This window comes from Lichenostomus cassidix, chromosome Z (genome assembly GCF_008360975.1).
Source record: "Lichenostomus cassidix isolate B80296 chromosome Z, HeHo_3.0, whole genome shotgun sequence".
In the NCBI taxonomy this organism is placed as follows: domain Eukaryota; kingdom Metazoa; phylum Chordata; class Aves; order Passeriformes; family Meliphagidae; genus Lichenostomus; species Lichenostomus cassidix.
Window position 1 is genome coordinate 28,196,218 of NC_139511.1, and position 288,358 is coordinate 28,484,575.

The following is a 288,358-nucleotide window of genomic DNA, read 5'->3' on the forward strand; positions in this document are numbered from 1 at the left end:
CCATATCACAGTGCCCGTCTCTCCCATGGCTCTGCCAGCAGCATATCTGGCCTTGACCTCGGTACCACCATCCTACCCACCCCTCCACACTCACAGCGCTCCCTCTCCTCCTCCCACATCCAGGGAAAGGGGCTGGCCGAGGAAAGCAGCGGCTCTCTACGGGGCCAGGGCTGTGGACAGGAAGGGGAAGCCCGACCGCCCCGCGCCCCCGCTGCCCGGCTGGCCACCGCTCGCTCGTCCTCCCTCCTTCGCTTCTCGCCTGTCGCTTCTCGCCCGTCGCTTCCCGCCTCCCTCTCGGGCGGCTGGCGGCCATCCCGCCGCCGCTCCGGCCTTGGGGCGCGGGGAGGAGCCCGCCCGCCACCGCCCCTTCCCTCTCCCTGCGCCCGGCGGCCCCTGACGGCGAGCGGCGGCGGCGGTGTGTGCTCCTCGGTCCGCGGTGAGTGTGGCCCCCGCCGCCCCACTTCCCTCCCGCCCGGCGCCGGTGGCTCGGGCGCCTGGCGAGCCGCTTCCCCGGCCGCGGCGTGCCCATTGCCGGCGGCCGCGGGGAAGGGTGGAGGGGTGGAGGGGCGCCCCTCGGGGCACAGCCGGGACGGGAGCGGGCCCGGGCGGAGGGCGGGGACCGGCGGCTGGCAGGGCCCGGCGGCGGGACGGGGGATCCTGCCGTCTGTCGGCCTCGGCCCCCACGGTGGGGGCTGGAAAGGGTATTTGGATGCTGATGAGGGAAGGCGGCTCTGGCGGAGCAGCCCCTGCGAGGCACCATCTCGCAGCAGCGGCGGCAGAAGCAGCGGCGGGCTGTGCGGCCCCCGCCGCGGCTGCGGGCCCGGCTAGCGAAATCGGGTCTGTCCAGCAGCCGGCTCGGGGCCGGTTCACCGCGGGGACAGGGGGCGGCCTTTGCGGAGCGGAGAAAGGGCAATCGATTTAGCTCGAGGAGAAAAGCGGGCGTGTAAGCGTTGTGCTGCGCTGTCCTCATCTAGGTGAAGCTTTCACGTTAAATTTTCTTACTGGAACGGCTCGGGCTTTGTCTGTTGCTGTTTCGGTAGTATCTAAATAGTAGAGGAAGCTGTAAAGTGTACGTATCAAGCACACATCGACTCCTCTGTGTTGCAAAAAACCTCAGTAGGTCTGCAACACAAGTGGGATAGGGAAAGGATGAAGAAAATAATTGGAAGGTGATGCCTATAGAGTGTCAGGTTTTAATAATTTTGGGTGACAAGATCTGTTTCACGTTCATGGCACCGACGGCAGGTGCAGGTGCTGTGTAACAGTCGTGGAGGTCGTAATGCAGGTGTTTGCCTTCTAACCTAATTTTACTTAGGACTGGCTGTGGAGATGTTCAGTTTCAGTATCTGAAACAGGTATATGTTTGGATCTGTCCCTGTTCATGTTCAGCACGTTTCTATGTTTCATAACACCACCACAGTTCCCATTTATTTTTTAACTGAAGGTTGTACTTTGATATTTGATTTCCAGCTCTAAAGCTGGTGAAGGTGGGGGGAGGGGGATGAAGGGGAAGACAGAGAAGTCTGGACTTTAGTGTTTTTTAGTATCAGCAGGAAACTTGGTCTAAAACAGAGGATTCTCTCTCCAAACAATTGAAATTGAATTAATATCTCTGAGCACTCAGTGCTGTTGCTATTGTTCAGACTGGCTTTATCAATCCACAAAACCGAAGTAAAGGAAGACCACCCTAGAGAAATATTAACACTGGAATGTTTATTTAGTAATGCTTTGCTTAAAAGCAATTGTACTTCATCAGAATGTCCTAATAAACTTCTGGGGATTGTTACTGCTTCAAAGAAAGTATGAGGAGTGTAATGGGCACAGAGTAGGAAGTGCAGCTGAGTCTTGTGCCTTCCAGGATCTGTGGTGTGTGTAGGAGTTATTAGGAAAATTCTCAGCGCTTTACTAATCTCAGACTTTATAAAACAGAGGAGATTCCTGAAGAAGCTTTCCATGTATGAAGAAGTCTCATCACTTAACGGTGCTTTACAGAGTATGTCATGCAGACTGTTGCTGAATTGAAAACACCGTAGGGCTTTCAGACTACCTGTTTTTGTCATATCAAATTTGTAATTTAGCACTTTTCTTTCTCTCTGGTAGTCTTTGGCCAGTGGATGATACACTCAAACTTTGATACTATTTGGTGAAGTTTTTATAGTAATGGTGCAAGAGCCAAAACAAAAATGCAGAAAATTAGAGGAATAATTTTTGAGTTGTAAGAAATGGGCCAAATCTCTTTTGCTAGTGTTTTCCAGCATACAGTCTCACTGCAGGATTTTACCATGTTAAGAGCTGGAGGAGCAATCCACTTAAGCTAAGCAGAAAGATATGAATTGAAGAGTAGTCCCTTTTTATTCTTGAAATATAAGGAAGGTAGAGAGGAGTCTTAATTTCCAGTCTGCTCTGTTTGTGTGAAAAGGAGATAAATTTTTTCAGGGTTTTTGGCTTCAGTACTGCCTTAGGGATTGATGAATTCAGAAGATTTCCTCTGGGTATTTGGCACTTCCTTGGAAGAATTGGGACATCACACAGTTCTAGGGTCAGGGCTCCAGATGCTTGTGAAAGAGTGTCTTAATTTTGGTTGTTTGGGCTTTTTTTCCCCCTTCCTTTTTTGTGTGAAAACTGTTATGAAAAAGTTGATGTAAAAATCTTTAGTGAAACTTAATTTGCCTTCCCATGGAGTTTGGCCACTAAACTCTGCTAACAGCTCGTTTGAGTTAATGGAATTATATCAGACACACACTTGTTCTGCTTAGAGACTGATGCCGTGGGTGTTTGAAAGCTGGATTCATCTACATGAATAGTTGAATAGCTGCTGCGATTGTAGGCAGCAGTTTTTTTGGTGAGAGAAAATTATTTTTATTTCCAGACCACAAGTTCAGGATTTGTCTTGAAATGGTGTGAAAAGTTAGGACTTTCCCCTGACAGTGCCAGATTATTTACAGCAGTGGTAATCCTCTCATCAGTTCTTCACCCTGAAAGGAATCCTTGCACCTACATATCTCTGGTAGCTCTGACGCAGTTCATATTTCAAGTTGCAGAAAAGGAGTTTTAGAGCTGCAGAGAGAGCAGTTTTATAGAGCTGGTATAATGGTAATGGCATGAGTACAGAGCTGATTCACAATACTCTCATTTTGTTTGCTGTTCCCATGCACCTCTGCTGCATTTCTTCACCCTTCACAGGAGTCTTTGGAAACTAACAGACCAATACTGAGATGTCTTTTAATTCTGCCTTCTGAAATTGAAGACAAATTTCAGACCAAATATTTGTGCACTCTTAGAGCACTCTCTGTATTCCACACTTCTTGCAGCACTTACATGTTGGTTTTAGTTTTTTTCTAACAAACACTGAAAGCTAGTTCTTTGTTAAAACTGGTCCAAGCTACATATTTGTTAATGAACAGTCTAAGAGTACTAACATAGGGTAAAAGAGCAGCAAGTTTGTACAGAGGTAGGAAGTAGGTTAAAGTTCAGAGTTGCTCTTTAAGGAGGTGGGAAAAAAATTGCAAGGCTTCATTTTTCAGTGCTTGGTAGTCTCCAGATAAGCTTCCCTTTATTCTCAGGCATAACACTGCTCGTTTTCCTGTAGCAAAAAGGAAAATCTATCTCTGTTTTTAACTGGTACACTCAGTGGTGAGTGTGCTGACAAAGCATTTCCTTAAAACACTTACACCTGCTTAATTATTATCTGGATTTTGTTAGGACTAGGTCGCATTTCAGAGGCTGTCTGAGAGCACATGAGAGCACATTACATATGTGTGCTTGCCTGGGCTACCAAAAGCAGGTGAGATCTATGCAGGAGAAGTGTTTTGACTGTCCCTCTAAGCTGTAAGTGCACAGTAACTGTGTTGGAGTGAGGGAGGAGGTAGCATTTAGCTTTCTGGAAGGATGACTTGAGGGAGTTTAGTCTCTGCATCTTGGAACTGGGCATGCATCTAAACTGCCAGTTCACCTGGAGGTGGAGTTACTTTAAGACCTAAATGTTTGATTTCACATACTTGATCTCTGAACTAAACTCTTATTTCCAATATGTCCAATACAGCACTGCTAACAAAGTGAAATAGAATATTTATGACAGCCTGTCAAATACACAGATTCTAGGAATATGCAATTGGCAACCTGTTCAGTGCTTTGGAAGTGTAGCACATTATGGATCTGAATAAACAAGTATTTTTGTGTTGCAGTCAAAAGTTTCAGCCATCCAGAGAAAGCAGGAAAATCTGCAATCCAACACTCTGTTTGTTCCAGTACAGTGTTCCTCTTGAGCTTTAAATTTGAAATGGGTTCCCTAAAACTTTGCCTAGAGATAGTTTAAAAAAGCCTCCCTTTTATATTACTGCATTTTCTTCCAGTGTAGAATAATGGTGTAGTTTATACCATCAGAATAGTTGCTCAGTCATCAAATTGTTAGTGGACTTCTCTTTAAGGATCTATGTGTAATGATGGACTTTTCTGTGTGATGAAGAAACATAAAAATTCTTTTTCCAGTCTCTTTAACCACTGAGATCTCCTCTCTGTGACGAGTGCAACAGTGTATATTTTTTTATATAATGGCCTTATCTGCCACAGGTAGACTAAGTGTTAAATAACAAGAGCTTCTCTTAATCAAAACAAGAAACCTATGTTCGTTGCAACAGTAATTGCACTCATCTGGTCTTTGTACATCCAGAAGTAATTATAGCATTTTATGTTTTTATGAAACAAGACTCTGCTTGTTCTAGTTCTGGTGTTGAAGTCAATCCAAATGCTGGGGGCCTGTGTGGGCTTGAGGGTTTTTTTGGCTTTTTGTTTGATTGCTTGGATTTTTGCCATTTTTTGGTGGGTGGGTGGGGTTTTTTGTTGTTGTGTTGTTGTGTGTCTGGTCATCACTATCTATCCATCCATTTATCCAAGGTAACAAAACATTTTTCTTAGGCAACTTGGATATTTAAACTAAAAAAAAATTCTGCCAGAGAAATGTATTTATTAGGATTTTCTTTCCAAACTGACTTGAATTATACATGGATTTACTTACTGAACTTCTACTACTTTAAACAGCTGACTAATACCGGAGAGGTTGCCTTTCCATATTAAAAATGCAGGCTTCTGTCAACATGATTAACATGGATATTCTTCTTCCTTGGTTTTCAGGCAGGGTAGGTGTGCACAGAGCATGCTGCAATTTCAATATGATGGAAGTTCCTACATGCTGGACCTGCTTAGAGATCTTTGTTCATGGCTATGCCATCTATAACTTAGATAAACTGGAAGTAGTCGTCAGCGTTTCCAGTGGAGGCCCACTGCTGACTAGAATGTGAAACCATGAGAATAGCTATGTATATTTTACAGGCTGAGGGAAATAGAGCAATAGCCCTTAATTAAAGAAGTGCTGTCCAGCTATATGTAACTGCTAGTAACGTCCCAAAGTGCATGCTCAATATTGTGATAAAGAATTTATAACTCAGTAGCCTGCTACTCTCTGCTCCAGTTCCCTTTAGATCTTTTAAGTTGCTTGCTTTTGCTATTTGGAAGTGCTTGTTGCAAGTTTGGCAGCTAGGTACAGATACATACAAATGTAGTCATGTGAGTGGACAAAGCCAAGGGAAGTAAGTTGTGGGAGCAGGAGTGATAAATGCAATGGAAAGTGGTAAGATCAGATTCAGCATGGATGGAAACTGTGTTTTTCAAGCGAGGCCATGAATGTTGCCTATGTCCTGCCTTATCACCAGGCAAGGACTTTTATTGTGATGGTCCTGCCAGATCACCTCTTCTTTTCCCAGTTTTTGATTAGAAGTTTCGTGGCAGAAACATGATACTTTGTCATTTCTTTACAGATTTCCTGCAAGTATCAGCCAGTCTGAGCCATCCCCCCTTTTTTTTTTTTTTGATGACTGATAAAATAGCATCTTTGCTTTGCCTGAGTGTAATCTTATTTAGCATGTCTAGAGTCTGGTAAAATGTTCAAATTAAACTGTTTCTTTGCTGAGTATGTGCTTTCCAGTGCTGGCCAAGAATTTACCCACATTTCAGGAAAAAGAGCATTTACTACTTGAAATCTGTATTAGTTAAGATACTAGGTGTTTAGTTTTTTTAGTTTAGAAGAGATGTCTAAAATTAACCTCTTACCATTAATAATGTAGGCACTCTTTCATAATTGGAAAGATAGGAACTAGGAAACAGAGACAAAATAGAAAAAGCAATTGTGGAAGCATGTTCCCTTTCTCTAAGTGAGATTAAATATATGTCTGTACTAAAGAGCTTAATAACTATGGCTGTTCTGTTCTGACATTATGGCCTGAAGCTTAGAGAGAAGTTATCTCATCCAGAGCCTTTTTCTGTCCTTTTTTCCATTCTGCAGGTCAAACAAAATAGTCTGTGTCCTTGGTTTGTCCTCAGGCACTTCTATAATAAATGTGATTATAACTAATCATGAGTCTTTTGTAAATATTTCTGTCATGCACTACAGAAAGAGCATGATTTACTGTCAGCATGTATTTTAGCAGGAGAGGACTGTATGCTACAGTTTTCTCTTTTTCTGGATGGTGAGAGATGGGTGGGATACTCTGACATGCCTAAAAAAACCCAAACCAATAAATATTGTTGATAGTATGAATTTAGTTACAATGAATGAGTGTAAGTGCAGCTGTGTTTTTTTAAAAAATAATCTTTTTTTTTTGTGACATGAAAGAAATTGCTGCTTTTAGTCTGACTAGCTGTATTCAGTTTCACCTTCAACTCTAAAGACAGTAGAATAGTATGTTATAATGTGATGTCTAAAACAGTTTTCAGACTTTTCCTCAGATATGATGAGAGGCTAAACACATTTTTCCCTCTCTATGACCTTCATGAGATAATTTCTGCAAGTGCAAAATTACAGGATATATTATGATGTTTTCTCAATTCCATTAATTTTAGTAAAATTTATTTGTTGTCATTGTTCCAGATTACACAACTGCTTTTAAAGGGATCTGAATTAGAGTCAAGGAGTCACTGTCAATCAAGAATGTGCTTTAAAACAAAGTCATTTTCCAATCAATGTTGTTGTGATGTGACTAGTACTGTGTTTATGATAGATACTCAGAAAAATTAAAAGAGCTGAAGATTTGAAAGCACACACACAACATATATTGGAAGTCTCCTGTGAATGTTCTTTTCTTCAAAAAAGAAAAGATTTTAAGTTACTTACTTAAATCCTTTTTGTGGAGATCCACATGAGACTTTAATATTCTTTGAACGTATCTGATGAAGTTGATTAACTAATAATAGAAGACAAGGAAAGAGGATGGACAGATACCTTTTTCCTTCTGTCCCCTTGGACTCGTGCATGTTTCTTATGTCATGATCATCAAATGGTGTGGCCTTCAGGACACCACAGAGATCCCCACAGACAGTGCAGCCCGTAGGCATCTTTGCGGTGATCTTCTGGTGCTAGTAAACATCTGAGGTCTCATGGTTAAAGCTGAGTTAGCTGGCACATTCAATATAGATGAAGTGAGGAGTATTGTTGTACTAAGATTTTGTTTGTTCAAAAGCTTTTTTAGAGTGTCACAATGTAAAACTTGTGTTTCCAGAGAAATTTGAACTGTCCTGCATTCTGTGTAGAGATACAAACAGCAAGAGTCAGCTGTTGTGGCCAAGGGTTCATTCTCTGCTCTAGAGGGCAAGATGTTGCATTGGCAAAAAACAGCTTCCTTTTTTTTTTTATTTTGGAAGTTATGGCCTTATCCAAATAAATTTGGCCCTCTGGTATTCATGGTTACAATCTTTCTGCACTTCTGCTTCTCTCGGAGAGAGACAAAAACCAGCAATCAGACTTTCTTGTGGTGAGCTGATGTGCAGTCTGGGTGAATTGAGGTGCATTCTAACAAGAGATTGAGTGTGGTGGCTACTGCATTGGTGTAATGAGGTGAGTGGAAAACAATATTGATAGTTAGGGAGCTCAGATTTAAAGATGATCAGCACTAGTGTGGGTCATATTGTGGGTGTTCTCAAAATTTTAATAGTAGGCACAGGAAGGGCTAAAATAAAGCTGTTTGGTTCACATCATGCTAGTCATGCAACCCTTTGAGAAGGTTCCAGTACTCTGAGATTAGCTCAGTTGGTCAGAGCATAGTGCTAATAATGCCAAGGCTGTGGATTAGAGCCTCATATGGGCCATTCACTTGGACTTGGACTCGGTGACCTTGTGGGTCTCTTCCAACTCATAGTATTCTGTGACTCTGTGTCAGTAATGTGATGCCTTTTTTTTGTTTTTTAATTGTTTTATTATTATTACCCAGTTGAACTGTTTTTATAGATTTTAATCAGCTGAAACCACTGGAGTCCTAGGGCTGTGTGCAGTGTTTGCAGAATTGCACAAACACTAAAGAACATGTGTCTGCATAACTGGAAAGGGGAAATAGCTTGGGCTAGAATTGCTACTCTTTTCCAAGGTCAGGATGAGCACTGTTTGTGTAGGTGGCTTTTATCATTAGGAACCTCTTAAATGAGGTTCTGTCTTCCTGCGGGCCGCAATGTGAAAATCCTATTCTGCATCTTCAGGTTTGAATAATCCCCAATTTCTTATGCAACCTCCACACAACCAGTTTTAAGGTTGTTGGGCAGAAGATCAAGTGCTTGTTTTTGTATGTCTGAGCAGTATTGATGTGGTCATGCACTGGCCATGGTCAATGTGTGTGACCCTGCGCGCTGCACCAGTCCCAGGCAGACAGATGTCTGCTCACCCATGTGCTAGCCTATGCGTATTTACATATCTGTGCCTGCAAAACATGAATAAATACTCTGTGCTGCAATCACAAGTTAATCTGTATCAAGTTAATAAAAAAGTTAACCTGTATCTCTTGCAATGATTACTTAAAAAATTTTGGTATACTCCGTGTGCAGAGTATTACCCCCAGGTATCTTTTTGGCGAATCATTAGTTTGAGTTCTGTGCTGTGGCCACTCAGTTTATAATTTACTGTGTGGAATTAGTAGTTGGTATGGCTGAGACTTCCCCGACTCTGTAAAATTTGCTACAGCAATGCTGCTAGCTGGTATTATTTCTAGATATTTTACTTCTTTTTAGGTATTTCTGCATGACTTCCAGACTTGAAACAGAGTTGTTCATATCAGTGTGATTGGGCAGATGAAAAGAACTTGTGATTAGGCCTTGGTCAGCCCACAGTTTGTCTTCTTTGTGTAATTCACTGATGAGAGATTAGTACTGAAGTATCTCATACTGTGAACTAAAAAAGCTTTGTACAGGGTAGAGGGTGATGTCTGGTAAAGTAATGTTAACATTACTTTACATGTAGATAATGTGTCATAACATCTTGAATTTGTGCTATGATTTGTCAAGACATGGACTTGGATGGAAAATGTTAGAGCTGCAATTTATACTTGGATGAGAATATGTGAACTGAGTACAGTGGACTCATGGTCATATCAAATTAATGATCTGCTTTATCTGTCAGGGGATATCCAAATATTTTCTATCTACAGCTACTCTTGGACTTTCCCATGAGAAATAAATATTCATAAAACAAAGTTCTCATATTGGAATGCAAAAAAAGTAAATCTCAACAGGAGGGTAGCTGGCAAGAAGAGAAAGGAAGAAATTAATTTTGATCACACTCGGTCTTAGAAGCTCAGAGTTTGGTTGGAGGAATAGCTAGTAGTTCATGCTGTTTAAAGATGATGACGCCTAAAACTTTAGGGGCTTGTATGCAGGATGAGTATCTGCAAAGCTGGGAAGAGGAGTTTCAGAAAATAACTTGTAGATGGGAATGTGAGAGGTGATACATTTGAGCTTGTGTATGTGTTTGCAGTCTGTTCATTTGCCAGCCTTCCAGCTTCCCTGGGCATTCAGCTTTTTATCTAGAAACATCTATTGTTCACTGTGAAAGAATTCTGGAAATTTTTCTTTCTTTTACGTTATCTTGCTGCTTTACGTCCTGGACCTTCTTTTGTCACTATTTCTGCTATCTCTCGTTGGTTGTTTTCAAAATACAAGAGTTTCGAATTTCAAAAATACTGGAATACCTGAAAAATCACCCATAAATGTATTCCACATGGTAATAGTTTCTGAACATTCAATGAAACTGGCAGATGAGATAAATTAATTAATTCTTTGGCCTTCCTTTGTCTGTTTTTAACAACTACTGGATTTTGTGCATCCCTTTGCATCAGTCTCCAAGGCCTATTGTGCATATCTCATGCCTTGTTGTGAGTTTTCTTGTTTGAAAAATTGGGGCAATAGAAGATAATGTTACTTGAATGAAGACAGGAACAGTAGTCTGGGAAAACATCAACAGATCTGGAAATCAGGCCTGTGATTATCTCTCTTCTAAAAAAATTTCAGTCATGACTGGGCATGTTGCCAGGCACTGCAAGAGAATTATTCTTACTATTAAATTGTTAGCTTGATCCTTGGCACGTGTTGGCCTAAGCCAATGCTTCAAGAAGAGACCTGGGCAGAGTTCAGGTCTTCAACATGTTCTGGGAGGTGTTCCATTAGGTAGTTTGCATGCAGTAAACCTTTTCTGGAGATTAAGAGATACTTCTATAGTGAATTTAGGCCCCTCTCTGCTAGTTGGCCTTGATATGGGGAATATCTTGGGGTATTTTAACTTGTAAAAGTGAACCCCTTAAAGTCCTATGCCCCAGAGGAATGCTTCATCCAGTAAACCATTAAGCCACAAAATCCAGTAATAATAATCAGTAAGCAACAATAAAAAAAGAACTATAATTTTCCAACTAAAATTATGTTTACAATAGAGTCTACATAAATTTTCTTTTTGGTGGTTGACCCTAACAAATCTTTCTGAAATCAGGAGGGTTCCTTTTGTCTCCGATAGTGTTTGTAATCTTAGTCTGTAATACTTTCTGTCTTAAAACGATCGTGTTTCCTGGTTTGATTTAATTGTTTTTAGTTTTGAATGCAAATGTCTGTCTCTTTAGCTTTAGGTCAATGCCACTCTGGTTTTGGCTGGGATACAGTTAATTTTCTCCCTAATAGCTAGTTAGGAGCTATGTTTTTGGTTTTTGCTGGAAACAGGGTTGATAACACAGGGATGTTTTTGTTACTGCTGAGCAGGGCTTACACAGTGCCAAGGCTTTTGCTGCTCCTCACCCACCCCACCAGCGAGGAGGCTGGGGGTGCACAAGGGGCTGGGAGGGGACACAGCTGGGACAGCTGACCGCAGCTGACCCAAGGGATATCCCAGAGCATATGGCATCATGCTCAGCATATGGAGCTGTGAGAAGAAGGAAGAGGGAGATGTTTAGAGTTACGGTGTTTGTCTTGCCAAGTCACCGTGAGGCGTGATGGGGCCCTGCTGTCCTGGAGATGCTTGAACACCTGCCTGCCCATGGAAGAGGTTGATAAATTTCTCATTTTGCTTTGCTTGCAGGTCCAGTTTTGTTCTACCTATCAAATCGTCCCTGTCTCAACCCATGATTTTTTGCAATTTTGTTCATCTGATTCTCTTTGTGATCCCACCAGAAAGGAGTGAGGGAGTGGCTGTGGGGTGCTTAGGTTATGTCTGGGGCTAAACCACAACACTTGAGAAATGGGACTATGTTGTCTTGGTGGTTTGTGAATCACAGAGGCACAAATGGCTGTCTAGAAACAGCGTAAAAAAGAGGATAATGAGGACATTATACTTTCTTCCAAAAATGGTGTCCAGAGAAGGGCTACAAAGATGGTGAAGGGGATGGAGCACAGGGTCTGTGAGGAGTGGGGTTGTTTAGACTGGAGAAAAGGAGGCTCAGGGGAGACCTTGTTGCTCTCTGCAACTCCCTGAAGGGAGGGTATTGCGACGTGGGGTCAGGGTCAGTCTCTTCTCCCAGGCAGCTAGAGACAGGATGAGAGGACATGTTTCTCAAGTTGCACCAGGGGAAGTTTGTATTTGATATGAGGAAAAATTTATTCCAGTCATTGTGGTAGGCTGCCCAGGGAAGTGATGGATTTATCATTAAAAGGTGTGTGTGTGGATGTAGCACTTGGGGACATGGTTTAGTGGTGGATACAGTTGGACTCAACGATCTTAGAGCTTGTTTCCAACTTTTGGATTGTATGATTCTAAACCATGTGGTGTATCCAGATTTTTCACAATACTCTTACCTTCCTTCAGACCTTTTATCTCAGAGGATGTGTTACAAGTAGATTTGTAGTGGAAAGGGAATGACTGACAGTACCTTTTCCTCTGGTACAGGCCTTTGTGTGTGGGACAGATACATTGTATACGGTGGGACATGTATTTTGTATGCAGGACAGACGTCATGAAAATGTCTTTGATTTTTCTTTTGTTTTAGGGACACTTAAGGGTCTTCAACAACCATGAGCAACCCTTTTGTACGGATTGTGGAGCCACTGGACCCGAAACAGCCTCTGAAGAAGTTTTTTAATCTGACCAAATTGGAAGATGTGAGATATGGTATGTGGACAACATAAGGGAAGCATTTTGTTAACACTAGTGAACCGAAGAACCTGAACAGAATTTGCCGCATTAGATGATACTTGGTTTCTGGAGAGAACTGTGAATTCAAAAGGGGAATCTCGAGAACCAAATTTTTGCAAAATTTAATTCTTGAAATTTAGAACTACAGAAATATTGGCAAGATCACAGTAGTATTTTCTCAATGTACTGTGCACATAGCAGTCTTGTTTTCCCTGAGGGAATGAGGACAGCTAGGCAAAACTAAGAGCACAAGTTTTCTTATATACTGTTAAGCTGTCTTGAAAGGCTGGAAAGGATCTAACACTGATATGTATGACTGAACCAATCAGGAAGATTTTTCAGCTTTAAAAGTAGTAGTGGCTAGAGAATCCTTTCTGAGGAGGCTTTTTCTTTAGTTCCTCTGACTAAGGTTTCCCAAATCTTTCAGTGGTACCAGTAAAAATCTTTGTGTCTGTGCCATTGACTTAGAAAGTGAGTATCTATAGCTTTGAGTTGTCTGTGGTGGGTGGTTTTGGTGTTCCAAAATGGAAATCGGTGGTTGAGGAGAATTCAGGGAACAAGAGGAAGAACATTTTCTCTGAATGTCGGCAACACATATCCATTACAGACTCGCATAAGTGAGAAGTCAAATAATGTCAGATTTGGTGTGTGAAAAGCAGAGATGAGTCTGAAGGAATAGACAAATATACATACAGTGTTACCAGTTGATCCATTCCAGTATTCCGAGAGTGATAACCTCCAGATTCTTTGAAGAAAAAAAGGATGCAATTCTCACTATCCAGCAGAAAAAGGGAATTGCTTAGCAGTGAAGGACAGGAGAAAATTTTAAAAAAACCCAAAACAACAACAGTAACAATAACCGCCAAAATTTTCAAACAAACAAAAACCCCCAAAACAAAACACCTACCAATAACCAACCCAAATGATTTTGAATTACTGTGTCCTGAATAATAGATGGGGTTTTTTTACAATAACAGTAATGAGGTCTCTCTGTGGTTGGGACTTTTGTATCTTGGGAGCCAGCTTTGTGTAGAACAAACTTCTCAAAAGATTTTGAAATATAAATACTCTGAGAGGCAGTCAAACAATTATTACAGTGGACCAGAGGAGGAAGGACTGAAACATGTTTGGGTTTTCTCTTCACGCACATGGCTTGTAGTAGAGCCGTCAGGACTGCTCCAATAGTATTTTGTGTCGTCTTCCAGAAATAGTTCTAATTTGAAGTAAAAGAAGATTTATAGATGCACAGTCTAACTTTCATGCAGTTTCATTTTCCATCTCTTGAGATGAAGAGACTGCATAAACCACTAAAGCTGTGCTTTCCAACATGTCAGGTAGAAAACTGTGTTTTTGTAGAGCATTGATATGTCTGTGTTCAGTGACGAGGGAGAGCAAACTGCAGGAAAATAAGGTGAGCACAGCATGTCTTCAGGGTAGCCTTGCTGTGGAGGATGGAAAAGCTGTGGAAAAGTCCCTCAGCAAAGATGTCTACTGTCTCACAGAAGCTAAGATAATAAATATGCTCAAAGCATCAATGAGTGGAGCAGGTCAGTTAGTCCTGATGTCCTTGCAAAGCTGAAGGCTGGAAAAGGGGCTTTGATAATTTGGGCTAAAGCTTTGTGAGAATATGGGGGCAGAACTTGAGGACCTGTCTGCCCCAGGCATGGAACTGTGCATTTGCTGACATATGTCCTAAGGTAAAAACTGAGTTTGTTCCTTGCCTCTTACCCGTGCAGCTCGCCTGCCATTTTCCATTCGAGTCCTTCTGGAAGCAGCGATCCGTAACTGTGATGAGTTCCTAGTGAAGAAAGGAGATGTTGAGAATATTCTCAACTGGAAAGTGATGCAACACAAGAATGTTGAAGTGCCATTTAAGCCTGCAAGAGTTATTCTGCAAGACTTCACGTGAGTCTGATGCTCTCCAAAGCAAGGAAGTGGGGCTTTTGAGAGTGCAGCAATGCTCAGCTTGGGGTAGAGGGGTGAGCTGAGGGGAAGAATAGCAGTGAGATATTTGGAAAAGCCTTTTTCAACTTTCCTGGATGTCATGCTACAGACTACACTTGAAGAGGCAGACACTCAGGATAAGAGCATTGAAAGAAACTCTTCTGGGATGGTGAAGTAAATATCTTTACAAAACTTCAAAGCAGGAAGAAAATGAGATTGATAAATTGCATCCAGATGAGCAAGTGTGGAGTTTAGAAGGTTTATTCTTTGAAGGGGGTATTGTCTATTGTCTATTCTCTCTTTTTTTTCTGTTTTTTTCTCCTTTTTGTTCCCCAGGGGCCCTTGCTTTCAATTTGCTATCTATTTCAGTTCTCATTTATAACCCACATCATTACATCCTCTTCTGAATGAATATTATTAAAAAAATATATTTTTGGGGACTTCTCTGCTATTGAAAAAATAAATGTATTATTTTTCCCAGAAATGCAAATTGAGATTCCTGCCTAATGGACTCTGAAAACTGGGCCTTGTTATTGCAGTGAGTTCTCAGGTGTCAGTAATAATCATGTAATAGTCTCTGTTCAATGTGAAAAGTGAATTTTTAGGTGGAGCAATAGCATCTAACTGTTTTAATACAGCATTTGACTTGCAAGTCCACTCACTGTTCTTTGTATCTCTGTCCTCTGTCTTTATGAAATATTTTATTTCATTGATGGAAAGCCCAGTGCTGCTATGCTGCCAGTTGATTTTCTTCCTCAAGAGTAAAGTGTCTTAGCTGTCATAACTTCTGTTTTGCATTTTCACAAAGGTTGTCCAAATGCTAGAGACCCAGTACACTCCAACTTCTAAAGACATTAGAAAAAATTGGCAAAACCTCAAATGAAAGAAGTGCTGATTTCCTAGCTATTTTTCGTTCATTCACTGTTGTTAATGTTTTGAAAAACTGGAGGAGAGAGGAAGCTGAACTTTGAAGCAAAGATTCCTTCTCTTACTGCTCTTCTTTCTTGTCCCCTACTCCTGCTGAGTTTTAAAAATTTGCCTATAAGTCTGCAGAGCAACTGCATTCCTGAGAAATGAGCTCTTGGACAGGCCTCTGAGGAACCTTTTGAAAAAGGCAGCTTTGGCAACTTTCCAAAAGCCATACAACAATTACATTCAGGTTGTCCTGGTTTAGAATTCTCTAATTTCCTAGTTAGGATTATTCTGTAGTTACCCTGAGTTGGTCTAAGATGGTAGAAGGATATTGTGTCCATTCCATAGTGTGGCCAGCAGGAGCAGGGAAGTCATCCTTCCCCTATACTCGACACTGGTGAGGCCGCACCTCGAGTACTGTGTCCAGTTCTGGGCCCCTCAGTTCAGGAAGGACGTGGAGACACTTGAGCGTGTCCAGAGGAGGGCAACAAGGCTGGTGAAGGGCTTGGAACACAAGCCGTATGAGGAATGGCTGAGGGAGCTGGGGTTGTTTAGCCTGGAGAAAAGGAGACTCAGAGGTGACCTTATCACTCTCTACAACTTCCTGAAAGGTGGTTGTAGTGAGGTGGGGGTTGGTCTCTTTTTCTGGGCAACAACTGACAGAACAAGAGGACACAGTCTTAAGTTGTGCCAAGGAAAATATAGGTTAGATATTAGGAGAAACTTTTTTACAGAAAGAGTGATAAAACATTGGAATGGTCTGCCTGGGGAGGTGGTGGAGTCACCATCCCTGGACGTGTTTAAAAAGAGATTGGATGTGGCACTCAGTGCCATGGTTTAGTTTAGTTGAGGTGTTAGGACAGAGGTTGGACTCGATGATCTTGAAGGTCTCTTCCAACCTGGTAATTCTGTGATTCTGTGATTCTGTGATTTGTAAGCTGGCAAAATAATTCTTCTGCTACTTTCTTTCTATCCTTCTCCCTCAAATTCCCCTAGATAACATAACATAGAATTTCCTGTTTTTCTTGTAATAAGCATATCCTGGGATGTCAAACTGCTGAACAACATCAATTAAATGTGTCCAGGTTAGGTAATGTGTATCCTTTCTCATGTTTATTTTTTGTAAACATTCAGGATTTTCAAGGTAAAATTCAATGGCAACTACAAAGCCTTTACTGCTCTTGTTGCATGGTTTCTGATATTTTTAAAAATTATAATAGCTTCCTTATGGTCAGAGTTGAAAACATAAACTCTTACTGCTTTTAGCTGCTCTTAGAGCAATGTAGCTTTTTTGGTGGGTTGCTCACTGATGCCAGATTCTTAAGAGCACATCAGAGAACTCTTTTTGTCTCAGCAGTCAGCAAAATCAGATAGAAAAGTATGTGAGAGGGTTTTCTATGCTGGTTGAACATATCATGGTAGAACATACCTCAGTAGTAGCTGAGAATACATGTCCAGAGCTTCTTAGAAGCTTTGTTAAAAAAATACGAAAATGTGTATGATCTCTTACATAGGTCAAGTGTTGAAATGCCAGAAGTTCTGGTTACTACTCATTATTTGCTTGCATTGAAAGTAGAGGAGTGGCGTTTGCTTTGCATGTGGCAGTAGGTGTCCTATATCTCAGGGTGGTTTTTGGTTTTTTTTCTCTTTTCGAAATTGTCTCACCATGCCTATTTTGTTTCTGTTGTAGTGGGGTGCCTGCTGTGGTTGACTTTGCTGCGATGCGTGATGCTGTGAAGAAACTTGGTGGAGACCCTGAGAAAATCAATCCTATCTGTCCTGCTGATCTTGTGATAGATCACTCCATCCAGGTTGATTTTAACAGGCAGTAAGAATACAAAAATCACTCTTTACTTCTTAACGGTAGTAAGTACACTGAATCCAGTTACTGGTCATCAAGGTATTTCTGCTGGTGACACTCTTAGCATTTGTATTACAACATCCCAGATATTAAGAATTTTTAAAGTTCGACTGTTGTATCAGTTGCAGTGAGTTAGGGGACAGTTTTGTTCTGTCTGTGGTGCATCTCTGAGCAGCACAAGCCTGGACTAAATGTTGATAGAAGTGGACTCAGTCCGGGCTTGTGGTTATTGTACTTTTCTTTAATAACACTGCATTATTATTAATGGCTCAGAAATAGTTTTTTTCCACATTCCCTTTTTTGACCCCATAGGGGTTTTTGGAAAGGACAGATGAGAATATTTCCTTTCTTCCTCACTTCTCTAAGAAAAGAGCTGATCTACCCTAGGCTCAGCTCTGAGGAACTGCTTTCTGCTTCAGTGCCTCCAAACAAAAGAGTGTAAGGTACTGCTTAATAAAGCCCCTGTGAGTCCAGGGAAGAAACGTAGGGCTATTCAGTCCTCAGCGTGATACAAAGATACAAAGACTCACTAACATTCACTAGACCCACAGTGAAATGTTAGACCTCTGTGTAGAGGTTCTTCTACCCTCCAAGGTACATAAATATGGACCTACTGAACTAATCTTCCAAACAGATCCTGCTGTTACATGTTTTATGATGGTTTCCTTCCATCTTGAAGTTTTTTGGTCTGTGGTTACTAACTGTTATTTTTTGTCATAGCCTTATCTTATTTCTATTAGGCTTATGAACATATGTAACAAAATAGAGGTTTTCTTTTATATAGAGAACATTGGCTAGATTTATGCTTCAGTTCTTCCAAACTCTGCAGACCTAAGTTAGGCAGCTGATTGAAGTGAAAGATGTGTTAACACTGTCTACTTTGAAACACAGAGCCTTCAGGCAGTACTGTATTGCAGCGACAACCTTTTTAACTGAAGTTGCAGGACAGTTGTGTTCCAGTTTCCTTTACTGCCTTGCTGATTGCTTCTGACTGAGGTGTTGGAAAAGTCACATTTCTCTAACATGGAGTGTTGCCTTTCTCAGGCTACGACTTTTAGGCCTGCCAAATGTAGATTAGTATTCACATTTAAAGCAGAGTTCAGGTATTACTTCTTAAGATTTCTTAAATCCTTTTCATTGGTTGCCTGTAGTGATATTAAAAAGATGCAATGGATCAGCATTCACATTAGCTTATAAATATTTTCTTTCAACCTTTGGGTATATCTGACTAGATATAAATTCCATGTAGATAGTTTCCGTTCTGACAGCTGATTATTTTCACTTGCAGGTCAGACAGCTTGCAAAAAAATCAGGATCTGGAATTTGAAAGGAACAAAGAAAGATTTGAATTCTTAAAGGTACTGACAAAAATAATCTTATTTGCATGAAGCGAAGGTCAGTGAATGAAAGTTCTTCCAGTGCTCATGTTGAAAATTTTTTATTCGAATTCCTTTGGTTTCAGTGGGGATCTCGAGCTTTTAAAAACTTGAGGATTATTCCGCCAGGCTCTGGCATCATCCATCAAGTGAACCTGGAGTACTTGGCAAGAGTGGTGATGGATCAGGACGGCTACTATTATCCAGACAGTGTGGTGGGCACTGACTCACACACCACCATGATTGATGGCTTGGGAGTGCTTGGCTGGGGTATGTACAGCAATGTATCAGGAGAGGTGTCTTGGCTCAGTGAGCTGTGTTTTGGGCTCTGGTGAATTGACCCTGGCTGGCAGGTTAGCCCCCACCCAATTACTTTCTCACTCCTCCTACTAGCAGGATGGGGAAAGAATAGTGGAAAGAGTAGTGGAAGTGCAAATGCAAGATTAAACTAATGGATAGAGACAAAGCCAGTTTAAGTGAAGGGGCGTGAGTGTAGGGAAAGGAGATTGAATAAGTGGTGCAAAGGCAGTCACCACCTCCCACCAGCACAACAAAGCCCAGTCAGTCCCTAGACAGTGGCTACTTTGGAATGCCCACCTCCCAGGTTTGCATTGACACTGTGTAAGCACTGCTTAGGAACAGCTAAAACACTAGCGTGTTATCAACACTGGTTTAGTCACAAATCTAAAACATGGTACTTTTATGGGCTGCTCTGAAGAAAAGTTATCTCTGTGCCAGCTAAACAGTTACATAGCCTAACCCCAAACGCAAGTAACCTGATAAGGTCTCTTACAGTTACATAAGACTTTGTAACTAAGCTCCCTGTTCTGATAACTGCATCATATGATTTCTGCTACACGTGTTGGCTTTATTTGGGATTTTTATATATTCTTTTCTATTCTGCATTTAAATCATGAGGAAGTAGATAAGGAAGATATTAAATAAATGAAGGGGATTGTATCACTGACCATCCAGTTGTTCTTGTGTCACTTGGCTACTTTAAAAGTGTTGGATTATCCAAAAAGTACTGCAAGTACTAATCTACTAGGTGAAAGGTGTTGAAAATTAAATATGGCTGGAGAGACATTATGAAAAACAGGACTGTGAAGTATGTTCTACTACCAGTACACTGCAGAGTACTTGTTACAGGAATTATTATGAATAATTATTGAGTGGTGAACTGCAGTGCTTGAATTATCGAATAAATAAGTAGTGATGGAGTGGGAGTATTTCCAGTCATCCCATACAGCAGCAAAGACTTCAGTTGAGCCTTTATTTTCCTGTGATACTGTGATAGGATGACTACTGAAACTGCTGTTGTACAAATATGGAACACATTTTGTTTTTGAAGAGTATTTTCTAGTGATTCATGAATGGAGCCCCACATGTCATAGGACTTACTGGTTTTAATACCCCACCTACACTACTGCAGCAATATTGGTTGATTGAGTCTTTCCATCAAGGGTAAAAGAATTCCTGGTTTACAATACAAAGATAAACAAGTTCAATGTGTTTAAAGCATGACATCTTTGGGATTAGACACATCTCTTATTCTATATTTTGTTGCAGCGTATGCATGGAGCCATCATTTAGATGATGTTGTAGCACTAAAAGTTACTTGGAAGAGTGTGACCCTTAGCTTCATTTTTTCTCCAGAATTTGAAAAGTATGGCTGGACACAGTCTATAGTGTTATGTATATTCAAAATGCATACTCTTGGATCCAACATTTTTTTCCAGAGGCTGGTGATGCTGAACTTGCTTAATGACTGTCAGTAGCAGTCAGTCAGTTATATCGATTTACTTGATTGTTTAAAAATGATTCAGTGAAAGAAGCCAGTGAATGATTTGATCTGTCACAGCATTATCTTTTGAATTAACATAAGTATATAATTTTGAATTTAAAAAATAAGGAATTATTTTTCAGAACCATTCTTAGATTAAGTGGGGAAAAAGGATTGGAGTGGTGATTTGGCATTTGTAAGCAACTATTACAGGCATTTTGTTGTAGCTCAGTATTAATTAAGCTAAACAGAAAGTGGAAGGAGATTTCGAAGGAGAAGATAAATATATGAGGGAATTTCTACAGGCAAAAAGTTATAAAACTGCTGCTAAATGCCAAATTGCTAGATAATAAACATCATGGGTTTATTAGATTGTGTATGACTATGACATCTTGATACTTTACCTTAATGAATTAGCGATATTAAGTAGTAGCTGGAATTCTGGTAGTGAATATGTGCTTATGGAAAGGTTCCCACCTATACATTCCCAAACCCTGTTGAAACATAGAGGACATAAGGGAAGATATTTCTGCCTTAGCAAGTAGGTTTTCCGTTAATATTCTTTAGTAACATTTCTTTCTTTAAAAATAACTTCTGAGTTTTTGTTTGATGACCAACAGTCATAGTCTGCATATATTTCACTCACAGCACATGATGTTCAATGCCATGTCAGTGGTTCCTGGTCTGTTGCATTGCATGTTTAAGATATTAAATAAAACTTTTACATTTGTTATTGTAAAAGCCAAGCACCCTTAAAATAAGTTACTTAAATTCATCTAATACCCTATCTAATGGCTTAGAAACAAGGTTGAAAATATGAAACAAAATAAAATTTAAAAGCCCAACCTTACAGAAACTGTAGCAAAATGAGGAATGCCTCTTAGCTGAAGAGTTGGGTTGTCTACTTTCTCTCCGTGTTCACACCTTAAATAGAGCAGGCAACTGACTTCAGGTGTTCATCTCTGACACATTAGTATCTTTGTGAATAGTCGCATTGTATCCTTCCTGTTGCATGCAGGTGTGGGTGGCATTGAAGCAGAAGCCGTGATGTTGGGCCAGCCGATCAGCATGGTGCTTCCTGAGGTAGTTGGCTATAAGCTGGTAGGCAACCCCCAGCCACTGGTAACATCCACTGACATTGTGCTCACCATTACCAAGGTAAATTACCCAGGTTTGATGTTTTTCCATTACTGCTGAGAGCTAAACACATTCTGTAGGATAGAGCCGTTTTATGGAATGCTTAAGAACCCTGCATGTGTTTCCATGTGGACATTTTGGACTTTTTTAAAGCTTTATCACCATCTGTGGATTGGAATCAGATGATTAAGGACAATTTTCTAGGCAAATCTGTTTCCCAGAAGCCAAACAAAATGTATATTGGGATATTTTGGAGCAACGGTGCTTTTTCCTCTGCCTCAAAAAAACCCCTGATGACTTGTTTTTTGAAGTCCCCACTTAAAATAAGGCAGTGTAAAGCCTGAAAACCAGACAGTATGCATTGCAGTGTGATTTCTTTGATGTGCAGGTGTTTGACTCCTGTCATATGTTCATAATATGTTTACTTGCTCTGTGCATTGTCACTGCATAAGAGTATTACTGGGTCAGCATTATTGTTGTTGGAAGTCAGAAATCTGGTACTCAAGTTCATAATGGGGTGCTGTCTACAGAGAGACCTTCAAATGGGGAACGTCAACATTTTTGTCATTATTTTATTCAGATGCTGTGTGTGTTCAGTTTGACTCATGTACTCATGCTGTTGGTCCTCCCTGTTTTCCCATCTACCTGGGTTTGCTGGCTGAAGACTCCCCACACAGTTCTCTTCTTAGAACATCATGTTGAGATAAACACAGTTGTTGTAAGATAGAATCTAGTTTAAGTGAGAAGAAGAGCAAGTTTTAGAAGGAGTACGTCCTTATGTTGTACCTTATTATTGAAACTTTACATCTCTGTGTCCTCATCTTCATGATTTAGTTTACCAAAAGCTTCCTGGTTTCAAATGACTGTAGAAACCTTCACAAGATATTTCTCTGAGTCAAAATCTTGATTTCATAACAGACACGCTCATGTTATTTGACACATAACAGTGACACAGGCACTGTATTTTTGTGACAGCACCTTCGCCAAGTTGGAGTCGTGGGTAAATTTGTGGAGTTTTTTGGTCCTGGTGTTGCCCAGCTGTCAATTGCTGACCGAGCCACTATTGCCAATATGTGTCCAGAGTACGGAGCAACAGCTGCCTATTTCCCAGTGGATGATATTAGCATTGGGTACCTGATACAAACTGGTGAGTGTAGGAAACCACAAGTTAAGGGGTGATTGAAAGCAGGACTTCAGGTCTCTATGGTGTTAGCTGTGGGATTGAGTTAGGTGAAGCTTTGTGAGCTTCAGTTCATTTTTTTTATCGATACTTGCTTATTGAAGCTGCTTTTTACATTTAGAATCCATGTTTAGGAAGAGCTGAGTGTTTGACTTTTGGCAGCTAAATGTCTGCTTAGCCTGCCTGAACACAGATTGTCCAGATGACAGAAATAAGAACCTAAGATTTTGTTCTGCAAAAGTCACTGAGTCTGCTCAATTGCTTTGTTTTTAGTGAATCTCTACTATTTGTCTTGTGAAAGGGTCTTGTAGTGCTATCGACAGTGTGAACAGTGATATATCCTGTTATGCACTTTTTCTTGTTCTGTCACATGGTGGTTCCTCCATTTCACTTGCATTTTGTTTTTGCTGTATCTGGCTGTCATTTTAGGCCGTGACAAAGAGAAGGTTATGTACACGAAAAGCTATCTTGAGGCTGTGGGAATGCTAAGAGATTTCAAGAACTCCTCTCAGGATCCAGATTTCACACAGGTTAGAAACTACTCTGTGTTGTGGCTTCTTGCTTTATGCCCTGTCCTATGTTATTGTGACCATTGTTTGTTTTTCACAGAAATTAAGAGATAGTCATGGGATTCCTTATCCTTTGGTTTGGTCTGCACAGCTGTCTTATTTTAAGGCCCAGTGGAATGAGTCAGCTGGCTCTTCAGGTGTGAAAACTTGGGTGTAGGTATAGATTGGCTCTCAATTTACCTCTAGCTGGTGCAGGTTCTGCAGTTTGTTGCATGGAGCTTTGAGAAGTCCTGTCCAGACTGAAGGACACTGAAGCGTAGCTGTGGAGGTAGTGTGGATGTTGTCTGTGTAAGCCTTGTTTGCAGTTTTACATTTTTTCTGTTTAGCAAGTTATTTTACTGTGTGAATCAGGAGCCTTAGAAGCCATGTGTGGTAACCACAGACCACACAAGTAGTTTTCTATGCAAGAAAATTAAGGTCTTATTTTGTGTCCCATAAACTCAAGAATATTCCTGGTTTTCTCTACTGTGAAACTTTACCTTGTAACTTGTGTCTGGGTTTGCATGATTATTCAAAAATTTTAGTAGATTTGGAAAGAGGTAGCACACTGTGAAAATGAAGTTAGAATATGGGTGAGGAATAGATGAATAATCTGGTTTGGTTTGTGTCAGTACCAGTATTTCTTCACATAATTTTTTTTCCTGCTGCTAGCATGCAAAAAGACGAATGAAAAAATAATTTATAATGTTTTGATGCTTTAGTCATATTGGGTTTTTCAGTAACTGTAGTACTTTTGATAGCCATACCTGTGAGCTGGCAACATCTGAAAGTAGAGCTGTTCCTTTTCTTCTGACCTTTCCTTTCTCATGTGTCTTCAATAATTTCTGCAAATAAAGGTGTGCAGACTTAGCAGAGGTAACCATAGCTGTAGCTTACCTGGGTTCTACTTACCAGGCAGTGCCCAACCACTCTCTGTTTATGTTACACGAACAGGTTGTTGAGTTGGATCTCCATACTGTTGTGCCTTGCTGCAGTGGACCAAAAAGACCTCAGGACAAAGTTGCTGTGTCAGATATGAAGGAGGACTTCGAGACTTGTCTGGGAGCCAAGGTAGGGACTGGGAACATGTGGGCAAACAACTTAATACATGCTTCTAAAAGCTGTCGTTCAGGAACTGCATTCCAGGGTTGTGTGTTGTTTCTTTGCCTGTTGAAAAATAAATGAAGATATTGGACTTCAGTTTTGAAGGTGACAGAAGCAACAGGTAGTTTAAAATTGGGGTGTTGCTTCTCTTGCATGGCAGTGTTCATATCCTATTGGAATAGTGTTTCTTTCTGAACTTAGGCCTAACATGGTTTTGACATAAGCTAGAAATTTCTGAACTGTCCACGATGAGGGGTTTTTAACAGAGGGGACAAAATACCTACTGCACTGAGTTCTGAGCTAGCTACCCAGCTCTTCAACTCTCCAAGCAGGTTATGCCCTGACGTACACAATGTAGTTTTGCACTAAGTATTGAATCTATTCAACAGAGCAGGACTGTATCTGTCTCTGTGACTCTTTGATGTTGCTGGTAAAGACAGAAAACAATGACTACATTCTGCATCATCCAGTCAGAACTGGACATTGAAAGAAGAGGAAGATTTGTATTTGAATGAATATTCCTGGATACCTAAGTTTTCTAAATCAGTTTGAATCCTTACTCAATACGGTAACCACCCTTGTTGAAGGCAATACAGAACTCTGGTGATGTAGTTTAGGTTTCTTAGTTTACAGCAATTCCCAATAATTCTCATCTTGTTACATTTTCCAAACTCCATTAAGTGATCTTATGCTTTCAGATCTCTAAGTGTAATTTTTCATGGCATAAACAGTGCTCTTTGGTTTTTTTCCAACAGCAGCTCCTGAACTGCTCCAGCTGTTCAGGAGCTGATTTGAGAGGCAACTTCTGCCTCTCAAATCAGCTCTTGGTATATGTTTAAGCTGTTTGATAATCATGACTTAAAAATCTTACATGTTATGGCTAAAATCTCAGGACTAGACTGTGTACTAAGACTATGTGTGATCAGGAATCTGGAACATATGGGAGTAAGAAGCATCTGAGCAATCTGGAGAAGAATATATTCAAGCAGGAAGAAAGTACAAATACATTTTGCTGCAAAGGCTGTCTCTTTTACCAGTAAACAGAGAAGAATGATAAACTCCAGAAAAAAGTAATTTTTGTCCATCACTTTGGTTGACCAGAGATGCAAGCCTTCACAATCAGATGCAAGCACAAACATGGATGTGACTAAAAGATGCTTCTCATTGGTGAAAAAACAGTCCATACTAATGTTCAGTCAAAATACTTACGTTAAGCACTCCTTTTGATTCTTATTTTCTCCTCCCACAGCAAGGATTCAAGGGTTTCCAAATTGCCCCAGACCGACACAGCAGCATAGTCAAATTTAATTTTGAGGGCTGTGACTTCGAGCTTGCTCATGGTTCAGTAGTGATTGCTGCCATTACAAGCTGTACAAACACCAGTAATCCCTCAGTTATGTTGGGTGCAGGTAAGTTGATTTGCCTAATGTGCAAATTCTGAGATACTCTATGGCTCTGCATGAATGTCCTAAAGACAACACTACTACTGGTGTAATTCTGCATGTACAGTGCTGATTTTGTCATTTGTCATGCTAAAACTGAGCTTAGTTTCTAAGGGTAGCAGGAGGATTTCTGGAAATGGTAGCTAGAAATGTTGGTTGATGAAAATGTATTCTTCCTGCACAGTCTTCTCTACAGGACAAGCTGAAACTTAATTAACCAACACTTTTGACACTTTTTCAAATGCACAGAAGTTATGTAGAGCTGAGAAAAGGCTGTTGAAAGTCAAAGCCAGAAGAGGGACAGTGAAGAATGGTCTATTTGACATTTGGCTAGAGGTGGCCCTCTATAGTTGTTACAATCAAGGGTTTGAGGGCATGTTAGGGATGAGTAAAGGAAGCAAATTGTGTTCTCAGAGATTGACAGCTTTCAGAGCCCTTTGATTTACACCTTAACCACATCCAAAAAGAGGCCAGAGGTGGGCTTAGTAGTACTACTTAATGCAGAACAGCTTAGTGCAGAACAGTTAGTCTGACTTGATTGTGTTAAATTTCAGGTCACGAGATTATTCTTTTTTAACCTGGCTAGTCTGGGCAGAAAGTTCATCATTCCTAATGTGTGCTTCTGGCAACAACACAGGGGTGAAGAGTATGAGCTCAAAGGGTTCAGTCTATACCAGACAAGTTTCACCCACTTTCCCAGGTGTTTGGCTACATGTTCACAAATTTCTTTCTCTCCTCTGCAAACACATACATGGATGGTATCTGTCATTGCAGGATCACAGGTGCATTAGGGCCTACTAGTCTGTCAGACCATTCATGGGATGCAGACTTTATTCCTACAAGGGTCAGAAGGGATGTGTCGTGGGCAATACAAAGGCCCTTCACCAGAGAGGGTTACTTCCTGGTTGAGGTAATATTTGTTCCTGTGTGGTGCTGGGAAGCTTTTGGGTTGTCAGGAGTCTCTGTCAACAGTCACTTTGTGTTTGGCTTTTCAGTGTGATATATATCGCCTATTTTTAGATTAGCATCTGGCTTTGGGTACTTTACAGTACCAGCAGTTCACCTCCCTCCCAGGTACAAAAGCCTTAAATTCTAGCAACAGGTTTGAAGTCCATCATACACTAAGATGTGTAGCAAAAAAGAAGCAGAGGAGAGACCTGCTCATTTTCTTACCACTTTGAGAGGAACCAAATTGAACAAGGTGTCCCTATCCACTTGCCCTTAACAGACAACCAAAGCAGTATACCTATTTCCTCAGGTCTGTACTGCATTATCACAGCAATACAGCAGTATTTCTTTCTTCCAAGGATCAAGAAGTAGATTTTCTCCAGGCAGACTCTCTTTGCCTTGTCTATTCCCTTAGTCCTAGGTGGATGTATTCCTCAGTTGTGCCACCTGTTTAGGATAGTTTCCTGAAATGTTTGGTTCCCAGGTTAATGACATACAGTTTTAAGCCTCTCTGAGGCAATAGGGATACTGATCTGTCAACCATCTTGGCTTAATAGCTCTATGAGTTTAAAGTGTAGAATGCTCTGCAGATGCAAATAGAGGTGGTACTTTGAGTGTATTGACTACTGTGTAATGCACGCACCCTGAAGAATGTAGGCCTGAGGATCTTGGTGTATGTGCTCAGATTTAGTGGCTACTCTCACCTTTCCTGCCATTCTGTACTGCAGCACCTATGTTTTGACCTTGACAAGGAAACAAAAAGTAGTTCTGTCAGTCTCTGATAACTGTTTGTAAACAGAGAAGCTCTGAGATACCCACAAGAAACGTGATAATTAGGTTTCAAATGAAAGTAAGCAAACATACAGTGTTCCCTTAATAAGTAACCAACCCAAAAAAAGTCCAGGACATGACCAGTTGTTTCAAACTACTGCTATATATCCTTGCACTAAGCAGGGGCTGTGTGTCTGTGGGGATAGTGGGTGTATGCTGTAGGAACCTTGACAGCCTAATCTGACTTTACAAAGGTGTTGGATTAAGGTTGCTCAGAGCAATTCAAGTTCTGGCATCTCCTTGCCAATTTTGAGAGTTTGACTTAGCCATCTTTTCAGAACTGGTATGAGCAAGAAGACGGAAGCCAACACTTTCAAACAGGCTGTCAAACTCTCAATTCCTAGCGTGATTGTTTGTTCATGGTCTCATTTGCAAAAGTATCCAAGAGCCCCAGTTTCTGCAGTTTCCTCTGGTAGCTAAAGAACCTCAGCAATTTCAGGAATAGGACTCCTTCTTTATATTCTTTATATTCACACAACACTTGAAAGTGTCATGGTCCAGGTCTTGTCTAACAGAGCTGCTAGACAGCTGGCAAAGACAAAACAGTTTGATGACATCTTCCTGTTGGAGATCTTGTTGGATCAAGCACAGCTTATGTCTGCTTTCTTATCTAAATGGATGTCATGTGTGAGAGGGAAAATGCAGCATGGGAATGTAATGTTTTGCATAGTTGGCCTATCTGCTGCTTCTTTTGTGTTCGTCCTGGGAAAGAACTGGAGCTGACCTGTTTTCTGAACATTCATCTGTGTATGGACAATTTATTTCAAAGGAAGGAATTCAGGGTGATCGTGTGTCTATAGCACATTCCACTGAAACATCTCTATGTGTGGTAAAAATCCAGGAGTGGTAAAACAGCATTTGTGCAACAATCTGTGGATTGTGAGATAGCTTGTTTGTGTCGAGGGCCAGTGTTGGTGCTTTCATGGCTTTCTGCTTCTGAGGGCAGCAAATGCTGTGCTGGCAGTTATTTCTACTATGGGTTCCCAGACCACAGTAAGTGCGAACTTAATAGTTCTTCATTGCAGTTTTTGTGAGACATTTGTCTTATAAGTAGGGTTCTGAATTTTGAATTTCCACATGCTGCCGCAGTGAGTGTATTTTATTGGATGCAACTTCCATCAGCTTTCTAGTGGAACAGAAATTGCAGTCTGGATCTACAATTCAACAGAGCACTTGAGCTATAGCTGGTTATTACAGAATTAGTGCTGTTGGCTTGCTGTACCATTTCATTGCTGGTGCCTTTTCTGTTCCCAGTTATTTAATGGTACTTCTCTTAACATGCTTATCCACCAAGCTGTCTCACTTCCCGGAAAATCTGCAACTATATTCTGTATTTTTCAGGATTGCTTGCTAAGAAAGCTGTTGAAGCTGGTTTGACAGTGAAGCCGTACATTAAAACTAGCCTGTCCCCAGGAAGCGGGGTTGTCACTTACTATCTAAGGGAGAGTGGAGTTATGCCTTACCTTTCCCAACTAGGGTAGGAGTGCTTTTCTTACTGTTGTCCTATGGCTGCTTAACTAAAAGCATTGTCAACAAGTGATGCAATAGAATTACTATTTCTCTGTACAGCTTAAAAGATATTGCAGGTACTTTATTGTATGATCCTGCATGAGTGAACACATTGCTGTTGTGCTGCCTGGCTTTGTGCCAGCGATGAGGGCCTGCTGTAATTTCTTGAAGACTTGCGTTCTTAAGCAGGAGAATGGGTTATTTTCAAGACTAATTGTTTTGAAACAGTATAAATTACACAATATTATTGTTCCCCTTGCTTGGTAACACATTTCCCATTCTGTGTGCATGGACAGTCACTGCAATGGTAAAAATGGAGCATTCTCAAAATTGCTCTTTTCACCAGCATTTCGTTTGTTAAATCAGTACTTGTCCTGAAACTAACCATTGTGAACTGCTGAGTGGTTGAATGTCTTGTTCCATGATAGCTCTTTGTTCACTATTATTTTTGTGCTCTGTATAGGTTTGATGTGGTGGGTTATGGCTGTATGACATGTATTGGCAATAGTGGACCCCTACCAGAGTCTGTTGTTGAGGCCATTACACAGGTATGCAGTTTTTCCTGTGCAGCTTGCTTGTGTAAGCTGTTCTCTGCTGTATGCTGTTCTGAGCTGTATTATACAGAGTGGTGACTCTTCTAAGATCAGTACAAAGTAAATTCAATCTATATTCTCTTTTCTGTGGGAAATATTTTGGGATTGTTTGGAAGGAGACAGTTCCATGACTGTCCAGTCGTTGTTGCAGTGCATGGAGACTCTGCAGACTTGCTGGGTGTGTGGATTCTGCAAGCACCTCACCTATCTTTGTCTCAAACTGTCTTACAGGGAGACCTCGTGGCAGTGGGTGTGTTGTCTGGCAATAGGAATTTTGAAGGGCGTGTCCATCCCAACACCCGTGCTAACTACCTGGCCTCCCCACCACTGGTGATAGCCTATGCAATTGCAGGGACCATCCGGATCGACTTTGAGAAAGAGCCTTTAGGTAAGACAGTGTCGGGATGCTTCCTTTCACAGCTTATAAACTAAACTCTGGAATCAAGCTCTTCAGAAACATTTGTGCTAGGGAAGTGCTTCAAAGTATTAAGTACCTCTGGGAGACAAAGCATGTGATTGTTAAAGAGTCAGAGCAATAAGGAGTCAGTATAATGGAGAAAGAACGCTCAGGCTTGCTTCCCCCTAATTCCACTGGGCCATATTTTTGGTTATATTTTGGTTATACTATCTGGGTGGTTGTCTTTCAAGAGCTAACCAGAGTTAGTAGATTTTCTTTGTGCTGACAACCTTCCAAGGTCCTTTCCAGCATAAATGATTCTATAAATTATTCTGGAAGGTGATCGGAAACTACAAAAGAAGCGTTATGTACAGGCATTATTAAGCTTATGACACGTTTTTCTGTCAGACCTTTTAGGTGAATTAAAGTGTGTCTTGTGAGTGTTACAAGGAACACATAGCTAGAGAACAAAGTGGTAAACTTTCCTTTCTTCTTAATGAAAAATTTATGCAACAAGTATGCCAATATCTTTTTATACAGGAATAAATGCTTCGGGGAAGAAGATTTTCCTGAAAGATATCTGGCCAACAAGAAATGAGATACAGGCTGTTGAGCGTCAGTTTGTTATTCCTGGGATGTTCAAGGAGGTCTACCAAAAAATAGAGGTGAATTAATCCTCTTGGCAGTAGTTCGATTGATGTAGTATGCTATTCTGGAGATACTAAATAAGATGGTCATGATAATGAAATGAACCTTTTTCATTTATAGCTGTTGCTCTTGTTCTAACAAATATTCAAAGAAGTTGGTTTTTAAAAAATATCATCTGGATAATTAATTGATTCCTACAGTAAATCATGTTTTGAAAATTGTTCCGTATGGTATTTTTAATGTAATGTGTAGATTATGTGTTTTCAACAGCCATCCCCCATTGATACTAGAAAGTGGGCTTTTCCTTTTTCACATATGATTTTTTTTCAGCTGACGTTAAATTCATTTGCATTAACTAATAGGATTGACATCAGGAAAAAACTTTTCATACTTGGTGATGTCTTCCTGCAAATCTTTCTCAAGTGTTGAAACAAAATATTCTTGGGTTTTGTATGCCAGGGAAGCTTCTTAAGATTATTGATAAATACACTAGAGAATTACAAAGTGTTACCTGTGTACATAAGACAGGTAATTGTCAGAAAACAGGATGAATGTCTCTTCTTTTGTAGTGAAGTGAGGATTTTCCTAAATATTTTAATAAGTATAATCATTAAAAAAAACCCCAAATCATAATGTGTATTGTTATATACATTTTCCAGAGTGTTCTAAGAAATACACAAGGCTTTTGCTGAAGTCAAATTTGTAATTTTACCTGGATTCTGAAGTAATTGTATTGCTTCTGAAAACTTAGAAATCAATGAATGGATTTTGTGTGTTTTTCAGACAGTAAACAAAGCTTGGAATGCCTTATATGCTCCTTCAGATAAACTGTATACTTGGAATCCCAAGTCTACTTATATCAAGTCTCCTCCTTTCTTTGATGGTCTGGTACGTACATGCTTTTCCTTTAAATCAAGCCAAAGTGTGCAGTGATCTTGACTAATATTGAAGATGATGCAAAACCACTTCAAGGGGCCTGAGAGGATCCATAAAAGGCTATTGAGGCCTTGGTTCTTAAATGTTAGAATTGCACTATTGTGTTTGTTTTAATACAAAGGCATGAGTGAATCTGAAAATTGTAAGGATTCACTTCAGGGCTCTTGAAAATTCTCCTTTTCCTTTTATGTTGAAATACTTCTAAACAGTCACAAAGCAAGTGAATAAAAAGAGCAGGAAATTAAATGCACAGTTCCACCTGCTTGTGCTTTGCACCAAATAGTTCAGTGTTTGGATTGCTAATCGAGTGCTGTTTAAAAGCAAGTAGAGATTTTAATGCACACACATGTCTAGGAATCCTGGATTTTCATGCGTGTATCACAGGAGGCCTTGGCTAGTTTCCGTGTCTCCTCTGTTTTCTTCATGCATGAACCTGCTGACTGACAGCCCAGGCATCATATTTTGTTCAAGAACATAAACATTTTTAATAGTTTTTTTTTCCTTTCTCCTAACTTGTATAAAAAGGGAGACTTTATTTTGCAATTTGCAGTTTTTTGAGAAAGAGGAATTATTTTTCATATATTAATTATTTTGTTTGTATTTATGATGGCTTAGACTTTGGCTCTTCAGACCCCGAAAACAATAGAAGATGCTTATGTCCTGTTGAGTTTTGGGGATTCTGTGACAACTGACCACATATCTCCAGCTGGGAACATAGCGAGAAATAGTCCTGCCGCCCGTTATTTGACCAGCAGAGGGTAAGCATTGCTTCTTGTTCTTGAAAGACATTGGGAAGAGGAAACAAGCCACAGCTATTATACCATGTTACAGGCACATATACCTTCTGTATGTTCACATACACTTGTATACCTTGACAGCTGCCTGGAGAGCATATAAATTAAGAAAGAGAAATGCTTTTCTGCTGCTTCAGCAGCTCTTACTAAGTGTAAGAATTAGAATAGAGTGTGTACATCTGTTACCACAGTAGAGCTGAAGACTTTTTTATGGAGATGGAGTAGAAGATGACTTACTGCAAAAATTAGCCTGTAAGTTTATTTGTAAATAAGGGAATCAAGCTTTGTCTCTCTATCACAGCAAAATGACCATTTTCTTCAGGGCAAACAATTGGTTTTATAGTAATTTCTTCTAGCATGTGCAGCTGTTTCACAGACCTAGGCTCTTAGGTACTACAGAACATCCAGAAGTTTAGGTTTCAGTGCAGCTGCAATAATTGGCAAATCTATTGTGATTGGAGTCCAAATTCCTGTAAAATGTTCATCATTTTATGGCCAGTCTGTCACTTTAGTACTTGGGGTTTAACTTAAGGCAAGACTAGGACTTACCTAGAAGACCTATTCAGTCTTCACAGGTAATATAATGCTTTTATTCTCTGATTTAGCACTTTTAAACTTCAATGATGATTTTAGGAACAGCACTGACAAAAAAAGTCCTAACTCACTAGACCTAATAATTTTGGAAAGAAAATGGATTAAAACAGCATGATATGCTGACAACCAACTGCTCTGGACTCTTTGACCCGCTGCTATCAGTTACTTGGAAATCTGAATACTTCTACAGGCATTATAAAACAGATGTTGTATGTCATAGTTGTATATCATTGGATGTAGCCCAATGCAAACAGTCTAATTTTCTGTCACATTACAGTGCATTTTTTTGTTTACTGGTTAGGCTGGAGTGTCCCCTCATTCCCCTATTTCTGTTTGCAAGTAAACTTTTTCTCCTGCAGTTCTAACTTGCAGCAGGGATTCTTGCTGCCTTTTAGATCTTTAGCACAGTGTTCTGCCTTTGTTCTAGATGCTATAATAATACAAATAACAAGGAGGATTTTCAGTCACTAGCTATTAAGAAAAAAATCGTGTTGCATCTTCTGACTTAATGTGAATTGTATCCTTGCATCTCTGTCAGATACTGTTTCTGTGGCAAGAGTTGAGAATACTATGGAAGCTGCTTTTTATGACAAAAATTCAGCTATTTTTAAATTATTTTTCTTTCAAAACATCTCAGAAGTAGAAGTATTAGCTAACTGGATGCTACTGCCAAGGTGGGAACATACCTGTCTCAGAAACACCAGTTTTTTACTTTCTTTTTTTCAGAGCACAGAGTTCTTTTAGGCTAAAACCAACAGTTTCCTTTCTTCTTTTCCTTTAATAGCCTGACTCCTCGAGAGTTCAATTCTTATGGCTCCCGCAGAGGGAATGATGCTGTCATGGCCAGAGGGACATTTGCAAACATTCGCTTGGTCAACAAGTTTATTGATAAACAAGGACCTCAGACTATCCATTTCCCTTCTGGGGAAATTGTAAGTACACATGCTGTTCTTAACTGTGGCTCACTGACAAAAGAGTGGAGTAGTGCTGGCTTTCCTTCTTAGGTCATCATCTTAGGTCATTTACTTCAGTGCCTTTTAAGTAAAGCTAATTGAGAGGACAGGAGCTGACTGAGGGAAGCAGTCAAGTGTAGCTATGCAATGTGGTGCTTTCAGGCATATCAGTGGGGAGTGTAACCACTTCCTTGGTGGAAGTTGTGGGCTTCAGTTGTTTATGTGGGCATGCTTTTCTTCCTCCTTTCCCTGGAACTGTCCTTCCACCTGAAAAAAGTTTACAAAGCCTTTGGCATTTTTATTCCAGCTGGATGTGTTTGATGCTGCAGAAAGATACAAGCAGGCTGGTCATCCACTGATTGTGCTGGCTGGGAAGGAATATGGTGCAGGAAGTTCCAGAGACTGGGCTGCTAAAGGACCATTCCTCTTGGTGAGTAGCTATAGGAGGACAGAATTAAAAGTGCAATAATTTGTCAGGAAGAGTAGCTTATGACCAACATCCTGGGTAGCTCATTCTTATTTTTGGTAGCAAGAGCTATTTTGAAATCTCAGCTGCCTCAAAGAGCCACAGTAGAGTTGCAAAAGCCATTTAAATACTAAAAGATCTTGTTCAGACTGGAGGACTTGACTGATCTTCAGCTAGAAATCCACAAGTCTACACTAGAAAGGCCAGTTTCTTTACTTCCACTTTCCATAACACTGTAAACCATAGGTCTGCTTTCAACAGCATCCTTATGCTTACTTAGCAAGGAAGCTGGAAAGTGTAACAGAAGAGTATCAATGAAAATGAAATTTATCATGCCTTCGCCATGGGAGCTTAACAGAAATCCACATACAGTGAAATACCTGTTTGTTTCTTTCTTTGTCTGTCCAGTCTTATATTGTTTACAGCACAAACTTTGATTCGAGCTTTCTTGCATTATTAGAAAAAGTTTAATGAGCGGGGGTGTTCAAGTTCATCTAGGTTTTTGGAGTTTTTTTCTGGCAATGAGTTTTTGTGTTAAGTGTATTAACAAGTAAAACATTCAAAATTAATTAAACTGCACCCTAGTGCTTACAGGAGGGTAAGACTGAATGAAGAAGAGTTATGGAAATGACAAGTGGTGCTCTGCATAAGACAGGTTAAAGTAGTATGTAGGATTCCTGAGAAAACATGTAACTTTTTCAAGTCAGGCTTCTTTTAAAGAGGTGTGAGTGTTTAAGTACAGTCAAGTCATCCTGGACAGTTTGCTGTCAGACAGACGTGCTGACTCTGCCCGTAGCTAGTAGATGAAATGGAAGGGACCACAAATGAACCAATTTTCTGCTTATGAGTAGAGAGATACTGTTCTGAACTATGACGTAACTCAAACTGTTGTGTATTTCTAAGGGTGTCAAGGCTGTGCTTGCTGAAAGCTACGAGAGAATTCATCGAAGCAATCTAGTAGGAATGGGAGTGATTCCTCTGCAGTATTTACCTGGAGAAGATGCAGGAACTTTAGGACTCACTGGACGGGAGCGCTATACCATTATCATTCCCGAAAAACTAAAACCACAGATGAATGTCCAGATTAAGGTATGAGACACCTAAGAGATGAATTTTCTGAATCGCTGTAATTTCACTCAAAATTAGTTGTCTCTTCAAAACATATGCTGTCATATGGCAGCCAGATTCTCTCACTTAAAATAGGAGAATTAAGATGGTGAAGGAGATTAAAACAGTTAACAGGGACTAAAATTAAAACATTCTAACAGGGACTAAATTGAAGCAGGGTAGAATTAGATTGAATGTAAGGAATAATTTGAGATGAGGCACTGAAACTACTGCCCGGAGAAGTTGTGGATTCCTTCTCCCTGTAAGGGTTCAAGGTTGGGTTGGATAAGGCTTTGTGCAACCTTGTCTAGTGGAATGTTCCCTTCCCATGGCAGCAGGGGCTGGAACTAGGTTATCCTTAAGGTCCCTTCCAGCCCAAACCAGTCTATGATTTACTGTGATGGCATATAAAAGCAGGTTGCTCAAACTGTTTTATTTAACACAAAGCCATCCTGTATGTTGGACCAGTCACTCAAAGTCCACTATAAATTTCTCATTTATAAATGAAGCAGCAAATGGAGTGAGACACCATACTGTGTTTGTTATGGTTTGTTTTAAGCCCCTTTCCTCTTAAGCACCTTCCTGGAATCTAGTGTGGATAGAAATAGTGGTGCCTGCTCACTTTAGCTTTTTATCACAATTTTTTAAGATGACAAAACTATCCTAGTAGTCCTTATTTTACTATGATGTCAAGTAAAATATTCAAGGTTCTGCTGCTTGAGTGACTTTTTTTGACCCCAACAGCTGGACACTGGGAAAACCTTTCATGCCATCATGAGATTTGACACTGATGTGGAGCTCGCTTACTTCCACAACGGCGGCATTCTGAACTACATGATCCGTAAAATGGCATCCTAATAAAAAAAGAAAAAAAAAAGAAAAAAGGGCCCAGGTACAAGCCTGCTTCTCTTGAGCACAATAAAACTATAGTAATCGTGCATTTCAAAGTGTGAACCATAAAGTGAACAATTTTTTTCTATGGATTGTATTAGAAGGCTTGTTTACAATGCTGAATTTTTCTGTGTATCAGGAAACTGGACACACCCACATAAAGTAAACAGCATTTATTATCTGTTTTGTACAGCAGTTGGCTTGACTTACCTTAGAATGCAGTGCAAAAGTCATTAAAATACTGCTGGCATCTGTAGAACTGTTGAAGATCATGTGCTGATTTCATGTATTTGGTCCACTTAGTTTGACTCTGAAGTTAAGTTCTATGCTCATATCAGTGATCTAGAAATTAACTAACAGTATAAAAAAAATTTATTCCTTCCTGATTACCTGATACTGACTTGCTTTCTTATTCAGTTAAACAGAATCTGAATCTAATACAGAAATTATTTAGCTGCTTATTAATTTAAAAAAAAATGTGAACTCTGTTTAAAATCTAAGCCTTTGTGGAAAGGTGGACTTATTGGGGATATTTCTAATGGATAAAATTAAATTTATTTTTAAGAAGCTTGTTGGTTTCTCTCATTTTATCCTTAGTACTGGGATGCAGAACAAAACTTTGACTTACACTCTTCTCATTGTCCCTCAAGGAACAGAATCATACAAGTCTTGACTGTTCATGTTTTAATTCTAGTTTCTTTGATGAGTCTGCATGAGATAGAATGAATACAAACACTGTCAGATACTGGTGGTCTCCTGTAACCAAACAGAATACTGGCATGATGTAATTCCCTCTGTTTTGTGCCCGCAAGTGGACAACCTCCACAATTTCAAGATCCTTGTCAGGCATTTCTGTGGCAGTTAGCAACCAGTGAATACACTAATGCACTCAATGAAGTCAGTGTCTGCCCAATCAACAATACATATGAATCTATTTACAGGGATAATTAATCTACTCTTACTTGGAGATAAATAAGGTTATAGTACTAATTCTTACTCTTGAAAGTATTTAGAGTAGCTGCCATAACAATTAACACAGTGGAGAAATTCTTTCAAATGAATCTCCTAATGTGTTTTTAGTGCAGTCAGGTGTGGCTGTTTCTGGATAAAAAAAACAAGTATTCAAATAATTATGAAAGAAGAGACTTAAGGAGGGCACAGAGATTGCAGTGTACCTGAAACAGGTTAGTCTTGCTTGATTAGAATGGAGCTCCTCTAGTAAATCCATCAGAGTCCCAGCACACTGTTGCAGGGTTTGAAGGGTCTCTCATGAGGACAAGCTGAGAGAGCCAGTTTAGTCCAGTGAATGGAAGGCTCAGGAACATCTCTGCTGTTTGTGCACAAATCTCTGAAGGGCAGGCACAGGCTCTTTTCAGTGCTTAATGACAAGAGCAAGAAGTAGTGGACACAAACAGCATGAAATACAGGATGTTCCCTGTGAACATCAGGAAACACTTTTTCACTGAGTGACCAAGCACTGACTGGAAGAGATTGCCAAGAGAAGTTGTGGTGTCTCCACCCTTGGAGATGTTCAGATGCTCTCTGGACATTTGGACATTGTCCTGGGCAATCCCTTGGCTCACAAGAAGACCTCTAGAGGTCCCTCCCAACCATAGCTGTTCTGTGATTCTGTAAATGGAGAGCTGCTATTATGGTATAATCATAGTAATAGATATGCAATTTCAGGTTCAATTTAAAAAAATCAGATATTCTCAAAGGCCAAATAGAGCGCTGGTATTCTTCCCCACCCTTCCATCTCGACTCTGTACTGAAGGAAAGGCTTTTTGTATCAAGCTGAATTCTTATTAATGTGTTACCCCATCAACCTTTAGGCTGATTTGTGGCATTGTTTTAGTCTCAAATCCTTGTGTTCAGAGAATAGGCAAATTCCAAAACTTCTCAACTTCAGCTTCCCAGTGGTTACTACTACAGGCTGTGAAATTTAGGACTGATTATTTTTTATGCCAAGAGTCCCAAAGCAGATGGTCTTTTCACAGAGCAATTTGATATATAAGGACTGTGGTTTTTCCATGTACTTTTAATCTGAAAGTGCTAAACCAGCCTTTTTCAAAAATATTTTGTTCCTAGTATGTTTGGAGGGGAGGCATTATCTAAACATAAATCATGTTTATTCATTGTTCTGTGTTTCCTTTTAGGTAAAAACTAAGTACAGAGGAAGTTACTGTAGGACTGAGATTCAGCCTTCCTGTACAGTGCATACAGCTTTCACAGTAAAAGGCATGGACTTGGGTGGAACATGAAGCAGTGCTTACAAAGTTCTTTTGCTTTTTATGCTACCATCATGATTTGACCCTGGCTAAATGCCAGGCACCTATGATTTCTGCTCTCTCTGCTCTCTCCTGCCGCAGCTGTGCAGAGGAGAGGGGAAAAAAAAAAGAACTGTTAAACATAGGATTCATGAGTTAAAATAAGGCACTGGTGAGGGGATGCACTGAGAAAAAGGGCAAACAGGCTGAAAACTTGAAGTTGGAAAGTGATTTATTAACCTAACAGAGTTGGAGGATAAATGAGAAGTAAAAATAAGGTCTTAAGACACCATTTCTCTGCTCACCCCCATCCGTCCTTCCAGCCAACAGCTCGGGGGGTGCAAGGTAACAGGGTTTTAATTTGGTCAGTCCATCAGGGAGAGGAGTCCTCTTCTTAGCCACGGGGTCCCTCCCATGAGACAGTCCTCTGGGAACTTCTTTGGTGTGGGTCCAATCTCACGAGCAGCATCCCGCCTGAACCTGCTGCAACTTGAGTTCTTTTGTCCATAAGGTGCTGTGCAGACTCTCCCGAGCCAAGGCCAGGCTGCTTCCATCCCAGGAGCAAGGAAAAGGCCTTTCTCTCCCTTGCAATGCCTTTGCAGTTTTAACTCTTCAGATGAGACTCCCACTGGATCACAGCTTCCTCCAGGCATCCACGTGCTCCTCTGGTGTGGGCTGTGGATGGATTTCTGCATCCCTGTGGACTCCATGGGCTGCAGGGGGACCTCCTGCTCCCGCCATGGCCTTCACCACAGCTAGCAGAGGGTTTTCAGCTCCAAAGCCTGGAGCATTAGAGCACCTCCTCCCCACCTTCTTCACTGACCTTGGTGTCTCCATGCTGTTCTCCCTTCACATATTTTTACCTCCACCTCCTCCTCCTCTAACTAAAAAGAAGTGTGTGCTTACATTGTTTTGATTTTTTTCTTAAATATGTTTTCACAGAGGCGTAACTAGCATCTCTAATTGGCCCAAACTTGTCCGGCAGCATGTCCATCACTCTCAGAGCCATCAGGGATTAGCTTTGCTGGACATGGTGAAAAACTTTCAGAACCTTCACACAGAATACACAGGATCCATCTTTGTGCCACTCCCAACCCTTCAGACACTTCTTCAGGCCTACCACAACAACTTTTGAAGGGTTTAAATTTCTCTCAAATGCTGAAGATAGCTTGCTGATGTTCTGGGCTATGTAAAACCACCGCAGCCACACAACATGTTACAAGAACACTGCAAGCCTCACTGACAAGGATTTAGGTGATTTAAAATAATTTTTTGACTATTAAATTAGGTACATTTTCCAGCCTTTTTGTTGTTGGTTTTTTTTTTAGTGAGTTCAGGTGTTTCAGTAACATAATTCTTCCCCATACATACCTTACCACACTGTCAAATACACAAAGTAAGCTTAAAATGCATTTGTTCTTGGTTCCAGAAACTCTTAATACTAAGCTCATTGAACATGGGTAGAATCAGCATGTGCTTTAAAGTGTTCAATTATAACAATGTCTTACATAACTCTGTAGCAGTCTCTGTTTCTCCCAGAGAAGTTTAGGTAAAGAGGGATTTGAACAGACTAATGCCTACAGTTTGTAAGAATGCTAGATCAGCTCTGACAGAAAGCTTACAGTATTCCTAGTGTCTTAAGAGATTTTAGGTGACAATCCATGAGACAGGGCATCCAGGTAAGTGCTAATCCCCATCAAAACTGAACCTCCACCCATGTTCCAGGGCACTGTCTTGTCCCCACTAGGGCTCGTTCAGCTAAGCAACACAGGAGGATGCCCCTTCTGCAACTTGAGCAACAGCAACTTGATTAAGGTGCAGTGATATAAAGTGCTACTATTTTAATCACAAGAATGAATCCCCAAGAGGGCTCTGCCCTACTGCATTTCTTAGATGATTGCAAAAGTATTTCCTATTAAAGACGGATTTAGGTGATGTAATCTTTCTTACAGAAAAGTTAATGGATGTTTTTCTCCTAATTTCATAATATCTATGTCTAGAATATTAAAAGTAACATTTTAAAATGTTTTAAAAGTAGCTAGGATAGTTCCTGAGGTGCTAGTAAGCCATGTTGTCTGCATGGATGCACAATCCAACAAGTTAGCAGTACAAAAGAAGTTGCTGATTCACACCTCAGTTCCTGAAGGTGTAGCCTGTCACTTGAAGTTAGATGTTTATGAAGTAAGATGAATGAAGGTAGTCATTCAACTTGATCTTATTTTTTTTCAGACCACCTTCTTCATAGCCGTAATGATTCAGATCTGGACACCTAGGCACATATTTGTCCTTCTAGTGAAACTTCTAGTGAAATACTGCATTACATAGCAAATACTGGTTTTAGTGGCTTTACCAGCCTTTTATAATCTAGCCAGATGTGGATGAAGGGCCTAGCATAAAGAACAAAAGTTTTATACATGAAAACTGATTATCTGCTATTTCAGCATGGTGCAGTAGGACTAGATATCCATTAAGATGTTGAGTTCAGCTGGATGTTTCTTCATCAAAATTTTTCAAAGACAAATTAATGTCTTTCCATTTTTGAAAATCCATTTGTGCCCCAGTTTCAATGTTCTCTAGCACAAAGCTTTTGATTTTGATCACTGGTATATTATCAAATGTTTTGTACTTCACTGTGATCCCCCAGTCATGCTGGCAGGTGGTATTTCGGCAATGCATCTTGCTTTTTTTCTCAAAACCATCAAACTGAATTGGTTTCCCGTGGGGCTTTGTTATGTAACGTTCCTTGAATGCATCACCTAGGACAGTGTGATGAGATTCCTGAAACAACACATGCCAGAAGCACTTAATATTAAAAACAACATTCCTCTTTTTTTTTTGATACTCCCCTTCTCAAATACATGTTCTCCCTGTTAAGGCACCTGCTGTCATCCAGCAGGCTCACCTTTCAGCCCCTTTGGCTCATTGCTCTTTTTTTCCCTCATTCATTGAATACCAGGTACTAGCAGGACCCAGGCCTGGGCAAATCGAAAACAAAAAAAAATTTACTGTGTTTCTGCAGTCATCAGTTTACACATACTTGACCTTACTAACCTTTTTAAATACTGTGTTTACAGTATTTGAGCCTTGTCCATGAAACTAAGAGTAATTCAGACATGAACAACTTTGAGAAACTCCTGCTTCCCATGAGAGATGATGCAATTACTTTGGAGTGCTAGAAAAAATAACCCTAACAAGGTAAAGGAGCTACAGTTGTTGTTTATAACATATATAATCTAAGATTAAAGAAATTAACAGCCTTATTTAAAAGCATATTTACAATTTAAGCTTGAGTCTGAGAATGCTAGATCCTCCTGGAAATGCAGTTTGTAGGGATTATTTGAAAAACTGAGGGGTTATTTGCAGAGTGCTATGCAAAAACTCTTACTGAAGAGTTTTCTGAACTCTTGGATCTATTTGCACAGGTATAGATGATAAACCAGGAGCACAAAATAGAGTAAAAGTCAGAGGTGCTTTAGATATCCCTTGTTTTTTAGATATCCCTTGTCAAAGAAATGTAACCAAGTTTTCACAAAGCTGAGCTATTACCAGCTCCTTGCAGAGGAATAGTGAACTCCATCTACATTCCAAAAACAGCTGGTAAAAACAAACAAAACTTTGGCAAGGGTCTGAAGGCAGACATTGCAATGCTCAGCTGTGGCCTGAAGCCCCTTATTGCATTGCAACTGTACTTTCCAGAGCAGCATAAATAGGAACAGCTTCAAAACAACAAAATGCAGAACTATATAGGCTCGAAGTGCTCAGTAAAGCCTCTTGCATGATCACCACTTTCCATGCGTAAAGAGTATTGCCTTCTTTTGTCTGCAGAGAAACTATTCATGTTCAGAAAGTACAATCAAAATGTCCTTATGACATACATAGGAGCAATGTGAACTACACCGGTAGAATAGAAAACAAAAGAATAATGAAGAATTGTATGGCTCTTCTAGTGAAACCTTGGTTTACCTTGCTTTTCAAGACTCCAACTGACCCATAAGACAAGGAGTTAGTAAGCTGATCCCAGCACTTTGTGTAGATAATTGTCAGTCAATAGAAATCATGGGAGAAATCTCTCAAGAGCAGGGAGACTTCCAATCTGATGCTAATCAGGAAAGTAAATATTCAGCAGTAACACCAGTAGGTTATTTAGTGGAATATCACACCGTCTTCTACAACATTCATCAGTTTCTAACAGAAGGGCTTTAGGAAAACTGAAGTGATTCCTACCGTATCATGCATTTGCACACCTTGGACAAGATCAACTAGTATCATATCATACTACAGAAGCAGTCACAACAGTTCCTGTGTTTTACTGATTTACTCAGAATTTCTATTCTCCTCCAATTTGCACAAAATAGCCGACTTCCACACTGATAAACAATGCAGTTAGTTTAATAATGCTGACTTCCCTAGTGTTGTTCATGGATGTAAGTTGCCACACAGAAACATACCTTTATAATTCTGATGTCATCTGTACTGCAGACATATGCTTTGCATTTTCCACACAAAAGATTTTTTTTCCCTTCCACTACTTTTTGTTTTGTTTCTTTCTTCCTGGAATCTCGTAGTACCTTTTCCTTCATTTGCAGGCCATGTATCTTTAATAAATAAATAAAAATCAAGATCATTATCAAATGAAGTCCCAATGTCAGCCTAAACATGTCTTCAGGTATGTAACACCTAGGAGCCCATTACTTAAAGCACACAAAATAAAACAGCTTGTTCTGGCAACTCATACCAAGGATTAACAGGGTACATTTGTCAATTTAGAATACAGGGCTAGAATGAGATTTTCTGATGGACAGTGTTTATGCTGTTTGTTCCTTCCTCCCCTCTAGCCCCGTACAGCCCCTCTGGTCTTAAGGCTGGTAAGTCTGTGTGAAGACCTAAAGTCATATGAGATCCTACAGCACAAGTAATGCTGCTGGTCTGGGAATCTTATGGCTTGGAAAGAAAGCTACAGAGACCACCGAAACTGCAGGTAGAGAAGCCACAGCCTGGAGCTGAGAACTAAATGCAGAAACAGAACTCTCTGAGAAGAAGCAGGAGCAACCACACCAAGCCTTGGAGGTGGGAGAAATGTCACAAAGACCAGGGGACTTTGGGCATCCTTTGTTGCACAAGTCAGTCTCTGAAAGCTTGTCTGGAAACACAGGATGATTTGTGAGTCGAAGTGGATATGGAAGAACTGTGCATAAAGCTTTTTTGTTAGTAGTGGCTGCTGCTGGCTTATTCCAGTCTGCCCTGTGCCCTGGGGAACACCACTGATACTAGCCACCAGCTGTATTTAACTCCAGTCACACCCACTCTGGACCCAGCCATCCAGCCATTTTTTTATTACCCAGCAAAGAGTGCACCCATCCAAGCCATGAGCAGCCAGTTTCTCCAAGAGAATGCTACGGGAAATGGTGTCATGACCTTTACGGAAGTTCAGACAGGCACCAACTGCAGCCTTCCCACATCCACTAAGTGGGTCACATTGTCACAGAAGAAAAATTAAGCTGCCCAGGCAGGACCTCCCTTTCATAAACCTGTCCCAGGTGGGCTTGATCCCTGGTTGTCCTGTATGTGATGGCACCCAAGATGATTTACTCCATAATCTTCCCTAGCACAGAGGTCAGGCTGACAGACCTGTAGTTTCCTGGATCCTCCTCACCCTTCTTTTGGATGTGAGGTCACACTGACCAACCTTCAGTCACCTGGGATCTCCTTGATTATCCAGGACTGCTGATAAGTGTTGGAATGTGAATTGATGAGCTCCTCTACCAGCTCCTTCACCTCTACCCTTGGGTGTATCCCATCTGTGCCTATAAACTCGTGTGTGTCTCAGTTGTGTAGCAGGTCACTAACCAGTTGCCCTGGATTTTGGGGGCTTCATCCTGCTCTGTATCTCTGTCTTCCAGCTCAGGGGGCTGGGTTTTCTGAGAACAACTGGTCTTACTGAGGCAAACAAGGCATTAAGTACCTCAGTCTCTTCTTCATCCTTTGTCACTCTGTTCCCCACAATATCGAAAATGGGGATTTTTCCTTAGCCCTTGGCAGGGCTTCATATGAAGTTCCAGCTGCCCTTGGCCCTCCTGATTTTCAGCTGCAAAACATCACTGTATCTTTGTACACTATGCCCAAGACAGCCTCCAACTGTCATATCACCCAGAAGTCCTCTGTTCATAAGCAACAGCTCATAAATTCTACCACACACTGATGCAGTTACAGTACAGTTGACCTTCCCAAGCTGGCAGTACACACTATCTCTTCTCTGCTGATGTAGCCTTTGTCAGATATCACGTACAATGAACACTTCCCTCAGGTTATTACTTGGCCCTACATAAAGCCCTAGTAGGTGAAGGCTAATACAGATTATGCCTTTAAAATCTGAGTATGAAAATTGCACAAATCACAAACCTCTCTGGCAAATGTTGTTTCATCCCAGTCTTGTAGATTTTCAATAGCTGCATTCATCATTTCTTCCTTGTAATTGTTCTGTTTTTCATTCTCAACCACTTCTGTTTTGCTTGTCACAATAATGCACTTGCTGTCTCTTGCCCTTCCACGACCTATATAGCAACACATTTATGCTCATTAGTTACTCCTAACAACATGTGCAAAAGTGATGGGTCTACCATAAGACTATTAAGGGCCTTCTGTGTGGCTGCTTTTGTTTACAGTGTTCAGATTCAGATAACGCTGCTTCTGAAGAGCATTCTTTAATAACAAACCAAAACAAGATGCCCCCTTCCACGTATCCTCATGGACATACCCTAGCCAGTACTGTATTGCCTGCTTCTGTGGCCTCCCCCTGTTGAGTTCAGGGATGCTTTAGAATCCTTATTGTATAGCATCTTGCTGTCTTCTTGTGGTGTTTAAAAAAAAAAAAAGTAAAGGAGATAAGTTCATCTCAGTCTTTCTTATTAGTTTTCATCCCTTCTAATTGGTGTCTAAAGAACCCCAAAACCATATATATCCCAAAACCGCATGGAACTGGAAATACAGGGCTGATGAGAACACAGACAACAGCAAGCACCTTCTCTTCTACCTGACTATGCCTACTGCCTGCCTGCCTATTGATGCTGTGACACAGGCAAATCAAGAACTACAGGGATCTCACACCAGTTCAGAAGTATTTTGGTTACCAAAAGTCTTCACTTTTTCTTCTGAGCTTTTTCTCTACAAAAATCATGATTGTATGTGGTTTAAAACCGATATAACCTCTTTTCTTTGCACCTATAATGGCTTTTTAAGAATAAACACCATCCTTTCATCCTTTCATTCACATAAGTAAATTCTGGGCCAATTATTTCATTACAAGATACAGATAAGAAAGTTACAAGACACAAACCCTGAAAGTCGAGTACAGTGTAACTATACTGGAGATCACTTCCCATCAAATTATGATGTTAACTGCTTGGGGGACAGGATAAAATACTGCAGATGCACCCTTAGAAGAGGAGGCAATTTTATGCCGTTTAGGAATGTGAAGCAGAAACCAGTATTTAGTGTCGCTCTTCATTCCCTTCTACTGGCCATACTGTAAAATCACCAAATTTAAGTCCAAAGTCTTGACAGACTTCTCTGGACAAGCCAAGAAGATAGGGTGTCCCTTCTTTTGGTCTTAAATATTAGAGATCTGCACGTGCAAAGGCCTCATGTACCTGGGAGTAGCTGGGCTGGTAATAAACCACTGACAGGGGAAGGCCTTCCAAAGCCAAGGCAATGTATGAAATTCCATTGCAGCAGTCCTTTGTAAATTGTCACAGAATGATTTGTACTATCTCTGATACAGTTCTTCTAGCCATAGTTCTGCTTTTATGTATAGTTTTCTACTTGAAGTAGTACTACCAGTAGTCCTCAAGAGCTCAATAACCTTGTGCAGCATGGCTACTTTGCCTGGCAAAAGAACAGTCAGACAACATCAAGGGCTCAGCTCTGTGAACAAATTTATCATGTCCCATAGTTCATTTGTCTTTGCTCTGAGGCACAGCAGAACAATAGCAAGGCATACACATATTACTACAGTATTTTCAATGTGCCATTTAGCAGCATTTCGTGTCCATTTTTAGGCCAAAACAGGTTTCTGAAGTAAGAGCTCTGAAATTCCATACCTCTGACTTGGATCATTTTGGTGACGTTACCAAAGTATTCATAGAGCACCACAAGGTTGCACTCAGTAATATCAATGCCTTCATCAGCAACAGATGTAGCAATTAGCAGTCTGATGTCTTTGTCATTTCTGAATGCTTCCAGTACCCCCTTCTGCATTGGCAGGGTCATACCTACAATACCAAGAAACTGTGTCAGGTAAAAAAACACTGAAGAGCTCCTTAAGCAAGACACCTGCATTTGCTTTGGCGTAACTGATAAGAAATTAGTACATCCTCTTGATCTGGAAAACTACTTTAAGTTTGATACGCAGCTGAGTGTATATTATACCCACTGACCAGGGGCTCCTGTTGATGTTTCACAGGAATATCAACCTGGGAAACACCATTTCTGACACAACACCCAGATGATCTTTATTGAAGACACACATGCAGCTTAGTTAAAACCTAAGCTATCTCTTAACTTAAGCCACAGGTAACTCATTTTGGCTGTACCTTTCATTCTACCTTAAAATGTCTGTGTGCCATCAAACACAAAATAAGACAGGGACAATATGAGAATTAATTAGAAGCCATGGCAGTGAAGTTTCTAAACTGCTTTTGAACTAGCAAAAGAATCCTGAAGAAAAGTGTCACTGACAGTGTTTCTACTGCTATAACCAAAGGTTCTGGACAGAAAAGACAAGCATCTCTTTAGGATCCATTTAAGGTCTTCCAGATATGGAAGGACGCAATTGCAAACTTGCATGACCTTCCTCTGTTTAAGAGCACAGAAGATAAACACTGGAAAAGCAGAACAGTTTTAGCAGCATAGCCACCACAGGTTTAGTATGTGTTATATCTGTATATGTTATATCTCAGTGCAAATCTGCATACCTGTTTTATGATCTTTTCTTCCCTTCCCCATCAACATATCTGGCTTTATGTGGCTAAGTAGAGGGTTTGCTTCTATCCACTTCTTCAAAGCCTAAAAAGCAAATCAGGGAGTTAGATTCCCCATGCAGATGAAATGCTAATTAGGGATAGATAGGTAGATCTTTCCTACACTTGCCTAGTCAATTAATAATTCCAAAAGCAGAACCAAAAGCAGAAAAGAAGGTGGAACTTGTGTGTCAGGATGGAATATTTATTAATAATTGAGAAAGCAAGAGTCACAGCCATGATGCCAGATTAAACCATACCAGACTGATTTCCACTTGTCCTATTCCTGCAACTTAATGGCTGGCTAGAGAGCAAGCAGTCTTTCCCTGCTAAAAAGTTTGCCTTTTTCTCTTACAAACAAACAGGTCACTGAATGCTACACCTCTGGGATCAAAGGAAAGTAGTTGCTATTTACAAACTACACTTTCACTACACAATGACAGCAGTACCTTCAAACTGCTCTTACAGAAGAACAAAATTCAGCCAACATGCTGTAAGCTTTTAAATCTAAAATGGAAAGCTGCCAACAGATGCTTGGTGTTAGTTTGGACTTTAGCCTGCTTTTAATTTTTTCTGGTTCGCAATTCATCCAGCATGTCTATACCCAAGGATAAAAGGAGGGGCTGGGTCATTTGTCTGATAAATCTGTATACAGTAGCCAGAGACAGCTAATATCTTGCAGTAAATCTTTTAAACCTACCCATGCTAATGATTAGCAGCACATTTACTTCAAGCATGAATCTCTTCTGGGAGCAAAGTATTGTAAGGGAAAAAACCATCACCCAGCCTGGATCCTTGATCCTAGGCATGTATGAAACAGACCAGTGATAAGAAGAGTCCAGAGAACATCTGATGCACAAAGTCTTTCTTTTTTCTTGATCAAAAACAGGTGCTAGGGCACAGACCTCCTTTAGGTCTATAGGAATCCTCTGAGAAATGTATAAATACCTCCTGATGTGCAGTCAGTAACGGAGTAGAGCTGCTGATTTACAACACTGCTACCTTAAAGCCAAAACCCATATTAAAGTTAAGTTAAAACTTTAGGCTCAAAGTAAAAATCTGATGGTTTAATGATCAGCTATGACATGTAGTTAGACATGAGGAAGGACACCATGCCTGTATGGTAGTTTTCAGAAAAAGAAAAAAACCCCACACTCATCCTGCCTCAGAGCATCAGGGCTTAGGTAGACACAGTAAAATACATTAGAAAGATCAAATACATGCATATTTTTCTATTTGAGATGAAAATAGCAAGGGTAATAGATGAGGCATCTTATTTTCCCACTTCCCCTTTTAGGAGTTTTAAAAACAAATGTCTCACAGCTACTAAGGCTCTTGTCTTGGCAAAGAGAATCGTGCGAGTCTCTGGGTTATAGCGATATGCTTCGTCCAGGATGCAAGCAAGCTCTTCCAGCTTTGGATTCTCATTTGACTCATCTTTTGAAAGGGCAGTCAGCTCTGTTTCTTTCTCTGAAAGAAAAGAGGCTCCTTGAAAAATTTACCTTTTTATAATGCAGGAAGCAGAATTCCCACACAAACCTACTTTCCAATGCTACAGACATTTTCTTTAGCTTCATTTTTATTTTCTCTCCCATTCTCTTAGATGAAAGCAGAGAAAACTGTTGGTTAAATGCAACAAAATCCCCAGAAAAAACAAAATTATGACTGTCTCACATTTTGCAGCAAACTGACGTGAGAACTTCTGTGATACACTGTGCATCAACAGAAAGCAACAAAACAAACTTATTTATTGCACAGAGTGCTGCCATTTCTTCTTAGAAAATAACTGACACTCAAGAGCAGACAGCCCAGTGATTTAAAATTGCAGTCAGCACTGCAACACACCAGACCACAGACTGGAATATAGCCCACTGCTAATTAAATCAGAAGTCAGAGAACAGTGCAACCTCTAACTTTCAATCAGAAAGGTCCAAGGGCCACCTGCTTCTCCCCAGAAGACTAGGATTCATCTGGGAGCACTGGCCAGGAGGCTAGGCAGTGCACTGAGCAGTGCATGTTGGCTTATCTAATGCTATGATCAGCATCCATGATCATAGAACATCCCCCAGCTTGTGGGACACAGCCATAATGATGCTGTTGCCTTATCTGCAAGCCAGGCATGTAAGAACTTACTACAGCATCTAGCTTCAATTATTACTATTTTCTCAGCTCCTGCACTAGATGCTTGCAGACCCAGAAATTAGGTTGTCCCATCCCCCACCCCTCACCTGCCCTAACACTACACTTGCACCCATACAGGCACACATCTTCTGAAAAGTGCAGTTTCTGGAAAAATAACTGCACTTACTCTGCAGAAAACACCTGGACCATCCTACCATCAGCTTCTTCTCCCCTGAAAGTGTCACAGGTACCGTGGAAAATACCTTGAAATTTGTCCGTCAGCTGCTTCTCTAACTCAGTATATGGTCCATTTTTTACATTTGTGAAAAATTCATTTAGGTAGGCTAAAGCATCTTCGATACGGGCATCTTCACTGATAATGAGAGCGTCATTGAATTTCTGCTCACAAAGAGATGTACACATTTAGGCCTCATTTTCCATGTGGTGGGATGAACACAAATTTTATTTAACTAGATTAAGTGTTACAAACTTGATTTCTTCCATTTCCAAGACAACACAAGCTTTACAAAGTCTCCTCTGCACTAATCTTTCCCTAGTGAATATCATAAGACACAACTCTTACATGCCTTATGCTTTAGCCTGTGTCAATTTGTCGCAGTCTTCAACATCCTCACTTAGAGGATCTCTTCTCTCTAGTGACCAAGTGACAAGACTCATGGAAGCAGGTGAAGTTGTGTCAGAGGAGGTTTAGGCTGGATATCAGGGAAAGGTTTTTCACACAGAGAATGGTGAGCACTGGAACAGGGAAGTGGTCACAGCACCAAGCCTGACAGAGCTCAAGACGCGCTTGGACAATACTCTCAGGCACATGGTGGGGATGTCCTGTGCAGGGACAGGAGCTGGACTCAATGATCCTTGGGAGTCCCTTCCAACTCTGCATATTCTACAATTCTAAATGGAACAATTAGGTTCAAAATCTGCTTCTAGGTGAACATACCTGTATCAGAAGGAACAGAATTACACTCCTCTGTATGAAAGGAAAGAGGATACACACTTACCCGCAAGTGTTCAGTACAAATGAAAAGGTTTCTACAAATGTTGCTCTCCTTCTCCTTATCTTCCAGTTGCAACAGTCTGCATTTCCTCTGAGTGGAGACTATCCATTGTTCATATTTCTGTGTTCCAAAGTCAACCTTGTTGATTTGGGAGATGGTATCTAGTAAAGAAGGAGGGAAGAAACATTTGTTCATCTTGAAAAACAAATAAAAACCATTAGCTAGAGGATAACACATTTCCTGCTAACATTGGCTCTAAAAAGCCTTTCCAAAGGAACAGCTTTATGATATAATCACAAAGCCACTAAGGCTGGAAGGTACCTGTGGAGGTCTTTAGTTCAACCCTCTGCTCAAAGCAGATCACCTAGAGCTGGTCACTCAGTCCAAATGGACTTTGAGTACTTTGAAGGACAGAGATTCTACAACTTCTTTGGGCAACCTGTTCCAGTGTTTGACCACCTTACTGCAAAAAAAGTTCTCCTGGATGTTTAAGTATTTCTGTTTGTGCCCACTGCTTCTTGTGCAGCCTCTGGGAGCTGCCTGTGAGGAGTCTGGCTCTGTCTTCTTCACTTCCAGTGTTTCAATGTATACCCAGATGTTAGCCTAAAATTAACCCAGTACAATTCAAGTGAGAATCTGTGTACATACAAACATCTGCAGGGAATTTAATAATAAAATTACAGCTCACTTATCCTATGAGAAGCCTGTGGTATTCCCAAAATTGCACGTGCATTTCTCCTTGAATTACCAGCCACTCAACAGTTCACACTCATTCATTAAATAGTCCAGAAACATATTGTCCAAGGGCCTCCCATTGAGGCAGAACTAGGCAATACCTCATTGCTGCATACATTCTCAGCCTGAGTGCTTCACAGACTTCAGAACTCAGAGGCACCACAGAAGGGAAGCCAATGTCATTCATGCAAGAGGAACTGAGATGCAAAAATAAGCTTCAGAAGTGTTTGCTTAACATAATACGCATTTTGAAAATCTCTCTCTGCTTGTTCTTTGATTGGGCTTCTTGGGTTTTGGGTTGTTTTGTTGGTTTTTTTTAAGTTGGGTAGGGGTTTTAATTCTCCATTCCTGCCCCAAAATATAGCTCACTCTCAAATATCTGGAAAGTGGAGAGTAGGGGGGAAATCTAGAGCTGAGGTAAAAAGGTTTAAGGCACTGCAGTCAGTGTGCAAAAGCTGACTGACTTAGCCAGCAAAAGCTGGCTGACTGACTGACTTAGACTGACAGTCTAAGCACAGACAACATCCTTTAATCCAGAGCTAGAGAGACCAAGGCTGATCCTCAGCACAGCCACGGGTGGGTTTCTCCTTTGCACCCTCTTCAGCTCTCAAATTTTTTACAATAGCCACTTACTGGACACCACTTAGGAACACTGCAAAAGCAGAAAAGATGAACTTATTTCTGAAGGACTGCAGAATTAATCTCATGATCATGAGACCTGTTTTCTTTTCACAGTAATGCATCTCCCTCTCTTCAAACCTTCCCATCCCTGTAGCTTCTGAAGCTGGAACCCTACTGACATGTGCTTCCTTTCTTGTGCAGTCACATCCTCTCTCCAGTGGTGTTCATGTTCTACAGATTCTACTCTGAAACATTACCTCAAAGGATTGTCAAAGGAAAATAATGGAGACCTGGTAAAAAGTGGAAATAGGAGGACCCAGAAGCATAAAGAAGATGGAATGCTGACCAGAAAAGGTGGCCAGGGCACCCCTAGAAATAACACCAAGTGCAACTCAGAGGCCAGAGAAAATACAAGTGTCAGAGCAGAAAGTGTGAAAATTAAATTTTGCTGTAAGGAAAAAATTACAACATTCAGAGTAATACCATAACTGTGATGCTTCTTATTTTCCTAACAGAGACAGACTTGGGTGTGAAGCATTTGGAGAAATATTTAAATAAGAACATACAGGCATCTCTCATCAATGAAATCCAGCCCATTGATTTTGAATGCAAGCCCTTCTGTTTCAGATTCTTTAAATTCAGAAGGATTTGGCCGTGTCAAAAGCACACCATTTTTAGTTGCATGAATCAGGTTGAAATTCAAGCAATATTATATATGATTGGCAAACTAATCAGGTATAACAGGAAAATAGTTGAATCCCTTATCTGTAATCTCTTATTTAGGGAATATTTGTTAAAGGCAAGTAAAAATTAAGAAGGAAAAACGAAATTTTAAAAGTGTCTGTTCTAGCAGCTATAAGGATTCACAGTGATATAATCAAATACTGAACTGAAATACAGGCACATTATAGAATCTTACCCACTGAGTAAATCTTCCTCATCAACGCCTCTGTCTCAGACATCAGACCAGAGATAATGTCTGCAAAGGGATTCTGAGCTCGCATTTTAACCCATCTGACATCTGGAGAAGAGAAATGTAAGTCAATGGCATGAATAAATGAAACATTTCCTTGGGCAGCACAGAACAAATTCTTGTCTAGAAGAGTGGTGCACATGGCGCTCCATGCAATCACAATCAAGTTTACTGTTAATGAGCATTGCAGATGCACAGAAAAAGCAGCCCCCAATCCTCACTGGCAGAACTAAATAAAAACCAGGGATGGCAGATCACAGCAAAGAGAAAATGTGCCCAAATGGGCACTGCCTTACTGCAGGGCAGCGATAGATTGCAAGCCTAAACTTCTTTCAAGCTAGAAGGAAGGGAGGAAGGCTTCAGCTTAGTTTTAAGAGTTTAAATTAATCTGGAAAAAGGGGGAATTGGACAGCTGCCATAATCACTATGCTGTGCATCTCACAGGAAAATAAAAAGGAAGTGTGCTTACGTGTTTCTGGCTTGTTTCTGAATCTCTGCAGATCTTGTTTGTTCTCTCTGACAGTGGATATGGCTTGTATGTCAAGGTAGGAGCAGAGGGTACAGATGTGCTCTACGGTTTCATCGACAGTCTTGGCATTACCAACTCCTACAGACGCAGTTAAACCTACAATCTAAGCACACACATTAATAGCGGTGGTTGCTCCTTGTCACAAATGTAATAAAAACAGGAGACATTGTTATCAGTCACCAAATTGCCACTGTCTTCAAAAACACAGAAACAAAACAGGCAGCAGAAGTAAACAAGCAGGCACAAAATCTTAAGAACCAAAACCTGTATGCACTCATGCATTCTCCAAGGCACTCAAACTTAAGAGTATTTAAACTTAAAATAAATTATCCAGCCAGTTAAATCCAAAACAAGCTGTGTTTGTCAGTGCTTATCATCCAGAGGAAGAACAAACCCACACCCAGACCCACACTTTGCCTTCATTCAGAGATGTCTTCTCAGCTGGATGAAAGCCTCACATTAGCAGAGGCAATGGCCCCATTTTGTTGTCACAGAAAACAACAGAGAGGTAATAAGTAGATACTAAATTACATGCTTTCTTCCCAGTTCAGCTCTTCCGTTTGCTCTCAAGTACTCCAGTATCTGCCATGCTTGGCCGGTCTTTTGTGGCAGCTGAAGGGAACAAGTAACATGGGAAAAAAGCCTGGAGGTGTCCAAGAATGAAGAAGTGTTCCAGATGCTACTGTTTCCACTTGCAGCCCTTCTTAAATAGAAGTGTGAACTGGATCAGCACAGAAGGCAAGAGTTTAGCTTTTGTGGACTGCATTGCAAAACACTTTCCTCTAATGTTTCCACCCCGAACAGGCTGGGCCTTACCTGAGGCAGCGGGTTTGTAGAGGAGTCAAATTTTTGATCCAGGTATCTGGTCATCAACACATTGTAAGGGTGGTTGCCTGTAGTGTTGTGGCACTCATCAAATATCAACAGAGTGAAGATGGACAGGGAGCTAAGAATCCCTTTTCCCATGCTATTCACAAGAATCTGGGGTGTTAACACAATGATGTCACTGTCCTGAATAACACTTTCTACACAGATATTTGCAGCTGTTTCACCACAAATTCCTTGAACAGAATATCTGGAAAGAAGATGAAGAAGCCAGGGTATGAAAAAGGATATCCTGCCAGGCAAAGAAAGCTAGAAAACTGGGCTTTTCAGCAAGCTTGAAAGGAGTTACTGTTTCAACTGTCAGATGACTGGAGCTGGCAGTTTGATCACAGAAGCTTAGAAAAAAAATGCTGACAGCAAATAACCGGATTTTCAACTACCATTAACAAAAATATAACATATTTAAAGAGTAATGAACTTGTACATTTAAGCTGCATTTGTCAGTTCACACTAAACATCCCTTTTGTGTATATGTCTAGCATCATGGGACTGTTTGTCCAACAGCCTCCTTTTCCCACAGCTATAAGGATATCTGCAGATGTTGAGTAATCAGTTCCTTCAAAATCACAAGCTATAGGTTGTTGATGCCCCTCTATGCAATTTGCAGTCCCATCTGAGAGGTGGACTATCATTTTCTGACTAAAGGTTGAAAAAAAAGTAAGAAGTTCAAGTCCTTCCATTTAGAAAAGAGAGCCTCTGAGAAAGGTAAGAGGAATCCCACTGCTGCTGCCTGGAACTGCCTCATCTTTGGAAGCAGGGGTGAAAGGAATCTCAAGAGAGAACACACATCACTGTTTTCCATAGACAAGTACAGAAATACTTCCACCATTTCCATAGATGTGCAACAACCAGTGCTTAAACTCTCCAAAACCAGACTTCAGACTCTCCAAACAACGTCTGCCATGGCAATGCCACTCTTGCAGCTGTACATCATCCTCATGTTAATGTCATACACTCCTGTTCACCAGTCAACCCATTACATCTTGCCCTGGCCAAAGCTGACCTATAGGGCAGTTTATTTTTTGTGGAGGAAGCCACCAGGTAGAATTACACTTACCCCCTTCTTTCAAAATGCTGCCTGAATACGTCCTTCTGCTGCTCATATACAGGCACTTTTGTTGCAAGGAAGACAACTTTTGCCTTTCGTCCTAAGGGAACGTTTTGCAAATGATGTTCACAAATAAGAAGTGCCACAAAAGTTTTTCCAGATCCTTTAAACAAAGAACATGAAAGGTAAAGCACTAGTATGAAAGGGTGCATTTGTAAGCAGTAGCTTGTGTGATCTGAATGCTTTACAACAAAAGGGAGCTGACAATAGGGCTGTTACACTTCCAGACTTGAATACATTTGGAACAGATTTGAACACATGCTCATTGCTTACTCAGGTGGGGAATCATGCCTTTCTCTCTCACAGCCTCAGTCTGTAGAGGCCATTAAGCAGTCACTGGGAATTAAAACCCATTTGCAGTTGTATTTGAATTCTTTGAAATCACTGAGTCTGTTTTTTGCACTTAGCATGTGCACTCACATCAAATCATGACTATGTATGGAAACCAGGCCCTTTCTGCTTCCATCCTTCCCCATGCAGCCTTGCTCCTCTCACACTTGCTTTCCTTTGCTCCTCAGGCTCACTGCACATGTTCCCCAGAGCTCTTCTCTGTCCCTGGCCCAGTTATCCCAGCCGCCTCTCCAGGGCTCAGGGGAAAATTTGGCTGTCTTGATGTTGTAGGCATTGCAGCAGAGAAGACAGGGGAGCCTCAGGCTAACTCATCCTCTTTTTCCTTCAACTTGCTAGCCAAATTTCTTAAGTATCTGCAAAGATTAACGACTGATTTTAACAGAAAAATCCAAACCGTGGAGTGAGAAAGCAGAAGTCAGAACATGAAATGAACGCTGAATGTGCTGAATACAAGCACTGAAGTGCCAAGAGACACATCTGTCTTGCCCAGTCTCTGTCCTGCCCATGGTTATTAATTGCAGGCTAGATCTGTATCTACTGCAAGGAAGACCACTTTTAAATAAACAGCTGAAAAAGTCTGATTCAACCTTTACCATTCCCTATCCTTCCTAACCATGTGCACCAAAAGAATTTTTCTAAGAAATGTCTGCTTCCTTACCTGTGGGGGCACAAATCAATGTGTTTTTCCCATTGATAGCAGGCTGTGCAAGCTCAATCTGGTAGCTCCGAGCCTTCTTTGGTTCATAAACAGATGAAGACTCACAGACCTTTTCTAGGATAGAACAATGTTTTTGTGCTGAGTGTTGCAATAAAAATGCATAAAATATCTTGTGGCCCATATAGTTGCTATCTAAAATGATAGAGATCGAAGAATTCTTCTAGTCTACACAGAACATTCTCTGACAAACAAGCCTTTTAACAAGACAGATGCACCAAACAAGAATTTTGTGTCGGTTTGATGGCATACTTTTGTTACGTCTCAACTGTGATTCATAAAATGAGCTCATTTCAAGGTCTTGGCTGACAACTCTCACTTTAACTGGTCGTTTTTCAGCCCAGAAGGAAAAAACCACAAGGGATTATTTTCCCCCAAATATATGCATAATATGCCTTCTAGCCTCCTGCTCTACAGACTTTTGAAGTTACTACTGCCTTAAATTGTGGTCTTGTCAGAGTGTTTGGACTTATTGAACAGGAACTAGAAACTACTAATGGAGAAAAATTCGTTATAACAGTCACTGCACAGATCCTTTGCAGCCACATTCAGCTCTCTAAACTGGTTAATACCAGGTCATGTCTGAATTGATTATAGCAGACAAGAGGTCCATCAACAACCAGGCTAGTGTTTGGGGACCTTTTTTTGGTAATGTGCTTAAACAGAACAACTTTTCACTGGAAATGTGAAAAATGAGGGGCAATTCCCTAACATTTGCAATGCCCCAGCATGAGATCCTTTAAACTTTAAAACAGAAGATGGCTAAATCAAGTCAGAGATTTGTACTAATTCCTCAGTACCTTCCTTTGTGGCACACTACATCTGTGTCCTACGGGAAAATACCAGCCACAAACTGTTTTCAGTTCTTAAGCATTACCTGGAACTGAAGAGAGATTTTCACTGAGATTATCACATTCTGCTTCTTCAGAAAATGTCACCATGGTTTCATAGTTTTCAGAAGCATCGGTCATTTCACCATCAATATCTTTGCCATTATCTGTATAATTGGAAATAAGGCATATTATCAATCCTTTTGATTTGAAAACATGTTTGCTGTGATGACTAGGTGAAGGAGTTGTTGCTGGCAGAAATAGACTACGTAAAATGATGCTGCACCCAGGCTTCTTTTCAAGGAAGATGGATAGCACTGAGAATCTTGGGTTTAGAAGAACACACTCAGTGCACGTGTACCTATCCCCTAAAAATCAAAGGTGACAATAGATTGGGAGGAAAGTTTATCCTCTGTGTTTAGTGACAAGAAGTCCCTGTGTAACACAGATATTAACCACAAGCATGAAAAATACTTAGGAATTCAAAGAAGCTTTGTAAATTCAAGATTCTGCTCTCCCTTTCTCCCCACCTTCTGATGGGACCTAGATATCCATCCCTTATCTTACCCAGTGATCAAAAGAGAAATTTTCTTTGGCCTCATAATTAGTACTTTCTCAAAGAACGGTGCCTGGGCCTTGCATGAAGAGTCTCTTTGCAAACAGAACATGTGATCACAAAGTGCTGCTTTTGGAGTGGGAGAAGGACCACACTTGCACCCCAAACCAGCTCCAGAAAGCACACAATATCTGCAATTAATTACTACCAGCAACTCTTCTTAACTGCTAGCAGTAAAATGGTTCCAATATGGACAATGTTTCTTCAGGGGGCTGACTCTGGCTTTGCTAAGCTGGATGTTAGAGGAAGCTGCCCCAAAAGACAGTGATATCTTTAACTTATACAATATAACTGACAACCAAATAATATGTATAGCCACCAGCTACATAAAAAAATACCTAAATATCTATATGTAGGTATTATTCTTACATATTATTTTACATGTATTTTAATAAATTTATTAACTATGTACACAACTTTATGCATATGTCATAAATAATTCTACAGATAAGAAATTACACCCTTTGATTGCAGCAATTAAAATATTTCAAAATAAGAAATATTGCTTAAGAAGCCAATTTAAATATTGTTTAAATATAGCTTATGCCTGCTGCTAACTAAAAAACCAATTGAAACAAGCACCAAGGGAGACAGTAAACATATATGGAATGACAAAAGCAAAATCTCGTGAGAGGCAACTCTGCACTTTTACAAACTGTGAACATAATCACTTGGTAAGGGCTGCTTATCAATTTCTCAAAGAAAAAAGTATATGATCTGCTCTGTAGATCATAGAAGTGTATCACTTTCTAGATTATCACATTACTAGGCATATTTTATCAGAAAATATTGCATCTTTCACAGCTCAAGCAACCAAAAAGATGGCAAAAGGTGAATTACAGAAGAAGGGAAGGAAGAAGATAACTATTTGGCTAGATATATGCCTTCAGAGGCTGTGCTGTCTGATTCTCTTTACCAAAAAAATGTATCATTCCTAACCATTTGGAAGAAGAGTACTCAAAAACTAATTTCTGCCTGCTTGTTAGATAGTACTTGTATTTAATTTTATATAAAAGACATTTAAAATAAATTTTAGAAAGGTTTTTTATTTTTAGACAATGGTATCCCTCTAAATTAGTCTTATTCTCCTGAAAAAAAATTACTGTTTGATACAAGAACACAAAAAGAGCATCACAAAAACAGTTCACAATTTACCTTCTCTTATATTCCACAGTTCACTTGCATTGTAATATCCTGCATTATCCAATGCCAGCTGAAGACTTTTTGGCCAGTTTTCCTTATCCGAGCGACAGAGGCATTCAATGAGTTTAGTTATCCCAGCTGCTTTGCTTCTGTATTCACTGATCTGCACACACCACAAACAGAAACTGCTGCAGGTTCTGAGTGATCAAACCCACTGCTCTTTGCTTAGCACATGAATTTGTCATGTTTGATGTTCAGTTGGAAACTGACTTTCTTCTCACTGAATAAAAGCTTTACAATAAAATTCAGCCATTTACCCACTACAGCTTCAATTCTGCCAATGCAGTCATACACTAAACTTAGCTGGACTACAGCAATAGGTAGGCTATTTGTTTGAATATTTGACTGTGGTCTGAAACATCACAGAGCTGTTCTGTGAATCTCCATCTGGCAAAGTCCTTGTAATAACTTGTATCTGCCACAAACCTCTGAGGCTCTCCATTTCAGAACAGGAAAAGAAAAAAATAGAAAAATTATAGCAGACCTGGCATTTGGTCAGGTGCAATAGCTTACCAAACATTAGGTGTCTCCATACAGTCATAAACAATCCTTCTCAGGAGTTGCAAGGAGCGAGAACACCTACCAGACTCCTCCACAGAGCATCAATACTTATTCTTAACCCTCCTCCAAGAGCATCAATACTTTTTCCTAACTTGTCACAAATGATGAGTGCTTGGTAACATCACTTATTATCAGTCATCTGAGTCAGAATTGGGTAGAACAGCATCTTCATATCCAAAGGCAGTGAAAATGCTGTCAACTTCTGTGACACAGCATTTAGCTGATGACTTTAGACCTCAAGTCCCATTTCACACTATGGTTGACCCCTGCCTTTCGGTGCTGACTGAACTCAAAATGCTACACAAAGTTTCTACAGTTAAGGTAACAGAATATGTCAAATTCCACAACAAGCAACAATCAATTTAGGCAACATCTAAACACCAATCTCCCTACTTCCATCTGTATTTTTAGGAGCATTAATGCAGTGAATGCACCAGAAAGTGGTCTATTTCAAAGGCATGGCAAGGCATGCTTTCACTGCAATGTGGCACCTTCCAGAGCCCCTGAGGTCTCCTCACGTGAAACTGGACTCCCCAAAGACATACAGCTGACCACTGTCAACACCAAAGCCACCCCATCCTGCCTCCCTGCCTGCAACCCTTCTGCATGCCCCCTTAACCACTGGGCCACAGGAATGAAGAATGAGAAGTGCAGGTGTCACAGACAGCACCGCCGTGGGATGCTACAGCCACACGGGAAAGCCTCTTCTAAGAAGAAATCAAAGCCCTTTCCTGGGGAACTGTGGCCAGCCATCCTCTTCACCCAGAGACCTGCCACACAAGCTCTGATTCATCCCACAAGTGAGGCAGCCAGCACTTCTCTGCAGCAGAACTAGGAAACACCAGGATTTTACCATACCTGCAGGATCTCATCACACTCCCTCTCTAGCAGGCATGTGTTTATGTATGGCATGAGTGCTACTGGATCAACTTCTAGCATTGTTGCTTCTATCCGCTTCAACAGCTGCCTGTGCAGCTCCAGTTTTTCCAGTTTGCTGAAGTCCCAGTTTTCGATTGCTTCTGCCAGTCCAGTGTAACCTTTCAGAAAAAGAGACAAATAGTCACTATGAATTCAATCTCTAAATAGAATAGGTAGGATCTAATAAATCACTGACAAAAATCTATGATACAACAAATGTGTATAGAGGAAAGCTGGCAGATGCTGCTAATTTTATACCTTTCCAATCTCTCCTGTTTCATCTCGTGAAGGAAATTGGATTAGGAATTCACACATCAAGAAGTTATAGCTGCTGTGGAACAATCATCATTATAAACTACTAATGGCTACTTACTTCTTGAAACAAGACTTTCAAGGTCACTAACGAATTTTTTCAAATTTCTGAAAAGTAATTTAAGACTGTCATTGAGTGAAGTTATCCCATGCTACCAGTTAATCCCCATGCATATCCTGAAACCCATTTAGCTTTCTCTTTCAGAGGATTTAGCTTCCTTTCCTTGTACTTGGTGAGAACAATGGCTGTCTTGTTTCTTCCCTGAAGGCTCTGAGACACACAAGCCTCCTGCCAATGAGGCTTTCTCCCTGCTCAAGAATTGTTCCAGCCGCCTCACCTTCCAACAGGCTCCTTCCAGACCATGTCAGGTGTGACAGGAGCCGGCTGCTGAAGCCCACGGCAGCGCAGCGACCCTGCCCGTCCCGGGAGCGGCAGCGGCGGCTCCGCCGGACAGGGAGCAGCGGACAAACCCGCTCGGCAGTGTCACCCACCTGCTGCGACCAGCGCGTCCAGGAAGCCCCGCAGCCAGCCCTCCGCCTCCAGCAGCAGCATGGCATCCAGGAACAGCGCGGCGGCCGCCGTCACCCCCTTCTCCTCCTCCTTTCGGACCCGCTCCTTCAGCTCTAGCAAGAAGGCAGCAGAGGCAGAAGGTGAGCGGAGCGGGAAGGGGCAGGGGCGGCGGGCGCGGGGCAGCGGCGCTAAGGGCTCTCACCGTCCGACAGCCAGTCCGTCATGTTGCTCAGGATGTACACGGGGTTCAGGCTCCTCTCGATGTACCGCCGGTAGCACCGCAGGTTCTGCTTCTCCTCCGCCGTCATGGCGAGGCCAGCTGCGCACCGCCGCCGGTCCCGATCCCGATCCCGATCCCGGTCCCGATCCCGATCCCGATCCCGATCCCGGTCCCGATCCCGATCCCGGTCCCGATCCCGATCCCGATCCCGATCCCGATCCCGATCCCGATCCCGGTCCCGATCCGAATCCCGGTCCCGATCCCGGCTGCGTGCGCGGAGCCCTGCCCAGCTTTAGTGCGGGGAGAGCTGGTAGGGAGTGAGTGCGAGCCGCCCCCGAGCAGGGAGCGACGGGAAAAAGAAACTTCAGTGCAGCTGGAGAATGGAAACCGAAAGCGATCTGAAAGGAGAGCGCTGCTTTCCGCTTGTGTCTGTCCTTAGCAAAACGAAAAAGGCAGCCAACCCCCCCGGCCCAACTAGTCATATGCACACGGTTGAAAAGGCTGCAAGCAGCCCCATTTGCGCCTGCCACGGTGAGAAAAAGCACAACAAAGAAATAAAAGCATCTCACTACTTTCTTTCTTGTTCCCAGAAAAGCCTGAACAAGTTCTTACAGGCTGTATCCTGTATCCTTAAAAGATAGAAGCACTTTTCAGGGAAGTGAAGGGAGAAGGCTTACCAAAGGGGCAGTCCTGTTGCAGAGCAGAAAGCACCCACAGTCAGAAGTACAGCTAAACACGACAGCACATGTAAACCTCCCTCTCACCATGTGTTAGTGGATGCACCATATCCAAACAGACTGACAGGGGCTGACCCAACACAAGACTCCTGCTTTCTAAAGCCTTGCCAACACAAGGCCACTTAGCCGTGGGCTTGTACTAGAAGGACAGGGGGTAGCGGGGCCAGAAGGAGGGGCACTGAGGAGGGCAATTCTCAAGGACTCTTTTCTGGTCCACTTTTACTCTCAAGTATCTAATATCCTTCCTTTTCATTCTCTTAAGTCTTCTGTCTATTGGAAGAGTGATTGGGCATTGGAGTGGGCTGCCTAAGGAGGTGGTGGAGTCACTGTCCCTGGAGGTGTTCAAGAAAAGACTGGATGTGGCACTCAGTGCCATTGTCTGGTGGATAAGATGGTGTTAGATCAGAGGTTAGACTCAATCATCTCAAAGGTCTTTTCCAGTCTAATTGGTTCTGTGTTTTCACAGTCAATGAGGAAACTACTATTCTTCTAAAAAGGCTATAAAGGTCATTAGGGATCTTTGCAAAAGCTTTTGGTCTGGTTTGTTGTGTAAACCTGATGGAGCAGCATGTGAAGTGCTGAGACAGAGTAGGCAAGGGGCAGCAGGACTTCCATGGGTAACTGCATTTTCATTTTGCAAGTAAGAGGATATTAATATATCCCAGTAAGAATCCCTGTTTGTGTATTGACGCCTCTGTTTAAGGGCTAGATTGCCTCCAAACACAGGGGTGGGGCTGCTGAGGGCAAGGGGATCTGGCAGCAGATAAGGTCCCTCATGAAGCCACAGTGCCCTTTTCCCAGAATGGCTGTTTCTGTTCATCTTACATCACTTCCCAGGATCCTCCATTCCTCACACTGTCCTTGACTGCAACGTGCACGGTCTCCTGCTTCAACTTTCCATGCCTAATGCTGAATAAAGTAAAATACCCAAGAGAAAGGCTTGCTGTGGCACTGAGACCTAAAACAGCTCTTTGATGGTCCTGAGAGTGTAGTATTCTATGTATGGTGAGCAGCCAAGACACAGTAGCTATGAACGTCAATACAAAATGAATTGGATTTCCTAAGTCACTGTGTGGAGGACTTGAACTTGACTGTATACTTGCCCAAGGAATGTTTTGATAAATTATGCTGTATCTCCCTCTGTTGATCACAACTTGAATCACACCTCACTAAAAGTCGCAGGAATGGCAGCTTTCTGAGTGTGGCTGTGTTTCTACAGAAGGAATCTAAGGTGATCTTTAAAACTGCCCATTTCTGTAAGTTCATCAATAATCATCCACAATGTGGAGAATAACAAATTAGAAAAAAAAAAGAATTAAATGTAATTATTAAACTGTAATTAGTGTGGTGTGAGATTAGATAGTAGGTTCTGTTGTGGCAGGAGAAATGCATGAAGTTTTTGATAGAGAACAACAGACAAAGAGGGCTGCAATTCCTAATCTTTTCATTACTGCAGAATGCATGGGTATGCTTCAAAATAACATACAGCACCTGGCTAGTCGCCTCGTTGCAGTATCTACTGCCTCTCTTGCAAAATCCTCACAGGTCTCTGGCTCTACGCCAAGGGTCTGAAAGACCTTTTGAACAAACACTGCTATTTCCCTTCCTTAAGATGGTGACTCCTCCATCTTATCCCATTTAACCTTCCCTTGGGTTAACCTGTAAGAGCAGCAAATGTCCTTTGAAACTGACATTTTGCATGAAATTTTATGTTTCTGGGGGGAAAAAGCATGTTCTCTGTTTAAAATAATTTTCTCTGTCTTAAAATGTTATTTCTCTTTTCTGAAGATTTTTATATCCTGTTCATGAAGGAAGGGGAAGACACCCTGCAGAGATCTTAGAAGACACTAAAATTATGCTTGAGCTTACTTTCACTCTTTGCAAGGCAAAAGAGAAGAAAGAAGAAAAGATTATTTCAATTACCTTCGCCTGTTCTATGTGAGGAACTCAGCACAGCTCGTAAGTAGCTTTGTAACAGAGAAACGATCATTGTGGCACTCGTCTTTGGCCTCAGGAAAATCTTCAAGATGCTGTCTACTTCAAATCTTCAAGATACCACTACATTTGAAGTAGGCTTGAATCTCCTCTAGTGCTTTCAGCTTACCCTTGTGAAACTAAAATAAATTATTATTCTAGTGTGTTTTTTCTCAAGCCCTTTGGGTACTGATACAGTGAGACAGAATTTACACCTGAACTCAAGAGCTGAACATACAAAGAAACAGAGGAAAGAGCAGAGATGCTGACAAGGATTGTTACTCTTTTGTGTCTTATGAAGCAGGCCTGGTAAGTGCTGCCAGCAGGGCAGTTCAGTGCTGCTCACTGATAAACCTTGCACATCTGGGAACTAAATTTATTTTACACAAGACTTCTTAAAGTGTCTTTGTCGACCAACATATATGATATTTCAGACTTGTTTTCAACAGACATTTGGTACTGCACAATCCTCTCCTCCAAAAGATTGCAGTAGCTGGTGGTCCAAGGAAATTTTTTGAATCCTGGAAAGCAGTGGAATAGAATTATAAGAGGCATTTAAGAATGACAGCAGCTGAAGACCCCAAAATCTTCATTATCTCAATTATTTTAGTCTCTAATTTTTCAATAGAAGGCTCATAGTGGAAAGCAAATCTCTGAAAAGATCTTGTGCATTTCCCATAATATTCAGCATACTCATGTCCCATAGATAGCAAGAAGGAATTATCTTCCACTGATTAACGTACATTGAAGTCTTTACAGGTTTGACTGGACAGAAGGACTTTTTCCCATGTGAGGTAATAAATAGGAAATAGTAAGAATTATCAGCCAAGTCAAACGCCATGGAATTTACCTGGGGCCTGAGTGAAAATGTAAAAATAGGTGTATAATGCCTGATTTGCAAGGGAGCAATGAAATACAGCTCCATACAACACACTGGGTGGGATTTGTTGCTGACCTCATCATTATCTGTAGTAGACTTTAGACAGAGAATGCTCTGTTCATTAATTCCTCAAAGACACCTATATGCACACAGTGGGACCGACATCCCAGTCAGTGTCTTTGAGAGGGTGGTCTACTGAAAAAAAATAATTACCACTTCTACTACCACTTTCTGCCTAGAAAAAGCACATTTATAGGAACCACCTGTAACATTCCCATGTTATGAATTTTTTTTAATGAGACTTGAATTATTGTAAACGCTGTGAAACATTTTTAGTCTGAGGACATGAACACATTTAGAAAGTTATATATGTCCTCTTGCAGTGCAGGCCAATAGACTGATGTGAAGAGGAACAGCCTGAACCCTGTGTCATGATGGGTGCTCAGTTTGTTAAGTAAATCCTGCTATGTAGGGTGTCATATTTTCACCTCTTAGGCTGTCCCTTTGGCACAGTCTTGCTGACCACACAGGTACCTTTAGGCTAAGTTTCTTGCACATCAAGTGTTTCCATGATACTGAAGCCCACATGCACCCATGCAAATACTTGTTTCCTACACATCACAGGTAGAGCAGTTGCTCAGCTGATAAACACAGACTTTAGCAGCACTGCAGTGCCACAGCCATTGGAGTCATGTACAATACAGTTTTGTTTGCACCAGACTATTGTCCATAATTGTATTGTGATAGGGGTAAAAGCTGCTGCTGTGGAAGTCAGTGAGAGTTTTACCACCTTTCTCAAGCACAGCAACACTCACACAATGAGACTGCTCATGTCAGTAAGTTTCTCTGTGTTTATCAGCTGTGCCTGGCTGACCCTCCTGTGGCTTCGTCTTTGGGTGAATTAATGAAAAATGCTCCCACTGAGCAAGTATACTACATGTTTACTCAAACACCAAAGATTCCAGAAATGTGTCCCAGTTTGAACTTCCCCAGTGCAGCTTCATTCTCTTTCCTTGGGTCCCATCCCTGGTCACCAGAGCGGGATCAACACGTCCCCCTCTGCTGTCCCTTGTGAAAAATGTGTAGTCTGTGATAGTGTCACCCCTCAGCCTTCTTCTCTCCAAGGTGAGCAAAACAAGTGACCTCAGCCTCTCCTCCTAAGTCTTTTTAATTCCTTAGCCAGTGGTCTAAGCACAGGATGACTCACATGAGTCTCATAAATCCTTTAACCCCAGGTTGTCCTCTCAGGTTATAGTTCCACTAATGCAACACCACTGACCTCAGTGGATGTATCTCTGACCTGCAAACAAGCAGCAAACAGAGAAGCAGTCCCAAAATCCCTCAGCAGTAACCAGCCAGACTGTAGTCCCAGCCTTAAAGTTTACCTATTCAACAGGAAAAGAGAGCAACAAGGAAACAGATACTTGGTAGGAAATATAAGTGAAGCCTGCTCTTCCTTTCATGCCTTCTCCTTCCCTATGTCAGCTGCCAGTCTTTACCAATATATTGGTAACCAGCACAGTCACCTCCTCTAAGACATCAGCACTGCCTATTCCCAAGGGCACTGTGAACAAATTGCCTTGCTCTCAACCTTAATCTGACTCCACCTTCTAAAACTAAAATAAATTACCCAGATTCACATTTTCTGTCTTCCAAAAAGTCTAACCCTAAATCTCATCATTTCCTTAGCCTGAGAGATAAAAAATGGTTGTATTTGCTAACATTAGCACTGAATGCTGCCAGGGGAAGCAGCTGCACAGCTTGGTAGCATCTTTTCCTTGCAGCAGTTAGTTCACCTCCCCTCGAGGCCCAGAAAAATCATCTCATTCACATGGCCCTCATGGATAAAGTTTAACCCCAGAGTACCAAGTGTAAGGTGGTATGGACAGCAGGAGGGTGGAAATCAGATGTTGTTATGATCCAATTATTAAGGTTCTTTAGAAATACCTCTGCCCGAATTAAGGTACAAACGAGACCATATGCCAGTCAATAGTATGAGTTTTATTTGATAGAAAATATGAGAGAGAGAGAGAAGAAAAGAGAGAAAAAGAGAAGTAAGAAAAGAGGTGGGGGGGGACAGAAAGAGGGAAAGAGAAAATATCACCATCCGTGGATCCCAACGATGTTGCGTTGATCCTCTCTAGCCGGTCTTCTCGGTGGTGGTGGTCCCCCCAAAAGCACAGAATGCCATGGGTTAATATACACTCAGGCCAGGGGCAATGTCCAGGCATGTCCCCCCGGGGGAGGGGGCAGCCTCTAGCAGCAGACTCTGCTTGCATCATCTGCACTCCTGTGGTGCCAGGCCTAGCACTTTGGGGGGTCTGTGATGGATTGTGACTCCCCCTCAGCTGCCTCTCACGTGAAAGTCCCATGGATGTAGCCAGTGAGGCTGGGGGTTCCACAGCTGGGCCAGTTTGTGTCAACCTGGCTTCTGTGAGCTGTGCTCTGCCCCCACCCCAAACTCAGCCAGGGATGATTCTCAGCACAGCTGGTGGCTTTGGCCTTTGTGTATGCATACCTTTCCCTCAGCTTGAGATGATTGAACAATAGGTTTCCCTTTATTTAATCTCAGCAGTTTGACTCAGTCCAAAGTCCCAGTCAGGTATCTTCAGGGAGGTTTCTTTGATTGTAGCTTCTTTATACACTTTTTGTTATAATGAGCAAAACTTTATATCAATGTTTGAGGCATGCACTATTTCAGTCTCTGACAGATGTCACCAACTCTGGCCTCAGCAAGGCCCACCATTTGACCGTGAGCAGGTGGGGAATTAACCACACCCTGAAGTTCCTGGCACAAGCATATGAAGGACTTGTGCAGCCCAGCTGTGTGACAAGAGGGGAAGGAGCCTTCAGCAGGCCTGCAGTGCCAGCCACACACAGGGGCAGAAAATGGACCAAAACACACCTGACCCAGCCACTGGCTGCTGCTTTTCCTGAGCACTGGAAGCACTATCCTGACTTTGTCTCCAAGGCTGTCACCCAGCCCCACCACTGCTCTGTCAGGGGAGGACACTCTGCAGTTTCCAGCACAACTGCAGAGAAGCCTGAGAAGGTGCTAAAGAAAGTGCAGTGTGTCATCTGCTGTGTTGGTCATAGCAGGCCACTGCTCAGGATCTATCTGTGCTTTAGTCTCTGTCACTCTCTTCCCGTCACTTCCTTCAGGGATGTGCAAGCAGCAGAAGGTTCCCAGACAAATGAGCCAGATTAGCAACAAGGTCCCGAGCTGATCCAGCCTTGGGATGAGAGCTTGCAGGATGCTACAGGAGGAATTCAGTGTGTCTATTCCTCATTTAAACATGCTGCAATTTACTTGTCTTCCTGCAATTTCCATGCCCCTTGTTGAAATCCAAAAAAACCCCAAAAACACCCAAAGTACTATAAAACAAGGGTGAAAAGCCCTTCAGAGCCAAGTTTTCAGACTGGATTTTTCCATCAAAAATGAAGTTCTGTATGGTTCTCTCAGGCAAGAATCAAGTCATTAGTGCTTTGGATTCAGCACAGTGTGCATAAAACATTTTATTAGAGAGACCTTTGTGGACGTGCAGGTCTCAGTCTGGCAGAGGCTCATGCACACAAACACTGCATTGGATTTGAAAATAACTTGCATTCGGAGAGGTGCCCCTGACACAGAGAGCATTCACTTGGATTGGTACCAGAACCACCAACATCTGTCCTGTCTTCTGGAATTATCATTAACATCCTCAAATTAACTGTCCTCTGTTTCCGCGTGGGTGTTCGGGAAAACAGGAAAGGAAAAGCATGTGCTTAAAATAGTAATTACCAGGGACTAACAGAGAAGATAGCTTCACGTGTCATTAACCAATCCATAAATAGTGTGTGAGGATTAAAACAGAGACACATGCACACGTAGTACATCACATCATATCGCACCACTCCACTGTTTTCACTGTTTCTGAGATTGCCAAACCGAGACTAGGCTGTGTGGTTTTTCAGGTAGTCTAGGGACACCATCTAGCGTTGTCATTTGGAAAAAGCACATTGTGTCCCAGCCCTTTAACTTTTGTCGCACCACTGTGGGACAGATAGAAAGGTGACTGGAACAGTTGCCGAATCTGTAGCTACATGCTTTTTCAGGATAAAGTGTAAAGCGAACAACCTGCATGACAATAAATGAAGCATAACAGAGCCCATCTTTCGCGGAAACGAAGTACAATGATGTAGCAATTTTAATGCTCTCACCTTTCAACAAATCAGGCAGCTGCCACGCTTGGGCAGCTTTGCTTCCTTAAGCTTTGCACTTACTGTCCTGTCTCGTCACAGTGAAGCATTTGGCTTAAGGATAAGAGTTTTCTCACCACTTTACTTCTGTTATTCAAAAGAAGTGCAGTTTGTTTGCATAATTTCTGAAATCTGTGGGTTAGAATACTATCTGAATGCATGTATATTTCATGGCTCAGACTATCAGGAGCAGTGTATTTCACATGTGCATTTTTGGGCAGAGCAACCACCAGTGGAGCAAGAGGGAGGTCTTTTTCCCAGCTTCAGTCCCTGTTACAGCAGGTAAGTCTGACAATATCACTGCTGTCCATTACAGTGACCTGAGAGGATGCCACCAGGGAGGGGCAGCTCTGCAGCCCCATTAATTCATCAGCACAGAGGGCTGAGGGTCTAAGTGACTCTGTTAGGAAGGGAAATGAGAGCCTTCTGTTCCTGCAGCATTTTTGGGTGGAGGTAGCTTATTCCAGCATCTGTCCATAGCCTGGAAATGTGCTGTGTAGTTAGATTTCTTGGGCATCTTTGTCCCAAGCTGTCCAAGCCCTCACATTTCCTAGATATATATGATTAGCTCCTGTATGATTCTACTAATACTTTTAGTACAGAACTGTAATCACTTGTTATTTCTACATATAGAACTCAGCAGAATCAAACTTAAGAGGAAAACGCTCATCAAGCCTACGAATAACTCCATTAAATTCTGACTCACAAAGGTTTACTTGGCCAATTATTCTCAAAATGTACAAAAATAGTTATTTAATATTTGCTAATTTTATTCATAAATATAAGCATTGCTTTTCTAAGTTTTAACTCAACATGATTCAAGCAGATTACAGCGAATTTCAGCCCTTAAGATGACAGATTTTCATCTAGAGTAAAGCTGCTATCTTTCTTTCATTTTCAAATCCTTCATGTTTTAAAAAGTTAGGTGTGAATTCAGACACATATGTGTGACTCAGGGGCAAACAAGGGAGGTTTTCCATGTTCTCAGATGGACTGCAACCATCCCTTTACTGCTGAAAAACTGAGCAATAATGATTATGATCAGTAGTGTATGCACACAGGTTTCTTGTATTTTAACTTGGTACAAAAATTCAATGAGATTCATTGAAAAAACCCAAGTTTCAAATTAGCAGGGAGTAAAACCACTATAATGGTAGACACAGATGTGGTCAGTCCTACTCATATCAAGCTTTGGTGGGAAATTAATTTCTTTCATCGTGATTTCACATTTTTTTTAAAAACACAAGCAAACAAGTTTTACACCTACAAGAAGTTCTTACCCCTAATGAACTGTAAAAACACCAATACATTTATTAATGTAAATACTTAAATATTTGTTTACCCTGACTATAACTAATACTTATCTCAAATACAAGGTTCAATAGATGAACCTTTGAATTCAGAGCTGTCAAGGACTGATTAATGGTATGCAAACTATGTTTTGACAAAATTTGTGTCTGTTTCTTTTTTTACCTAGCAGATATACTGCCTTTAAGCAATGACTGAGAATCAGCATTTTCAACAGAATTGCTGTTGCAAAACAAGATATTAATCATCCCTACCTGTGACAATACCTTTTCTGAGTACCACGTTCTTTTCTGCTACATTTAGGGCAAGTGTGTGTGTGCATTAAACCTGGCACTTATTTAACCAGCTTGGTGAGCTGCAGGAGGCAGGGCCAGCACTCTGGATGCATAATTGGGAGACCTGAGACTCCTGAAACTCAGAGCAAACCTGGGCTGTGTTCCTGCTGGATTCAGCAACCAAGGCAGGCACAAATCCACACACCAAAGCCCTGTTTGGTTGAACAATCTCTGTCACTGGATGTTTTGTCATTAAGCAGGCTGATCACGCAGACAGGTCTCAAACACACTGGCCTGTCTCTAAGTAATTTTGCTTTTACGACATCTTCCTAGCTTTATTGTATCTCTTCTACTTATTTTGCTAATAAAAAAAAGGTGTAGTTATAAAACTGCAGATTAACTTTCTTTTTCTCCCAGTATTCCCTGTATTATGAAAAAGAAAAAGCTTTAAACTATTTATTAATATTTTAATAAAAAGGTTTGTAAAATATGTTTGTGTTGCTCCCACTTCTACTGTTTCAATAATTCCATTTATAGCCACTCACTTCCTTAGGCATTTAAGTGAGATGAAGAATCTGGAGACATGTGACAGCATGTAGAACACTTTGATCCTTGTTTTTCTGCAGAGGACTGGGAAATCCCCATGAATAATGAGGAAGGAAATCTAGGGGTTTCCCTGAAGATCAACAAATCGCCTGAGCATCTTCTGAAATCCTGTGCAGCAGGAACACTAACAATCAAGCTGGCAATATTATAAGTAAGAGTGGTTTGCTGGATATGCTCAAGCTACATTTTTGCAGGAAATTAGTAGTAACTAACACATAGCTCTTCAAGTAAGATGGTTTCTCTTTTCTTGCTTTGCACCACATCCAAGGAACCAAGAACCACAGATAATTCTTAAATTGTCTTTCAGTTTTGTATGTGATGAGCAAGCGGCTGGAACAGAGCTGGACTAAAGAGTTAAATAAATTATTACTTCACTGGAAAAAGAAGTAGCACAGGAAGAAAAGCTATTCACAAATCGTGCACTAATTTACCAAAACTTGTCTTAGAAAAGAGGCCAGGAAGACTTTTAAAACTTCACAATGGTTTGCTTTCCAGCATGAATTCAATTTAGAAATGTTCTACACTAATTACCACTTTTCAAAACAAAGCACTTTTAGTTTTGAAAATGTTTTTGGGGTGTTTTTGTAATTTGAACATGGAACTTAATTTAAGAAGGGTAAAAAAAAAAAACCAACCTCGTTAAGTAATCTAGAAATAAGGAATAGGTGTTAGTAGGTGTTAGTAGGAATATGCAAAATATTTGGTTTGAGAAAGAACCCAAATAAATCTGGGGTAGTTCTTGGCTTGTTTTGCAGAAAATAGTTCTGTTTTAGTCAGATTTTATTTGACTTCTCTTCCTTGTTCAGTCAGCAGTTCTTCCCATTCAATCAGCATGACAAAAGCGAATTAATCACCCAGCTCTAACCTGGAGTTACTTTTCCAATTATGACTGACAGTTTTTTGTCACATTGAAATGCAGGGATCCACATCCATTTTGCTGTGTATTCCTGACTTCAAGTGCCACAAGCATGCCACAAGTTCTGAATGTAGTTCAGGTTTCCACTGAAGTGCCACACAGCCTCCACCACAGACATGTGTATCTGAATTTCAAACAAGTGTTGTCTTTTCCCTTACTGGTCTGGTTAAATGTTGCTACATATAGGGAGGGAGCTTTGTTGCCTCATACTGCTATTACCAAGACAGGTCAGGTTAGGTCAGTAAAAAATCTGTAAGTTACAGGCAAGCTGGCAGTGAAAACAAGAACAGATGAGAAAGTAGAGTGTGGTATCATACAAAAGACTATTTATTATAGGCTGTTTGACGATTTGTGCAAGTAAATACTGCCAGCAGCAAAAGCAATGCAATGGGTGAGAAAGAGTTCAGTGTGTTTTGGCCAGCTTCAGCAACACTGAACAGAGGTCAAAGATAGAGGACAAAACATGTCATGAGCAGAGTAATATTACAATACCTCCTTTTTCCAGTGCCTCCACCACTTAAATGAAAATGCTGCCTCCGAACAGTTCTAGTGGAAAACAAAGAGTGCCTGGCTGGCCCATAACAACATGGACATGTGCAACAGCATGTGTTCCAGTGTGGTTTGCATGCAGCTTCTGAATCAGGAGAGCCCAGCAAGGCAGACAGATTCCATTTCTGGGCTTAGGTGAAGGCTAAAATGAGTGTAAAACAGCCCATTATCCATTAAGGTTGGTCTTGGGCAGCTCAGAGCTGCAATCTCTGGTTTCTAATAATTTTCAGGTAAAAATGTACAAGAAACTTACAGCCTGGGTTCTAGATAACAGGACACAATATGTAAGTGACCTCTAGTTCCCCCTTTAGCTACCAAAATAATTATTTTGAACCTACCACCGACTTTTGAACCTACCTCCAACTGCAAAGGTTTCCTTCTTTTTCTGGGGAAGATGGTCACTGAAAATGAGGGGACTGTAAGGCAGAATCAACAGCAAAATTTGAGGCTAAAGAGATTCAATAATATTGAAAGTTTAATGTTTATTGAACATTTGAGTCAGGCTTTCTTGTTAACACTGCAAAACTTAGAGCTTCAGGGCAACAAAAAAAAGGATAAAATTTTACAGATTTTAGATTAACACTAGAGAAAACAGTCAATGTTTATTAATCTAACACACTGCAGGTAGCTTTCCAGTATTTCATTATCTTATTTGTTGTACTACCCTCCTAAAATATTTTCAATGTGCTATTTCTTTTCTGTTTTTTTTCCTTGAGTGTTTGCGTGTCTGAAGTTATCCTGAGGGAAGTCATCTATGTTTTATAAATCTCTAGGCATCGTGGTAACTAAGTTAGTGACAAGATTTTAAACCTACTAAAATGTACTCAGTCATCTGTCACACCAATTAACACAGCATTAATAGAAATACTATGTTATTGTGAGTCTTAGAATTTCATATATTATGGAGACATATGCCTTATATTTTTAAGCCAAGTCTGATTTAACTGATCTAACTGATCTAACCACTGTCATTTTTATACACTTCAAATCCTTCTCATAGATGCCTTTCATGGTTGTTATTCACACGAACAGTCTTCCACAAAAATCTACTGTCATTTACCAAGTAACCCACAATAAGGCATTTTCATAGTCACCGGACTGTATGTTAATTTCTCTGTGACCCATTTGTTCTCTCACATATATTTCAGATCCTGCTTTACAGGAAATTTGATCCACAATTTCAAGGTGCGTACATCCATATGTGCAGAAATAAACTTGCTTTGATGTTTTTGTTGGGCTTCCTCAACTTGGAGGAATTCAGGGTTTGCAGTGTTGTTATCTTACCCTATACGCTGGGAATTTACAAACTAACCGCAACAGACTCTGATTCATCTTTCTATTGCTGAATTTCACATTCCTCTCACAGACACCTGAAAACAACATTCTTAATCATAAAGCAAACTGATTTCCACTCAGACACCCAGGGTGAAACTGGGAACTTAACTCTTTACTTTCCTTCCCATTAACTGTGTTGACTTGGTTTTTCTCCTCACAGTTTGGTTGCACTTTGCTGAATATCCTTGCTTCCTTTCTGTACTTTTAGAGAGTGCACATGGTGAGCACTCTGCTCACCTTTCTGGACATGGCATGTCCCATGCTGTACTTAACTGCAAGCTCTGCTCTTGCTCTGTCCAATGCAGATGAGCAAGGTGGAGATGGCCTTTTACAGAGGAAGACTTCTGCTTTGGGAAAGTTGATGAAAAGCCTGGAGAAGCAGTTCATTTGGTGGAAGTGAGGGATATGTTCTGCTGTGGAAACTGGTCAGACACATAGGAAGAAGTATGGGAAAAGACAGGGAAAGGATTTAATGAACTCTTGAATTTGGTATGTCTAGTGAAAAGAAAGGAGATTTGAAGGTTATGAGGAGGAGAGGTGATCCAAATCCAAGTCAGAGATATTCATGGCCCTGGCAGTAGAAAGGCTTTCACTATTTAACATAAATGCAAGGGCCTTGGAGGGGGGAGCCTTCAGAGAGAATCTCAGAGAACCATGACCAAAGATAAATTAAAGATAACTCTATGAATGAAGTTGAATGGCTGTAAGAAGGAGTTCAGCAAAGGCTGAAAAAACATTTCAACGAAGTTTTGCTTTGGTTATTGACAGGAGCATCAAACACTCTGCTTGTAGCAGGAAACTATATATATAAATATATATGCCCTTTAGAAAATCCACTCTGGTTGGGATTCTTTCAAAATTAGTACAATTTTTATCTTCCCACCTGCAGTTAATTTTAAAAAACATAAGGAATTTTGATTTCAGCAAAACTTTGTGTTTGCAGGGCATGTTCAGAAAAGCACCTTTATTGATAGGAGGAATCTCACTGTAAAGGAAATCCTCCAAAAGAAATGGGACATAATATGGTGTATATAAAAGTGAGTATATTGTAACTACCATAAAATGTAGTGTATTGTCCTTCTAAAACTCCTTCTAAACACAAGATATCTCCAGAAGCTCTGCATCAGCTGCCAGTTGGTAGGAGTTTTAAATTGCTACCAGTAAAACCCTGAATGGTGGGTTGCACCATCTTATCAACAACAGAAGGCCTGTGTAATCATGCCATTCACTACAAACACCTTCTGTGTTTAATGGTATCTTGCTTGTAAGGAATGACAGAGCTTGGATCAAATCCCATTTCCCTAATTTCAGCAATACACTTGATGTCTGTCACTTGTATTCTAAGATTTTCCACTAGGAGAAAATCTACAGAAAGGAAGTATATCCTCCATGAATATTACTTCTGAGTGGAACAAGGGGTTGTAAAAATATCAGTCTGGTAGAGGTGTGGAAAAAATGACCCCACCAATATATGACAGCTGTTTGGGAGTGACCAAAGGTTGGGTAATTCTCACTAATCTTTGACACCGTCAACACCAAGGTCCGTTTTGATAAAACACCATGATTTATTGCAATATTTATTGAACCTAAATTAAACACATTTGTACACTCAAATCAGCACTAAAACAGGTTCTCTAATTCCTCTGAGGCATTCTGTTATTCAATTTCCTACATTAAAACAAGCTCCATGCAGTGATAAAAATATCAGTTATGCTTCTCTACTGACTTCTCTCAATACTGGGAAGAGACTATAGGAAAATACTTTAATGCAAAATAGGAAGGTACTCAGCTCTCTGTGATTCTAAATTATTTGCATAGCAATAAAATATTACAAGATCATATACAACTGTTTATACCTATATCCAAGGCCTTTATTTTCTAGGGCTGCCATTTATCTTACAACTTCAAATTTCTCTAAAATCTACAATAGCTTGCAAACCACTTCATGCCAAATTCCTTACCAGTGTATGTGATGTAGGTGGCACAATAACATTGGCACAATATTTCCAAATAGTTTATAAGGTTGGATGAGTGAGTCTTATTGTTTGGAAGAACAATGAACAACTAGGCCACTACAAATATTGATGTACATTTTCAGTACATCAGTCTCTGTGTGGGAAATCAGGTGTTGATTTACAGTTTCTAATGTTACTGAAGAAGACTAGTAGAACATGTGACTGGTTTTCTGTGTATGTCTTGGGAGTTTTATGGAGAGTCCCTATCAAATTTGAGAATGAATCAATATCCTGTAAATAACTGTTCAGTCCTCAGTAACGGAATCCCAGTTACACAAGGTCCTGGGTTAAACATAGTTCATTTGCATTCCCCTGGGTAATGCTTCACACACATTTTTGCCTTTTTCTAGATCAACCATCTTTTAAGTTTCGCTTCCCTAAATTGCTGGGTTCAGAATCAAACACTACCCAAAAGGAAATTAAAGTGTAGTCTGTCATTTTTACCTCATCTGAGAAGAATTTCACCAGCTGTATCTAACTTGGTTATTACCAGTACTTTATTGGCTGCAACTGTCTTCCTCATGTAATTCTATTTAACCAAAGAGTTTGGATGTCACCCAGATGTTCACATAAATTATATTTTACTTTACTTGAGACTGACCTCACTGATGTCCTGTAGCCATAAAAAGACTTGACAGCCTTTTCTAACCCTGAATCTCAACTCATACTTTCTAGAAGCAATGTGCATTCTTGTTCCTATTGATAAAGTGGCTGTCAAGACAAAGGTCACGTGGAGAATAAGCTTCTTCTATGGCAGAGAACACAAAGAAAAGCAGTTACTACTTCAAACTACAACACACTTTACTACAGTGGGTAGACTATTGATCTTATTAATGCACTGAGAGATTCCTACTTAAATAATATAGTGTAGTGGGCACTTAAATGCCATGGGCTTGGTTACTTTTGTCCAAACACCTGTATAGGTGCAACAGTGCATACTAATGCATAACACTGCAACACTGCTGTGGTCATCAGCTCCTTCACAGAGTCATTGCTGGTGCTTGTGAGCTGTGTGCTGGGGTAGAGGACCAGAGGGTGTGTGCACACATTCTCCAGTGAAACAGCAACTCGGCTGCTATTCATAAATTATCCTTTTAAATACAGGAAAAGAATCCTAAGGATATCCGTTCAAGTTCAGCCTACACACTCTGAAAATCATTCCTCAAATGTGGTCCATGTATACCAGACACTTCCTAGAATCTTGATTTTCTCTAAATTATTAGAAGGCCTCCTGTGGGATTAAAGATCTTTGGAAAGGTTATGAGACCTTTATTTTTCTAAATAAACTCACCACAGTTCTCCTACATGTTGTTCAGCATCACAAGCTTGCTGAATTTGTCAGCAATGATTAGTTCCATGAAATCCTTTTATGTCTATTTTTTTCCTCTTCCAGGAAGAGAAAAGTTTTCTGGAAGGGTACTTCTGTTGTTTCAATGAGGCCCTCAGGCAAATACAGCCCAACATGTCAGTGAGAGCATTCTCTGAATGCTCTTTTGTGAAATAGATTTGTAAAATGTTGGGGATTCCACACAGTGAAAACTTCAATCTACACATAACAGGAGATTGAAAAAAGCTTATATTTTTAATTCTTCATCCTATTTGAACATTTTTTCAGTGTTTTCTGTCACAGCAATACAACACAATTACAGGACCCAGATTTTAGCAGAGTATAAAGACAAAAAAAAAATCAGTGGGAATTGCTAAGAGCCACCTTGAGAAAGCATAACAAGAAATCCACATCACTTTGGGGGAGTGTCGCTGTTGAGCCGCTAGCAGAGAAAAAGACCTGGGTTCTCAGTGTGGTAAGAAAAGAGAGCTTCATTATTTTGATTCCAACCTATATAGACTTTTCAGAGGTCACCCAGATTGGTCAGTCAGAAACCTCCCCCTAGGCCTGATTGGCCAGGCCTGAACTGTCCAAATCTCGAGACACTGTTTTAATAACATCCAAACCTTATCTTTGTTTATAAAACACAGGTAAAAGTTCTCATGGGAAAGACCTGTGCTAGCCACAGGGGAGCATATTTGGTTTAGTCTGTTATGTGTCCTTGGGCCACTAGCAGAAGGTCAGTAACAATGGACACCTTTTCCGTCACACATTGTGAGATAAGATGCACATTGACAGTGGCTGAAGGGTATCACACAGTGGCACAATCTGCACATCAGTTCAAGGATTGGACCACCATTCAGGATGACTCTCTTGTTTCAAGGAATCTAATTTTCTAAATATTAATTTATTCAGCTCATAAGCAGAAGCCCCTTCTATCAATCTGTAGCACTTCTGAAAAGTGATACGTGTCTCTGAAGCCAAACCAGAGAGGACTATGTCCACTCACAAGACCTCCACACAAAACAGTAAGCCTAGAGGAGAAATTAATTTTAAAAAGCCATTAACAGACATTTCCTATGAAATAACCATCTTCCTTATCATTTTATTTCCAAATTGCTACTTTTTCATGGTGTCTGATAATCTCAGAGAGCTCTTCTCCTCTCAGGATACACAAACCACAGGATTCCGATGACTCACACTGAAAGAGCTTTCAAACACACAGAGGACGGAAGGGCACGCTGTTTCTGCATTAAAGCTTCCTGCCAAAGCCCCAGACTAAGCATACATGAATATATTTGGACAAAGTTTTAGCAACAATGGTAAGTTCACCTCACTGTAACTGTTCCGGTGAGACAATCTTGCCCATTTTATGAACTGTCTGATTGCATCCTGTTTGACACTTCCTTTTGGACAATCACAGCTAAAGCAAAAATACTTGTGAAACTGCTGTTTGCACAGAAAGGTGCTACATTGACTTTTTGATGCAAGGATATAATATCTCTCTTCATTTCTGGCCAGCGGAAAACGTAATTAAGCTGAAATGTTGAGTGTTCTTTGGACAGAACCTGTGATGCATTATGCCTTTGTTTTACTTCTACCTCAATAAGCTCCTTATTGGTTAAGCTCCTGCTCTAACATGCACAGTATATTGAAAATTAAAGTGAAGTTCTCTTTTCTTTGATATTTAAAGATAAATCTTTCAGCTGGGGCAGCACCTCTCCTTCCAAAGGAGAAATATTAAGCTCAATCCTCTATAGTGTAAAGGAGTCTTTATGGGAAAACTTCAAAGAAAAGGGGTCTGAAAGAGGAGACCAAATATATGCAGGTTGAAATACAGTCTGATGATGCTGCTGTCAGTAAAGCTATTTGGCCTTTCCACAGTACTTCTCTGGAGACATGCCATGGCATTCATCTGCTGTTTAACACCTAGATAACACGGCAGGGGAAATAATGAACCCTGTTCAGCCATATCTTTCACAAAGCAAAGGCTGCATATGCCTAAATATCCTGTTTAGCTGAACTTAGGTAGTTTCTCAGACCATGGCTTGGACTTTGATGTAAAAGAAAATACAGCAGGTAAGTGTGAATGGTTTGCAAAGCAATAAATGTCAGGTTCTTACAAAGACCTGCATTCTGAAATTCATACACTAGATTTAGTTGTGCAAGAGTGAATGTCTGCCTTGAGGGAAAGGTGTGAATAAGCTGTGCAAAACTTCGACCTGCTGAGCTGATCTCAGAAGTGCAAAGCAAGACCAATGGATCTATAGAGCACCCCAAGTTTCGTCACCTGAATTTCACCCTCTTCAGCTGCAAGTGCAGAGCTTTCAGTAATTTGAAGTTAATTTGTGTATGTTATAGCCCCCAGATCCCAGGTACCAGCTCCTTACTGGCTGCAGCTCCATTACTGAGGACAGATGTAGGTGCAGTAGCAACCAGACTGCACCCCCTAATATAGTTAGAATTACATAATAATAGGAATAAAGCATTTGGGATCCCAAGCAAGGGGACTGGTGATTTGTGCAGCGGGATGACATGTATTTGTTGGAAACCTCTGTGTGACTGACAGGAAAAGTGTGGGAATAGAATACAAGCATTGCAAGGGTACAGTGAGGACAAGAAGCAGGAGGTCTTACACTTTAGGAGGATTATAACCATCTTTATCCACCCAATTCACAGCCCTGTTATTATTGACGTGTGGAAAGCAGATAGCTACAGTTTCTCTAGGGCAATGAGTACATCCCACAGTTCATGCTTTTGCCACACCCACAGGGAATTACTGTGCTCATTCTCCTCCTTCTCAGTTGCGTTTGCAGCTAATGGCACTGCGACTGATACAGATTATTATTTTTCTTAGTCTCCTAAGATATCAATGTACAGTTCAGGGCATATGGAATACCATTCATGAAGGATTTGAAGGGGTTTTCCTATTGCAGTTCTTGCCTTTGCATCTTTCCATCCCGTTCAAAGTCATGATGGATCATTCTTTATCCTTCATCCATTCAGGCATATTTAGACACAATTACTATAGAAGACCTATAAAGGGCCTTGAAGAAAGTAATTTTATAAATGCATGGTGTTATTACTAGAACCCTGTGTTTCTTTATCCTGTTTGTGTTAACCTCCCATCCAAACTATTCCCTATATGAAAGTTTTCATGAGAAACCAAAATCATAACCTGCTTTTCACGTAGATAATGAAAAGCAGTGGTTGCAGAGATAGCTGATTCTTTCTTCTTTTCTATATCCCATTTGGTAATTAAAAATCTACATCATTCTAGATACTTGAAAGTAGCTTAATCTTAGTATCAAAGCAAAAGTGGACACATGCATGAAATAAGAGGACATTAGGTTCTGGAAATAAAGGAAAAGCATGGTAGGTGTACCCTGGTATGCATTTCAATTTTTTAGATGTCTGGATTTAAATAAGACTTTTGGAGCACAGTCCTGTATGACTTGTTTTTAAAGTGAATATGGTTTGGATTATACTGTTCTAGGATGGCTGCTGAGCATTTTGGGAAAGCACACTTCAAACAGTGGAGACAAAAATATCAAACAGGATGTATATATCAAGTAAGTTTTCCTTGGGTCTACCCCAGTCAGAAATTCAGTGTTCTTGTTAACCACTTGGATGATGAAAGAGTGAATGTGTTTATTGCACCATCAGTGTTGTATGAACTGGAAGGTTAGATGTGCTAGAAAGCAAGGTTAAAGTAGTTTTTGAACATTAAAGAAAAGGTCTGGAAACACTCAGAAATCAGTTTTCAGTGACAAAAAAAGCAAAATCCTTGACAAAAAATTGCAATCAAATACTACAAACTCAGTGTAGGAAGTGATGGGAAATTGTAGCTCTGCAGAAGGGCATCTGGAAGGAGGTGGTTTTGTACCCTAAGAACTCCCACTGGGATATGGGATCAGGTGGCTGTCTTGAGAGCCAGGGAGAAATCGCTTGTTCTCCATTGATATATCTTCAAATTATTTTTGTGCTCAATTTTAGGCATCCTATCTTAAGGAGGGTGAAATACATGCACAATTACATACATACATACTGGAGATCATAAGAGAACACAGTGAGGATGATCAGAAGGCTAGAAAATAAAGCTGATAAAGAAAATCTGAGACATGTAGTGTCATCTGCTTCAGAGATGATTAAAGGCAGGCTAGGAAAACAGTAGGAGTAACAAGTTTAGGGAACCTGCACTAAGGGATGTGAAGATCAGAGAGGTCTGGATGTGTGATCTGAGAGGTGAAGATCTCAGATGTTCTCAGAAGATCTGGATGTGATGACCTGAGAGGTCACGCAGGAAGTCTGTACAGGCTGCTCACCAAACATCGATGTAAACATGACCAACAACTAATCCACACTAACAATTGTCAGTAGGAAGAAGACAGCCACAATTTTTGTCTGAACCTTCTAGACCTTCCAAAATGTCACATGGGCACCACGCAGTAGAGAAGCAGTATCAAAGTTTTCAGTACTTCTGGAAAGATTGAGGGGATTAAATAAACAAAGATGAGATGCAAGGGTGTCTTAATTTGGTCAGTCTCGAAGGCTGTATGTCTTGGACCCCTGTCCAAAAATGGGATCCTCAAATACACTAAAAATCAATTTTAGTGAAAAAAGCTTACTTTTGTGGAAATAAAATTAGGACAGTTCACTCTATTAATTGGGTAAACACTAAGTAACTAATTCAGACAGTCTGAAAATAGAAAGGTTGATATGCATTTCTTCCCCAGCTCACTGTGTCTCTGCAGGCAGATCCTCATGTCCACGGCTGATTGCAGGCAACTCACTGACTTTTTGAGTAGCAGTAGATTTTTACCAGTAGTCTCTAGGAAATTGGCCTTCTTTTCCAAGCCTCTGATGCTTGGATGTGTGATTTCTCCTTAGGCAACAGCAACCTAAACTCCTTTTCTTTCTAGAGGATTGGAGCCAACTTCTTCACTTTTTAATGGAACACAAACAGCATCTATCACATCTTCCTGGTAGAAAGCATGCCAGGTTAAGATGATGGTAATCAAGGACCAAGAATTTCTAGAGTGTAAGGCCAAAAGGAATCACTCCTGATGTCTGGATAGCCTCTTAAAAAACACAGATCACCAAATTTCTCTGAAATATTTTTTTATCTGACAAAACCATTTTTTTTCCTCTTCAAGCACCAAAATTCCAAATCAAAAATTTCAGCTGAAAAACCTGTCCCATTTTTTGGAACATTGATTAGTTACCCTTGCTGCTGAAAATCTGCAATTTATTTCCAATCTTCACTTGTCATTCTCTGGTTCCTGTGATCTTCCAGGCTGAAGAGACAAAGTTAAAGACCTACTGGGAGATGTGGGACCAGATCATCTCCTAGCTTCCTCTTTGGTAAGCCTACTATTTTGAGTTTCCTAGTGTGGGATATGTTTTTCAAGTCATTACTCATCCCTGTGGCTCTGCCATGAACTCTTTGTACTTTACCAACATCTTTAATAGTACTGCAGAAATAGTTGCATTGGTGGCACATATTAAATACGTTTAAAAAAAAGCAAGCTTCATTTCAACTTAATACTTCCCAATACATTTCTTAGGCTATTTTGGTACTGGCATTACAGGGGGAACTTGCTTATTGCTTACACACCATCCAAAAATATCTTGTCACTGGTTCCCATTTAGACTCTGCTGCCGACTTTCTCACCCTGAGCTAACATACACTGTTGCACTTAACCGAATATTTAGGTCTGATTGCAAAATCCACAATGCAATCTCTTCACAGTCCAGCAGCTCTTCAATACTTGCCTTATGAAGAATTTAGATTCTAGCCTTTTTTTTTTTTCTTAAGTAACTAATGTTAAAGTTTTTCTTAAGTGTCTAATGTGCTAGATTTAAGCTTAACGGAATGGAAATGAGAAAAGCATTTCAATACTTGTTTCAAAATGTATAAAACTATGATAACTTTCAATTCCCATGATTATGTTTCTGAATTTTCAGTTTTTGTTTGTGGCAAGTTTTTGTTGGTTTTTTTTTGCAGATCTCTGCATGTAAGCAGCTGTATACAAAGATATAGCCAAAAAATATGTTGATTGATCCTTTTGGCAGAAATAATGTGGGTTGTTTTGTCAAAATCACAATTCAAACAGGGACCATATTGGTAGGATTTTTTAAGTGTTGTGTTTTGATACTGACAGGAGTTGCTAGCAACATTTTAATAGAAGAAACTGATTTTTCAGTTCAAGCAATTTTCAATGTTTATTTAGGAAAAGTTTAGAAACATCAAAACAGCCAAAAGCAGAAGGGAAATATTTTAATATCAATAAAGCCTCAAGAGTTATTAAAAAAACACAGTCAACCAAAGGAGCTTTCAAAATGTTTATTCCTGCAGGGTATTCAAAAGTTTTTAAAATTTAATTCTCCTTTGAAACAGACTGCAATTGTCAGATTTCCTAGGACACAGAAAAGGCTGCACCAGCCAACTGTTACATTCGAGCCCCAGACAATTTTCAAAGTGCTGTGGGCAGGTCACAAGGACAACAACCCCCCAGATGCTGCAAAACAGGAAGGAATTGTAGAGCATGGCAGCGAAACAATGACTCATGCGGATGCCAAGGGTTTGGGGCGGTGTGATTCACACGCCTTATCGTGCCTGCCCGCCGAGCAGCACCGTCCCACCAGGGCAGAGCAGCGCGGCCAGCTGAGCACTGACACCCGCATCAGGACACATCCGCCGGTCACAATCGCTGCTCCCACGGGAGAAAAGCTCACTGAACGCGCAGTGCTTAGCCCTGTCAAACCTGCCCCTCTCTCCCGCCCTGCCTCCCTGCGGAGCCTTCCTGGCACCTTGCAGAGAGCCTACACCGCAGACCAGTGCTGCTCTCTCAGCACCAGGGGCTGTGGAGACCCCACCGGATCCTTTTTCTCATTCTTGTCTGAAGACAGACTCTGTAACTCTTAACTGACTCACATAACCCGAAGTAAACTTGACAGCTATTTTTTTCATCCTCCAGGACCATCAGCCTTTCCCTTTAACACCTTTTTCATCCTCCAGGACCGTCAGCCTTTCCCTTTCACATCTTGCAGACAGCATTTTGCATGGGTCAACAAGAAAGCCAAGGGGCACGGTCTAGATGGGAAAATCTGAATTTCTCCCATCATCGTGTGTACTTTCTGTTATCTCCAGAATAACTGAAGGGGCTTTTTTGTTATTATTTTCACCTTTCTTGTTTCAGGCTCCCTTTTCCACCCCGCAGATACAGCACAGTCATCCCCACATATCTGCCTGTTCAGCAAAACAGAAGATCTGGGCTCCTTCCTCTTCCTCCTTGAGTTTTTCAGGGCAGACAACAGGCCTCCACAGCAAAGACAATCATTGCCAAGGAGCAGTGAGGCAAAGGGGGCTTGGTAAGACAATTGCAGGAGCAGAGCACATCTTCACAGGGTTTGCAGAGCTCAGTGCTGGGTGTGGAGTGCATGCTGTTATCAGCAAGGGCAGGGAAAACAGTGGTCTTTTACAGACCGTGTTATCAAGTTCAGTACTGATGAGGAAGTGTGTGGGTGTCAAGGGACAGCAAAAGTTCCTCTTTTCACAGTTGGCCAATCCCACCAGCCTCATGAGACATAACCGGCCCATTGATTTCTTATTTACCACAGAAGACCTACTTGGTGCAATACTGCTCAGTGCCAACACTTCTCCTTGTAAGTTCCTCTCATCAGACCCCAAATGCTTCATCTGAAAATTTTAAGTCCACAACACACCTAGGTAGCCAAACCTGCTTTTCTTTTTTCTTTTTTTTATTTTTTTGGGAGTGGCAATATGATTTCTTGTGTTTTCCATTGTCTTCAGATGGCGTTCCCTTATACTTTCAGTGTTCCTGTGTCCACAGAAATCTGTGAGAATGTGTCTCATTAGTATTGTCACCTGATGGAAGTAATTTCAAAAAATTACACAGCTAGCAGAACTATCCATGAACTATTACACTAGATACAAGCAACGAGACTAGAGATCCACTTCCAAGACTCTCCCCTGTCTTTCACTGCAAATGCTTTGTCTTCTGATGGATGCCTTTTCAGCTCAAAAGAAAAAGTAATCCTGAAATAAATAACTAAATCTCATTGTTCAGAGCATACACATCTCTACATATGCAAATAATTGTTAAAAATTAACAACAGTTGCAAAGTCACAAAAGCACCATCTTTCACATAATTACCTTTTATGCATCTTTAGAGACTCTGTAATCTTCTTTTTCCCCTATAAATGCTTTACATTAATCCAAATATTTTGATGTTGGCAATGAATGAAACTTCCTCAAATGTGAATTTTTTCTTTAGGCAGACAAAATTATTGATTCAGATAAATTTTGGAACAATAGATTAGCTCAAGACTCAGACAAAACTTGCACAACTGACTTTCCAAATCTTCTTCTGGTGGAACCAGAAAATAATGCAATAAAAGGCATTAAAATAAAATTAAGCCAATTTCTATAAAACCAATGAGTTTCTGTGACTTTACATCTGGCTCATCATCTGACGGTATGCATATGTCTGAAGAGGTTCCTAATTATAAGTGTTTTCAAAATAAGTGTTGTCATGCAGTGTCCTTTTCCATGAATATATGGTCCCACAGCCAATATTAAGTGATCAATTCTAAGGAAATAGCCCATGCATTTCAGAAAACAGTTAGTTTCAGAAGCATTATGATTAATTTGAGGTCTACTCCTTGTCTCTCACTGTAAGACTCAAAGAATGATCTCAATAATTTGGACACAAAGGAAACCAAGGACAATGCAACAAATCATCCAGTAAATTCACATAGCTCATATTTAGAGATGGGTCTAGCGTCTTTTGGGCTTTTTTTATTTTACAAATACACCTCAGAGCAATAGATCTAGGGATATATTGCATGTTTCGACAGCAAAACAAAAGCAAAAGTCAGCAAAATGTTTTGAAAAGCATTATCCCTGAGACTGCCAGATGAAAACAAACATCTGCCTTTCTTGGCAATTTGTGCTGAGACTCATTCTCATTGTGTAAGTCTATTCAATTTTTAACTATTTGTAACCACTGTGTACCCTCTAGAAAAGGCAGCTATAAAAAACCCTTGGGGCTTAATAGGTGCTTGGACTGGGACAAAACCAGTACAATAGCATCAGGAGCTCTGCTGATCTGGATTCAGTTCTGGACTGCAGTGTATATTACACTATCTCACTCACTCTTGTGATCAGACAAGGTCTGATCTTCAAGGAATGTTTTTAAACATCACCATGACCAGGATGTAACATGGTAACCTCTGATTCAGACTGCCTTTTCCTCACAAAATCACAATTTACAGGTTGTTGAGGATGAATGGGCTCAGTGGGAAAGGACTTCATTTTTTGTAAAAACCAAACATAAAAACATCCCACAGTCTGGTAATTGCCTCATTGTACTCTGCACCAGGTTTTGCACAGCCCCTAGCCTTTTGACTAGACCTTATTTCTCCCTCAGTATTTGCCCCCTGTATTAAAAGCTGTCTCACCTTCTTCTAACCCAATCCCTTTGAAACTGTGGTGTCTCCTCCCAGCACTCAGAGGGGCAGGAGGTGCAGGTGTGCTGGGAGCTGCTCACCCAGGCATAGTTTCCAATGTCTGTGTGCCTGCTGCTGGTGCAATGATGGTTGTACTGCCTTGTGGCCAGAGTCACAGACACTCCCTTCTCCTTAACATCCACTTCACACTGCACCCCAGACTTCTTAAATTGAGCTTTTTTGAATTGCAAGGTTATTATGCCTGAAGTAAACTCCCAGAAATCAGTCTTCTGTCTAAGAGTCTAGAGCAAATGGCAGTCATTATAATTAGTAAACACAATAACCACTTCCCATCCACAGAAAAGTGTATTCATCAAACACCTGTCTGTTTCTAGTTGCTGAAATATATGCAGTGCTCTTCCCACCACTGTGGATTCTCAGAAGAGTTGTTCATTGGTACTACTACACAAAGGGTGTGTCATCTCAAACATCTGTGTTTGGGGAAAAAAAGGCATATGTTGAGCTGAGTTCAGCTGTCTGTTGCTAACTGACTTTCCTTGGGTGAAACTCAGAGTTTAAAAGAGACCTGGACAGACAAAAAGATACTCAAGAGCAAGTCAAAACATGACAGCAACACACAGAATTTTTGTGACTGGAGCACTTGTGTGACCAGAGAGCAAGTACAGCACGGAGGAAAGTCAACAAAACACTATCTGGCTACCTCTCACACTGAACAGAAAGTATCACATGCCCTATTCAAACTTAATTCATTCAGACTTATGCATTGTTGCACTCAATGCATCTCATGGGTGTAGCTTTTACTGCTTTAGGAAACAATATTGTACATGCTTTCTTCCTCTTCCTATGTTTTGGATTTACAACCTATTTTGGATTTAAAGAGAGTCCTGGGATTTTTCTTCCTGTTACTCACTATAATTAAATACTGTTTATATACTTTCGAGTGGAAAGCTTTCCACACAATTTTCCCCTTTCATTATCAATCACTGTTTTTTTGGGTTTTTTTCTTTCATGACTCAGTCCTTTCTTTGTATACATCTTATTGCTCCTTCCTAACTTCCATGACCTTTGGCACTTATCCTTTATAGCTTGTTTGTTTTGTTTTCCCTGTGCAAATGCCTTTTCCTTGGCCAATAAAGTCAGTTCTGTCAGACTGTAAGATTCTACCCATAAGAACCTCTGACCTCCGGCAGCCTCTGTTCCAGACAGATTAAGGGTTTTTTTCCCTTTTTATCTTCTGAAATGTCTGACATACTTCTCAACTGTTGTATCACTACTCCCTTCCACGTCATATATTATATCTCTGGTTTATTCTGTTCTGGATGTATAAGCCATTGCTTCTTTTTTTCTCTTTTCATTTAGTCCATTGTCCTCAATCCTCTCTCAGCTGTTGGGGCCTAAAGTCTTAATATGAGTACTCTTAATAAAGATTAAATACAAATGGCTCAGGTTACTTAACTCTCAAACTCAAGCCTGCCTGCATTTTGCTTAGGTGTCATTACACATTATTAACTTTGGGAAAAGACTCATGATGAAAATTGTGGGCAACCTCTGCAATAAAGAGTTTTTGCTTTGGTCATTTAGTCATTAAATATTTTGATTTCCAGATTTGTATGGTCTTCTTCATTCTCATGTGTTAAAAATAATGTAAGACAGGGGATCATGATTCATGGATTCCTCTTGCATACATTCAATAAACAACAGGAACACATTGTTTAATTACTAGGTAGGGAAAAACATTTTTAACTGAACAACACAAACTATTTGGCTGTTTATGCCCTTTCACAGAACTCTAACTTCATCACATGGGGAAGGGGGCTTCCTTGAGATTTCAGACAGCAGGACCCCAGTGAAAAGTATGGGGTCAGAACAGAATCTTCAGTCCTTCCTAAACGATCATGTGCCCAGAGACAGAATCAAGAAAACCCAGATCTGGCAATAAAAGCTTTCTGAAGTCAGAGGTAGACAAAAACTCTTTATATATCATAAAGAAAAATATATAGCAAAATTATTTAAAAATAAATGTTTTACAGTTATATCACAGGATACCACTAATAATCCCAAACTATTCACATTTCCTCTCTTATTGCCTGTTTGTAGGATCATTCCTTTATAATTTTTGAGGGCTTAGCAGATCTTTTGGATGTATTGAATTTCCTCTCTCATCCTGACTCTTTTTTTCCACTGAAACCTCTGGGTATTTGCCTCTCAATAATGATACAAACGGATGTAGCCACCCACAGCCTTGCGGTCAGGCCTCTCAGTCATTCTTCTCTTTTATGAATGCCTACATGTTATGACCCTTTTCCAATTCCATTTCCTAGTTGACTGCAATGCCTGGTTTGAGGGGCACTGCTGGTATTAGCCAAGGAGAAATTATGAAACATGCAAACAGGAGAAAAACTGCAGCTGATACTAAAAATCAGAAGTTGCAGTGTTGTTAGCTGAAGTGTTAATGGGAGAAAACGAAGTTGTCCCTACAAATTTTCTCTACGCAAATATTTATCTTTTTGGCCTTACATATCTCAGCTTCACATTGCTCAGAAGTTTCTTTAGGCTGTGTCACCTACCAGTGGAAATCTTCATTAGTTCATCCAGTGGTAATGAAAATCCAATCTATTAATTAATAATTAAACATACTCAGTACCACCAGCACACATGGGAGCAGCAAGTTAAGGTCTTAGTGCCTTTGAAAGTGGGGCCCATCCACTTGATTGATTAAACTAATAAATTCATAAAGCTTGATAAATTGATCATTGTCACTAATTACATGCTGATTAATTTTGTACTTGCTTCATTAACTGAAGACCATAAAGAGCCGGAAATGTCTGGGGGAAATGCAGAGGGACTGTCTTCCCAAACCAAACAGTCTTTGGTCAAGGCCAAGTATGGGCAGGCTCTGGTAGCACATGCTGATGTGATACTGGTGTGCTGCCTAAATGCTGCTGCTGACACCAGGGTGAGATCCCAAAAAGCAGAGGAGAGAGTGCCATGTACTGTTTGCTGCTCACTGAGCCACCAGCCACTCTTGACCTCAACATGATCTTGACCTAAGCTTGTGCTACCACAGCAGCAGACTGCACGTGTGCTCCCCGCCAGAGGTTTCCCTTGAAAATTCCCAGATCTCCACAAAAGAGAGGTCTCAATTGCAGAGATTAAGTCTGAAAGCCTTGTGCTTATAGAGAAAACAAGCATATTGAGTCAGTAAGTTTCTTACTATGCAATGTTCACCTCAAATGCTTGAAGATGCAAAGTTCCCCAGACCACATCCTAGATCCTTCTTTTGAACAAACAGGCTCTGCTTCAGCCCCTTGAGCTTCTGCCAGGTGAAACACAGCAGAAGGAGACTCAGATGTCCTGAGCTTCCCAGTTCACCAAGTTCTGAACAAAGTGAGTGCTTTGTGAGGCATTCATACCTTTCGTGACTGAGAACTTGCATAAAGACAACTATTTTGGAAATTCCCCTGTTTCTTGCCAGGAATTGCTGTGATCACACGACAGGCATTGCTAATCTAGAGGATGAAATGTGTGTGAAGGTAATTTGGAAAATCCTTGCCGTTCTACCCAAAGGCAGTATGACATCTAGCTGCCAGAGGCAAGGGTCAGGGCTGTGGGTGAGGGGTGTCTTCTGCAGAAGCAGCAACATCTTTGAAAGATTGTTTGTTCTAGAGAAACAGACTTTGCTGGAGTGAGGATAGTGTTCTTAATGTTGAGAAAGCTGAGGAAGAGCTTATGTGTCATTCATGGGAGAGGATTTGAACAGGCACTTGCTTATAAAGGTACAGGTGAAACAGGGCTGGCAGGAATTCAGGTTGTGCACGGTTGGAGGCATAACCCTTGACTACATGGCAATCTTATTATTTGTTTTACAAAACCATGAAGCAGTCATGGTTGGCATTAATTTATCATTGCTCTGGGTGTTACTACATAATGTCCAGATACTAAGAAAGGAGATGATAGTACTGTTAATATATTCTTGTTGGATGAGAAGTAGTTGATCAAACACTTGCAAAAACCAAAGTGAACACAAGAAGTGTTTATTTAAATAAACTGCATAGTTTCACGTGTGTGCCATTCCTAACATCAATAAGGTTCTATTTGACCCACTCAGAGAAGAAATTTCCTTTTTCTGTGTGAGAGTACCACAGACAAAATAAAGGCCTGTGGATGCAGTATGAATCCGGATTTTGATGGCTCACAATCTACATTTTATGTGTAATTTATACCATCAGAATGTGTCAAGGTGCCTAAGGCATTTCAAAGTATTGTAAATATTTTAATTGTAAGGTTAAGTACTCTTGCATGTAAATAATTAATAAAGACTTAATTTGACAAAGTCAGTTTTCTGTTTATTTTATTACATGCTATGCAGTGTACTCGCACTGAAATCAAAGATAGCAGAAGTGACATAGATGCATAGCATTCTGTTTATAAATTTTTTCCCACATGCCATGTGGCAAAATTAATTATATGTTTTGGTTATGTCTTCTGAAGTATCCTACCTCTTCATCTCCCTCCTCAGTGTTGATGTGCCAGTGGCATTCTGTGTGAATTGCTGTGTCCTTAATTTCCATTATTTTACTTTGATTTTATAGAAAGAAAGGGAATAGCTACTTTAAAAACTGTGGTTGTACAGGTCCACAAAACATCAATACTTACAAGTCATTAATTTTGTACCATTCCTCAGAATGAAACACCATAGGTGATAAAGACTCAGCGTTCTTTAAAAAGCTAAGGGAGATGTTCTGTTATGCAAGAACTAGTGCTACTTTTATTTTGAACCCAATTTGTTCCTCGTACCTTTAAAAATTATCTTCTCACTTTGGCACTCTGAAATCCAATTATCTGTTTCTAGTCAAACAATTTGAAATTCCAGGTTATTCCCACGTGTTGCAGCTTAGCTTCTTGATAATTTTAAATCATTTGAACAATTAATTCCTCCAAGTGCTCCAGGTGAACTCCAACTTTCTGAAAAATAACTCTTACTTCTGAAAGGGGTTTCTGGATTAATTTTTTTTTTAAGTTAAAATATACATTTATAAGATAAGGGATACTCAGTTTGCAATGTGTTATCTTCTGCATTCCCACTGGCAGACAGGGTTTAACCAGTTACTCATACTGTTACCTCCCGTGAGTCTCCCCACCCTGGCTTGGAAACAATTGCTGCCAACATGCTCTGAAATGCATTTCAACAGACCAAATTACTGACCTGAGGGAACATCACACCTCTGCCAGGAGCAGCCTCCCCTTCCCATGCACTCTGCACACAATCCAAGTTCTACCCTAGTGCAGCAAATGTCTTAGCCCTGGAGAGACCACTGCATTCCAAAATCCCATTGCGCTTCAAGAGGTGACTGATGGGATTTCTCCCAGTCAGAGGGTGCTGCCACTGCTCTTGGAGAGGCCGTAATGAGACCAAAGGTGCAGCTTGCTTCAGTGGGCTCTTATAGGTGGCTTAAAATTTTATCATTGTTTGGAAACAGTCAACTTTTCCAAGAATTAATTGTCTTGGTTCTTCTGACCAGCTGTTAGTTTATGTAAAACAGGGCAAGTCTCCAGAAGAAAAGGACTGAGGTCTTGGAAGAAACTCAGGATCTGCAAGATGTTTTGAGTCACTTTTCCGGTTGCTTGCTGCTGCTCCGTGTGTGTGCCTTTTTGTGCGCTTACCAAGTAAATACCTCCTATTTAAACTTGAAATCTCAAGAGGAAAATAGTTCCTGCCTCCAAATCAAGTTTTCAACATAGGATACATAGTCCCAAACCTAGTTAGGACAAAAGCTCTTAAAAGTAAGAAAACATTTAAAAGCAAAAATTTTGAAATTCCACGTCATAATGAGTTTTATTTTAATTTTGACCACGGACTTACTCTCAATAATCTTAAATATCTAAATTATTGACCATAGACTTAATTATAAATTATCTTTGAATTTGAATTCTTTCAGAAATTAAGGTTAGGGGTTTTTTTAATTGTCAACTAAAAGGTAAACAAAATAATATCGACAGGAAAAAAATTCCTATAAATATTTTTTTCTTTTGGAAATCCTTGATTAGAATATCACTTTTTACAAAGGATTATTCTCCTCCAAAAACATCAACCAGATCAATTTACCAATAAAATTAGACTTGAGAAAAGGCACAGTGTATTCTTTCACACTTCATAAATATTTTGAGACACATTCTGACACAAATCTTTACTCTTGATGAAGAACTCATACTTTTTCTTTATATGACTCAAAATAACATCCTCTGCTGTGGTCAAATAGGGAGAAGAGTATCAACCATTTTGTTCTCAATATTGGTGTCATTTACATGAGAGTATTATAAAAATACCTTAATGAGGAAGGGTTGAGGAGAGAGAGAGATAGAAATGGTAACTGTGGAAGTTCTCGGGAAGAAAGTTTGAAGAATTTCTGTGGGGTTTTGTTGTGTGAAAACACATCTGAGCAGCACATTGTCAGTGGAATATACATTCAGGCCTGTATTTGAGGGTGTGCCTGTCTTTAGTGTTCTTTTATACAAAACTAGAAATACACGCTTTAATACTCTTATTTTCTTATTTCTTGGTTATAGTTATACATTGCTCTGTCACTGAGGACATGTCACACAATTCACAATGAATCGGATGGAGAAAGATTAGGTAAACATTTCTGTTTATTACAATAACCTTGAATTGCATTGAACTTCATGACAGATGAAATAATAAAAGGTACCCACTTTTGTCCTTTAACTCATCACATTAAAGACTACTTTTAAACCTACAACCAATGTTTCCTGGAGGAATTTCTTTTACACCTTTGCGCACCAGCACGCCTGCCAAGCACTGGCTATTGGACCTTCCTGCAGTGCTGCCAGCAGTGCTGGTGCCTTGCATGAATGCAGACTCTGGATAGGTACTGAGGAGGTGTCTGGGGCTGGTTTTTCCTACCCCACTGCTGAGGACAAGCCAGAGCACTTGGGGATAAATCCGCAGGACCGTGGCACACAAGGGAGTTTCAGTGAGAGAAGGGAAATTCCCAGTGTCAGGTCATCTGGCACTAAGTGCCATTATCCATCTCTGGCCTCCTTCCAGGGCTTTGCTGCCCCGTGGGCTGTTTGCTCACACCACAAGCAGGCTGCTGGAAGCAAGCTGCTCACAGTGTGCTCAGGGAGGGTGGAGAGAGCTGCTGCAACACAGCACACGGGATCAGAGGAGTTATGGAGTCAGCTGGCCACCTAACACAGGAAGATGACATGGTTCGGTTTTTTACAGAAGCCAGAGAACTTCTTTCCTTTTGTCATGTGCTACAGAGTGGTAGAGAGCAAGGACACTGGGGAACTTTGCTGTTTATTTTGAAGGTGTGTGTGTTAGATTTCAACCCACAGCTGAGAGAAATGCAGCTTAGCTTCTGTGGCAACTTCCCTTAGTTCTTGGGCTTCTGTGTTCAACTAAGTAGGAGAAGAGAGAGGAGATCTAGGAATCATTTTGCCCTTCAGCTGTTTGATTTATAAAACTTCAATTTCTGGTCATTAAAGACAGAATTAGTCAGGTCAAACGGAGGCACACTGCCATCCACCCACACAGACTTCTTTTGGTAGTTCTGGGTTTGGTTGGGTTTTGGTTTTTCGATGCACAGCAGTAATTGTGCTTATAGCCAGAGGAAAGGAAAGAACAAAGCAAACAGGCCAAGTAAAAGTTCATAAGAAAGTGTCAAAATACTTTTAAATATTCAAATCATCAAAATTCCACTCCCTTATCTTTGAGATTAAACTATTCCTGTAAGTTAGAGTAGCTCTTCTTTTACCATTAAAATGAAGCAATAAAATCAACTCTCTGTAATACATACTGAGAGTCCTCTGCTTGATAATTGCAGAAGCACTGAAACTCCTGATAAGCAAGTAGCTGTTTTCAATGAGTCTCGAGTTCAGGCTCACTAGGAAGTAAAATTTCCCCTTACACAGGATGAAATAAGGAAATCATCAGTTACCTTAGCAACCCTTCAAAAAAAGACTTCTGCACCTATCCAAAGGGCAGCTAATCTAATTAGAAATTATTGTAAAGGTTATGTGAACGACAGTAGCAAGAGGAAGCCATGATTCATTATTTTAGTCTATGGGAAACAGTATTGTCATTGTGCTCCTGCATGGGCTGCTCCACCACTGTGCTCTGCAGACCCTCTGCCAAGAGCTCCTACTTAACTCCCAGGACTGACCAAAATGCATCTACTGAAAAATCTGGCCTGGGCTCACTGGGAGCCCAGCTCTTAGCCTCTCCTGGCTTGCAAATTTCTCACTCAAGGGAGGCTGGAGCCCAAAGCAGGCATTTTCTTGTTCAGTCCTGTATGTTGCTCCAGGCATGAAATTTTCAAAAACCCTCAAGCATTGCTCAGAGCTGCCTACCCTTAAAATTGCCATCTGCTTTTTAAATATCCTCATGGGCAATGGGTGGTGATATGTATTAATACCACAGCTACCATTTAATAGCACTTATCTTACAGTGTGGTCCTAACTAGCACTTTGTGAGAGGTTGGATTTATCTGACCAAGGAAAATGTCCTGCCCACCAGCACTTTCTGAAAACACCATATGCTCCTCCTAAATAATTTTACCCTCAATTTTCCCCAAAGTCAGACTGTACACTTTGGAGGCTGTGTCTCCAGGAGCAGAAGAGGTTTCACCACAAACTCCAGTTTTCGTCTTTGCAACATGTTTTAGCAGAAAGATGAACTTCACAAATGCCACTGTCCGAGTTGCGGAGAGCAGACATGGTTAAACACTGGGATTGATGGCAAAGGAAGAGAATGCCAGGTTTTACAGATAAATTCTCTGTCACAAGAAGTGATCTGTACCCTTTGGCAGGAACACAGTTTAAAAAAGGTGAATCAGAACTTCAGTCATTGTTTATAAGCATGATCCTTACTTAAGAGGAAGAAACACAGGAACCTACAGGTTGTATCTTCCTTAAACTGCTTCCTGTACTCACAAATAAATGCAAAAAATCCTACCCTTGCCAGGTTGTTTAAACCAGCTAGAAGTCACTGTTAAATGAGCTGCACGTCTTCACCCAGTTTTTCAATCTGACATTCTTGCAAAGTCGTGAACACAAACCGTGAGCTTAATAGAGGGGTGGTAGGCTTGAATGATGGCTTAGGTTTTATTTATAGTGCCATGACCTTCTGTTTTTCTGGGATGGCATGGGTTGTGTAAACCACTCTTGATTTCAAAGGGAGCCAAGAAAGCCTGCCATTCTCTAAAGCAAACAGCAGCTGTGCCCATCCCTGAGCCTGGGGACCTCCGCAGGGCATTCCATGCTGCTGAACAGGGAGAGCATTCCAGCCACGTCCCAGTGGGATGCTGAATGTACTCGCCAACCTCCACACACCCTGCTGTCCTCTAGAAGGAAATCCCAGAAGCTGTGAGAGACAATGCCTTTCCCATGTTTAGATGCCTCCAGCTGTGTGCTGGCTGTGGGTTTTCTCTTTTGAGTGTCACTTGAAATCTGTCCTTGTATGGTCTTTGTCACAGATTGCCAGGCCTGCTTCAGGAGATTATGTTTGGACTGAGGCTGGGAAAAAAATTTCTGGAAAATCCCTGGAATCCCACCAGCTTTGCTGTATTGCATAAGCACAGTCATGTGCAGCCTTTGGTTAGAAGCTGTAGGAACCTCTGTTAAGATGGAAAAGTTGAGAGGATACCTTTCCATTTCCTTTACCTGGAAGTGAACTGTTTTCACCTGAGCAAAATGAAGACTTGAGTGAGGAGGTAGAATTTTGTGCTGATGTAGTAGAATTTTTCATTGGTTTTCACAAGTGCTCATGGACAACAAGACATCATCTCTTAAAATGCACTTCAGAGGAATGAAACTAAACAAGGCATGAAATCAGTATGTTCATCTGTCTTCAGGAAAAGGCAGAAGGGTGTGTTGGTAATAGGCTAAAAAAGAAACCTGGGCTGTGAAGGATACGGTAATTTTCAGTCTCAGTTGCTTGAGAATGACTTCTTTCACTCACCTCCCACTCCTGGAAGGCAATTTTGTCACCTCCTCCCAGCTTTGGGTTTCTGTAGCACCCCAAAGAGCCACAAAGGCTATGCTCTTCCAAATGCAGCCTCCCAAATGCCAGTGAAAAAGAGAGTGACACACTCCTTGCACAATACTGGCAAGGATCCCCCTGCCATTACTTTTCTGGCACTGTCTGAATAAAGAGCTGCAAATATTTCCTGTGAGCAGAGTTCAGCCTTGCTTCACCAAGATATTTATTATGCAACATTAAAAATGGGAAACGGAGGTAGGGGGGAGTTGCAAGGTCACACAGGAAACGTGCAGCCCAGCTGGAAATAAAAACATGAATCTCCTGACACTGTGACCAATAAGTCCTTTCCTTTCTGCAACAACAGAGTCTACTCTGAAAAATGTCTTTCATTTCTCTGACAGCACAAGAAGATTTTTATATGCGCAAACTTAAATGATTTATCATTGTTATTATCATCATAACCATTGTTCTGTTCTTTCAAGAAAGTGGTTCAGAAAGTGACCAAAATTGGAAAATTTTAGTTCTAGGTAATTTTCTTTCTGCCTTAACCTTCTATGCAAATAAATTGGTGGAGGTATTTCTCAGAATTTCTCAGTTGTATTTCAAACAGCCCGATGTCTATTCCTTTCAACTTGTTTTAATCCTGTGCTGTGATCTCTCAATGTTAGCAGTAATTTAACTCATGTCCAGCAGGAGGAGAAACAGACCAAGGTGTGATCCTCCACATACAAAATACAGATAAAATGGCTAATGCAAAAAGATGGTATTAATGGGAGCTTGAGGTGGAATCACTCTTGCCAGCAGTTTTGCGTCAGAGTGCTATTTGAGCTTCAGGGGACTGCTGGTATGTCCACTACTCCCTCAAAGCACAGCATGTTCTGTCTGCCCTCCGTGGCTGTCAGACCTGTTAGGCTGCACACGTCCTCCACTTGACCCCTCTGGGTTTGCAAGGTGCATGTTAAGGAGCAAACATATAAATGTGTCACCACACCTGGAGGCACAAGTTTTATTTTGCCCTTCTTACACTCACTTGGCAGTGCTGTGATGACTCAGGTAGCATGCCATAACTCCTGATCCCCCCATGCCAAAGTAGTGTGAGATAAAACTACCTGTGGGGAGGAAAGCAGCAGGAAACCCTGCATGTTTTCAAGCACCCGAAAGTCCCTTAGGAGCTGAATGACTTGGGACTTTCACTGAGATTGGCAGCCTTAGTTTTGTGTAGGTTGCTGTGATTCAACCATCAGTGCCACTGGCTGTACAATCTGATGCACTATGGGAGCATATACAGCAAATTTTTTCAAAAGGGTGCGGCCAGGCAACACCGATGGAGGTTGCTTGTTTGTCTTGTCAGGCCTGCAGCAGCTAGGGCCAGGTAAAACCCTGCAGAGGCACAGAGAGCCCTCACCTTTTCCAGCATTTGCCAAACATGGCTGGGATGGGAAAACCTGACAGCCTGTGAGCTGGGGGTGAGAGACCCTATCTAGAGGGAAATAACAGTGAGCCAACAGCACCACTGCTCTCGCTCAAGATCCTTCCAAAACCTCAAATGTGCATAATGCAGTGCATTCCTTTGTAGAAATAGGACCTTTTTCTTCTGTGACAGCAATGTCCAATCAGCATGAATTGGTCTAAAAACAGGTGTTTCTTTCAGGATTACCAGTTTCCTTCAATGTAGGGTTAGGGTTTTTTTCAGTTGTTTCATATTGGGTTAGCTTTCTGTGGCAAGAAAAAATGTAATAGGATGAGGAGATGTATCATTGTAAAATCAGTCTGTAGGGTCCAGTCTGAAGAGCCCAGGCAATAGAAATATACCCTGAAACTGCTGTAAAAAAATCAAAGCGAGAACACGCACTGGTATGAAAAGTCAGATTGTTGTGGTTTAATGGATGTTATTGCAGACCTCACTGAGAGCTTCTCTGCTCAGCCTGGTTCAGCGCCTCAGTGCACCAAACTCTCCTGGACTCTGCGCTCCCACTGGCCAGGAAGCCATAAGGCTAGCTCTGGTTTCATCTTCTGTGCAGAGTGTCCATGGAAGGTTTTATTCACATGGCTGCACCAGAGGCCAAAGACCTCCCAGAGGCAGAGATGCCTCATGGGGGAAGGCCTCATGTGCACAGACACATGTGGTGCACAGACAGCCACATGCCTGGACACACATGCTGCATAGACATGTGTGCATAGACAGCATGTGTGTGTAGACAACAACATGGCAGAGGGTGAGGGGTTTTATAGGGAAACAGAGAGGGTGGGGACAGCACATTGTCCCAGTGATCTCTGGGCACAGGGGCAGTACATGGGCAGAGTTAGGGTACAGAACCAATAGCGAAACCCGAGGGAGTGGCCAGTGCCATGTGGGGTGGGGAAGGCAGGACAATAGGCCATGGGAATCACATTAAGAAATGAATGGGTGGGGAATCTGCACCTATCATCACCAGATCTTCACTTGTGAACCTAGCAGATGTAACATTTATTTTAAATTGTAATATAGAGGATGGGATGCCAAGATGTGAGAGTAAATACAGACTGGTGTTCCCAATGCCTTGTCTGACTCACCAACCTCCTCTTCAAACAAGAGTATTTGCTGCAGAAGTGTATTTATACTAAAATAATATTGAGAGTGATGTGCCTTTCACACTATGCAGTAATATGCAGCATTATGCCAATAAATGACTTTTAAAGACAAGAATAATGGAGCAATGTCATGTGAAAGGAAATGAGAAAAAGCATACGCCCTGATCCACATCTAAAGGCTTTTGTGCAAGACAGAGTTACATGTTTACCAGTATACTTTCATGTCTCTGGTTCTGCTTCTGCACACAGCAATGCTGCTGAGCCACTGCTGAACACCTCAGTGACCATATCCCAGAGTGCCAGTCCTTAAACTACCATCTCTCTGATATATGCACCCTGAAAGTCTCAAGTCTTTTGCTGTATCACACATACTCATAAAAGAAAATATGGCCTGCAGCCATTATGACTCAAAAACTAGGAGGAAATTATAAACTAGTGTGATTTTTAATATACACCAATGGTCACAGCTGTCACACAGGCGGATCCACTTTTAGGTTTATCTCCAGGATAGAGTCAACAATCCTTTCCCTTTGCCACGAGAAGGGATAAAGCCCAGTTGATCCCTGCTTCATTGCCAGTGACATCTGTCTTGACAGAGCCACAGAAAAGAGGTCCCCTCTCTGTGAATTGTTGCAATGACACCTCTTGATTAATTTCTCCTTCATGCTACTCTCAGCATCATAACCACTTGAAAATTTTTCTGTCCTATTCCAAGGAAAGCAGGGATAATGTCAACCCTTCTTAGCTGTGGGCATTTCCCTGAAGCCTATTCTGTTATCCAGTCCTCTCTGCTCCCCCTTGAGTCTAAGCAAAGCAGAATGAAGCTTCATGAAGCTTTATCAGCCTCAGTTATATTACTTTGCTACCAGAGAGACTTCACCTTAGGTGTCTATAAGGGAGTGGTACAGTATTCCTATGAAGATGAATCTCAGATGAGCTCTAAACATTGATCAGGAAATTGTTAATTGTTCCTTCTTATGTAGCTGGATTATATTCAGTGTGTGGTTTGAAACACTTATTGGAGAAAATTATTCTTTTTCTTTTATGAAGTCCATTTGGAATTTTCCATTCAGCTAGGCAGGTGAGTCTGCTTTTCCCAACAGGTAAAATTTATGTTAAAAGCAAAAGTCCAGCACCATTATAAGCAGATAAAATGCTTGCCTTCTTCTGTCTACCTGGCTGCATTCTCAAAGGGTGCTTTGATTCTCTAGATGTCTGTGAGGCACAGATCCCAGGGCAGCACTGCTGTTAGCTGACAAGAAAACCATTCTTCTAGCAAAAGGCATCATTCCAACAGCAACGGTAATTTCTGTACCTGTAGATATAATCATATTAATTTGATCTGATATATTTAAAACATTTAAAATTAAGTTCTGCCAAAACATTTGTCAAATGTATTCTTATCAGTTAGAACTTGCAGAAAAGAATTCATTTTCCTCTAGATTTGTTCTCCAAAGAAGTTGAGTTGCTTTAGCTGAAGTAATTCGCCATTAAAAGTTAATCACAGGATAATTTAGGCTGGAAGACTTTATAGGCAGTCTGCTCCAACTCCCACTTGGAAACAGCTCCAGTTGGATCAGGTTGTGCCAGGACTTCGTTCATGTAAGGTTTGAATATCTCCAAGGACTACCCTGGATTTTGTTCCAAAGCTGTTAACGCCATCACGTTACAGAAGTTTTTCCTCATACCTAATGGGGTTTTCCCATGCCTGTTTCTTCTTAACCTATGGCTGTGCATCCCTGAGCAGAATCTGTCCCTTCCCACCAGGCAGAAACCACAGCCTGGTCTCCCCTTTCCCTCCTCTTCAAAAGGCTGAACAAGCTCACTGAACTCCCCTCATAAGCCCTGTGTTCCAGCCATCACAGGGCAACTTCCATGGGACTCCTTCCATGTCAGTATTTGTTCTCTGCTGTGAGCCCAGGACAGCACACCAGGAGTGGTCTCACCACAGCTGAGAACCTGTAAAGGATCCCTTGCTGGTGCAGTATTTTCTGCATGGTGCACTTCTGCCTCCTGGCCAAATTGCATCCCACCAGGATGCCAGGGGTTTTTCTGCAGAGCTGTTAACAGCTGGTTGGTAACAGCCCGTCCTCTTGCAGGGCTTTGTCAATTTCGGAGGACCACATTTACGTTGGTGTTTGTTCAGCAAATCCTGTGATGTTCCCATCAGCCAATTTCTCCAGCCTGTGCTGTTAGAACAGCAGCCCTACCTTTCAGCACATTTTGGCACAACTCCACATCTGGTGTCATCTGCAAATACACCAAGAGCACTGCAGTCCAACCCATCATCCCGATCATTAATGAAGGCAATAAACTGTACTGGTCCCACTGCTAATCCTTGAAACACACCGCTTCTAACTGGTGCCATAACCACCCTTTGAACCTGACAGTCCAGTTTTCTTGCATTTCATGGTCTACATACCCTGTATCTCACTGATTTGGCTACCAGGAATCTCTGGCAGACCGTGACAAAAGCCTTCCTTAAATGTAGACCTTCCTTCCCCTCTTATGTCACTGTAAAAAGTGATCAAGTTGGTTGAACACCATTTGTTCTTGGTACATCTGTCTGACTGGGCTATTCCCAATCACCTTCTTGTCCATCCCATGGCTGGAAGTGACTTTCAGGAGGATTTTCTCTATCACCTTTCCAGCAACTGGGCTGTGGCTCACCAGCCTGTGGATCCCTGCATCCTTTGTCTTGCCCATCTTGAAGATCCATCTAACATTTCCCTTTCTGTCGTCATCAGGACAGGAATCTGAATAATCTAAGATGGCAGAGATGGAGTTGGTAGAGATGAAGATGGTAGAGAGCACACTTGTAACGACCCTGGCCAGCTCCTTCCTTCCTTCCTTCCTTCCTTCCTTGGGGGCATCCCAGCTGGTCACATGAACCTGTGTGATTTTAATTGCTTCATGATTTTCCCACATGGGTTGTGCTGATATGCTCAGGGGACTGCCTAGCCTGACAACAAACCTTTCAGCTGACAAGTGAGCCTAATCCTCCTGGGGGGAATTACCCAGGATGGATGATTTATTCCGAAATTGTTTGAAAGAATGGCAGTGGCAAAATCTTAATGTACTGGCACATGTTTTTCCCTAATACTTGTGGTGGGAGCAGATGAGTCCTACAAGCACACATGCCTACATGCAATGTACAACAGATCAATAAAACAGTCATATGAGTCACACCTAAGTTATTGTCTGTCCTTTAAGTCAGCTAAAGGCCATCTCAAGTTGAACACTAAAAATTCATGTGGTTTTCTGCCTTCTTTAATGTTATCAAGATGAGACTTTAAACACTTTGCTTTATTTTTAGCATATGATGTGCTACAGAGAGGATTGATGTCTTGCTGTGCCAGGCAACAAAGCAGAAAAAATTATCTTTCTTCTTAAAAATGCTTCATACATTCCTGAATTTTTTTCCATTCTTACCACAGTGCTTTATTTGGCAATTCAGAAGTATGAAAAGAATGCTTATAAATCCATTGTTTATCAATCAGGAAGCCAATGGATCTTATTAAACTTCTTTAGAAGGTATTCTAAACTCTAAATGTGGAAGACCAATAAACAGACATCGTCACAAGTTTACAAGGTTAACAAAACTGATCAAATACTGACAGTAATTTTAGATAGTAAAGGAGAATAAATTCAATGAATCAATGTTAAAAAAAGAAAAAAAAAAGAAGAAGGAGAAAAGAAAATTGATAATACAGCTTTCATTTGGAAAAGAGGACAATTTTTTCTCATAAAACTAGCTTGCTGCAAGATGCAGCTGAAGTCTATAGAGATATGGGTACATTTCTGTTCTCATATCAAAGAACACCAATGTCATCTGGTTTGTTTATCTTCAGACTGTCCATCAAAACAAGGATATGACATGATCTCCACCTTGATAGCATGTCTTAGATGTGAGAAATAAGGAGAAGTGATGAAGCTTACAAGACTATCTGAAGCAAAGTGTAAAACTGAGTCTAATTGTTGTAATTCCTGAAACACTGCTTTAAATGATCTTTCCCAGCAGAAGCCAGAGGAGACACACTCTAGGAAGGAGTGTGAATGAATGTGAACACTAAATGTCCATGACAAAGTGAGACTTAATCTTGTGCTTTAGAAAACCTTCCTGTGCATAAACTTACCTGATTTTAATCTTTTTCTCACAGATTGGAGACACAAATCCCTGGTAAATTCAGTGCAGAGTCAATATGCAAGAGCTCATGGAATATTCACCTACTCTGCCCTACCTCTCTCCTTGGTTTTTATCAAACAATCTTCTCATTTCAATCATCAAGATTAAATCACATTGAATTATTGGCCCATACACTTAGGTATAAAGCTTGTGGTAGAAGTTGGATCACCCCTGTGAGCCTCTTCCAACTCAAAATACTTTATGATGTCTAGACCACACAGCTGTGTTCACTAAGGTTCACTCAGATCAACCCTATGTCTGGCTGCCTCTGTCCCGTGTGAGAGCAGGCAACATCCAGCTCTGCACAAGGGTGGGTGTTTAACAGCCACCTTCACTATGTCACCTGTGAAATCCATCATCCCTTTGGTAAGAGTGGGCTAGAATGGTACCAGAGGGACAAATTTCCTAAAGTTTCAGGACAGAAATGTATTTTCTTGTACTCAGCTGTTAACTGTCTTCAAAGGTGTATATTTATTGCAAAACAAACTTTTAGACAGCTTGATTCATAACTGCAGTCCTGGAGTTTAATGTGTTTCTGAATATAGATAAAAGAATCTATCTTGATTCACCTGTCTCCGAGTTCAGTTTTCCAGTAATTAACCTTAAAAATACTTTGCTTCTCATAAGTCAAGTTAGTCTGTAAATAATTACTAAAACAGTAAATATTGGGCTCCATAATAGATCCTTTTCTGAACAGTAAGCTTAGATATGAAGAAGAACTTCAGGCTCTGAGTAAAATGTTAAGGAATTACTGCCTATCTCATTTTAATACATGCTGCACTTAATGTGGAATTATTTGACCGTATTTTCTCCTCTGTGATAACAAAGTGTAATGAGATATTTACATGATCTCAATAATGCAGCTTTTGCAAAAATGTGTAAGAATTCAGAAGACCTGAGTTATTAATGATTTTTCAAAGGAGGCATACAAAAAATTGTGGGTTACATCGAAAAATAGGATGAAAACAAAATTTTATTTCAATTTTTTGTAGTTGGTCTTAAGACATAAGACATTTTCATGAGCCAAAACTAGGGGAGTGGGAACAGGATGGAGGTTAGGGGGAGATGAGCTGAGATCCTTCAAAACAAAGATACTGAACACTGTATAACAAAGATAAATGTGTTATTTCATGCTACATACTTTATTTTAGCATATCAGTCGTACAGAAAACTTCAATCTTGATTAGATTCTAAAGCTGTGGGATGCACACATCAGTACAGCCATGATGCTGCATTAAGAATATCAATGCTACTTGCAACAATTTTTTTGCTAGACTTGGGGTTGCTGTGGTGGGAAACAATTACTTACTCTTTTAAAACTTAAACTACTGAATCTGCAGCCTTTATAGTAATGCATTCAGGAAATAAAAGAGAAGAAACTTATTTAAAATTAAGTATGTAAAATGCACTGCCAAAAATGGTTAATTACCTCGACAAAATTCTCTCATAGCTTTGCTACAATACTCAGGTTTTTTATGAGATTCTAATCCTTTATTCTGAGTCACCACACAATCTTTTTGGAGTACAGGATAATTATGTTATTATATATTAATCTGAATGCTTAAAAAAGATGTCACCTTCTCAAGAGTTTTCGTACCATGCTTGGCTATTGAAAACTTCTTATACTCAGGTGTTCCTATTCTGCTACAACACATAGGGCACATTTTAACTAGAATATCAGGTGTTATGAGAATAACTTTAACACATTTAAGTCTAACGCTGTCTTTCTGAAGGTAGTCATCACATAGCAAGACAGAGTGTAAAAATGAGGAGAAATAAGCTTTTGCCCATGCAACAGTCGCTGAGTTTTCGACACGGAGCGTGCGGGGAAGCATTGCCTTCTCTCTCATACAGCACTAGGCGACTGTCTTGCAGTCAGAATCCCAGCACCCTGCATCCTCCTGTCCACACATATACCCATTCTGAGCACATCTAGTTCAGCTTTCAACTGCCTCCCCCTTTTGTTGTTTCCCCCAACCACTAGCATCTTAATGTATATCCACAGTTCCTCCTTGACTGTGAGAAAGGCTTCTCCTTCTATCTGTCCCCCATGAAGAAAATCTGTTTTGTATTTTATTCCATCTGATACCTGGGGAAATGTGGTGAAAAAGAATTTATTTGCTTAGGTGACAATATGTCTGGCAAACACCCTGACTTCTCTATTGAGTGTTAAACCACAGAATATTTACAGAAGTAAACCCACCCATCTTCAGAGGATCAGCAAAAGAAATTCAGCCTTCATTACTGACAAATATATAGTAATCTCCTATAGACTGAGACTGGGGAGAACACATAACTGAGGAATAAGTGCAGTTCCCAGCTATGCATTCCTGCCCCATGTTCTTATCTTCAGCCAGCTTCAGATATTGAAGTTAAGCAGCACTTGTGCTGGTAAGAGCTAGACTGTGTTACTGCTCTTCATTGACTCAGCTGTCAAATACCTCAGCTTTGGACAGGTAATCATTGGACACAATGATTCTCAGAGCATCTGTGCTTATTAGGAGGGAAAACGACCTCATACAATGAGCATACTGCTATATGGACTTCTGTCCTGAAAGGCTTCAGAAGATTCACAGTCCTGCCTCTGCTCTTCTTGCTTCCATCCTTTTATCAGACACCCAAGGAACCCCTGGGTCTGATCTGGGGAGGCTGTGGGACAGACTTTTCTGTGCCTCAAGCAGACAGGGAAGAGGCTCTGTACAGCTGAGCTGCGCTGCTGTTCCTGACAGATATATTCTCTGCTATTTCATCCATTACAGTACAGCAAATAATTAAATACATACTGCCATTTATTACCATAGTCTACCAGACTGTTCATGACAGTAATTTGACACCTCAGTGTTTGTGGGCTGGATACAAGTTACCTGTTTGTACCAGGCTCTCATTCGATCAGCCTGGCTGATCTCTGGTTTCTGGCCTAATGGCCAACTTTTTGATTGTCTATTAAATATCATTTACTAAACTATTGTCTTCCTCCCTCCTTGTAACCAGGTGTCACACTCATTCAGTAACCTCAGCTGTTCATAAGTCACAAATCAGAGCAACTCTAAGCTGGTTACCTTTAAAAGCTTAACTACTGCTTTCAGGCACCGTCTTTCTTTAGCTGATGATCACTGCTCCTTAAAATCAGCTGCTTCATGTCAAGTTATTTCACATTTAAACTCTCTGTATAGACATTGATATGCAACTCCTGTCCTACAGTCTTTCTCTCCTCCAAGACACTGGTGACACCCTTGAGAATTCTGTGTTAACAGCTTCTGTGACCTACGTGAAGACAAGCTCATTATGTTATTTCAACAAAGCACAACCATAATGCTCTGCCTCCAAAGAGAATCAGCTAATGATATTTGCTCGGATTGTAGGGTTCAACCTTTTCCCTCATCCCTGTGGAAAATTGGTCTGAGGACCTTTCAAACTGCATACCAGCCTGGTGCATACTCCCAAGAGCTCACTCAAGATGTCTTTACCAGCCCAGACAGAAAAAAAAAATGATAATGGTAGGCAGATGTTGGAAGTGTTCCAAAAATGAAGAACAGGAAATAAGAGGTCTTGTAGTCTATATCAAAATGAAGTAGAAAATAGGCCTGTGCCTATTGAAGTCTAGTACATATAAACTATTTTTCTTAAATAAGTATAGATTTCAAATCTTTACATCTTGAAACTGATTGTTGCAGTGTTGTACAAATTAGTCTGTCTTACAGTTTTACTGCAGACAGTGAGGCAGCTGTCTGCCTGGTTGAGACACAAAAGGGCAGAATCCCCAACAGTGTTTCTGGTAGAACATGCCCAGAAGTATTTCAGGAAATTCTGAAAGGAGGTGTGCAGTCCATGTGTGGGTGAGAGACTGACATTTCTCATTAGGTCATGGGATATACCCAAGAACATGTGATGCCTGAATAAATTTGGAGTGACTAGAAGACTTGTAAAAAAGAAGAAAATATGACAGGTTGCAACAAGTCATCTGCTAATCATCTCTCTTTTTTTTTTTTCATTTTTGAAACATACAGACTTGTAATCCCATTACATATGTTGTAAATAAAATTCTGAGCCATAATGTGCCAAAAATATGATTTAGAGTCAAACCACTTCACTTTCCTGATATTCTTCTCTTTTTAAATTTTGTGAGGATGGAAGAAGACAGCATCTTTTTCTTAACTACTGTCCAAGAAGTTACCTTTCAGACTTGTATGCATGTGTGTAGAAATACTGGGTGGTTTTGTTTTTTTTTAATTTTACTGTATCATTAAATCCAGGAACACAAGTTTAAGAATAATTCTGCAAGCTAGGATCAGTTAACATTTACTTCAACTTTCCTTTTGCATTATATAAATTTAGAAAAAAGATATGTAGGCATTTTCTTCCTCATTTGAGACTGGAACCCTGTGCAGGGAGAAAGCACCTGTTAAGTGTGGTGCAAGAAAACAAAGTGTTGGGTAGAATGTGTATATAGCTGTATTTTTCACTTATTCTAATAGTGGTAATGGTAAATGCATTTGTGTGCTGGTTTTGGCTGGGGTAGTTAACTTTCTTCACAGTGTGGGGCTCTGTTTTGGGTTTGTGCTGCACACAGAGTTGATAATATAATGATACTTTAGTTATTGCAGAGCAGGGATAGCAGACCCAAGATCTCTTCTGTTTTTTGTATCACCAGGCTAATGAGAAAGTTGGGGTGTATGGGAGGTTGGGAGGAGAGGCAGCCAGGACAGGTGACACAAACTGGCCAAAGCAATATTCCCTGGTGGAATGTACCTCAAGTGCTGGGAGAACTGGTGCCCCATTCTGTAGGACATCTCTATCCACATGGATGACAAGATGGCAAGAGGACAATCAGGAGTAGTCAGCATGGATTCAATAAAGGTAATCATGCTTTACTAACCTGATGGTCTTCTGCAATGAAACAACTACCTGGATGGATGAGTGGAGAAAAGTGGATATTGCCTACCTCGACTTCAGCAATGCTTTTGTCACAGTGTCTCACAGCACCCTCACAGGCAAACTCAGGAAGTGTGGACTGGGTGAGTGGACAAGGAGAACCAGCTGAATGAGGGTCACAATCAGTGGCACAGGGTCAAGTTCAAGGCCTGTCACTGGTGATGTCCTGTAAGGCTCCATACTGGGCCCAACATTGCTTACCATATCCATCAATGACTTAGATGAAGAGCCAGATGCCTCCTCAGCAATTTCACTGATGACATAAAGCTGAGAGGAGTGGCCAGAGTGCTCTCCAGGCCTTCTGAAGGACCTCGATGGGATGGAGAGATGGGCAGAGAGAAACTGTCTGAAATTCAGCAAAGGTACCAGCACAACCCCAGGCAGCAGCACAAGCTGGGGATGACCTGCTGGAAAGCAGCTCTGTGGAGAAGGACCTGGGGGTCCTGGTGAATCACAAGCTGTCCATGAGCCAGCAGTGTGTCCTGGGGGCCAAGAGGCCAGTCGGATCCTGGGATGCATTAGGAAGAGCATTGCCAGCAAGTCAAGGGAGGTGATCCTGTCCCTCCACTCAGCTCTGGTGAGGCTGAATTTGGAGTTCCATGACCAGTTTTGGGGTCTGCAGCTCAACATAGAGAAGGATGTCCTGGAGTGGGTCCAGTGAAGGGCAACAAAGCCAATTAAGGGGCTGAAGCATCTCTCTTATGTGGAAAAGCTGAGGGAGCTGGGTCTGTTCAACCTCAAGAACAGATGGAACCTCATCAATGTCTAGATGTATCTGAAGAGAGAGTACCAAGAAGATGGAGCCAGGCAGCAAGCAAGGACAAGAGGCATTGGGCAGAAACTGATGCATGGGATCATGCAAAACTTGAACATGAGGAACAACTTCTTTACCGTGCAGGTGACCACACTCTGAAACAGATTGTCCAGAGAGGGTGTGGAGTCTCCCTCACTGGAGATATTCAAGAACCATCTGGAATGCAATCCTGTGCCAAGTGCTCTGGGATGACCCTGCTTGAGCAGGGAGGTTGGACTGGATGACACACTGTGATATCTTCCACTTTTACTCTTTCTGTGATTCTGCAAAGATAAGCCACTCCTTCAGGTCTAAGCTGGGTTTCTGCTTCTGCACAAAAAGCCCTGTAGTGTTTGGAGGAAGGGAAATCAAATTGTAAAATTTTGATGCAGGATAGAAAACTCTTTCCTCAAGAGGCCTAATCAGAGTAACTTAACTTTTGTCAATATTGAAGTTAGCTAGGCTTCCCTGACCTGACAGACTTAAAAGAAATTACATGTCTAAACAGACAACAAATGCTGTTTTGGCTGAAGAAAACAAAGAAAAATCTCATTTGCAGCACCTTGTATTAAATACATAACTCATCAGAATCAACTTATTTGATGAATTTGTACCTGTTGATGCCTTCAGTTCAGAGGAGTCCTAACATGTAGCTTTTCATACAGCTTTACCCTCAGACAGCATTAATGACAAGAGTCTGACACCACCCTGAGTCACTCTAGTGCTCATTAACACCATCAAGTCACATCTTTAATACGTGTTCTCTGTTGATTCTTGCCCACAGGATGGGCATGCAAGACACCTGTACATCTCTGGAAGTAACCAGACTACAGCTTCATGAACAAAACCCAGCTGATCAGTCTCTGAAGCTATTCCCTTGAAAGATCTCCACTGGTCAAGAAGTGCTACTGCTGCTGTTTGTTCCCAGTAATCAGTGAGTCCTTTGTCTGTCTCTTAGATCAGAATGAGTTCTTTTCAGAAGAATCCAGTCAGTGCTACAACTTACATAGACCTTATAAAGTCTGTTTTCAGTGGGAGAAAGACTGTATGAGCAGCCCTATCCAGAACACAGCATCCCTCACAGCAAGCAGAAGAAGGTCCCACCCCTCCCTGCACTTTTTAAGATCCTGGCCAGAAATCATGTCCTCCTGCCTGTCATCCATGTTTAATTAATTCCTTTTTGTGGGATGGGAATCCTCTGAGAGTAACACCTCTTGAAAACCACCTTATATAATAAACCAGAACCAAGCCAGATTCTAGACACTTCCTACCAGTTTCAAGTTCATGAAATTTAGTAGATGATGGGTTCTGTTAAAGACCATTCTCAACTTAGAGAACTGTAACTGGCTATTGAATTGGGTAGAACAGGTACGTAAAACAACTGAAAGGCTCTTTCTGATTGCATGCAATAGGAATTTTCCATCAGGTACTGAGCCACTGTATAGGGAAAGGAAGTGTTATAGACAGCAGTAGCAGTTACAGCAGCTGTCTGTCTGGTTAATCCCTTTTTTTCATGCCCCTTTCAGGAATGAGCAGGAAGTAAACATGCACTGTGTTCAGACTCATTTATTAGACATTAAAGAGAAAATAATCCAATCTTCCATTAATACCAAACATGCCAAAAATGATACTTTTGAACACCCCAGGGCCAGAAGAGCAGGTCACACTTTTACCATATAAGGGTCATTCATTCAGGAATAGGCTTCGTAATTTAAGGAAAAAGATGAAATGATGCCTCACTCAGCGCATCCTATTATTTTCCGTGGAATGTTTTCCCTCCCAGCAAATCTGCACTGAAAGGTAGTGAGCTGACTCATGCTGTCTGGCCAGACAGGGACACAATGTTATCAAGCAGTGGGTGGAGAGCAGAGGATTAAAAACTATGTGTTTTAATGGATGTTTCCCAGTGTTGGCATTGTATCTGACTCAAGGAAAAGTATCTAGTAACAAACTTAACTAACAGCTTGTTAGTTAATAATTCTCAAATGCGATTCTCAAATGTAATTCTCAAAATTGCCCTCAGATGCCAAGGGATAGAACTGTAAATCTAGACTCCACTCAAATACATAAAATATGTCCTTCCTAGGCTGAGCAAACAACCCTTTATGTTTATACACCCACTAACACAGACAGCTGTAAGGTTTGCTGCAGGAAAAAAAGAGCTGGCCTACAGTACATAAAATCCACAGCTGAATTTTGTAACCAAGACCCTTCCTATTCTGTAATGGAAAAAAAGGCAGATTTTAGCTCCATTAGAGGTCTTGCACTTTGTGCTGAAAGCAGCTCTTTAGTTCAGCTAGCTTATCACTGAAAAGCTAGTCATAAAACTGTACCCAGCACAGCTACAAGGGAATTTACCAGAAATCACTTGTGTACACTCAAGGGTATAAGCAAACACAAAATAAATGTTTGTCCTTTGCATCATATTTGTCCAAGTTGTTCTTTCTCCTTCAGCAGGTTGCAGAATTTTTACCTATTTTGTCTGGAGCAGTTTCATTGCTAAGAACATCTTCTAAGATAAATAGTAATAAATAGCTTTGGCTATAAAGCTAATGAGAAATTTAAATTTTTTTTTTTTCCATTTGCCTGAAATTAAAAAAAAAAAATTAAAAAAGCTAGAGGTAAACAACAGAACAAGTTTTCAAGGAACAAATACAGATGGACACCATTGCACACCAATCCCACATGCCTCAGATATCCTCTAACCATGTGTTCAGCTATGTCCTAAGTGCAGCTATGACATCTAAGATATGATATGGCATCTAAGACAAAAGAAATGTCTGCAAAGTCTAAATCCATCAACAAATATGAGCGCTCCATCCGCACATGGTAACTGTACTTATGGACAAATACAGAAGTGAATGGGATGGCAGCTCTCTGTTTCATTAATTGCTACTACTCTATGATCTGTATCCACCCCCACAATGGACAAGGAAGGTGAGAACTTTTTTCTTGGTGCATTCCTCCTATCTGGTAAATACAGTTCCATTAAGTTGCCTTAGATCCTATAAACAATGTCCAACTTTGCAATAATTGTGGGAATTATCTGGCACGGCCACAAGGCCAAATACACTCTAGCCTTTCAGTTATTACTTCCTTTTTCTGTAATTGTAACTCCTAAGGCAATCAGGTTAACATGATTAAAGTTGTTTAGTCACCACGGGAAAATATTCTCTTGTCCACATACAGAAATTTAAACAATTCTAGATATGCAATACTTCAACAGGAGACACAAGGCTCACAAAAGAAACAAACCACCATCTTTCAGAATACAGGTCTTGATTTTTAAAGAAATGGCTGGGGGTGAGGGGCAGCGGAGGGAGAAAGAGAAATTGAAATATTCTTACTTAGCTTCAAAATGACCCAGTTAGGAGCACAAGAGCTATAGGGTGTTTTCTGCTCACTCATCTCCTTCCCCAAGCCTTTGAGATCTATCACTTAACCAATCAGAGCAGCCCTTATGAAGCAGTAACGTGCAGAAGTCCCTTGTGAAAGACACTGCAATTTACAATCAGGCATGCTGTTGCTGGGGAATGAAGGAAAGATTTCAAGGGAAGATCAGCTTGGTTTCTTAAGTATCTTGGCATGTTTTCTGCATCTGTTTTTCATTAGAGCCTTGCCACTGAGCTGTAAGAATAAGTGATCATTCATCCACTGCCCCGGTGCTCTAGTTACAGAAAGAAGGAGAACCAGTTTTTGGAAAGCTTAATCACTTCACCTGTGAGGGTGGGGGTAAGGCTAAGGCACAAAGCAATCACAGGCTGCACACAAAATGGCAAAAAATAAATCTTGTAAGTCACTGTAGGTGTCTTCTAGGTGAATGGAAATTAAAAGGCAGGGGGGAAAGATGCTTTAAAGTGAGTGGCAGGCAGCAGTTGTCAGGCTTAGGTAGGGGGATTTACTTGAAAGCTGCCATAGCTTCCCTCTTTTTAGGGAACATATGAAAGAAAGTACATTGAGAAAAAGCTTGACATCTGTTGAAGACAGTCAGTGAAACAGTCAAAGGCTCACCTAGATAGATGAAGCCTGGGTGTGGTTATTTTTGAATTATGGTGGTAGTACTTCCCCCACTACTTTGTACTCAATTATTGTGTTTTATGACATAATAAGCCTATATAGTCTGAAACTTTTCATAATAATTACTCTGACCTCCCTTCAGAGAGGATTCTTTTCAACACTTCCCATCAGTTCTCCCTTTTGCTTGTTTGTCCTAAACTTCAGTGCAAAAATAAAAAAAAACCCAAAAAAACCAAACCACATGAAAACCTTCTTAAAATGTATGTAAATTCTTTCTCTTGAACTCAAAAGCTCCTTGTGGTATAGACTGTCTTTTTGGACCTGAATTGTGCATCACCTTGCATTGTCACATTCTAATATATGGCTAATGGTCCTAAATATGATAATTAAAATGTGACTAGTGCATGATAACTTAAATGGAGAATTTTAACTGCATTTAACAATATATAATTATAATAATGTCCAATAGTACAACAGTAAGAATGTTCCACCAATTTCTTTTATATATGTGCATAATTAAGAAAACTTGTAAAAGTGGGATAGTAACATTTGCACTTTTAAAAGCACATAAAAACCCATTCAAAATTGTGTACAGAAACCTAGGGAAGTGAATTATTTATTTTTCAAATGTAGCTATTTTTAATTCCAAATGATTTTCATGAAATCATAGAATAGTGAAGGTTGGAAGGGCCCTTTGGAATTAATTTAGGTCAATGCTTGAAGCAGGTCCAGTTATATCAGGCTGCTTAGAGACTTGTCAAGTCAAATTTTAGTTTCTCCACGGTCAGTGACTTCACACACTCTCTTGGCCCTCTTTCAGTGCCTGATCTCTCACATGATTTTTCTTAATATCTAACGGGATTTGCCATGTTCCAGGACATGTTCAGTGCATGTCGTCCTGTTGGTGTTCACCACTGGGAAGTGTTTGGGTCCATTTTCTCTGTTCCGTCACACCAGGCAGCTGTAGACAAGGAACAGTTCTCTCCGTCCCCTCCTCTTTCCCAGCTCGAACCAGCTGAGTGACCCCCACCTGCCCTTAAATTCCCTGTGTTCCAAACCTGACCTCCACAGTGACCCTTCTCTGGACTTATCCAGGAAGAAATTCTTCACTGTGAGGGAGATGAGGCACTGGTACAGGTTGCCCAGAGAAGCTGTGGATGCCCCATGTCTGGAAGTGTTCAAGACCAGGCTGAACAGAGCTCTGAGGAACCTGCTCTAGAGGGAGATGTCCCTGCCCATGTCAGGGGTTTGGAACTAGATGATCTTTGAAATCCCTTCCAACCCAAACCATGCTATGATTCATACCCATCTGCTCAGCGGTACTTGCACATTGATCACCCCACTCAGTTTTGTGTCATTGCTATCTTTCCAAGACTGCCATACATTTCACTGGCTGCATTATGAATAGACACATCGCTCAAAGCTGTGACACTTCCTCCTTGCCTTATCCCAGACTTTTGTTCAGTTGTTGCAGGCCTGTGGATGAAGAGAGAGTCTATTTGCTGCTGAAACAGAAAACAGGGCTTCAGCCTCTCCCATCCCAAGGATCTCCAAAATGCTCTTTGTCTACCCATGGCCTCACTTCTCCCTGTACTGTGTGGCTTGGGCTTTTGCCTCTGCAGGATGCCTAAAAAAAACCCATGGATAGGCTGTCCCTCCTTCTTAATGCTGTGCAGTCTGCTCATCTCCTCTGACACTCTTGAAATTATTTCTTCAACTATGGAATCTGTGACTGAGATTCAGAAGAGACACATCTTCCTCATCACCTTCACCAACACGAACCTGACTCAGTGGACTCAAGAAAATATTAGTATCCTTTGGCAGTTTGACCTTGTCCAGGTATAAGCATTCTAATACCTCTATGTGGCCTCAGAATCCCATCTATGACAATTCAGTGAGTGCCTTCTAGTGACAACCTTCTCTGAATTCACAGCAAGTGCCATGTGTCACAGTAGGCATTTCAAATAAAGATTAATGTTGACAGCACAAGCATTTCTAAAGCACTTCTGCTCTGAAGTTCATATGAAGACAACAATTCTATCATCTCTACAAGATGCTTGAGGTTTTTGCTCAAGTACTCTCAAGAGATGCTTCAATACTACTAATCTTCTCATCTTAGACAAAAAGCATTGAATGACATGTGAAATAAACCATTGTAGGTGTAAACCAGATGACTCTTTCAATGCCCTTCTGAAATGAAAACATCTCCTTGTTGAAGGGGTGGCTGTAACATACTGTTTGGATATTAATAATCAGGCTGTGTTTGCCTGGCTTGCAGGAACTCAAACAAAATGGCTGTTCCTACACACCCTGGGAGAGTTACTGGCAGAATTACCCACCATGGCTCTGTGGATGAGCACCAGCTGTTCAGACACTTGAGAGTAAAGGCTACTCCTAAATAGCATGCTTGCACACAGAAATGATCCCCATCCAGTCTGTAGCTCAGGGAGAGGGAAAAGGTTCAAACAGTCTACAAGAGATTACTCAATGCAATAAAACCAAAGCTCACAGTTCAAGCTCCTTCCTGTGCCCATTGTCTTCTCAGCCTGCAATCAGCTGATACAGGGAAAGAAACTGTAAGTCAGTTTATGTAACCAAGAAATTTTTTATCAGATAATAACCCAGATAGGTATTTTAATTCCAGCGCTTATCTTTATGACAGATATACTGACTGACTGCAATAAATTTTAAATATTTTGCCGAAGGAAGGTCTAAAGGGTGGTTACTATACAGAAGACCATGCTCTTCAGAACCTGAAAACCTGAAGGTCCAGTTATATCTCCTGAAAATTCAAACAAGGTATTTTTAAAGAATAATCCCTCTCCCTTCAGCTTCATCCAGAGTGAAGCAGAAAAAGAAAATTTGTTCATCTGCTGTCACTGAGCACCTGTTTCCAGAACCTTTGTTAACTGAGAGTTTACAAGTCTGGACCCAGTCTCTGCCCATCCATCTCTGACCTGAAGACAAACTAAACTTCATCATGCCTTAAGAAAAAGTTGTAAACAGTGGCTGATCATCTGCAGTATCTCCTGCCAAAGTACACAGAAAAACAAAGGGTCCTATAGTTAGACTTAATATTTTCTCTGCTACCCCATAAAAAGTAACCAAAACAAATACCTGATCTGAACATTCCCCACTCGTTTCTAGTCATCCAATGATCTGCTTTGCACAGTCATTTTCATTCTGCCTCTCTGTGCCTGTAAAGATCTAAGTCTCTCCTCCCTGAAGAAAGATTGGCTGACTGAGATGGCAACGGTGATCAGGTCTGTAATGAATGAGACAAGGATGCTGCAGGCCTGGGCTGGGAGAAGATCTTGGGGCAGGGTGACCTGAAATGATCACTCATTTGTGCAGAGAACAACATGCTTGGCTTTGTAGAACATGTCACTTCACACGCTGACTATTGACAGGACACTGAGCGAAGGTGTTCAAAGGGCAGCTCAGGATACGGTGGTTTCCACAGCCATTGGATCAGGGATTATCACCTTCTCTATTCAGAAGGGTTGTATTGCACGCTTTTTTTTTCCTTTTGCGATAATATTAGGAGTCAGGGGTGATAAATTGTGTGCTTTAGTTAACATTAGTGGGTTTGAGGAAAAGATTTGAAAATACCATGTGAACAATCTGTTAGCTTTTCTTTTGCACTCCCCACCCATAATCACCCTCTTTTACAAACCAGCTGCCAGTGGCAATAGGCTACTTCAAATTGTGCAAAGGTATGTCATTAAAAACAACAAGAAAATCCTTCCTTGATCAGTTAACTGCAATTCCCATGGTTTAGTCTATTCCCTGCCAGAAAAGTATAATGACTCATCTCCTGTGTCAAGAGTCAACAACCTACTACAGTATTGAGTTTCTTCCAGCACTGAAACAGGGAGAATTTAGCACAAATTAAGTTAATCTCCTTCAGAAAGATGGTTAAAAATACATTTTTAAGATTTTTACTCTTATCCTTGATGCAAAAGGTGATATTGTCTCTTTCCCAAACTTGCAGGGGCAATGAAAAATAGAACCTCTCTGAAGGGGAGGGCAGGAGGAGAGATAAAAATCTCTTCTAATAACTTCAAGTGTAGTAAATCAGCTTCAGGTTGTCCTGCGTAGACTTCTTAGTGAGATAATCTTCTGCTCAAAACAAACAAACAGAAAAAAAAAGCAAAACCTGTACATACATTTCTGAGAAACCATTCCTGTGTTCATTTTCCCACTACTAGGTCCTCTGTAAAAAATTTGTCCAGTGAATGAAGCTGAGATTTCAATATTAAGCCAAAACCATCCCCCATTTTCATTACATTTTACAATTTCCAACCTCTGACTTCAGGGTGTGAGAGAATGGAAGAAATATAGTTAAAACGCTACCTTACCTATCTTAACAAATCCCTTCAGAGATTTGTATCCTCATCGAAAAGGTAAATAAATACTTATATTTTTATGTGCTCAGCCAAGCACTTCAGTGTTATATGATTACAAAACAGAAGACGTTATTTTTTCTTTATGAAAGTTTGAAAAATAAAAAAACAAGTTTAAGACAACAGGAAAATGGCACTAAGAAATAAATCATTATCTCGAGAGAACCCTCAATATAACTGAAGCCAATTCCTGCCTTACTGTAAAGAATTCCTTCTTTCACCCAAGAAGTTGAACTGTGCCTGTGTCTCTAATCTTTGGGAGTCCGAACTATGCTGCATATTTACTTGATGTTGTCTTCTGCCATCTTCCTCTATATATCCTTCATGATGGAAAAAGGCAAGGGGCAGGCAGAGGCCTGTCAGGTTTTTTTCATGCACCTGCTGATGAGTCAGCTGAAATTCTCTTTTCACCTCTTATTTGTTATTGGTAGAAAAGTAAGTGAAAAGTCTGTGGAGGGAAAAGAGCTTGCTCTTATGCCACCCAGGCTTCCAAACATGGGAGCTTTTGGTTCAGTAACTTCAGACATGCTACTCAAGGCTAGATAGTTTGAACCTAACTTCAAGTCAGATGCTGAGTTACCTAACACTCCAGTGTCTAGTCCTCAGAGTGAAATCCAAAAGGCCAGAAACAGCAAGAAAAGTCCCTGTGTGTTGAACCAAAGGAGTGAAGACCCAAGGAAGGAGGTACAATAAAACCAGCTGCTGGGCAGGAAATCATCTGTAGCTTGGCAAACACTGTAAAGAAAGTTATGGCTGCAATCTCACCCCTTTCTCAAAAGTGGCCTTCAGGTTCCCAGCTGCAGCTGGGCATTTTTGCAGAAAAAGAGACTGGAATCTTCCTCTGCAGATGAGCACTGGTCTTCAAAAAGAACTGACACAAGCAGAAGTGGTCCCTGCAGCAAGCCTTCGGGCAATGTGCTCTGGGGCTGATCCAGCTTGCCTGATGCCACACAAATAATAATTTCTGGCAAAGGTTTGTGGTTAAGCTCAGGCTTTACCTGAGGTATTCAGTCCTCCTCTCCCTTTCAAGAGGACATTGTCACAGCTGCCTGAAGAGATTAACTGAAATATCCTAAAGCTATGAGTTAAACAGCACCAATGTATGGGAGTTTTTGCCTCTGATCTCCTGCCTTGACGACTCAAAACTACTGGTTTTGTGGTAGAAATTAGAAATTAATTTAACTGGTGTTCCAGAGGCTCCTACTAACATTGCAGTAGTATTGCCCTGAGCTTCTTGCACTTGGAGGAAGTTCTTCCCATCCTCAACAGAGATTCAGTATTTAACGAGGGGACTCTGTAGTTTAGGAGCATATTTAGGAGCAGCAGGACTTCCCCATACACCATTTCCAAGCCACAGAAAGAAGCATGTGATTTATGTGGAGGCAGAATGGTTAGACTGGATGGCAACTACTTATGATACTCCATTAAGAAAATTGCGGGTTATGGACCTTTTTCTGTGGGCTTTTTTTCAGTAGATTTCTAGTTTTTGTTCCCACCAGCTCCTGGAAACACCAGCTTACTGTTCTTAGCCATGCTTAAAATTTTTAGACCTGATAAAGCTATAAAATTCTCAGATTGGCAATTGTTCAGGCTGTTTTGTTTTTCTAAACACTTGTCTACTTAACACACCCACACACTGTATTTATTACCAGCTACTTTCATGTGTTACCCACACTTAATAGGATGAAGTAGGATTTTGCCAGTAACAGCAAACTGTACATGTTTTCCCAAGCATTTTTGCCAAATGTGCATAAAAACCTGTATGATAGATGTCAAAAAAACCCCTGGTGGCCTATAACCATCATTTCTCAAACAAATGGAAAGAAACCTGCTCTGGAATACCTTTGATGTCTTATCAAACAAAGTATTTATTCACTGGGATGAAACAATAGGCATTCTTCAAATCACAAACACAGGCTTTCTGAAAAGTAAACAAAGATATCTGCCACTCTGTGCAGTGGGATCACATGCAAATCCCAAAATCTGATAATAGCTTCTAAGTCTACTTTGTGATGGCACCTCTGTTTTTGTCTCTGCGGTGAAATTAATATGTTATATGCAGGAGAAGGGTTCCTATGGCTAATGCAGTTGTCACTGTATGCATCCCCAACTTCCTGATGCCACAAGCAGCACAGCCAGCAGTGCTCCTGCCTTTGCAGGTAAGTTTTCAGGTGTATCACACCCCAGTGGTAGGGAGTGGGTTGTGTCTCTGTTCCATACATCCTGACTACTCAAGAGGTGACCTTCCTGGCTATTCCCTGATTGCACAAAGTTCACCAGGAAGTTGCCAATGGCAGAACTGGTAGGGTTTGCTTTCACTAAACTCATAGCTCTTTTTGAAAACAGCCTGTCTGAGGTTAGTTTTTTTGGGGGTTTTTTGCCTTTTCTGCATCCCCGGTAAAAACAGGCTCTAATACCATTGTTAAATGTGAAAAGCAAACACAGGCATTTGTCACACATGATTTACTCATAACTGCTTCTTTCACATTGAAGTTCAACAGCCTTGTAGAGAAAAGTCCCAAATGAATAAAATCTTTACTGGATGCTTCCAAACAGCTGTGTCTCCACCTTTCAAATTCTGGTGGGTTTTTAGTGCAGAACAGCTTTACAAACTTCAGTGGGTGTAAACTCCACCTAGATGTCATTACAACACACCTTAAGCTCCATCAGGGAAAGAAACTTCTCAAGCAGCCTGTACCCAGCACACTGAAAAAAGCAAGGTATGGGGCACATTTCCAAAGATTTCAACATCCCTGCTCCACTCCTGGTACCCATGTAGCTGCCTGTGACACACCTGTAACACACCTGCCCTGGAGCATTAACCGTCCTGGGGAGCTGCAGGGATGCACCTCTGCCAAGAGCTTGTTCAGACTTATCTGCAGAACAACTGGGCAGAGCACTCAGACCTTGTGTAAGGTCAAATCTGTGGGAAACTTTGAGAGAGCTGCGTGAGCTAAGAGGTTATGTGCAGACTGGAAGAGGAGATGGTTGTTATAAAACAGCCATCAAGCAGTTAATAGCATGGGCCAGCAATGTTTTTTGGGATAATGCCATGCTCTAACCTCCTTTCCTTCCTGTTCATTCAGCAGAAGTTGTCCTGCCTGCACACTATAAGGATGCAACTGAAATAAAAATAGCCTGTTCCCTGAAATTCTCTGGACAGGCTTCAGCTGAGCAGAGTTGGTTTTTTGATTGGGTTTTGTGGTTTGGTTTTTTTTTCAGAAAAGCAGTTGGGGCAGTGTGGGGGAAAGACTTTTCTGAGAAATCCCTTGCAAGTCTTGCCACCTCAGGCAAAGGCAGCTGCGTGGCTATCTGGACTAAAGTCAGGGTGCTTCATGCTCACAGCCTGAATGCTTTGCCAGCCGGTGCAAGAGTCTCAGTTTCTCTTGCTGGCACACCAGTCCCTGACAGCAGTCCTAAACAGTGGGATGCTTTGTGCTAATCCTGTTTTCACTGGTGACAGAGAAACACCATCATCACATGTAAAGCTATGATCCTTAATCAAAGCACACAACAGAGCCCAGTAATATTATTTGGGATGTTTCTCACCTTTAGCCAAGTAAAAATCAGGAAACAAAGCTGCGACAGCTGTTTTGAATTCCTCTACATTCAGTGACAGTCACTTTCAGGAAGTTACTGTTCCCATTTGTCTTGGACACTCGTTTTAGGGTGTTTTATTCTTTTGCTAAGAGTAGATTAATGAGCTTCCCAGTAACTGTCAATTCCCATGTGTAAGTCCCACCCGACTGAAAATAGCTATTGGAGGGTTTGCTATGAACTAGACACATAACACTCATAAAGCTATAATCACAATAAAATGGTAGTGTCAATTCTTAATACTAATAAAAATATATCTGAAATGTATTTTTATTTCACAATATGAATATGTGGGCTGTAAGGCCTAAATCTCACCAGAAGTTCCTGAGACCTGTTTGCAAGGGTTAGAGCTCTATGTTACTTTTGCAAATATTACAGCAGTTGCAATTTAACTCTGGAAGTCTCTGTCCAGTCCTGATGTTTTACGCTTCAGAGCACATTCTGGCACCAAAAAAAGAAAAAAAGAAAAAAAAAACCAACAAACAAACAAACAACTACAAAGACAGCCTTAATCTTGAAGATTTTTCCTTCAGTAAGAGATGCTTGAGAAATCTCAGCGACTACCACAACAAAAGCTTAAGAGTGATTTCGTCACAGCCTGTGAGTAGCTACATTTGGGGCACATTTCCAATACTATCAGTTTCTTTCAACCAAACAAGTAAAGAGACATGATGTCATTTGATAGCTGGATGTCAAAACTGAAGACAACCAAGACTAGAATAGTGATGTATAGTTTTTAAAATGAAGGTGATTGGGTATTAAGATGATGATTGGTTTTCTGCCAGTGAAAGTTTTCTGATAAATAAAACTGATTTTTCCACAGACATACTGAAGCACAACTGTGGGGTTAATACAGAAATTACTAAGCAGATTTAATAAGCCATGCTGTTTGGAGATGGTAGTAGTAACCCATTTTTCTCCCCAGATGTACAGTAGTCTCTTTGCCCTAATCTTCAAAGCTTTCTGCAGGAGTTCTTCATGCATCTCAAAAGTTGGAAGGGAAGAGAAAGGAACATGGAGGAGGTATTACAGAATATTTCAGACACCAATAAGTAACCAATGAATGAGTAATTCTCAAGTTTGTTTGCAGCAGAAAACAACAGTGTTCTTGATGCAAACCACAACAAAGGGTTGCCCTACCTGTTTGATGTGACCCTGTCTGATATTTGCAATCATTATGACACTGCTGTATCTAATTCTTTTCCTACTAGCAAAATCTGTAGTGAATAAAATAAGAGATCCTCAAAAACAAACAAAAAAATCCTAGTTGGCATCTCAAGAGCTATGGCAGTCAATAAAAGATAATCAAGAAACCTTTCTAGACTTTGAACTGCATAGGAGATACAAAAGTTGACTTTTTACCCATTTTCTCTGAACTTCTGGGTTTTCTCAGCAGTGAAAGAGCTGAGAACTAGTTCCAGACTGTCCACAAGGGGAGCATGCCATGTGAATTATTCCCACCATGACACTTCATATTGAAACAGGTCAGTGCTTCAGGCATGAACATGACCACATGGGTCACCAGTCCAAAAAACAACAGTCCTACCCCAATCTGGTGACAGCACAGCTGGTAAAGGCTCATCAAGCAACACACACTTATTTAGATTAGAAAACCTGCAAGTGGCAACTGAAGTTACACTCTAAGAAAAACAGGTGGAAGTTTATCAGTGGACTCTTTGCAGTATTCTTAAAATTCCCCTATGAAGGGAGAGGCTTAGTTATAATGAGTCTGCTGGCAGGAACAGCACATATTTCCTCCATCCAAGTGATTGGAGGATCAGACTCGCATGATCTCTTGTGTGCTGACTCACCAGAGGGCAGCAGCTTTCCAGATGTGATGTTAGCCCATAAAAACGCAAGACGATCCTCTTGCTATACAGTCTGACCATCCCTCTTTGCACTGTACCCTGATGTCAGCAATCGCAATTTTGCATGCTTCACTGGAAAGCTAAACATCACAATGTCTGGGGGTAATGGCAAGTCAGGACATGTACCTGATGCACAGCTAATCCACAGTTCAATCTCTCAGTTTTGAAAACATTTTGAAAACAATCTCATGCAATTAATTTGTAGTGAGTAATGCATCTAGGATTGATCTGCTGCATTATACAGACAGACTTTTTGGTTACTCCATGTCAAATTGAAAAGACATGTAGACACATGCTCTACTTTAGCAGTTAGATATACTGCCAGTAGGACACCACTTCTTTCCCCCAGTTTGCTGCTTTTAACTGAAGGATGGAGACATTTACATTTATTCTCTATTAAGACAGACAAAACCTGTCTTTCAGGAGCATCCCCTGGCAGAGAGAAAGTCTGACCTCTGTGTATATCCAGTGTGTCTGCAGATAGCCTTCCTTGCTAGTCTCACTCTGTTTCCTATACTCTCTTTCCCTGCCAAAATCCTGTCTCACTCCTGGTGGGAGGTTGGGAGAGTTTCTGGGAGGCACAGGGTCACATGTGCCACAATAATCAAGAAAGCCTCATAGCATTTGCTGTTCTGTTGTTGCTGCCTGAGTTCTGGGTGGGCTGCTGTAATAACAATGGCTCAGAGCTTCCAGCACAGGCTTGGTGGTGCAACTTATTAAGCTGGAGATAAATTAACTGCAGACATTGAGGAGTCCGTTTTCATTTCAGCTGTATGGGAACGGCACCACACCAGGGTCTGCAATTTTCCACCAGTGATGCAGAGAAAATGCTTTTCATATCCATCACAAGGGGAGTTCACTGAGGGAGTGAACAGGACATACATCCCCTGACTGTCCATCAGGATGATTTTTCACAAGTATGAGATGCAACACAGTTAGAGAAAAATGAAACACCGTGGTAGTTGTTTTAAATACCTCTGTCTAGTCTAGTGCTGCTGGGAAGGTGAGAGAAATTGACTAAACACTATGGGAATGCAAACTGTTATCAAAAAATCCCTGTCAAGAGACTTTGAGAATTTGTTGAGTACCAGGGAAGTGTGCCATACATGCACAGGAGCAAAATTGGTTCATATTAACATGTTCAAAGCATTAACTCCTCTCCATGCACTCTTTGCACTTGAGACTAAACTTCTCAAAGATCCCTAAGTGTTTGATGTGGAAACATTAACTCAGAACAGAAATTGTGATTTCTGTATAACAGAGGGGACTTCCACATTTTGCCCAAAGATACCACTTAGAATTCAGTTACTTGGCTTTTAAACATGTATTTTGGGTGCTACTTGAGTTGGAGCAGCAGTCTCAGATAAGAATATAAGTAGACACTGTACACATACACACTGTCAAGGGAAGACAAGTTCTGGCATAAGTGATTCATTTTCTAAACAGACAGGAGGAAGGATAGGAAAGGAGGGGCAGGTAGAGGTGAAAATGCTTAATCAAGGTTCTATTGCAGCAGATGCAAAGCAGGTCACAGCATCCCCTGGTCCATCTTGCATGTCTGCCATCATTTTTGTGGTTGGCTCTCACCAGCTTTTCCTTCCCCACAGACTCAACACTTAGAGCTGTGGACATTATTTCTGGAGCAACACGAAAGATAATGGTACAGAGTGAGAAACACTGTTGGGCAAGGGATGCACGTCCTGCAGCATATCTGGTACCATGCCAGCGGGGAAAGCACTCCTTACTGTTGAGCCCCCTCCATCTGGTTCATAGGTGGAAATTCAGCCTTCAAGAGCAAAGGCTAGAATCCTATATATCTTATAGAAACACTGGTAGCCAGTAAGCCATGCCTGTGCCTTGTACAATTCATCAGGGCAGATATAAGTTTCTTTAGCTGCTATACCAAATCACCTGTCAGGTTTTGGGCTTTTTCCTCTTCAAGTGAAATCTCATTTGGTTCAAGTCTTCCTAATATATCTTAATTAAACTAGTAAAATAATTTTCTCTCTTCTTGTTTTTTTAAGTTTGTGTACAAGCAGGGGTTTTTAAATATTGTTAGGCAGGGGTAAATCGGGATAGCAAGGATCATTGCTTTAGATTTATGACAAGATTACGCATCTAAAATATATCAGATTGCATGGAGACATGTTTTTGCCTAAAGGGTTGATTTCTTTTCCCAAGATCCTTGACAAGGAATTAATAATTATGTAGTCAAACAATCATTTAACCCCCTAAACTGTATAATTTTTTGACAGCTTTGACAAAGTTCATCCTCCCAACAGTCCCTGTCAACCACTACAATATTGCTTACCCTCAGAAAAGGCAGCACAGAAGATATAACAAAATTTATACATGACAAGGCTGAGGGGGAGCAGACAGGGAGGAGGTACATGAGTTATTCATACAAGGTGCAGCCCTACAAATTAAGTTTTAGTGCAGGAGAAAGATGCTCCTGCAGGGCTACAACAACTAAAGAGCACCCTGCAGCACCAGCAGGGTCATAGGCAGAGGAGGGGGCAGGTGAAAGGTAGAAAATGGGAGGGAATAGGAGCTGCTGCAAAGTGCTGCTACCCATTTGGAGGGCAGCACTTTACTTTCCCCGACTTTTATTTTGCAATGTGATTCCTCTCTGTGGCAGGGTAACAGCACTGCAGGCTTTCACTTTGTGCAGGATCAAGCAGCCCCACTCCACAAGCTCGCCTCAATGATGATTTCATTGGTTTCTGCTGTGGCTGGTGGGTGACTTCGAGGAAGGCATTGCCTTGCTGAGCATGTCTAGCCTTCTAAGAAATAGGGAGCATTTTTAAACTCCCACCACCCCACAACCACAGTTCCTTTAAGAGATTATAATTTTATCATCATTTACTAAAACTGAGCACTTGCAAGCTTGAAGCTGTATTTTTTTTACTGGGCTTAAAATTGCAGTCGCTGAAGCCACCAGGAGTTCAGGACACCAGTGGTGTCCCCTCCAGATTTCCTCAGAGACCATCTTCCTTCTCCCAGGATGCCTCCAGGACCCCCACTCTTGCTCACCCTCCCCTTCTCACTGCAGCAGCACCCCAAATCTCTGCAAGCTGGGGACAGCACCCTGCTTGTGTAAGATTAGACATAGCACTGCCCCCTCTTCTTTCCAGTTTCCTGACACAGGACTGATAAATAATGTAAGCAGCCATGAAGACCATCAAAGGAAACTTACTTCACCTTTTTTTTTTTTTGCTATCATTTGCATGGCAGCTCTTCTTTAAAGCTTGGAAATAAATGTCCTTTGCAGCTTAGCAAAAAAATCTGTGTGGCCACGTTAATAAAAAAATAATTATATAACAACAAAAAATCGAAGCTTCAAGAAACTCTTTTGCAGAAGTATCTTTCAGTATGTAGAGTTAGGTTTCTATGAATAATACTGATTGCTAGAGACTTGATAGCTTCCTAAGGGAAAAAATATAATTCAGACCATGTAGCATAAGAGTAGCTAGCAGCTACTGGTAATGAAAAAAACATAGCTGCAAATGTTTACTTTTTAACAGATAAGCAAGAGTCTTGTGTCTTCTGGGAGCCTGACTGGAATTCAGATATTGTTTGACTTTTTCTCTCCTACAGCACACATTTGAACCTATAATACTTTCAAAACCTTGAGCAAATAAAATACCGCAAGTTAAACATTACACCAGTCAAATGTACCCATTACCATGACTCCAAAGCAACTGCTCAGGCAAACTTACATTTGTAATAAAATATTTTAATGAGGAATTAAGAGTAACTGGTGTTTACCACAGCTCATTTTTCTAATAATACACCTGCCATCTCTATTAAGATTTCTGAAGATAACACCACTCTATCCATTCCTGCAGCTTCTTTTTCTTGGTGGGTGATTGGGTTTTTTCCCCACAGAAGAAGCCCAGAGCATTTGACATCTGTTCATTATTTACCCAATGCAATGCACTTGGCAAGCACAGCCAGTTCTGCTCATTTAATCACAAGAGTAAACCAAGGAACAGCAAGCCAGAGCCTCACTGCCAGTGCTAATGGCTTACATGGCACCATGACAATTTACACCAGGTAATGACTTATCCAAGGGTGTTAGCCTGGGCTGTGAAGTAAGTCAGGGCAGAGTCGATAGCAGTGGGAGACAGTGCAGCTATGGTCACCTCTGCTGACAGAACAGCAGTTGCAGATTGGACCACTGGCAACCCTGGGAAAAAAACTATATAGGGAGTTTCTTGTCAGGAGTCTCAAGACTTTTTCTTATTTGAAAATTTAAAAAATAACCCACTGGTCCACATAAATACATGTTTCTGAGACATATTTTAAAAATTATATAAAAAATTCAAATAAAAACTGGCAATATTTATTCTCAAAATTATAATCACTCAAACCCTCTAAATTCAGTTTCCTGTGAGCAATCTTTAAACAATGACACTTAAATTCAAGGATTTTAAATTTCAAAATTTTTAATACCTAAATGTAGCTGACTGATCACAGACCTCATTGAAAAAAATTCCAAAACTACCAGTTACCTCATTGGAGTAAGGATTTCACCCAAATTTATATGAGAACCCCTGCAAGTAAGAGCTGAGGACAAGCATCCTGAAAACGGCACTTTTCTCTGCTTTTATAGTTTGTGGATGAGAGGCAGCTACTTTTCTTTTAAGATTAACTAGCCTACAACATGCTTTGATCTCTATAGCTTTCTCAGTGTCACATTGGGACAGTCCAACAAATGTCCTTGCTAAAAGAATATCTCCAGCTTATGTTAAAATTTGGTCTAAGGATGCCTTTTGAAACAGCAGTATTCATGACCCAAATAGCCTGAAATAATACCTATACTCTTTATTAAAAAGAACCTTTGGTTATTTTATTCCACACTGATAAGCTACCATATCTTCTCTACTCTTCTATGTTTGGGAGTGTATTTTTCTATTGTCAACATTATTCTTCCTCCTCTGTCCTCAGAGCTATTTTTTAAGATAGTGTGACATTAATTCCACTGTGGCGATCCTTTTCCTGGACCAAAATTTTATTTTCATTTCCATATCAAATCCAGTGCAATTATCTCAAATAATTTTCTCAGAGTTTTAGCAAGGCAAAAGTTTTCTTGAGTATTCATAATTGTATTAGGTAAGTGCCAGAATAAAAAGGAAGTGACAAATAGTAATTTTCAGGATTTTATTTCCTAGTTACAAAGCTCTGCACTAGTTCTAATAACAACTGGTGTAGTTCTACGAATACTAGTGTGTTAAGAGAACAGTACATGTACCTGTGAAAGCAATGGGAAGATGTTTTAGTGTTCTCTAGTATGGCTAGCTCTAGAAATTGTGAGGTTTATTTGCCTTTATTCTTGAACATACGAGTATTTTCAATGGCACTGATTCAGACCCCACAAACTTTGAGACTCTGTGGTCCATCTAAACCATTACTTTGTTTATTTTAACAGGAAAACAAAGGCAAGCTCCACCCTGGTCATGGAGCCAAGAGACAGAGTAAGTCATTGAATCTTCATTCCTTCTGAAAAAGAGATTTCCCAGTTGTGTAAACTTCATATTTATCTCAGAATACTCACACCACTTACCCTGGTGCAGTGAGACATAAATTGTGTAATGTGTAAAATTCTAGAGTTTTATCATGTTTTGTTTTTCTCCCCGTCATTTAAAAAGCTGGGTCCCCAGCGCAGGCAGGTTCTGTGGCTGATGAGAGAGCAGATGCTGCCACTTCTGCAAATTCTTTCCTGGGGAGGTTTGTCTCAAATACACATAAGTAGAGGGAAATCTAACTGGCTTTAACTCAGCCACCTAACCTAATATTACAACAAAATAGCACTAGCCTTTTAGCAACCTATAGTAGAATAGCTATGGGTTTATGGTTATTTCTTTTTTAAAAATTAAGAACTCCAGTAACTGTAAAAATAATTTCTTTCCTGGCATTAACAGAAGCTAGACTCTACATCTCTTTCAGGTTTTACAGAATCCTTCTTTGGGAGACTCGGTGTGTACAGAGCTATTCCTCCTAAAGACTTTTCAAATTTAAATTAAGTCATTAAAACACAACATTTGTAATGTCTCCACTCTAACGGAACCAGATGCAGTAAGAATGAAAGAAGAGCCTGAGTCCCCAAGAGCAAACTTTGGCCCAAAAAGTTCAGTTTCAGCTGAAAGTATTTTTCTTCATCCGTGCCCTTCTGTCTGGATTTTTCCTTAGATAGACACAGGTCTCCATGGCCACCAAAATTTCCATGGCATATTATACTGTTGCATGTACACATGATGGGCACAGCCTCTCTGTCCCAAGATCAGATGTTGGTGGGACTAGAGCAACTGAAAAGAAGGTGCTATGGGTCCACCAAGACAAGCTGTTTCCTTCCTGCGTGTGAAGACTGTGTTCTGGGGAACATGCACTTGAACCCCTGCAGGTTTTGGGTTTATTTCTCATAAGAGCATGGCAGCTCCTCAGCTTTTATTTTATGCAGCAGTAGGCTCTGAATGGATTGCCATCCACCTCTCTCAAGATATGCAGTGACAACAAAAATAAGCCACAGCAGACCTATTTTTACCACAGCCTTAGCTATTACTTTGTGGTTACAGCCCAAGGCACAAGGGGAATCTCAACATGGGATCAGATGTAGCAGCCCTGGTCTCAGGAGCCAGACACGAACTACAGACCAAAATATTTCCTCCTGAAATGGAGAGTTCCATGAAACTAATGTGCTTTGTCAAAAAGAAAATGGTGGTGGTATTTTGATGAGAAACGTATTCTGAAAACTTTAAATTTTCATTCACCATTTAAAGGTGGATTTTTTTAAACTATTTCTCTTACAGAACTTTGAAACCAAAGCCCTCTGATCTCTCTGTCTTTGAAAAATGTTGCTATTTTGGTTTTCTACCTTGTTTTTTTAACAAAGCCTGAGAGCTGAACTGCAGAAGGGTGGAAACTGCTTTTGCAAGGACATTGTGGAAGGCTAGCCATGGGTCAACCTTCATCTGATCAATCTCTTCAACACATGTCAGCTCCATGCAATAACAGCCCTAGATTTCTTTCAGGTCATCCACCAGCACCTTCCCCTCAATCCTGTCTTTCACACGTCATTCTACCAGTCCCAGAAAGTTCTGGTAGCAGCTCATACTTCTCATTCCTCTTCTCCTCCTTTCTAGGTGTATTTTTTCAATTGTTTTCCATTCCTGAGTACACTTTGTTCTTCAGCGGAGAAGCAAAGAAGCCAAAAGAGAGCTTCCTTAAGGGTTTTCCTTCATCAGAAATCTTTTGAATGCTCGTTTGCCATTTAAATAAAACCAAAAGCCAAGGGTCCCCAGGTTCAGTGCAGAAACACCCCTGTTTTGTTTCTGCTTTTGTTGCAGCAAGTAGGCTTAGAAATCTTGCAACATACACGGTCCCAGATTATAACTGACAAATTGGCCAAGTGTACTCTTGGCTGCTTGGCATAATGTATTGTGTTAGAGGCCACGTTCAAATGACACAAATATTACATGTCTGATATGTACACCTCTCTCCAAAGCAAACTTGGAGCACATCAGAATAAAAATTATTTTATCAATGCTGCCAGGTGTGGAATACTTTTGGTTTTTAGCATCTTGCTCTCAACTCTTACAGTAAAAGGTATTACAAGTTGTCTTGGAATACAGCCAGCATTTCTCACTCCTCCTCTGAGAAATGCAAACCATTTGAACCTGTGTTCGGTTTTAAAAATGCCAAATAATTGGAAGTTTCCTTGCCAAGATTAACACCTGAAGCCAAGTACAGAGACAATCTTGGAATGAAGGATGGAGAACTTCCTCCTTGTGTGAGTGAAGGAGGGAAAAAGTGTGAAAAAAAAAGAAAAAATGCCAGGTCACTAGAGAAACTACAGAAATATCAAAAATCAAAGCATTTTAAATGAGTGAAGTACTCGAACCATAATTATGAGAGAGGGAGAAAATTACATTATTTCCTCATGGAAATATCTTTTCAGTATTGCTTCTAAAATCATCTCAAAACAATCTTTTTTTTTTGTCTGGAAAAAAAATTAGAAAAAATTAAAATGCCATTATTCCTTTACAAGCCTTGTTTTCATGGCTCCCTGCACTGACAGGTCTAAACACAGTCTGTTTCAATGTCATGACATTTTTTAAAATCTTAAGACTTTTTAAAGATTCCAATGCAAAATCTTTCAAACACAGAATATTAGATTTTTCACAGGAAGATCAGCTTAAGCCAAACAGCCAATATAAAACTAAGCAGATAGTTTTGTAAGCCCTCTCCACAGAAGCTGGCAAGGCTGTCATCTGGCAGTACCACTCTGAGAGTCAGCATCTAAGTGCCATTCCCAACAGTGTCCCAGTACTCCTTTATGCTATTGAAGAAGTCCTTTCCCTCCATGTGTCTCAATATTGCAAATGCAAAAAGTATTAAATAACTTTGTGCTATCCCATGGTACTCATTCATACATGTCTGCATGGCCATTTATGCTCCAGATGGAAGTGTGTTTCCCATACTCTCCTGCAAAAACTCTAGAAATTCATTGAAGTCTCTTTTGTAGACTTTAGTATTGAATACACATTCTTCAGTACTAGATTTTAAATAAATAAATTTACAATGCAATTCACCTTGAAAATCACCAGCTCAGTACAAATAATAATGAGAAGAAAGCACCTCTCCATCAGAAAAGGGCAATTCCTTGAAGCTTGAAGCAGTTAATTTTAAATCCTGCAAATTAGATCTCTTCCTTGCCAGGGATCCTATGATTCCCCTAGGCTGCCCCTGTGCTCCCCCATGGCAGCCTGTCTCTTTCACAAAATATAGGTTTGACTCAAAAAAGTCAGGACTCCCCCAAAGCTGAAACTGCTTTTTACCTGGAGTGACAAATGAGACCAATGCTCATATGTGTGCATGTATTTTTTTCAAAATGTCCACATAATGAATGGGTAAAATGAACCACAGGGGTTAAACAATTCACCTACAAAGCCTTGGAAACAAATAGAAATTTGTGGTGGTTTGCATTTCCAACCACGATATCTAAGAAAAAAGTCAGTGCCTCACACCAAGAAGAGAGAGGTATCAGAAAAATCCACTTCAGAAGGAGGAGAAATTTCTCCAGCAAATGTGACATGAATGCATTCCTTTTAACTGAAAGGAAGCTCTGCCTTTAGGCCATACCCTTACTGGTTCATAGAAACTTCTCCAAGAATCAATGTTACACAGTTGATGTTTTTGTCTTTTATATTAACACACTATTTTCCTTCCCATTCCTTGACATTTAATCTCACAGCAAGCTGCGAGTGATGTAGTCCCTAGTTAGCAACTGGAAAAGAGCCAGGAGTTATCATAATCCTGGATATGTTACATGCATCTAGCTGTGGCCACAGGCAAACATCTTCCAGTTTTTTGTGCTGACAACTAGAAATAATATCTGCAACCTGTAAGTGATCCAAGGCTCATCTCAGCCACTGAGGTCCACATCTTGTGTTGAAGATTGCAGGCACTTCAGATGATGCTTCTGTTACACCACAACATCAAAAAAGAGCAGTGCAGACTTGCAGCTGATCTTTCCATTTCAGACCTCTATCTTCCTGTTCTGAAACAGCATCATTAGTCTATCAATACCCCATTCTGTGATTATGTTGAAAACTGTTTTGTTTAGGCTGGACCATACCAAAGGCTTCCTGAGAAAACCCAACAAATATTTAAATTTAAATGTTCTTTAAATGTTCTGCTTCTTGGTGTTCAGGCTCCTTCTATTCTGTTTCCTTGGTTTGTGTTCAAATTTTCTTCTAGTAAATACTTTGTTTTTCAAATGGACCCAGTACGAAGAATTTGACAGGCAGATGGAAATACCTCACAAAATTACCAAGAAATGTAGTAATACCGTGAATGAGTTCCAGGAATTACTGGAAGTCATTTGGTATTAATTGCTTAGTAATACAGTGCTTGAGGTTTCCTGTCACTAGTTCAGTTTGCCAAAACTTGAGAAACTAAATTTCAGTTTCACATGCTTTGCAAAATCCTCTTTCTACCTGATCATTTTGCAAAAAAGAGTTGACCTGGTATTCAAGAAGATTGGAGGTCTTTTCTTAATTCACTTTGTGACCAAACTTCTTTAAAAATCAACCATAAGAGCAAGAACAAAATGGGTAACACAGAGTTAAAATACAATAGGCATCATTCTCCCATGATATCAGGCAAATAATACTATTGCTATTGGCAGGTAACTCAAGGATGGTATTTCATGTTGCATAGACAGCACCTCAACCCCACGAGAAGTGTTTCTCCACATCCCCCTTTAATTCTGAGCCCATCTGCTGAAACCATAGCATGGTGTTCAGGAGAACAGGGAAACAACTTCCTCAGCAGGAGCACCCAAACTCTCTTGTTCCTGATGGAAGCACAGCCGAGTGTCTGAAGATACCCTGCCTGCATGGCTGAGGACCACAGACTCATGCAGTCCACTAGGGACTTGGGAAAACTCCAGTCTAACCCCTGCCTCAGGGCAGACTCAGCCACAGGGTCAGACTATTGGGGTACACAGTGCTCCCAGGGTAGAGATGGCACAACCTCTCTTGGCCTCTCCTGCATTGTTGGGCTCTCTTACTTCTCACCAGGCTGAGCAGCTTCTGTTGCAATCTCTGGCCATTGCCCTTCATCTCCTGCTATTTGTGTCTCAGAGGGAGCAGCTTCTCAGTAACCTCTTCACTGATATTGGCAGAAAGGCACAGCAAGAAATGGGCCACTGCATTGTGGGCACAAACACTGTGCCCCGACAGAGGCAATACCCACGGCAGTGTCAGGCTGGTGACAGTGACCAGTCCCACCTGCAGCTGCAAACAAGATGAGGTTAACAAGTCAGTTCTGGGGTCCACCAAGGAAGCCTGCTTGCAAATTGCAGGAGATGGAGCTGAGTGCATATGGTTCATATGGTGTAGCTCAAGTCAGAACAGTGCTTGGGACCATTTGGTTAGACTAGAGGCCTCCAAGGTTCCTTCCAACCTCCACGGCTTGTGACAGATTATTTCAGACCTCATAGCAGAGAAGCACTGATGTACTGGAAAGTAAAAGTAAATCATTCATGCACTGGATGATTGCAGTCTGGTGGGCAGAGAATTGAAGCTTGTTTTATAAGAGTAGGTACATGAGGACAGAATCAAAAGAGCAGACTGTGTGTGATTATTTCCCTTGTGAAGTTTCTAAAGAAGTCTACTTGCAAAACCGAATTCTATGACACTGTGCCTTTTAGTGGGTTCTTCAAACATTTTCAGAAACAGCTTTCAATATGTTCAGTGTAACAGGAAAATCATTGTTACTGTTATGCACAGTGTTCATCTCTGCTTATGTCTCCTCCAATACGCTTCACATACATGACTAGTCCAAGCTAGGGAGAAATAGTAATATTTCCCAAAGGAAGGCGATCTTGTCAAGGAAGCACATGCCACTGTTATCCTTATCCAGGGAACTATCTGCAAATTCCCAGTTTAGTCCAAACTGAGAGTTTAAAGTGACTGTGAAGTGCCAGATGAAAAGATTTCTTTGAGAACCAAATCCAAGTGTACTCATCAAAAGGAGAAATCAGGGTACAGCCTTTACACATTTACACCAAAACAGTGAGCAGAATATATATTGCTCTGGATCAATTTTTTCTGTCCCAGAGGGATGCACCTTACACAACCAAGTCCACCTCCCTGTTTCATGTGCTGCCACTCTCAGGCTTGTCTGGTTAGAGAAATGGCCCAACGTCTCAAAACCAGACAGATCTGGTACTTCAGGGAAATTACATCTGATAGTCTTTGCACATTGCCTTAGAGGAAGACCAGTTAAGTCATGCACTCTTCCTTGAAGGCACACCTATTTTAAAGGACCAATTTTTTTACGCCACTAAAACTCATGTCTGTATACCAGCCTAGCACTGTGATGTGATTTTCCACCTATCTAGATAGGTAATATCAACACTGATCCAAAGCAGTGTGGCCACCAGCCCTGAGTCAGAACACCACAGCCTTTCAAGGACATGTTACCACTCAGGTCTGCTGGGAAGAAGGCAAGCACCGCAGTACCCTCTCAATAAGGGCAGAAGAAACAAGATAAAACATTGAGAAGTAGTGCAAAGGAGGGACCAGAACCAGGAATGCTCTAATTCTACTACTCTGGGGTAAAATTGTGCATACCAGGCAATTCCAAGAAGATGGATTGCAGCCTATAGCTCAGAGAATATGGCTTCTGGGGACAGGAGGTAGGTACAGCTTTACATTTTACAGTCCTAAGGAACAGGCAGCAGGTGGGAGTTTTGAGAGCATTTTCAAACTGGCAGAGATGTGGGTGTGATTGGCATGGTTGCATAAATGGAGGATGTGTAAAACAGAAAGAATAGCCTCCCTGCCCTCATTGTGTATGCTCCCACCACAGATTCCACCCCCTACTTCTCACATCCTACCTTCCTACCCATAACTCTCCTCTTCTGCCCAAACAGTTACTCCAAACACTGTCTGTGTTTGCATAGCTCCTCAAATAAGGTCGTGCAAAACCACAACTTCTCCAGGACTGACCTCCTGCCTGGGAGGCTGGGCACACCAACCACAGTATGGCAAACATGGCACCAGGAATAACAGCCTGATGGATAGTAAAGTGGTTCAGCTGATAAGCAATGATTTTATTTTAGAGTTCTCTACCAAAAGCAGAGTGCACATTGTACTGTCCTGTGCCTGGAAAGAGCATCTACATAAAGAACTTCACGAGGAAGGGGTAATGGCACTGCAGGTGTGTCCCACATTGATGGTGCTGAGTCAGATCAGCACAGGTCAGAGGGAGAAAGGAATAACTGTATTGCAAAAGACAATGTTATCTGGTTGCTGTCTTTGCAGTGAGTGGGCATGACTTCACTGAAACACGGATGACACTAAAATAGGCCATCAATTCTCCCATTTGGTATTTTAAAGAGCAAATCCCTTTAAATCTATGCAGTTCTGCAATTTCCTGTTTCACACTTTGCTGTGAAAATATACACAGAAAGATATATATTAAAAATATGCATACATTTTCTATGCATTTTAAAAGTATCTTTATCTGGAAAAAAAAATTAATTTTGCAAAGATCACTAGACATTTCTTAACTCTTGAAAGTGAAACAAAAATGTAAACTGATCCAGTGGTGGACATACCCAAAAAAGCAAACAAATGAATAATGTTTCATCTGGTTTTCTCCCAGAGTAAAGACAAATTAAAAGACTTCCTCATTGTTTATTCTCAGCGGAGCCTTCTCATCAGGTAACACAAGCCAACACTGAAGGTTTGCAATATCCATGAGTCCTTGCTTCTGTTGCTATTAAACTCTGCAGCTTTACTCAAGTCATTTAGGGGAGAACGTTCTGGGGAAAACACAAGCAGGTGTATTTCCTCCTTTCTGATACCTTATAGCCAGCAGAGCTTTTGGACCTGATGTTTCTAAAACAGGGCAAACAAAAATCAGTTCAGCTAAAATGAACCCAGGCTTCAGAAAGTCCCCAGAAGTAGCATATGACCTGAGAGGGAGAAAGTTAACTCTTTTGTGGTAGACACATTGCATTGCACATACTCAAGAACATTACAAGAATTTCCTCACACAGTCTTAAAAGAGATATTACCGTGGCACTGGAGAAGGGATGAAGCTATACCTGTATAGAAGGCATGCAAACTGTGGGGTCGACACCAGGAAACAAAACCACAGCTTAAATAAAAATGTCAGTCAGTGTTTATTACTGACATGCTTATTTCACAACAGCAAGGAGAGAAGAAAAATAGAGACGCCAATCAATGTTCTCCAGTTTTTCACCCTTTACCTGGAGAAGACAATATGGCACAGTATCAGAAGCAGGAATATGAGCACAGGTGGGGACAACCTCAGGATTCTCCACATCCTGGACAAAGCAAAGAACATTCAGAAGGGGATACTTCAGGAAGACAAATACTTATTCCAAGATTCTGTAAAAATTGGGTGAAGGAAGGAAAATAGTTGAACTGTGTTTTTTCACTCTTCTGGTCAGAATCTGGACAGAGAAGGAAGATAGAACCTAAAAAGTATCACCTAACCCTGCTTCTTTGTCTAGCTCCAGGAAAAATCTGTGGCTGTGAGCTATGAACAGATGCACTCTCCTAGGTGGTTGGCAGCTTTGAGGGTCTTCTAACTTCCGAAACCTCTCAGTCTCCAGATATTTGCTAGAGGTGCCTCACCAGCTTGCTGGCTTTTGTGAGTTTCCTATCTGGCACCTGGCCATGTGAAACTTTCATCAGGGGTTTAGGTGGCTCTGAGATCCAGTAATGTCTGAGCACTACTCCAACATCACTGGCCTAGCAAGGACTGGTGAAGACTAGGCTTCCTTCTGTGAAACCATTGATCTCTCTTTTGTAAACATGGGAAGAAGGAGACCTGAAAGAATGCAGTCTTACCAGTCTCAACTGCCCTTTCTCTGATGGTATTTCACCAGAGCTTTCAGATGAACTTACTGAGACATTTTTCTTCCAATTAGCTCAGTGTAAGACCACCCTTTAGAACACGTTAGATATATCCTGCCCCCTTCAGCATCTCTGCTGCAATGTTCCCTGCTTATTCCTCTGGGTCTAAAGAGGGATCAGGGCATCTCTCGATGTCTGGGACCATACTTCCTTGAGCGCATTCAGTTGCTTTTGAAGGGAGGAATTCTCTTCTCTCCTTTCCAGAGGTGTTCACCCAACATAGTCCTTTTAAAGAGGTTAGTATGGCAGCTGAAAGTGAAAAGGAATAAATTGACACTGCTCTTCAGCCCATCAGATTCGCAACAGGAAGTGATTTACAGAAATTTCCCCTACACAGACCTAAAAGCTGTAATGCTGGGTTTGGCAATTCAGATATATTTTCATTTATGTGGTTGACCTGCTTATATATCTGTTTCTTTAATTTTAGTATCAGTCTTGTATCAGCTTCTATTTTTTTCAGGTGCACATCTTAGTAATTTTTGCCCTGAGGCAAATTATGACTGCATTAGCATGTGTGAAACCCAAAAGTCAAGTTAGATAATATTACAAATAAAACCCTGTCAGAGGAAAGACCTTCTATCTTGAATACATGCAAAATGCAACTGTCGCCATTTTGTTTCTATAATATAAGAGAATTTTTTTGCAGTTGGGCCTATTCCTTTGTAATTTGTTGCACTGTTTCAAGTTCTGCATCTGTTACTCCAACTCAACATTTCATCAAAATTTTAAATGAGTCTAAGTAAGGGAATCAAACATGAGAGCAAGACAGAGCTTACATTTCTAGGACCCTTTGCTTCATCCTTGACTTGATGAAGCAAGTCCAGAGGATGCCACCAAATTGAGGGATGGAGCACCTCTCCAACGAGAAAAAGCTGAAAAAATTGGGATTGTTCAGCCTGGAGAGGAGAAGGTTCCAGGGAGATGTTATAACACCTTCCAGTAACTAAAGGGAGTTATAGCAAAGCTGGAGACGGGCTATTTTGCAAGGGCATGTAGTGACAGGACAAGGGAGAATGGCTTTAAACTGAATGAGAGTAGGTTTAGACTAGATGTTTGGAAGATAATCTTTGCTGTGAGGGTGGTGAGGTACTGGCACAGGTTTTCCCAAGAAGTTGTAGATCTCTTCTCCCTGAAAGTGTTCAATGCCAGTTTAAATGATGTTTTGAGCAATCCAGTCAAGTGGAAATTGTCCCTTCCTGTGACTGGGGGAAGAAGCTACAAAGTATTAGAAGTCCCTTCCAATGCAAACCATTCTATGATTCTGTGAACCCCTAATTTGTCTTAGGTTGATCTGGCTACGATTAAACATATTCCTCAAAATTTTTGCATCTCAGCTCTGTTTGTTAGCCAATATGAGCAGGGAAAGCTCAGCATGTGACATGGTAATTGTTTCAGGTATGATGACAGATGGCAATGAAGCTGGGATATCAGGTAAGAAGGAGAAGAAATTCATGGTGGCGTCAAGTTCTCTGGAGATAAAACAGGGTGACAGGTATATCTACATGGGAGCTGAAGAGGAAAAGCAAGATTTATTCTTCACACTGATACACACTACTCCATGGTAACCTGCTGAGATGTATTTCGTTGCTGAACCTCTCCAGTAGCATCACCTGACAGGTACTTCCCTCCCTTTCTTTCATATTTGCTGCAGGGCATATGTGAGGCACTGACATCATATTCTGACTTTCCAGATTTACCTGTGAATCAACACTGCAGCATGGTTCATCTGCACAACCTCTTCTTTAACAGAAGAGCCAAATAAAACCTCTCCCTATGCTGAACCCACGGGTAGCAAGAGCTTGCCATACCCAAACTTTTAAGTCGTTTTATGACTATCACTTTCAAAAAACTGCAGCGGAAAGGAATGAGAATACACACCCTTAATCCTATGTTTGTCATGACTGTAACAATGGGGTCAGTCCCTCTGAATGCCATTTCGCATGCCTCCACTGCCAAGTGAAACTAGTGTGCCTATGAGCACCACAGTAAAACTGCCAAGGTGAAAACGCTGATGCTGCTTTTTACAGGAAATGTGGTGATTGATGGCTGAGAACCCACCATATGAACATCTGATCTCAGCAGGTGACTTTGTCATAAATATGCCCAAACGTTCTGAGAGAAACACCTGGAGTTCTGTAACCTAACAGACTGTTTCCTATTTTGTAGCAAGAATTTTGTAATCCTTTAATAAGGAATTGCATGAAGAATGATGACCCAGAGTAGTGACCCAGTCATGGTATCAAACAAGCCAGGGTCCAAATAAATCAGTGATGTGCAGGAATAAATCTGGTCAGAAACTGCTAAAGTGATGGTTACTTCCCCAGTGGTGTTTGAAGACTTTTCAATAGACCAGAAAATTAGGGAAGGTTGTGATTTCCTCATGGAAATTTATGGAAAAAAATATCTTGAGCTAAGACTCCATCTCTTCTCAGAATCATGTCTTTCAACACAGAGAAAGAGAGAGCAAAGATACTTACAAATTCCTTGTTAATCCTTCCAAAAACTCCTCTGAAATGAGAAAAGGTATATGCAACTAACAAAATTAATTCAAGTTCAGCAGTTTGTTCAATGCTACAGAAAAAAGAATACAGTCAAGTTTTAACTCAATCCAAACCCCTATCTATCCTTTTTGTATTTTTACCTGACATGTACAGTTAAACCTGGAGTGTTTATTCATTGTACAGGAATTGTTGTTCATGATATCTCTATTGCTTGAAGATAGTCAGCATGGAGTATCTGCCTACAACCTTACTCAGGGAAAAAACATTGCAAAATGGAATGAAGAATGTACAATATCATTTTTCTATCTTTTTATAAGCTAAAAAAAGTCTCTAAATTGCTTTCAATCTCTCTATTTCTGCTGTACCAGAAAAACTTATTATCTGCTCTTGTAATTTTAAGCATTTATACTTCAGAATTACTACTAAACTCCATTTCAGTTTTACCTTTGTTGATTTTATGCTCCTTTCTATATTCCTCACTTGGATTAAATTTTCTTTTCTGGAAGAGAATTCTCTAGGCTTTAGGGATATCTGAGAAGCTATTTCAAGTTGCCCACTGCTGCTCCTCATGCTGTTCATAACCCTCCTAATAGAGCATCAGTGTTTTCTTGCTGTCAAACGCCTTGTTGATTCAACTTTCAAATCATAGCCACATAAAGATCCTTAAACATGTAAAAAAAATCCATTTTTTTCCCACAAATAAGAGCCTGAAAAAGCTGAAACGTTTCTCTCCCACTGAAGCTGCTCCACTTTGTGAAAACAGGAACTTTAGCCCTGTCTCCTTTCCTGATGGAGCCTTTCCTTTCAGTACCAGAGGCACTGTCTCTGAACCTAGGGGCTGGCAGAGATGAACATGAGAGGATGCCATTGCCCAGTGGTCAGTGAAGGCACTTGGAAAAGGAGAGCTGTGGTCAAACATCTTGAAGAAAGGAACAAAGGATTCAAGTTCAGGTTAATGGACAGAAGGTCTTCAACCCACAACACATCATGCAGCTGCTTTTCCATGAAATTCCTACTCAAGTAACAATGTGGTATTTCCTGCTGGATCCAAATAGCTCATAACATAGGCAGGCCTGGTGTATTCAAGCAGGAGTCAGGCATGGCTGACATATTTTGCTTTATGGTGTATTCTAAGGCACAAATTGTTCTGGTAATGTACGTAAGGAGCTTTAGAAAGATGAATTTGTGCATTAAGGTCCTCAGCTAAGGACCTCTAAGATCCTTAACCTTAACCTCCAAGTCTAACAAATAAGTAAGCAAGAATCAGAAGAACATAAATTTGGCATTTAAATAACCATGATGTCTTAGCGTGTTCATTTCCAAATGATACCCAGCTGGTGGGAAAGACAGAAACAGGAAGACAGTGGGCTGTGTCAAGATGACGTACATCTCCCTCCAGCCTGCGTGCTGTTGCTTAAGGAAGTCTGACAGCATTTCCAAATTCACAGAACTGCAGTTTTCAACAGGTTGCAGAAGACTAAGAAGTAGCATGCATGACTTGGATTTCATCCAGAAGCTGGTGGACTTTGTTTCATTATTATCCAATTGCTATCTCTTTTCATGACAAAATCAAGCAGAGTGACCCACAAGTAATAATGATCTAAGCATCCACAGTATGTGTTGGTTTTGAAGGCTTCTTCTTGTTCCATTTCAGCTGCCTTTTCAGACACATAGAAATATGTCTATGACACTTTAAAAACATTAGAAAACAAACAGAGAAATGGAATTGTAGGCTCTCTGTCTTCCCAAACTTATGCTCTAGAGGTGATTGATAAAATCTCTAAGTGGCAAACAGTAAGCTGGATCCCCAGCTAGAGCCCATTAGCTTAGGCCTGTGTTAGCTTCTACCACAGTTTACAGCAACTGGTGGTCTGCATGGCATTCTGTGGTGACACAACCACTCCTACTTTACCCATGGGCAAAGCCTTGAAACATTTTACTCACCACGGTAAGTGATTTTTCTTGGCACATACGTACCTCAATACTAACCACCCACAACAAGATTGTCACAGTGTTTACTCAGCTGTGATTGCAATCCCTGGTGCCAACAGAAACAAGCAAAGGTACAAATTCTCATCTCTCTGATTGGGGTACATGAGACACTAAGCAACAAAAAGGTGCAAAAAAGTACCACTCATCACCACTGAAGCCACCCAAAGGGAGAAGAAGGTGGGTTTAGCCTAAGTCATGTTGGATTCTGCCCACTGAGTGATGTAGTTCCTAATGATCCTGACTGGGCTACTGGTGTAGTTAAAATGGGTGGGAAAATGGGGTTTAAGTTGTGTTGGGATATTTTTAAAGCAGTTAGTAAGGTTGTTTCTCTGGAGAGAAGAGCCAAAACTTGCTATTCCAAACCATATTTAAGGTCATTTTGATCCATAATCTAGTTTCTAGTTTTTGAGGTGTCTCTCCTTTCAGCTGAACCACCATGTGTTCTACAAAAAGAAAATATAATAGCAAAAAGAAGAAAGATAACAAATTATCGGAGAGATAAAAGCACACCATTTCAGAAGGAGACGGTGTGAAAAGAAAGTTAAGGAAAAAGGCTTTAATACATGGCTCAGAAACACATTTTCTTATAAGTGAACCGATCCCTTCCAAATCAAATAGGTAAAAAGCATCTCCTTTCTTGTTTGCCACTCGTGACAAATTTTAATTCTTTGTTTTGGGGTGTTATGTAGAGTGTGAATGAGCAAAAGTGAGAGAGACTCTCATGCCAGGGAATCAGGAGTAAAATTGGTATGTGCAGTTTTCCAAAAGCTTCTGGTAAGGGTATTTGTTCATTCTTCTGAGTGCTCACAGGGCTGATATTGCAGGAGCCCTGAGCATGTACAAAACAGCAAAGAATGAGGAAACACAGTAGGATATAATTGCTGACAGAAAGAGAGAAGACAACACCCCGTGCTGGGTGATCACTTGACAAAAGGGAATACTCAAATCTAGAGGTGGAACCTGCCATGCAATTTTGTGGTGCAGCATCTGTCCTCAACATCTTACACACTAAAGACATTTTTATGAGAATATTAACACATGTGGAGGTAACTCCAGGCACTCAGAAAAAAAATAATCCAATTTAGCTCTCCCATTCCAAATCACATCACTGTTATGGACCTATATTAAAAAGGTGTTTGTTACGGATTCCAGCTCCCCTGCTGTAAAATCCTTCCCTCTTCCTGCATCTCAACCCCATCAAGGGCTAAATCCAAGAATTACTGCTGAGTAAAGCTGTTTTGTGCACACACAATGAGTATTTTGTTCAAGCCATTTAAGACATGTTTTGCAATAAATCTATTCATTATCAGAGGTATTTTAAAAATGTTTCACCTTTAGTCACAGTTTACAGATACACTGTGTATAACATAAAGTTTGGTATTTGATGCACAACAATTTTTTTTTCTTAAATACTTAATCATTTTTAAACCACCCCATGTTATTAAACATAACCAGCCGGGGGTAAGCAAACATTTTTGTCCATAGCAGAAGTTTTCATATTTAATCTTTTTTACTGTAGTATGCAATAAATTCTTTCTCAGAAGAGAAAGTGAGGTAACAATGCCTATATGGATATAACTGCTTTAAAACATTGGTTTCTTTATGGTGTTTCTCTGTGAGTTTCTTTTCTTTTTTTTAAGATCAAGTGCTGTATATTCTAAAGGAGAGCTGTGGCATGCCCTTGAAAACATTTTTATTTAATATATATTCAGCTAAGAATCTACCTTTGAGATGCACACAGACTTATAAGTAATTATGTCACTGATCTTGCAAAAAATACTTCCTGCACAAATCTTTATTTTTTTACAGTCATACAATGTTCCACATATCTTGCTTGCAGAAGCAAGACTGGCTTGTTGAAACTGAACAAGTACATATAGAAAGCATTTCTTAGACTTCAAAATTAAGGTAATTTTAATTTACTCCATTGCTGAGCTTTGTTTCTCTTGTTACTGCAAATCACAATTAAACCAAACTCCAGCCTCAGTTCCTAGTGAGCACCCTCCCTAGGCTGCAAAATTCTATAATGCTCCCAGGAGTCTGCTTGGAAATAATGAAGAGAACTGACCAGTGTCAAAACTGTCTCCTCTCCAGCAGGATCTAGCATGAAAGTGACTCAACTGAAAACTCTGCCTGCTGATGCAGGACCCATGATGGGTTCCCTGTGTGGAAAGCCTTCTGTCTGTTAAAAAGAGAAAGGGACTCTCCCCATCCCCCCATCTTATATTTAATACTAAACCTGACCCAGTGATGACTCCCTCTACATTGCCATCTGATAAAAAGGTTCTGGGAAGTAATACAAAGTTGTAGCCACCTCCTCATCTTCTTATGACTCCTTCTTGTCTTGTGACTTCACCACTCATTTTCTGAGAAGTTAATTTATCCTACATTCTCTTCTAAGAAGTGAATCTGTCACCTGTCATGTTGGGGAGGCTGTATTTTTCTTCTCTGCAGTGGGAAGCTGAACTTTACCTCTCCCCTACACACAACAGAAAACAGACTCTGTGCTGCATACAGGAAGGCACCACTGGTGTGTACATGCCCTCAGACTTGCTTCACATGATTTTACCTTAAATGGGTATGAAGAACAATGAATTTGCAGCAGCATAATGCAACACTTCAGCAATTACTTTCACACTGACTTCAATAAGCAAGCCAGGTACCTCCAAGGCAGTGCAAGTATGTCTGTGTGCTGCCTGATGTTGTGCAGAGATGTCCTGAAATGTCGGGGCACTGTCATGAGCTTTTGAAAGAAAAACTGCCCAAGGTTACTTCTTGCTGCTGTGCAACATCCCAGGTGCAGATCCTTTTGCTACTGCACACAGTGGTACTGACCAGCCACAGATCTGGCCAACCTCAGTGGACAGTGACCTCATCAAACAGTGCAGAATAAGTTGGTGGGGGTGGGGGGAGGCTGCTTTTTTTCTCTTACACAGATGGAGAAGCTTCATCACATTTGTACCAGTTACCCAGTGTCATGCAGTAGAAGGGCAAGTCACGAGTTGTCACCTGAGCTTGCCCTTCTATTTTTGCACTTTCCTCAGCTTCTGACAGTAAGCAAGGGAAGTACCTACAGGACAAAGTACTTCACATTCCTTGTTGTTCATTGGTTTGCTATTTGCAGTAAACACTTGGAGACCACAGGTTTTCAAACAGCTACTAAATGTCATAAAGTGTCCTTTTGAGTGGACCCTTTGTGTGAGGCTGATGTCATCAAATAAGTCAGTGAAAAAAGCCAAGTCAAATATACACTGACCCTGGTTAGTCACCCCCCAACATTAATTACTTATCAGAGAAGTCATGATAGGTTTCAAAATGTGAATAGATTGTACTGCATATTAACTATTATTCCAGATTTTTCTGTAAGCAATATAACAATGAGCTTTAGAGAAATTTTTCATTTCTTGAAAGCCATTGAGCCAATAGTTTCTATCCAATGGGACAACAAATACAGGAGAAAATTATCAAACACAGTACGCTGGCCTTAACACCGCTGTTTGTTTGTACATTTTGCAGCAGAAATCACAGGGTATTTCACAGTGCCTCAGTTTGTCCATGTCTCTAAGGAGCCAGTGCTCAGTAGACCTAAAATTAACAAGACCTGACTTCCTCTCTGCTCCTTCAGCTTTAACCTATGGCCCAGGGATGGAACAGTTTCCTTCAAAAAGTTCTGTTCACTAAAATACATGATTTGAAAACAGAGACCTGACCTTGTCAAGCAATAACTGCCACACTGAAACCCTGCTCTGTGGTTCCAGCAGTGCCTGAAGATACATGCATACAGTTTTTAAGGGTTTCTTACCCACAAGAAACTTTGTGCACCTAACTTCACACAGAACCATCTTTCTGGTAAAAGTCTTAGTTGAAAAAGTAGTATTTTTTACTACCTTGCAAGATCTGGGATAGAGGGAATGAGGTTATGATGCTGTCTCTTGCTCTTAAAAAGCTAACACTCTCACAACCAACCATTACTGAACTTTGTCTGCTGATCTAAAACTGATACATGCCAGAAGTATTAGATTGTGCAAGATTCAAAAAACAAAGAAGACACAGCAAGAAGCGAGAAAGAAATCTGGTTTTGCCAGGTCAGAGCTGTTTCTCTCTGCATCTTAGGAACTAGACAGCATTAACAAATGCCAGGGTTACTAAAATATGCAAATAGGCATCCCCACTTTTATTGGAGTAGAAAAGAATACGCCATTCTTAGCATTTTTTCCAGGGATATGCAACAGCATTGCAAACACAGAGGTACAGCACGCCATTTACTGAGGTTTCCCAAAGGGATTCAATCGTTGCTGGGTGCTGGGGGTTTTGTTGCAGGTGCCCTGTGCTCATTTCAGATTGCTTCAAACCCGCAGCGCAGCGTGTCCCGTCCCGTCCTTCCTCCCTCAGGCGGCCGCCCTTCCTCTAGATGGCACACGTACCTCTCCTAAAACTCACACCCGCCTCTGACACGGCATTTGGCAGCTTTTCTAGCTACTATTGCAAATTCAAAACAAAAAAACAGCTACCAAAAAAGGCAAGTTTGCTGCCCCTGCACGGATTGAGGCTGCAGGCACTCCGGGGCGAGGCAGGGTGGCAGGTAGTGTATGAGGTGCCGTGTTTGTTATCCCTGATAAAAGCAATGATTGCAAAGAGTAAAGGTGTTCCTCAAGCAGAGTATGCTTGAAAAAGTGCCATTGGCTTTGAAATCTGAGGGTAGGGGATGGAAATTATGGGACTGATTAAGTAAAGTCAGTCTTACAAAACATGGATATGCAAATATAACCGTGTGAAGAGTACAGAAAAGTCTAATTCTGGCCCAGAGCTGCCTCAGAGCAACCTTCCATCTTCCACAGACATGAAGAGGTCTACTTAGCATCAACCCCAAAAGCAGGAGCCACATCTGTTGGGGCTGGAAACTGCTTTACCTGTGCTGCCCCTGCCTGGTCTGCTTTTGCAGCCCACATGGCCCAGGGTTGCATCTATCACTGGTACGACCTCCGTCCACCCATTAAAAGCAGCATCCCATTGCTTGCAGGCATTACCCACTGATGAAAGGCACATTCACCACACACCCCATTTCTCCACTACTGTGAGTCCCTCTCTTGCAGCAGTCTTGTTAATCATTTCCTCACTGTACTCTCTCCTCTGTGTTTGGGAGTCCCGGTACTTACTCCTGATGCTTGAATGTAAGTTGTTAAAAACATTGGGGGTTTGGGGGATAAGGGACAAACAAATTAGCTAACAACCATACTATATTTATTTTAAAGACCTTATTCATACAACACTCACAGTAGTGGTGCTCTGCTTTGCTGTCACCTCTAAGCAACACTGCAGATATAATTGCACATAAACCTAGGATTGCCACTGGTCATGACCCAACATGTGCCATATCAGAAAATGCAAAAGGATGAACTTAAGATTATAAGGAACAATTCTCAAAGTCTTCCAAGATTCTTCAGTGCCTGAGTGCCGACTGCTAAGCAACCACTCTTCTATCCTTTAAAATTGCTTTCAAAATCCACATAAAACTTTGCTAGTCAGAGCCCTCACATTCAACTGAACAGAGAGAAAAGCTACATTCAGCACACAAGGAGGCAATCACACGCGTGATACACACTGCAGAGACCAACCAAAGCCAACCTGCCCTTGGGAGGCCAGCACTGCACTAGCTGCAGCAGGTGCTACACTTCTGCACCCAAGGTTTCTGTCTCCCAGCTTGGTACAGTCACTGCTTTGGAACCCAACCAGAAGGGCTGATGCAAACCTGATGAACAAAGACTTGGCAAGCAGGCCCTAGGCTGTGATGTTAATGGCTTTCACAGCAAAAGAGGCTGTGCTGCCAGCTGCAGAAACCCAGCTGCAGAAACCCTGTTATTAGACGGAGGAATCAGACAGGAAACTGCATGCCACATAACAAAGTTTTGCTGTGGGAGTAGCAGAAGAAGGGATCCTGAGCTGTAAAATGTTAGACTTTGAAGGCGGCAGCTAGCACAATCAAGGAGGTGTGCTGCATTAGTACAGTATGGGACACCACAAGATTACACAGCCTGTGGAACATGCATTAAACACATCAGAAATCAGTAACTGAAAGGTAAAAAAAAAACAAAACAAACCCCTCAGCATTCCCGTATTGCAAATAAAACCTTCTTTTCAGTAGAAGCAAGTACTTGCAACCACATTTCACACATATAAAACTGGGACTTTATAAATACAGCTTTATAGAGGACTGCACAGTGGTTAAAGGTGTCTGAGACTACAGGAATTGTAACTAATGTGCAAGCATCCTATGACAGGAGGGCAGAGTGCCATTCCAGAGGCAAGAGAAAGCAAAACACCTGTGTTTCTGAGGCAGTGGCCTTTTGTGAATATGTAACTTTAAAACAAACACGTGTTCAAACATATTTGATAGCAGCCATCATAGCCTGTCCCCAAAAACCCCAACAGAGCAGCATGTGATAATTCATTATAGCACACAGAGCAGCTTGCACTGCAGCATCCACAGATGCAGCAAAAGCAGATTAGGTGGATCCTCCTGCCATGCCCAGCAGTTGCTGCATGGCTGATTACTCAGACTCTGCAGGAAAGCAGAAAGAATCAGCAGCTACTCCTGCCCCTGAAATAGGATGCCACTGGTTCGAATCACACATCACCCTGGGCTCCTTTCATTCATGGAAAAACAACAAGCACACCCATCCTGAGAGGGATTTTTTTATTATCTAACCTATTGCCCTTTATCTAATTTTTTATTATCTAACCCATTGCCCATTCTCCACTTTGAGCACCTTCTGTGGCTTACAGACAAATAGTTATGCCTTAACTGGATTAATTTCACCAAAGGTTGTGGTACTATAGTGACTATATCTAACCAAGGTAAATAGGAATATGAAGAGAAATAATGAAATGTAGCATCATGAGAAACAAGGCCAGTCAGGAAACTCTACTTTTAAGAGAGCATCTTAAGGTTGCAAGCAGTGAGGAGTATGCTATCACTCTGCAGATATGATCTCTAGAATCACAGTGCCTCCTTGGCCATGAGAAAACTGCACTTGTTGAGAAACAAAAATGTCTCAGCCTACATTTCTAAACAGGATTGTTCTTTGACAGGTGGTCTCACCAAAGTTTTTCTAGAAAATGCTACATACCTAAGAAATTTAAAATGCAACGGGATACAAGCCTCTCACGGGCTTTACCACTAAAACAGCTCTTTTTTTAATAGACAAAAAGGAGTTTTAATAACAGAAATCTTATTGCTTAACCAATCTAATAAGAAAAAGATAATACACAGATATCAGAGATCTCCTCAGGTAGAAACAGTTTAGTTTGAAACCATATCATAACATTCTCTCTTTATCATTTAAAACCTCATAATATATGTATGCATTATAAAATATGCCATTCTGTTTGATGAGATCATATATGCACAAGAATTCCAGCATTGCCAAATTGTAAGTTTGAAGTTACTTTAGAACACATATCAAAATACTCTGATTTTACTGAGCTTGCCTTAAAATATTTGATACTTAAAAGACACTTATTGTTCCATCTACTCATTGACCTTTTGATAAACCACAAAGCAAATCTATTTCATTATTCTGTCTACAGAAAGCATCTGTGTTCTCATGTTAAAAATAAACCTACTATATCTTAAGTCCAAGGTCGTGGCCTTTTAGAAACCAACAGAGTATCAAGGCAGGCCTTTCTTGACAACATGGTGTCTCCTTGCTTATCCATAATTATGACAGCTACAAATAATAAAAGTGTTTTATAGCTGAATTTTGTATTTAGAGATTCTTGTACAGAAAAAAACACTGTCAGTAAATACTAAAATATTTGCACACATGTAACACCAGCTTTGATTGCCTGATTAGTCTTGTTTTTCTGTGGGAAATACTAACTTTCACCATCAGGTCTGTCTACAGACATAATCATAACACAAGCACCACCTGAAATTGTTTAAACAGAAGAGAACCTTACCAATAAAACAGGGTGTTTAACTGTAGAACCGTAGAACCTTAGAAAGATTCTAGAAAGGAACCACACAAAGGATACACTTCAAACAACAAGACATGAATCAGAAACACCAGTAAATCCAAAGTAGAGCACAGACAAAAGACATAGTCTTTTAGAAATGTAAGGAAGATATTTTACCTGATTCATCTATCATCAACATTTCAGCAGTAAATATGCCCTCTACAAAGCAAATGTTAAATGGACCACACTGCAGACATAATATGAACTCAAAATTTTACTGAAGTTTATTTTACTTGTGTAAACACATTGCAAACAAGTTAACTTGGATAATGAGTCCTACTGGGCAGTGCTGAATATAAAAACTGCAGAACAGTAAAGAAATCCAAACCTCAAACACCATTCCGTTGTCAGCCATACAAATACAAAATAGTGGATGTCTTTAATCAGACCTACTACATGCCCAGGTCTGGCCTTGGTCTAGGCTCAGACCCAAAACGCATCCCTCGGCACTTTGGAGCTACCTGCTGTTACTTTTGGCAGTGTACCCTGAAGTTATAATACACACTTTTAACAAATTCGTTATGAAAGTAAGAGGAAAAACAGTCAATATTCAAAAGTGGAATGCAGGCTAGATAGAAACTAAAATTTCAGACTATGCTTCTTGTCCTCGGTTACAATATAGATGTGCTTAGTATTCTATTACCACCAGCTGTAGGCCGTTAGCTGTTATCTCCTGCTAAGACTCACCCCTGATAACAGTCAATGGGCCTTCAAGACCCCACTGCATGACTCATGGACTTATCTCATCCTATTGTGAGATGCTCCACCCAGGAGGGAGGAGCCAAGCATTCCCACCTGGATATAACCTGGCCTTAGAACTGTCTAAATTGACTCTGTCTACTGGGTTCCCAGAGGACAAGAGCTACCTCTGGACCTTCAGGAGGAGACCAGACCTTCCACAGGATCACTGCTTCAACTGAGCTACTTCACTTGGACTGCTACCACCACCCTAACAGGCTGTCAGGTTATATCTGACTTTGTCAGTGCTTTTTCCTTCTATTGCTGCACTTATTTTTAATTTTCCTATTAAATGATAACCCTGACTTGCAATCCCCCACTGGTTTGTTTACAATCTAATAGACTTCTTTCTACAAGGCAAAAGATGTTTGCCTTGTAATGTTATCATACGGTCAGTGAGTAAATGGAACAATGTATTTTAAGTATCAAATATTTTAAGGTAAGTTCAGTAAGATCAGAGTGTCTTGATACAAATGTTTTAAAGTAGCTTCAGCTGTACCACCCCTCTTGCAGCACACAAACCCAAACTTTTGCCTGCCTAACATTCGGTTTTGACCAAAGCCTCAGACATCATCTGCATATCCATGTTTCTACTTTCTAGCCATTGCAAAAGGGCTTTGAATGACAAATAAAAAAAGACCAAGCCAGTGAGCAGACTTATTTTTCATGTCTGAGAGACATCAGGTAAAGCTGAGTTTTCAGAATGGACATCTCCTTTTTTGTGGGAGACTTGTATGAAGCCTGCTGAATAGGGGAAATTATGACACGACAAGAAGCAAGGAACTGAAATTTCAACATTTGGAAGAAAACTATTTATGGAATTGAAAATACTCTAGTTTTCAGCTAAACACCTAGTTCCATTACTTAATGAATGTTCTGAAGAAAGAATGCTGTGGTTAGAGTCAAACCACTGCTTCACCATTCTGATGAATTTTTACGTGCTTTGGTGTTACCAGTCTGGGTAATAACATTATCCTGTTTCCTGCTTTTTTAATATCCACAGTTTATGGTCTTATGTGATTAGGTAGAAGAAATATCTTAGTTGTTTGAAATAGGTTTGAAAATATGACCACAGGAGATGGTATAATTCAGAGACAAGCTAAAGATCACCTAAATTGCTTGGGGTTATAGTGTGATAATCTAAAACATGTTATATAGTGACTCATACCTGGGGTTTTCAATAGCTGCATTGAATAGAGATTCTTCCTTACTAGTCTGCCAAACAGTTTGGGAAGATCAGGTTTGATATTCCTAACAACTAATTTTCAAGCTGACCTAGAAAGCAAATTGGGCTAGAGTGAAAGAAAACTCTTACTGTTTCTCTTAAAACATCATGGGCTTTACAAAAGCAGAACAAAATTAATTTAATACAAATTCTTTGAAGGTCAGCTTCCAAAAAATATCTCCTCCCTGTGTTCCTTACTTAAAGGTAAGACAGGCACAGCAGCCAAAAATTTAAGAGACATTCACTAAACACCGAGATAGCAGAGCTCACTTTGCAACAAGCTAGCATGTGCTCTGAATAAAAATTGGAAAAAGTAAGTAGTCTTTGGTGTCCATGGGCTCAGGTAAATAAAATTTTGTATGTTGTAACAATACACTAAATTACACTGCCTGCGACCCCCAGCCCCATTTGGAATAATTCAACATGAGCTGCATGTGAGTTGACTGACTGGGAAGTCTTTGTCCTTTTTTCCCTGTTGGTATATAAATACATAGCTACAAAGATATATCAATCAATAAGGATAGTTTACTATCAGATTAAATTGAACCTACCTTGTATGCAGCTAAACTGTAGTGAGAAACCAATAGCTTTTTGCTGATTTTGGTCACCATACTCTTGATCAAAATTGAAAAATCTTGTGCAATGTGACTGATTCTTCAATGCAAGCTGATTGGTGTGTTGCAGCTTAGGCAGTAGTCTTAACATTGTCATTAACAATTGTTATACAAGCACATACACCTGGGGAATTGATTAAATGTTTAATTACAGACCTGCTAATTGTGAATCTTACATAACTTGGCAACATAGTTATTGATTGTGGAAGATGCTAGTACCTGCTTGACGTGTTAACCCAGTTTACCCCTCAGCACACTGCCTGATTCAGACACTTCTTCAGACAGTGGATGACTGTTCCCTGGAACTGCAGAATTACAAAGGCCAGTGTGGATGGTAGTTTTTACAATTTGGCTTTTTCTACTAAAAACATATCAAATTCAGTAGCCTTTCTCCTGTTATCTCGCAGGTCTATCACCCCATTCCTTACATGTACACGTGAGCCAAAGAGACAGACGGATTTGCTCAGCACTGTACAATTAAATGATGGGATTTACCTATGAGAATTATTTCTTCGATTCTAAGAACTTTTGCTGCAATTGCCACAGATGCCAGGAAAGCAAGCTGGGGTTGTGCTATACTTTGTGAACCGAATAATGTGTCCTAGATTCTACATTCGTGTCTTTCTCTGCAGCCAACTGTACCTTTGAATGTGAAGACATGTAAGATGAAAGTTAAAAAAAGAAAAGAAAAATTAAAAAGTTAGATCTAGATAGCAGATTTTTTTTATGTTGCGGTTTATCAAGATTTCATAGCACAAACCCCAGGACTTCTGTGGATCATGGAACTCTTTATGGTAGGGAAAATACCTAACACCCCAATAACAAAATCAGGGATAGTTTACAGACAAGATAGTTGGCTAGCATCTGCTTGTGTTTTTGCAGCTTACAGTTCTTTGTCATAAGAAAGTAATTGGGGTTTTTGGTTGTTGTTGTTGTGGTCTTCTTGTTTGTTTTTGGTTGGTTGGTTTGTTTTTTTTGTTTGTTTGGTTTGGGGGAGTGGGAAGGTGTCATTGTTTTTGTTGCTCTTGTTTTTCTAACAGTACTTTCTCTACCACTGATTAGGGCATTCTGGGAGAATATTTTATCAAAGGCCCACAAGAAAGCAAATGACATATCCAACATGATAACCAAACATGGAAGCAAGTTTCAAGGTCTCTCTTACTGAATCTGTAAAATTTACAACTTCAGTAAGAGTAACAGTGCACACAGAGAGCTCATTGCAAACACAGTTGGGCAAATAAAAAAGCCAAAAATTTCCAGAAGTTAGTCTACGCAGTGTTTTGTAGTGTTGATGTCCACTTTCCTTGAAATAATACTTAAAGAAACATGGGGTGAAAATGAGCTTCTAAAATATTGTCAATACTATGACAAGGAAACACACTAAATTACTTAGTGCTTTTCATATTTGCACTTGAAAGAAGTGTAAAATAAACTACTTAAATGGTGTCAATTAGAAGAAAACATATCTGGGAAAAAACTGCCAATAATGTTTTTTGCTCCCCGGGAACAAGTAGGCTGGTGATAACCAGCCTAGTTTTGTGCCGAAAGAAACCAAAGAAAAATCAGACTTTTTTGACAAAGCCAGATTCTCCCCTGCTTAAATTAAGTCTACCTGACACATTCAGTTAGAATTTGCAGGGAGCATGGAATGCTCACCTTTTGCTGACAGGTAAGCAGATGGCCAGAACTGGCATATATCTACTGTGAGGTACAGTCAGTAGGAGAACTGACTGAATGTTAAACAGATGATATTTTTGGAGATTGGAAGTCCACTGCTCTTGCAGTCATGTTATCACTCAGACTGAAGATCATAAAATGTTTTCCTTACTTTGATGTTTTATCTTGAAATCATTATCACTGTATCTCCAAATATTCCTGTTGTCCTATGATACCCTACTCTTCTTGGCAGACATCCCTGGTGATTTCCTATAGGAGTCAATGATGTCTACATCATTGAAAGCACTAACATAACTGGCAATAGGGGTTTTTACTGACATTTCCACCCACTTTAGGAGAACATTATTTTTCTGCAAAAATATTTTGACAGGTTTTTCAAAATCCAATGCTCTTTTTAACCGGTACTAAATTACATTGTTGCAATGACCTGTTTTCTCTAATTTTAAAACAATGTTTTGGAAGAACTTCAATTTCCTAGGACTCAAATCAGTGAAAATAAAGAGAATCCATTGCAGCATTTTTCTTTGTGGTAAACTGCTTTTGAGTAATACTAAGCTGATTACACACTATGCATACTAATGAGTATCTTCTTGAATCTCTCAATTTTTCTCTTTTCTCCTTTTGATTGTAGAAAATAGTATTATTGGAGTCCTTGCAATGTCTTTCCACTTGCCAAGAGATTTGTATTTATTTGGCATTTTGTCAATGTCCAGAAAAATAGTTAATAAACCTGCAGCACAGAAAGGTGTGGCACCTCCCTAAAAGATCGTTTTAAGGTCATGATTATACAACTTACCTTTCCACTATTAATTTTGAAACAGGAAGAAGTCGCTTCCAACTGTGTAGCAGCTTCTTTAAAGCTACCATGAACTGGACAGTGAAACTGTCCTTCAGACAGCAACTGCATATCAGAGCAAAAGGGAAACTCTCTGAGATTCCAGCTTCAAGGCAAACAGTTTCCAGCCAAAATATGTAATTTTTGCTAATGGGCTTGGTCAGGAAAATGAGCATTTATGAATTTGCAAAAGCAACCTGCTGGAGGGGAGTCTTTCCTAATGGCACAGTGTGGGCTTTTTGGATCTGCAGAAAAGATTCTGAAGGACTCCTTAATTTGTCATTCATGTATATCCGGCAGTGCTACTTCATGAGTTTGGTAGGAAATGCCACCATTTTCTGAAAGCGGTGTGAAGGAATATTTTGGGGCATAGTTATCTTTTTACAATATAGCCTTGGAATAACAAGTTAAACAAATAAGTAGAAGGCTTATCTTTCTTTACACATTATTTTCATGCTTTTTCTTTGTTAAAATAAAGTGCCCCACCTAAATCTTTCACACAATTCCAGTAGACATGGACTGATTTTTTTAACATTTTTTTTTTAACCTTATGGATATATCATTGGCACCAAAGCCTTGTCAGAACCCTTTTTCTTTATTGTTTTTCCTGTAGCTGAGAATCAGGAACAAAATACTATCTCTATGAAACTGGTTCTACAATATTATTTACTGTAGCTGCTGTGAAGTCTTAGCTTGCAGTCTTTTTAAGGCTTAACTATACTGCTCCCAACTTGGGTGTTCCCATTGTACAGTGGTCTACATAGCAATCTATATGGATTAACCTATTCCTCTTGTTTCCTTTTATTTAATATAGAGTTCTGACATATCTTTATTGTCACATTTGTATGGCAGTGGGTACATAAATGGGAAACTCATTAATGAAGAGCAAAGAAAACCAAACCAACAAAAAAACCAAAATCAAATGCAAGAAAATTGCCAGATCATGTTTAAATGCTCCATTATTTAACCAGAAACAACAATTTATTGTGAGTGAAACTCCACTGATTTCTACCTATCTAGAAACAGTAGTAATGTGTAATGATGAAGCAGAATTTGGCACTAGACCACAATTGTAGGAACGTGCCAAGTGTTTCAAGTAAATACACAAATGTAACCTGAAGACAGTCATCATCGGTCACCCCAGTTACCACTCCTCTCTTTACTGGTGGTGGAAATTGCTTGCACCATTTGGTACTGAAAAGAAATTGCTTTCTTGGTAGTATAGTTCTGCCTTTCTAAAGTATTACGACAAGAAAGTAATTAATATTTTTAATTTATATGTGCTAATTGTTTTAGATACAGCTAAGGAAGTAAGGTGGCATGATTGGTAAAGGAGTTTAAAAAAAGAGAATGACAACGTGGAGTAGAGTTATTACAGTGAACACACCAGGAGAACTAGCTTAGAGATCTCACGTGTCTGTCATAGGTCACATTCCTGCACTTAAATGAGAAATCAGTTCACTTTTCTGACACTTCACAGTGAAAGAAGTATAGGTAATTATAACCTCAAGAATCACAGAATACTGTGATTTGGAAGGGATCCAAAAGAATAATTGCATTTAACTCTTGAGTAAATTAATTGTATGGGAACTGAACTCACAAATTCTGAATTACTAAGCACCATGTTCTAACCAATTGAGCTAACTGCAGGGCTGTGAAGCATACCCGAATGAAAAAACGGGACTTTTTCTTTGCACCATACATGCACGAAGACCCAAGAAACCTTTACCTCCCCTAGTAACTCCCACACGCCATTTATGGTGCTAAAGTGAGCCTCATCGCGGAGGATGCGGAGGACCACACGGCCCGACATGCACCGTGCGGACATGGGGGGCGTTCACCAAAGGATATTTTAGGGCCAGCTCCGGGGCCGGGGCGCTCTCCCGGAGCGGAGGCAGGCCAGGAGCGGTGGGCAGCTCGCCCGCGGCGGGGAGAGCTGTCCGTGGTGCTGCCGACCCCGCGCTGCCCCAGCGCCCCGCCCCGCCCCGCCCCGCCCCGGGACCCCGCCGGGAGGCGGGCGCTGGAGCCCTGCCCTGCCCTGCCGGGGAAAGCGTCTCTGCTCGCAGCGGCCTTTGTTTGGCTTGCAACTTTTTTAAGGCGGAAAGAAAAGAAAAGGCAAAACCAGGCCGTTTAGGCGGTGGGGTGGAAAGGTCGCAGTCGCGATTCGTGTCTCAGTGAAGGCTGTCGGCGCCGCTGCGCCCGCCTTCTCCTACTAAGTGTCTTTGACAACTAAAAAAGCAGAGATGGGAGCTCGCAGCTCACCCAGGGAAAGGGAAGGAGGGGCGGCGACCGCCTCCTCCTGCGCCGCGGGATCCGACGGGTGTCCCGGGGAGGGAAGGGGCGCTGCTGACAGTAGGCCCGCGGGCCCGGGGCCTCTCTCCTCCTTATGTCCTGTTCTCGTTAAAGATTTTTGCTACCTTTGCTCCTATCCTTCCACCGGCCTCGGCTCCCCTCGGGGCGGTCAGGCACTGATTAAGACGCTGCTGCCCTCAAGAGAGGGCCTCGGAGAATAAAATAATAGACGGACACAAAACACAGCGAGAGAGCCCGCCCCGCTGCCAGCCGCCCACCCGGGAGCCCGGCCCCCTTTGCCGTCGGTGAGCTGCGCAGGTCGCCCCGCCCCGTCAGGGCGAGGCCAGTAGTGACCATGAGATAGGCTGGGCGGTGCCAGGCGGGAGGAGAAAACAAGGCACGCCAAGAAACGCCCTCGCAGGTGGAGGTGGCCCAGGTGGCAGCGCCGCGCGGAAATCTCTGGGCCGGGGCCTCTGGGGCGCAGGGCCCAGCGCTCCCATGGGCGAGGCGCTCCCCGCGGGCCGGCATTGCCGCCAGCCTCGGGCAGCGCGGGGCGGCCGAGCGGCGGCTGCGGCGCTCTGCGGGGCGCGGCGGGCCGGGACGTGGCGCGGCGGGCGGGGGGCGCGGTGGCGGATAAACTGGCCAGCGCCGCCGCCCGCGGAGACCTGCAGCGCCTCAGGGAGCTGCTGGACGGCGCGGCGGACCCCAACGCAGTCAACTCCTACGGCAGGACCCCTGTCCAGGTAGGGAGGTGGGCTGTGGGCGGCCGGGCGAGGGCAGCGGGCCCTGCGCGTCCTGCTCGCCCTGCCGAGGGGTCGGCGACAGCTCCGGGTCAGTCCCCCCGCGCCAGCCGCCCCCGGTGACTGTGCCCGGCTGCTGTCGAGGCGGCGCGGCACAGGGCTTCTTCTCGCCTCTTTCGGAAGGAGAAAGTCTGTGACGGCTGCAACAGAGAGGTTTTAGTCTTAGCAACCCTTGACTTGATTTGAACCAACTGAGATAGGATGACTCAAATCCGAGAACTTAAATGCTCATCTCACAATAAACGTGCAATAAAATGTAACTACTCACGTTTGCAGAAATAATCTCCCTTTCGTTATACCTCGTCTTCTGTTTTACATGACTTAGTATTTTTCCTCTCCTCTCCTATGAAAAAAAGTATATTCGGTGACTCTCACGAACAGAAACATCCCGTCGCAATAGCCTTGCGCAGCTGAAGCTGCAGGTAGACAGCGAGCAATCGCTGTGGGGCTCAGTCTGCCCACATTTTACACTCGCGAGAACGGAGTGTATCCAGAGATTGTAGCAGAGGTTAAATTTATGAAGGCTGAGTTAATATCCGAGGTAGTTCTAGCCGGCTTTTTCTTTAAAATTTTAAATTTATTTTAAAATAAAACGAAACTGGAATAATCTGAGAAGCTATATTTAAGTTTTTCTGCCAGTGCTTGCGAAACACTCTGCTACAAAATGCCGGTGCAGCATTTCTCTCGAAACAGGTATTTGTTGCTGTCCTCCCGTGTTTGTTTCTTTGGTTTTTTTCCCAATTTGCGCGGCAGGGATTCAGCCCGTGTGCTGAATGCACTGCTGGGTGTGCTAGAGGATACCGGGCTTAGAAAACGGTGAGCCTGAGAGGGTGGGCTCCCGACCATTTTAGTACTGTTCTGGACACGTGGGTCAAGCAGAAGGTGCATTATGAGACTCCTGACGGTGAGGGAAGCCCGGGCGCGGCGCCGCAGATACGGTGGGTTCCCTGCATACGCGTCTCCCCTTGCCAAGGATCCTCTGGAGAAGTGTCGCGGATGCGAGCGGAACGACGCCAGTCCCCGCGAGCCTCTCCACCGGCACGGTTCCGCGGAGACCGGTGCAAAGCGGCTCGGGACTCGACCTGGGCTCCTGTGGGAAGGCGACGGGAGGAGGGCGAGCCCCTTTCCCGGTTCGTCTGCTCCGAGCCTACCGCCCTCCCGCCGTCTCCAGTCGCGGAGCAGCCCCAGTGTGCATCCGCACGCCCCGACCCCACCGGGGGTCCTGCGCCTCTCTGCCCCACCTGTTCCCTCCTGTCCCCTGGCGTGGATAAAGGAGGGTTTTCCGATGTGGCGCAACGGCCCCGACGGGTACGTGCTCTCCGTCTTTCGTCGCATGTCCGGAGCCGATTTCTAAGCCTCACCCGCGGATTTTCTTCTCCTTTCTATTGGCGATCCCCGTTCCTTTGGGGCTGAGAGAGAAAGCCTGAGCTCTGCGGCGGGCGCTGACGCTGTCTCTCCCCGCAGGTGATGATGCTGGGCAGCCCGCGGGTGGCCGAGCTGCTGCTGCGGCGCGGAGCCGACCCCAACCGCCCCGACCCGCGCACCGGCTGCCTCCCGGCGCACGATGCGGCCCGGGCCGGCTTTCTGGAGACGCTGGCGGCGCTGCACCGGGGCGGGGCGCGCCTCGACCTGCCCGACGGCCGCGGCCGCCTGCCCCTCGATGTGGCGGCGGGGGGCCCGCACGGAGCGGTGGGGCGCTATCTGAGCCACCCGCCGCCCCTTCCGTGCCTAACCTCTCCCCGGTTAGCCCCTGCAGCCCAAAGTTATTGCCCGCGCCCGGCTGGGGAGACACCAAGTCGAACAGTACTCGTGCGATGCTGTGAATAACCTTCGGATCGCGTTTCCCTGCTGGGATGCACGAAGGACAATATTCTTTGCTCATGCCTGTATATTATCCTGCACTGGAAACCCTACGGCCCTCCACAGGCCCCTTTTTTTACACTAGAGTCCAAACACTGGACTGGACTGAGGAGAAGTATGAAATATGAAGTACTAAGTATGAAATACGAAATCAGAAAATACTAAATGTGAAAATATTAAATAGCAAATATTGCATATTAAATATGAAGGAAAATCCTTGCACAGAGGTGGTACTATAAACCCTTGCTCTGTTTTGATGGGGCTGTGTCTGGGCTTTCTTCTCCCCTGGGCCTCCCCACACACACTTGCTAGCCCTCCATATGAAGTAGGTGGGAGAGGCTTCAGGCTCTCCCTGCCCTGACTGCTCCTTGTTTGATTTTGGTTAAACTGAACTGAAGGGATGCTGAAGCCAATCTGCTGCTCTCTAGCTAAATTGGCCAGGAAAGAATGGTATCAGTGCTTCCTGGTGTGATTGCAGCTTTGGTAAATACCTCCTTAAAAACATGCAGGGTGCTGTGCATGTCTGTACACGTGTCCACAACGCATCCGTGGCTGTTGTCTTGAAGCAAGGATAGAACCTAGAAGGAGAAAATAGAGATTTGTGTCTCTGCAAGCCTGATACCTTCCCCACTTGAAGTACTCGTTGTTTTAACAACTTGCAAGTGATCTCCCCTGAGTTATAGGACCTCAGAAAATCACGTCAGTTGTAAAACCAGGGCAGCCATAAACGAAAAATTAAAAGTCATACTTCCGAGCTCGATTCCAGGGCCTCCCAAAATGCTCAGAGGTGACACATTTGGTAAAGAAACAATCAAACCTTTGAAACAGCTCTGCTGTTGGTGGAGAAAAGAGGGCAGTATCACATAGTAATTATGTGAGGGTCGATATATGCTTCACTCACTGCCCTGGTGCGGGGTGGTGGGTGTGAGCGCCCCAGGGAAAAATACAGCCTCAGCACAGCCTCTACCGAGGGGAATTGAGGAAATGGAGAGACCCGCTCCCACCGCGGCAAGTCCCGAAGCCCCCAGAGAGGCGTGCTGCGGGAGCGCAAGGGCAGCAGCGAGCAGGGCATTGAGGCATGCGGCAGAGACAGTGCTCCCAGCCCGCACAGAACAAGTGGGAGACCTTGCCTCCCTCCCTGGGACCCACGCGGGGCTTTGTTCACACGTCCTGTACCTTAGGAACTGAGAAAGGGAAGCCAGGTGAGACAGTGACAGAGCTCAGGTCTTGTACCCCAGTGCAAATCCTGGGCACTCTGCAGAGCTACCTGTATAAAATGTGAAAAAGATTTATCTTGGTTTTGCATTATTATTGAGTATACAACCCCTAGATATTTCATATGTAAACATTAAAAAATAATATATATACCTTTTTTGTAATGTGTTGGAATATGTTATCTATTATAATGTAATTTTATAAAATGCATGCTTTATAATTACTAAGTTGGCACACTATAAAATATTTAGTTGTCATTAATTTACATATCTGTGTAATACCTATATAAAATATGCACGATATAAGATATATATATAATGTTATGATTATGCATAAATGTGATATATTTGCTTATCAATTATTTTTATATATAATATGCTTATTTGTTTAATTATACTTATTGGTTTAATTATAACCAGGTTATATGCATATAAAACATGTACCAAACATTTATGTTATGTTTAGTCTATATTCACATTTGTTCTTCGTAAGAATGTCTAGAATATATATTTTATACATATATTTAAATAGAAAACATACAACATTATAATATACGATTGCAACACCTTATTAAATTGTACCACACTCTGCCCTAGAACATGGCACAGCTGTAAGCTAAGCTGTAAGCCAAGTCCAACCAAGGACAGCACTGGGGATGCAGCAGCTAACTGCCTGCATCCCGTGCCTCTAGGAAGTGGAATGGAACTGTGACCAGATACAGAGACAGGGGAAAGCTAGAGCCTGATCATGCTCTTTACAGAACAGTAAGGCTCTATTAAACTGCACTTCCAACCTCAATTAGACCAGTATTCCTGTTTTAAATAGTTATTTTCTCCAAGAGTCAGACTTGATTTAAATTTTTTAGCATTCTCATTAAGGCTTATGAAACTACAGCAACAGCAGCAAAATAGTAATATTATATTATTACTGTTATTGATTATAAAGTTGTCAGGGAAAGGACGGGGTTTGCTAGGCTGACTGCACCAAATAAATAGAGTGTGCCCTCAAAACCCAGCAGGGCTAAATACCTAACTGCCAGAAATCTGCCTCACAGCATAGGTCCGGAGCCACTTCCCAAGACAGACTCACGGTGGGGACTACTCACTCCGTGGAAGGATGAAGATCACCGGCTTGATCCCGCCTGGCTGCGGGAGTGTCCACAGGCACCTTTTTTTCTGGCAGCAGTGCTGGCTCCAGGGCTTGGAGTTCTCCTTGGAAAGAAGAATAGTAACAGTTAGCAAGAATCAGCAGCAGCAGTACACTTTATCAAGAAATCCCTAAAAGCATTGTATTTAACGTGGCAGATTACTCGCATTTTTTTATTTTTAATATTGCCGGTGTAACTGAGTGCATGTGCGAGCACACATACACCCTTCTGCCGCAGAGTTTGCGCCCTGTGCACGACGAGCTGCTCCTCGGCCCCGGGTCGGCCATGCATTCAGCATCGGTGGGTATTCGGTTCCTATTGCCAAAGCTGTCTGTTCATGCTCCCAGCGCTGCTCCAGCACCTGCATCACACAGCCAGGTAGGCATTCAGTTCTCTGAATTTTGCCTCACCGGTCGGGGAGCAATCGTCACGGCGGGGGAGATGAGGAGAAAAAAACCCAGAAATTAAAAAAAAAATTAAATTAAAAAAAAGGCTTCTCTCGAAAGTTGCTTTCATTTCGAAATGGCTGATTTCACTCACCCAGTTTCTAAGGCTTGAAAGCGGACTCGGTCGAAAAGAAACCGTTTCAGGCTTTTCCTTTTCAGCATTGTTGTTAGGGTTACTCCGTGCCGAGGCAGAAGGAAAAAACTTCTGTTGACATCGCAGTTATTACTTTTTGTCCAGCCGAGACAAGGAGGTGTTTGTTGTGGGGGATGGGGAGAGGGTGCTGCACACACTTCTGTCACCATCCCTCCCAGGGACTGCCACTCTGCCTCCCCTCCCGGCGCCTTTCCCGCGGCTCTCCGCAGTCCCGGAGCTGTCCCTAGCCCGAGCCCAGCCGCCTCCAGCCGGATCGTGCCCCGCCGGGCCCGGGGAGGGTGAAGATGCACCGGCAGAAGCGACACTCTCCCCGGCCATCGCTGTTCCTACGCCTCGCACGGAGGTACCCCGCACCCGGGTGGGGAGAAGCGCAGGCAGGGGGATTCTCGGGGTGGGGGGCGGGACGGGGAGGTAGCGGTAACCCCCTGCACCGCCCAGGGATCCTCTGCCCGGCGGCAGAGCTGGCTCAGCAGCGGGCAGAGCTCGGCAGCCCTCCGGTGGTTCCTGGGAGCTGGTCGGGGAGGGGAAGGGAACGCCAGCAGGTTGACAGGCGCTTCTGAGCGACCCTCCGCTGCTCCCCCGCCCCGCTCCAAAACCTCGGCTTTCAAAAGGGAAAAAAAGCAGTCCGACACCGCGGAGCACAGACAGGGAGAAGGCCCGGGGGCTGAGCGAGGGAGCGGTTCATTACCCGTTTCGGTGACAGGCGCGGGGAAAGCGAAATCCTCTTTTCTTATTTTTTTTCCTTCCCCCCCCTTCCCCCCCCATACGCAACGGTCCCGCGTCGCGTTCAAATGGCCATGTGATGTGACAAGGAAATGGCTTCTCGCCTGGGCCAACACTGGCCCGCGCTTTTAAAGCGGCAGCGATCCGCTAGCCGGCTCCCCGGGTGCCAGCGCGGCGCCGGGCCGCCGCAGGCCCCCTCCCGGTCGGGGTTTTCCCGGGGGAAATCGGGTCCGACAGCAACCGAACAGCAAGAAAAAAGTAACACCCGTCCCCAACGGAGCTGGAGGCGGTGTGTTTGGAGGGGCAGACCGGGGGGAGGGCAAGGACGTGTCGTCAAGGCTGCATTTGAAATCAGGGGAGCGCCCTGCGATTGGCCGGCCTCCACGCCCATCTGGTGGCGGTGCTCCCCAGGACCAGGCAGTGGGAGGGCAGAGGAGCCGGCTGTCTCCCCCCTTCCCCATCCCCTGCTGCCGGTCTTCCTTAGGCCGCTTTCGGGCGGGAGCCATCATCATGGGAGGAGCTCAGAGCGGCGTGTAGGGGAGGGGTGCCGAGCGGGGGGCGGTGAAGTGAAATGGGGAGCCGAAATTAGTTAAACGGAAAAGAAAAAAAAAAAAAAGGAGAAAAAAAAAGAGAAAAAAGAAAATCCTCTCCAATGAATGGAGGGTGAGAGGGCCGATTCACCGGTGGGGCCCCGCTGGGGAGGTATTTGTAGCGTGACGCTCCCGAGGCTTCCCCGCGCCCATGGCGCCCCGGATAAGGTGCACCATCCACTATCGGCGGGCACGCAGCCTGCCTCGGGCCCGGGCGCTGGGCTGGCGCATCCTCCGCAGCGTTTTCGGGGCTTTGGGGCGGCGCTGGCCGCGGCGCCTAGCCCTGCTGCTGGTCCTGCGGCGGAGGCGCGGCGGGAGCCCCCGGCCCAGGTAGGAGGCCGGGAGCGGGGCTGCTCGGGCGGCGCGGGCGGCCCGACGGGGCGGCGGGAGCGGGAGGCGGCGGCCCAGCGCCGGTGGCAGCGCCGCGGGGACCCTCGGCGCCGCATGCTCACATGGCACCGGGAACGCTGAATTTGTGCAGGCGGGGTGCTTTGCTGCGTCTTTTTTTGTTTGGTTTTTTGGGTTTTTTTTACGCAGTAGAAAATGTCCGGTTCTTGAAAAGTTACTGTAACTTATTTCTGCCTTTCCTCTCACTTTCTGAGAAGTTTTCTGTATAGCTTATTAAGGAAATATAAACCCATCACCCTTACCAAGCTTTTCAGACAGTTCCTTGCAAACAAGGAACATAGCTATTGCTACGAAGGGAGAAAATGGCCACTGTTTTCCGAGCGTGTATTACTTTCCACTCTTTTAAGTGGCAGTGAAATACAGTGGCCTACTTTGCCTTCCCTTGCCATTATGAAAATATGGGAAATAAGGGTGAGAGCTGCCGAGCAGCGCCAGAACGATTAATTAAAATACACTCGTATGAAGCACCTTGAGAGGCATCCGAGGCTGGGGCAGTTTTAGAGACTTTTTCCTTACTGCAGAATCCAAAATCGGATTCTTGTGGACCTAGGCATTGATTATCACACATCGTAATAATAATAATAATTAGACATACAGTAAAGCTGAAGTGAGTATTTATTTTGATGAGAATTTAGGGGTTCTTCTGCCAAACCCTCGCACAGGGTTATTAGAGCATTCCAAAACCACCTCTAATACAGAGCACAGGCTGGAAAAGAACAGAAGCAGAAGAGAAGTAGAAATATTTGTCCCAAAATAACTACAAAAATAGAGATAATTTATTTTATAAGTGTATAAAGAGATGTATAGAAATTTAAACCTTTCAAACTATAGGACACGGGGTATTGCTTTATCGAGGAGATAAAGTAATTCAGAGTTTTCCCAGCCTCAGTCTCTATTTAGGTTACTTCAAGTGCTTTTTGAATAACAAGTGTGAGGCCATACAGACACACACAGACACACACACACACACACACACATAAAAACCCAAACCAAAACCCAAAAACTTAGGCACGTGTTTATATATAATACATAAACTATAGCCAATTTCTTTGTTGCCTAAAAATGCCTAATTTTTTGCATTTGCAGTAGGCCTCATTTCTTCATCCTACACTAAATGGGGGGAAAAGAAACTACAAACTCTGTCTGACCTGATATGCATGAATCTCAAATAGAAACATAAGTATGAGGGTGCTAATTATCTTGAACTAAATTCTCTGTAGCTAGGATAAAACCCCCTCATGGATCCGAAAGTGTGGCTATTATTTTCTCACTATATTTCCACTCTTGCTGTAAATACTGCTTCATTTTTAATCCATTTTCCCATGCTTTTAATCAGGGAGATCGAGTTTCTCTAAAATGCCAGTTAGCTCTAGACTACAAATCTGATTTTGAAGGGCCTGGGATGGACTAAGACAAGTGTGTGTGTGAAATGTAAAAAACAGAACAAAACGAAACTAAAAATCTTATGAAAAATACAGTATCTAGGGATATTTTTATAACTGTCTAGGGTAGCATGTAATGAAGTTGTGCCTGCCACATCTCTGGAATTGTCCGAGACAAGGCTGGACGAGGCAGGGTGGTGGGGTGGGATTGGAAACAATATCTCTGATGTCCCCTCCAACCCTAACCATTCTCTGATTGTGAGATATACTCTGTGAAGTACTTATTCGTTATTACTGCAGTTTGTTTAAGTTTTGTTTGAGCTTTTGTGTGTGGTTTGGTTTTGGCTTTGTTTGTTCAAGGTTATTTTTCAATCATTTTTATATTTAATAGAAACACCCGTGGCACAACTTCTGAAAGACTAAAATAAAGGTGATAGATTTTTCTGTTCTTACTTAATATGTGTAATCAGGATAAATATCTTTGCAAATATTCTGACATTTTAAGCTGAACAGAAGAACGGTAGTGTTAAACTATTTCTGTACATGGATATTGCTTCATTCTTAGTGTCGTTCAGAACAACTGTATCTATCCCCCATCCCCTTCAGATATAAAACATGTTACTTCCATGCACCCTCTCCACTGCACCTCCTACCCCTGCCTCTCTTGTGCTCTTTTTGCTATTTACAAGCTAGGAAATCCCAATATAATGTTCTTTGTAGTTTGTCTCTTCATAGTATTTAATTAACCCCTGAACTTATTACCCAAATACTTACTAGATAAAATTATGTAAATGCTTTGAATTTTTTTTGTAGTTTTTGTTGAAAGGGTAGTATTTGCTAAGCCTTAAACAGGGCATAAGATGGCTGCCTTTGTTAACTGAAAGTTACTTCTTCCGTCTTTTATGCTGTTATGAAAACATCTTGGAACAATTTGCAGGATTGCTGTACTGTAGTATTAAAATGGATCTGTTTTCAGTGTCAAAGATCCGTATGGTTGAATAGTGATTCTAAAATTAAGTAATAACAGTTACGTAGGATAGGGACACTGCTTAACCTGATTCTTTTTTTTTTTTTTTTTTTTTCTGCCGTGAAAATATCTATGCAGTAATGTTTCCTAGGGGGAGAAAGTGGATTCTCCTTCCCCCCCCACCCCAAGACACAAGCACAATACAAGGTTCTTTTTCAAAATACAGTAGCACAGGCTGCGTTATTATTACCCTAACTTCAGATATGACTCTATGTTGTTATGTTTTGATTAATTTGAGGTCCTTCATTGGTACCAGAACCGTATAATAGAAGATTTGCTTTTAGAGGGGAAGAAATAACATTATTTCAATCATGTAACTTAAAATTCTATGAATTTAAAATATTCTAGTAGTTTGATATGTGATTTGGAGCATCAGTATTGTTGGAACATAATAATGGGACAGTATTTGTTGTTTTACACTGTAGATTTTAACGTAATTTAGTGAAGATGGAGATATACACAGGCCTCTGACTAATAGTAATGTTTTCACTTGCAAATACATTGACTTGTGAGTGTGCATTTTTTTTTCATCACAGAAATAAGTAGGTTGGAAAAGACCTTTGAGGTAATAGAGTCCAACCTATTTTTATCCTTATATATTCACAAAAAGACACATATTCAATTTATATTTATACACAGAGATGCATAAAATCCAGGATCAATACTATTTTCACAGAAAGCAAGACAAGCCAGTGGTAACCTACAAAACCTGCCACGCATCACTATTGAATTGATATTTTAAGACACCTAACAGACATAACCAACGAGGTTTTCTCCTCGGATTTATCTCTCTTGTCATTAATGTCAGAGAGTACAAGAAGAACAGCAAGATACTTTATATTTTGGGTGGGGGATCGTCTTAATTTCTTAGGCTTTACTGACTTTGTAAAAATCTATTTTTTTAAACTTTTTTTTAAAATTAATGTATTTGTTTTTAATTGTCTGCCTGTCCCGAGGGGCGCTCTGTACCATGCATTGCAGGAAAACCACGATGTGGTGGGAGTTCACCACCAGTCCCTGGCAATCGAGGGTCTTGCCTCACAAACCCCTTCAAATGTTGGACCTTCGTCTTGCAATGCCACCTGCCCCGGGCACTTAAGCAAGGGAGGCTCAGAAAGACACTAAATGAAGATATTTCAGTGAACCTCTGACTTGTCTATTCAGAGAAAAATCTGTGTTTATTTCTCCTCATCCAAGGATGTCTCTGTCTTTCGGCTAATAGTAAATGTAGACATCAAGTCACCATGCTTCTCTAGTAGCTAGGCAGAGCTCTTCGGGGGTTAATGCCGAGGGGCACAAAGTTGCATTTTCGCAGCAGATACTGCTTCTGTGGCGTCACACCGATCTTCTGCAAATAAAAAAAAAGGAGATTAAGGAACTGACATTGTGAGGGGCGGGGGGGAGGGAAAAAAAACAACAAAAAGAAAAGAAAACAAAACGCTGAAAGACACCCTTATTCCCCTTGCCTCTTACAGAGGTCTGGCCAGAACTTGGAGGTGGGGGAATAAAAAGCTCACGCCTTGGGTCGTGGGTGCCGATCTCCATCTGCCCCCCGGCTGGCGGGGGAAGGTCTCTCGGGGAGGGGATGTGTGTCACGGGCGGGCTGGGGGCCTGCAGCGGGGAGACGCTGGCGGAGAGCCGAGGGGAGGAGCCAGAGAACTGGATTTTGAGGATCTTTACAGCCGCAGGGCGAGATCCTGCCTAGCCTCCGGCTGCGCGGCTGGAGCTGCACCTTGCCCTGGCGGGAGGCTCCGGCGGGGCCAGGCTCTAGCGATTCTGCTCTATCTGGTGCCCTGGGGTTGGGCGCAGGCTGGCTGCGGGCACGGCTCCCTTCCCCTCCCGGTCCGCCTGCCCTCGGCCAGCGCAGGACGGAGGGACAGACCCCCGACCCACCGCTCGGAGGGGTTCGGGCAGGGCAGGACCCCCTTCCGGAGGTAGAAATCAGAGCCATCCCTACTGCAAAAGTCCCTCTCTGTCCCGGAAAGGTTCTGGTCCCTCGTCCCCTTGTCATGTCGTCGTCCCCCCACTCTGGGTATTCGCCTGGCGGGTCCCACCTGCCTCACCCAAGACAGCTGCCATGGAAGCTGTTTGCCGGGTCTGCTCCCCTTCCCCTGCCTTCGCAACCCACCCAAATATGGGGAGAGGTTGGGGCGCCATTCCGCAGCCCCCTCCCCTCCCCTGCCCTCCGCCGGGTGAGAGGAAAACCCCGCGAGAGCCACCCGCACTGGGGGGGTGACACGGGGCTGCCCTCCCGAGGTGCCTTGCGGACCAGGCTGCTGGCATCCCGCGGTCCCTCGCCGCCCTGCCCGTGCTCCTGGCCCCTGGCGGGTGCGCGGGCTTTAGCGCAGCCGCGGGCAGCCCGAGCAGTGCTTGGCGCGGAGCGGGGAGGGTACGGGGGGGCAGCAGCGGGAGAGCGAGGCGGGCGGCCGCTGCCCTCGGGAAGGAGGAGCTGTGTCTCAGCCACGGGCGAGATCGCGGCCAGGGGACAGGGAAAGCCAGCGGCAGTAGTGCTGCTCAGGTCGGCGAGGGGGATGGAGGGGTACCCCCGGAGCGACGGCGACCGCCTGTGCAGCGCCGCCGCCCGCGGGGACCACGAAGAGGTGAGGAGGCTGCTGGACGCAGGCGTGGATCCCAACGGGACCAACTCCCTTGGGAGAACCCCGCTGCAGGTACGGAGCACAGGGGAGAGGGAACGGGGTGGGGCTGCGGGGGGGAAGCTGTGCTCTGCCACGCTGGCGGGGAGGGGTCGGTATTTCGTGTTTGGAATGAGTTTTTATTGTTGCGATCGGAACCGTACTCCAACCGCAGCTCTCTGAATTCAAGCAGTCCCTTGACCTTTCTAAGCTCTGTCACCCTGAAAATACAAGATGGAGTTGAGAGGGGAATCGCAGGCAGCAAACGAGTTTTTCTAGGGGGTTCTCAAAAGGAGAAGTGGGACTACAAAATCCGCTTCCAAATAGGTTTGGGGAATTATCTACACTTTGAGCCAATTTTTCGATTTTTAAGTATAGCTCGAATGGGTCTTATTTCCCCAAGAAAATCGAAGTGGGGTCCCTTATTTATTCAGGACAAAAACCCTAGAAACTGTACTGGTAAAAATTGTGACTTGAAACTTGGTATACATTAGTCATCAACTCTTCTTTTCTTTCAGTAGTAGTAATTTTAATATTCTTTATTCATCAGTAGTGGCAATATTTACTGATAGATGTTAGAAGTACCAATATGTGGAGTTCCTTTCCAGGCAGTTTGAGAGTTAAAAGTGTGTTATATTAAATGACATACTAAAGTAGAAAGTTTTAAAATGTTCAATGAACTATTAATGTACTGTGATTTAAACAAGGGTTGTGTATCTCATGAAGAAGATTTTTCGAGTTGTCATTTGAAGAGATATATTTAATGATTCATCAGCTAAGCTGAACAGCCATTTTGATCCTTGAAAAATAAAATGTTTTTCTGAAGTAAGTTACCGAGAAAGGCTCTCAGACGGTTATCCGTTTTATTTTTCTTGTATATTCAAAGTGCATGTGAAAAGAATCTCCAGATTCTTCTAAATTATGTATTTACTTTTGCTCATTTCAGGGTGAGACGAAGTTGTCTTTCCCTTGCCAGCAATTTGCAAAATGACTGACACTCGAATAGGCGGACCCTCTCTTTCTTTCTGAAAAAGATTAAGATTAGGTCTTTATAAACTATGACATTTATAAGCATTGTAGCACTTCTATTATAAATAAACCCAACTATCTGAAGTGCAAAAACCAAAGTCTCGAGAAAGAAAGTGATGAGAAAAACCTATTGTCTTAAGATCTTTTTCACAGTGTTAAGTCACAATTAATAGAGGTTAAAATTCCACTGAAAATGATCAGGAAATTGAGGGAAGTAAAACCCCACGTACAAATTTATTTTGGTTTTTTTGTTGATTTGGGTTTTTTTGTCGGATTTTGTTCAATCGTGTATTACAAAAGCAGAATCTCGCCAAAACTTTCTGCTACTGGCAGAAAGGCAAAAGTTCATTATGAATTTTCCATTTAGATACAAGCTATCATTTGGAATTTTCCATGAGTTAAGTTTTGTGCATTGCTCGTGAGCGCTCAGCAGCTGCCCTCATACCACTGAGAAGACAGCTGAGTGAGAAAAAAAAGAAAAAAACGTCTTGGTCCAAAACTCAGGAGGGGAAAATCGGAAAAATCCACATTGACTGCCAAAAGGAATCACACCCAACCTCATTGCCAAGCTTGCCGTGCTGATCGTTGATAAACCAATAATGCATTCTAAGTGGCAGGAACCTTAATGCAAGGTTCCTCAGGGCTGTCAAAAAATATATGTGTATATATAGTACATAAATATATACACACTCTTGACTCGTATAAACATAAATAATGCATTTTTAATACATGCGTATGTCTAAATATGTTTATAATAAATATATTTATTATAAGCGGTACATTACATAAACGTATCCATATGTTGTGCATATATATGTCCACACGTGCGTATAAACGTGTGTGTTCACACACACCGCAAGTACCATTTATTCCATGGTATAGGTAAATGGTATAACCGTGAAGCAGGACATACACATGGGTAGCACCTAGTCTGGAAACCACACGCATCGTAGTTAATATTTTAATTTATCGTACAGTCGTAGACTATCTCGACTCGGAAGGGACCCGTACGGATCATCGCAAACGGTTGTCAACATGTGTGCCGGTCACGACTACAAGCAGCCGACATAGCAGAATTACGCCCCAAAAGGGACCTGGGTCGGGCCGCCGCCAGCCCCGACGGCCACCCGGCCGGTCAGCGGCGGTGCTGGGGTTGGGCGGGCGCTGACGCTGTCTCTCCCCGCAGGTGATGATGCTGGGCAGCCCGCGGGTGGCCGAGCTGCTGCTGCGGCGCGGAGCCGACCCCAACCGCCCCGACCCGCGCACCGGCTGCCTCCCGGCGCACGATGCGGCCCGGGCCGGCTTTCTGGAGACGCTGGCGGCGCTGCACCGGGGCGGGGCGCGCCTCGACCTGCCCGACGGCCGCGGCCGCCTGCCCCTCGATGTGGCGGCGGGGGGCCCGCACGGAGCGGTGGGGCGCTATCTGAGCCACCCGCCGCCCCTTCCGGGAGCCGGGAAGGACGCCGAGAAGGCTGAGCGCTGACCCGCCTGCTGCTGCCCCAGCTGAGACCCTGTCTGCTCGTCCCCTGCAGCCCGTTTCCCCCCGAGTATCCCCGCCGCCGAGTCACCGGCTAGACATCGCGGCTGGTGGCGCTCCCGATGTCCGACCGCTGCCAAAAGTCTTCCTCTGCCCCGTTACCCCCAGGGCTCTCCCGCACGCCCCGGGTGCTCCAGCTTCTGCTTCTGCGAGAAGACACATGCTGCTCAATTTCCTGAGAAAAAGAGGGAAAAAACCAAAACACAACACTCCTGCTTCTCTCTCTCATGCTCTCCGGCGGGCACGGCACATACGGGAGACGGTTCTTCTGTGCTCTAGGAGGAAAAAAAAAAGAAGCTTGCCTTTCCCCCTCTCTTTTTCTTCTTTTTCTTTTTCTTTTTCCTTTTCCTTTTCTTTTTCTTTTTCTTTTTCTTTTTCTTTTTCTTTTTCTTTTTCTTATTGTTGTTGCTGTTGTTTTGGTTTGTTTTGGTTTGTTTTGTTTTGTTACAATAAAGCTGCTTAGAGAATGCTAAGTTTCCCTTACTGGATTTCTCACAGTGCTGTAAGGCTTTGCAGTTTAGTTATTCCTTGAGACATTTTAGTTATTCCTTGAGATTGCTTTATCTTGTCGGCTCTGAAATAGTGAACACCTTAGCCATCTCATTTGCAAATTTAATTAATCCCCAAATTTTCTCCCCTCATCAGCCCACTCAACATACAGTTTTGACACCGGGATATAACACTGATTGAATGTTAAAAATTCTAATGCTGATCAACATTACAGTTTGGGAACTACAAATATTTTGTCTAGCTGTATTCACGGGAAGCTATTCATGTGTAAACACAATTGGTAATCAATTAGTTACTGCATTGTTTTTTGCATTTGGAGACCCCATTTGCTAGGAATATATGGCCAACAAGCTTCTTATTTTTAAGACAGTTTTCCAGGTCTCTAAACCACTTATTTGGAAACAATAACAAATGACCGGGTTTGGTTATAAATCTGGATCTTTTCATACTTTTTGTTTTCTGTTTTTCCTATGTGATTTTTATCATCTACCCGATGTTCATACCACTTATGTGTGATGAAATACTCGTTATTATTAAGTAATAAAACATAAAAGAGTTTGGCTTAAAAATACTTCACTCCTTGTGTTCAACTATTTAATGGTTCTGTATGCAGCACTATTCCTTTGGGTAGTGTTATTTATTTCACCCTTGTTCGTTGCTTTCAATTCTTTGCGTGTGTGTATCTGCATAAATAAATATGGATACACACAGCACATTCAAGTGCGTCTAATAACAGGACTTTTTGCAGATGTGTATTATTTAAGCACATACACACACGAGTTAAAAGTATCCAAATCACTTATTTCCATTTATTTCCTTATTGAAAACAACGCTAAAAATGAAAAAGGAAAGCTCAGCTGCACTTTGTACCTTTGTGTAACTTTATGGTTTATTTTTAGAAGTGGGATGGTTTCTCGGGGGAAAAAAAAGCCATAAACGCACACTGTGGAATCAGGAACCACGGGTGCATACTAAAACTGAAGGCTATTTCTTCTGATCTCTGCAGGAAGGTTGGTGTTGGTATGTTCGTATTTCGGAGTTCCCACTTTGGTTAGGGCATAGGTCCTGAACAAGCACCAGGTCCATTTCTCTAAAATAGAAGCGGAGATGGGGAATCACTCTTCTCTCTCAAAAAAAGACAAAGATTATTTCCTAGCTCTTTAGGGAACAAATGGAGAGAGAGCCGTATCAGAGAGGACGTTTGGTGTCTGGGAGCAAACCCATCTGGGGCAGGGTGAGTGGGACAAATCGGACTCAATGATCCTTGTGGCTCTCTTTCCAGCTCAGAATATTCTGTAATTCTGTGAACGAGCCTTTCGTTTTCTCCCCGACCCTCCAGGTGGGCGGGAGCCCAATTAAGCCTGGCGAGCTGGAGCCTAAGGACAGGTGTCAGGCGGAGCTCGGCGGGGCGAGGAGCACCCATTCACACATCATCCATCCCAGTCTCCGCGCTCCCTGTCCCGCTCGCTCGCCCTCCTGCCTGCAGGCTGCCCGCCCGTGCCAAGGACGGCCAGAGCTCCGGGGAGTCCCTCAGAAACATGGCAGGGGGAGTAGCATTCACACCGGGATGGCCACGGGGTTTCCACCAGCCTCTCCCCTCTCGGGAAAGCTGTGCCAAAAGAGTGCCATCTTCCCAGAGGCTTTGGGCTCAGTTGCCAAAGCCCAAAACCTCCCTGGGAAGTTGCTTGAAGAGGATGGAAAGTTCTGGGCATGGAGTTATGTATGGGGATTTCAGAGGTGGGGTAAATTGTCAGTCTTTGGACAAGGAGCCAGCAGTGCTGTGTGCTGCAAAAGTCACACCTCAAATGTGTGCAAATGCCAGCTTCTAAACGATTTGACAAGATACTTTTCAATTGCGGTGTCCTCTGCCAAAATTTATATTTAATAAAAACACCTTCAGGTGTAATGGCACTTAGAAAAACAGAGTTTGCTATTACATGCTATGAAAAATTACTCTTTGAGAACACAGGCAACTTTCCCTTTAAATTCACCCAAGTATATTGTGTCTAAGGTCCACAGGCTTTAAATCTTGTGTTCAAAATCTTTGAAAGCTTCAGGGAAGTGAAAAACAAAAAGTGTTTTAGAAAAGGAAGTCATCACTCGACCTTGCCTGGAACAAAGGTGTGGAAATACATTAACTTCACCATCTATTTACACAGAAAATAAGCCCCACGTACTGTGAGTCTCAGGAGGAAAATGGAAATGCTCAGGGCCCTTGCAGAAGAAAGTGAGAACTTGAAGATGGAGCAGGCAAGCCAAAGTACCACGTGCTGGAGAGGGAACCTCTGAAGACATCTGTGTCTTTTAAGAGCCCTGGTGGGGCAATCACCCCCAGAGAAGAGGTGATATCCCTAGTGGTTCTATTTTAATTTTTGTTTTTTAAATCAGGTTTCACTGAATCTTAAACCAACATTCACTGAAGTAATTTAACATTTTTTGCCCCAAACTCTCAAGAAAAAGAGGTAGATGTACTTTACAATACTGTATGAACAGAAGATAGAACACTCTTTTTCTTTGTGGAAATGTCCCCAGAGAACACATTTCTCCACATTCCTGTCTCTTACTATATACGTGTAAGCATCTTTATCTTTTTGTAAGAAACATTTGCAAACAAAGCGTTTCTGTTCCAGACGAAGTCCAACAAGGTGTAGTGAAATGAGAGGTGGTCCTTAGGAGCTGAAAACCAAGCATCTTGCAACTCAAGGCTTCAGGTTGTCTCCCAGAAAGGTACATCACTCAATCCAGCATTGCTCTTGCTATCAAGTGTAAGTTCAGGATTGAGGGTGGGCTGTGAGAAGCCCTGTCTGCACCTACATCTTCAGGCAAATAAAGACCAAAGGGACATCTAGGGTTCAGCTGACACCATCAGCAGATGTCATGGTATTACAATTACTCTACTTCCAACCACCACACTAGGTACCTCTCACTGCCATTGATATAGTCACTCCTTTCAGGAAGCCACCTCCTACATGTGATTTTTGAACAAAGACATTCTTACCTGAGGAGGTGAGTGGCAATCTAGAATATGATAGTTTGATCTCTCAGATGGGGAAAGTGCCAGCATAAGCACCTTTTTCTCCCTGTGGTGCTGGTTGTTGACAGGTAAGAAAACAGGCATGCTGAGAGCTGGGAGGAGGGTATCCAGAACAGCAGCGAAAAGACACAGGTGCAGGTCAAGAAAGAGGTGCCTGGGGAAAGGGGAGACAAACATGGCTGCCTGTGCCTGAAGGATGAATAAGGGGCATTTATCCCTACCCCACTCTGTTGCAGTTTAATGGACGTTATTGCAGACCTTACCAGGAGCATCTCTCCCCAGCCCAGTTCAGCGCCTCAGCGCACCAAACTCTCCCTCTGAGGGCTGGACACTGCGCTCTCACTGGCTGGGGAGCCATAAGGCTAGCTCTGGTTTCATCTGCTTCCACAACCAGCAGTGATGAAGGAGGCAAGGAGGGTCTGTGCAGAGTGTCCATGGAAGGTGTCATTCACATGGCTGCACCAGAGACCAAAGACCTCCCAGAGGCAGAGATGCCTCATGGGGGAAGGCCTCACGTGCACAGACACATGTGGTGCACAGACTGTGTGCATAGACCATGCACAGACATCCACATGCACAGACTACGTGCACAGACCATGCACAGACATCCACATGCACAGACTACGTGCACAGACCATGCACAGACATCCACATGCACAGACATCCACATGCACAGACCATGCACAGACATCCACATGCACAGACCATACACAGACATCCACATGCACAGACCATACACAGACATCCACATGCACAGACATCCACATGCACAGACGTGCATAGACAACAACGTGGCAGAGGGTGAGGGGTTTTCTAGGCAGACAGAGGGTGGGCACAGCACATTGTCCCAGTGATCTCTGGGCACAGGGGCAGTACATGGGTGGAGTTAGGGTACAGGAACCAATAGGGAAGAGCTGGGGGAGTGGCCAGGGCCAGCGGCGGAGTTAGGGTACAGGAACCAATAACGAAAACTGGAGCGCATGGCCAGGACCACTGTGGGATGGAGAAAGGCAGAACAATGGAAAGGGTGAACACATTAAGAAAGGAATGGGTGGGGAACCTGAAGCTATTATCACAACACCACTCCATGCCAGCCTGGGTCGATGGTTTTGTTCGGCTTCTTAAACAACGCTTATCCTTGCAGATATCCAATGCATGTCGCCGATGAGCAGTGGCACTTAAAATCAGACAGCAGACCCTGCTTGGTGGAAATCGTGGTCAGAGGGCATTCCTTGCCTAAACGAACAAGCACTTGAACACTGTTGGCTTTATGGGTTTTTTTACATCTGTTTTCTCTTCAGATGCTGAGCAGCCTAAAGGGCCAGAGAAGAAAATGAGAGTTAACCCAAGGTACCAGTAACACCATGGAATGGAGAATTTGTATCAAATATGGATCTGATCCAAGGACTGAAATAATTCCCTTGTACTCACATGAAATTAAGGGGAAAGAAATTCCTACCACTACCATCCTCCTACTAGCTTATCTTGCTGGCTTACCATCAGGCAGATCCAAAAGAATGGTTTTAATATTGATTGTGTTGTGAAAACACAAAAAATGTATTTCAGAACCTTCTTACACAGCTGATAAAAGCCCATACAAAAGCTGCTTCCTATAAAGCACTAATTATTAAAACACACAGTTTCTATGGTCAAATTTAAACATTTTAGATCAAATGTCTTCCTTCTTGTGCTAGAGGAACCACATTGCAGGAATCCAAACAACTGGACAGTCTTCCTGTGTCCCCTAAAACATTTCACTTACTACAGGCACTATTCTTAGTTCCAGCTGGGTCTCATCTATGACACCCTGATGTTCAGATTGAAAACACACTTTCATGTATGCCTAATTACACAGGTCTTTGCATCACAAATTGCCTGAGCCAATTCATAGCAAAGGAGGTGGAGAAATTGACAATTATCTGAATAAAAAATGGCAAACTTTTGCAAAAGTGTGATCAAACATTAATTTCAATTCTTTTGAACTGTCCTGCTTCAGCCAACACTGCAATGACAGTAGGGAGAGGAAGCAGTCGTTAAACCAGTCTAGCCAGTCTAGACAGTTAAACCGTCTTAGAAGGCTGATCCCGCCCAGTGCTGAGCACCTCCTGAATCAATTTCTTCACTTATTGACACTCAGCTGGTTTCAATAGACAAAATACTCTCTTGCTTGTTACCATTCTGGGAACATCAACTGCTCTCAGATCTGTTTTGAATACTAATACAAAAACTCAGTTCTGATGTCATATGCCACCTGTGTGGATGCTGAGAGTTGCTTTGGATATTAGCATGAAAGAGTGTGAATTGTTAGATAAGCGAAAATGAGATATGAGTGGGCAATCTCATGTTAGCAAGACAGATCGATGTTAGGCTGCAAAGAACGATTTAGAGAAAACAGAAAAAGGAGAAAAGGAGTAAATCTAATGGCCTGCCTCATGGTCTAGTTTGTGTCATATTTGAACCCACGGTATTGCATTGGCATTAGTATATTATACTGCTAATATGCACACTGGAGGATGCTCTGAGCAAAATAAAAGGAGATCTCATCCAAAATAAAAAGGACTCCAAGAGCCATGGATAGCTGGGTTTAGCAAAATACAACATCCAAACAATCAGTGAAGAGTGGGATAGGAGATAGTGGCAACTCCACACACAAAGAGCAAGTGCTCATGATACAAGTGTGCACTTGGAATACAGACAAGGGCTCTTTGGGTCTGAACGTTACTGCGTCCAAATCAAGTAGTCGCTTCAGCCAAAGCAGAAGGAGATCTGTTGCCTGGGACACCTGTGCCAAGGTGAAGCAAAACTCCTAACGAACATTATTGAAGGGACAGTTGGACAAAAGCTCCTCTGAGTTGGCATAGGTCTCCTCTTGCATATATTTCCACATCAGACTAACCCTGCAGTGACATTTCTGCCTTTGGTCTGTGTGGCTCTGGATGTTCCATAAAGTTCCAATCTCTGACATTTACTTTGGAGGCCAGTTGAAAATTTAGTAAGGAATCAGGTGCTCATTATTCTGTTTCCTGGTCCTTGCCTAATACTGGCATGCCTCCTGCTTTGTACATCTGTGCTATTTGTAAGCACAGTCTCCTCCCTGTGTGTGGGAAAGAAAATTAGGTTTTGAGCATTTATTTCTAACATATCCACTGTTTCCCAGCTGCATTTCTCTATGCCCCCAAGGTATATCATGAGAGGAGCATGTGAGACTGACCTGTTCAACAACAGTTCCTGTGAGCTGTGCCCCAACGTCGTGGAAGGATTCAGGCCATACGAATCAGTAACTTTAGGACAATTCCCTGGAGAATGAGAAGCAGACCTGGAAAACTCGAGGTAAAATTTCACTAGCTAATACTTTATTGGCTTTCCATCTAATCAACTTCGTATGACACGTAATTTACCCACAGAGAAGCTACTTTATTTGCTTCAGTACTCACTATTGAGGTACCTGTGTTGAAGTGACCACTCTTTAGAGGAGGCTTTAAAGTGGTCTGTGAAATATACACATACATAGAAATCAGATAGGTCCTGAAAGCTCCTGCTGAAAGCTTTCTTAATTTTTCTAGGAGACAGCATTTGGTGTAAGAGATGCTGGTGTAAAACCAGAAGAGTGTAACGTGTCATGCTTACCAACCAGAAGACACAAAGTTTCTGTAAGATGAGCAATGGTATCAGTCAAGCTTGAGAGGCCACACTTTGGAACCTGGGATGTTTGAAAACTAGGCAACTACCACAATTTGCCATCCTATATCCTGATAAGCCATTTACCAGACCAAGATGCAATTTTCTAAGAGCCTCAAACTGATACCTGCCAACACTAATTCCGATGTTATGATATAGGAACAATGTCAATACTCTGCACCAGGAGGCAGTGCTCCAAATCCTTCACAACAAATGGACTGAATGGTTACAAAATACCCCAAAACATAGTCACAAAGAGACAAACTGAAGTTTGCTCCAAAAAATTGTCATCGAGAGACAGTCCTCTGTCTGTCACTATCTCATTCTTGTGACACCAGATACATTCTGAGTCCAAGAAGGGGCCATTATTCTTTGTTAGAATGTTTGCTTGGTTTTAGTAATGCAGTACATACAATTTGTATCTTCCTCTCTATCACACCTGCAGTTCTTCCTACAATAAACACCTTTCTCAAGACTGTTTAGAAAGACAACTACAATCACTTAAATTTGGCCCTATCTTTACATAATTAAACATTACCTTATGCTTTTCTTGCCAATTACCATCTGTTTGTAGTCTTATGGATAAATTACTTTCAACACATTTCAGAGTATAAAATGTACACTGAACTGTGCAAAAAACACACTACACAATACCACTGTTTTACAGACTTTATATACAAATTCTGCATGAGATACCTTTGCATACCAAGCCTGTGTTAACAGAGCAAGTAAATATCACAGAATGGTTTGGGCTGGAAGAGGCCTTCAAAGAGACCTTCAGTCTAATCCTCCCACCATAGGCAGGGACACCTTCCACCAGTCTTGGCTGATCAGAACTCTGTCCTGCCTGATTCTGAATGGTTCCGAAGATATCCACAACTTCTCTGAGCAACCTGGTCCACTGTCTCACCAGCCCCATTATAAAAATAGTTATTTCATCCAATCTAAATATACCCCCTTTGAGTTTAAAACTGCTGCCCTTTGTTCTGTCACTACAGGCTGTGGTGAAATGTCTCTCTCCATCTTTCTCACCAGCCCCCTTTAATTCTTTAATTCTGAAAGGCCACTGTAAGGTCTTTTCAGACTTCTCCAGTCTGAACAACCCCAACTCTCTCAGCCTGCCCTCTTAGGAGAGGTGCTTCATCCCTCGGATCATCTTTGTGGCCCTCTGCTGGACTTGCTCCAACAGGTCCACATCTTTCCTACACACGATCCCAGAGCTGAATGCAGTACTCCAGGCAGGGTCTGATGAGAGCAGAGGGGCAAAATCACCTCCCTCACTCTGCTTTTGATGCAGCCCAGGATACAGATGGACTTCTGGGCTGTGAGTGCACATTGCTGGCCCATGCTCCATTTTTCACCCAGTAGCACCCCAAAGTCCTCTCTCAATCACCTTTACCTCAACTCAAACACAGCACCTTCCACTTGGCCTTGTTGAACTTGGGCCCCACCCTTCAAGTCTGTCAAGGTCCCTCTGGATGGCATCCCTTCCCTCTGATAACCAATTGCACCATTCAGCCTGTTGCTTTTGTCTTCCACAAATTCAATCCCACTGCCTTATTTAATTGATGAAAATACTACCCAGTACTGGTCCCAGACCTTTGGGGGGACATCACCTGTTACTGGCTTCCATCTTGACATTAAGCTATTACTATAACTCTTTGAATGCAGCCATCCTTACCTAGTGTTCTCATCAGCCTTGCATATGAAGAAATTGTAAAAGAAATGTATAACAGAACCCACTGCCTATGGACCTGCTTTGTACCACTGTACCGTGACACTAAGTACCCAGTATATAAACCAAAAAACATTAGCATAACAATTACTCTTATATGTCACTACCAAATGCAAAAACATAAACCCAGGGGGGTTGAAAATGGACACCCAGAAAAAACTTTCTCTTAGAACACCCAGATATGAATTTCCTGGCTCTGATCCATTTCACAAAAAGTGCCTAAGGAAGAAAGATAAAAATGGAAACCATTCTTAAGGCCAGATACCTGATTTGGCTTACTGGAAGGTAATGAAAGGTATGTTCAACCTCTGGCTCCTGCAATCCAAATTCTTAAAAAAACCAACAGGAAATAGAAAAAATTGGTTAAGCTATTTCCCCCAGAATCTGAAAAGCATTTCTACTGGCTTTGCTAGAAAGAATATGTCCAAATCTAAAGGTTTTCACAGCAGGAGACTGGGTGTCTAATAAAAAAAAGACTAGAAAGCTAAAATGCTAATGTACCTGCTTTCTTCTATTCTCCTTCAGATTAATTTTTTTTAACATTACTATGAGAATCCTTACCTTTCATGTTTCTGATCTTTTCCTTGCATTCTGATCCACTTCTGCCTCAGCTGTCCCCGCTGTTCCAGAACTTAGAACCTAAAGTTCTGAGCAGCACAGTATTTTCTAAAAAGTGTCTTTTTAAAAGTGTTGTTTACAAAGTCTCATCACCAATCTGTTCCATGAATGGCAAAAGTCATTGGGAGACATAATGACTAGACAAAAATAAACCCCCCCCCAATTTCCACACATCTTGGAGAAGCATACATTTGTTTTATTTACTAGACAAGCAGCAGCAGGTTATTTTATTAAAATAAAACTGTATTTAAAAAATTGAAATGCATACATTCAAACCACTCGAGCACATTCATCGCTTAATACAGGAACTAAAACTGAAATTGTTCAATGAAGCAGAAAATGGCCAGCAGAGTGTTTGGGACACTGGCAGCAAAGCACTTTTTCTATGAAAAGTCATGTAAGTACATCTTCAGGCACAAATTTGGTTTAGACATTACCTCAGTCTCTTCAACATTAACTCATTACACAACTGCTGCTGCGACAGAACCACCACAATTATTAAAACATGTCTTTTAGCACACAAAACAAATACGCTGCTTTAAAAAAAGAAATCACTGGAATAAAAATATGGATAATGTATAAAAATAGTATGATTTTAATTTGAAATTGTTTCTTCAGTTTTTCTGTTATGTTTTTGAAGTGAATTGTAACCATGTGCCTTGTTGAAGGGAAAGATGGGAGGTAGAAACAGCAACACAAATAGCCTGTGAATCTGCTTTCTTAGATCTTCTTTTATGAAACTGCAACAACAATATTACTTAGATTTTCCTTTCTACCATCAATGAAAAGGTACCACTGAATAGAGGATACTGACTTTTTTCTCCAACCATTGTCTGATACAGTTTGTCAGTGGAGCTATTTATAGTTAAAAACATACTCAAAATCTAATTTTAACCATCTTACACATGATCAAACCGACAAAGATTTTAACAGCAGCCTTACAGAAGATCACTGATCAATGTTTAGTCCATTCTTTTAAGCTTCTAACAATTTTTGAAGATATAACCTCTGGAAGTTCAGAAGTGGTCCACTCTTCCTTGAAAGTACTCAAACTTCAAGGTCCATCCAAGTTGTTACTGCTTTGGCAGGATGACTGAACACTGCACTGTTGTCTGAAACACAAAGTCACAGCAGATAAATGCTTCTTCTGCCAATGCAGAGAATATTATTTTCATTGTAAAGGTAGACTATGTAGCCTGCTTTTGGGTTACAAACAGGTGTAATTACTTTCATGTGCATAGTATCTCCAACTTCTTCCAACATCACAGAAGTCACAGAATTACAAGGAGGGCATATGCACACAAGGAGTTTTCGTGACAACTTTTCAAAAGCTATGTGATAGGCTTATTGGTACGGAGAAAAACAACCATATTGCAAAAACACTGAATAATAGACTTTGGGCTCACAGGCTACAAATGAAAAAAATTTTGCAGCTGGCTTTTCATGACTTCTATATCACTTTGCATCAATTCTCTAGTACAGCTATCAAGAACAGAAACTAGTTAGATGGCACTGACTGGGAATGAATAAAATACTCAAGTTATGTAGGGACAGGCAACTTTGACACTAGCCACATTCAAGGGCAGGGTCTGAGAAACATTTCAATCTTAGCTTTTGTAAGAAGTCCTTGGCCTGCAAGTACCACTGCATGTAGACCAGTGCAACTACAATTAAAGTGAAGCCTTGATGAATTTTCCTCCTCCATCTTATTAACATGAGTCAATATACTCTGGTCACATATGTATGTATGTTCACTGATTTCACTGAGATATTTTTTGAGGAAGAAAATTACTCAAATTACAAGATTTGATTTCTACATACAGAACATAGGAATGTAAGATTCAGTTTGAGATAGACCAGAAAAAATATTAAGCCTTTATGCCCTTCAACTTGTTTCTTATCAAACACATAAATGCCCAAGTGACTCACTGATGAAGTGTATTGAAACACATCTACAAATACCTTATCCAATCAAAACTATCCTACAGTATTCACTCACCACAGGTCTCAAAATACAGCATTATTCCTTGCATCAGAGATCTGACAAGTACCATTTCTTGCAGGCTAGTATAGAAGTTCAAGGAAAAAAGCAGGCAGAACCAGCAGGTTTCCTCACAGAGCCAAGAAATTTACCTGAGGAGCACTCACAAAAGCTATGACACCTCACCACAAGCTGATTTTCTTAGATCCAAGATCCAAGGGTTTCATGTGGACACTCACATATATTTTCATCTTACTTTGTATCTCATTTGTTTGTGTCTTATGAAGGATAACAATTCATCAACCATATATAGCTGTTCATTTTTTAACCTTTTTCAACATTTCTTGTAAAACTGAAGCTAGACCTTTGCAATAAAACTTGTGAGAATCTTGCACAATCTGCCCTTCTTGAATGGATTTGGTTTCTTGAAGCATTTACTCTGAAACGTTTTGATTTAAGCAGAAACATCCTGTAACATACACCTGTGTTATGTGTGCATACTCATACACTGTCCCTGGCACTTGTCAGACTCATTCGTGTACTTACTTTCAGAGTGTGCAGGGTGTTGGTCCATTCCATGGAGCCTATCTGAGGTATAGCAGTAAGGAGTATGCTTGTAGCCTTATTTGCATTCCCTTTCAGCGTCTTTAAAACTTTATCCACTGAAACCTAGAAATACAATACAACTGAGTGGTGTCTCTCAATTTTGACAGTGCACATTTTAAATACCCACATATATTTAACTCAGAGGTCTAAACGTGAAGTCTTAGAATATCACAGTCTTTTTTGTGAGTGTATGGTTTATACTTGTGTATCGTAAACAAATAGGAGAGCTAAATATACATTATTTTGCACAGAGCTGCAAAAGAAAAAAACACCAGACCAATCACAGGAAGACAAGACATACGCAGAATTCATGAGCTTCATACTCACAGACCCCCTGATTCAGACAACAGGAAACAAAATGTTTGCTAGTAGTGGGGCAAATTTATTAAAGTGCATATGATAGTAACAGTTGACTCTACTCTTACTTTCACAATCATTCATCAAGAATAATGCAGGGATATTAACGTAATTAAGAAGAGATTTAGTACAGTAGGTCATCTCTTATCAAAACCTACACATGCTCATCCAAATCCCTCATGACAACACCAAAGGAAAAAGTTTTACTCACTGCTTCTTCATGTTCCTTCCAGCAGTCATAATCTGTTGCCATGGCAATACTAGCATAACTCATTCCAGCCTCCTTTGCAAGAATCACTTCAGGCACTGTAGTCATGTTGATAACATCAGCTCCCCAGCTGCGAAACATACAGCTTTCTGCGCGAGAGCTGAAACGTGGGCCTTCAATTGTGATCATTGTCCCCTTGGAGTGACACTGGAGTCCCAGCTTCTTGGCAGTCTCAATAAGAACCTACAAAACATGGAAAGGAAATAATTCCCCCTGTGCACTGTTTTTGCATCCCACCGAAAACTTGCACACAGTAGAAGTTAGCTTTATACTTCATATGGCTATAGCTGTCCAAAATCAAAGTTCACTTTTGCTTTCCTCACCCAACAAGAAAAATTAATAGTCCTACCAACAGGGATGAACTTGAACTCATCTGATTTTGTTAGTATCCGTTGCATTACTGCTTTCAATACAGACCAAGAAGATTGGGAAACAGATTTTTTTTGCATATTTTGCACTGTGGCTACATTTGCAAGCAGAATGGTAAAAGCATTCCACTGAGGACTACAATATCACATGGTGGAGCTGAGCTAGTGAGTACAATAGTAAGATATTTACATTTTGAAAGTAAAACTCTACAAGCACATACTTCAAAGAGTGCCCTGGGAATCTCTGCAGAAATTATGACCACATTTTCCCATGCCAGTGGCTCAGCTGTACACTTGACATATAGCATGTACTTCACATTAGTCCTTATAGTACCAACTAAGACCTGATATACGGCAGAATAATCCTGATTTCCCTCTTGTTAACTGGCCTGGATAATGCCAGTTGATACAGTTGGAATAAGAGGGTATCAGCCTAAGTAAATGGGACTAGCATACCCATCACCGTCCTAAGTAGGAAAGTGAAAGGAACTACAATGATATCTATTTAGGACGGTCATCAACAAAACAGAAAAGCTTTAAAAGAAAATGAATGTATCACCAAAAACTGTGGTAGGCCAGGACAGACCTTCATAATACAGCAGCAGTTAGAAACCTAGACTAACACCACTAGAAGCAGCTTCTTAGCATCATGACTCAAGCCACGTGGAGCAGCTTCCCTGCAAAACACTGTGAGAAGGCTACACAACACAAATGGATGCAACAAGCAGCAACAGCTCAAGTGTGTTACATGACCTTACGCCTTATGGGGTGCCTTCTCTGGATGCCTTCTCCCTGGCATGTGGATCAGTGGATTGTGTGGAGCACCACAACAACATAAAGCTGAAGTACCCACATCTGCCACTGCAGATGCATGTAAACAGGTAAGTCTGCACTCTCAGAAGAGGGTGTGTGTGCACATGACCCACACGTGCTGAGGAAGGACAGTGGTGCATGAGACTGCACCACTTTTGAATGAATGTTTGTAGGGGTAAAGCAGAGCTTCTGGGCATTAGCCACAGAAAGACATACCACAAATTGTGGTGTTTGTTAACTCGATTTTGTGACACTGAACTTGTCTCCAAATCAGAGAGACACAGATTTGAAGGACAGAGCACTTAGTGGATTAAAGAATGGGCTAGATGGCCACACGCAGAGTTATGGTCAACAGCTCCTTGTCTATGTGGAGACCAGTGACCAGTGGTGTCCCTCAGGGGTCAGTACTGGGGCTGATGCTGGTCAACACCTTATCAGCGACACGGACAGTGGGACCAAGGGCACCCTCAGCAAGTTTGCCACTGACACCAAGAACTGTGGGGCAGTCAATACATTGGAGGGAAGGGATGCCATCCAGAGGGACCTGGACAGGCTGGAGAGGTGGGGCTGTGCAAACCCCATGAAGTTCAACAAGGCCAAGTGCAAAGTCCTGCACCTGTGCCAGGACAACCCCAGACACACCTACAGGTTGGGTGGAGAAGTGATTGAGAACAGCCCTGGTGAGGACTTGGGGGTGATGGTTGATGAAAAACCCAACATCACCCAGCAATGTGCACTCGCACCCAGAAAGCCAATGGAATCCTGCACTGCCTCCAAAGCAGTGTGGGCAGCAGGGCCAGGGAGTGGATTCTGCCCCTCTGCTCCAGTGAGACCCACCTGGAACACTGCATCCAGCTCTGGGGTCCTAACCCTATGAAGACAGACAGAAAGTTGGGGCTGTTCAGCCCGCAGAAGAGAAGGCTGCATAGAAACTTAATAGCAACCTTCCAATATCTGAAGGGTTGTACAAGGAAGGTGGAGAGGGACTCTTTGTCAGGAACTGTAGTGACAGGACAAGGAATGACAGGTGCAAATTGAGAGAGGGGAAATTTAGGTTAGATATTAGAAGAAATTTTTTAACATGAGGGTGGTGAGACACTGAAACAGGCTGCCCAGAGAGGTTGTTGAAGCCCCAACACTGGGAGTGTTCAAGGCCAGGGTGGATAAGGCCTCGAGGAACCTGGTCTAGTGGAAGACAGCCCTGCACGCGGCAGCAGCAGTTGGGACTAGATGACCTTTAAGGTCCTTTACAACCTCTTAATATTCTGGGATTCATTCTGTCTGTAAGTTAATGTAATATTAATCACACCTAATATTTTGGTTTATTGCTGCTATTAATTCTGCATACATGTTTAACTGAATGCCAGTCAATTAGATTGTTAATAAATCAACAAATTGTGGTTTAATGACTTAAACTACAGTTGAGCAGTACCTTTCTGAAACTCTTTACAAGTTCCAACTTCACTGCCTATAAGACGTTGTGCTGAGCCTCAGTTTCCAAAAGCAGTAAAACCAAGATACCCAATGTTATTTGAAATGTCACAGAGAAAAATATACTCTATTAAATATAAACTCTACTTAAATACATCAACTATATTTAAAAATATAAACCCTATTTAAATTCTCATTTAATTTACCAACTAAACCAGAGTATTTTGATATATTTGCACAATGCAATATAATATGAAGTTTTCAGATGTTTCGATGCAAAAGTCCTTAAACAGTATGTTACATGCACAATTTTGACTTTATTATTATTACATTCATGACTGAAATTCCTCTGAATTGCAATAAACTGGGCTGAAATGATCCCAACAACTTTCAGAGATAGTTTCAGGAAAAAATGCAAGTCACTTTTATCTGGTATTTTCAAATGAAGTGAAAATATTCCTTCTCAGCCTCACAAAGAGCTCAAAAACCACACGCTCCTTAAGACATCTGTTAGGCTGATTAGAATGCATGGACTAATGAGATATTGATCACGTGTGAGACTGGGAAGCACCTAAATGTTTTTTCTCTGTTTGAAAAGGCACATTTCTCTGCTGGCTTTTCAAAAAAATGTAAAACCCAAATAATGGGTACTCTATGTAATAATAAACTCTAGCTAGTTAATGACTGAAAGAAAACTAGTCTTGGAATATGTTTCCTGCAGTCTCAGGGAATGTCTTATGTATGAATGGAATACATGCTTAAAAAAAAATGACAGTGTGAAGTACTGCCAATCACCGAAGTAATAATACTTTTGAATGCATTTCTTAATAAACTCCTTGCATTTACTGTGACATAACACCACGCTCACAGTTAGAAAGCAACTAAATGCCAGCTAATCTCCGGTAAGAGCATGTGGCTAGGCCTTTTTTGCAAGAAAAACACAAAGTATTTTGCATAGTTTGCTGCTCAATGGAAGAAGAGCAAAAGTATGCACATATATAATATGCAATGGTTTGTTTCCTCATGAGATTTAAAATATCTTTAGTTCATTGTAAAACACCTTGACTCCTAGTGTGGACATCTCTAAACCACAGTGTGGCCAATTAACAAAAACAGCCCATAATGACACTGAAGTGAATTGGTGACAAAAGCAGAATAGCTCAGTAGTACAAATGTTTGTACATGCTCTGGGTATAGATTGTGCCACCTGCTTCACAATTCAGCTTTGTCTTACTTGCAGAGAGCAGGTCTCTTAGAAGGACATGACTGATTCTGTAAGTACTCCTGATCCTCAGAAGAATGTACCTCCTTGCAGCTTCTGATCAGAGCATTCCACAACACCACAAAATATGCAGTTCAATCTTCACCTTCCTTTCTCAACTCTAGGAATACACTAGGGTGACATATTTAAAAAGATACATTCCTCCCAGAAGCTTATAAAGGTGCTGAAAAATAGAGAAGTGTTTCATGCTCTCTAGTCTAAGAAGCCTGAAAATCTTGAAGTGACACAACTGAGAGTAACAATTAAGAAAAAAAGGCTATATAATTTGGTTTGTTTCAACAGCTAACATTCTAAGCCTTGACTCCACCACCACCCACCTCTACAATGCATAAAAACACAAATGCAGTACTGCAAATTCTGTGAATGTTAAAGTACTACTTATTTAAATATTAGATGTGGCTTTAATCAGAACAGTATGGAACTAATTTCTAATCCTAACTGCTTTGTTCACTTTGTTGCTTTCTTGGCTGGTTACTTGTTAAATAAGGATTTTTTGCCTTGTTATTAAGACTCTGGGGAAACCTATGTTGCCAACCGACTTCTTCTGCATATGTCCCTTAGGAAGACAGACACAAGATCTTTTACTTCCTGTGTCTTCCAAAGGTTACATTTGTCCTTAATGCCATGATGTATCTGAGAAACAGCATAAAGAAGTGCACATTGCCTCTGAATTCTAAGAATGCACAATTTGACTAATATATCACAAATACGTATCGTAAAAGCATTTCTTAAAACTATTACAAAATTCACTAACCTCTCTGGTTTTGGTGCAGAACGGCTCAGCCATTGGAATATGACATACTCCTGAGAGACTGGAATGCTGTCCATCATATAAAGTACAATGTCTTTTAGTTGTCCTGGAAAAGCAGAAAACATGCTTGGAGAGAACAACAGACAGAAAACAGAATAGAAAGCAACAATTCAGTATGATATTAGTGACCACCTGTAATCCTGTTTTATATTTCTATAATCTTTGAGAATTGAGCTAAAGAATATAAATCTGTTACTCCAGTAGTGCACTGCCAATTCCTTATGAAATGGACATGTACATGTACCTAAGAGTCAAGCTAATGAAGAGCATCATGACAATGAGCAGGTGGACTGAGCTGCCAAAGTGAAAGTATCACAAGTGGATCTGGACTGGCAGCACAAAAGAGAATTATTTCTAGCTTGTTGGGCCCACGATGCTTCTGGTCATCAGGGAAGAGATGCAACATACCAATGGGCTCATGAGCAAGGGGTGGACATAAGTATGGACAGTATCTCATGGGTCATCCACAGCTGTGAGACTTGTGCTGCAATCAAACAGGCCAAGCGGGTGAAGCCTCTGTGGCATGGTGGACGATGGTCAAAGTACAGGTATGGGGAAGTATGGCAAGTTGACTACATCACACTTCCCCAAACCCGCCAAGGAAAGCGCTACGTGTTGACCATGGTGGAAGCAACCACAGGATGGTTAGAGACCTCCCTGTGCCTCATGCTACTGCCCAGAACACCATCTTGGGTCTGGAAAAGCAAGTCCTGTGGAGACCTGGCACCCCTGAGAGAATTGAGTAGGACAATGGCACCCATTTCAAGAACAGCCTCATAAGCACCTGGGCTAGAGAACATGAGAAAGTTGAACGGAGTAACGGACTGCTGAAGATCACCTTGAAGGCACTTGGCAGGGGAACCTTCAAAGACTGGGAACTGCATTTAGCAAAGGCCACCTGCATGGTCAATACCAGTTTCCATCAATCAAGGTGGTTCTGCCCAGTCTGAACCTTTGCACACCGCAAATGGAGACAAAGTCCCTGTGGTGCACAAGAGAGATATTTTAGGAAAGACTGTTTGGATGAGTCCCACCTCAGGCAAAGGCAGACCCATTTGCAGGACTGACTTTGCTCAAGAACCTGGCTACACTTGGTGGGTAATGCAGAAAGATGGGGAAACCTGTTGTATGCCACAAGTGGACCTAATATTAAGTGAGAACTGTGTGCAGTGAGGGTATTGATTGGGTGTTATGTAAATGGTATATGATAAGGGGTGGATAATGTCTTAGATTACATGGAAGGTGTAACCGAAAAATAGGTATTCTATTACCATCTTCATAATCACCTGTTAAGAACAAGTGGGGCAGTGCTCTTTATCTTCAGCAGGACTCAGCCCTGATAACATCCTCCAGGGGGCTATCTCTGCTCATGGGCCATCAAGGTCTCTGGGAGTGACTCATAAGATTACATCATCCCATTGTGAGATGCTCTGCCCAGAGGGGAGGAACTGAACATTCCTACCTGCATATAAACTGAGTATTTTGAACACTGGACTACCACTTCCACTGGATTCCCAGAGCAGGAGAGCTTGGGAGTCACTACTGGACCTCCAGAGACCAACCAGATCGTTCTTCAGGATCACCACTTCAGACTACATCCATCACTCCAATGAGGCTGCAGCCACCATTTTAACCAAACTGCTACCACCATCCTGACCAACAGGGTGATGGGTTGTACTCCGATTCTATCAGTTTAAGCTGGTTTACTTCCAAACTAGCACACTATGACTGATTCTAAGAAGCAAACTCCAACTCAAATAAATGAACAAACCAGTCATTTCCATCTGTGGAAAATGTCATTCCATACCCTCTACCACTTTCATAATCGCCTTCCTTCTTCTTCCAATAAAACTGAATTATCAAATTACTGGTACTTAAAGAACAAAACGTAAATTCACACTGGCATCGGCTGTATAAAAAACAGTCTCAGTATGCTCTGCATCTTCAGGGATACTGAAAGAAAATTCTCCTACAAAAAGCCAGAGTGTAACAATACTGCAGTAACTGCAGTTGTGTGACACAGAGACCGGAAACCATAAAACTGGCAGCTGTTGCAGGAAGTTATTTTCTGTGTCTCCTCAACTCAGCTCAGTCATTCAAGTAAGCAGTTACTGTCTTGCACTTCTTTTACTAGCAAATATCAGCAACAAACCAAACAGAAAGTACTCAAAAGCCTCCAACTGACTAACAGGGCTGCAATTGACTAATAGGAGTCAAAGGCAGAAAAAAAATTATCATATATTTTTAAAGTATATTTTTAAAGAAGAAAACAACTGTTGCAGCCTATAGTAGCAAGTGGTTATCTTTGGATTTTGGAAGCAAGGAGAACACAATATAGGTATTTTTGTATTTATTGAATGAAACGCATCTTTTACTGTTTAAGTACACAAAATAAGCATAAAGAAAGCAGAGACTGTATATATAATCAAACACCAGGTGTGGTAATGATCTGCAAAATTAGGCTCTCAAAAACCTGGAAATCTTATATCGTGTTCTATATAAGAACATCTATATTCTGTGCTTCACACTGTATGTCAAACCCATTCTAGGCAGAAGTCCTACACAACTCCTTATATTGCAATTCTCTCATTAATTTCACAGTACACATGCCCAAAGAGAGGAAATTACAGTTGCTGCGTAGTTTTCTGCTCTTCTCCCAAGCCTATTCACAATTCCTTCTTTTTGCTTCACACCTGTAAGGAGAATTAAGAATAGGAATTCTCCCTATTGAGAATACATATATAGAGAGAGCCCAGGCACCAAAAGCTACGTGTATACTAGAAAGCACTGATTTTAATGGGGGCTTCAGTAAATTCTTGCCACCTAGACCACGACTTCTTTCCTATGTAATGCCTGGCATGGGTTAATCACTATATAGAAGCCAGAGTACCTTTCAAGAAAAACAACTGTCAGTTCTTGCAAATTTAACTAGTACCTTCTTTCCAAAACTATTAATATTGTTTGCAGAATCTTGATCTTTCATTAGAAGGTATTTCAGAAAAATTCTATCTTTTCAGACTGTGGCAAGCAACTAATATATTTTGTCCCATGAAAGTATCTTCCCATCAGTAGGACTGTTTTCATAACGACTTATGTAATGCAATCACTCTCAGACTGCTGTGAAGGGCTAAATACAGATCCTATCTCTAAAGACCTGGCAATCAAACACTCCCTGGCATAGAAGATCATGAAGAAAAAAAAACTGACACAGAAATTCAGCTGTCAAAAGAGACAGACTATTACAAAACATTAGTTTTCTGAATTGAACGGCAAGTGGGGATGGCTTTTAAATTCATATAATTTTCCACACTGAAACATTCTCACATGCTTTTCTGAGAGGACTTTCAGTTTCCTGAAGCCATTAAACAAGTCACAACAAGTTCCCACTTGCCCACATCAAAACGAAACTTACTTCCCTGAATGAAACACTGCTCATAAATAGGCTACACCGTTATTACTGGTTACCATCTGAGTAAACTCTAAATGAAAACACAGATCACAGAATAGCTGAGGGTAGAAGTGACCTCTGGAGGTCACCTGGAGGTCCACCTAGAACAGGCTGTGAAGGTCCATTCCAGATAGCTTTGGAGTATCTCTAAGGATGGAGACTCCACCACCTCTCTGCACAACCTGAGCCAGTGCTCAGTCACCTTCAGTAAAAATGTTCCCCGATGTTCAGAGGGAACCCTCTGTGTTTCAATCTCTTGCTATTGCCTCTGGTCCTGGGCACTGCTGTGCAGAGCCTTGGCTTCTCCCACTTTACACCCTCCCTTCAGGTATTTTTACACATCAGTGAGATTTCTCTTGAATCTAGTCTTCTCCAGGCTGAACAGTCCCACTCTCTCAGCCTCTCCTCTTAGGAGAGATGCTCCAGTCCTTTAACATCTTCGTGGAGTTGGGCACTCCCTAGTATGTCCATGTTCCTGTTGCACTGTGGAGCCTGGAACTGGATACAATACTCCAGGTGTGGTTCACCAATGCTAAGCAGAGGCTCCCCTCACTTACCCAAGAGTCTACCAGATGACAATGATGTCAAAATAACCGGTGCTTGACTCACAATCACCCAAACCATGTCACCAAGTTTGCTTAATAACTTTCCTACATAAATCAGTATCAATACTAAAAAAAAACAGAGCATTGTCAGCAATACAGCTGACATCCACCCATATATCAACTCTAGTATAAGAGGAAGCAGTTTATAAGGGGCTTGGCCCTGCAGGGTACTTAGTAATTTAGATACACTATTATTTCAAACCTACTCGTACAAGAAGAAACCATTTCAGCTACACATGCAAAAAGAAGTCTGTAAGTCTGAATTTGAATAGCACTACACTGCAGGGAATCTAGGTTTGCATTTTCTGTTGCCAATGAAATATTCCCAGCAGCACCACCAATGCCCAAAGAAACTGCACAAACCATTTTTAAGTACTTTATATTAGGTGGAATACCCAAATAAGACTTCAAGATATAATACACTTCCAAATATTAAAAATAAATTTACCTTTAAAATGTGCAACCATATCTTGAAATACTGGTGTTGCTGGTGATCTCTAAAAGTAGTTTTATTTTGCCCCCAAATTTGCTTCAATTTTTTTAATCACATTATCGAGCACAGGACTGGCTGGCATACACAGACTTTGGAAACAAATTTAATTCCTTATGATTCTTAACAAATGGGATATGCAAGCATCTTTTTTTAAAACAACCTCCTCTCTTTTGCTGCTGTGTTGCATTTATCTCTCTTCTGCAGGACATCATTATTATGGCATATATTTTCCTAGCTGACTCCTACTATGCTTTCTTACACCTCTCCATCTCACTTCAGATTCTTCATAAAACTTGGAATAGCCTGTGCTATTATTCGTGTTTCTCTCCCTCATCTGAGAATAACAAATTTCTTCTTCTGAAGAACAGTCTCCCCATGGAGCTATACTTCAGTTCATTCATGGCCATTCTTTAAAGCCTGGTACTTCTATGTCTGTTAGAATGGGACTTCTTGTAATTGCATTCCTATTTACTATCACATTTTCTTGTATGAATCTTGTTTTTTGAAGGAAAAACTGAGGCTATCACCTCATTTTACAAAAACTTAATTTAACATGAACACATTATTATATGGTTTAATCCCATTTGTCCTATTTTTTTCTGTCTCTTACTCACCTGTCAATGAACTGGTCAATTATGACAAGATCACCAGGCTGGATTTCCTCTCGTAATGAACCACAGGCAGTAGTCACTAATACATGAGAACAATTTTCTTCTTTTAATGCCCAGATATTGGCACGGTAATTGACGTTTGATGGCATAATTGTATGATGCCTTCCATGTCTGCAAAGATATATGTTGCAAGAGAGTAAAATATATCCGACTGAAATTGCCTTCGTTGTCACAAATAAAGAGAATTCCAGGAAACATATTTTCCCTAACAATACTAGAAGTGGTACTGACCATTTCAGTTACTTATGGTATATTTTGTTTTCCTAAATGTATTAAGCTTCTCTTACAATGCAATTTAAGAAGCAGTGGTACAATTTTCCTTTTAATTGCAAAATTTTAAGGTCAAGACTGTAACAAAAAGAATCTTAAAAATACAATTCAAATATACTTCAGCAGCTTCAAGAGTAAAATAAGCATTTTTCTCTGAATTTTCTAAGTCAGTTCCATAGATTCTGAAACCCCTTTTCCATACACTACAGGAAATGTTAAAGGTTTATATACATCTCCACGAATTTTCTGCCCAGAAGTGTTGCTTATATTCTCCCACACAAAAACTAGTACATCACAGGACATTGTGCTCTAATCTGTCACCTTTCCAAAGGAAACAGTACACAATCATCACATTTTTGTCTTTGATCTTAAAGTGATCTGACAGCTTTCATAAATTAAAAGAATGACTTCACACTGTTGCAGTATTCTTTTTCACCAAGACAGGAAATACTTGGTCTTATAAGCACAAGCTTTTGTAGTACAGAAGTACATTACTTACATGATTAAACACATTGGAAAATTGTTTTCAATCATGTAAGAGAAAAGAAGGAAGTTAATTTCTCAACCCATGTTTTCAGAGGCCAAAAAAGTCTTACGAATTTGATAATTCAGGGACTGCACACAACATGACGAAGCACTGTCAGGAAGGATTCCCATGCTGTTATTAGCATCTCTGATAGGCTTCTAGGCACACAGATTTACTGCTTTACTGCAGTTGCTGTCATAATCTTCTTACAGAATACACATGCCCTTTCTTCATCCAATCTGATTCAGAAGTCAAAACTCAAAGTAAAATTTACCGGTACCTTAGCCCTAGAAGTAAAACCACAAGGTTCCTATATGAATGGTCATAAATCCACGTGAGGAGGTAAACCACAGCCAAGTTGTTCAGACATCTGTGGTCCAAGGTCGAGTTTGAAACAGCACAGCTAAGAAGTTTTGACTTGGCATTTCATTTGAGAAAATGAGAAAAATGTTGTCTAGGTGTAATAAAATACATGAACCAAACCCATAAAAGATAAGAAAAGTAAAACCATGGACAGAAGTGTAGTTGCAGAGACGGCTGGCAGTCAGCAGCTTTAATGGAAAAACTGGCATGAAAATAATCAGGGCCATGAGTGCACCACTGGGTCCTAAGTGCCCTGGCCAATCTCACCCCGGGCCTCCACGCAAGCTCCTGATGCCTTTGAGCCTGGGTGCTCCTGCCTCCAAGCTCAGACCCCAGCCTTCACTCCTAGCCTGAACTACGTCACAGCTGTGCCTGTCTCCACCCCTGTCTCCCACACAGCCTTCAGACCCATTTGTTTGTTGCCAGAGCAGGACGGGCTTTAGACACATGCTACAGACCTTGTCTCTCACCTGCTACTGCTCCTGCCTGAACTGCCCAGATGGATTCTGTACTTGACTAATCACCTTGACTTGACTGGGCCCACTGACGGACCTTTTCATCAGCATGTGCTCTGTCCGTTCTCCCCTGATGCCAAGAACTGTGTTAGTATTGTTATATTTAACCTCGTAGCAAGTTGGTCCTAGAAATCCATGGTTACATCAGTGTGCAATTTCCACATTCATCTGCAGATCCTGCTTCCAGGGTCTCTGCTGAATATAGTAAAAGATGTCTGAATAAAAATGACACAGGGAAGGCACTGCAGGGAATGCAGCCCCTTAAGCAATAACTGCAACACCCAAAGGACTCAGTAATCTAAGGGAATGATTTGGAGGAATTTACAGTGGTCCCAGAGACACAGTTCATCAGGAAGCAGACACTTTATTTCACAAAGGAAATCTTTACACACAACAAGCAGATGAATTATAAGGCTATCAGCACCACCTACCTATAATCAGAATAGGTGGCCTTACCCAATAAGAATGGCAATACCTCCCACTAAATTTTTTCCTGACATAGATAGCATTTTCAATACTCTTAGCCCCCTGCAGTACCAGATTTGCTCATGAAAACCCCAGACTTCTGCTGAACTTTGCCAGCAACCACACAGTGAGAGATGATGTCAGAGTAGAAGTTCAGCTCACTTAATGAAAAGAGAAAAAGTTCTGAGAAAACTTTAAGATGCATCATACAAACCCGCTTAAAATGCTCATTTACCTTGCTAAGAGCACACAGTCCACATTTTTGATCTTTCCCAAAATCAAAGCATCTGATGGCTGCAAAACAAGCAAATAAGAATGAGTTACAGCCTGACAATCACATTAGAAATTTTTACTACTGCCTAAAATTAAGCTCAAAAGTTATGGAAGAAAATACTGGTTACTAATGTATTCTCAAATTTTCTTGAGCTCAGCTCTGTAATTTGATATGGCAGATTAGTAAAATGGTCTGGAACAGAAAGACCAAACTTGAGACCAGAAGGCTTATCACAGTTCTTTTCTGTGCTCAAACTAACATTAATATTGTAACTCTTCACTTTGGGGTTTGAAACTGTAATACTTCCTAATGTATCAAAAGAGTGTTACCATTAAATTGGTTAGCATGCCTCACTCTTTTGTGTAAACTTCACTTTCTTTTTGCTAAATAGCTCACCTGAGTAAGGTGTGGTGTGCACTTCTTTGGTTCCTTTCCTGGAACTTCCTTTTTCTTGTAAAACTGTAAGTCTAGGTGGGAGATACTACCGGCACAGTCTATTTCCTTCCAGTGTGTTTAATAAGCTCCTGTACTGGCGGCCATTTGTAGTGTTGGGGGGCAAGGCAAAAATCTCCTTAGGTCATGTTCAGATAATCTCTTTATTCACAGGAAACAAGCCTTTTTATACACTCCAATTGGCAGGCTAGGCACAGATTGGCTGTGTGTCTGTCAATCACGTGCCTTCCCATTCAATCATCGGGATAATCATCCAATTATTAAGCACGAGATAAGCTGCTTAATAATTAAAAAAATTTAACAAATTAAAAAAGCCTTCCATACTGACCAAAGGTACATGGCTGATGAAGTTTTTTTACTCCTTTGTGCAGGAGCTATCCTGCAAGTACGCTTACTCTTCTCAGTACTGCTAAGACCTGCTGTAGGCCATCTACTGCACTGCTTCAGAATTTGCATTCCCCAAAACCTGTTGCATACCAGTGCTGTGACAGACTAGACCTACAAATGCTGTGCTGCCACTGTGCCCTTAATTCCAGTTTGAACAGAACCCTGTGAAGAAGTGGTGTTCCATCCTTCTTAGATAGGAAGGCTTCAGTTAATATTTGCTACAGGCGTAGTATTACTTTTGCTTTGCCAGCAATCTCCAAACATATCCGTGCTGTGAACATCCATGACTCTCAAGAAACAGGGAATGCAATGGCAACTGGTTTGGTTTAACCAGTTGATTCTCCTTCAAACCAATGCTGGCTACTTTTGGAAAGCAGAGTGTAGAAAACAGAGGAGGTAAGTTCCCTTCATTCTATCACAGTTTGTTTACTCATTTTGAAAGATGGTAGAAAAGTCAAATCAGTTTTTCTCATTATGGTTCCCCCCACCCCTTAATATTTACCTTCTTCCCCTTCCTGAACGGTGTGGATACAAACTCCTCTTGCTCTTTACCCTCTTACTGCCACTTTGAACCATTTTTGAATGGAGGCACAGATTCAATTTTCAATCACACACCATACCATGGAACTTTCTGGCAAGCTTCCACTCACAAAATAGCACCTGCTACCACATACCAGATGCCTTTTTGTATGTATAGAGGCTTACACTGGTAGACTGCATAAGCTACAATTCCAATGGCAATCATAAGACCCAGACTTCCCTGGTCTTATGACATTACAGAATACCTAAGATCCAACTCTTCTGTGAACTTCCTGTGTCAACCAGAACATCTCTTCCCCTTGATTTCCTGCCTACAAAACTCCCTCATCCTTTGTCTTGCCTGTTAGCACTATAAATGCTTTGTGCCATGAACCATCCTTCACAATGCACTCAGTGTCGTGTGTAGAGCAACAGCCCTAGCCTCCACTCCATTCCGCTGAGGGAAAGGACAGAAGTAACATGATGGGAACTGTTCAGGTATACCAGTGTCACAAAAAGTTTCAGAGTTTCATTTTCAAATTATGTGGCTATAAGCATGTTCTTGCATTCGCATGTAAAACATAATTCAGTAGCTATAGAGAAAATGGTGTCCCATACACCTCAAAGGATGGTTTTCTGCAATTCAGAAAGGTTCCTGGACCGATCTGACAGATAAGAGAGGTCACATATCAACACAAATTTGAAAGAGGATTCATTCCTTGACTGCAAATTCAGGACTGAGTTTCTAAATTCATTTGATCCACAAATGAGAAGAGGTACAGTCTCCTTTGCACATCATCTTTGCAATACTTTGTTTCTACATACTAAGAATCCCACAACACACAGGAACTAAAAAGAACAACTGTGCCAGCACCTCCTCTATACATTCATTTACCAGTCTGAAAACTCTTAAAGCATAAAAACATCTTGAAAATTGGCAAAAAGTTTCAGTAACAAACAAAAAGGTTATACAGACCTTGCCATATGGAGTGTCAACATATTTTTCTGTTCTTCCTTCTAAGATGTCTGGATCATCCAGGCCAGTTCCACCGATAATTCCAATCTTACACAGAAAATACATATTAATTTTGCAATTTACATTTAAATGCATATCTGAAAAAATAACCAGGCAGCTACAAAATTTATCTTCTTCTCAAGATGAGGCTAGACAACACATCAACAAAGCATAATATGCCCATCACAGTATTCCAGAATGTAAATTCAAAATACCTGATTTTAAACACCTGTATTTAGCTTGCCAATTTCTTACCCTGTGGTTCTCCTCTTTAAGATACCAAATAAAAAAAAGCTATGAAAAAATGCACAAAGATGTGCCAATTAAACACTTATTTCTAATACAAAAATGAAGAGTGTTATTTGGGAATGCCTGTAATGAGTGAGAAATGTATGTAGAAAGCCCATCAAAAAAAAAGCTTCTTGTTATACAGAGAAAAAGTCTTACACATAACCACCACACTGAATACCAGGCTGTCATGTTTTTAAGCCCAGCTGGAAATTAAGCATCACACAGCCACTTGCTCAAACCCTTCTTCTTTGCTCCTGCACTCTGGTGGAATGGAGAGGAGAATCAAAGTAAAACTTGTATGCCAATATAAAAACAGTTTAATAACTGAAAATAAAATAAAATATGGTAATAAGGGCAAAAATAAAAACCGGTAACAATCATGATAACAAAAAGGGAAAAATACATGATGCACAATAGAGCTGCTTCCCACCCACTGCCTAATGCCAGACCCCCATTCCCAAACCCAGACTGGCCACCATTCTGGGTAGTTCCCTCAGTTTATATACTGGGCATGACGTCCTGTGGTGTGGAATATCCCTTTGGTCAGTTTGGGTCACCTGTCCCAGCTATGCTCCCTCCCAGCTCTGTCTGCACACCACCTCTACCTCCTCCCTGGCAGAGCATGAGACAGGGAAAAAAGTCCTTGGCTTAGGATAAACATGGCTCAGCAAAACCCAAAACATCAGTGTGTTATCAACACCATTCTCACTCGGAATCCAAAACACAGTACTGTAACAGATTCTGAGAGGAAATTAACTCTACTATAGCTGTAACCAGGACACAGGCATTTCTATATGGTATTATACCTCCAAAATAAAGAAAACCTTCTTGAAAAAGATTAGTTTTTCGTGGTGATTTGACAAAATCTAAGAGGTTCCCCAACTAAAATCCCTGTAGTGTTCTGATTTGCCTGTGATTACAAATTCCAGCTAAAAAAAAAAGCATTAGCTTTTTCTTGTTTCTAGTTCATCACTGGAACATAACTTGTTTTTCGTCTCTCTTGGGATAATTAGATTTTCAATCAAGTCAAGTTTTCTCTTGAGTTCAGAACACTTGTAATTCTTTGGATGGAATCAGTTCTGTCAAGCTTTTCACACTGAAAGCTTAGTAATGGTATTTAACAGTGATGTCACCATTTATCACACAGAGAAAATGTTAGTGCTTCTTTTTTTCTTCAACATGACCAGTTGTGGCAAAATTTGTATCACTTTCAAGTTGAATTCATACCATGACTGATATGCTTACCAGGGAAAAACAAAATCTGAACCATTCTGACATAACTTATTACCACAAGAAATGAAAATTTCCCAAGTAAAACCTCCAGATTTCAACACAAACACCCCCCCTCCACAACAGACACACAACTGCCTCTCACTAGTTATTTCTTACTTTCACATTCACAGAGACACCATTTGTTCAACCACTGTATTAGCTGGCTCATCAAGCACTTCTTTTCAACAAGCAGAGGCTCTGTGATCTTCGTTACTCATCGAATACCTCTCTAACAAAGCTTTCCACACCAGATGGTGCAAACTCTGATACGATGAGGTAGTTTTAACTCATCTCCTACCTCCTTCTGCTACCCCCCTGTGGAGCACGAGGAGAAGTGCAAAGCAAAACAGGAGCAAAACCCCACATACGCCGACCCTGAACACACACACAGACTTTAGGGAAGACCTACATCATTGTTTGCATTGTAGTATTGGTGGGTCTGTTCCACGTTACTTGTGTTGCTTAGGTACCACAAACGTTCCGACTCAGATTGCTCATGAAAATCCTGAAAACTATATACACTTTAGGCTGAATAACATATTGCTGTAAGAATTCTGGAAGGTGTGCAACAGGAACAATCATGAAACACAAAATGCACAAAAGAGCATCTTTAACACTGTTCATGAGTACATTCAGTAACCATTGATGATTGCTACATTAACAGAAGATAGGACCAAAACAGTGGGGATATTTTTCAATCTGGGGGAAAAAAAGTTTCCTTCAGCAATGTTACTAGTTTTAGCTTGGTGTAACACTTGTTTTTCTAGTGTCCTATGCCTTAAGATTTCACTAGCAAAGTGAAAGTCATTGAGACTGATGAAAAGAGTGCAATGCTGGAGACAACAGCTACAGATCCATAACATAGAAGTTATTTCGGAACTGCAAAGCATTAAGGTCATTATGAACACACAGATCCATCACAGGAACAGACTGTTCCTGTACATAAAGCAGCACACCTGGCCTGTGGCAGCATAGGCCAGGTGCATAGGTGCAGTTGCTCTCAGATTTGCTCTCAGGCTCCCTAAACCTACTGCTGCAGTGGCATCAATGCATGACTTGGCTGCACTGCTCAGTTCCTGAGCAGGTTTTTACACCAACAGCCATGCTGTCAAAAAATAGCAGTGTTGCAATGAGCTTGCAAAATATTCACCGCTCCCAGGGTGCAGAATACAAAACACAGAAGACCTAGACTATGTTGATTTTGCTTCTGCCTTCTTATACACTGCAAAACACCTCAGTGGCAGCCTGGTCAACCCTCAGGCCACTTGAGGCAAACACTGGCTAGAGAAATGCTGGGCTCACTTAAAATTCACTAGAGAGACACTCCAGTGGAAGGAAAGTTAGGCAGAAGAGACTTTTGAAACACCTGCTTCTCCAATCATGTAATGTCAACTTGGAGCTGACAGTTCTAATCCTAAAATTAATTTTTTCTCTCTGTCAGACAATTATTTTTCTTCCAGTTTACATAATCTCCAGAAATATAACTTGCATCTCGTAGCTAGACACAAAAACCTGTTTCTGTACTAAATTCTGTTTTCCTTCCAGTGAGTTACCTAAAGTAATGAAGATGCTCTAGGCTCAGTGGGGGAGATACCCTGTTCTGGTCAGGACAGGATTAATTTTTGCAGCAGCCTGGGAGGACCATGACCAGGACACAGAGGTTATTCTATACCACTTCATATAATTTTCCAGAAACAGGGGAAGGGGTCCTGGGTCAGGATAGTGCGACAACTGGGTATTTTCAGGCTCTGCATAGTGGTGAGCCATTGCATATTAATTGCTCACCTCTCTTGCATACTTTTGCTATTAATACTGTTACTGTTTGCTTTTTTATCTCGTTGTTTCCAGTAAATTGTTCTTATCTCAACCCATGATCCTCAGTTTTTCTGCCTCCAATTCTCCCCTCCATTCTGCTGCAGGGGAGGGGGGTGGGGAGATGCATGGTTTTGAAACATTTCAGTGGGAACACTAAATGGGAGAACACCATTTCTAAACCACAACACCCTGTCAGGGAAGCAGAGTTCTACTCCCACCTACCAGTCCAGGCATTGAAGGTATGGGAAGACAGAGAGCACTTGACCAAGGTAGAACGGTTTCACCTTTCCTCACAAGCCAAAGGAGTGACCTCACATCTAGGAATGACCTCAAGAATGGAAAGATGTGAGACTGTATTCTCCATTTCAGACTTTGCATCCTATAAACGGACACGAAGGATGTAACTTGCAAAAGTTAATGGAGGCTGTATCTAAGGTTATCTGGAATTAAATCTCAAATCAAATGGCATTGCAGTAGAGTGAAACACAAATTATTTTACTATTATATAGCTGACCCCATTGGGATGAAGGGGAACAGAAGTGAAACCTAGCAAAAAGTTATCCCACCAGTAACTACAAAAATCAATCCCATTTCTCTGTGGGAGTCCAAATAACAATCACATTGAAGTGTATGCCTTTCACCAAACCTGGCGTTTGGTGAACTTCCCAGGCAGGTTTAAGCCCAAGCCATAAAGATATCAGTGCACTAACAGCCTACACTTGTCCATCTGAGGGTCTTAAACACTAGTACATGTCAAGCATTGCCATGATCACCTACGGGTATTTTTGACAACTAACCAACAACAAACCTTGCTGTATTCTTCTCTTCTGTTTTTTGCGGATACTAAGAAAGGGGCAAGGATGGCATTACAAAGATTTTTGCTTAAAAGGAGATAAACTTGCATACAATTTACAGTTAATAGAATAAACCTGTACATTGAAGACCGTTTGTAACTGTTTTGTACCCATTAGAACAACTGTGAGTTACTTCACCGCGGAAATATAATGCACAGTTTGTAAAAACACAAGTTTCAGCCTGAGCACCGGCCTGCTCGCCCCTGGTGCCATCACCGCTCTGAGCCGCTTTTCAAATGCACAGGAGACAAGCCCTAGAAGGGAACTTTGCACTGCTCACTTCTGCCAAAGCTTCTAGCTCCGTACATGTTTACAAATACAGCCCACAGTTACAGACCCGCCACGGTCCCGCTCACTGACAAATCTGACACACCGCACCGGGCTAGGAGACCCGCAAAAGGAGAGGCCTCCGCATTCTTTAAAAATAAAGATCTAAAAAAAAGAAATAAAAAAGCCCGTCTCTTCCGGGACGGGCGCGGGAGCCGCAGCACAGGCCAGGGCGAGGGAGCGCTGGGAGGCACCGCCCGCCACAGCCGCACCGCCGCTCCCCGGCCCGCTCCCGGCAGGCGGCGCGGGGGGAACGCGGGAGGGCGGCAGGGAGCGGGGCTGGACCCAGCGGGCGGGAGGAAGGAAGGAAGGAAGGAAGAAGGGAGGGAGGAAACAAGGAAGGAAGGAAGCGCTTCCCGGCACGCGGTCGGCAGCGCCGGGAGAGTAGCGGCTTGGCCCGCGCCATCCTGCTCCCGCAGCCACCCCGAGACGGGGGGCGGAGGGGACAGGCGGGGAGGGATTGCGGGCGGCGATGGACGCCGCCTTCTCCCTCCTGAGGCGCGTCTGGGCGGAGGCGCGCTTACCTTGACGGGCACGGAGGCGGCGGCAGCGGCGGCGGCCATGCTGGCGGGAGGGCGGGGCGGCGCCGGGGGGCCGCGCTCAGCCCGCGCCAGGCCCGCCGCGGGGCGCTCCCGCCGCCAGGGGGCAGCACCCGCCCGCGCTGAGGCCCGGCGCGGGGAGCGCTGCCGTGTGGGAGGGCTGGGGTGTGAGGGGAGTGAGAGCCCCGCTGGGCTTAAATGCGGCTTGTTCCGCAGCCCGGCTGCTTTATTAATCGTCCTTCCGACCTGCGCGCCCACCTGCGGCTCTCGGAGCCTCCGCTGCGGGCAGCCGGCGCGGTGCTGCCGTGGGTGTAATTGAAATAGTTTGTCTGCTTTGAGGTTGCAGCTGTGCTCAGACGGCTAAGCGCTGGTGCAGTCTCTCTGGAAACTTAACTTTCAGAAGGTCCATATTGCAGACCACCTTCTTAATATTCCTGGAAGCTCAGCGTTTTATCTGACTTCCCCCCGTTCAAATTCTTGAATTTGCCAACAGGGATGGAGGTAAAGTGCACCACAAAATCCCTGAAGCATGCTATAAAACAATGACATGAAGCTAAAAAGTGCTGATTAGCCCTGGAGTGCCAGAAATGGCAAAATCACACCAAAACTCTGTCTCTACCCTACGTCAAAATGCCTAATTTAAAATATTTTTAACTAAGTGGAAGAGGTTTGTTTTAAATAAACCAAATTGATTTAGTTTTATTGTGCTTCAGATTAAGGGTTGTCTTTTCAATATCCAAAGTTATGTCTGAGAACTGGAGCATGTTTTGTACAAAAGAAAAAGAGTTCGTTCTGATGTACACATACATAGAAAGGTTGTCACCAAGGCTGAAACCTTCCTACTGCATTTCAAAATGTAGACCATACTGACAAGAAACTCCTGCAGCTGAAGTTATGGTTTGTCAGGTGAGGTTACAGCTAACTTCTTTTACAGCTTCAGCGTGTATAACGCCCCAATAAAACTGAAATTTACAATGTATTTCTCATTCTGTTGAAGGCATATGTTCTGCTTTTAGTGTACAGAATCTTTTAATGAACAATTCTTGGCAATTCTTTCTGTTTAATCCTGGAATTTTTCTCTGCTGAATTGCTTATAAAAAGTTGTGTCAGTTGTGTCACAGTATTTGTCTTTGATCACAACTACGTGCATATGAGAGCTCACATTGCTTAAATAGTGTGAAAGTTTTCACCACTTGCACTCTCGGGGTCTGTAAGTTCAAAGTTGGTTCTTACTGCTATTTAAAACTCCCAGCTTCATACCTGTGCATTCTTTGATGCTTTGTGTGTTTTGTAGGAGTATTGCTCTGCATAATGCTACCCATATATTCACATTAGATCTGAACACAGAGCAGCAAGCAGAAAAGACTGCTCACATTGAATATTTAATGACACAGATTTTTGAAGAAATGTTGAGCTGGAAGCTCAAAAGAAGCTTCATTAGATGGACTTTCTGAAGATGGCTAGTCTGAGCAACTGTTTTGGTACAGTCCAGGCAATGGATGAACATCTCAGACTCAGAATCAGAAAAGGAGCAAAAATGCACTCTTGAAGTACCTTTTCACACTTAATACCATGTGATTTTCAGTTGAGCAGTTTTCTAGAAGGAAAATATCAATTCTGTATCAATATGAAATTTTGCACTTCTTTAAATGAGGTGCTTATCAACAGTTAGTGAGTTTCCATTACTCATATAATTTTATAACCTAGATTCAGTCATGCATGTATTTAAGCCTTCAGAATTATTTAACTAATCAGTAGTGGGTGAGAAACAGTGCTTTGTGAAATGAACATTTAAAATGCTTTAATTTCTGTAGACCATATGCTTTTGATATCTCAGTTTTGAATAGCTTAAAATACTGTTACAGGACTGAGAGGTGGAATCCAGTTCAGTGACTGTTCATGAGGAAACTGTAATCCAGAAATCTTTAACACTACACTTATCATTGTGAGTAGTCAGCTTTCTACAGTAGCCATTTGAAATAGGAAGCAGGTAATTGAACACCATCCCAACAAAACCAAAACGTTCAGGAACCAAAATGTTCAAAATGTTCCCAATGAACATAAACAATTAAAAAGACACTTGTTACAAGTTTATTAGAGAGATTGCAATTTCAGTTCACAATGCCATTTATGACATTATAGAAAACCTTGAAATAAAGTGATAGCTTTGTCTTTTCCCAGAGATTGCACTTCGCACTTCATATTCTAAATGATGAACTGTAAATGCATTTTTCCGAATAAAAATGAACAGTTTGGTGATGTTTCATTTTTCCAAAAATAAATGCACAGTTACCTGGAATCTCACTGCTTTGATTTCTCAGTATTTCTCTCCACTGTGTCTCATGGGCAGTGTTTCCTTAGCTTAAGTTATAATAATGTGTAAAAATTAAGTCTCATTTAGGTCTTACACCATTCAAAAAAATATGAAAGAGCCTGTAGATGAAAGTAGGTAGTTTATATATCAGATCAAGGTCTTTCAAACTTAAATGTAAAGTAATTTTTCATGTCTCAAGGGAATTTTTGTAGAAGTCCACATGTAGTCAATACCTGAAAACTGTGAAAGTCCTTAGAAGTCTGGGAAGACCTGACAATTTAAGTTCCCCCACAACTATCTTAACAGTTTTTGCCATATGGCTGACAGAGCTTGGAAGCCTTGGCCAAATGAACAGAAACATTATTGTTGGTGTAAGAAACACTTTAATTACAAAAATAGTGTATTATTTAGTTAAATATAGAAAACAGTCTATGTGTAAGAAGATAATTCTACACAGTACAAACCAAAATTGAGAAAAGGTCTATTGTGGGCAATTAGGACATCGTGACCCTTGAGTTTTAATCGCTCTTCAGACATCAAATACTTTTATGCATATAAGTAATTTAAACCTTGTTCCTTCTGTAGTCAGAATAGTGATGATAATCAACCTTAACTGTGTTAAAGGGTGTTCAGATTAGCTAGAATGTATTTGTGGGAATGCTTTGAAGATGAAAAGCGCTGTATCAAGGTAAAAGGTCTTTTTTTTTTTATTAAAACAAAAGTTGCTGTAAAGAAATAACAGTGCTGTGTACACATAGCTGAGCTTTGAATTGCTTTTGCTAATGTTACTTCAAAGAAACAGTATTTGCATGGAAGAAGGGAAAATAAAGCCTCAGTCAAGTCCACTTTACCTTCATTCATTCATGCTGATCTCACTGTCAAGAGTTCCCATTATGCTGTACTGCTTGTAGACTTTGCTGTTGCTGCCCTACAAGTTCACAGAATTTTTTCAATAGTGATGGAGTATTACACACATTAAATGGAGAGCATCCTCTGTGTCCTTCTGTATCAGACAAAACTTGACCCAAAAAGGAAGCACATATTTGCTGTATGCTCTTGCTGTGAAACTACCTTTCTTTTTCACATTCCATGTTAATTTCATCTTTTCTCCTGTGTACTGGAAACAATTTGCTGGTCCCTGTCCCCAGAGTAATGACTTATGATTTCAACTGACTTCCAAGAAAAAAATACGTTCTGTGTTTAGTGTTAGGACAAATAATTTTTTAAGCATAAATGAGCTTCAGGGCTACTGTGTGTAAGCATCCAAGTCAGGTTCAGGAATATTTGAAAACCTAATTTTCCAACTGTTTATTACAATCCACTACCTAAACTACTAGTTTATTGGTTCTACAGATCTCTTGTGGAGCACAGAGTTCTGTGAACCCTCAAAAGCATGACAGCAAAAGGCTAATCAAGGAAGTTCAAAAGGCCTTTGTCAGTAGCTGAAGACATCTGTCTTTACATTGACTTTACTGTGGGACTGTAACTTTTTATATTGGTCCATCCATTTGTAAAATGAGCAGTTGGGCTTTCCCTCATTTGATACAAGTGGAAGTGTCTTGAAGGGATCTTTGTAGCAAAATGAACACCAGAAAATTCCTTCCCTAGCATGATTTTTTTTTCTCAAGGAGGAGGCACAAAGAAGTTGACCTCATAATTTTTAAAGCTGTGATGTGCGTCTTGAGCACTAAATAACCATGATTCAATGAAGATTGCACAGTCCACAGACAGAGAAATTCGCAAATTACAGAGCAGAATTTTTCATCTTACAGATAATTTACTGATATAATAATTTGGAAAGCTTCTGTGCAAAGAAACGCACTGTGAGCTCAGGTAAGTAAAATCTGCAAGATAAGATATTGAGGTTTAGAAACCTGACATTTGACATTACTGACATAAATTAGTTCAGAAAATAAAATCTATACTGCAGTTATGTAGTCATACTCTTCTTTGTGATTGTAATGTATAGACTCGAAGTCCTCATTATCTTCAGTGATGCTACAGAGAAAAGGGAACCTCAGATCATGTAGGAAATGGTTACAGAATATGAGTGTTATTTTAATTAATATCTGAATTTGTCTGCTAGAGTGAGGGATTCTGTCTAATACTGCCCACATACCAGTTAATTAGTTTTTGAGCATGAAGTACATGACTCCATCCATGTTATCTGTGCATAGAAAACTAATATATAAAATGAATATCTGTGCATTATAAAACTAATCTAGGTAGCTAGAGTAAAAACTGCCTCCCCAGGTGGCCCTGCTGGAACCTGCTCTTCTACCACATGCTTCTACTTCCAGCATTTTTTCTAACCTTAGTATCAGCTTAGCTCCCACCACACAAGTATTAAAAGGAGAAGAATGAAAAAGAGTGGCCTAAATATTCCACTGGTTTATGCCAAGGTGTAGTTATTCAAACTCCATCTGGATTTTGTTTACCTATAACCCCTCTTTGATTGCATCTTGAGTTCAGGTGCCTTCCTTGGCTCTTCTCGGGCATCACTTCTGTATGATTTTGATGACTAAAAGTTAGGTCCTGGTAATTGTAAACTCCTTCCCAGGGGACAGGCCCAGGAGGCACAGTGACTCAGAGGTGTGTGACGCAGACTGCCTCCCTGCTTCCCCCTGGCCGTGGGCATGCAGGTACTCACTGCTGGCCTAATGCATCCTTCAGTTATTACATGCCCATCCCACACAGCCTTGCTCTGGGTGGTAAGTAGCGGGAATGGGACCAGATTTCCACCTTGTTCCTGCCTCTGCCTGCTCCCATTTAGTGGGCTCGCAGTACCGTTTCCCTGTCATTAGACCCCTGGTCCAGCAGGTCCTTTGTGGAGGTGGATTGTTGCTGAGCATTTAATACTTTGTTCTGAGGTTTGCTGGTGCTTGTAGCCAATATGTGGCTAGATACTGTGCCAAATAAAACTCACAACACTCTTACATGTGTGTCCATTGCAGGTACAGGTTATGTCCTTCAGCAATGTGATTTGCTTCTGGCAGCAGAACAGCTCAGTTTTATTGTGTGGGTGGCTTCATTACTAATGTAGCCTGTGTGGTTAAGCTTTGGTATATATGCCATCTTCTAGCTCATCATTCATCTTTAAACAGCAATTAAATATTAATTCTGTACATGTTAAATGAAAAAGAGGAGATTTTTGCATCTTCTTTATATTGCCATCTCCCAAAATAATAAAGGAGGCTGGAGATGAGGAGGTAATAGCTTAAAATACAGTTTAATTCACTAACTATTGTAAAATATTTGGAGTGAAGCTAAGGAGGTATTTAAAACTTTATACCTAATATTTTAGTTGATCTAAGTTGACTAGTGTCATAAGAGGAATAAAATAAATCCCCTGATCAGAGGACATATTACTTTTTAGCTGAGTAAAGAGGTAATGCTTTGAACAGTAAGTGATATGGTATCTACTGGCGATCCATTGTGTATGGCATTCATTTTATTGTAGTTTAGAAACATATAATATTTCAAAAATGCATCTCTTAAGAACTCCCAAATGAGATGGTAAAGCTACTTAGGAATAATAGGCTATAGGGTTGATGAAAAAAAAGAGGTCAATGTGTCAAAATACTGAAGATCTTAACAGGTGCTCGGGTCTCTAAATAGGTGATCAGTTAATTGAGAGAGCTGCACACCTGGTAATGAGATCAAAGTATCCTGAATATCAAGAGAGACATCAGGAGTAACTTTTATGTTGTCCCTGCTACAGCATGAGTCATTTGGCTAACCTGAGCAGGAAAGCCATGTTATTGCAGCACGTAGTACTGCCATGGTCTGCATATCTGCCATTTCTGCACATGCACAAAGAGAACGGAAAGAATTTCCCAAAAATAATTTCTCAGGAGAATTCTCTGGGTCTCAGTCAAACACAGAGGTGCCTCCTGAGACATCACTGCCCGGCCATCTGAGCCTCATCCAGACTCAGGGCACAAGGAAAACAATTCTTTGATTATAACAGCGAATAATGCTTAGGAAACTTCCCTGTCCGGCTATCCAGGAGCCACTCTGGCAGCCACATTCACACCACATGAGCTAGAATTGAAGCCCCTTCACAGCTACCCATCCCCTCCCTACCCCCTCCCCAGTCAGACCAGGATCCCTCACTGGCTCAGCCCCAAGTTTCCCATAAAAAATCTCAGACGTCTGTAGCCTTAAAATAGAGTAATCTCGGTATGATAACAAAGATGCTCGAGGTGGTGCCCCCGAAGAGGGATCCTGAACAAAGGATCGCCTGGGCTTTTATTCCTTCACAGTCTAAGCGCTCCAAAGTCTCCCTTTTCATTCGGAGCCCACGGCTTCTGCTGTGTCTCAGTGTCCAGTCACCTGGCCGAGCCACAGGTCCCTGTGCCCTTTGTGCTAAGGGTCGGCAGTTCACAGCTTCTTGCCGCGGACTGGGGCTCGGGCTCCTGTCCCGGCAGAGCTTAATCTGCAGCCTGCCCTGCAGCCTGCACACCGAGCTACCTGCACTGAGTGTATTTAACATCCATAAGATGCTCGTGTGACAGAAGCAGTTTTCAGCAGCTGAAGTTTTGTCTATGAAGAAAATCTTTCTAATTTCCACTATTTGCCTTTGAGCAAGATTTTAGAGACAGTTATGAGGTAAAAATTAGAATTCTTTGGTTCAACATTCTTTTCTGCTGGTTTTTTAGCTGCCAAAATAAGTTCAACATGATTAACAAGACTTCTAATGTGTATGATGTTTCTCTTCTGAAAGTATGCCATGCTGTAGCCACCAGTGTATCTCTGAAAGTGAAAATCTTTAGTGTAGATGAGCAGAAGTGTGAAGACAGTGATTTGTAACTGCACAGTGTGTACTGAGATGGTCTCTGCTTCAGAGAGCATACTGTTTATGGAGATGCAAATGGGCAGAGAAGAGAGAGAAGCAATTGAAGATACCTGAGCAATGAAAATGTAATAACAGAATCCCGTGTCTCATCTCTCTCAATCCCATATTTCTTCCACTGAGCCTGACTAAGTAACAAATGTCAAGCTTCCTTAAGCAATAAGTTATAGTCATCCTAGTTTTGAACTAATTTTAAGTTAAGAATTCATCCTGATGCTTCTGTGCACTCATTGTCCCTCCACCCCCCTATAAGTTCAACCATCTGCACCGCTCCCTCCTTTGCCAAACCTTCCTCAGCTTTCCTTGGGACAATGCATAGGACAGATTTAAATTTCAGTCACTTCAGAGAATTCTCAGACAACAATGGAAAGCAGAAGGGAAGCCGCAGAAGACTATGATTATCTCTGGAGTCAATCTTCTTGAATGAAATAAATAGGAGCCTAAAAGTCCCCATGTGCATGAATTGTTTAACAAGTTTCTGAGCCCTGTGGAATCACCACTGTGCTTCTAAAAATGTCTTTTTTCCTGTTTTCTCATTTAGTAGGAGTAGATTTATTTACCAAGATAATCTTCTTTTTCTAAGCAATTAATACAAATCTTTAGACAAAGAAAGGGGCAGGGTTATCTTGTGGTGACTGATTTGTCTTGTTATTGTAATGAATGACCATTTGAGTTTAACAAGCTTTAGCAAACTAAAAAGCTGTTGTCTTTGTACAGCTCTGCAGCCATAAAGAAAGTTTGTGTGTTAATAGTCCCAGCATGAGGAAAAAGCAGAGGTCGTCTAGAAGAAAACAATGCAGAAACGTATTGCAGGCCCCTGTAGGTATGTTCATAGAAGGCCTGTGATTAGAATTTGTGCAAAATTAAGAGTTTTGGATTAAGTGGTTGGATTGACCCTGGCTGGATGCCAGGTGCCCATCAAACCACTCTTATTACTTTCTTCCTCTGGAGGACTGGGGGAGGGCAGAAAATATGATGGAAAAAACACATGGGTCAAGAAAAAGTCATTTTAATAAAGCAAAAACTAAAGCTGCATGTGGAAGCAGAAGAAAACAATAGATTTTTTCTCTACTTCCCATCAGCAGGTAATGTGGAACCACTTCCTGGGAAGCAAGGCTTCTGTATGTGCAATTGCTCTGGAAGACAAACATTGCAATAACAAATGCCCCCTCTACTTCCTCCTCCTTTCCCTTAGCTTGTATTGCTGATCAGATATGATATGATATAAAATATTATTTTGGCTAGTTTGCATCAGCTGTCCTGGATCTGTCCTCTCCCAAGATCTTGCCCATCCCAGCCTACTGGTGAGGGGTGGAATGTTACAGGGAGAGGCTGGTTCTGTGCCAGCACTGCTCAGCAGCAGCCAAGGCACTGCTGTGTTGTCAACACTTTTCCAGCTGCTAATGCAAAGCTCAGCACTGTGAGGTCTGCTGTGGGAAAATTAACTCCATCTTAGCTAGACCAAATACAGAGCTTTACAGTCTAAGAGACTACATGGTTGAAGGGCATTTTCCCCTGTCCTGAAACAGGATATGCCACATTTTATCGATTAAGGTAGGAGCTAAAAGACAAAAATATTGTTGGAAGATGCATTAAGGAGCTCAGGTACTTCAGCTGCTAAATGAAGGCACATCTACAGAAATTATTCTCTAGACCTTATTTAGAAAGTACTTAACATCACTGCCTGTAGTGAGGCTCTCAGGAAACCATTTTCAACGTGAATGTAGGAAAACTTCTTATGTTATGATGGATTGCAGAATTCCATGACTCATTTGAATTGCAGAAAGGAAGGATGACTGGTAGAACGAAGAAAGGTTGGCAGAATAACAAAGTAAATGTAAATTGATGTGTGAGCAGGCAGGACACGATATGTGGGTGTACATACTGAGGGTCTGAATGTGCTGCTTACTGTTGTGAAAAAGGCACAAGTTCAAATGGCAGAATTGGAGGATTTCAAAAGCTCTTGGCAAAGGGCTCCTGACTCAGTGGGAACAGAATAACTTAAAACCCATCTGAAAGCCAGCAGTAAGTGCTCCTTTATCTCTAGTATTATTAATAGCTGAGTCATAAACTTTTGAGTGAAGTTAACCTTATAATAATAGCTTGTTATATAAGACAAACTGGCTACCGAAGGGAAGAAAAAGAAGCAACAAACTAGAATACACAGCTAATATGCTAAGCTACTTTGACCTAATTATCTAATTTATTTTTTAGCTGATATTCTTGTTGGGGGAAATTTCTATTTAGTTATCTCTCTGAGTCAGTAAGAAATTGAAAAGAAAGCAAAATACTCTTGCTATGAGTTCATGGTCTGCATTGCATGTGCTCTGAGATGACAGCAGATGACAGCAGATGACAAGACCTATGGAAACAGAGCATATGCTGGTTTCACATGAAAGGATCTTTGCAGTTTGTACAGAGAGAGAAAAGAAAGACGCTTGTGATCCTTACAGACAAATATAGCCATTCAATAGCTTTTGGCCTTTACATTTCTCTACAAAGTAGCAGGCATGTTGGAGGCCTACAGGGAAGCATATGGGGCTAGAAAAATTTGAAGTATTGCTCCACACAGTTGTTTGACAGGATTTTCCTGGACCATATTTGACCATTGTGCCTGTCTGTTTACCTGCACCCTTCTTTCTCACCCTATCCTATTGATTATTGGTATAACTGTCCAATGCCATTCCAATCCAAGAGGGAGAGATGTCTTGAAGGATTCTGGTTCTTTAGGACTTGTGAAAACATGCTGGGTAGAATAGGGAGAGCCAGTTAATAAACAATTCTTTCAGACATCTTCTTCCAAAGGAGAAGGATAAAATACAGTCCTTTTATTGTAAAATAAAAAAAAAATCCTTCTGAAATGCACTGAAAACCAGTCTTCAATGTTCCTGCTGCTCAAATGGCTACCTTTTTTTTTTTTTTTTTTTTTTTTTTTTTTAAATTAGTTACATTCTGGCCAAAGAAGCAACTGGTACCCTTTCTGTACAATGATAATCTTTTTCATCTCTGCAGGATGTAATGACTGGACAAAATGAAATAAAATGGAAAGTCTGGAAAACTTTTTTATTATTGATTTAAACCACAAGCTAAGAGGAGAAAAAAATGTATTCCTGGGCAGTAGGAGTACAGATTTACCACATTATTTTTTTATTTTCTATTAGCACTTTTTATTACTTCTTGTACTTTTTCCTTTCACTTTCATTGTAAAATTCAGATCATATATTCCTATCTTCATAGAATCATATAATCATTAAGGTTGGAAAAGACCTTTGAGATCATCAAGCCCAGCCATCAACCGAGCATCACCACTATGATGACCATTAAACATCACCATGAAACCATCCTTCTCATTTTCCCTTTTTTAAAGGCTTCTGTTTTTCTTATCTGATTCTGTCTTCTCAATTTGCCTCATGAATTCTTCCACATTTATTTTGAGGTTTCTGGAAAACAACAGCAACAACAATAAACTAAAAGCCTGATAAAATCAGAAAAAACCCAGATATTTTTTATAACTATTTGATGTCATTCTGCCTTACTCTATTTCCAGTACTGTGGCAAATACATTTGTGCAACAAACTTTTCCCAAGAAATTAGGCACTGGAATAAATTTTAGTTTGTATTGTTCCTGTAACTTCATGATTCTCTCTTAACATTGTGTAGACATTTGATCATACTGATTCCAAATAAACTACTCTCTCCCTGACAAACTTTCAGCAAATTTACCTGGCAATCATTTGACTGGCTTCTTTCAGCCTGGGAAATGCTTCTTGTTATTGCAGAGCAACTTTTCTGACTAGGCTGAAGAAATGTGTTTGACGTCCCATTTAAATGTTCTGTTTGTCCCTCCAGTTAGCTGTCAGCTGCATCGCAACATCATAATGCCTTGCCAAACAGAATGGGTAGTTGCCATTTGGTTGATTAATTAGTATTTCCTGATAAAATATTGTAAAATGTAAGAAATTATTATTATTATTAGAACCTGCCATGCATAACATAGAGAACAAAGACAGAATTGCCTTATCTTTTATTCCACATACAGTAAAAACCCTCATGAATTGTTTCACCTTCTCAGTCACCTTCTCAGTCACAGAGTCACCTTGGACATGGAGCTCAACCCATCGCATTTGCCTAGCATCCATTAATAGTATTAATTTTGTAATGTATTACAAAAGGAAACCAGCACTGTTTGTGAATTCATTTGATTTCATATCACAAGCAGGGGATGAGAATGTTACTCTCATTGGTTTTTTTTCTTTTAAATACTAGGTACCTGTCTAATATTTTGAAATAAAACTAGTGCAAGAAATGACAAAGGAATCAAATTATTTTTTGCTTGCTTGTCCAGATGATTGTTCTATATGACTGAGTCAGCATGAATATTAAATCCCTTGATTGTGACCTTTACGCATGGAAACAGTCATGTTACCTTCAGCGCTTGAAGTTACCACAGAGAATCAAACAACCCCTGTTCAAACAATATTTGTTAATGTAAAATTGAAGAAAAACATGTATGTTACCACTACCTCCCTCCTTTCAAAGGGTATAAAAAGCATGAACTTGAAATATACTCTGGTGACTTTGATGAAAACCATTCACAGTTATTTAACCCAGAACCCAGTGCCAAGTTGTCAAGTATATTAAGGATTTGGTGTCCACACTGAAGTGTGATAATCAGCAAACAAAATAAATGGGGTAGAGACATCACAGACTACCACCCATGGTCAAACCTGAACTATGTCTGCCTCAGGAAATGGGGAGATTCCTACTCTTCTTCATTTAGCTGCTTTTCCATGAAATCAGTTCTTTTTTATATTGGGCTTATCCTCCATAGCAGAAGAAGTGGGCCAAAGATGAAGGCATTTGAAAACTCCTCTCTCACAAAAGTAATGGTGTTCCTTACCGAAATATAGTATTGGAGAGGCTGGCAGAATGACTTCCACCTCTTTATGTTAATGGTTTCAGTCCCACTGGGTTAGTGGGAAAATATAACACACATGTAAAACACTTTGGCAGCTGGCAGTTCATAGCCAAGCAGTCCTCACTGAAAAGTTACCTCTCCTTTGTCCACTGCTACTTCCAATAATGAGGTCAATTTCAACATACCAGTATAAACTCTCCCAAAACAGGATCAGGAGTACTGCCACAGCAATAGGCTGCTGACTCTGTTTCGTTTGCCATGTGTATTAATAGGACTTTAGAGGTCCTAAGCCCATTGGTATGCTGACATTCATGGGGGGTAAAAGCCTCTCTAAAATATAACATATCACAGGAGTCCGTTATAACTGTTTGGAATGTTTAAATTAACTTCCTAAATGGCTTGAAAACAACATTGTTCTGAATATGGAGAAGTAGGACTAATGCATGCCATGACATTTTGTTCCTCTGAGCATTTGCTTTGATTGCCAAAGCACATACTCTAAACACTGTTTTTTTATTAACATCACATCTAACAGTAAGTACTTGTTTTCTCTCCTTTCAGGATAATCACCAGAAAACACAAAAATAACCTATTGATTACATGATTTCACAATTTCTTTCACTGAATTTCATTGAGAAACTCCTGGTGAAATGAGTTTGGCAGAAAGAGTAAATCAGAAAATTAGGGAGGGGCTGCATGTGTGGTTAGTACCTTTATGCACCGGTGGGAAATCAGTAATTGGCAGTACATTTTACAATTGCAAAATATGCCTTTAAGGAACCACGTGGATGATATTAGGCTCATTTGTTGTCTTACCTTGAGTTTTCCTTGAAGTGGTCTGACCCATACTTTTTGATTTTTTTACAGAATATACTTGCAATCTCTTAACAGCCCTAAAGCACTAGTATTGTATTGTAGAATATGAACCTGTAGAAAAAACCAGCAATATATTAATGCAAAATCACCTGTTGGAATCCTGCTTACATACAGGAAGAATGTAAGTGTTTTGCAGGTCTAAAGAGCATGTCACACTACTAATAAATACATACTATTACACATGGATTTCCTACCCACCATGAAAAAGACCTAGTTTTACACTTGACATGATTTTATATATGAACTTATGTATCTGAAGTGGTTTTACACTGGTTGGATGCTGGGCGCACACACCAACCCATTTTCTCACTCTCTGCAACTAGACAGGGGAGAAATAAATGGGGTTCATGCTTTGAGAAAAGGATTGGAAGAGATTACTCATCAAATACCATCATGGAAAAAACAGGCTCAACTTAGAGATACTAATTGAATACTAATACTAAAAAATACAAACCATAGTAGGATAATGAGAAGTAAAATAAGCCCTTAAAAACACCTTCCTCTCACCTCTCCCTCCTTCCAGCTCTACCTCCTACCCCAGTGGTGCAAGGAGACAGGGAATGGGGGTTATGGTCAGTTCATCACCCGAGGCTTCTCCCTCTGCTTGGGGAGAGGAGTCATTCCCCTGCTGCACCGTGGGGTTCCTCCCACGGGAAACTGCTCTCCATGAACTCCTCTGACATGGCTCCATCTCACAAGCAGCAGCTCTCTGTGAACTGCTGCAGGCTGAGTCCATCCCAGGGGCACCAGTGCCCCTCACACTGCTGCAGTGTGGTCACTCTTCCATGGGGTGCAGTCCTTCAAGGACAGGCTGCTCCACCATGGGAGCAGGGCCCCTCTCTCCATGGACCTCCCATGGGGTCACAGCCTCCTCTCAGGCCTCCACCTGCTCCCGTGTGGGGCTCCTCCATGGGGTGCAGGTGGATCTCTGCATCCCCATGGACCTCCATGGGCTGCAGGGGCACAGCTGCTTCTCCATGGTCTCCACCATGGGCTGCAGGGGAATCTCAGCTCCAGTGCCTGGAGCAACTCCTCCTCATCCTTCTGCACTGACCTTGGTGTCTGCAGAGTTGTTTGTCCCACATGTTCTCACATAATTACAACTGCACAACCCCATTTTGTGTTGAACTCTTCTTAAATATATTATGCATGGGTATTACCATCATTTCTAATTGGCCCAGCCTTGGCCAGTGCTGTCTCCATCTTTGTAGCCACCAGGGACTGGCACACGGGGAAACCTTCCAGCAGTTTCTTATAGAAACCATTTCTGTTACCCCTCTGGTACCATAACCAGGCCATGCAAACCCAATAAATTTACTTAGAACATTCACCTAATAATTACCAATTGATACTCTGGTCACTTTTGTGTTCAAATCTGGAATGGCTTTTCCAGGCAGAAGATATTTCGTTGCATTGATGGAGCTTGAGATCTGTGAAAGAAAAATATCATCATAATTGCATGGCAAAACTGTTGCAAGAAAAATGTGCAATCAATATACCTTACCTCCATATTAATGTGTAAAGCTCAGGAAAATCTGGAGGATCTGGAGCTGTTCCTGCGTGACACAGCTATATGGTTGTTACTACTGAGATTTGTTAGCAAGACCTCAACTATTAAGGGTTGAAATTATTGGTGGAGATCTATTTACAAATTGGTAAAAGAGGATCAGTAGTGGTATGATACTGATTTTATCCAGTTTATTGACAACTCAGAGATTATTGAGTCTTGTTTATGATAAAGTATTGGATAGAAAATATTTTTTAAAAAAACTCAGTAAATTCAGATTTGAGAGCCAGCACATTAAAGAGTCTAGAGCACAAGTGTTCTGAGGAGCAGCTGAGGGAGCTGGAGTTTAGCCTGGAGAAAAAGAGGCTCAGGGGACAGCTTATCTCTCTCTCCAACCACATGAAAGGAGGTTGTAGGGAGTTGGGGGTCAGTCTTTTCTCCCAAGTAACAAGTGACAGGATTAGAGGAAATGGCCGTAAATTTCACCTGGGGATGTTTAGTTTGGAATATTAGGAAAAACCTCTCCACTGAAAGAGTGGTCAGGCACTTGAACAGGCTAGAACAGGGAAAGTGGCTGAGTCACCATCCCTGGAGGTATTTAAAAGATGTGTAGATCTGCCACCACCGCTAACAGAGCTTTGGATAGTTCCCAGAAATTCTACTTCCTCTGTCACCAATGTAATGCAAAAAAAGTGACTAATGCTGTGCGACAGCTCATTCTGGTAAGGCTGGCATAAATTCAATCACCAAATTAGCAGTAGGTGTCCACAAATGATTAATGACCTGCTAATGTCTTCTGTGAAAGTTGGGAACTTACATACATTAATGTCTGTACTTAACACTATGCAAATATCAGTGTTCCCAAGAAGAAATTATTATTGTGGGGAAGTATTTCTGCAAAAGTGTAAATAAAACATAGTAATACCACAATACTCTGCTACTGACAGAGAAAAAAAGCTCTATTTCTTCACGTTGAAAAAATGGCTACTTCCATCAAATGCACCTTATTAAACTAATAAATGTTAGATGCATATGTGCAGTTCAAAATCTAGTTAAGAATATGTTTCAGGATAGGCTTAACTTTCCATGCTGCTGTATGTTAAGATATCTTACCTTTTTCACCAATTTTATGTTTAACTTGATGATTCTTTTAGACCAAATTTTTTTAGAGTCAGCTTTCCAGGAAAAAAAGATTTTTTGTGATAAGGGATAGGAGATGTAACATTACTCAAAAACCAGCCAGACAACAGAGGGAATCAATCACGCAAGCTGTAGTGCCCCTTGGGAATGTGACTCAGAGGTGATGGGAGCTATGGAACAGCTAAATTAAAGTTTCTGCCTGGACCAAACCTGCAATTTCGACAGAAACGGGATGGAAGAAAATGGTTTGAGGAAAATTTACTAATCTTTATTTTACAGTTTTGTTATAAATACTAGCAAGAAAAAAGAAGCTCCAAATATCTTTAGATACACTAGAAAAATATACAATATATTGTATCAAGTGCAATATATTGTACAATACAATATATGATACAATATAATGTACTGGATATAATATATGGCATATATTTTAGTAGGTAGTAAATATGCAACTGCTCTTCTAGAAATTTGATTTAGCTTCACAGAGGGATCGTTACTAATTACAGCTTGGAATGACAGTCATTTCCAGAGTCTTGGAAGAACAAGAAAAATAATATTGAATACCGAATGATCCCATACAGGGAAATAGTTGCTCAAGTATTGTCTCCTAGTAAGATCATCTTGAAGATATTTTCCATTCAAATAAGGGGGTATTTTTGTTGTCAGAAAATATCAATAAGTGCATACAAAACACTACCTAAAAGTAGTTGAAATCAAGCTTGAAGTGCTCTTGGCCTCACTGGGTTTAGGTTGGGTGAGAGGAAAAGGACCAGTGAACTCAATCAGCTGTGTCCTGAGGGAGTGACAGGAATGAGGGTCCTGCAGCCTGAGTCTTCCTTCTCAGAACCTTCAATAATAACCATCTCCTGTCTGAACAAAATCAGCCTGATGAGTCATGCTCTGTTGGAGGTGTTTTGCCCTGCTCAGCCACAACACAGCAACCACTTAGTGAGAATCAGGTTTACTATCAATACTTAGTAAAAAAAAAAACAACTTGGCCCATTTTAAATGGTCCATGCTATGCCACATAACTCATAAGGTGATACATACTTTGTAAATTGCAAATGATACGAAGGAAGAATCAAAGAAAAAAATCTTTATATAAATATGGAAGAGGAAACCCAATGGCTGTAGGAGTCTCTGTTAACAGCAGGGGGGAGAGTACCACTGACCCACAATAAAACCTCAATGTAATTTGCTTATATCAACATAACAAACATGTTTAGAACTGTCTGTGGTGAAAGACCAGTACACTATTGTACCACTGTCCAGCCTAACTATAAAGACTTAATATTGATACAGAAATTGGCCAAATAAAAACTTTCTAACACAGTTTTGAGTATTAGAAAGCAACATTCTTTATTGCAGCATGCTGGTCACCTGGGGAATCCTTCCCCTAATTGTGTGCCCCAAGCATTGGGTAAATGCTCAGAACTGTGAGGTTTTATCATACATGCTGCTGACACATTCATTGGCTATCCTTGCTTACTTGATGTATGTATATTACTTTATTTTACATAGTTTTACTCCTTGTTGGAAGTCCTTATATGGTTCTTTGTGGTCTGTCTTCAATGTCTGGTGTTGTTTTTAGGTGGCTGTTCCTCGACCCTGTTTTGAGTAAGAGCAGTATTGTTGCTTTGCATAACTTCTGTTTCGTCAGCCTTGCAAAGCTGAGCTGGCATCCTGCTTGCGTTTTACATTACTTCTGTTTTCTTAAATTATAGCCTTTATTTTTCCAAGGCTGTGCTATTGTGTTCTACTGTCTTTTTCAGAGTAAATATTGTTCTGTTTTACTGTCCTTATAAATACATTTGTGAAACCACAATTAAATTGCTGATATTGTCATGAAGAGCTTTATTCCCTTGCCCATTTAACATGACTTGTAGAACTTAGGACAAGAAGAGCAAAAATGGCATTGTTAGGATGCATAGGGGTAATTAATGATGAAAGCAGAGATCACCTCTGACCTATGAGGGATTTCAGGGAATGGCCTACCCTGGGGAAGAGCTGCAGGATGAAAACACGGTAATAGGAAGATGCCATGATTCATTATTTTTGGATCAGCTCAGCAAGTAATGATGACTCAGTAATGATGAATCTGTCCAGAAAATGGAGAGGATGTAGTCCAGAGAGCCATAGGTCATGCTTTCTAAGCAGCTAAATGGAAAACCCAAGGATGACAAGGATGGGGTCAGGAGAAGAGGACCAGCATTGTTGCCATCAGGTCATGAGCATCAGCTGCTGTGGTGGCTGTGCTCTTTTGCTGAACACCCTGACCATATGCAACATCGTGGGGCCTTGAGCCATCAACAGGGATGCTCAGGAGCAAAAGCAGGATCTTGCAGACCTTTAAGCACTAGGAAAAGCCAGGGATTTGGGAGCAACCATCATAACCATACTGGAGCACTGCTAATTCTTCCATGACTGTGTGCTGCTAAGGCTATTGTAGATACCCACTGCCATCATCAAAGTCGTCTCTTAGTCATCTTGCAATTGAATAGTACTCCACCATAACTGTAACCACTGTTGCCATGCTTGCATTATATTTATATATTACAGTTGCATAAACTGTCACACTGCACATGTTATTAAATGTCATTATATAGACCTGGCAGAGTTACAGCCCCTTTTTTTCTTTTCTGGGCAATACCTCTGTGTGCTCATGCCTCCCCACCGCCAGAGCTTATCTTGCTACCTCTGCAACATAATTAATTTCAAGGATGAGCTCTGTAAAAATTTCTGCCTGTGACTCCTCCACCCATCCCTAGAGGCACCTGTCAATTATATCTCTTACACTATGTCAGCATGCACAATGACATTCAGTGACATGCTAGAATGGGCAAACACTTTGTAGCAAGGTCTGCCTTTTTAAAGTGCCCCACAGGTGGTCTAGAAAGTGAGATGCAAACCAATCAAACTGAAGGGAAAAAAAGAAGACTTTATGAAGCAAAAAAGCTAATAGAAGGTGTGCTGTGATTACCAGTGATGGGTCTACTGTTTTGTTTCATGGCATATTAAACACAGCAACTAATTAAAAGTAACAGATGAAACCTCTTTTGATGCAAATACCATCATGAACATAACACTCAAATGCTTCTTCTTTGGACTAGTGTGTTGTTTTCTCTAATCTATACAGAAATATTCTTGATACACAAAGACAATAAAACTTTGCAATAACATGGAAAATTTTCTCCTTGCCAGGCAGAAGCTTCAGCAGTCCCAGCAGTTTGACTAAATGCTGATTATCCTAGGTATTTTTTAGCATAGCAATCTGGGGGCTAATACAGTGGCCTTGTAGCACAGCTCACTGAGTATCAGACTGAGACTTTTTAATACAAATGTACTGTTCTGAGTCTAGGAAGAAAGTGTCTACAGATGGACAAAAATATAAAGGAACAAAAAAGTGAGAGAAAAGGATTTGGAGCCATCTGGAGTTGGATAATATGCCTGTTTCTGCCAGAGCGATTTAAAAAGTGAATCAAACCCCAAACATTCTAGGCATAATTACTGTCTCATCTTGCAAATATGTTTGAATGCTGAGAACTCATTTAGTCTTTATCATGAACCTCAGCACCCATAAGTAAACGCCCAGCTTCTCCCACTCATCCACTCTGAATCTGTTACAGTGAGGGAAAGGAGGCTTGGCATTACAATCTGCAGCTGCAAAACAGAGGGTGGCTTCCCCTCTGTTATCACCTTTCCAAGGGACATCCCAGTTGTCCAGCCAAGCACTGCCAGGGCACAGCAATTTGATGGCCATGGCTACTTCCTCCCAGCAAACCATCAACTTCATGGGTGCTTTGCACTGCCAGAATAGCAAAATAGGCTGGGGCAGACTGTAAAGAGAAGCTAAGCCAAAGCATTTAAAAGCAGTATTGATTTTTATGAAGAATATTTTCAATTTGAAATGGCTGTCTATGAATTGTTGATGCTCAGTTTCTCTCTTCAATGTTTAACTATTAGCTCTACTCTTCGCAAAACATACATCACATAAAATGCAATACACGTTTTCACATTTGGCAAGTGTTTTGTTCAATTTATGTCTGTATTTTTGTGATCTTTGTTTTTGCAGCCATTGAATACAACTGTGTATAATGAATTAAAAGCATCAGTAGTAGTGATTATCATCTGGATTAGATTTAGTAAATGGAATAAACTGAAGTTCTATATCAGTATATATCGATATCTGTATATACTGGAGGTACCTGTATTTCTATTTCAGAGAAAGTGTTTGGGCTTTTTTTGAGTGAATAAATAGCATGATGACTACAGGTAAGTAGTGTGTGTAACAGCAGCAGAGCCTAAAATACACACCTTAACTTGTTTAGGAGGTTTGCCCCATAGCCTTCTTAAGAGTGCCTGGTGGCCACATACGTGTAAGCACACATCAGCCTATGGGTTTGTGTCAAAGCATGCAGACCAAAACAACCATCTGCAAGTGGAGGATTGTCTTTTTTTGCACGGGTTCGAAAATCATGCCATGATCAGTTGATTTGCAATATCATACTCATCACATCTACAAGTATTTTTTCCTCTAAAGCACCCATTTCCCAGTAACCCATGTCCCTCAGCCATGGCATAGCTTGGAGCATGAGCCAGGAATTAAAGTATATTGCTTTCCTTTTCTTCTTCTCTAGTGCTGGATCTTCTTGACATTATTTCATCAGAGAGAAAGGGCTAGAAGCCCTTCTGGGAGCTGTACACACTACAGGGGTGCATCTTGTGCTGTGTTTTGCTGTCTGTAAAAGCTCTACTGATATCCTCTGACATCTCCAACCTGTGACTTACTGCTTCCCTGCCTTTTTGCCCACCAATGTTTAGTGTCTCTCCTGGGAGACAGTCCTACCCAAAGAAGGAAGATAAATATTAGATTTTCTGTTCTGAAGAATAGCTTTTACTTTACCTTCACCACAAGCTCATGCATGGGCTCACGTTACTTCTGCCTTTCTTTGTTTACCTGACTTTCTCATCACCAGCTGTACATCAGTACGTGTCTGTTGGAAAACAGGTACAAGATGCAGTTTAGTGAGTGTGAAGGGGGCATGGCTATGGATGTAGTACTGACCTTTAAAATCTGTGTGTATTTGACCTATAATTATGATATTTGTTTTTTTAAAGAAGGTGGTTTTTTTCCCATGGTTTTATGACTGAGGTAAAAAAGTTGAATTCTTCAACTGGAGGGTGGAGGGGAGAGCAGGAGCCAGAGGCAAACACCATGTTCTGAACCAGACGAGTGATTGGAGCTTGGCTCAGATCTCTGAGCCAGACCCTCCTGTCTTTCTGGTCCCAATAATCTCACTATATTGTATCTTCCAAAGCTGCAAGTGACCATGTATGCTGCTACATTCACCAAAAATGTGAGGCACTAATGAGCTGAATATTTCCAAGTGTGTATTTGTAAGCCAGCTTGATGCGTCTGACAGCAACATTTTTTTATTAAGTTTGTACTTTTCACTAGGTGCCTCCAAGAGTGTAATTTCAGCAGCGTTATTGTTGCTGTTACTCAGAAGAGATCAACAAATCACATTAGTGAGATTTACTATCAGCTGGTTCACACTAGTAACATGACAGATGCGTCTATGCTGCTGCCTTGTTGTGCTTCATCAGATCTTAAAAAAGCTGTTATTTCATTCCATGTTTGCCCAGAGTACAGTGTAACTAAGCTCTCTCAGACTTTTCAGCGATACAAATATAGCTCAAAACAGAAGGAAATCACATATCCTGAAACCACTGCTGCCCATAAACACTGGTGGTCTCATGTTTATTGTGGAAAGAACAAAACTGAACATTTTCACTTCTGGGTATGAGTTATTATCTTATTAATTCAGGTCTGTGCTGAGATGACACATTACCCAAATCATTAACCTTCAAGTCCTAAGGCACTTTTCACAGACTTACAACTGAGTGCCTATTTAAAAGGTTTCAGGAATGTGAGTGTGATCTTTAAAATTGTCATTGTACTTCAGTCTTCATGAAACCTGTGCACATGGGAAAAAACCCTCTCACTTCCTAGATTTAATTCCAGCAATAGATGATGTCTTTTAAAATATCACTGCAAATGTTAAAGGAGACCTTAGGACCAGTGCAAATTGAACCAAGAGAGTATATGAAAAGGAAGCAAGTTACTTTTTCAACAAGAGGAAAAAACCCACTTTTTTCCATCTGGTTGAGTTTTTACATAGGTCTGTTTTAATAAAAGCCTTTATATGCATGTTGTCTCTTCATTGTGGAGAAAAAAGGCATGAGGACTCCTTGTGATGTAGGTTAGGAGGGAGCTGTGAAAGAAAGGACTGAATCTGTCCTACATAAGTCATTTTACTTCTCTAGGTGTCAGCCTCTCCTGTCAGAAAAAGTCAACACTTCCAAGGCACTATGGTCAAGAAAGAATGAACTGCTGTAGGAGCACCAGGTGGATTACTGTTAACAAGTTTCTGAAAAATCAGAACCTCTAAGAGGAAAGAGAAAAAATTTTTTATATACCATTGCATTCATAACAAGGCTATGACTTCATGGACCGTCATGTGCAAGGAAAGAGAGACTACCAGATAACTGGCAAAGTGGGTAAAGAAATAAGGAAAAACAAGGCATTTGTACTTTTTGCATGTGCTGCATTGAAACACTCAAGTACAAACTCCAAACAATCTTTTGGACATATCAAAAACACTGCGTCAACTTTTCCATCTCCCACCGCACAGTGCCTCTCATTCCTATGTGGTCTCTGCCCTCCTCCACAATGCATCTGAAATATATAATCACCACAGTTATCATCTTCTGTCAACCGTGTATCAGATCAGTTCAATCAGATGCAGACAGTGAGGTCAGCATAAAGCATTCAAATGATGACAGAAGCAGTTTGCTATGCATAAAGGAGTTGTTTATTATATGACTTTTAAATTTATAGGTTCAGTTCATCTTAAGCTAAATATCTAGTTATTTAACAGCTGTTATGAGTCAGCCAGAGAGAGGATTAGTTAAAAAAATGTGGCAAGAAGTGCTTTAATCTTGAGCTACAATAGAGGAACAAGCCTGGTCAGGTCATGTCTAACAAAGGTTGTGCTCCAGAAATACTGAGGAGTTTATCACTGTTCGTATAAAACAGCAGATGTTTTGATATCATTAATCCTGCCACCTTCATATTAACCCCAGTAATTTCAGAGATAGTTGGGACAGATTTTTTTCAGGGCATAGGACTGTGCTTAAACATTTTCAGATAAGAAAATTTTACAAATGGGTATTAAAATGGTGTATGATATGCAGAGCCTACGTGTACTTTATTCTGTCACGACTCAAAGTTCTAGGGACTTCCCATGATGGTAATGCATTTTTGTGTCTTCATGTCACCTCTCTTGTAAAAGTAATGGAGACATTGAGACATGAGGTCAGTGAGTTTTTGTTTGTGTCCTTTACATCTAGCTAAGAAGTATAAAGAGAATGCAAAGCTGTAAAGCAGTCAGAATGGCTATTGGAAAAGATTCCATTTTCATGGGTTTCCAGTATAATACACCATCCTTAGTTCAGCTTGACAACCACAGGCTTAGACTGCCAGGAGAAGATGGAGGAGAGGCATATCCAGGCATTGCTATCCCATTACTCCCAAAATTCAGGTGGTCACTGATGCCACCAAGACATGTTAGAGCAGTCAGGTAAGAGCAGCCCCAACACAACACAAAAACACAGGAACGAAAATGATTTTAACTACTTTCCAGATGAGGATTAATAATACTGGACTAGAAAGCTGTGATGGGTAGGTGCTAAATATCTCTGAGTTATAGGGCAGCATGTGAAAATCAGCAGAGGACCCAAAATGCAAAGTTGAAGATCTGTCAGTCTTGAATGTCTGCAGCCCATAGCAATATTGTCTCTGGAAAACTTTTCTGAAAACTGGAAAACCCATAGAATCCTCCTCACACAGAATTGAAGTCCCACTGGTGGGAAATGTTTAACTCATTCCTACCAACTGGAACTTAAATAAATACAACTGATTGCTTGTTACATTTCTAAGGGCATGCTAATCTCAAACTGTGGCTACCTAAGCAATTTATGAAAACAATAGAGTGTACAAGTAGTCAATCACAAAGCAGGAAAAGGAAGTACGAATACAAGGCATTAAAATGAAGAGAAAAATTCTGAGAAAGCACAGAAACTGTGGTCTCTGTGCCACTTATTCTTAGCTCGTCCATTTGCCAGCTGGGAAACCAGATGTTAGGAACCAGCAGCCAGAAAAATGGTTTGCATTTGGGCATGTAAAAAAATTTCTGTAACAAAAATTCAACTTTAGTTCAAATGTCAGTCCCATTGATTATTTTTCCCTCTTCTCATTAATACCCCAGTGGTATCATAAAGTAGTATCACATTGGATCAGTCAGATTTCTCTAATGACAATAATGATACAAACATGAAAAAACCAAACCCAAACAGAAAAACAGAAAAACAGTGAATTGACCACAGGAAACTTACACTTTTTAGCAAGAAATCTAGGTCCATTTTTGAGTAAACTAGAAACCCTTCTTGAGTAAACTAGAAATTTTAAGGGAAACCCCTTAAAATCTGTTCTAAAAATAGGATTATATTTTGGTTTTTTTAGAGGAATGGATATTTTCCAATTCATAATATTCCTTGTTTTTAAGGATTTTGTGCCGCACTCAGCCTTATTTGAAGTTTTGAATACTGCAGAAGGAGTATAGAAGAATAGCAGAAATTTAGTATTGACCACACTTATCATGTATTGATCAATTTGGAAATTTGGTATTGACCACATTTATCATGTGGTCATCTCCTCCATGGAAATCAATATATTACTTGGTAATTCAGGACAGTGCTGAAAGCTGGTTTAAAATCTAACATTTTCCAAGGATAAATTCTATTCTTGTGAACGAAAACATGTTAAATCCATTCAGTACTTTTTAACAAATCAAGTTACCATCTAACCTTTTGATGGTGGAGCTTCTCAAAGACAGAAGTAACCCCTGCATTCACAGCAGCACACAGTGTGAAATAATATTTCATTGTTGACATGGTGGCAGAAATTGTCTGCATCAGGAAGAAACTGCACAAACATCTAAACTGAGTCTTCACAAATTTTTAAGACATTAATTTTGCATGTAAAAAGGATGGCAGAGGAGGAAAAAAGAATAAAAGTAGCTGTGCAAAATTGCAGAAATACACCCTCCACATAGAATATATTTGACCAACAGTGACAGAAATAGGGGTGCATTTAAGTACTTTGCTGTATTTAAACTAATGGCCAGCTTGCTCCTGAAAGATTCTTGCAGATGCACAACTTTAGGCACCTCCAGTCTCAATACATTCCAAATTCTAAGTATTTCCTGCTTTTAGTCCATTTCTTTTTCAGACAGTACAGAAAAAGATGTTATCAACACCTTAACTGAGAAGGTAGTTTTTAAAAAGTAATAAAAAGAAGGTACATCCTCAATTCTCATGGAAATTTCCATGGTCTCTTCAAGAAGAGACCAACACTAAGCAATTACGTGCGTGAAACATTGATTTGGATCACATGATTTAATTACCAAATTATACCTTTGTGGCACTTTTCACAGAATGATAGAGGAGAAGAAAGTAGGTCTTCAATTCGTCATTCTTAATTATCTCTCTATCAGAATTGTTATTTAATGAACACCTCTGATTAAGTTTGTTTCATTAAATTACAGATCTGAATCACACTATAAGACCTGTACAGACTTATGAATTTTAAGGAGTAAGGAAGCTAGTCCAGTATGTGTCAGCTTGACATCTAAATTATTAATCTTTTTTCTAATGTGCTTTTGAGTTGCTGGTTTGTTACTTTAATAAGGATTGTACCATTGTATGGCTGCTCTCCTCTTGTCTTTGTCTTTAGCCTGGCATTATGAAATAACAGTTATTCATAGGATACTAATTTTTAATTACTTGGGTTTACTAATAACCCTGAAGACCAAATGATTTTTACAAAGAAGTGTTTGAAATATTTACTTTGTTTTGATCCACATAGTGTTTGGTTTGGTTTTTTTTCCTGATTGTATCTGTTTTGAATGAAGTTGCAAGTTATAGAAAACCAGAAGAATAAATTAAAATAGTTACATGGTAAGAACCTTTACTGTTGTGACAATCATAATGAGATAAAGATGGGGTTTGCCTTTCATTAGTAGAGTAGATTTGGCAATCTTGTATTTATCTCAGTGGAATTCTAGTCACAGTTATATTTCCCTATCTTCCCCATAAAGCAGTTAAACACTTCAGAAGTTCTTTAAAGATCAACATTAGGCACTTCATATCCAAGGAATTAGATGCGCAACGTTGCAACACAGAAGATTAAAGATTTATTACATATCACTGTAAGGCTAAGGATAAAAGTTGTAAAGCCAAGGCATTCACAAAAAATGTGCATCTTGAAGAGCAATTTTTAACATGGCTCTTGATTCATTATCATCTTGATAATTGTTCCTTTGTTCTTGCTGTGTAACAGTTTATCAATCCTGTACTTCTACTATAATCCAGAGCACCAATAAATGACAGTAAAGGAAGGAGTTCTTATTGATGAAGTTATTAAGAGAAATAAATAAGATATGCTTTTTCTTTCTTGAAAAGAGTTAAAATTTAGCTTCCATATTGTTCTTTTGCTGCAATTTCTTAGAATTACAAGAGTTTACACATTATATCTTTGGAGTTACTAGAATAACTAGGATTTGCTAGAATTCTTAGAATTTACAGCATTATCACTAGAATATACCCCAATGAAAGGACAAGGAACCTCTTAATTACAAAAAAAAGTCTATGAACATTCCAAGTTCATTTTAATAAGTGAAAGCTTGGAAAGAAAAAAAAAAGACAAACATTAGAAAAAGCTTTCTGAATATCACTTCTTTAATTTAAAAATAATTTCCTCACCCAAACAAAAACGTATTCTTAAATACAAGCAAACCAGATGATTCTCCATTCATAATAACACACTGAATGGAGTTTGTTCATAAGGTGAATTCATTTTTGGTATTGTCACTGTCAGCTACAGCCAAAACGTATCCCAAATTTTCTGTTTGGGCAAATAGATTAGTATTCTTCTATGTGTCTTTGAATCACTCATACAACATGCAATAGGACTAGCTCTAACGATAGACAAAGGAGTTACAAAGAAGAAATTTCTTCGTTGCAAGTTACCAGAGAAAACTCTTTTCCTGTTGAAATTACTAGCTTAATCCAGCTAGTATTTACAGAGAAGTTTTAATGTCTGGAATGGGGAAGTGTCTTCTATTCCACCTTGAAAATAAGGCTGGTTCTGGCCTAAATTATCTTCACAAAATTTTATGACAGTGTGTATATTTGTAAGCTGCTTGGATTTTCTATTTATGATTCATAATAGTTGCATGTTCTTGCTCCTCTGTTTAAAACAAAAAAAAAAAAGGAATTCATGTCTAGTTCTAGGCAGAATTAATAATTAAATCAATAAGAAACAATTCAAGTTTAATGTCTATTCTGCTGAAGATTACAAATTACATAGAAAGATTACAATTTTATAATAAAACAGATGAAATTGAAAATTTCTTCAGTATTACTTTTCCCCACACAAATGGTTTGCCACTGCTCACTGTGTCCCCAGATACATAAACTGCATAGTTTGCAGCAGTGACCTGCTACACCAAAAACTCATCACGGGTTTCACCCCTTGCTTAAGTATCAACGTAAGAGGAATTAGCTGCAGTGCTGCAGCAGCTCAACACCTCAGTATAGATCAAACTCCCCAGTCCCAGGCACAGCATGCTAGAGAGGGGCCACATCAGCCTTTGCACATCAGGCTTACACAACCCACTACCAATGGGAGCAGCAAAAAAAGCAATTCACTTATCCTGGTTTCCAGATAAGAAATCAACAATCCAAGAAAATAAGGGAAATTATAGGAGGGGTCCTTGGTAGAGAGGGGATCTGAACTGGGATTGTGGAAATTTGGCTAGGGTTGGGATACAACTGTGCAGACCTCTCTTTTATTATTAAACAAAAGCAGCTGCCTTGTTATGACAGTGAGCAACTTTAGTCTGTAATGGACTGCAGGGTTCACAGGTACAATGTGGCAAAGTTTCCCTTCTGCTAAGCAGAAATGTAAATCTTCTGGGTAATGCCTCACAAACTACGCAGCACAGGCTGGGAAAATCCCCTGTTTTCACCATGGATTTATTGTTGTAGGTCCACAACATGGAGCTGAATGACATAAAACATGTTAATGCTGCTGCAGGACACATGAAAGTCATACAACAGCATTTTCCCTGAGTGGGTGTATTCAGCTCATTTAATAAAGATTACGACTGACTGCACCCTTTCTTTGGCTATGACACAACTCAAGGATAGGGAAATTTAATAGCATATTAGTCATCTGCCCAGAGGTAAAGTATTTCATAATGAACTGAAAAGCCAGAAAATTGTGTCTATGTGTGTGTTTTAATATTACTCTGTTCCTACTAATGAAATTTATGCAAAGCACCACAAAAACTGATGAGTGTACATCCCTAACGTGACTGAAAGACATTGCAGGCTGCATTAGGATGAGGTGTTAAATTATTTATGACATGTCAAGTTTGGTTTTTTTCTTTTAATTGCTTTCCTGGTATTTTGAAATTATTCCTGCTGTTTAGTATGAAGTTATTGGCAAAAAGATCAAGAAAAAAAAAAGTCACATTTTTGTTCCTGCTGCAGGAAAAAACCCCATCTGTGTGCCTTGCCCAATGGGTAGGGTAAAAGGCAGGGATATCCCAAAATATCTGTAGGCAGAAAAAGTCGTGCTTTTTTCATCTTTTAAAAAATATTAGGTGAGCTGGATGTGTGTACAAGTGAGAGGGAAGCAGGGAAGGACATGGTGATTCAGAGGACTGGCAGTGGAATAAAGACTATGTGGAAAAAGAGTTTTGCTTGCAGGCGTAAGGATGAGTGATGGCACGGCTGAACTGCTTGCTCACCTTTGGAGCCTGCAGCCCTGGGGTTTGCCCCAAGTACCTTATGGGTGCTGGGCGTGGCTGCGGGTGATGTGGGGACACCATGACCATTGCTGAGCCCATCCTTACCCTTGCCCATGGACCACCAAGGTGACACTCCTGGTGAAACCTGGTTTTCTCACCTTCTTGGACTTAGCACAGTTGTCTATCTCTCTGTGCTGCCAACCTGGTGCTAAGGAGAAATGAGAGCATGCCTCTTACACCCAGCTGGAACTGGAAATCAGCTAAGGGTCCAAAAAGCCAAGAGAGTCCAGAAGATCTGTATTCCTGGTTCCTTCACGTGAGAGGAAGTTATCCCACTCTACCCAAACATATGTGATACCAGTGTTCCTCAAAATCCTCCTTGAAAGCCCCATGCACCTCGTGAGTCTCTGTTTCTTCCCATGGAAACAGCTGCTTATTTTGGGGTTTTGCTGGGGGCTTGAGGAATGAGAGATGGCTCCCTTCATCTGGAATGCCTCCCCCACTGGAGGATTACTCACAGCGTCTGGGTGTCAGCCAGGAGCTGTATGGCAGGGTGCTGCCTCACAGGTCTAGTGCTCCTCCTGCAAGTACAGATTTGTGAAAGCTGGCACATTCCCTGCCCGTGCGAACAGCAATCTCCAAGCTGGGTTGCCAAGCATTCTGAAGACCCAAAAATGTCCACCACTATACCTGGCCTTCAGTTGAAGCCATCTGACACGTGGCCAGAGACAAGCTCACAGGATGCCACTTATGGCCATCTGTTCCCCGTGTCCAGGGAAAGAAAAAAGGGCAGAAAAGGCAAAAAAAAAAAATCTTATATTTTTGGCTAGTAGTTTTTTAAAACTTGTTGGGAGTGCCTCGGGAACTAGACAACAAATTGGTGTCTTTCAATTTAATTTTCTGAATTTCTATTGAATAGCTTTAAATAGGATTTTTACCAGTAGCTGTGTTGTTGAATGAGAACCTAGTGGCTACTGCACATTTTAAAATGAGTGATTATCAAGTTTTCCTCCAATCATCTTCAGTGAAGTCTTTATTCTTGTTGGCAGTTTGCAACCAAAAAGAGGATAAGGCAGCCTGGAAGAGCCTCTTGTTCATATTAGAGCACAATGCTTTGTGATGAGCACCTGCAAATTGTTCTAAGGAAAGACCAGTAAAAGCTACAGACTCAAACAAATGGGCAAGTACTGCAGGCAGCTTTGTACATGCTTAGAGCAAAGGTGTGCTTAAATGCATTACTGGACTGAGATATAACACTACAAATTATCTCCCGAATACCAAAATCAAGATTCTTAAATAAGCTCACATCATGTGTTTGATGTCTTAAGCACAATACTATTGTGATTTATTAAAATTTATGTATAAAAATTTACATATAAAATATAGAAAATATAAATATATTTATGTATATGATACATTTATTAAAATTGATAATATACAAACAAAAATATAATAGCTCTCAATAACCACCACTGCACATCTATTTTTTTTATTGTACAGAATGCACAGTTTGGTAGAAGCAGGCTTGATAAACCTAAAAACTCATTTTAGCTGATTCTGATTTTTTTCAAAATCAGCTCGCCACATCTTTATTTTCTTTTGAGTCATGCTTAACATGAATGACCTATTCACTCATGAGGGAGAAGACAGAGTTCTTTGGCTTGTTGAAATTCACCTTTCTGAATGCATGCCGGGGCAAATATAAATTACACTCTCAAGAAACCAGTGCAAAAATCTGTTACAATTCAAGAAATTTACTTCTTTTCACGTTAGCATGATATTTATGGAATTCTAATGCCCTTGTTGCAGTTTTACAATGAGTATATACAGCGAATTTTACCTAATTGTAAAGAAGTTTGCTTTTCTGATTTTAAATTACAGTTACGTAGAAAGAGTTGCAAAACCAGACCTGTACAGCATCAAAGCATCATGCTATGAAGGGCTCAAGATTATTATGTGTTGACTAATATCAGAGATAAATCTTTCAGAATTCAAACAGAATTGGTATTTGCCTATGCTTCTCTTACTGCTTACTAATAAACATTTTCCTAAAATTGTGCACTCCTACTTACATAAACTGCTTTCATGTCATATTATTGATTGTAGTGCAAAATCTCAGTTGATTTGGCTGGCAGGATGCTACTTGGAAGCTCGGAGATAAACCTCTAAATATTTTTCTTCAGAAACTAAAGAGTTATTTTCCTTACATTGCCTAAAACTAAAGTGTGATTTCTGGGGCTCACACTTTGTATGTAAAAACTCAGCTTTTCTGTAATATTCTGCCTGATTTATGGTTTTAAGAATGATTAAAAAAAAAAAAAAACAACTTTTTTCCCTCAAGCAGACTACAAATATGGGGTTCACAGTCTTTTCAATCTCATTTTTTAAAGTGTGCTTCCTGTTAGTTTTGTTCTGTCCCAAACTACATGTTGATAGCAAGATAATCAATATACCTGTTTTCCTTATATAAAAATTATTTCAATGCCTAATAAAAAATTTATTAATTGAGAAAGATGGACGTAGCATTTGCAAAGAAATCTTCAAAAGCCATGTGAGATAACAACCACACATGATAAAAGTTTTGTATTAAAGAAAGCATATTTCAAGGTTCCACGGGTGACTTCACTGAAAAATGAAAGCAGCTGGTGGACTTTGCAAACACCATTGTGTGGATAGGTCACAGTATATTCACACACACAGAGTAATAGGAAAGTATGAAAAAGCTCCCCAAGAAAGGCCAAAGATTTTGCAGAGACTTTTGTATCTCACTGCACCAATAATTTATAAACAGGAGGGAAGAAAAAGACTTCAGCAAGTTATGTAACCAAGTCTAACACAGTCCCAGACATTACATACCATGACTGTTTTTGTAAAGGATGCCATAGCAACTTGAATTATTTCTGAAACGTCTGTTAATAATGTCTGTTATAAATTAGGTTAAATGTAATGTCAGGTTTTTTAAGCATCAGTACCCTCTTGTGAGTCATTCTTACTCATCCAAGCAACCTGGTTTTCATGTAAAGGGATGGTGGTAGTATCACTGATGCACTACAATTGTACTTCTTTTGATTTTTTTAAAATTAAAATTACTACTTTGTTTACCGTGTCCCTACTTGTTAGGTGAGAAGGGATACGTCCTAAAATGTTATAAATTAAAGCAGGAATATGAAGCTCAATTGCAGTATTACATAGTCTTAGAGACAATTATGGAGATCTGCCAAACTGAAGAAAATGCAGTGTTTTTTATCAGGTTTACACAGGAACACTCTCTTTCACTACAACAGAGGATGTAAAATAATAAATGTGGTACTTTCAGTACTGAAAAATGGAAAAATAAGGAAGATCTCATGTGGAAATGAAAAAATATGCTAAGAATATCAGGAAAGAAGGGGAAAACATTTATTTTTAGCTAAGCCTTTGACATTCCCTGTAAGAGTAATCACAAGTCTGCATTGCTGTGTGTGATTCTGAAAAGTCTATACAGAAAGAGGAATCAAAGAATAACTAACTAGCAAACTAGAAACCCAGCAAAAATACCAGAATCCAATGTTATGAATTTGGGATAAGAAAAATAATCTGCTTCAAATACCTTAACTTTTTAAGAGTATTGGCATAAATGGAAGAAAGAGAAGAGGAGCAGCTGTGACACTTCAGAGAAAATACCACAACTTATTATTGGACAAAAAACACAGGATCCGTCCTACAGCTCTTTGGGACACAAAATGGGGAGCAGAATCATGAAAGTGTCTGGGAGCAGAACTAGGCTTCCAAAGACCTGCAAGAACAATTTGGTCTTAAATACCACTCATCCAAACCCGGCAGCCCACAGTGGTTCTAAGACACACAGAGCAGTATCTTTACACAACAGCTGTACCAGACACCAGTGAGGAGGGTCCCACACAGCCACAGCCTGCCCCCAAAAGCACTCTATTCATGCTGGGGTTCCCTTTGCTACTCCAAATTCTATCCATCTCTTTGGATAGAATTTATATGCTATTTATATGCTAAGATTTATATGCTGCCTTTTTCTTGGCAAAGTGCCTCTAAGTGCTGTGTAGGACCTGAGAACCAAGGGAAAAGACAGCAAATGAATCTTATCTTTCCAATGCTATAACATGGGATGACTCTGAAATGACAAAAAGTGGTTTTGCAGCCCACAAAATCTCACTTAAAGGAAAAAACACAACTGCTTTCAGATTTTCAGCTTTACAGTCAAGGCTTTACTTTTTTCTATTTTATATATGCTTATATATTAATATGGATGCTTTCACGTGCATATTTCTGGGTTTGGTACATACACAGAAGCGCAGAAACATTTTGGCTGCTTCTGCTTTCCTCATGCACAAAAATGCTGATTTAATAGCTAGTAAAGAAGCCTCTCACCATTAATCTGGTTTTAGTGCTTTCATTTAAATTGGTATCTAGAAAGAAGGACCCATATGCAGATATACATACATGTGCATGTGCTTAGATTAAGGAGAGGAAACATTCTCATCCTTCTGACTCCCTGCTTGAGGAGAAAATTTACTTGGGAACAATGGACAGCATATCCACTCTGCTTACAAAACATTAATATCTCTTTTGATTTTTGATGATTTACATGAGTCTTAGAGGATCACGTATTTTTACTGTTCTTCTATCCATCATAATTAACAAGTATAGTGAAAATCCTGCAAATTATTGTGACACTGCACATGTGCAAGACCTAGTTTTCAGCAATTAATGTCTTTGTCTGTTCACATCCTCCTAATTTTGTTCTCAAGGTAGACAGGGTATGCAATGCTGCCTGTTATTTTGCAGTTGTTTTTTCAGATCAATGCTTGTTCTTTTAAAAACAGCAGGAGTTTTGTCTTTAACGGTGTAACATCCTTCGAATTTATCTTTGACATTAAAATGAACATGAAAAGTGTAGCTATTTTTGCACCACACTGAGCACCTAATATAATAAAAGAGTCTGATTTCTCTGAGGAGAAAAAGAATTTTTCTTTTTCTCCTCAGAGAAATCAGACTGATTTCTTGTCTGCCAATATTTAGGAAAATGCCTTTCTTGTCCACAATACAAATCACCAAAACTCAAATAAATATTCTGTTATCATTGCAAAATTAAGCCATTAATAGAAAAACTGTGCACCCTTTGTCTACTCTGGCATATTGCACTGTAAATGGAAATATTGCAGCTATACTGCATTTGCACTTGTTAATATTTACAGCTGGAATTAGTAACATTTTTGTCATTTATCATATTATAGTTTGTCTGAATTATGAGTACAGCATCGGATTGCTAAGAGTGGGAAATGAAGAAGAGTATAGGCAACAAAAATCAGCAGTTAATTTATGTCAAGGCTAATCAACTAAATTGTGATATTATTGCAACTGTTGCCTTCATAATTATTTTGCTGTTAACACTTGAATTATCTCACCCCTTTTAGAAATATTGAGGTTTGCAGGCTGAAATTCTCTATCCAAACACCCTGTCCCTCGCAGACAACTAAGTGAAACCCTTCACCAGCACTTCAAGGGCACAGGTAACCTCAGAGTTAAAGAGGATCATTGCAACAGTAGTGAGAATACTGTCAGTTTCTCTCTCTGCTCAGTTGGTTCCCCTCCTCAGGGCAGCAAAAGGCTCAGCAGCCTGATCTAACGTATTAATGTTGCAGAAGGGTTTTCATACAGCAAGCATAACTTTTGGGGTAAGCAAGGAATGCTGTGTGTTAAATATTTCAGTACAAACTTGGTAAAAGCATGGGCAAAGTAAACTCAGGCTGCTGAAAAGTTGTCCAGATTTTCTCCAGGAAAAAGTGAGGGTATAGGAAGATAGTTTTTTGCAACATTTTTTTTTTCTGTCCTATAAGGTACAGCAACTGAAACTTCCTATCAAATGCATCTAAATCCTGCATTTAAGTTACCCATGTAATCCCCCCAGCTTTTTTTTTTTCTTTGAGGGTATATACAAACTGCACCTGGGAAGAAGGCATAAAACATTAGAAACCAGTAGAAAATCTGAAGGAAATCATATCAGGATTACAGTGTACAGCAATCTAAAAATTAGCCCGCAGGTCAAAACTTTGCATAGCAAACAAACAAAAGATTGAACCCACATGCAAAATAAAACAAATAAAAATCCCCTCTAAATTGCTGTCAGCAGTGGAACTAATGAAATACTAACTTGTATTTAGCCTCTTCCAAATCAACACCTGCAGCTACTCCTTCCTACATTTCAGCTTCCCCCACAAGTATTTGCAATACACTCTAATGCTTGTCAAATTCCTCTCTTTTTCTCCCTTTTTTGCCTCGCATGCCTAAGACAAAGTCAGATGTGGATTGCAGTGACGGAGTGGACAGGTCATACATGCCAACCACTGTCAGCTGTCTGTATCTAGGAGGGTAGCTTACCTCTCTATTACTTGCCCAGACATAGATTTTCACACAATTCATAATAACTATGGATCGTCATGCATTCTTCAGTCAAATTTAGTTGAAATTGATGTATTAATATAATAAGCACTTTTTCAGGAAGTCATGGCAGATATAAAATGAGATGGAGCATAGCATAGAATCCTTAGCAAGAATGAGAAAAATGAACCTATCCTGGGATGTTATTCAGACAAGAGGTATATAGCAGACTTGGAAGCCAATTGTTCTAATATTCATTACAGATTAACTGCTGTATAGTTTCTTGGATCTGACTTTGAAAGAGAGATTAATTGCAATGCACTCTGAAAATACAAATGGTAACAGACTGGGGAAACAAGCCCTATAGAATGAAAAGTGAGATTAGTGGATATGTTTAATTTGGATGTAAAAATACAGAGATTAAAGGTTATGTAAAAAAGTGTTTAATGAAGTGATCAATTGCTTTCCATGCTGGGAAGGAAGAGATAAACTTCATTAACTGCAAAAAAATCTGCATGAAATCTTAGGGGGAAAAAAGTGCTTGTAGAAAGAGTCAAACAAGTTTTCCAAGGCAGTGTGTGATCAGCCACCACAGAGGCTTTTAACAGCAATTTCCACAAGCATAGTCTCTTGTAGGGACTTTCATCTTTATGTTTCTGTCACTGCATCTTAAACCTTTTCATTTGGGGAGATTGAGGACGCAGTAAGGACCACTATGGTTACACCAGCACAGCTTGGGCCCAATTTGCATAACCTGCTAGACTTCTAAAAATGTTCTCCACTGATAAATCTGAGAAAAATCAAGTGAAGAAAATGTGAATCTTACTTCAGGCTTCGGCTAATTTTAGCTCAAAATCTGAATACATGAAGACAGTATACTTGTGTATTTTAATATCTAACAGGGAGAAACACTTCTTGCTCACAGTCTCAGTTTTATCAAGCCAGTGAAACAAATTCAATTCAAAGAAAACAGAAAGGAAATATTTCTAAAGCCTTTTCCTTCTTGGTATTTCAGTCCGATGAAAATGGCTTCATGGCAATGAAAATTAGGCTGTATGTATGTATGTAATCATTTCCCAATAAACGTGAAAAGTGAGCTTTGTTTAGCGGTTATTTCCTTCTTCAACTTCTCCAAAAATACTTTTTTAAAAACCTGGTTCATGGCTATGGAGGCATGTCTTAATTTATGGAGAGGTGATTTTAGCCAGTCATTCTATATAGGGCAAACTGGTCTCAGCTTTTTGTTTTGTTTTGTTTTTCACCTGAGACATAGCAAAATTTCAGTCCTGCAAATCTGATCCAATGGACAGTCCTTAGTCACCTAAACATTTACTAATTTCAAGTGAGACTTTTGCATGAGTAAAATATCATTAGTAAATAAATTCAAAGTTCAGGACCCAGAACTACATTCTGAATATAAGGGTTGAAAGGCAGATTCTTTCTTGATTGTTACACCTCAAAGGGGACTGTACTACAGTATGCTATGTAAGATTTAAAAAATGGAGAAACTACGATGCAGCTGACATTATTTTAAAAAATTTGATTGCAATAAAAATCATATGATTAGCTGATAAATACTGTATTTCATTCATGTTAATTCATAAATTCATTGCTAAACATAAATGTGTATGAAATCTGGGGGCTAGGTTTTGGAAAAAAGAAAATACCAGAATTATGCCCCCTTTTACATATACACTTCATATCTAATTAACACATCTGTTCCTTGTCCTTAATATGCTAAGTCTGACAATTGCTATTTTATGACTATGGTCTGGCAAACCAAGGTACTAAATGAGTAATCATTCCAAACTTTGAAACAGCAAAGGAATAAATAGGAGATCTCTCATGTATGTCCTCAGCCTAAAACTTATTTAACATGGCAATAGAAAGGTGGATCAAAGAATCAACCAGAATGCATAATATCCCAGTTGTGTAATGAAGTTTGTCCACATTATTCTGTTCAATCTCTTTATACTTTTTTATCTGTTTTATCTGTTTTATTGTCCAGGAAGGAATCTCTCTAAATCCAGTGCTTTGAAAATCCAAGTAATGGTACCTCAGCCACACTGCTTGGCAGCTCTCAAGTTGTTCTGATTGGTAAGGTAATGTAGCTACCCTTGTAAGAGGATTTTGGAGCCCTTACCACATGCATTTCTCTAAGTACATATATTTCTCTAAGTACATATGAGTAGTCCAATGGGAGCAAATACAATAACTCCCATGCAAAATGTGTGGATGGATCTGAGGCCAAGAATTATGTGTATAAGAGAGGAAAAAGAGGAAATTCCACAATAATGACTGTCAGAGGAAGAGCAGAGGTGCCAAGGTAGCATCAGCTTCCTGAACTCCAGCCCTGAGCTGCACCATTTTAAGTTACCATGTTTGGTTTCAAGTTCATTACACATGGGGTCAAAGGATGAAGAACACCCCGAAGATGGCAATGGAAAATTTGCACCAGCACAGCAAGCCAAGATTACGTTTGTGACCCCACAAACTGATGCGTTACTTGCATGTTCAAAAGATGTCAAAATCAGCAAATGTATCTCTGCTAAAAATTTCAGTGCCAGAAGCCATACAATTGACTCAAAGCAAAAGGCATCTCAAGTGAATCATGCATCCAGGCAAGCCCAGACAGGACACTGTTAAGTATCAGTTGGCCATCATAATGGTTATCTCTCTTCAGGAACTTCAGTGTCAACAGAACCCCTGGCAAACATAGACCAATCTCACATGCTTGGGCCCAGACCTGCTCTCTTTCCCGTGGTAAAATTCCCACAGGTAGCAATGGAAATTTTACCTTTAACATCTGTGCAGCTCTGTCATTTGTGTGAAGGTCAGAGCTGAGTCTTCTGTAGACAACAAATAGTTACATGTATCTTGATGTTTCTCCGCATTGCATCCTAGTTAGAGAGACTCTAAGGAACTGTCTGGGGACTAGGGGGTAAAAGAAAAGGAAAAAATGTGGCTTCCCTGTCCTGATGCAGTTTAAGCACTAGCTTATCAATCCTTCCTAAGCACCCCTTTGTACTCGTGGCCAAGTTACTCAACAGAGGTTTTGCCCAATGCCCAGTACTTGGTTTCTGCCATTTCTAAATGTCAAGTGGGTAATTCTTGAAAGGTATCAGGAAAAATGTGCTGATGTGCTCTAAAATTGGAAGTGACTGTTCTGTCAGCGACAGAGTGGGGATCACCTCACTCATCTACAGTAAGCCAAAACTGATGGACAGCTTGAGCTGGAGCTCCTTCAGTTAAGCAATGCCAATTCAGGCTTAGGGGAATATATCAGATCACCCCTTTCCTTCCAATCATTGGCTAAAACTCTGTCCAGCTCTCCAATGAGCCAGGATCTTCCACTAAATTCAGCCATAGGGTCTCTTAAAATGGAAATCAGCTGATGATAAGGTGGTTTCAGGAGCACTAGTAGAAAAACGTAATCAATAGCTAAGGCGTTTAAAACACCTTAAGTGAACTGAAGCTGAAGAGAAGAAATTTTATCTACTTACATGTTTTTCTATAGTTCCCACTACTGAATTTCTAATATCATATTCAATCCAGAAAGCTAAGTATCCTCCAGCTGCAGGATAGTCATACTACTTCAACCAGAACTCAGAGATTTGTCTTCTTGTTCTGTTAAATGGCCCACTTGGAGGCAGTTATCTTCACTGAAGGCAAGTGTATCTGGTGGGACAATGCTTTGCACATCTCCTATAAACTATATAGCATGAGTTATAAAACTTACCCATAAACATTTAGAGATCATCAGATGAAATACAAAGCAAAATCTTGCTCACAAATAATCATTAAAAGTCTTGAGGGCTGAGATATCTCTCTGTTATTTCATTGGCCCAGCTACCCTGCATTTATTGTCAACAGAAAACATTGCTTTGTACTCCTCCTAAAAATTACCATAGATTTGTTTGGGTGCCAAACCCCTCCCATTTTCCATCCCACAGACAGTTAAAGCAGATAGATGTAACAATGGCACAATTCTGCCTTGCCTCTGTTAAATTATGTGGATAATGGGATTTTTGCCATGAAGTTCTTAATGACATTCATTGCAGAAGCTGCTGTCCAAAATCAACAGAAAGAACTCAGACTCTTCTCCAATGTAATCAGTGCATAACCTACATTTTAATATTTATTAATATTTAATTTCAGTCATAAAATAAAAATAAAATTCATGTTGGCATTTTAAATTAACTAATAAGGAATAACTAGTACAAGATATCTTCCATGTCATGAAAGTAGAGTTTTATAGTGAAACAGCAATTGCACCACAGGTGCGAACAAAGCCAAGCTCAGTCTTCACTGTCATCAAGCTGTCAGAAGGACTCCCTTGCTGTGATCAAACAACGATAATGTTTCATCTTAGGCTTCAGCTATTAGCCAATGTGCTGACTTTTCCACAGTTATTTCAATTACAAGATGAAAAAATATAGATACATACAAAGGGTTTGGGGGTTTTTTTGTGAAATCTAACAGAAAGAGAACAACAGCATTAAATTTCAGTCAATAGAGTGCTCAGAGGACTCTGGACTTGAGAAGATCCTGACAATTCCCTTCTCCCCCTGTTACTGCAATTAGTTAAATCCCTGACACCACACAACTTAGCCTTGCTGTAACTTCCCAACCACCAAGGCTGCGTTTAATAACCCTTTCCACTCAGTGTTTTGGCAGAAGGGATGCCAAACATAGCTACTGGACCAAATCAAGTTTCCAGCTGTCTCTAGCTCACCATCTGATAGTTGGCAGGCATTAACATTCTCCAGAACAATTCTGTCCCTACAACTGCCTTTTCTTCCACTGAACCTGGCAAAATATCACTAGGTCTTACACTAGAGGTGTAGATATTCACAACAGGTCCAGGCAACTACATTTTATAGATGGGGATGAAAAGAAAAACAATCTGGAGGTATGATATAATTACAGGGTAATAAAACTATAAACATTGTTAATACATTAATTTAACATTTGGCTTTCTCATCTAGGTGTACAAATCCACAGATGTCTAATTGTTACCATTTTAGGTTGGAGAAAGTAATTTTTTTGACTGATGCCTATCAATAGACACTTTTTTTTCCAGCAGTAACATAGATGAAAAGGCATCAGAAATATTACTGAGGGAAGCTTATCTGAGTTACAAAGTATGCAAAAGGTTAAAATAAAACCTCCCATTGTCTTAAAAAGATTTAATTTATCTCGTATGAAAAACACCCTGCCGGAAGAAAATTGTTTATATAAAAACTAGGAAAAGCAAGAAGCTTCTGCTACCATAACAAATGTCCCTGACATCCAACTTTCTGATTCCTTTCTGAACATCTGTGCCGACATTTGAAACCCTTGGAAAACGTATTGCTTCAGATGAGGCCCATAAAAGCACAATTGTCACAATTTTCCTGGCTAAAACCTAGGCATTCTCAGAGCAAGTCTCCATGGACAGCAGAGGAAAGATCATTCTAGCCTTAATTTTGAGACGAGCCAGGAAGTATGCTAATGACAGTGTGAAGAGATGACACTTGTGGGGAGGTGACACACAAGATCTGTAACACGTGGCAGAAAGGGGTGGGTGGGAGGGAACAGAGGTGAAGGGAGAGAAAAGGGGGAGATGCAGAATTTGTTCCAGGGAAGGACTGTTGAGCACAAGACTGCAGGAGTCAAGGATAGCTACGTAATTTGGAGAGGTGTCAGCTGATAATTCACCAATTCAGAGCAGGACCAAAGCAGCCAATAGAAAACTCACAAAGGTTTGCCTGTTGCTGGTTTAAATAAAGTGAGAAACATAAACCTTGGGAATAGCAGACATTTTTATATCCAGAATAAGACTGTGAAACTTTTTTTATTTGCCTAGTTTCAGCTACCTCTCCAAGGAAGAAGCTCTGAGATTCCTTTGGAACTGGACACACAATTGTTCTTCATTCATTTTGTACTTGAAAAGTACAACTCAAAAATGTTTTGAATGAAGAAAAGCATTAGTGTTTAAATGGCTGATCCAGTGTGTTGAAGACAGAGCTTATGTGTCCTTTTCTTGTTACAACAAATGCAAAGCTGCCACAAAGCACTCCACCCCTTATTTAAAATAAGAGTTTCTGGATATGAAAATCACCAGAGCAAAAGCCATTTATGCCGCCTACAGAATACTGAGATGTTCCAACTACGCTCTATTTCACTTATCAACAATAATAACTGCAATTAACTCATGGTTCTGCTGAAGTCTGAAAAGTCTGTTGCAGTTTAAAAAAAACAAACCAACACCAAAAACCCAAACCCCAACCAACAAACCTCCAGCAGAATGATATTAAAAAAATTTATACATGCACAGTACTGTAGGGAATTCTGTATAAGCTTGTTAGGAATAATCTTTATTCCTCTGAGCGACAGCAATAAGGTAAGAACAAGTAAGGTATAAAGATAGCCATTAGAGAAACAAGGTTTAGGGATTATCCTGTGAGGTTTAGGGATGCAACCCCATTTTGTCCTGTGGGATGGAGTGAATGTATGCTGCTGTGAATTTCACTGTATTCTCCGGAGTCTACATGTTCCTCTTCTGCATAATTGTGTACACAAGTTTAGTAGAAGCACTGTATTTTTCAAATGATCAAATGACCCTTTTCAGATTATCACTTTGAAAGCTCATTATTTAAGAATAAACAATCAGGGTGTCTGGTCAGAGGATACATCATACAATGTGCCTTCAGTGCAGGCAGTGATCTTTTAGAAAGTAATTTTACGCCAGATTTCCTTTGGAGAGAACACAGTGCTTACTTACTTTTCTAAGAACAACAAAATGTCAGCTTTGAGCAACATTTGAAAAGAATATGAAAAACTGGAAAAAAGAGTGAACAGCTGAAAAATTGCAATTTCTTCTGTGCTGGTTATAAAATTTTAACTTTTCAGCACTTTTAAGAGTTACTATGCAAAGGACAACAATACCCTTTGCTAAATTAATTCTCAGAAAAAATAGTCACAGTTACTTATAAGGATTGCTATAATTTTTTCCCATATCACTTTAAAAGAAAAAGCAAACTAATTTTAAAATACTGTATAGAGAACTATAGTCAATAATATATTTTAATAAAAATTTCTCTGTGTATATGTACACACCTAGATATATAAATGTATATATATAAAAAGTAAATCCCAGCCTTACCTACAGTGAAAAATCTTGCAGTCATACAAGAATGAAGTGGGAGATGAAGCCCTTACTCATAAAGAGAATCAGATCACAAGAGGGAAGAAGGTGAAATCGGGAAGCTAGTTCCTACTTGAAAAACCACAGCCGTGAGGAAGGCTCTAAGTTTGTCTATGAATCAGCCAAACATCTGATCTCTGGTGGTAATTAACTGCTGGAAAATAAATGCATCTGGAACCTTTTCGTGAAAGAGGAGGTAGGAATACAATAGAAGCCACATAAAATAACAAAGCTCAGGAGCTTTTGGTAGATATCTTCTGTAGATTATTTAAGAATGCCTTGGTAAAAATTAGAGACTTGAACACGAAGGAAAAAAAATACATTTTTAGCAGCAGACAGTACTTTTTGATCTCCTTTACTCACAAGTAAAGGAGAAAAATGCAGAATTACTGAAACAATACTATCACATTTTTTAAAGTGAAAGTGCTCCAATTTAAGATGTTTATGTGCTTTTTTAGCATAGACATAATGAGCAGCTGGAGTGCAGGCTTTCTGCAGTGTGCAGATAATACAGATGTTTCTTCACAAACTGACGGGCAACAGGAAATACAACTCAAAGCTGAGGCGCTTCCAATTTGCACAAATGCAACAAAATGGTAAGTCCAGGAAAATCCAGTTGTCTTGCCCTCCAAATGCTCTGTAAACACAGCCTGATGGATGATGACTGACACTTCTTTGCAAAAGGAATAGGAAATAGACATTCACTTGCCCCATCTTATATACAGTAATACATATTTATGTATTATAACTTCGTCATCTGTAGAGTATTTTAAAATGCTTTAATTGATTGAAAATATGAAAAATACTTAGAGTTCTTTAGCTATTTTAACATCTTTCTGATGTTAACACTGCAGGCAGAGGTTAAAAATACTCACAGAAGGAAATAGTCTTTTTATTGCAAGTTATTTAATTCCTTCAAACTAAATAGAGGAACCAGAGCCACACCGTTCCAATGGTGTATTTTCCTCTAAAATCAAAAGCTTGTAGAACTGGGCTGTTTTATTGGCCAACTCCAGCCTGTGTATATTCAAAAGTTACTCTCAAGTTTGTACTCTCAAAATTACTCTCAAAAGAACATTTGTGTTCTTTGGAAATATCAGATTACCAGCTGTGAAGTGGCTATTCTGTGACTTTGAAATGTTCAATACTGTCTTAAGGTATCAAAACCAAATTATGATAGTTGCAATCACCGTATTATTATTTTTTCTTTAGTCAGCAAATCCCTCTAAGAAGTGTTAAAAAAACACAAAGAAATATTGCAAAGTACTGTATTGTAAACAGTACTTAAACCATGGCATGAAAAGAAAATTTAAATAAATTCCAACCTGCTGAGAATGTGAATGATACATTCTGTGGTTTGCCCTTGCTGCTAATAGATTTTAAGGGAAAGGCAGTGCCAAAAAGCTGAGCAGCTACATGTTCTTATCACAGAAGCATATTATTAGAGCAGACAGCAATCACACAGAAACATAGCACAAACTGCTTTCCAAAAAACATTTCCCATTTTCCAAAAACCTCTACAACAGATATCTCTAAGAAGAAAGTACAAAAAGTACTGTGCAGAGGGTATAATGACCCATGAAGAAAATCAGACTCTTCCAAGAGGAGGTGATGAACCTTCTCCACAGCAACATGGAAAAGGAGAGGGTGCCACAGAACTTTGTAGAGGGAAAAATAATTTCAACAGGAACAGGCCAAAAGCTAGTGTAAAAGTTTTATTACTCAAAAAAAAAAAAACCCAAAAAATTACATTTAACCCAAGAAAGCAGACTTGATGACAACAAGCTAAAATCCATTTTTTGAGGTATTTTTCCCTTGTGTAGCATAGCTGAAGACTGGTCCATGCTGAATAGTAGCTGAGATTAGCTCTGTTGGTTAGAGCAGGGTGCTAATAAGACCAAAACTGTGGGTTCAAGCCCTGAAAAGCTCTTTGCTTGAGACCTGGGTTTCATCCTTTCAACTCAGGATATTTGGTGGATCTGTGGTGCCAGGCAGCAATGCAGGCTGGTAAGGTTATTGTGGATTTTTGCTTCTGAGGACATGGGACAGTCATGAGTCCTTTCCTGGCCTCCTTATGGGTAGTACAACCTCCTGAATCTGATCCTATCCAAGGGTACAGTCCAGTTCACTTTTCACTCATGAAAAAGTGATTTTTTTTCAGATCTAATTTATATCTTTCTTAGATCAAGCAGATGCTTGCTCTCCCCTACTTCAATCTGCAGTTAAGCTCAAGGTCTTTTAGTGTCTCTGACATCCTGGTCAGTAGCCTATTAGCTTGGTATAGGCCCAGCAGAGTCATCTATTAAGATATGAAATAAAACCTTCCATTCACCATCTCTGACTGCAGGACTTCGGTCTGAACATGCAGACACCCAGACCCAGCTGCATGCAAATCATATAATTTATCATTTAACATATTCACCGTCATGCACAGAGGCCCCAGGCAGAGCCATCAGCTGGAAGAGCAAATCCCAAAGGGATGTGACTGGGGAATAAAGATTTCCTACTCCACATAACTGAAAGTAAGTCAGTCCATCAGAGCAGGGCTGCCAACCACAGACTTTTCCATTCAAACACACAGAGCAGAAGTGCTGGTCCTTGGGGAATAGCTTTCTGTGTTTCAGTCCCACAGCAGCACACAGCTTGAGGAAAGCCCCTCATGGTCCCTACTGCTACTCTGAGCAGCCCACCCTTTCCTCAGGTATCCGTCCTTATCCCAACACGGTGCTTTGCCGACTGTCACCGGTGCCTCCTTGGTAATGAGTTTTGCTCTAACCACACCCAGTTTCAATTGCAGACTGTGCTTTCATTCCTCATCAAAATGATTGTGTGGAGGTGGATTTTGCAAGGCCCAGAGTTCCTCTGTTTCGAACAAACTTCACTGCTGCACACTGGTGCTCAGAGGTGCTCCTGGACCTGATGCCAAACACAGTGCACAGGGATGGGACATTTTACAGATGTCCTTGGTAGGAGGACAGGATTTCATTTGTACTTTGTAAATAAATATTTGCACATCTTCGCCCTCCCTCACTTTTTTAATGTGTTCTATGGTCCATGATTCCCTTCTACAATGTCTGCACAGACGCTGTGAGAATCAATTGAAGTTTCCATGGGAGGGAGAATCAACCAGGCCTTCCACATATTTCTACAAAAGAGAGTAAAACACATTTTTCTGCCAGGTTTTTTTAGAGCTAACTTACCAATTTGCACTAACTGTCTACTGATTTACATACCATAATATCTATTTGCTTATAGAGATGCAAATATCACTGGTGGCAGGAAGTCTGCATGTGGATCATTATTTCACCTATTTATGAATTTTCTCTCTTCAGTCCTTAGTACCATGATGATTTCCTTTTCTCCCTTAAAAAGTTTTTATTGATGAGAAGACAAAAATGCTGGCATTACAGTGGCAGAGAAAACCTGACATATGTTCCATTTGGCCTCTTTTTTTAACTCCCCTTAAAATTGTCAAATCTTTTCAATTGTGTTACCTCTGCTCATTTTGTTGTTGTTGTTGCTGTTGTTGTTGTTGTTTGGTTGGTTTTCATAAGGGCCAGCCATGACTAAATGATGGCACCAAGACTAGTCCAAATATGCTATATATTAATTTTTATTCCCCTCCTCAGATTAGCAGTCATTCCAGGAAGAAAATAAGGAGGAAATTTTGCATATGCTGTAATTTTTAGAAGCATATTTACTGTATGAAATGACTTTTGGAGATTTCTTACTTAACTGAAGAGCTAATTGAGTCTCTGATAGACTGTTGTTTAAAAAGAAATACACGTGAGATAAACAATGATATATACAGACACAAACCCACAGCTGGGACAGATTCCACTCCAAAAGGCTTGTATTTCGACCCAAAGAACACCATGGCACATATCCATCATTCTGGAGATGCTTCCACATACCTGAAGCCACATCTCATGTAAAGAGACAAGCCAGGGCACAAAGGTGGTATTAGATGTTTCATAGGGTGATAGCCTTGGGAGTTCCTTATGTCACTAAGAGTGCCTAGCTATTCTTTCTGAGCTGTAAGTACCAAACTCAGCCCTGTGTAAAGGAGCTGCACAAATCCTGATTTGGACGTGGTGAATACATGTAGGCTGTCTCCTCAAGAGTGCTCAATGGCCACTCTCAGGGTCAGATCAGTTGTGTTTGCAGACAACAAACTCATTGGTGCAGTCCCAAACCCAGGTAAGAACTGCTTTCCCTGAGTTTGTCTGGCATGGGACAGATGGACTTGTGCTGTCCGCGGGCCATCAGGTGCACTTAGACATGCTGTCCACTGGCTGACTTCCAAACCACTATGTGGAGAGGAAGATCTAAAAAACTTACTTATTCCCAGGCCTTTCTCATTTACCTGTGAGTACCATAACAGCAAAAACTCATCTTTGGCAGGTGAATCTGTTATGCAGGAAATATTTTGGATACTCCTTGCTCTCAGACAATACAGTCGTACAATTCTATTTGTAAAAAGCCTAGCAAGCCAGAAATGGGCCTCTGGTGTCCCTTAAAACACTCTATCAACATCCATTAGCAAACAGCACTCAGTAGATGATGTGGCTTTCTAAAAGATTACTTCTGTTATCTGAGGCTTTTTCTCTCATACTTCAGGCTCTCACATAATTTGTTCATTTTGTTGCTAAAATTTTGGTAAAATAGGAAAAACTCCTTAACACCAATGAAGCATTAAGAAGCAGGCATTGTGAATTTGGCCAGGTGCATGGAGGAATGGCTCCTCCCAAATCCCTGCATGCTGAGCACAGGAAATTTTCTGTTTGTATCCTCTATTCTACATGCATATTCACTGATTGTCCCGAACTAAACATACGTATGATAATCATTTCCCTGAAATCATTAACATGTTTTCCCTCCCCTTTACATATGTATTCTTCTGTCCTTAGGGTCTCTCTGGTGGTCCCTGCTGGTCATAGACCCCAATGTTCCAGCTGACCTGGCTGAGTTGGCAGGGCACTGGAGCTGGGAAACTTCCAGTTCTCCCTCTTACACAATGGGCATTGTGCAGTTCCACAGGCCAGTAGTTTTGGAGAAGAAGCATTGTGTTAGCTCACCAGGTGTAGACAATTTATCACTTGGTAACAACTGAAAAATGAGACTGTTCTCTTCTTATGGCCTCCCAGTACATCTCCACCGATAGTTAAATACTACCAAGAGACACCAATATTCTTGATGTGACTCACTTTTCAATGACAGAGAGTTAACACATTCCCTTTCCACCACTGATATCCAACAGATAGGACTGTTACTGGCTGTCAACATATAACATATTAACTGCTCCAGTGCAATTGTCAGTGTTCTTTGAAGATAGAAATTATATAAAAAGAAAAAAAACCACTTCTCAGCTGTGATTACTTGGAATAGGTAAATAATCCTATTTACCTATTTGTCCAAGATGGGAAGGTGACAATGAATACCAGTTTGAAATCTAAATCTGAAGAGGTGGATGAGCTTCAAGACTTCTCCTTTTGTCCCAGACCATCTACTTGTTATTGACAAGTCACAGACCAGTAACTTCAAGATTTTAGGGTGACTCATATCCATGAAAATCCCTGGCATGCAACATCTAATGAGTAAATCCTCAAACGATCTTAGTCGTTGTGTCACCAAGGGAGGCTGAGAATCCTGCAGAAGTATTTAAGAGACTAGAATTTTACACACATAGCAGCATGTGGATATGGGAAAGCACATTACATTTTACTCAATTCCTTCCACAGGACATTGGAAAATCTATGAATTTTCTTGATTTTGTTAGATAGACCAGCTGTGTGAGGAAAAAACAGCTTTTGCGAAGCCATAAAGCTGTTGGAGTTCAGACAGGAAAATCAACATCTTTTAGAAAGAGGGGGAGGCCCATGGAAATGGCCCAGGTATAATGTGTCAGACTTATAGGGTGTCATGGGATGGGATGATATCATGATATCTCCAGGGCAGAGGTGTCACAATATGGAGGCAATAGCTTGATGCCTATTGACCACACAAAGGGGAATTTGGAGTTCCAGGTTATTGAGGGATGGCTTCAAAAACAAACACCTTACACATTGTGAGGCAAGTTGATCGAGAAAGCATCAGGCTAGGATTTTTTTCAAAATGCTATTTCAGCAGAAAATGACAATTCATTGAAAACAAATATTTGCCAGGAAAATTATGTCTCTTCATGTAATTTTTACCCAGCTTTTGAGAACATTTGGTTTAAAAGTTTGAAACTAAAATGATTTTATTTAATTTGGAGAAAAATCTTCATTGTAAGTAAAACTAAACTGAATTTCCTTAAACTTAAAAATCTTTTTTGTGTAAGTTGTCAAACCTGATGGACAATTCCAGTGCTATGGAGACATCCTAATGATATAAACCATTATTAGTTTTTAAAACAATCCATATGTTTTACTTTTGGGGAAAATGAAGTGCTATTTAGCTCATTTGCAAGCTGTACTCCTGATGTTCTGATTAGAAAATATTATGAGGTGAGGTAAGTGTGTCTATTAAAGGGCAAAGACACAAATACAACTTCTGTATCATTGCAAGTGAAGGTTAAAGATATTTTAAAAGAGAAGGGAGACCTAAGCCTTTAAATTTCATTATTACTCGTCCACCCCAATTCAGAACCAACATGCTGTTTAGACACCTGCCCAGAAAAACAGAAATAACAATTGCATAAAAACCTAAGTCAGATAAAATAGAGCCTGAAATGGCCCAATGGAAGCAATTTGGGTTTGGCAAATAAATTACAATATGGCGTACAATTTCTTTTTAAAGTAGATGGAGGGAGGAGGAGGCAGAAAAACCTCATCTTCAAGGAGTATTACCTGAGTCATCATACAGTTAAGACTGTGGGCTAATTTTGGGTTGGTTCCACATGCTTTGCACTAGCTCAGTGGTATTACACATTTCAAAACCTACCTCAGCTACACATCAAATGACGCCTTAGGCATAAGAAAATTTTTAAACATTCCCTCCTGAGCTTTTGTGTAAGGGGCAGAACCAGTGAAAGTGAATGTTCCAACTAGTCTCACTTCTGGGGTGGTCCCTTGGGAACACAGACAGTGGATGTTATATTCACTATCTCTTGGCTACTTTAATTTACACTGGTAATTGTTATCAGGTAGCATCAAAACATGTCACATAAATGATATGACCCATAGACTAACCACAGGAAGAAAGCAAGCTTCACTTTGTGCCTGCAGATAAGACTGTTCATGAATGCAAAACTAATAGGCTGATTCTTTAAAACAAGTCTCTTCCTTAGATTGCAATGTGATATACAAAAGGAGCTGAGTTTCGACTGAATCCACTTAACTCATGCTAAGTAAGCCAACACTTGAGCAAGGAATGTGAAAGCAGAAGACAGAAAACAAAAAGGATGATGTTGATTCAACAGAATCTTTTTTTGAAGATAGGTGATGCTATGCAAAGGGCCATGTTTCTGTAAACAGTTTGCAACAGCGTGAATGAGAAATAGAAGGGAAGGAAACGAGGAGGGCAGTTTTGCCTTGCCACCTTGAAAACTTTTTGCAAACCCAGATTTGCATTCTATTGAGAGCCTCAAGTGATGGTGCCAGAAGCTGTACAATAGCATATAGTATTGTGAAGGTACCACAAAAAAAAAACCCTTAAGTCCACAGGACATCTTAGAGAGTTTCCCAGTAAGCCAGAATGCTCCCTGAAGCCCAAACTTTGCACAGAGAAAGATGTTCCATTGTCCTTCTTCACCCTAGCAACAGTGCAAAAATTCCCAAAGCCCCATGGTCCACTGTCAGGAAGTACCAAACTGCCTTTTAGAAGGAAACAAAGCAGCTTGACCCTAGTATTAAAAGTTTTACTCAAATAATAACTGAGATGGTTTATCTGGAGGGGGAGAAAAAGAAAATAATTTTGTAATGAAGGCTGTATTCCAGTTTTCAGCTTTTGCCGGTAGTATAACACAGAAAAGCCTGCAACTTAACAATCATGATGAATATTGGTCAATTTTAGCCATTTTTCATCAGATATCCTCATTAAGTAATAATTACTAATTTAAAAATATTAGTCACCACATAGACTTACATATATTGGTAATAACTCTGAAACAGGTTTTTTCAACTGCACAATTTACACTGAATGTCTGCTCCAGTTACGTTAGACAAGTAAATACAAAAATCCTTAACATAATGGAAGGGTAAATATGTGTACAGAAGTATATATAATATTTTTATGTATATATTCACACATGCACAGACATATACTCAAAAATACTTCACTGAAGTGTACTGAGTTTTCAAGAGAACTTGGCACTACTGAAAGATTCATATAAACTAACCTGAAAAATGGTTGTCAAATAATGCAAACCAAGGCAAAGGAAAACATATACAACATTAAATACTTTGAGCTTACTGAATTGCTTGCTTGGACTTGCAGGAGAAACCTGAAAACTGAGATATAGTCTGTATGAAACAACGCTTAAGTTTTGTTTCCTATTAATGCATATTTTATAATTTTTGTTAATTATGACATTTAATGATGGGTAATTTTCAAAGAGGTATAGAAAAACCTCTGAGAGAGAGATTGAGAACAAGGAATAGATTGGGTGCAGTCACAAATCAAGGGGTGGGGTGAGGAAACAATCTTGGCTCTGTGGGACAAACATTCAACAGCATGAGGGGGCTAAACGTGGCAGTGAGTCAGAGACAAGGCAGATTTTCTCCTAGGGGAAAGGGAGGGGAACATCAAGGACTCTGATACAGGGAGCAATATGAAAATAAGAGTTGGTCTGACATGGAGAAGAAGAAAGATTTAGGAGATCTGTGGGTGGCAGAGCAGGGAAGCAATGTCATTGTTGAAATGACTGAAAATTCAGATTTTGTGCAAGTCTAAGTCATCCCCTAGAGGCTTGTACCTCTCACTGTTAGCTGTAAGTAGTGTATTAGATAACACCTAATTCAAGGTTTCAGGTAGGAACCCAAAGACAACTTGAAAAAAAAGAGTTTCCATAAAATCAATATGAAAAACATACTCAGAAAAAATGTAAAAAATTTCCTGGTCTTCATTGGTACAATGTGTCCTGAGGTTTGACCACTACTGACTTAAAAGCAAGGAAGAGAAAAGTGCCATTACAAGTAATCACACAAAATCCTGATGTTTTATAACCTTCTATTCTTCATAAGTGGTACCACCGTTGTCCTTGCCAGTTTCCAACAAACAGTCGAGAACGAACTGAAGAGGCAGTAATGACCTTAATCAAAAGGAAAAGCCACTGGCTGTTTGCATCCAACTTGGTTAAAGAGCAGAACAATACTGGACCTTATTAAAGGACGGATTGCAACTGGCTGTATGTCAAAGACAAGAGGCTACAAAGCAAACTCTGTCTGAACACGCATCAGTCTTCTGAAGACATCACGGTGTGTGATGACTGCAGCATGGCCCTGCTGCATGAGCTGGTGAAGCTGCACCCAGAGAGACAGAGGACACAGAGAGGATTCAGACCCCTTCATCTCCCTGGCTGTTAGAAATGCTGCTTTTAGCCTGAATCTGTGGGAGTTCTTGTTAGGTATCACCTCCTGCTTCTCCTGCTAAATGTATGAATACTAAGGCAGATGGATGTGAACCAGTAACAGTAGACAAATTCCCTTCTCTCAATTTGGAATGACAATGTGAGACAACTCCATCTCACTTTATGGAACCTAATTCAGAGCTGAATTTTATTGAACATTTAAGTTTGAATATTCCTCATCTGTTAAAATAAGGTATATTATGGCTTTCAATTTAATTAACAATTATATTCAAGCCCTATTAGTTGACCCATACGATGAATAAGACCATCAAATAGGTCCATGGATGATTAGTTCTTCCTGACTTTCCAAGTTCTTGTTGTTTTCCATCAATATCAGAAAACCTTCTCATCTTTCTGTCTGCAGGAAATTTGGGATTCAGAGTGAGATAAATAAACCATCACTGCTGTGTTGCATCTTACTTAATATAATCCAGAGCCCACTTCTGCAAGCTCCTCAGCAAGGGAAGCTTTTGGCCATGCAAAGGCCAAAACATCAGTGGGGCTATCTCATGAAGAACACTGCAAAAATATAATGTCCCTGCTTTAAACTGGCATCATCCCTCTGTCGCTTCCTGAGGGTTCTAAAATTAATTACTGATGATCTGGAGGAGTTAGGGCAACCTCTGAAATTGAGTCCTTTGAACAGTTGCATTACAAGGAGCAGAAAATAGTACAGTTGTGCAAAAGTCTGGATTATCATGTGAATACAATGCATTTAAAGGTAACCATGTTCTGTTAAACACAACCCTGCAAAAAAGAATCTCCACTTAGCTTCTTGTACAGCAGGGAGAGGAAAAAAAAAAGGAAATTGCACACTAACAGCCCTGAAGGGTCCTTCATACTCTCATCTATCTCATGGAAATGTATTAACCTCTGTTATTATTAAAATAAAGTAAAATGGCTAAAGAGGACTAGGAAATTCAAGTCAAATGGACAAATCCATAGTTTTCCTTCAGCAGCATTCGGAAACAGGAATCTCCATTATGATAAGGAATGCTACTAGTGCAATTACTTGGCAAGAACATGCATCGAAATAGTATTGAAAATTTTTCTGTCTTGTCACAAAAACGGGCTATGTTAAAAAAAAAAAAAAATCTGACATGGCTCAGTGGAAGGCACCACTTCAAACAATTAAATTTAAGAACTTTTTAAATTGTGCTTTGATTTACGAGCAATTGTGTTTTCTTGGCCAAAAAAAAAAGCAAGAAAAGCAAATATTAAAGTCCAGAGCTGAAATATTAACTATGAGTAAAATACAAACCTGAGCAGGGTACAGCATTTCAAATATGCAATATTTACACTTGCACATACTCTCCCAACAAGTGGGCTAACATAAGCAGGCTGGGTCTGCACAAGGATAAACTTCAAAGAAAATGTTGAATTCGGTAGTCCATATGAGTATTGTTACCTCGAGGTCCAACTCTCTCCCTCCTTTTGCTTTGTACACAGTAACAGTTTAGCATTTAAGTCGGCAAGAAGAAATAACATCATGGCAAGACGGTGCCTATTCTGCTTGCAGGCTGCTTGTAAAAAAGAAAAAAAGTTGTTGCCTGTGTTTTAGTAAAGTATACAAATGTTCTGCAAAGCAAATGAGGAGATCCTCAGTAAGCGATAATAGTCTGCCTAACACAAGTAGTTTGCTCTAGATGTTGCAATGACTAGTTTCTATTTTTTAAGTCTTAGCATAGCTTGGGATGGACACCAACTGCTCTCAAGCAGTGGATACCTGTTTTTAAATAAAGAGAACAGTCACAAGATAACTTCACTGTCATCAAGTTATTAGTGCTATTAGGTATGAATATATAGCACCAGATAATAAAATCACAAGTAAACTTGCATGCATTTCTTTTTGGAAAGTATACTATAGAACACACAGATTAAAGCATGAGTAAGATGAGATACTATTAGTGTTGTTTTACGACATTAATTTCAGTGAGATTTATCACCTTCTTCAAGTGGAGGGTAGATATCAATCTGTGTGTTCACTGTGATGACTTAGTAATTTTTCACTCTGGAGAGTAATTCTTAGATAAGGGTTCCCTGTGTTGGTGAGAGACTTGACATTGGGTGGGGTCATAATTTCTTACATGTGCTCAAAACTTAGAGCACAAATTTAAAAGCTTATACTGCTTTCAACTTAAAAGTATGTTTGTACCTCACATGAATTCTATTCACAAGTTCCATCAATTTCGGCTTTTTACATATATTTCACCTACATTTCAGTAGTAATTTCTCCCTTTTAATGTGTTAAAAACTGTTTTTTCTTGCATTCTTCTTTTTTCTTAGAGGCAGAAAAAGAAAAGAATAGAATAGATCAACTTTTTCTGTCATCCTTGAACTAGGATAATTGTTTGAGACTTTATATAAAACTGACAGCTAGCATATTTTGCAATGCTTAGGACAAGTGAAAATCTGGTTTTTGATTTAAAGCAGAATCCAATTTAAAAGCAAATAGTGTCTCAGAGCACTTACAATTCAACCAGTGCCAAAAATGCATAAAAATTAAGGAAGTCCATAACCTAGAAACTGTAGATAAAAAGTTTAGACTGGATGTCTAGGTACTTAAGCATTCAAGATGAAAAATCTTCTTCTTATGAAGAAGAGAATTCCATACTCGTCCTAAGAACCAGTATTTTATTTCTATGTTAATTGGAAAAGAGAACATGTGTAAGGATTAAGACAAAATATAAACTGTCATCTAGGAAAAAGTACCACCTACTCCAAAAAGTCAATGCTTGTGGTGTGGCTCATTTAACATAATCATAGCAAAGCTATTTTTCATACACAGCAATATCAACATTAGTAGGCCAAGAGCTGAAATGACCAAAAATTATCGAAAATTAGGCCCTGATTGAGCAAAGCACTTAAATGTGTGCATAACCCTAGGGGCAACAGCAGTCCAATTCACCACCACAGCAATAGGCAGCAACATGCCAGAGGATTTTGCTTGGGCACATTTCAGTCACACACTGGAAAACTCACACCCACAAAGAAAATTACTATGACACTTGTTTCTTTATACAATCTTCCTACACAAGGATGCTTTGTCAAGAAAAATAATTACAAATAGAAACCAAATCAAGCTCTTTTTAGAAGGTCGGTAGGGAACTTTTCTAAACCCCAAAGCATTGTAGTGTGGTACAGAACACTACTTCCTTCCTGCTTTCTTCCAACCAAGCAGTAAATTTATGCCCTGTTCTGAAAACACTGCTCAGTTCTGGAGTGGTTAACCCTTAGTGAGGTCCTGCCACTGGCAGCAGGACCTGCTTCAGAAACAGACCTGCTTAGAAGCCCTAAAGTCAGAGATTGCTACTGCAATCCATGTGAGTGCATAATACAGCTCTTGATCTGTCAGGAGGGTCTGAGAAGAGTTAATTTGATGTCACCTAGGACAGGATTAGCTGCTGGATATTGCTATAGCTGCTGCCACCGTGGGTCACACGTCACGGATTGATCCTGCATGGACACCCTTCTAGTCCAGTGGATGCTCCCCCTTTCTCACCCACCTCTTCCCAGCATGTTTTGACAGGCCACAAGTACAAATCCAGGTACAGTGATGAGATTTGCTTTCAAAAAAACTCATGAAGTGAAGCATGCTATTTAACTTCCTAACCAAGAAGTATAAAGAAAACATAAATGTACACTGTGTGGATGAAAAGGTATTTTAGGGCACATACATACATATTATTATGCTTGGTACCAAGCATAATATCTAAACTTGATACAAATAGTTAGAATTTAAATATGAATTTAATTTATGCTGGTTTTCCTTTTGTATGTCATCTTTTGACAGCAAAATTATATCAGTCACAAAGTTCTCACCATTTTAATGTTAATATGTATTTTGTTTTCATTTGCTAACAATGAATGGGAGTGCTAAAGTATTTCACCTGTAAGAAAATTTATATTAATATTGTAGTCTTAAATTAAAACCTACATGCCTATTTCACAGATGTTCCTTTTCTGTCTTTCCCAGCAGAGCACCCCCATTCTGCTACATGTAGTCAGAAGAGAAATTTTGGTTACAATTCTGAAGATATCCATTAAATAAATAGTTTTAAAGACCAAGTACAATTCAAATGAAGACAACCAACCAGAATAAGCAACCACTTTCCAAAACTTTGGCATTGTACACCTCTTTGGTGAAGTATCTTTCACGGCTTGAGCTTCAGTAAATGATTTGTACCTCATGCAAAATAAAACAAGCCCTAAGGACACAGAACCAGCTATAAGTATAATGAAGTCTAACCTTTATGCTTTACTGTCTTTATCTTGGAAATTTTAATTTACCTATGCAGTCCTGCAAGGTCTTTTTACCTCCTTGCACATACAGATATTACACAGAGGCCAATGAAATTTCTGCAAGGAGGGAGTCTTTAATATAATCACACACTTCAGAACTTGCTTACAGGTTAGGATTTACAAAACTGCTAACACTATATATAAATGCATTATCTTGTATACATACTGCATTGATCTTCTGCTGTTCTCTTCACTATTGTTTCATAACTAATACTAAAAAATTGCAAAATTTTGCATTTTATGAATAGGTAGAATTTCTGTTTTGCAGAGAAGAAAAAAAAGAAGCAGTAGGCATAACAGGTACCTTGATGTCCTCTATCATGATGGCTCAGTGCCAGTATCTAACAGATCATATACTAGGACAAAAAGAAATTAATTACTTTGCATAAACCTACTTCTTTTTATGACTCATTCGTTCTCAATGAGGATTTCCTTATGCCAACTGTTAAAACAGTACAGTCATTGCACTTCTGACAATTAATACAAATTCCAGAGCTCTGCTGCCGTCAGAAATGACAACACCCATCCAATGTTAAAACTTGAATATTTTTTTCCAATTGTCAAAAGAGACAGTTATATTATATTTGCTGCTTGATCCTGCGGCGTCTATTTGAAAGAGTGTTTTGTCTGGTTAATGACTTTGACACAGATGCCCTTGAGTTTAAACTGTTGCAATATAAGGCCTTTCTCCAGGGTGGCAGCAGGGAATGTCAAGCATGTCCAGCACAACTTTAACAAGAGCTTGGAAAGGTATAAACCTTTACCACCCCAAGCCACAGAACAGACACGTTTTGCTGCCTACTTCCTAGCATGGTGTCCCATTCCCTATTTGGCCCTCCCTGAATACAGTTTTGAAAACTCTGCTTTAAGTTTGGTCCCACAATACAAGGAAGATATTCTGAATATTGCAAACCCTTTGTACAAAAGTTGTGCAGTGAACCAAGTCAACAAATGTAGAGCAGAAAGGAAAAATTGGGCTGCCACTGTGACTGGTGGCAACCTCCCAAATTCCCTCCCTCCCATAAATAAGCCCAGGGACAACAGCACCTATAGAAAATCCATATAGCCTCTGATGGTTGAACTCTGTTTAAAAAGAAAGAGATCCACAGTTTTACTGAAAAGAGAGCTCCTGACTTCATTTTGCCACGGCAGTATCTGCTGTGGGTCTCCCAGAAGAGCTTTCACACAGGTATCTTTTGTCAGAGACTCTCTTCTACTCCTGATAGAGAAGATATGGCATCCATTGATAAATTTGTCAGGTTTCTCTTTGTGACACTAATGCTTTTCTACTGATCTTTGTTTTTCTGCTTTCATGCCATTTGCACTGAAAATATTGAATGAAAAAGAATGGAGGAAGAATCATGACAGTAACCAGAAATCGTTTGTTACTCACTATTTTTTAGTACAACATAACCAGCCTGCATACCTTTACATAGCCTGCATACCTTTACATATCCCTTTACTTTGCTCCTGTCCTTAATTTATTACTATGTGCATCAAAGACTGTAATATACATAATTTCCATGTGGCATTTTGTCTAGCACTGTTTAAGCATCACAAGGAAGGGAGCACAGACAACGAATTTATGAGATCCTAAGTTTGTAATAATTTTATGCTATTATTGCACAATTGTGAGATTTATAAGATTTCTTACTACTTTTGACAGTCTGGAAAGGGGTCTACAAAGCATCTACACATGTGATTAGTTATTTTATTTATTAATTAACTATATATGGAGACTAAGCAATCATCAAAATAATATGCAAATATTTAAAGAATTTTTCTGGAGAAGGTCAGACACTGTAACTGTCCCAGAAATTAAAGATTTCAAGTAACTAAAAAAATCATACACAACAAGCTTTGAAAGAGAAGAAGAAGAAAACAAACAAAAACAATAATGCAGATCTCTTACAGTTTAGAAAACATACATCACCACCAAGAAATATCCCTGTGATGCAGGGTGCATCAGTCACCAAAAACACATTGCAAACTGAGCTGCCAAGGTTGCTGTTCTATATTTTAGAAAGCTATTCACAACTCAGCTCATTTCACTCACTGGCACAGAGCACACTCCCCACAGGTTACTGAGGGTAGTAGTTTGATGAAAAGCTTTTAACAAGATTTTTCACCCAGAAACCATACTGTGGAATCTCACTCTAATGTGCAGTGTTAATGCAGCCTTCCAAGAATGTCGCTGGACAAAAATGTACAAACGCTCCCTTTTATTTTCACCTGAAATATCACAAATGGTGTTCATGAACATGGATGGAGTTGAACATGGATGAAGATCTCTTGATCCTTCATTATGCAAAAAACCCCATCCCCCTCATATTCTAAGTGGGAAGGATAGATGCAAAGGGAGACTAAAAGCATTGCACCATTTCTTAAGTGCACAGCACATGGAAAATCATAAGGAAATTGTACATTGGAATCAAGGTGAAGGGCTGAACATGTTTGACTCCCCTGAAAAACTACATTTGAATCAGTGGGCCAAGAAATTCAAATGGGACAGTGGCCTCAGAAATGCTACCTTCCTACAGTTTTCATCACAGGCATTCAAGGACAGAAAAATAAAAAAACATATATGTCTTTCAGGGCTAGAGCTCTGTCCTTAAAAGACTAAGTCTTGAAGCTGAAACTCAGAGCAAAACAGGATTCCTGATTTCTGCTGTTCACACAACTGATTTTTCTGTAACCACTGTATATTTTGGTTGGGAGCTCCCAAAAATCTTTATGCTTGGAAAGGACATGAACTGCAGCCAAACTTGTCAGATTCAGTTCTTACCACCTAATGAGCAGCCATGGGGATGTCAAGTTCTGAGGACCATTTAGAGTTGAGCACTCATCTGGCTGAGGATGTATTTTATCTCTGCTGGTCCTGATTATCCAGATTTCACATGCCCTATTAAAAAACTTTCAGGACCATGATTTTTCTAGGACTAGAATATTGCTGCAGAAACAACATTGTCCCAAATAGTGTATTTATTAGTCAGGCCAAAGAGAACACAATCCAAATGTAAAATCAGTGCTATCATAATGACAATAATAATTAAAAGTAAATAAATTCCTTTCAAAGTGAGAAAAAATACTTATAGAATGAAAGAAATCATAAATTACTCATAAATACAGTAAAACATGCAAGCTGGCTGAAAAGTACTAAAGCTTTGTCAAAAGTTAAAATGCAATTGGCTCACTAATACACAGTAAATGAGGACAGTCAGTCTCTTCTAGAGGGCAGTTCAGAAACCTCATTAAGAGATTCTTACGAGGAGTCACATCTACATACAAACATTCTTCACACAGACATCCTTGAATGAAAACTAATTTGTAAGTCACGGCCGTGTAAGGCACTGTCTTGAGAGCAGAAACAAAAATCTTCACAAAGACATGAAACCCAAAAGACAAGCAGCTCTTCCACGGGAGGAGACAGACCCCAGCTGCATGTCATATGGGTAACACAACTCTATTTCCACCCTAGCTGCTGAGAGACATCATCCCTCACTGAATGTCTCATTTCCTTATTCCAATCCTACATTATCCCAGAGTGTCTTTAATCCAGGCAGGGCTCTATTTTCAGCCTTATCTTTAACTGCTCCTTTCAGACCTAGCAGTGTCACAACTGGCACACACTTGTGAGGCAACACCTTTGCTGAGGGCGATGCCTCCTGAGCACAGCTCACCTGCACCCACAGGGGAACCTCTGACTAAGGGATGATTAATACCTGTACAAACAGATAGGCTTCCACTTGAACGTAACAGGGGCTTGAAGAAAACACGTAAAGGCAGCGACAACATCAGGGGAACCACCTGTATTGGTGCATGTTAACTAGCATATTGCACAACCCTACGTCAGGGGAGATAACACTTTGCCCAGGAAGTCAATGAGATGTAAAGGTGTGGGAAATTAATGTTGATTCATTACTTTGAAGGATGAAGATAAATGTTCAGTATGCAAAGTGAGTCCATGCCTTTCTGGCCTTGCAGCACTTCCTTTGGCAGTGGTCTTGCTCCTCTTGTACACTTTGATAAGGAGTAGCTCTGATTCAGATTGATTCCAACTCAGCTTCACCAGAAAATTCAGTGTATTTCTATTTGCTGTGTGGCTCAGTTGAATGCCAGATAAAAAAAAAAAAGTGTCAAGATTGTCAGAAACAGAGCTGTGCAGATTATCCCACAGTAAAAAGGACAAATAATTTGGATGACTGACTCATTGTTTGGTCATTATTTTGGTTCTGGCTCTGAGGACATCAATGTGCTAGGTATGTCACACTGAGGAAGCAAAGTCTAATTTCTCATCTCTAATTTCCATTCCCCATTATAGAATGTTCTATTTAGATATCTGATTGTTTTTCAGAAAAATATCTGATGTCTCAAGTTTTACTTGACCACTTTACCATCTCCTCTGAAAGAGTTTAAATGTCCCAATTTCAGTATAAGTTGCTAGGCTTGAAAATATTTGCTTCTGAGATGACTACACATTTTCCATATGGCAACAAGAACAGATCCATCCCTCTACCTCTGCTTGCAAGGTTATATGTATAGCATTCTTTGTAAAGGTGTAAATAATGTCCTTTACATAGGATGACAGTTTTATATTTTTTGTATATAGCTATATTTAATAATATACTTAATTAATATATTAATTTGTAAGATCAGTTCAGAGGAATGAATAACTCACCATCCTCTGACATGGGAAAAGCTGCAGAGAGGCTGTCAGGACAATTTAAAAGATAAGGTTTTGAAAAAAACAACCCCCAAAACATTCAGAATGAAGGGGTTTGAAGTTAAGCCTTGTTCTGTCCCGAATCCTATTTCCCTGTTTCTCTCCTCCTTCCTCCTGGCCTGAGGTTCAACAAACTCATCCCAGCCATATCATTCATGTATCATTCTCCTTCCTTCCTTCCTTCCTTCCTTCCTTCCTTCCTTCCTTCCTTCCTTCCTTCCTTCCTTCCTTCCTTCCTTCCTTCCTTCCTTCCTTCCTTCCTTCCTTCCTTCCTTCCTTCCTTCCTTCCTTCCTTCCTTCCTTCCTTCCTTCCTTCCTTCCTTCCTTCCTTCCTTCCTCCCTCCCTCCCTCCTTCCTTCCTCCTTCCTCCTTCCCTCCTTCCCTCCCTCCCTCCTTCCCTCCTTCCTCCCTCTCCCTCCTTCCTTCCTTCCCTCCTTCCTTCCTTCCCTCCTTCCCTCCTTCCTTCCCTCCTTCCTTCCCTCCCTCCCTCCTTCCCTCCTTCCCTCCCTCCCTGGTCTGGCAGTGGTGCCCCCACATACAACACCATATTATCTGCAGGGAGCACTGGGTTCAAGGCCACACTCAATAATCTGCTATTTTTAGACAGAATCTCAGATCTACCTCTCCCTGGAGGTATTCTTGGTGGCACAAAGAAGTTGGTTATTGTACTGTTGAAGCCACTGCTTGCACTCCTCTCCCAGACAAAGGCAAAAATGGTAGTAAATTTTACTCAACAAATTTTTTTTCCTTTTGTGTTGGTTTTGGAAATACAGACCAGCTACTGGGGACACCTAGTTCATATTACTCTGAATTTGGAATGTGCAAAATAGCACGCAATCCTGTGAAGCAAACCAGCAAATCTCAGAGTCCTTGAAAGGAGACAAGGCTTTTCTTAAGCAGAAAATGCTCTTCTACTTTAAGGAGAATAGGCCTACTTCACTGAGGTACAACAACACATAAAAAAATTACTTATTAAGAGAAAATAAATATTGAAAAATGGCTTCTTCTCCCTGCCCAGTTATATTTTCCAGACATTACCTTAAAAAATTACAGCTTCTGCTAATTTATTTCCAAAAATATTCCATTTATAGCTTGCAAGATGAGAAACTTTAGAAAGGAGATGCAAGTATAGGAAATTACATGAAACCTTCACAGGATACAAAAGAGCTTTAGTAACCACAGCACCAAATCTGTAAAATATTCAAAGACTGTGCAAGTGGGTTCATTAAATGAACTGTGATAAATTATATGCCCTGTAAGCTGAAGCTTCTCTCTGAGAAAAATATGTACGTCTTCATTTAAGGTGTTGATTTTGTAAAGAGGTAAATTTGTCTTTGGGGTTTCTCCTACCACATGAAACATGATGCAGTCACATGTGGCAAAGGGCTGATCTAATATAAAGTAATTTTGCTGGTTCAAATTAGCTCAGAAAACTTTGAAGCTTTAATTTTGTATGAAAGGCTGCAGTCAAGATCAAGTATGGTCAATCCACACAATTCTAGTTTTATGTTATATCAAGTATCATTAATGATGCATAAAGCTGATGAGCTCACTATACTGAGTAGCAGTTTTACAGAAATGTAGCTACATGCCCAAGGTTATTTGAATGATAACAGGACTAAATCCAAAGACCTTGGATCAGGAAGAAAGGCTCACGAGCACTTCCAAAGTCATCGACCTCGTTCTTGTTTGATTGTGCCTCAACTGGACCTAACAGCACACTGACATGAAAAGGTCTCTGCTTCCTGAGAAAGTAGCTCAGAATTTGTCATTCTTAAAACTGCATTTAGGTGTAGGTGTGAAAAAACACATCAGCGAGGTGTACCTGGCAAACCCAGGATATGAGTCAATATTTTCTTCCTACGTAGTAATTACATGAAAGAGAGGGAAAAAAGAAAGGGTAACAGAAAACAGCGGAAATATATTCCCTAAAGCTTGGGTTTTCCCTTGGTCCGTAAACACTCCTTCTAATCTCCCTCATCAACTAATTAGAAGAATCACAAAAAAGATTAATTAGAATGATCACAGTAAATCAATCACCAGTGAGAGGACAATTTGTTGACTAATAATGACGTGTCTCCAAAGGCCATGGCTCAAAAGGTCTTCTTGTGGATGGACAGACTCATTCTGCTCAATTTCAAACCCACCTGAACAATTCTATCCATGGTTTGCATTCGTCTGGTCAGCCACAATGCAAGCATGAAAGGGAAACAAAGCTGAAGAATAAGTATATGGCAAGTTTTAGGAACTACCAGTATTAATAATGCCATCTGATTGAAAGACACCCCAACAACAGTCACTAAAAGGTAAGGGCAACATTTCAGTGATTTTTTTTTCTTTTTAAGGGAGAACTGAAGGGCATTCTGTGCAATTCTAAAATATTAATATTGATATAATATGTATTTGCACGTGGGCATTTTTGTTGTCTTTATGTGAGCGTGTCTGGTAATGGGAATAATCAGGGCAGTGTTAGTAAATATTCTGAGATTATAGCCACTTTCAGACAAACTGTTTTTTACTTGAGCAAAATTTTATAAACGGCATAGCATCTCTTTCAAATCTCCTATGACATGGGAAAACACACCTTTGAATTAATTTCTAACTATCCATTTATTTATCTACCCTTCCAAGCCTTTTGTGGTAGTTTTTTCTAAAATACAGTACTAAGACCAGTCCTCTCTCACTTTATCATCCTCATTTAACATCCAAGGTTACAGGCCAGTGGATCCTTATAAACTTTGAAGATGTCAACTAAACAGCAGGGACTTGCAAAAAACCAAGGCTCATGTGAAAATTTATATTGCTTGAGCAGATAGAAAATACCTTTGGCCATTAATTTTTCTTAAGGATGATAATAACTTTTTAGCCTTTCTCATCCCTGCCAGCTATAAGATGTAAGATCTATCCCCTTTAATGCTTAAATCACACTTACATTCAGATGATGCCATCCAGAAAACATCAGATTTGAAAGTACTTTCAAAGTGATTAAATATTCACCCCCTCCCTTCAGTTTAAAATGGACACTAGAAATATTTCCTTTTTAGGTTGGATATTGGCATTTGTGATCTAATCCAGTTGTAGTTACCTTGTTGTCTTACGCAAGACTCCCCAGAATTAGATAACTTTCTTCAGTGATATTCCATGGCTTGGAGATAATGTGATTCTTGTTAAAAATGACAATAAGTGCTTTTAAGACACTACGTACTCTTGCTGTCTATGTCTGATAAATACAACAAAATTCAATGTAATAGAATTAAAATGTCTCACTTGGGCAAATAAAAAGTGTGCTTCATGCTTATTCAGCTCCATTTGCCTTAATGTCATGAATGGTGATTTGTATATGTACCAGCAGGGTCTTTTACCATTTTACTGCTGGCTTTGGAAATGACTCTGTTGCTCATGATTGCAATAACAACAATTTGTACATTTAAACTCACTATGGATTCTTGGAATTGTTTTTGTAAGAAGAATTAAAGCTTTATATTGAGCATGAACATAGTTCTGCATCAGCTGTAATAATCACATGTGTGAAACTGATACCTGCAGAAGTCCTTCCATGGACAAAGACTGCTTAATAAAAGGGGAAAAGAACCCCTTGACTTTAAATGACTCCAAAAATACCAAAATCAACAGTCCAGGAGAAATTAACTGCAACACATAAAGAATGAATAATTCACTTCAAAAGAAGCCAATCTTTTTTTTCTACATTGAGCAACTCATGCAGTACAAAAATTTTCAATCCAACATCTGATTCTTTTTCTGGAGGAAAAATAATATTAAAAGAAAAACTGCACAACTGTTAATGGGCTGTATTTTTATGAATTTTTAGCTCAAGGCTTGGAACAAACTTTTTAATACTCATGAAGGAAAACAATATTGCAATATGCCACATGTTCTGAAAAGCATAACTTCACACCAGTGTTTAGAAAAGCAACCAACACTCTAAATATATGAAAGATTTATTTTCTACAAAAATAACACAAGAGAATGCAAACATTTTAAAAAGTTGCACAGCTGGTTTTAAACTTCAGTAAGTAAAACAGCAAAAGTTCTTTCTCTGCTAATGCGGTACTTTGAGCTAAGTTACACCCTGATTTATCACTTCAACAAATGGTATTTTTCAAAGTACTTCAGGTAATTTGATAAACACTCTTATTCAACATCATAGATGTCAGTAACCTAATTACAGTAAGGGGTATTACTGCAGACCTGTGTTTTACCTTTGAAATTCAGGAGAGTATCGCATTCCTTTAAGCCCAAGGTTGTACAATTGGCTGTATAGTGTCTGCACAATAGATATAGGAATATCTAATGCTAACCTTTCTTGGCTTTTGTGACAGATGCACAAATGCGTCACCTGATCTCATCTGTCAGGCTTTTCCAGTGAAATGTCAGGCAGGCTGGGTCACTTAAGCTCCAGACAGCAGTAATCAGGAAACCAGCAGAGATTAAATAAAATATGTATTTTGTGACTCCACATGGTCTCCGGTCACCTCTAGTCTTCAGGGGACTTCTCGTATGACAGTCATGTACATAACAACAACACAGCGACGCAAAAAGTGTTAAGGCAGTTGAAGCACAGACACCTTGTTACTCTTCATGTCTTTAAAAACACCCTGCAGATGCCTTGCTTGTACCCCAACAAATTTAGTCTTACAGAAACAGGTGGCAGCCTAGTGAATTAAAAATAATTTTATAAAAGATGTAGAAGTCACAGCAAATATCTGCAATGGAAAGCCACAATAGTAGCAGCTCAAAGCAGGCTTAAAACTGGAACTGAGCAATATATGTTAACTACAGCATACAGATTTTTAAAACTGATAAACAGGCCAATCTAGCTTGTATATATTAGTGGAAGACTTTTTAGAACACTTTTTTGTTTAGTAGTCCAGGTGCTCAACCCTAGAGTAACTCACTGTGGTAATTGCAGTTCCAGCATGTGTGTCAATCATTCTGGAGCTGAACCTGGAAGAAAACCCCCTTGTCTCCTACAGCCCCACCAAGAACGTGGTACTTTCCAAATTTCTGCCAAAGGCAGAATCTTAAAATATTAATAGCAAGAAAAATCTGCCTTGAGTACACCACTGCCTCTAAAGTGTTTTTCTCCTGCTGCAGGGTGAAAGGAGAAGTACCCATACCAAGATTATTGTCTAGCTAGCACGAAGAGGCATGCGAAAGGGAAATGAATAAAACACAAAAGAAAGAAAAGCAGGAGGAGTTGACTTTTGCCTTGCAGCCATACAGTTAAAACCAGATGGGACTTTCATCAGAAGCATCTTGACAAAGTGTACTGGTAAATGCAAGAGCCAACTACAACAGAGGCCTTGTTTCTTCCATTGCTAAAGCTAGAAAATGTTAGATTACTTGCTGGCAGTAGATGGCTAAATCTAGGGCTTGCTGATAAGAGTAAGGAAAAAAAAAGCAGAGCCTTATATAGCAGTACAAACAGCTAAAAATTTAAAAATATATAAGATAATGTGACATTTGTGCAACAGACAATACAAACTGCAGTTCCATCATAGATTTTAACTTGGCTTCACCACACAAACTCAGGTGTAGCCTGTGATCAGCTTTAAGTGGAGCCAGAACAGAAGGGCACCTTGACACCTGTTTAGGATTAGGAGTCTCTCATTAGCAATGTCTTCACTGATGTATTTTGATAGAAGTTTATCACCCACTGATCGGTCCCAGCAGCTCCACACCTGTCCAAATGGTTTTTATCAGATTGCTGACATAAGTAGTAATGTTTTTAAAGTATTTGGCTACTCAAGTAACTTTTTGAAAAACACTTGCATGGTAAAATATTAGTTTTGTTATCTTAGCCATTTAGAGCAAAACAACACCGTGTTTTGGGAGGGCAGAGGAATGATAAATGTTAGTAATCTAGTACACTGAACTGTTCTACTTTGCCTCTCAGTCAGATATTCATAAAAGCAAGCCTTTGGAATGCCCCTTCTGTACAGAAAAAAAAGCACTTCTGAATGCACAAAACTCCTTGCAAACTTAGACAGGGTTGCCACATAGTAGGTGACTCTCCATGCTTTTTTTCCAAGTGGACAAGACCTGTTTAGGAGACTGGTTTTGAAAAGAAGCCACTGGATTTTTCCTCAAATAAAAAGTGAGCATTTCTCAGATGAAGCCCTTTCTTCAGAAGATTGGATGGCCCAAATATCTGGTCTAAGCTTTCTAAGGAAATAACAGGATTACAACTCCATGCTAATGGTAAAAAACTTTCAAAGTACAGATTAATTTTTAGTGAATACCTGGTTGCAATTATTCCTTTAGAAGAACTGTAAAAGCACTGACAACACATTGCTCCCTATTCTGTTTCCTCTGAAGCTTAAAGTGCCTAAAAGACTTGGGAAAGGGATTTTCTACACAAGACCTCTCAGGTATAATCACCAAGGCATCTATAAATCCATCTCTGCCTTACGCATTAAAGGCAGTTAAAGCACAGTATGCAGTTAAAAGGAGTTTTCACATCATTCATTTGTGATTACTGTAAGGTCCTTTTCTGTGTTCAGAGAGGTGTCGAACAATTTTTTTGTAAATAGAAGTAAACGTCCAACTAAAATAAGGACTAAATAAAAATAAAAGTGCTAAACAACTAATTAAATTTAACTGATTTTCAGGGCAATCTGGGTTATTTAGACAAACCACCCTCAATGAAAAAGACCACACTGAATAGTTTCACTATTGTCAGCTCAAGTGTGTCTGGACAGCTTTGAAAATCTCTGACTACTGTACCCTGAAAATCCCTACTGAACCGTTTTGTCAGATGCTACATAAAGAAATTTGCTGCAGAGGGTTATAATAGAGTGTAAAAGCTCAACCAAACAGTAAAGACAACCTTTAGATTCATTAACATCCTTCTACAATGTAGGGTTTGTATCATTTCTACAGGACATACTTATGATATGGCACTGACTCAGTAAAACTCAAAATTTTCATTGACATGCAGGGTAAATTCTAGCCAGAAGTAAAAGAAATGTATAACACAGGAACCACTGATCTCAACTCATACTGGGATAAAGTTGACTTTTTTGACATCCTTTGATTCATTAAATAGAGACAAAAAAGTCTCTAAGAGACACTGCATGTATAGATGGATTTATGTAAGGTATTTATTTTATTTTAAATTCATTCTGTCTGACTTTTTAAATTAGTACGCATCCTCTTTTCATCCTATGCCATCTTTTGTACTGCAAAAATTGTCAGGGATTGAAGGTGCTCAACATCCAGGCAAAAAGCATTTAATATCTTTCAGCATTGGAAACCATTTCATGGATTGTGCAATGAAAGCTTTCCTCAGGTATACATAATAAGCTGTTAACAACCGAGACATCGTGATGAGGACTCTCTGTGGAGTATATTTTTCTTTCCAAGTGGTGGTTAAAATGTATGTGTTTCCACCAAGACCCACAAATGCCTGCTCATAAGAAAAATATTTGGAAATAAGAGACCAATTTCATTAAACTGTGGGCCTAACCCTGATTTAGAAATATGTTGGATTTCATTAAACTTTACAGCAAAATAACTGCAAATAAAGGCTGCTGTATTGAAGTTCCCCAAGACAAAACCTTCAGCTGGACAATGTGTTCACACAGCTGAATCAAGTGATATAACAATCCATCCAAACTGAAACAGGACTCTCAGAGAAAGAAATTATTAAGCAAGGATTAAACTTGCATCAATAGTAACTCCATTATTGCATCATTTGTATTAGGAAGAAAATTCATTATTTTTTCAAGGATGGAACGAAAATCATTCATCTCCTTCAAGTAACTTAAAATCACTTAAAAATGGTACCTACAATATTTAAAATAGAGAGACAATAATTTTATAGTTTTTATGGGAATATTCTTTATCAAGCATTGACAGCTCAAAAATCTCTATGAAAAAATAATTACAGGGTGAAAATGCAGAACTTGATCTGCTTCTCCAATGCAGAAATCTTTCAGACATTCTTAATAACCTCCTTAAAACATTTTCAATGGGATTTGATATTAACGAAAACCTTAAATCTCAGATAAACTTGCCTCTAGAGAAAGCAGAAAATGCCCAAACTAATAGCAAGTTATCAAATGTAAAATGTTAGTTACAATGAAAGGCAAACACATCCACAGATGTGCAGATAAATATTTTTCCAGAAGAGTCTAAGCATAAACTACATATATTAAAATAATCATGACTAAACCAGCCTTTTCTCATAGGTACCATAAATGAAAGAGTTACTGTGTTCTTCAACAGAATTTAAAAGGCTTCAAACCATATTTGTTACCCAAAGGAGCAAAAAAGTCTGGGTCATAAAAGAAAAATATCAGCAACTTAGGGTAAGGCAAGAACTATGCCGTGATTCCACGGGATAAGAAGGCTTGCGATGTACCTCATATATAACACAAACCAGCAAAGATAGGGATTTGTATCACTCACTCTACAGAATGCAGAAGTGAAGACTTAAACAAGGTATAAGAGAATCTGCTCTTCCTAATAATTGTCATGTTTTATAGAATATAAGAGTCAAAATTAGAGTGCAGACAACTGACACTTGAATAACTATTAAATATGTATTTAAAATATTCTGCAGGAAAGCCTATTCCCCAGAAGCATAGAACACTTGGTTTATTACCTCTAACTGTGCCTGACAGCTCAGCATCACCAGAAGAAAGGCAGTGAACTTTTTTATTAGTTAACTGTCAGAAAGAGCTGACTACAAAGAGCAGAAAAAATAGTAAATGAGAGCTCCATTCCTCTGTACATAGGACTGCAAGAACAGAAGCACTGTTGAGAGAGCTAACCATGCAGGCTGTCACCAGCTGAAGTCACCTTGAGGTCTTGGCTGCATGCGCTGTTTGGAAGTGAGATTAACAGCTTGTCTATGTGGGATCCTATTACAAAATAAAGCAGTGTGCTCTCCGCACATGTGGAATTATTCCCCTTCCAATTTACTCTATCCTGGGTCCCAGTAAGGTTTAGCTCAGCACACCATTACAGTGGGCTTACAGTAGGAAACTGACTGGTGGCCCCACAGGCAGCCAGTGGGGAAAAACTATTCCACAGAAGGTCACAATCAGAATCCTGACCGGTTTAGTCTAATTTGCAGTCCCCAAGGAAAGGACTGAAGAAGTCAGCTCCTTTCTGACACATACTGTATCTACTGCTGAATGAAGAATTCCTTTTCAGCTCCAGACTGCTCTGCTTCACTCCTTTCTCTCACTGCTTGCACTCCAAAACTTGTTCAAACTTCTTTATGCACCTTTATGATTGCATAAGGAGAAAAGTGTAAAGAGTTCTTTACCCCTGGTTTTGAAAGAAATAGTCTCTGACCTTTGTCCACCTGCTTACAGAGGTTTGTAAGCAGACAACAGGTGCTGTAGAAAAAAGCCAGAGTCAGAGGAACCAGGGGTATGCCCTCTATGTCTTTCAGGATCACTCTTAATGAGAATAATTGCAGACTATAAATCCCTTTCACCACTTTTTCTCATCTCCCTTCACTGACTCTTCAAATTAAAGGAATGCCTAGAAAACACAGGGAGAGCAACCAAAGTAGCGTTGCTCAAATCTGTAAGTCTCCAAAACTACAAAACCAACTTTTTGTTACCTTCTGCTTTATATAGGAAGCTGTAAGTCTTGAAATATATGAAGAAATAAATAATCAAAATTCAGTATCAGGCATCAGCTATTTATTGGAACTCCTGATCTCACTCACAAATATACCCAGCACCTGCTTATCACAGCATAATTGCATGTTGCTAATACATTACAAAATATTGTGACATAATTAATTCTTTTAATTTATTTTCTCTAATTGGTAACTCATCACACCTTAAATGCTATTGATAGTAGAAAACTGTGTTTACTTTTGATTTTGATCTCAAATTAAAGGAGACCATGGGATGCTTTCAAGATAAAACTGAGGAAATATATGTACAATTGGAAGTTTCCAGTGGGATTTTAAGATAAGGACAAGACATTCAGAAGGAGGCATTCCAGGGTATTTATTCATTCTGACTAAAAGAGTATTATAGAGATCATAAATGAAAGAAGCATTATTTATGATTAGTATCACTGCTAGTGGTTGGTTAAAAATGCAAGAAAGTTAGGTGAGATAGAAGAATCAGGTTATTGCAAACAGAGAGCATGTCACAGGAACCAGGAGAAATTAATGGAGTAATGTGAAGTGCACATGGTATATCAATGTTGGCTTTCATGCTTCCAGATAATACTTCTGGTGCCTTTTTGGGAAAGATTTTAATATATATTGTACAGGTTTTCTTATTAAATAAATCAATGCACTCTTTCACACAGATTTTTCTATATAATAAATTTGAAAGAAACCCAGGGGTTTCTTTGTTACACATATGCATATACATATACCTACAGAAGTATGTTACACAAGTTAAACAATGCTCAGGATGAATCTGTATCTCTAATTGTTCCTGAACACTTACTAGAGCAAGAATGGAAAGTAAAGCTACAATAATCCTAAAAAAAAAAAAATTCTCACTACTTTAATTCTGCTTATTAAAGAGAAATATGAGACTTGACAAGGGCTCCTTTGATCTATGTTTAAATTAAAGCTGGTCAGTGGTGACAAATACATAGACTGTTGTCAGACTCCAGTGTTTTCTAAAGGTTCACACATTTACTGCAGCTAGGACAACACATGAGCGTCTTAAACAAGGATTCTTCAGCCTCTAAAGATGTGACACATTGTGTAAGGAACAAGGTATCAGATGCCCCCATTTTTCCTATATTTACAAATAAAAATTATTCAAAAAGGAAAGGGTATGTTCACCACAATTATGTGGCATTTATATCTATCATATTCCAATGATCTGTGAAGTCCAGCTACTAAATTCTCATAGGTACTATGAAACAAAGATCAAACAAAATATTTTATGGCTTATAAAATGCTTACCTAAGTGTCTATAACATAGTCATATTTGAGACAGATATCGGCTACTATTGAATTAGTTTATTTATTACAGTTTTAGAATTACACACTTTTGTGTCAGTCCTGGGCCACTGTTTGAAACGGGTCCTGAAAGCAAGGTGGCTGATGGTTGTGCACCAGACCTTCCTCAAGCATGTACCTTTGCAATGGACTCCATAGAAAATGTAAGTTTTCATTTCTTCCATAATGCAGTTGAGAATACAATATAATGTTGTATAATGACAACAAGATGTCCCAAAAGAGTTTTTCAGAATAAAGCAATGCCCCAAGTAATTGATAGAAATCTCAGGTTTCATTGGGAAAGAGGTTAAGAAAGACAATACACTTCAACTAAGTGTCAGTGATGCCAGGACAATCATCCCATGAAAAGGGTGTATGCTCTCCTCAGTCCCCCACAATGCTTTAAAACCAAACTAAAATCGCTCAAAAGGATAGGATGTGCACATGTGGCACACTCACAATTATTTCTATCACCAAAATTGGGAGTGGTTACAAACCTACAGATGTAATCGCTCCATTCAGTGATACAACTTTGTAAATGTTTGTTTTGGCATTCACCTATGGAAGCCACATTGATAATGAATAACTGAATTAGTTGCTCCCGTAAGGGGTGTGGGCATCGTGAGACCAGTAGATTCCTGTCAAAAGAGATTGCAAAATACTATTTTCTGTCCTTTAGAGTCACATTGAAGACTATGAGAAAGTTGTAGAATTCTCAGTGAGTTTCACTGTAAAGTTTAAATCTGGTAGGTTGCATTGGTATTTAAATTCTGCTTGACAGGTGTTACCATTATGGAAGAGGTAGCTGCTTTCAAAAGTTATAAAGGTGCCATTTTCAGGAGCACTTAGCTAGTTTGAGGCTATTCTACATAAAATTACATTCCAGTCTGTCGGAGAAAGCAAGCTAACCAGTGAGCACAATAGTATAATTAGTCCTTGAGATTAGGCATTAATTCAGGTCTCAGAAGCAACATTATTCAATTTACTGCTGTTACCTCCAGCTAACTGGTTCCACCTCTCAGAGTGATTGCCAAAATATCCCACAGAGATAGCTCTACATGTGCCTGGTTCTGAAAATTTCTCGTTCAGTGCCACGTGGAGGATCTTTGCAACTCGCTTTAATGCAGTTTCAGCATCTCCACATCCTCCAAAGGAGACCAAGAGCAGTTTTGTTGGACAGTGTTTGTGCATCCACAACCCTTAAGATATTTGCATACCAGTGGCAGTGGTAGCATGAAACTCAAGAGGCTGCAAACCCTCCACTCCAACAGCTGAGTAAATATTCGTGCAGTGGCCTGCACCACACTGAGAGCAGCAACTTTGCCAGCAGCATCTATTTCAATAGCTTAACTCAGGTGTGTCTGTAGGAGTGACCACAGTGCAAACAGGCCCACCAGCCCTTCTAGAAAGTCCACTTTCATGGAACTAAGTGACAAGCTCAATCAAGCTCAAACCAAATTGCACACTGATGCGTAAGACAACTGTGTTTATTATAAGCTAGGCAGCTCTCTTAAGGGTGATGCTTCCAGCTGCATTCTGCATGCATATGCACAGAAGGTTCAGGCCCTGCCTTTCTCTTCTAGACTTTTTAAAACAGACACCTAACTCATTAAGGCAATACTCTTGCAACTGCTACTGACAGTTTTTCAAACATCTGTTTCCTTTAAGACTTTACAGAATAATCTAGATTATTTAAAGTTATAAATAACTGATAACTGTAAAATTATTCAGATACAATTTATATTGCCCTATAAATGCAGTTCTCCTTTCCTAAAAAGCTATATAACTGAAATCAAAAAACTTCATTCACATATAAGGGTGAAATCTTCCCCTCTGTAATAAAGAAAAATGCTGTCACTTATTTTGGTCATTTATATTACTTTATTTTTACGTTTTCTTAAAGACTCTGTTCCAAAAAATATGTATACTTATGACTAGCTACATGTATGTGTGCAGCCCAATTAAATTAAATGTCTGTTAAGACAATACAATTTTGAGGTATATTGTCCACAAAAAGAACTCTTGTGTAGCATGAATAGACATGGCAGCATCCAGTTCTTGCACATCCAGACACAGAACATTACTACGGCATTAAAAAAAGGGCAGTTTATATGAAAGAATTCCTTTCATGTCTACTTCTGTCATTAGTGATTTACTGTAGCCATACTACAGGGTCTCACGCCACCCTGTATTTCAAAAGCCTTTCTGTGCAAGACAGTTCTATCCCTTACAATGCAAAGTTATGAAAAAACTCCGGGCTAATACTCTAGGCCTTTTTGCCTAGAGTAATGCCATGTCATTTAAAGTCCCATTTTAGAATTTAAATGTATAACGGAGCTGCTGTAGGGCAAGAAAATCCACAATATTTTGCAAAATCCTAACTCCCCAAAAAGAGAGGGTAAACGCATAGAAAATGTATCAGACCTAGTAAAGACCTACTGCTCCAGATGCCAAACAAAGATTTCAGGACAAGAACCACAAGCAAAAGGAAGAAGAGGGAATTAATCTGGCTTCTGTTCCGTGAAAAGAATTGAAAAAAATATGAATTTGCTTTCTCATTTCTTGTTTTTTTAAGCTTCATACTTTTAATATTGTACCCCTATTTAGAGATGAGAAAGTGAAAATAAGAAGAATAAATTATTCTGGTTCAGTGCCTTTGTGCAGCTTTCACAAAGTACTTCCTCATATGGATGTCAAACAGAATTGTCCAACTCTCGAAGCAGCAGCAGGGTCTCATCCAATGTCTGTTCTGTTATGCACATCTAATTTTAATAAATAGCAAGAACTCTGTGAGTAAACACAAGCAAGTAGCAAAGCTGATTGAGTATCACCAGGGCTGAAGTCTTTGAGGCTACTTCAGGTGTAAATATGGTTGTAGGGCTGATTCTGGCAGCTCAGGCTGCCGTGTCTGCACAGCAAACTGCTAAGTGAGTTTCCTCAGCCTCTGCAAGAAATCTCAGGTTTGCTGCACAGCCCTTAAGCTGTTCCCAGATGTGGTTTCTCCTGTTTCTGCACAAACAGAACACTAATGGTTGGAGACATCTGTTGTGACACCCTGCTTAAAGCAGGGCCACCTGAGATCAGGCCACTTGTGACCAGGAATCAGGAACAGATCTCAGGAACCCCTTAGAAACAATAATAAAATTTTTAACCCCTCAATTCCAATCATCCAAATTAAAACTCAGTCTATGAGACCTGCACCTCATTTCAATCAGTAGCACTCACAAGTTTTCATTAAAGATACATGAATTTTTATTAAAAATATATAAGATAAGGTAGAAAACAATCACAAAAATCCACAGCTATAAGAAGAAAACTTCAAAGGAGGTAAAGAAAAGAAAGGGAAATTCTACCTCAAAAATAAAATCCTAACTGTGCTGGGTTTTGTGGGGTTTTTGGGCTTGGTTTTGTGCGTTGGGTGTTTTTCTGTTTGGTTTTTATTCAGCGTGTGTGGTTTTGTTTTGGGGTTGTTTTTTGTTTGGTTGGTTTTTTGGGGTTTGTTTTGTTTTGTTTTGGTGTGTAGCTTTAGGTTTTTTGGTGGTTTTGGTGCATGGGGTTTTTTTTGGTTTTTGGTTTTTTTGGTTTTTGGTTTTTTTTGGTTTTTTGTTTGTCTGAGGTTGTGGGTGGTGGTTTGGGTTGGGTTGGGTTTTTTTTAAATATCTTTTGACTACACCAATAACACATCAGGTCAAAACTACTCTGAATGAGATGAGACATTCTGAGCTCTCAAACAATACCAACACCTTGTGGAAAAACTAAAGGAATAATTCTAAGACAGAGCAAATGAGGTAAAGAGATTTGACACAAAACTCCCTACCTGAAGAAAACATTTTATCATATTTTAAATTGTCAGCATTTTATTCTATGTAGCTTTGAGAGCTTTGCCTCCATGATCCTTTTCAGTGCTGCTAAATCAACAGCAAAAACTATGTATACATATACTTCACACATATTGTGTAATACATACTCATACATATTATATAATTTACAGACATATGGAGATGCTCTTGAGATGAACCCTGTTCATTCATGGACACCAGGTTTTGACACTGACTAAAAAAGGATCTGCTCAGATCTCATAGTGCGAGGCATTCATGCTGTTTTTCTTTTTTTCATTCTTATGGACAAGCCTGTCAATAGTTTGAAGTGAATGTAATTTTCTCAATCGAACAAGTTCTTTATCCTTTTCTTGTTTCTTTATGCAATGTTCACAATACACAAGATAATAAGTTGTTTCAAAATAAAAAAATATTACTTTAGTTTAAAAAAAAATATAAACAAATTATCCAGAAAAATATAGTACAAACACATAAAAAGTTTCCTTACTTTGAATTCTTCCTGACAGAATTTGCCTAAGAACAGATGTCTAGAGGCTGAACAGTTCATTATTGACATATAGGCCTGGAACATCATAGAGCTTCTGTGTTTTCTTCATGTAGGGCCAAGAGAGGACACCTCCGTCATTTGGAAATTACAATTCCTTAATAATTTATCAACAGCAAAAAAAAAAATCTTGTGGGGAAAAAAGGCAGCTTAAAATTCATTGAAATTATGAACTGACTTGTAAATAGTCATTAATTACTTCCAGAAAGCCTAATCCACATTGAATTAAATTCAGCTGGTGGATTGGCTTCACATCATGATGATAGCATACAGTGAAATACCCCTCTCTCCAGCACCTAGAGGTATTGTGCATCAAAAACATTCTGGCTGCAGTTAAATTATTAGCCTCTTACACAGTGTTCCCCAAAAACTGTGGTTTAGCTGCTCCTCAGAGGCTCTGAAGAGACTTTCTGATTAAAAACTCCATATATCTCAACACGTTTCATTAGATGCAATACCTCTAGTAGATGTATATAACTCAGACTAAACTTTCAAAAGCAGCCTTATAAATTGAGTGTGCAAGTGTATAATAAATATATAAGATAGATAAACTTAGCACATTCCAACTGCACACAATGAGGATTTTGGTTATTGTAGCAACTGGTCTTTAAATGTCTGTCTCTCTACGAATTTACTTCAGTCATAGAGAGTAAAGAGCACTTTCTAAATATATTTTCATTGGATGCTTGTGATGCCTTACTGGCAGGTAAAAATATGAAGCAGACACAGCAGTATAGGGAAAAGGGCATTACCTTGATTTTAATAGGATTTTAGGTGCACACTTGTCAAAGGTGGAAACACACCGAGAAGCACACCATGAACAATGCGTGTACAAATTCATGGACCTTGCAAATTAGCATATCTACCTAAAATCCCCCAATAAGAAACTTAATAAGTGAAGTAATTCTCCCCCTATTCTAATTACACCCCCTCCCCCAAGTGAGACTACAATCTAGTTTGCAAAAGCATGCTCCAGAGAGGAGGCTCCATCCACAATTGGAGCTTCTGGTTCTGAGATAGTATGAATGTTTGGTCTTTCTGCCCTGCAAAACCCCCAAACCAAGCTAAATATCAGACTGCAAGAATTATAAATATGTGGGGCTAAAGTACAATCACTGTGTATAGAGGATACAAGGGAAGAGAAAGGCTATAAAAATGTATAAAAAGGGTATAAAAAGACAAAAATCATCAGGCATCACTTGCCGTTTGCACAACTTTCCCATGTAACGGTAAAACACCTTAGCTTCTCTAGGAATGGCTAGTATCTGGCCAGACAAAGAAAATAGTTATCAAAATATGAGAGTTAAATTGATATCTCAAAGAAAGAGTTTCAAGGAAACAGATGTAAGCTTAAAAACAATTAGGCAGAACTATACAAGAACTCTACGGAAAGTTTAGGGATGAAAAAGTTACCACTCCAAATCTACCAGAGATAACTAGAGAAGAGAGAGCTCAGACAGAAAAAGGACATCACTAGAGGGACACAAATGTTACACAAACACAACAGAAAGGCAAAAAATTTTTTCTTCCAATGCTTCAAAGTACCTCACCTGCTTCTGCATAACCCACAAAGAGCAGAGGTTAATGCAGCCCTGTGTGTTGCTTTGCATGGGTGCCCCCTCTCATTGCTGAGAGGGAAGGGACAGAGCAGAGAGGCACAGCAGGGAGGGAAGGGACAAACACTGACAGCTGTAAAACCCTGGGGATTCCCAATAGGAAGCACCCTTACACCCATGGACAAAAATTTCCCAGCTCCAAGAGCTGTGCTATCATTCTTCTCCCTTCTTTCTACAACATGCAGACCCCATCTAAGACAAGCTCCATCATTCCAGCAGATCAGAAGCAGCTGTGGTGTAAAGCCTGGCTGTCTTCATTTGTTTCTGACTTCACTGCTTCCTGTAACACCATCTGCATTAAGCCCCCAAGGAGAGCCAGCCATAACATCCAAAGAAAGATTAGCAGTTTTTAGCCTGTCAGACATTTGCTGTGTAAGTATGGAGGGAAAACGAGACCAGTAAAGAGCAGCTATCATGCTCAGACCTTTACAAGCAGACAAAGCCTAACATAAGCAAAGATGGTAAATTTGCTAACTGATTTGGTTGAGGAAACAGGTGAATATTCCATTATATCCTTCTAGGAAATCTTTTCCTGATTGAATGTGAACTGGAGTTTCCAAATCAGTGGTGCTGACAGGCTGATGAAACCCATGCAGTTAATCCAAGTGACTTGGCTAAAAGTCTAGCAGTCTTTTTTTCTCAAATCAGAGGATTCCTGTATCACAGTTTCCCTGACACCAATAGGGCTCTTCTGAAACTGCCTCTGTGTGTTTGTAACCCACACACCAATGTCACTCAGGTAAGGGACACTGTTTCTAACTTTCAGTTTCAGTTCCATACAATACCAAAATCACTGACCTAACAGCTTTGCCCAGTTATTACTCTTATCCTCTTGCTCATTTTCAGTGGTGGTTCACTGCAGGGACAAGTGCCCAGCAGCTGTGAAAGCCACACCCTGACTCACCCCACTGCAAAACTTCTGTCCCTTAAGACAGCAAGGCTCTTGGGATCTCTGTTTTCGCATAGAAAACAGAAGAGGCATTTTTATGACCCTGCATGTCCTCACACAAATTACCTGTGTTGTCTGATCCTAAGCTTCCTCACCAGTAAAATGAGGCCATACCTAATGTCAGTTACCTAGCACTTTGTAGGTGAAAACTACTGCAGCTAATCCTCGTGTTCCTTCTGATTTCTGCCTTCAAACTAAGGGCACTGGAGCTTACAGCAACTTAATTTTTCAAAGCTGCAGAAAACTGATACCATAATTTTGCAGAGACGTGGATAATGAAAACTTATGTGAATGGATCTGTTTGATTATCAGCCCAGTAGTTCACTTTGATATCTATTTATGTCAAGTCCCTATGAACAGATATTTACAAACATATACATGTTATATTTTTCTTTCATGTTATCTGTCATGTATCTTTCTTCTATGATAAAATGTGCTGTAACTTATTTATCTATTCTGCAAGCAAAGCACAAAAAATTTATCAAATTATGGTCTGAAAAAAAAAAAGAGAGAGCACAGAAATGGAGCTTTTATAATTTAAGTAAGCTTGTGGAAAGAGTAACCCACAAGTTCCTCACTGAACTGTGTAAGGAAGTGTGTAAGGAAGCTAATACATATTCTAGTCTTGGTTTGTGGGAGAATTTCCTATGTAGCGGCCAGCCTCAAACACACTGTTACTAAATTAGACACATCTGCAGTAGCTCATAATGCTTCTGTAGCAGTATAATAAAGTATATATTTATGAGGGGTTTAAACTCTTAAGAAGAATCAGCTAGTAGCTGAGAAGTCAAAAGTCCTGCTTTTGACCTCACCGAAGTCCTTCCCCTTTTAATGTAAAGCAGAGTAAACCAAACAAGTACTAAATGCTGCAGCACTTCAAAGAGGCAGAATTCTACATTCAACAGGCTGTTAATTAAGTCTGGAGAGTTTTCTTTGAGGATTTTATTTTCTACATGAAGGAAATATCTTCATTTTGAGTAACTGCTGTTATTTTACCCATGTGGCTTTCTACGCCTTGTTATACTTTAAAGCACTACAAATTTTCTCCATTTAAGGTACCCAGTAAAAAAGAAAGGAAAAGCTTCCCTGCACGTCTTCTGCCATGCAAAATGTGGTACCCAGGCCAAATGGTGCTTATCTGCTGACATGAGAACTGCCTTACACACATTTAAAGGGAGGCAGAAGAGCAGCAGCAAACTGCTTTTTGTTAGTAAGTTCAATGTGAAGCCGTCAGAGGCACACCAGTATTATTGAAAAGCAACCTGTGAGAGATTACCTGCCACTCTGCAGGCTGGCAGGAGATTCAGTTCAAATTCTCACTATTTCAATATTGTCACTGATACCATTAACCAACTAGTCATTGAGAGGTGCTAGCTGAGATCTGCTATTCATGCCTTCGTCTCACAGGTGAATTAATTAATTGCACAAACAATGTCTCTTTTACCTAGAAATGAAAGACAATTGAGCATCAAAGAGCCACAGCCAAACAAATAGTCTACCAAAACAGCCTGTACAGGGTTAAGCAGCACTTTCATGGTCTCTGCATGCATCTTCTATATTTGCTGATAAAATCTGTAAGCATGCAAGTTACTCACATTTTCTTGAACTCACTTCTTTTTGGCATGTTTGCAGTCTCTGCAGTCTGAGTTAAGTAGTGGAGAAGTGAGGTGTATTGGAGCAAAGGAATAGGGAAACTGGCAGACAGGGTATCTCATGCTGTTTCTTATCACTCAAAACCACCTACAATTGCCTCAAATTGGACTGGCATTGCCACAGAACTTGGGGTTTCTCTTATAGAGTTGAGATTCTGCATTTTACTACTGTTCTGTCTACACCATACTTTTTATCACTTACTACTCTTCCCAATAAACAGAAAAAAGGGAGGTGCAAGAAAAAAGTTAATTGCGATAAAACTGGAATTCTAAACATACAGACTCCCTCACCTTTTTTGCTAACCCAAGGCTTTTAAAAATTTAAGCCATTTTTCATTTCCCCCTCCAAATCAAGGGGTTAGATTAAAAAAGCTCATACAAGATTAAAGAAACACTGTGTTTTCATTATGAAGAAAAGTTCTTAGTAATTCTTAGTTTCCAGATATTACTACTATCAAAATCCTTCAAAATAGTAGTACAGCGGGCTAGAAAAGTGGTAGAATTTTCAGAGCAAAAGAAGACAGATGCTCTTGAAAAACAGAAGTAAAACTCTAAACCAATATGAATTTTTGATTCTCTGATAAAACTAAATAATTATTCCAGACAAACAGATAATTTACAGGAAAATATATTTTAATCACAATATAATATATTTTAATATATTATATTATATTATATTATATTATATTATAGTAATATTATACTATATTTTCTATCAAATTTTAAGGGGAAGTCAGTCCTGACTGTATGGGAAAAAACTGGGAGAGATGGCAGTGTCAGGGCACTGCTGAACCACTTAAAAGCTTTCTGTATCATTCTGGTCTGATCTCTCTCTTTCAAGGAAGGCATAAAAAAGCCACAGTAAAAGTTCATTTTGTATAATATGTTGGTAAAATAACTACTTACACATTGCCAGAAAAGCTACTGAAGAAATTTTTCTACCTCCTCTATGTTTGCCTTGTTCATGGTGTAATAGCTAGAATACACCAATTCTGAGTGAGGTCCTTACCTCTACTCTCACTTTGCAAACTTGATGGGAAGAGCCAGAATTGTGAAAAACTCCCAGTTTGCCTAAGAAGAACATGTCAGTACACACTCAGCAAACATAGAGCCTGGAATTTAGGTTTTAGATCTTTAATGTTCAACAGAAAAAGGCAGAAGGAACTACGTTCAGTATTTCAAGCCCCACAATGTATATCACGATAAAAGCTGCTGTCAGTGGATTTGTAGGCTCTTCTAAAAATGATGTGGTTTGGACAATTACGTCTTTAAACATTAGGTGGACATACACACCATTCAGTTTATTGACATTTCCTGAAGTCATACTAGGTTTTTCAGCACAAGAAGACAGTTATCCTTTTAGTATACTCATAGAACCACAGGATGTAAAGGGGTTGGGATGGAGCTTAAAGATCATCTACTCTCAACTTCCCCTGCCATGGGCAGTCACACCTCCCACTAGACCAGGTTGCCCAAGGCCTTATCCAACCTGGCCTTGAACAGTGCCAGATTTGGGGTTTCCAGAACCTCCCTGGACAGCCTGTTCAGATGTCTCACCACCTCACAGTTAAGAATTTCTTCGTAATTTCTTCTGTTCTTTCCCATTTCATCTACAGTTTTAAGTAGTCTGAAAGCTCTCAGGTTTGGCCAGATGGGGAGAAAGTCTCAACAGAACTGAGTGTAGATTTAGTTGGTATTTCATTTAAGACATATCTTAAAATTATTAGAAAGGCGAGAAAGCTGTGCTCTCATGAGCCTCTGAAACAAACACAGAACAGAAGTAAAATAAGCACTTCTGGCCAACAGAAATATCAGAATAAGTATTAAAAAAATTAGCTGATGATCTTCAAAGTGTTTTATAATCCCTTACACATCACATAGCATGCAAATCAACAAGCAGATATGGTTCCAGCTTTACCACAGGGTAAGGATTAGGTTTGACTGGACTAGACATTAGAATCACAGTATTCATGGACAACAGTGTTAAAGTAACACAAATTATACTTTATAAATCCAGGGAATCTGCAGCCTCTTTCTGATATATATTAATTCACTAAGCATACACAACTCTCTGGGAAATTTTATATAAGCAACTTGATACACGTATTTTTCAACCTTTTTATGTGGATGTTGTTGCTTTTCTCTTCTGATAATCCAGCCTGGTTTGGTGGTCCTTTTCTCCATTTCAAAAGATTTTGCCAAAGACATTACAGTTGCATGTCTTGTTGCAGCCCTGCATTTCCAGCCAATATATTTATAGACTAGTCTCCCAATGCTATTTTTAAATCAAG

General features: G+C 40.6%; 6 protein-coding genes across 10 annotated transcripts; 3 read left to right on the top strand and 3 right to left on the bottom strand.

Annotated features, from left to right (window-relative positions):
- The first annotated feature begins 275 nt into the window (after positions 1 to 275).
- ACO1 (aconitase 1) lies at positions 276 to 36,942 on the top strand. 2 transcript variants are annotated; one of them, XM_085042696.1, is made up of 21 exons: positions 276 to 436; positions 12,276 to 12,397; positions 14,158 to 14,326; positions 16,968 to 17,105; positions 18,427 to 18,496; positions 18,601 to 18,784; positions 21,316 to 21,455; positions 22,410 to 22,581; positions 23,044 to 23,144; positions 24,117 to 24,233; positions 25,516 to 25,675; positions 28,829 to 28,964; positions 29,460 to 29,544; positions 29,821 to 29,977; positions 30,527 to 30,651; positions 31,418 to 31,522; positions 32,186 to 32,328; positions 33,743 to 33,890; positions 34,219 to 34,341; positions 35,281 to 35,466; positions 36,229 to 36,942. In XM_085042696.1, exons 2-21 carry the CDS (start codon positions 12,301 to 12,303, stop codon positions 36,340 to 36,342), a joined length of 2,670 nt encoding a protein of 889 aa, XP_084898822.1. In that variant the 5' UTR covers positions 276 to 436; positions 12,276 to 12,300; the 3' UTR covers positions 36,343 to 36,942. The 2 variants fall into 2 exon arrangements, with proteins under 2 accessions (XP_084898822.1, XP_084898823.1); XM_085042697.1 differs by lacking the exon at positions 276 to 436 and adding an exon at positions 677 to 974.
- Positions 36,943 to 38,856: 1,914 nt separating this feature from the next.
- On the bottom strand, positions 38,857 to 62,217 carry RIGI (RNA sensor RIG-I). Of its 2 annotated transcripts, XM_085042693.1 has the most exons (18): positions 61,864 to 62,210; positions 61,643 to 61,774; positions 60,779 to 60,957; positions 59,312 to 59,462; positions 57,588 to 57,707; positions 56,654 to 56,767; positions 55,594 to 55,747; positions 54,468 to 54,726; positions 53,592 to 53,754; positions 53,069 to 53,170; positions 50,797 to 50,954; positions 50,041 to 50,176; positions 48,978 to 49,126; positions 47,612 to 47,702; positions 46,739 to 46,909; positions 45,042 to 45,193; positions 43,091 to 43,237; positions 38,857 to 41,420 (listed from the first exon to the last, which is right to left on the bottom strand). In XM_085042693.1, exons 1-18 carry the CDS (start codon positions 61,967 to 61,969, stop codon positions 41,124 to 41,126), a joined length of 2,781 nt encoding a protein of 926 aa, XP_084898819.1. In that variant the 5' UTR covers positions 61,970 to 62,210; the 3' UTR covers positions 38,857 to 41,123. The 2 variants fall into 2 exon arrangements, with proteins under 2 accessions (XP_084898819.1, XP_084898821.1); XM_085042695.1 differs by lacking the exon at positions 45,042 to 45,193 and having other exon boundaries at positions 41,282 to 41,420; positions 61,864 to 62,217.
- A 22,387-nt stretch (positions 62,218 to 84,604) lies between these two features.
- Positions 84,605 to 162,294, top strand: LOC146424589 (uncharacterized). The gene is made up of 4 exons (XM_085043443.1): positions 84,605 to 84,959; positions 85,245 to 85,416; positions 158,682 to 159,003; positions 160,525 to 162,294. The coding sequence occupies exons 1-4, from the start codon at positions 84,605 to 84,607 to the stop codon at positions 160,885 to 160,887; spliced, it is 1,212 nt and encodes a 403-aa protein (XP_084899569.1). The 3' UTR covers positions 160,888 to 162,294.
- On the bottom strand, positions 159,371 to 161,494 carry LOC146424590 (uncharacterized). The gene is made up of 2 exons (XM_085043100.1): positions 161,412 to 161,494; positions 159,371 to 160,469 (listed from the first exon to the last, which is right to left on the bottom strand). Exon 2 carries the CDS (start codon positions 160,393 to 160,395, stop codon positions 159,718 to 159,720), a length of 678 nt encoding a protein of 225 aa, XP_084899226.1. The 5' UTR covers positions 160,396 to 160,469; positions 161,412 to 161,494; the 3' UTR covers positions 159,371 to 159,717.
- A 2,840-nt stretch (positions 162,295 to 165,134) lies between the features above and the next one.
- LOC146424591 (cyclin-dependent kinase 4 inhibitor B-like) lies at positions 165,135 to 173,540 on the top strand. Of its 2 annotated transcripts, none has more exons than XM_085043099.1 (2): positions 165,135 to 165,525; positions 172,861 to 173,540. In XM_085043099.1, the coding sequence occupies exons 1-2, from the start codon at positions 165,262 to 165,264 to the stop codon at positions 173,155 to 173,157; spliced, it is 561 nt and encodes a 186-aa protein (XP_084899225.1). In that variant the 5' UTR covers positions 165,135 to 165,261; the 3' UTR covers positions 173,158 to 173,540. The 2 variants fall into 2 exon arrangements, with proteins under 2 accessions (XP_084899225.1, XP_084899224.1); XM_085043098.1 differs by lacking the exon at positions 165,135 to 165,525 and adding an exon at positions 170,435 to 170,681 and having other exon boundaries at positions 172,861 to 173,539.
- Positions 173,541 to 182,961: 9,421 nt separating this feature from the next.
- Positions 182,962 to 205,935, bottom strand: MTAP (methylthioadenosine phosphorylase). 2 transcript variants are annotated; one of them, XM_085043097.1, is made up of 8 exons: positions 205,791 to 205,935; positions 200,669 to 200,755; positions 198,295 to 198,353; positions 195,864 to 196,031; positions 190,647 to 190,749; positions 185,942 to 186,181; positions 185,314 to 185,436; positions 182,962 to 183,898 (listed from the first exon to the last, which is right to left on the bottom strand). In XM_085043097.1, exons 1-8 carry the CDS (start codon positions 205,827 to 205,829, stop codon positions 183,860 to 183,862), a joined length of 858 nt encoding a protein of 285 aa, XP_084899223.1. In that variant the 5' UTR covers positions 205,830 to 205,935; the 3' UTR covers positions 182,962 to 183,859. The 2 variants fall into 2 exon arrangements, with proteins under 2 accessions (XP_084899223.1, XP_084899222.1); XM_085043096.1 differs by lacking the exon at positions 205,791 to 205,935 and adding an exon at positions 204,308 to 204,334.
- Positions 205,936 to 288,358: the final 82,423 nt, after the last annotated feature.

Coding starts and splice junctions, on each gene's coding strand:
- ACO1 (XM_085042696.1), top strand. CDS start 12,301: ATGAGCAACCCTTTTGTACGGATTGTGGAGCCACTGGACCCGAAACAG. Junction 17,106..18,426: donor CAGGTTGATTTTAACAGGCA/GTAAGAATACAA, acceptor TTTCACTTGCAG/GTCAGACAGCTTGCAAAAAA. Junction 30,652..31,417: donor AGGTCTACCAAAAAATAGAG/GTGAATTAATCC, acceptor TGTGTTTTTCAG/ACAGTAAACAAAGCTTGGAA.
- RIGI (XM_085042693.1), bottom strand. CDS start 61,969: ATGACGGCGGAGGAGAAGCAGAACCTGCGGTGCTACCGGCGGTACATC. Junction 57,708..59,311: donor ACTGTGGAATATAAGAGAAG/GTAAATTGTGAA, acceptor CCAATTATACAG/ATAATGGCAAAGATATTGAT. Junction 55,748..56,653: donor ATTGATTTGTGCCCCCACAG/GTAAGGAAGCAG, acceptor CTTTGTTTAAAG/GATCTGGAAAAACTTTTGTG.
- LOC146424589 (XM_085043443.1), top strand. CDS start 84,605: ATGACTCATGCGGATGCCAAGGGTTTGGGGCGGTGTGATTCACACGCC. Junction 84,960..85,244: donor CTTGTCTGAAGACAGACTCT/GTAACTCTTAAC, acceptor TTCTTGTTTCAG/GCTCCCTTTTCCACCCCGCA. Junction 85,417..158,681: donor AGTGAGGCAAAGGGGGCTTG/GTAAGACAATTG, acceptor ACGCCCTCGCAG/GTGGAGGTGGCCCAGGTGGC.
- LOC146424590 (XM_085043100.1), bottom strand. CDS start 160,395: ATGCGACGAAAGACGGAGAGCACGTACCCGTCGGGGCCGTTGCGCCAC.
- LOC146424591 (XM_085043099.1), top strand. CDS start 165,262: ATGGAGGGTGAGAGGGCCGATTCACCGGTGGGGCCCCGCTGGGGAGGT. Junction 165,526..172,860: donor GGCGGGAGCCCCCGGCCCAG/GTAGGAGGCCGG, acceptor CTCTCCCCGCAG/GTGATGATGCTGGGCAGCCC.
- MTAP (XM_085043097.1), bottom strand. CDS start 205,829: ATGGCCGCCGCCGCTGCCGCCGCCTCCGTGCCCGTCAAG. Junction 196,032..198,294: donor GACTGTGTGCTCTTAGCAAG/GTAAATGAGCAT, acceptor ATATCTTTGCAG/ACATGGAAGGCATCATACAA. Junction 185,437..185,941: donor GGAAGGAACATGAAGAAGCA/GTGAGTAAAACT, acceptor TTGTATTTCTAG/GTTTCAGTGGATAAAGTTTT.